The sequence below is a fragment of the Canis aureus genome, chromosome 15 (genome assembly GCF_053574225.1).
Source record: "Canis aureus isolate CA01 chromosome 15, VMU_Caureus_v.1.0, whole genome shotgun sequence".
NCBI lineage: Eukaryota > Metazoa > Chordata > Mammalia > Carnivora > Canidae > Canis > Canis aureus.
In genome coordinates this window covers 57746113-58032759 of record NC_135625.1, presented here as the reverse complement: position 1 = coordinate 58032759, position 286647 = coordinate 57746113, and the positions used below count along the sequence as shown (strand labels likewise).

Here is a 286647-nt window from a genome sequence, read left to right as displayed (position 1 = left end):
TGACTCCCAGTCTACTTCCCAGACCACCACTCCTTCCCCATAACTTGATGTTTCTTGATCTACCTCATAACTGGATTTGCTCTTTGCCACTTTAACATTGAACCAGTGTTCGCTCTCTTAAAGCACTTCAGCTTTTCCTTACATTTTAGTTATATGTGTGTGTGTGTTTTCATCCTCAGTCACTCCACTTAAATCCCTTGTTTCTAAACCATTGTTTCAATCCCTATGCTACCTAGAAAAATGCCCTGCATTTGGTAGGCACACAATAAATATCTGTTAAACTAAATTATTGTCCATTTTCCAAAATATTTACCATTGGTCCTGGATTTGTGTCATTTGCACATCTGGAAACATTCTTGAGTTTTTCTTGAAGTTTTTGATAAATAAGGATTATTAACCCCATGGGCTGATGTTTATAAAAACAGGATTAATTTCTATCAAAACTGAAAAAAGGAGTAAGACCCAAACCCTCACCTGTTGGGACCTTCCCAGATGGAGCTGTAGGGAGGTTATTATAGATTATTGCATCCCTGTATGAAAACATTCTGAGAAGCTTTCAAAAGGAGAAAGTCACATGGATAATTTGTAGGTGTTACTTTTCATTAGTCATCATGAGGTGGGATAATGCACAGAGTGCTTAGTGATATTAAGTGTTGGTTCCATCTCAAATTCCCTGAGTCCATAGGCATGAAACACTTTTACAAGAAATTTGGGCTCACTTGGTGTCCATCCAAAGATGAATGGATAAAGAAGACGTGGTCTATGTATACAATAGAATATTCCTCAGCCATTAGAAACAACAAATACCCACCATTTGCTTCAATGTGGATGGAACTGGAGGGTATTATGCGGAGTGAAATAAGTCAATTGGAGAAGGACAAACATTGTATGGTCTCATTCATTTGGGGAATATAAAAAATAATGAAAGGGAATAAAGGGGAAAGGAGAAAAAATGAGTGGGAAATATCAGGGAGGGAGACAGAACATGAGAGACTCCTAACTCTGGGAAATGAACTGGGGGAGGCGGAGTGGAAGGGGAAGTGGGTGGGGGGTGGGGGTGACTGGGTGACGGGCACTGAGGGGGACACTTGATGGGATGAGCACTGGGTGTTATTCTATATGTTGGCAAATTGAACACCAATAAAAAATAAATTTATAAAAAAATAAAAAGAAACTACTAGTAAAATAGAAAAAAAAAGAAATTTGGGTTCATTAAGAAGAGGCATTGTTAGCCTTCCTCACTTTGGCCTTTCATATCTGCTTCCACCCTTATCTTCTTGAAGATATGGCTAGATCTTTCCCTGCTACTCTTCTGCTTTCTAACTTTGGCGTCAAAAGTGAACAGGATCCCAGGACAGATACTGATTGATGTGACCACATACATAAAAGATGAATTTCAGTTAAAGGGTTACCTCAGCCTGGCATTCGTCCTCTACTAGTTGTTGTGGAATGAGGGCTTGAAAAGAATCTAAGGCATGCCAAGTAGAGAAGACTGAATTTTGGCATCAGGACTAAATTTTGCCTTCAGGACTAAGACTGATTCTGAAGTTAAATTCAGTTGAGTACCTTTATTTCATGGTGGCTGACTTGGGCACAGGTAGTTCTAGCCTCTGTTTCATCAGTCCTGGGAAGATGATAAAGGGTTATCAGTTGCATAGCTTGGAAGAGAAAGCCAGGAATCTACTTTATCTGAGATACTCTGTTCTCACTTCTCATCTTCCCCTGCAGCAGATAAATGTTGTATATTTTTCTTTACATTAGAGTTTCTAATTTTATGAGACATACCATTAAGTCCATTTGTTACTTTGCAACTGGTAATATTTCTGATCACAAATGTAGTTGGTATATACATGATCTTCTTTTCTCATAGTATTCTTCTCACTTATATTGTCTAATTAGAGTATGTCTTATCTCCTGAAGTGAATAATAGCTCTTTCTTGGGGAATAACATGACTGATTTTGAATGTCTCTAAATTATAGCATTTAATATTACTAGACACATAGGCTGTATTCTCTAGCATTGTAAGTTTGGGGCAATTTTCTATCTCTCTATACTTCAGTTTTATCATCTGTTATAAATGGGGTTAAATGGTAGTACCTTTCATAATGTTTTGAGGATTAAATTAGAAAATACATTACACGTTAGGTGCCCCCAAATTTTAGCTGTTGTTGTCATATCCATTTACATCTCTGATGCTCACAAACATAGATATTCCCTTTTACAAACTCATTAATTTGAAAGCACCAGCTGAATACCCATTACACACTAGATGCTATTCTGGAAATATAGAGCTGAACAAGACATTCTCTCTTTCATAATGAATTTCACAGTCTTGTGGAAGACTGCAGAGAAACAATGATTACAATATAATATGATAAGAGCTACAGTAGAGTCAAGTCAAAGGGGCTATGTGAACACACCAGACAGGCAAGTTGTGGTGGCTGGAGAGATGGGATTCTAAGGAGCAGTGTCCTTGAGCTGAGTCGTGAAGGCTTAGTAGAAGTTGCCGAACTGAACAAATCAAGAAAGGGTGTTATAGATAGAAGGCAGCATGTTCATAGGCATGGAGATGGGGGAGTTGTTCTAGGAACTTAGGCGATTATGTTTGACACACAGAAGGGAGATAGAAGAATGGTGGTAGATTCTGCTGGACAGTCGGGTCTTGACTGAACCATGAGAGCTCAGTGTGCAAAATAAGGAATGTGGACTCTATCCTATAATTGATAGAGAGCCATTGAAATAATTAAGCAGAGGAGTGACATGATCAGATTTGGGGGGGTCCAAGGAAGATCCTGACAGCCCCAGTTTATATCATTGATTGGAAGGGACAAAATTGGAAGAACAGCCTAATGATAAATTAGGAACTAAACTAAGGCAGTGACAAAGGAGATGAAGAGGAGGGTGAATTGAGAACATATTTCTGAGATAAACTGAACAGCAATGATTTGGATGTAATGTGGACAAGGTGGGGGGCATGAGGAAGAGGGCAGAATCTTCATTCTTCATTCAGACTTCTGGCTCAGGGTGGTAGTGTTATTTGCTAGGAGAAGAAGTATTTTGGTGGGGGTGGAAGGGGAGATGGATAGCGTAGTTTTGTCATGTTGAGTTTGAGGTATCTGTAAAAGAAGGAATACATACTTGACTGTCCAAGAGAATTATCCAAAGAGCTTGTTAAATGCAGATATTCAGCCTTTACCTCTAAAGATCCAGATCTGGGGATGCCTGAGTGGCTCACTGGTTGAGCGCCTGCGCCTTTGGCTCAGGGCATGATCCTGGATTCCCAGGTTTGAGTCCCACTTTGGGCTCCTTGCATGGAGCCTGCTTCTCCCTCTGCCTGTGTGTCTCTGCCTCTCTCTGTGTCTCTCAGGAATAAATAAATAAAATCTTAAAAAAAAAAAATAAAGATCCAGATTTGGTAGACTAAAGGTGAGGCCCAGGGATCTGTATTTTTTGAAAAGTCCCTAGGTGGTTCTGATGTAGCCAGTCCACAGTTGTATGGGAATATGTAACAACCCCTCACCGCCCACCAAAGAAACAACAACAAAAAAGGAAATAGAGATTTCCTGGAAATAGGTGTCTCTGCATGTATGTGGTTGGAGCCAAGATTGTAACTGAGGTCATACACAATGGGCAAAATAAGAAGAGGAAGGGGCCCATAACTCAGACAGTTGTAATTGTTCCAAAAGTGATTTTCCTTTGCATTATCAAGAACAAGAGAATTGAAAACAAACAAACAAACAAACAAAAAAAAAACAAGGGAATTGGGCAATTACGGTGGAATGTGAGATTAGGATCTTGGTATATGTAGTTTAGTTTTCTTTCTCTGCCTTCCATGCTCTATGCTGCCCCACAGTTATCTTTCAAAAGCACTGATCTTGTGATGCTTTCCCTTTGTTTTCAAATTTCACATAATTCCCCCTTTATACAGAATAAAATTCCAACTCTTCAGCATGGTATTCAAGGTCCTTTATGATCTAGTCTCAACCTGCATTTCCAGAGCCAGCTGCCCCTGCCTCCACCACTAATTTCTTGTGCCAGCCACTGCAGGCTTGGCCTTTGCTGGACAAATCATATACCCTTGTGCCTCTACACTTCCCTTTCTGCCCACAACATCCTGCCTCAGTTCTCCCTCTTTGGCTTCTAATTTATAGTTAGCTTGACAGAGGTCATTCCTATATGAGCACACAAATCTGGTAGTGTTTCTACACCATAGCACTGTTTATTCCGGTAATCACCATTATGTTTGACTTGCAATGAAGAAAGCAGAAAGATGTTTTTCTTATAAGTAGAAACTATGTTTCAATGGAAGCCCACTCAATCCTGAAGGTCAAATTAACGATTTTCTTTTCTGTATTTTCAGAGAGATAGTTTATAGTTCTAGGATAGCATTTACTGTTATTTTCATTGTTCTACAATTAGCTATTAAAGAGTCTGCTTCCTCTATTTGATTTTTAATCCCTAGGCAGCACAGACACTGTTCTCACATCTGAAGCTCCTAAACACTAGGTCTTCACACCTGGTAGGTTTTTACCAAGTATTTCTTAGACTAAAGTAGAAAGTCTCAAATAGAAGTTTCTAAAACCCCACAAGTAATAAATTCAGAAATTTCATGTGCCTCAGTTGATTCTAATAATCAGCATTCAGCTAAATTTCAGCAAAGGAAGAAGAAAGGTCTCATTTTCTAATTCAAGATAATTTTAAATTATAAACTGGTATAGTTTTAACCTCTGGTTCAATACTCAGGGATGCCAAATAGTACTCCTTGAAGATTACTTTCATTATTATGAAAAGTAAATCAATGAGATCAACACAATTAATTAAACATTATGCTCTAGGAAAGTTAAAAAAAAAGAGAGAGAGAGAAATTTACCAGTTTAGGTTCTGAGTAGGTCCCAAGACCGATGATAGGAATGCTGTTTCCATCACTTAGGGGTATGCGGTGATTTGCAGCACTGAGGTACATCCTGGAGGGAGTTTGGGTTTCAAGTTTTTAGGAGAGATTCTGGATGCCTCTAGAGAAGTCTTTTAGAAAAGATGTTCTAGGGCCTAGTTAATTAAAGAAAGGAGAGCCAGAGGGAGGAGAAGTGGGAGGGAAGAGAGATTAGCAGATGTATTTCTCAATCTGGTTTTTTTTAGGTTGTTTTGAAAATCCTGAGCTTGTCCTTTGAACTTTATCAGAGGCATGTAAATAACATAGCCCATTGAGAGTTGATTCTTCTCTACAAAGAAAAGAGGGAAAACAAAACAAAAAAAGAAGTAAAAAAAAAAAAGTCTAGTTGGTTTCTACCAGTGAGGATGCTTTCATTGCCAAATAACAGGCCGGTCTCAAATTCTCTTAAATTATAAAGGACATTTATTGGTTCATATTTTTGAAAGCTTCAATTTTAGGGCTAGCTTCAGGTGAGACTACAACAGTTTCCCAGGATTTGCCTTTTTTCCCATTATCCCCCCCCCCCCCCCCCCCATGAATGAGCCTGGGGATTCTGATGCAGCAGGACTAGGAAGAGGTTTAGGATTTTATTACCTAGTTAAGTTTGGGAAACACTGGGCCAAAGAAATAAGTAATATGGCCAGGAACCAGTTTCTCATCCTCCAGTCCATGTCTCTGTTTCCTTCCCCCTCAGCCGACTTCCCCCTTATTGTTAAAAGATGATGACTGGCCCATGGAGTGATGTGATTCCAGATACAGACTCTAGAAAAAAGAGATTTTTATTTACCTCATTGGTCACACAGCAACCTAGGCATGGTTTTTTTGGTCTGCACTGCCAATCATGATGGTCAATGGAAATAAAAGATTAATCACCTGCAGATAATTAGAAGCCATTTCTAAGTTTAGAGTTAGGGTTAATCTTATCTGGGCAGAATTTGGAGATATGTTAAGGAAAAGGAAAGAAGTAACAAGTAGAGAAACAACTAACCAATGTTTATTATGCCCTTTCTCCAAAGGATTGTGCTGTGTGTAAAATGTGAGCTTTGGACTCTGTGACCTCAAAGATAACCGTGTTCAGGATGGTGAGAATGTGCTGAAGTTTGCCTATAATTCACTTGCTCTCTGGGACCATCATTCTTGCTTACAGATACATAAGCAGCCGGGGGATATAACGAATTCAAGTAGGTTGGGGAGCATGGAACATGGGCCATAGTGGTCTTCAACATTGCAAATTGATCCAACAAATACTTATTGTACACCTTTGTGTGCTAAGATGCTGGCTAGTATATGTTTCTCTATTTTTATTACTTTTGACTTTTTTGATGTGTAGCTAAATGAACTTCTTGGATATTTAGATTTATGATTTTCATCCAATTTGGGAAGTTTGGGGTATTATTTCTTCAAATATTCTTTTGGTTTCTTCCTCTCCTCTCCTGGGACTCTTGTTTTATATATGTTGGTGTATCAATGGTGTCTCTCATAGGTGTCTTGAGTTTGGTTTGTTTGTTTGTTTATTTATTTATTCATTTATTTATTTTCATTCTTTTCTTGAACTGGATGATCTCAATGGATCGATCTTCAAGTTCCTGGATTCTTCTGCAGGCTCAAATCTACAGTTGAAACCCTCCAGTTATTTTTTCATTTCAATGATTATATTTTTAATCTCCAGAATTTCTGTGTGATTCATTTTTATAATTTCTATCTCTTTAGTAATGTTCTGTATCTGGTGAGATGGTGTTTTCCTGGTTCCTTTAGTTCTTTCCCTGTGACTCTATTTAGCTCTTTGAGCATATTTAAGAGAGTTGATTTCATGTCTTTGTCTAGTAAGTCCAATGCCCTGGTGTCCTCATGGACATTCATAATTTCCTTTTTTCCTCCCTGTGAATGAGCCATATTTTCTTGTTTCTTTGCACATTCTGTAATTTTTTGATTGAAAACTGGAGATTTTGAATATTACAGTGTGACTGTTCTAGAAATCAGATATTTCCTCTTCCTTGGGGTTTGTTTCTGCTACTTGTGAGTTGTTATTGTTTGCTTTTTTTACTGACTTCTCTAAACTCTTTTTGGCAAGTCTATACTGTTTGTCATGTGAAAGCTGTGTTTGGCTATCTTAGTGATCATGGTCACTTGGTGTTTTGACAGTTTCCTTTAATGCTTGCCTCAAAAAACCCTACAGATTCTCTTAGTGTTGCAGATTGGCTCCTTTGGGGGCACCACTTTACTTTCCCACACTGCTTACCATGTTGCCTTAGTCTTTGCTTCCAGCTTGCATAGAGCCTGAAGGCCAGTCAGAGATGAAAGCTGAGGGTGTTCTCAGGCCTTTCTGACCTTTTTCACCAGCCCTGAGAATATGTGTGGCTTTCATGATTAAAGTGTCCCCACCCCCACCGTCACATATCCCCTTTCCCAATTTTTTCTTTCTCAGGCTTTTCAGTCTTTTGGCTGTTCAAACTAACTTCAGGCTGCCAGAGCCAAACTTTCTATCTTTTTTCTTCAAGTTTATTTATTTAAATACTCTCTACGCCCAACACGGGGCTTGAACTCATGACCAAGATCAAGATCCGCATGCTCCACTGACTGAGCCAGCCAGGTACCCCTACATTTTCTGTCTTTAAGTACACAGAGCAAAAGCCTCCTAGGCAGCTGCCTTTGTCCCATAGGAATGCTTGAGTTAGGCAAAATAAAAGCAAGCCCTTTCGTGTTCCTTCACGGTGCCACCAGACAGGCTGGGACCTACAATGATGATTCTTTGAGAGTAACATCTCCATTGGTTCCTATGGCCCTAGCATCCTGTACCAGGAGTATGGGCTTAGTCCTCATGGCTGCCACAGATCAGGCTTATGGGGGATGGCCAGCAGGTCATTGGAACCACCACAGCCCTCTCTCTTAATGCAAAGCAGCAGCTTCTTTCTTCACTATGCTTATTCCTGGTTGTTTTAGACTCTTGACTATACTCCAAAGTTCTGCAAAAAATGAGGCTGACAGCTTTACCAACTCATTAGTTGTGTGTGTGTGTGTTTTTTTTTTAATAAAAGGACAGAGCCCTAGAGCTCCCTACTCTGCTACTTTCCTCTTTTCCTTTTTAAAAAAGATTTATTTATTTAAGAAGTGGGGGAGGGGCAGGGAGAGAGATAAAATCTTAAGCAGACTCCACTCCCAGCATGGAGTCCAACAGGAGGCTCCATCTCATGACCTTGAGATCACCACCTGAGTTGAAACCAAGAATTGGACACTTAGCCCACTCTACCTCCCAGGTGCCCCTTCTCATTTTTAAAAAATATGTTTAATTTCTGTTTTGAGATTGGATTACTTACTACTGACATCTATTCAGGTTCACTAACTCTTTCCTCTGTCTTCTTTCCTCCATTCTGCTACTGAGACCATCCAATGAGTTCTTTTTTCTTAGACTTTATTTTTTAGGGAAGTTTTAGATTCACAGCAAATTTGAATAGTAAGTACAGAGGGTTCCCATCTGCTGCCCTCACACATGCTCTGATTTCTCCCACTACCAATATCCCCCACCAGAGTGGTACATTTATTACAACTGAGGTAGTTGTTTGACATATTACTATCCACCAAACTCCATAGTTTACTTTAGGATTCACTGTTAACATTGTACATCTATGGATTTTGAAAGATGTATAATGTCAGGTATCTACCATACTAGTATCATACAGAATAGTTTGATTGCCCTAAAAATCCTCTGTGTTCTGCTTTATTCATCCCTCTCTCCTTCCTAATCTCTGGCAGCCACGGATCTTATTACTGTCTCCAAAGTGTTTTTTCAGAATGCCATACAGATCTCCAAATTGGCTTCTTTCACTTAGTAATATGCACATAGGCTTGCTCCATGTCTTTTCATGGCTTGGTAGCTTGTTTGCTTTTAGTGGTCAATTACATTCTATTGTCTGGATGTACCACAGTTCTCTCTGTCTGCCACTCTCTTGCTCACTTTCTGATTGGTGGGAGGGATACTGAGAGACTCCAGTGGTACATGAGTTCTGCTGTCTCTTTCCACATCTGCCTGCTACTATTTATTTTTCAGATTCCTGAAATAACTTTCACATATATATTTCACATTTTGTCACTGTATTCAGTGGGAGAGCCATCTTACCTGGAACTAGAACCCTCATATATTTCTCAAAATAATTTTTTTAAAAGATTTTATTTATTTATTCATGACACACAGAGAGAGGCAGAGACATAGGCAGAGGCAGAAGCAGGCTCCCCGCAGGGAGCTCCATGTGAGGCTTGATCCTGGAATCCCAGGATCACACCCTGAGCTGAAAGCAGATGCTCAACCATTGAGCCATCCATGTGTCCCCTTAAAATAATTTTTAATTTATTACACATCTTGATTAAATTGAGGTGAATTTAAATATTGGATTGTTTTTTGAGTGTGTGTGAGAAATGGCTGAAATTACTTTATATATTGATATTGTCAAAATAAATTGACAACCTATTTTTATTCAATAAAAGAATTGCTTGTAGATTATTACTCTCTTTTCTGCTCTAAATTCACAAATGATTTTAATGATAATGGAGATTATTTTTTGAGTATCTACTATGTCTCTTACATGTAATTTCTCATTTAATTTTCACAACAAATTTATGTGGTTTTGGAGCTGTGTAGCATCCTCCCAAAGCTCATGTTCACCCCAAATCTCAGCATGTGACCTTCTTTGGAAATGGGGTCATTGAAGATGTCATTAGTTAAAATGAGGCCAGCATGGATTAGGGTGGACTCTAATCCAGTGACTGATGACTTGAGAAAACAGAGATATGGATACATAAGGAAGAGTCTTTTGTGATGACAGAGGTAGAGATTGGAGCAATGTATCTACAAACTGAAGAATGCCAAGTATAGCTCTCACATAAGATAGGAAGAGGCAAAGAAACATTCTTTGCCAGAGCCTTCAGAAGGAGTATGGCCCTACTGATACCTTGATTATGGACATAGAGCTTCCAGAGCTGTGAGAGAATAACTTTTTTTTTTGTTTTAAGCAACTCAGTTTGTGGTAATTTGTTATTACAGCCTATGAAAATGAACACAGTGAGTAATATACTATTATAGAGAGGGCGTTGAGGTCAAGAGAAGTTACTTACCAAAAATTGCACGATCACTGGCAGGATCATTAGTCTGTCTGACCACAGAGTCATTTTAACTACTCCCCTCTAGTACCTTTAATGGAACTCTAGCAGAGTTGACATCAATGAGCCACAAAAACTATTTTTAAGGAATTTATGCAAGTGACTAACTCAAACAAGTCATAATTACATGAGAATAAATCGAGACCTCCATATATAATGTGCTCACAATGCCAACTAGATACTATTCTCTCTGTAGATCTGATAATAGAAAAATCCTTACTTTTGACTGTATCAGAGATAAAGGTTGATTTCATCTGTTTCCTGGATAGCTGTTAATGATAATTATAACAACCAGCAAAAATGTATCAGGTATATCCTACGTCAGGTACTTTACTTGGCCCCATTTCATCAATCACTTGGTGGTGCTAACCAGTCAAGGACCAGTAGGAACATACTATTAACAAATGGAGTTAGATTTATTTATTTATTTATTTATTTATTTATTTATTTATTTATTTATTTTTATTTATTTATGATAGTCACAGAGCGAGAGAGAGAGAGAGAGAGAGAGAGAGAGGCAGAGACACAGGCAGAGGGAGAAGCAGGCTCCATGCACCAGGAGCCCAACGTGGGATTCGATCCTGGGTCTCCAGGATCGCGCCCTGGGCCAAAGGCAGGCGCCAAACCGCTGCACCACCCAGGGATCCCTGGAGTTAGTTTTATAAGCTCCCTGCAGCAAGAAGACTTGCAGTCTGTGGGGAAGCATTGGATGCCTTGTTAAGAGAAAGAGAGAGACGGCATATGGTAGAAATTATGCTTACATTAGGTGATTTGGGGGGAAGGTTTGAGGATGCAGGTGTGTGTGTGTACACTTCATAAAGTAGGAACAATACTATGATTGGAGTATTACAATAACTTTTACCTAGGAGATAGAAGGAACAGAGTGTGATTACAGTTGCCATTAGAGAAAAAGTAGCAGTCCTCCTGTTAGCTGAAGATGGAATAGTTAGTCATTTTTGAGGTGGCATAGTGTCTCCACTCAGACATAATTATGGAGTAGACTTAGTTCTTATCCCATCATGGTCACAAAGAGTCCTCTGGATTCTGATATTCTTTGAAATTATTTATGGTTAACAGGGGAACACTATAGTTTACTAGCAGAAACTAGGCCAGCTACTAGGTAATGGGTCCAAAGGTCGCTTTTTTCCTTTCTAATCCCCATATTTGGCCAAGGACAGACAAATCAGGCCATGGGATACTAGTCTTTGACAAGATTTTTCCCATTGTCTGGATTATTCTGGTTAGATTATTTGGGGGATATTGCATCTAAGTCAGATAAAAGCTAGTCCTTTCTTTTTTTAAAAAATTTTTATTTATTTATGATAGTCACAGAGAGAGAGAGAGAGAGAGAGAGAGAGAGGCAGAGACATAGGCAGAGGGAGAAGCAGGCTCCAGGCACCGGGAGCCCGACGTGGGATTCGATCCCGGGTCTCCAGGATCGCGCCCTGGGCCAAAGGCAGGCGCCAAACTGCTGCGCCACCCAGGGATCCCAAGTTAGTCCTTTCTGATCCTTCTCTTGTAGAATGAATTGTTCAATCATCTGATGTGAAAGTGGCTGTACAGTAGCAGAATGCAATGAGCCACCAAAATATAGGCAATTACCAGAAAAAAATATTGTTAGTTTTGTAAAAATCTGTTCACTAAGAGGACTGGATAACTAACCCCAGGTGTCAAACATGTGCTTAAACAACCAGCTGGGTCTATTCTAGTATTTATGTATTTGCACCAAGGTGTGTTCTCTTAGTTAAGAAGAATGCAAAGGCTATGTGATTGTCCATGAATACTCTGGCTGATATATGTAGCTGGTAAAATGGGCCTCTAGAGGTAATATCCACACAAGAAATGGTACTTTAGGGGGGCACAGACTCTATGGAGAGTCCTAACAGGAGTGTACTAATCATTGGATCCTACAGGCAGACATATTTTCTAAGTGAAGTAAAACAATTCCTGCTGCAAATCAGGAGACAGTAACTCTGAAGACAGCAAACCGACCATTGCAATGGCAGGTGGTTCCTACTCTTCAATAAACTGACTTTAGTTGGCAGGACTTAACCATCTCACAAGAAGCATTTTGTTGATGTGGAGGCAAAATCTAATTTTTAAAATAAATTTATTTTTTATTGGTGTTCAATTTGTCAACATACAGAATAACACCCAGTGCTCATCCCGTCAAGTGCCCACCTCAGTGCCCGCCACCCAGTCACCCCCACCACCCACCCACCTCCCCTTCCACCACCCCTAGTTCGTTCCCCAGAGTTAGGAGTCTTTCATGTTCTGTCTCCCTTTCTGATATTTCCCACTTAGCAAAATCTAATTTTTACAAGGTTGAAGATTGGGATTCATAACATGAGAGAAATTTTAGTACTGGAAGAAATCTGTACAAGGAAATCTATCTTGAAGATACTTAAAAAAAAATATTAATTTTTTTCAGCGGGTCAGGTGGGGGTGTTAATCCACCAGATTTTAGCAGTGACTATGTCTGAGAAAAATGCACAAGAATGTTTGTCTCTCCTTAATTGACATATAATGACTGTCCTGTAAAATTCTTATGACTAATCTAAACATAATTACTAAGATCAAGTAAATTAAATAGATGTAAGTGAAATTTTAAAAATTTAGGTGAACTTTTAAAAGTCTTCCGAAATCTTTTTGGTAACTTAAAACCTTAGAGTTTTGCTAAGTTAAATAATGACATTTCAGTAAAGACTTAGGTCATTTTCTAAACAGGACAAAAATACTACAACATTAAGTACTAAACATACATTTATCTACTTTTGGTTTATTATTACAGAGAAACTAAAGATATTTGGATGTGTTAGTCTACGTTGGAAAATTTAAAAAGGCAATGCTTCTAGAAATTATAAAATTTATTCATAAATTTGCAATGCTAAAGAATAATGATATAAAGACAGTTATAGATAGATCACAATTGCTTCTTAGTTTTCACTAGAGACTAAGGTTTCTAAGGATTAAAGATTCTAATTAATATATGTAATCAAAGCTACTAGAAATAATAAGGGAAACATCTCTGTATGCCAGGAAAGTGGGTGTGTTTTTAGGAAGGGAAGTTATGAGAAATGGAGATAACTTTTATTTTGTTGAAAATATTGTCCTAAAGTGAGGCTGGTTGTTTATTTTATTTTTTTATTTTTTATTTTTTATTTTTTTGAGGCTGGTTGTTTAAATAGGAAAAACATAGGATAAAATTGTAATGTAAAAAAGAGAAAGTTGGGGGTGCCAGGGTGTCTCAGATGGTTAAGACTCTGCCTTCAACTCAGGTCATGATCTTTGGGTCCTGAGATTGAGCCCTGCATGGGGCTTCTGGCTCAGCATGGAGTCTCCTCCTTTCTCTCTCTTTTTCTCCCTCTGCTTCTCCCCCAGACTTGTGCCCTTTCTCTCTCTCAAATGAATAAATAAGATCTTAAGAAAAAAGTTGTAGGAGGAGTTGTGGAAAAGGAAAGAAATTTTATATGTTATCAAACTGGCTAAGATTAAAATAAATTGATTGAAAAATGAGTTTTAATATAAAAACTATACTGATCCAACTAGTTTGGTTTTTTTCTCTATTAAAACAAATTTTCTTAGATAATAGATCTACTCTTAGATAATAGATCTGTTCTTAACAAAAAATTATAAACAGAGTTTCTTTACTGTCAGTGTAATCTGTCTAAGAAAGATTCTGCATTTTTGTCTTTATTACATTTTGACTACTCAGAAAACTAAATCTTTATTCAAAAAGAGCTAAGGATTGGGGTGCCTGGGTAGCTTAGCTGGGCATCTGACTCTTGATCTTAGCTCAGGTCTTTTTATTTTTTTTATTTTTTTTATTTTTGATAGTCACAGAGAGAGAGAGAGAGGCAGAGACACAGGCAGAGGGAGAAGCAGGCTCCATGCACCGGGAGCCCGACGTGGGATTCGATCCTGGGTCTCCAGGATCGCGCCCTGGGCCAAAGGCAGGCGCCAAACCGCTGCGCCACCCAGGGATCCCTTAGCTCAGGTCTTAATCTCAGGGTTGGGTTAGAGTCCCACATTGGGTTCCATGCTGGATATGAAGCCTACTTTAAGAAAAAGCTAAGGTTTTTGCAGGTGTGATCTTCTATAATTGTCCTTAAAACCTTGTCACTTAGGTTAATAGATAATTAAGTATTCTTTTAATTTTTTGTGATCTTATTTTTTTGGGGGGGGGGGTAGTAAAACAGTCTTACTTTAATCAAGTTCCAGCAAGAGGGCACACTGCTTTGGAAAGCATTGGTCTCAGCAGAAAACACAAGGGTATGTGTAAAAGAATGTTTCTAGAAAATACCAAAGGCACCAAACAGAACCTTAACTTTGCCTTCCAATTCCCCTCGATGCCACTGCTTACCCTGGATGGGGAGGCTACTTCGTCCAGCTGTCTTTAGGAATGTCATAGTGCTTCGTAAGGGTGTCCAAGTGTCTGTTGAAGTCCTCTACTCTCTGCTTGTGGGTTTTGGATGCTTTCTTTAGGATCCTTTCCATTTGCTGTTTCTCCTGCATCTTCTCGAAGGCCGCCTGGGCCAGGGTTCGCTTGTCCAGCCGTGCCGCTTCTCCTCCTTGTGCTTTTTGCTTGTTCCCATCGCTTCCAGGAGTTTAGCCTTGTCCTTGTCCTTCTTTTTCTTCTTCTGCTTGGTCACACCGAGCTCTGCGACACCTTTTAGTTTTAGGAGCCCCTTCTGAACCTGCTCGTAGGCCGCCTTGATGCCGCTTGCTTTTCCTTGTGATCTTATTTTAACCAAATATCCAGACCTTCTATATTTATGACAAACTTCCCCAAATTGATTTCAAAATGAAGTCTTTTTTACCTGGGATATTTTAAAGGATTGGTTAAATTAATCAGGCTTATTTGATATATAAATTACATGGGAGGCATTGTCAAATAAGTAAAATTTTGCCTTCTTTATATTGTCTTTGCAATATAAAGATGCATGGCACATGTGGATGAAGTTCAAATTCTGCTTCTGTAAAAAATGGCCCATTGTTGCCAGACTTTTGCCATCCTGATGTCCTTGTAACTTGGCAACAGTCTGCTCCTGAATAAGAAGTTAAGATGGATAAACAGTGGCTGTAAAGTGAAGAACAGCTGGGGTGATGAGAAACCCAGGATAGCCACTTGGGTCTTTGTGGCTGACTGACAAACCCCATTTTTCAGTTTTTGCATTCCTTCACCTGCAAGATGACTCAGACTATAAATAAACATTGATGGGGAGACTTTTATAATATTGCAGGAACAGTCTACCAGCAGTCTGAGCTGTCAGGTCATAATCTTGGAATTCTGTATTCTATAATTCTGGAAAAGCTATTTTTGTTCCCACAAGCCTCAGACCTCCTTCTTCTGAACCCTTTGAACCCCTTGCAGCTGGACTTCAACTATCTCTTAGTCTGTGTGTGTGTGTGTTTAAAGATTTTATTTATTCATTTGAGAGAGAGAGAGGGAGAGAGAGAGAGAGAGAGGCAGAGAGAGAATACCTAAGCAGGGCCGTAGGGGCAGAGGGAGAAGGAGAAGCAGACTCATTGCTGAGCAGGGAGCCCAGGACCCTGAGATCATGACCTGAGCCAAAGGCAGATGCTTAACTGACTGAACCACCCAGAGACCCCCTCTTAGTGTGCATTATCGTGACGTTCTTGTTACGGTTTGTATGTTTTCTGGATGGGTTGAAGCTTTCCCCTGCTGATGTCCTTTCCATGGTTTAGAGAATGTGTTTCTCACCTGGGATACAGTTTCCATAATCTCCAGTCATGGATGCTCATTCCCACTTTACTGGACAAATCATACAAATCATAACAAAACCTTGCAAACCCCTTGGAGTTCTCTCAGCTACAATCTTCTGTATACAGGAAGAGAAGTAGGGGACATTGAGGTAGACTGCATCTGCTCAAGATGATACATCATGACTTCACACTTTAACTAAACATGAAAGCCTTTCTTCTTGCTTTCCTTTACTCTGGCATTGGCCTGCAAAGATAACACCCTCATCTTTATCTCCCAGGTCATTCCTAAGCAGTGGTGACCTCTGGAATTTAGAACAACCTTTTATTTCAGGCTAGTAGAAAAAAAAATCTAATTTTGCCCCTAACTTTCAAAAGCAAAATAAGAGATCTCATTGGTAAACTTCCTTCCCTGAATTTACACTGTCAGGTTAGAAAGATCTAGCAGGAGGTTTTCATGATTCAGGACTTGCTCCTTTGGCAAGTCCCTACTTCCTTGGTTAGGTATAAATGTAATTGAGGTTATGTCATCTTCTCCTTATTTCTTGAAATTATTGTGGAATCTGTCGCTAAACAATAGCAGCCAACAAAGACCCTTAGACTCTCTGGCCAAAGTTGTGCTTGGTAATTAGATAGTCCCTGATTATCTTCTAGCTGAGAAGAGGGAGTATTCATCTGCCCTACACTTGACAATAGAAAATGGCACTTCAATTGATGTAGCTCAAACCCTCTTTCCCTAAAAGGTCTACTTGTCACTCAAATGTAGTCTTAGGCTTAAAGATAGATGAGGATATAAGACTCCCCACTTTGAGGGACATGATAGACCCAGAGCAAGTACTAATCACTCTGGCAATGTAATGGAACCGAAACCAAAAGATTGATCATTGATGCTTTCTTGTCAAGAAAGATCTAGATCGAAGGGAGAAAATGTAAAAGGAGATATCACAATGGAACAAGCAAATTTGGTTACAAGAGTCTCTTTTAAAATAGAGTCAGGTGACCATAAGGGAGGAGGAGCTTATGCATGGCCTTATCAGAAGAACCACGAACTATTTGCCAACTGCAAGCCCTCAGCCTGGACTTAACTCCTTCCTCACCATGATACCTGAATTGTTCCCATGCTTCGATTGCAAGGAGCCAACACAATTTGAAAAATTTCAATCTATTCATGTATCACCTCAACTGACCCAATTAACCTAGTTTTAATTCCTCTTTTGTATAATGACCGAGAACTACTCTTATCACCTATCACTTTTATAACCCTGCCCTTTCTTTGTCTTCCTAGTCACAAAATTTAGGTTTCTACCTGAATTCATGTTTTCCGAATTGCAATTCTATTTGCCCAAATAAAATTGTCTGCTTTAATTTTTCGTTCTTACTTGGTTGACAACATTTTGCTCAAGATTTTATGAGAGACTCCTAGAAAAATAAGATGGTGATGGCAGTATAGTGTTTAAAACTTTCCCAAAGCCCTCAGACTGGAGAGAGAGCAACTAGGAGAGAAAAAGAAAAAAGACAACAGACACCTTCAGTAAAATTGGTGACAATGGAAACTCCATGAAACCTAGAACACCAGTGGGTGGGGCTTTATGCCCTAAAAAAAGTAGGATTCTGTGTAACTCAGATTTAGTCTATACAGAAGTTGTATATGAAACAGTCAGAGAAGTTCTGATAGCTAAAGAATGTCCCCAGAAATTCTCCCAAAACTCTTGAGTCATCAAAGAGAGCACCTACATCTGAGTGGAAGCCTCAGAAAGCAAATCTGAAAATAATCACTGTAACTGACAAATGGAGCATCTAATATGTGGGTAAACATAAAAAGCCCATGAGCTTTATCCCAGCCCTCCCTAAGGGCTGCAGGAAAATCAGCAAGTCTTGTAGTGTAATTCTTTAAAGACCTCAGCAATATCCAGGAAAAATTCACTGCAATAAAAACAGAAACATATTTTGAGGAAAAGACTGCTGGGAGTAGAGTAAAAGACTGAGAACAAGGGAGAAAAGTGCTCCAGCTGCTGGCAGAATGGACCAAGAGAAAGCAGATCTCAAAATCATGGACATAGCTTCATGGGGAGGCCATACTTTTGGATTTTAATTTATTCATGAGAGACACACACACAGAGAGGCAGAGACATAGGCAGAGGGAGAAGCAGGCTCCATGCAAGGAGCCTGATGTGTGACTCGATCCTGGGTCTCCAGGATCAGGGTCTGGGCTGAAGTTGGCGCTAAACTACTGAGCCACGCAGGCTGCCCCATACTTTTGGATTCTTGATGGTAACAACAGCGGCCTCCCCCAGTAGTGAGGATAGGAAAACTACTCTGGTTTACTCCCATCCTCTACAAAAATACTAAATACAGAATCCTTCTAAGACAAAAAATACAAGAAAACACATCTTACTTAAATATGCACGACAGAAAAGGGTTGCAATCAAACCACATAGAGAGATGTTGAAAGGAAAACATGATGAAAATGAAAGTGCCTAATATCAAAATACACAAAAAAATCACACCAGAAAAAAAATGTGATCATTCAACATTTGAAAACTGCAAACTAATATTATAAAACATGCTAGAAATTACATATTTCTTACCCTGTTATTTATATATATTTATATATATTTTTACCCTAAACATATTATATATGTTTAGTATACTCACAACAAAAATGCATTTTTTTCCTGTAGCTGGACAAATTGATTATAAAAACCATATAGAAAAATATCTGACTAGCTAAGAAAACCACTTCAAGAACAGAAATGAGGGGAGCTAGTCTTAGAAGGTTAAAAAAAAGTGAATGACTTACAAATTTAGAAGAAAACTCTCCTATATCCAAACTCTAATCTGAATGTTCAGGTTAACAGAAATTAAAATGGCCCTTAAACATGTTAAAAGTTATTCAACCTCTCTCATAATAAGGGAAATGAAAATTAAAACTAAACTGGGACATTATTTTTCACATTTTAGACTGTAAAAAAATCTGTCCTATTGGAGATACGAGGAAGCAGAGATTTTCAAGCTTTGATGATGGCAATGCAAGATGGTAAACCCCTGTAGAGGGAAATTTGGCACTACCTAGTGAAATCAAATATGCACTTAACTCATTGATCCAGAAATCCCTGTTCCAGGAATCTATCCATAGTTAAATTGGCATTGCAAAAGCATAAGATTATGTGTTCACTGTATAAGTTATTCATATTTGCAAAATACTAGGAAAAATCCAAAAGAACCGCTTGACAAAGACTATCTTGCCGGCCCCAGAGCTGAGTCTTCGGTAGTCTGTTCCATAGTTTATGAAGCCAGCTGCTTCTGGTTGATGGTTAGACCATGACTTGTGTGGACACGAGCCTACTGCCATACTTAATTTGCCAATAAATGTGATCTCTGGACAGAGGTATTGTTGTTTGGTAAATAACTGCAATAGATAAAGTCTTCTGTAAATCTTCATTTTCCAGGAGAAGTGTTGTGAGCAAGGAAGGCAAACTTGTGTCATAAATGTCCATTTCTTTTTTCTTTTTTTTTTAAGATTTTATTTATTTACTCATGAGAGGCACAGAGAGAGAGAGGCAGAGACATGGGAAGAGGGAGGAACAGGCGTCCCATAAATGTCCATTTCATGGTCAGTCTTGATATCTGGAAGTATGAGTCTTCCTTATTTGTTCTTCTTTTCCAAGATGGTTTTGTCTATTCAATGTCCCTTGTGATTCCAAACAACTGGTGTCCAGTTGTATCATTTGTTGCAAAGATTTTCCTTTGGCCACTGATTTGCCTTTGCTCCTTTGTCAAGGATCAGCTGACCCTGTCTGTGCAAGTGTTATTTCTGGGCTATCGATTCTGTCCTACTGATCTGTTGTTTCATCAATATCACACCATTTAGTTACCCATAGGTTAATTAATTACCTATAGATTTTTTTATATGTAGCACTCTTTTCATTTGTGGGTTATGTAGTTGGGACCAAAGGATTTTTATTCTCGTTTGCAAGCTTGGACTTTATTAACTATAGCTCAGGAAAGAATTGAGCATCAGAATAAACCTGGATTAACTCTACCTTAGATTTTTATAACATATAGGTAGTTTAGATAAATCAGATAAAAGTTGTATTGTGAATTAATAAGATTTTATAAACACTTGGAAATATGCAGATTAAGTGGCTAAAACTTTTTTCAATTGACAGATTGATTTTTAGAGCATTTTTATGTTTACAGAAAAATGAGCATAAAGTACAGATTTCCCATGTACCCCCTTAAGCTTCTGTCCTGGTGTTCCCAATGCATTTGTTTTAACTGCTCCAATATTGATACATTATTATTAACTAAGTCCATCATTTATGTGAAGGTTCACTGTGAGTTGTATATTCTATAGATTTTGACAAATGCATGATGATATGTATCCACCAATGCAGTATCCCACAGATTACTTCAATGCCCAAAAATCCTCTATGCTCCAACTCTATTCATTCCTTCTTCAATGCTCTGTGCAAACTCCCGGTAACCACTGATCTTTCACCGACTTTTTACTATTACTGGTTTTCCCATTTCCAAAATTCTATATTGTTGGAATCATATATAGTCCAATTGACTTCTTTAGCAATGTGCTTATTTTTTCGCGGCTTGATGACTCATTTCTCTTTCAGTCATTGGATAATATGCCACTATATACCACTTTGTTTATCCATTCCCTTATTGAACATCTTGGTTGTTTCTGAGTTTTAGTGATTAAGATAACGCTATTATAAACATTCATGTGCAGGATTTTGTGTGGCTATAAGCCTTGTCAGCATGTAGTATTGGTGTTTTGCATGTTAGTCATTCTAACGTGTAATGTTATCTCATTGGTCTGTTAATGTGAAACTCCCTAAGGACGTTGGGCATCTTTGTGCATGTTTATGTGCCATCTGTGTACTTTCTTTGATAAGGTGTCTGTTCAGATATTTTGCTCAGTTTTAAATTGCGTTAGTTTATTGATGAATTTGAGTTCTTTGTATTATTTTAGATTGGATACCAGTTCTTTATCAGATATGCATTGTGCAAAAATTTTCTCCCAGTCTGTGGTTTGTCTTTTCTTTCTCTTAACTGTGTCTCTTTCTTGCAGCAGAAGTTTTTAAATTTTCATGAAGTCCCCCTTAATCCATTTTTTCATTCATGGGTCGTACTTTTGGTGTTGTTTGAAAAAACTCGTCACCAAACCCAGGGCCATCTAAGCTTTCCCTTATGCCGTAACCTAGAAATCTTATAGTTGTGCAGTTACATTTAGGTCTATGACCCATTTTGAGTTCATTTTTGTGAATGGCATAAGACCTGTGTTTATATTTATTTATACATAGCTGTCCAGTTCCAGCACCATTTGTTGACAAAAGTATCCTTTATTGATTGCCTTTGTTCCTTATCAAAGGTCAGAGATTAGTTCCGTTGATCTATTTGTTTATTCTTTTGTGATTATCTATGATCTCACCATCATGATTACTGTCACTTTAGAATAACTTTTGAAGTCAGGTAGTATCAATCTTCTGACTTTGCTTTTCTTCAATATTATGTTGGCTATTCTGGGTCTTTTGCTTAGCATATAAACTTTATAATTAGTTTGTTCATATCCACAACATAACTTGCTGGGATTTTAATTAGGATTGTGTTGAATCTACAGATCAAGTTGGGAAGAATTGATATCTTGATAATTTTGAGTTTTCCTGTCTATGTACATGGAATACTCTTTATTTATATCTTTGACTTCATTCATCAGTTTTGTAATTTTCCTTATATAGATCTTGTACATATTATTCTTGTATATATGTATATTTAAATATTTCAATTTTATGTGCTAATGTAAATATTACTGTTTTAAAAATCAAATTCCAAGTGTTCATTGCTGGTATATAGGAAAGCATTTGACTTCTGTGTCTTAACATTCTGTCCTACAACCTTGTCATAATTGCTTATTAGTTCTTGGATGCTTTTATTTGATTCTTTGGGATTTTCTACATAGTTATGTCATTTGCAAACAAAGTTTCCTTCACAATTGTATATCTATTATTTCCTTTTCCTGTTCTTATTGTATGACCAAGGAGTTCCAGTAAGATGTTGAATAGGAGTCATAAAAGACATTCTTGCCTGATTCTGGATTGAATTAGGGAAGCCTCTAGTTGATTACCATTAAGTGTTTGTTAGCTGTAGGCTTTTGAAGAGGAGCTTCCTCTACTCCTACTTTGCTGAGGGTTTTTACCATTAATGGGTGTCATAAATGCTTTCTCTGTATCTATATTATACTTTTTCCTCTCTGGCCTGTTTATGTGATAAATTACATTAATTGATTTTTGAATTTTGAACAAGTCTCACATACCTGGAATAAATTCCACTTGGTCATTTTATATAATTTCTTACACATCATTGAATTCAAACTGTTAATATTTTTGCATTAAAATTTGTGAGATATATTGATCTGTATTTTTCCTTTCCTTTATTTTTTAATAGATTTTATTTATTTATTCATGAGAGACACAGAGAGAGAGGCAGAGACATAGGCAGAGGGAGAAGTAGGCTCCATGCAAGAAGCCTAATGAGGACCTCAATCCCAGGACCCTGGGATCACAATCTGAGCCAAAGGCAGTCGCTCAACTGCTGAGCCCCCCCAGGCATCCCTGTATTTTTTCTTTCTTGTAATGGCTTTGCTTTTGGTATTACGGTAATGCTGATCTTATAGAATATATTAGGAAGTATTTGTTCTGCTTCTATCTTCTGTAAGAGATTGTAGAGAATCGGTAAAATTTCTTCAATAAATGTTTGGTAGAATTCACAACTGAAATCATGTAGGTCTAGTGTACCTACTCCAATGGCATCAGCAGTGATGGTCCCTCTTCTGAGATTGGCAATTTGTGTCTTCTCTCTTTTTTGTCTGAGTAAACCAGGCTAGGGGTTTATCACTTTCACTGACTTTAAAGAATCAGCATTTGGTTTCATTGTTTTTCTCTACTGATTTCCTTGTCTTCAATTTCATTGATTTCTGCTGTAATTTTTATTATTTCTTTTATTCTATTGATTTTGAATTTAGTTTCCTCTTCTTAAAATGTATTTATTCTATTATTATTATTAGTTAATATAATCTCCACTCCCCAACATGAGCCTCAAACTCATGACCCCAAGATCAAGAGCTGCATCCTCCACCAACTGTGCCACCCAGGTGTCCCAAATCTAATTTGTTCCTTATTCTCTAGTTTCCTAAAGTGGAAGCTTAGATTATTGATTTCAGGTCATTCTTCTTTTCTAACATTTGTGTTCAATGCTATAAATTTCCCTTGAAACACTGCTTTTGCTACATCTCACAAGTTTCAATAAGCTGTATTTTCCTTTTTATTTACTTTGAAGTATCTAAAAATTTCTCTAAGATTTCTTTGATTTCCTCCTTTATCGAATATTAGTTGACTATAAAGCTCAGGGTCCACTTGTGGGTTCTCTATTCTGTTCCATTGATCTATGTGTCTGTTTTTGTGCCAGTACCGCACTGTCTTGATGACCACAGCTTTGTAGTACAACCTGAAATCTGGCATTGTGATGCCCCCAGATATGGTTTTCTTTTTTAAAATTCCCCTGGCAATTCGGGGTCTTTTCTGATTCCACACAAATCTCAAAATAATTTGTTCTAACTCACTGAAGAAAGTCCATGGTATTTTGATAGGGATTGCATTAAACGTGTAAATTGCCCTGGGTAACATTGATATTTTCACAATATTAATTCTGCCAATCCATGAGGAAAGACTATCCATTGGAAGAAAGACAGTGTCTTCAATAAATGGTGCTGAGAAAATTGGACATCCACATGCAGAAGAATGAAACTAGACCACTCTCTTGCACCATACACAAAGATAAACTCAAAATGGATGAAAGATCTAAATGTGAGACAAGAGTCCATCAAAATCCTAGAGGAGAACACAGGCAACACCCTTTTTGAACTCAGCCACAGTAACTTCTTGCAAGATACATCCACGAAGGCAAAAGAAACAAAAGCAAAAATGAACTATTGGGACTTCATCAAGATAAGAAGCTTTCGCACAGCAAAGGATACAGTCAACAAAACTAAAAGACAACCTACAGAATGGGAGAAGATATTTGCAAAGGACATATCAGATAAAGGGCTAGTTTCCAAGATCTATAAAGAACTTATTAAACTCAACACCAAAGAAACAAACAATCCAATCATGAAATTGGCAAAAGACATGAAGAGAAATCTCACAGAGGAAGACATAGACATGGCCAACATGCACATGAGAAAATGCTCTGCGTCACTTGCCATCAGGGAAATACAAATCAAAACCACAATGAGATACCACCTCACACCAGTGAGAATGGGGAACATTAACAAGGCAGGAAACCACAAATGGAGAGGATGCAGAGAAAAGGGAACCCTCTTACACTGTTGGTGGGAATGTGAACTGGTGCAGCCACTCTGGAAAACTGTGTGGAGGTTCCTCAAAGAGTTAAAAATAGACCTGCCCTACGGCCCAGCAATTGCACTGTTGGGGATTTACCCCAAAGATACAGATGCAATGAAATGCCAGGACACCTGCACCCCGATGTTTCTAGCAGCAATGTCCACAATAGCCAAACTGTGGAAGGAGACTCGGTGTCCATCGAAAGATGAATGGATAAGGAAGATGTGGTTTTTGTATACAATGGAATATTCCTCAGCCATTAGAAACGACAAATACCCACCATTTGCTTCAACATGGATGGAACTGGAGGGTATTATGCTGAGTGAAGTAAGTCAATCAGAGAAGGACAAATATTATATGTTCTCACTCACTTGGGGAATATAAATAATAGTGAAAGGGAATAGAGGGGAAGGGAGAAGAAATGTGTGGGAAATATCAGAAAGGGAGACAGAACATAAAGACTCCTAACTCTGGGAAACGAACTAGGGGTGGTGGAAGGGGAGGAGGGTGGGGGGGTGGGGGTGAATGGGTAATGGGGACTGAGGGGGACACTTGATGGGATGAGCACTGGGTGTTGTTCTGTATGTTGGTAAATTGAACACCAATAAAAATAAATTTATTTAAAAAAAAGGAAGAAAAAAAATAAAAAAAGATTTCTTTGATTTATGTGTTATTTAGAAATGTATTGTTTATTTATTTATTTATTTATTTAGAAATGTATTGTTTAATCTCCAAATACTTGAGAGGTTTTCCAGCTATCTTTCTGTTATTAGTTTCTAGTTTAATTCCATTGTGGTCAGAGAGCATACTTTGTGTAATTTCTATTCATTTAAGATTGTTAAGGTATGTTTTATGGCCCAGAGTGTGATTTTTTTTTTTTTTTTAGATTTTAGTTATTTATTTGAGAGAGAGAGTGTGAGTGCACAAAAGAGAGAGTATGAGCAGAGAGAGGGGCAGAGGGGGAGAGAGAAGTAAATTCACTACTGGGCAGGGAGCCCAACACAGAACTCAATCCCAGGACCCTAGAATCCTGACCTGAGCTGAAGGCAGATGCTTAATCAACTGAGCCACCCAGGTGCCCCTAGAATGTGATTTCTCTGGGTGAATATTCCATGTGAGCTTGTAAAGTATGTGTACTCTTTTATTTTTAGCTTACATAGTCTATAGACATTAATTAGATCCAGGTGTTTGACGGTGCTGTTCAGATTAATTATATCCTTACTGATTTTCTATCTTCTCCATCTGTTCACTTCTGATAAAGGGATGTTGAAGTCTCCAAATATAATAGTGGATTCATCTATTTCTCCTTGCAGCTCTATCAGCTTTTACATCATGTATTTTGTGGCTTTTTTGGTTAAAAACTTTAGTCTAACTGTTGTTAGGTACACACATATCAGGAATTAAGTTTTCTTAAAGAATTGACCCTTCTACCGTTATAAAATGCTTTCTTTGCTCTGAAGTCCACTTTGTCTGATATAGAATATTTGTGAGAGTATATACATATTAGAAAAAAAAATCCAGAAACAACCAAATGCCATTGACAGAAGGATAAATGATTTGTAGTGTATTTACACAATGGAACAGTACACCTAAATGAAAATGAGTGAGGGATTCCTGGGTGGCGCAGCGGTTTAGCGCCTGCCTTTGGCCCAGGGCGCGATCCTGGAGACCCGGGATCGAATCCCACATCGGGCTCCCGGTGCATGTAGCCTGCTTCTCCCTCTGCCTGTGTCTCTGCCTCTCTATCATAAATAAATAAAAATTAAAAAAAAAAAAAAGAAAATGAGTGAATAACAGCTACACAAAACACTTGCACAAACCTCATAATAGAATATTGACTGACCAAAACAGTCCTAAAAAACAACAAATAGGGATCCCTGGGTGGCTCAGTGGTTTACCGCCTGCCTTCAGCCCAGGGCATGATCCTGGAGACCTGGGATCAAGTCCCACATCAGGCTCCCTGCGTGGAGCCTGCTTCTCCTTCTGCCTGTCTCTGCTACTCTCTCTCTCATAAATAAAGAAAATCTTAAAATTTTAAAAATTTTTATTTATTTATGATAGTCACAGAGAGAGAGAGAGAGAGAGAGAGAGAGAGGGAGGCAGAGACACAGGCAGAGGGAGAAGCAGGCTACATGCACCGGGAGCCCAATGTGGGATTCGATCCCGGGTCTCCAGGATCGCGCCCTGGGCCAAAGGCAGGCGTCAAACCACTGCGCCACCCAGGGATCCCTAAATAAATAAAATCTTAAAAAAACAAAAACAAAAAAAACAAATAGTACGATATCTTTTCTATGAAGTTCAAAAGCCATCAGAACTAAAATGTATATTGCTTGGCACAGATATTCTACATTTCATGGATTGCAAAATGCAAGCCGAGGAAAAATTTTTGAAGGAGAAACACTGGAGTGACAAACCAGAAATGAATAAAAATAGTTCCCTCTAGTGGAGATGGTGGTAGTTTGGAATCCTGGTGAAAGGTTTTGGAATAAAAGCAAATCCATGAGAATACATTTTTTACATAATTGCCACCTTGAAAGTACGTATTTTTCATGTTTGAAAAAATAGATCATAAAAGGAAAAAGGGAAGCCTTAAAAACAGAAAAAAAGGAAACAAATAACTTGAACATATGTCCACTTGATAACATAATCTCAGAGAAAAAAAGAATAATTCCAAGTGAGCTTTGAACACAGAACTCTGTCCGTCTTTAGTAAGATATAGATTAAGGATTTTTAAAAAAGAATGAATTTGGGAACTACAAATGAACCTTTTTCCTCTGTTAATAGTTTTATTTTTAGGAGTGATACTGATATTGTAATTTTGAAAGTATTTTATGTTTATTTTAAGATAAAGCAAATCAGTAAATATCTTAAAGTTATTAGGAACCAAGATTTTTAGTGTTGAAGAGCTATAAATACAAAATCATGCCAAATCATGTTAAATCTGAGTTGGATATTACCAATATAAATTCAAGTTAAAATATATACATATATTCTGCATACTGAAAGAATTTAAAAGCAAGACATTCCAGCAGTGAAACTTGCTGGAGCTCAGATTTATGTATTTACGTACTTTTCTCCACTCTAGGGAATTAGGGCTCTTTGGAGAAATGGTTGAATATGGACTGGGGCTGGGAAAGGATAAGGTGGGCTCATCATTTCTGGATGTAGCAAAGGAAGCAAGCATCAAAGACTACTGGGGTGATATCAAAGACACGGGGTGGGGGGGCAGCCCGGGAGGCCCAGCGGTTTAGCACCGCCTTCAGTCCAGGGCGTGATCCTGGAGACCTGGGATCGAGTCCCACGTCGGGCTCCCTGCATGGAGCTTGCTTCTCCCTCTGCCTGTGTCTCTGCCCCTCTCACTCTCTCTCTCTCTCATGAATAAATAAAATCTTAAAACAAAAAAAGACAGAGAAGTCAGCTTGCTCAAGCTGCCACTGGTAAAATTTGGGGCAATTTGATTATCAAAAAGATTAGTGATTATAAAAACTAAAGAAATACAACTTTAGCAGTCCAAAGTTACAAAGTTATTAGAAAAAAAGAGTAGAGGGTGGGGGTGGGTGGGGGTGACTGGGTGACGGGCACTGAGAGGGGCACTTGATGGGATGAGCACTGGGTGTTATTCTATATGTTGACAAATTGAACACCAATAAAAAATACATTTATATAAAAAATAAAAACCACCAAAAAAAAAAAAAAAGAAAAAAGAAAAAAAAAGCAGAAAAGATTTACAGATGACCATTGCAGATAAGATACAACAGAAATTGGTAGTTAAAGAAAGATAATTAAATTCTCATTCTGCCTTTGGCAAGGAACGACAGTTTATGTCCACTTGATGAGAGATGATTCTTCTTGATGGAGGATGCAGGCGATTCATGTAAGAATTACAATAGAACCATTTTGAAACTCCCATTAAATAATCAATTTGGGTGAATATCACAGTGCTTGTGAAACCTCTACTTCCAAATATATTGGGCAACAAGATAATTTGCACTGTGCCAAAATATCACCCCACGGAGAAGTTTATATCAATGTGATCTAGGAACTACCATTAAAAAAAATATTTTATTTATTTATTTTAGAGACATAGGAGAGAGAGCACAAGTGTGTGAAGGGCAGAGGGGGAGGGAGAGAGACAAGTAGACTCTGCACTGAGCACAGGGCCCGACGTGGGGCTTGATCTCAAGATCCTGAGATCATGACCTGAGCCAAAATCAAGAGTCAGATACTTAATTGACTGAGCCACCCAGGCACCCCTAGGAACTACCTACCATCTTAATGAAATAATCAAACTTGGCATGTACTAATACATGTTTTGTTTTGTTTAATTTTTTATTTTATATATAGAGAGAGCACAAGCAGGGGGAAAGGTAGATGGAGAAGCAGACTCCCTATTGAGCAGGGAGCCCAATGCAGGACTCCATCCTAGAACTCCCGGATTATGACCCCAACCAAAGGCAGACTCTTCCAGGTGCCCCTCTCATTGTTAAGCAAGGATAAGGGAGAAGTTGTATAATATAATCCCATCTTTTCAGAAAAAAATACCCCGTATATACATGTTTACAAATATGAGCATGTGTGTGTGGGGTATGTGTGTATGTGTGCATGTGTGCATGTGATTGTGTTTGGATAAGCGAGTGTGAACCTGAGTAAAGAAATTTACACACAGGTTGTTAATAAGGATACCTGAAAGGCAAGAGAATGTGATGTTAGTGAGGGAGGAGAAAAAAAAAAAGGGAAAATGATCTATTTTCTAGAAAAGTATAAAATTTTATTATATAAGCTAAACAAAATCTGTAGATCAATGAGATAATGGCAATAATCAAAATTAATTAATTTACCCAATGCCTTGACTGTTAAATAATTTTAAAATTAATTTTTCTCAATGTTACATTAAGATTAAATAGAGGCTTGGGAGATATACAAAAGATTCAAATCAGCTTTCCAGATGTCTGAGATGAAGAATTCACTAGATGAAGTTAATAATAGATTAGACATTTCAGAAGAAAAAGTTAGTAAATTCAAAGCCATAGAGGAAGAAACTGTTGAATGTGAAACAGAAAAAAAAAAAAAAAAGGAATTTTAAAAATAAAAATAAGACCAGTGAGCTGTGGGACATCAGTCACCCTATTATATGGGTAACTGGATTCGTTGATGGAGGGGAGAGAAATGAAACAATAAATAGTTGAAGAAATAATGGCCAAGCTGTTCCAAATTTAAATAAAACTGTGAATCTATATATCCAAGAAGTTTAACAAACTCTAAGCACAATGATAATGAAAGAAGGTATTAACTGGGAGGACATAACAACCCTAAACATTTGTGCATCTACTAAGAGAGCTTCAAAATACATGAGGCAAAAAACTGACAGTCAGATATGATAAACTGACAAACCCACAGTTACAGTCTTGGTCTCAAAACCCTTCACTCAGTAATCGACAGCACACTTAGAAAATTGCCAAGGATAATGGCAGACTTGAACAACACTATCGATCAACCAACTTGACCTAATTAACGTTTACAACAAAAAAGAATGTACATGCTTCTCAAATACACATGGAACATTCACCAAGATGCCATTCATTAAGTGGAGATGAGGTCATACTATGTAGACTGGATCCTTAATCCATTATGACCGGTGTTCATAGAGAAGAGAAGACACATAGACACATATGATGAAAGAGGAGGAAACCAAGTAGACAAAAATCATGAAGGGCATTGAATATTTGATTATAAATTCTAGCTGACATTTATAGAATACAACATCCAACTATTGCAGAACACAGGCTTTTCGTGTGTACACGGAACATTCACCAAAATAAGCCATGTCTCAAAAAATCTCAAAAGATTGAAAAACTACACAATATGTTCTCTGACTGCAATGGAATTAAACTAAAAATCAACAACTAAAAGATACCCAGAAATTTCCATCGTATTTGGAAATGAAGAGTAACCTGTAGGTAAAAGGAAAATTTACAATGGATCTTAGATGGTATTTGAACTAAACAGTGAACACAAAACATATCAAAATATATAGGATGTGGTTAAAGCAGTACTAATAGGAGAATGTATAACTTAAGACATTTATTGAAAAGAAGAAAGATCTCAAATTAATGATGCAAGTTTCTTCTCAAGAAGGAGGGTTTTCAGTATTAGAGCAATTGGATGACTGTATGGACAAAGACAACCTTGATCCTTGCCTCACATCATACAGAAAAATTTATTTTGAGGTGGATTATAGACCTATAGGTAGAAGGTAGAATTATAAAGCTTTTAGGAATAATAGGACACAAAAAGCACTAACCCTAAATAAAACATTTACAGAATGGACTTAATTGAAACGTAAAATTTCTACTCATCACAAGTCACCATTAAGTACATGAAAAGGGAAACCGCACAGTAGGAGAAAATAGAAACATTACTTGTTACAATACAATTCATGTATTTGACAAAGGATTTATATGCAGAATATAAGGATTCCCATATATCAGTAATAAGAAAGATAAACATCCCAATTAAAAATGGACAAAAACTTGAAAAGGAACTTCATAAAGAAATATCCAGATGGTCCGTAAATGTATAAAAAGGTGTGTGACATCACTAATCATTGGGAAATACAAATGAAAACCACCAGTGCACACCCACCAGAACAAATACAATTCAGAAGACTATCAGTGGCAGGTGTGAAGACGTGGAATGCCTGAAACTCTCATATTGCTGATGAGAGTATAAAATGGTAAATTACCTTGGAAAACTGTTTAAGAGTTTCTAATCAAGCTGAACATGTACAGTAATTTCACTCCTCCAAGAGAAATGTGTGCATTTTCACAAAATAGCTTGTACGGGAATGTTTATAGAGCCTTACCTCATAGTAGCCCTCAACAGGAAACAACTCCAAATTCCATCTATAGGTGAATGGATAAATAAATAGTGCTATATACATACAATGGAATATTACTTAGCACTAAAAGGAACAAAGAATAGATACAATCGATCCTTATTATCTATGGATTCTATGTTTGAGCATTTCCCTATTTGCTGAAATGTATGTGTAAGCCTAAAAGCAATATGGCGCTCATGACCATTCATGGACATGCACAGAGTAGCAAAAACTTTGAATTGCCTGGTATGCAGGTTTCCAGTGAGGATGAATAAAGTCATGCTGTCTCTTTCTGTCTCAGCCCTCATACTATAATCACGTAGTATTTTTGTGGTCTATTTAGTTCTATGTTTGTCATATTTTTATGCTTTTTGATGATGATTTCACTGTTCAAAATGGCCCAAGTGTAGTGCTGAAGGTTCCTAAGTGCTTCTAAGTGCAAGAAGACTGGCGTTCCTTTTGTTTTTTAAATATTTTATTTATTTATTCATGAGAGACAGAGAGAGAGAGGCAGAGACAGGCAGAGGGAGAAGCAGCCTTCATGCAGGGAGCCTGACGTGGAACTCGATCCTGGGTCTCCAGGATCACACCCTGGGCTGCAGGCAGCACTAAACCGCTGCGCCACCAGGGCTACCCAAGACTGGTGCTCCTTACAGAGAAAATACATGTGTTGGATAAACTTCTTTCAGGCACATGGCTCATATAGTGCTGTTGGCAGTGAGTTCAAAGCTAATGAATCAACAATATGTATTAAATAAGGCATCTTTAAATAGAAACACACATAAGGCAAAGTATTTGTTTTGATTTTGCTTGTTTACATGTATTAATCAGTTGACATACATATATAAATATCGGTATGTTTGTTTATATGTATCGATGAGGTGAGTTAAGACTGAGACTCACAGGAATCTACTGCTGTATTTCCCCTATAAGTGATTTCTCCCAGAAGCAATGGCCCAGTATTCACTAATTCAGTGTTTGTGGAGAATTTATAAAACACCATTACTGGGAACAACTAAAGATTAACTACATGCAACAACATGGTTGAAACTTATAGATACTGTGAACCATACACAAAAGGGTATGAACTATAGGATTCCATTTATATGATGTGTAAGAATAGCGAATCTAGTGGAAGTTGGAAAAATGATGGTGGGGAAGTACTGATTGGAAATAGTATAAGGACATTCTTTGGGTTGATGGAAATGTTTATATCCTGATGTGGGAGGTGCAAATTAAGATAGAATGCGAGAACCGGTTCTATTTAATAACTGCTTCCAACCCATCACTTCTAGGTTTGCTAGCTGCAATGTTCTACAGCCACATGGTGGCAGTGTTGTAGAACTGACCAAAATTCTCCCTGAAACTTAAGTTCCTGTTCTCTCTAGTTCAGGTCTTTAGTTTCAGGTTGTCTTCCACTCTCCTTTAAGTGATTTATGGCCTCTTTTGTGACACAGCGTGAACAATATCCTAAGGTGAGGACCTCACATGGGTCAGAGGCAAAGCTGTGGTATGACAAAGAATATCCTTATAGCCCGTGTTCCTTCCCTGGTCCTTCATGCCACTTCAGCTCCCTTCCTAAGGTCTACTTCTTGGGCACCTGAGGCTCTTAGGCTGTCAAATTCAATGACCTGAGCCTAATTTGCCTTTACTGGGAAAAGGGCATTTACAGGAAAATTCAAAAGATAAAGGCGTATCATCCCCCTGTTATGTAATTTATGTTTCCAGAAGTAAAGTTTGGAAATGGGTTAAATGCTTGTCAATTGGGAACAAAAAGTGCTTTATTCTGTTTAAGCCAGGACAATAGGTACAAAATGGAGTTGCTTATGCTAAGCTCCATATCACCCAAACCAAGATGTAATGTAAGTACAGTTTTAGGGCTCCCAGAAATGGAACCAATCAAGAATCAGCTGACCAGCACTGGTTAGGTAATTTGTCTGATAGACCCTTGCCATCTCCCAAAGGACAGTAAGCTTGCATAATTAATGGGCTTTTTTGCTTTGTAAACTTCCTTGTTCCTGCTCCATTCTGCCTATGCAAATCTTTCACTTTCTGTTGCCACTTGGAGTTCTTTTGTAGTTGCTAAATTGGATGCTGCCCAATTCAATCAGTGTTTGCTTAAATAAAGTCTTAAAGTGTTTAGTATGTCTCAGTTTATCTTTTAATGATCCTTTTTCAGTCATCATGAACAAGAATGCACTAGATCTATATTGGAGGACTTTAGGGATTTTCAAGCTCTGTTGTTACGTAAGAAAAGCAAAATGCAGGGAAGTGTACAAGCTCAACAATGATTGAGCTTCCCTGTATGTGTATTTGTATAGGATTATACAGACATAAAGAAAAGTGGGGAGGGCAGCCCGGGTGGCTCAGCAGATTAGCCCTGCCTTCAGCCCAGGGCCTGATCCTGGAGACCCAGGATCAGTCCCCCGTTGGGCTCCCTGCATGGAGCCTGCTTCTCCCTCTGCCTGTGTCTCTGCCTCTCTCTCTCTGTGTCTCTATGAATAAATAAATAAAATCTTAAAGAGAAAAGAAAAGTGTGGAAAGGTACATACCAGGCTGTTAATACTGTTTACTTGGGATGAGATGGGAGTACCAGGAAAATCAGTTAAAAAGACCTTCACCAAAAAGACTCAGGTTAACAACAGCATGGATAATACTTTAATTCCATTTACCTGAATTATATATTCTGTGTGGATGTGTGTGTGTACACACACATATATATACATCAATCTATGTATAAATAAATCTAGTTTTTCTTTTCTTTTTAAAGATTTTATTTTTATTTATTCATGAGAATACACAGAGAGGAGAGAGAGGCAGAGACACAGGCAGAGGGAGAAGCAGGCTCCATGCAGGGAACCCGATGTGGGACTTGATCCGGGGTCCCCAGGATCATGCCCTGGGCTGAAGGTGGCGCTAAACCGCTGAGCCACCCGGGCTGCCCAAATCTAGCTTTTCTTATGTTTTCTGCCTTTTTTTTTTAAAATTTTTTTTTAATTTTTTTTTTATTTATTTATGATAGTCACAGAGAGAGAGAGAGAGAGGCAGAGACACAGGCAGAGGGAGAAGCAGACTCCATGCACTGGGAGCCCGACGTGGGATTCGATCCCGGGTCTCCAGGATCGCGCCCTGGGCCAAAGGCAGGTGCCAAACCACTGCGCCACCCAGGGATCCCTTTTTTTTAAAAGTTTTTTTTTTTTAATTTTTATTTATTTATGATAGTCACACAGAGAGAGAGGGAGAGGCAGAGACACAGGCAGAGGGAGAAGCAGGCTCCATGCACCGGGAGCCCGACGTGGGATTCGATCCCAGGTCTCCAGGATCGTGCCCTGGGCCAAAGGCAGGCGCTAAACCGCTGCACCACCCAGGGATCCCCTGTTTTCTGCCTTTTATACTATGTCTAGACCTTGCCCACACTAAAATTATAAAAGTATTTTATTGCTATTTCTTCTGGATAGCTTTGCTTTATTTTATACTTTTGTCCTTAGTCCATCTGAAATTTATTTCCATATAAATTGTGTGGTAGGGATTGAATAAAATTTTATTTTCTCAGTCAGCTGCCTGAGAAGATATCCTCTTTTTTTTTTTTTTTAAAGATTTATTTATCTATTTACGAGAGACACAGGCTGAGAGAGAGCGAGGCAGAGACATAGGCAGAGGGAGAAGCAGGCTCCTCACAGGGACCCTGATGTGGAACTTGATCCTGGATCCCAGGATCACGAGCTGAGCTGAAGGCAGACGCCCAACTGCTGAGCCACCCAGGCGTCCCTATCCTCTAACTTTCTAAAAGGAGCTGTAGCATATTGCCAGGCTGAGTCTCAGTGGCAAAGCAGTGTTGAGTATGGATTCAGAACATGATTGTGAAGCTGCCTTATGGCACTGGAAGGGTAGGGATCAAGATCTCTGAAGACAGCAATGGTAGGGCAGGGCCAGTGTGACATTTGGCTGTAGCTGCTCGCACCTGGGCGACCCCTATTGTTCATGGAGGCTCCTACCATCTCTGATCTTCCCAAGATGGGTAGAGGTTAAGAGATTTTTTAAATTATATTTTCAGTATTATTTTTACTAGTTTTCTCTCTAGGTCTTTATAGTCCCTTTTCTCAGAAATTGAGAGAAAGTGACATGTTTCCTTGGCTTCAGGCAGAGTGGCCCACTTCAGTGGCTATTCTCTATTAGCAAGCAAGCATATCTATAGCCAAGGCTGTTATGACTTCCAGGCCTTTCCATCTCACTATCTGGCCAAGGCAACTTCTCAGAAGTCAGAAACAGTAATGCTTACCTCCTCCTTTTGTTTGATTCTTTATCTCAATGCTCAGAGTTTTCATTACCATTTATTTCAGGATCCCCCAGGGCTGAAAGGACTCCAAAGTCTACCTTATAACACTGGATCTCCTAGAGAGAGATTGTAGATTCTCCCAGACATCTTCTATCCTCTTTGCTCTACAGGTAAGAGAGAAAAATGAGTGTGATACCATTTCTGGCTAAATAACGATAATGTTTTAATAATAAATTTATTTTCTATTGGTGTTCAAGTTGCCAACATACAGAATAACACCCAGTGCTTATCCTGTCAAGTGCCTCCCTCAGTGCCCGTCACCCATTCACCCCCACCCCCCGCCCTCCTCCCCTTCCACCTCCCCTAGTTCATTTCCCAGAGTTAGGAGTCTTTATGTTCTGTCTCCCTTTCTGATATTTCCTACCCATTTCTTCTCCCTTCCCTTCTATTCCCTTTCACTATTATTTATATTCCCCAAATGAATGAGAACATATAATGTTTGTCCTTGTCTGATTGACTCATTTCATTCAGCATAATACCCTCCAGTTCCATCCACGTTGAAGCAAATGGTGGGTATTTGTCATTTCTAATGGCTGAGTAATATTCCATTGTATACATAAACCACATCTTCTTTTTTTTAATAAATTAATTTTTTATTGGTGTTCAATTTACCAACATACAGAATAACACCCAGAGCTCATCCCATCAAGTGTCCCCCTCAGTGCCCGTCACCCACTCACCCCCACCCCCCGCCCTCCTCCCCTTCCACCACCCCTAGTTCGTTTCCCAGAGTTAGGAGTCTTTATGTTCTGTCTCCCTTTCTGATATTTCCCACACATTTCTTCTCCCTTCCCTTCTATTCCCTTTCACTATTATTTATATTCCCCAAATGAATGAGAACATACACTGTTTGTCCTTCTCTGATTGACTTACTTCACTCAGCATAATACCCTCCAGTTCCATCCACGTTGAAGCAAATGGTGGGTATTTGTCGTTTCTAATGGCTGAGGTATATTCCATTGTATACAAAAACCACATCTTCTTTATCCATTCATCTTTCGATGGACACCGAGTCTCCTTCTACAGTTTGGCTATTGTGGACATTGCTGCTAGAAACATCGGGGTGCAGGTGTCCCGGCGTTTCATTGCATCTGAATCTTTGGGGGTAAATCCCCAACAGTCCAATTGCTGGGTCGTAGGGCAGGTCTATTTTTAACTCTTTGAGGAACCTCCACACAGTTTTCCAGAGTGGCTGCACCAGTTCACGTTCCCACCAACAGTGCAGGAGGGTCCCCCTTTCTCCACATCCTCTCCAACATTTGTGGTTTCCTGCCTTGTTAATGTTCCCCATTCTCACTGGTGTGAGGTGGTATCTCATTGTGGTTTTGATTTGTATTTCCCTGATGGCCAGTGATGTGGAGCATTTTCTCATGTACTTGTTGGCCGTGTCTATGTCTTCCTCTGTGAGATTTCTCTTCATGTCTTCTACCAATTTCATGATTGGATTGTTTGTTTCTTTGGTGTTAAGTTTAATAAGTTCTTTATAGATCTTGGAAACTAGCCCTTCATCTGATATGTCCTTTGCAAATATCGTCTCCCATTCTGTAGGTTGTCTTTTAGTTTTGTTGACTTTATCCTTTGCTGTGCAAAAGCTTCTTATCTTGATGAAGTCCCAATAGTTCATTTTTGCTTTTGTTTCTTTTGCCTTCGTGGATGTATCTTGCAAGAAGTTACTGTGGCCGAGTTCAAAAAGGGTGTTGCCTGTGTTCTCCTCTAGGATTTTGATGGAATCTTGTCTCACATTTAGATCTTTCATCCATTTTGAGTTTATCTTTGTGTATGGTGCAAGAGAGTGGTCTAGTTTCATTCTTCTGCATGTGGATGTCCAATGTTCCCAGCACCATTTATTGAAGACACTGTCTTTCTTCCAGTGGATAGTCTTTCCTCTTTTATCGAATATTAGTTGACCATAAAGTTCAGGGTCCACTTCTGGGTTTAAATAATGATAATTTAAAGAAATTCCTGGGAATGTCTTTTGTTATGCCAAAAAGCTGGGACTCTCCTTTGTTATACCAAAGACAGAACAAGAAAAATTAAAAGAAGGAATGGCAAGTGATAGTAAAGATTTGATTTCATTCCAAACTAGAATCAGAATATAAAACATGTTTAAAAAAGGGATATCTGAGTGGCTCAGTGGTTGAGCATCTGCCTTCAGCTCAGGGTGTGATCCAGGGCCCTGGGATCAAGGTCTGCCTCAGGTTCCTTGTATGAAGCCTGCTTCTCCCTCTGCCTACGTCTCTACCTCTCTCTGTTGTCTCTCATAAAAAAAATATTAAAGAAACATTAAAATAGAAAGAAAACTCTCAACAGATGGTAGAAAGCCATTTTTTGTTGTTATAGAACAAAATAGACAGGTGCATCTTTAGAATCCATTAAAACAATGTTGAGACAGGATAGATGGGATCACATGGTTGGTTATAATGAGAGGAAACTGTTTAAAAGGAATGAGAAGTTCTCAAAAATGCAAATCTGATCATGTAATCACAAATGGTTCAATATAGAAAGCAAGAGGGTACTTGGAGAACTTGGTGTTTGTTGGGGAAGTACTAGGTAAGTTCTTGAATGAATAGTATGAAAAGAAGACAGAAGAGGGGTACAAGGGCATGGCATACATCTTGAAGGGTAACAACAGGGATGCTAAATTCTAAATGTAATGAAGTTTTTTTTTTTTTTTTTAGGCTATGGTGGTTTTACCAAAGAATCAAAGACATGTTTACAGGTATTAAAATGATCAAGAAAAGGATGTGTTTGTACTAGGAACTCATGGATTAATGTTCATGGCTTGATGGGTGTTATGGGTTGAAATGTGTCCCCCCAAAATATATGTTGAAGTCCGTCCTAACTGCCAATAATTTAAAATAAAATCCTATTTGGAAATATGATCATTGCAGATCTACTTAGTTAAGCTAAGTTCATACTATGTAGAGTGGTCCCTTAATCCAATATGATTGGTGTTCTTAAGAGAAGAAGAGATGAGAGAGACGTTCAGGAAGAATTCCACATGAAGACACTGACACATGAGGGGAGGATGTGACAATGGAAGCAAGGATCAGAAATGAAAGAGGAAATAGTATAGCTGATATCACAGGAATACAAAAGATCATAAGAGACTGCTATGAACAGTTATATGCTAACAAATGGGACAACATAGAAGAAATGGATAAATTCTTAGACACATACAACCTGCCAAGACTAAATCATGAAAAAAGAAAAATATGAACAAATTACTAGTACAGAGATTGAATCAGTTATCAAAAATCTCCCAACAAACAAAAGTCCAGGACCAGATGGCTTCATTGCTGAATTCTATCAAACATTTAAATAAAAATTAGTATCAATCCTTCTCAAACTTTTCCAAAAAATAGAAGAGGAGGGAACACTTCCAAACTCATTTCATGAAGCCAGCATTACCCGGATTCCAAAACCAGATAAGGGCAGCACAAAGAAAAGAAAACGACAGGCCAATATCCCTGGTAAACACAGATGCATAAATCTTCAACAAAATGTTAGTAAGCCAAATCCAACAATACATTAAAGGGATGATATACACCATAATCAGGTGGGATTTATTCCAAGGATGGTTCAACATTTATAAATCAATGTGATGTGGCACATTAACAAAATGAAGGATAAAAATTATATGATCATCTCAATAAATTAGAAAAAGCATTTGACAAAATTTAACACCCATTTATAAGAAAAAGTCTCAACCAAGTAGCTATAAAGGGGACATAACTCAACATAATAAAGTCCATAGCCAACATCATATTCAGTGGGGGAAATCTCTAGGTTCAGAACCAAGACAAGGATGCCCACTCTCACCACTTATATTAAAAATAGTACTGGAAATTCTATCCCAGGCAATTAGGCAGGAAAAAGAAAAGGCATCCAGATGAGAAAGGAAGAAGTAAAATTATTGCCACTTGTAGATGACACAGTATTTTATATAGACAATCCTGAAGACTTCATTGAAAAACTGTTAGAACTAACACACAGATTAGGGAGGGGGCACGATGGTGGAGGAGTAGGGTCCCCAAGTCACCTGGCCCCACCAACTCACCTAGATAACTTTCAAATCATCCTGAAAACCACGCATTCGGCCTGAGATCTAAAGAGAGAACAGCTGGAATGCTGCAGTGAGAAGAGTTCGGGCTTCTATCAAGGTAGGAAGATGGAAAAATAAACAAATAAAAAAGCCTCCAAGGGGGAGGGGCCCCCACGAGGAGCCGGGCTAAGGCCACAGGAGAGCCCCCAGGACAGGAGAGCCCAGGCCTGGAAAAGCAGGAACTTTACCAACCGTCCTGGATGGACAGGCACTGGCAGGGAGCTCGGGCAGGATCCTGGGAGGGGCGGGGATGCCCCCAGGCTCCTGGGTCACTAACAGGGGAGGGGCACCCCGGGGGAGAGCGCGCCGCACCCCGCTGCTGAGCTCCCTAAGGGGCTGGAGCAGGGCCCCGGGAGCAGCCTGGGCCGTGTAGGCCCCGGAGCCCAGGGCGCTGAGGACACAGCCCAGGATCTCGTGCTCCCCCTGGGATGGGCAGAGGCTGGGAGGCCACAGGGCAGCCAGGACGCTCCTGCCACCGGGCACCCCAAGCTGTGCAGATCAGTGCCCTGCCCCGGAGCATCCAGGCCCCTGCGCACTGGGAGCTGCAGTAGTTACTGCGGGAGCTGACTCTAGGGCTGGACAGCTGGCTGCCGCCACTGTTGTTCCTCCTCCTGGTGTCACCTTGTACCTGAGACTGAGCAGGGGCCTCACAGCTTAAACAGCTCCCACTGAGCCGGGCACCTGGTGGGGCGGGGCAGCTCCCCAGGGGCACACACCTGAGAATCAGCACAGCAGGCCCCTCCCCCAGAAGACCAGCTGGAAGGGGAAGAGCAAGTTCTTGACCAAGCAGTGCTGGAAAGCGCCAGGGGAAGTCGAGGGACTTACAGTATATAGAATCAGAGGATACCCCTCATTTTTTTTTGTTTTTTGTTTGTCCCCCCCTTTCCCCTTTTTCCTTCCTTTGTCCAGTACAACTTGTTTTTAGCCACTCTGCACTGAGCAAAATGACTAGAAGGAAGAACTCACCACAAAAGAATCAGAAACAGTACTTTCTGCCACAGAGTTACAGAATTTGGATTACAATTCAATGTCAGAGAGCCAATTCAGAAGCACAATTATAAAGCTACCGGTGACTCTGGAACAAAAGCATAAAGGAATCAAGAGACTTCATGACTGCAGAATTTGGATCTAATCAGGCCGAAATTAAAAATCAAGTAAATGAGATGCAATCCGAACTGGAGGTCCTAACGATGAGGGTTAATGAGGTAGAAGAAAGAGTGTGTGACCTAGAAGACAGTTGATGGCAAGGAAGGAAGCTGAGGAAAAAAAGAGAAAAACAATTAAAAGATCATGAGGAAAGGTTAAGGGAGATAAATGACAGCCTCAGAAGGAAAAATCTACCTTTAATTGGAGTTCCAGAGGGTGCTGAAGACACAGAGGACCAGAAAGTGTATTTGAACAAATCATAGCTGAGAACTTCCCTAACTTGGGGAGGGAAACAGGCATTCAGATCCAGGAGATAGAGAGATCCCCCCTTAAAATCAATGAAAACTGTTCAACACCCCAACATTTAATAGTGAAACTTGCAAATTCCAAGGATAAAGAGAAGATCCTTAAAGCAGCAAGAGACAAGAGATCCCTAACTTTATGGGAAGAAGTATTAGGTTAACAGCAGACCTCTCCACAGAGACCTGGCAGGCCAGAAAGGGCTGGCAGGATATATTCAGGGTCCTAAATGAGAAGAACATGCAGCCAAGAATACTTTATGCAGCAAGGCTCTCATTCAGAACGGAAGGAGAGATAAAGAGCTTCCAAGACAGGCAGGAACTGAAAGAATATGTGACCTCCAAACCAGCTCTGCAAGAAATATTAAGGGGGACTCTGTAAGACAAAGAGGATGCCCAAAGAAATAATCCACAAAAACAGGGACTGAATCGGTATCATGATGACACTAAATTCATAGCTTTCAATAGTAACTCTGAACATGAATAGGCTAAATGATCCCATCAAAAGACACAGGGTTTCAGACTGGAGAAAAAAGCAAGACCCATCTATTTGTTGTCTACAGGAGACTCATAAGGACACCTACAACCTGAAAATAAAACGTTGGAGAACCATTTACCATTCAAATGGTTCTCAAGACAACAGGAGTAGCATCATTATATCATCAGATAAATAAGTTTATCCCAAAGACTGTAGTAAGAGATGAAGAGGGACACTATATCACACTTAAAGGGTCTATCCAACAAGAGGACCTAACAATCATGAATATTTATGCCCTGAATGTGGGAGCTGCCAAGGATATCAATCAATTAATAACCAAAGTTAAGACATACTTAGATAATAATACACTTATACTTGGTGACTTGAACATAGCGCTTTCTAAAATCCATAGATCTTCTAAGTACAACATCTCCAAAGAAACAAGAGCTTTAAATGATACACTGGACCAGATGGATTTCACAGATATTTACAGAACTTTATGTCCGAACGCAACTGAATATTCTGAAGCACACATGGAACTTTCTCCAGAATAGGCCACATACTGGGTCACAAATCAGGTCGTAACCGATACCAAAAGATTGGGATCGTGCCCTGCATATTTTCAGACCATAATGATCTGAAACTAGAACTAAATCACAAAAAGAAGTTTGGAAGGATTTCAAACACATGCAGGTTAAGGACCATCCTGCTAAAAGATGAAAGGGTCAACCAGGAAATTAGAGAAGAATTAAAAAGATTCACGGAAACTAATGAGAATGAAGATACAGCCGTTCAAAATCTTTGGGACACAGCAAAAGCGGTCCTGAGGGGGAAATACATCGCAATACAAGCATCCATCCAAACACTGGAAAGAACTCAAATACACAAGCTAACCTTGCACCTAAAGGAGCTGGAGAAGGAACAGCAAATGAAACCTTCACCCAGCAGAAGACGACGGTTAATAAAGATTCCGAGCAGAACTCAAGGAAATCGAGACCAAAAGAACTGTGGAACAGATCAACAAAACCAGGAGGTGGTTCTTTGAAAGAATTAAGAAGAGAGAGAAACCATCAGCCAGCCTTATTAAAAAGAAGAGAGAAAAGACTCAAATGAATAAAATCATGAATGAGGAGAGATCACCACCAACACCAAGGAAATACAAACGATTTTAAAAACATTATTCCATTTTAATTACTCCATTTTCTCCATTCAAGATTCAGCTTTATTTCTTTTTTTATTTAATTATCTTCAATAAGGTTACTTCTCCTCTGCTAACTTCCTAGTTCTACATTTATATCCGTTTCTCTGTCAGTGCGCGTGGATACACAACCTGATTTCAGTTCAGTTGGTGGTCAAGCTGGAGAGTCAGTGCCTCCTGTCTACTTACAGTTCTGTGGCTGACAGCAGGTTTCCTACTTGTAAACACTCAGTCTTAAGACTCACTAGATTGATTCATCACGCTGCCTTTTGATGATCACCCTCATATGTTTCAATTCTACATGCCTACAACCACACTAATTCTTATTTTTAAGTCAATGTTAATTCTTCTTTTTTACGTCCATGTATATTCATAAATGGTCATGTTCATTTTTATATCCATATTCAAATAGGCAGAATTATTTCTCTCTCTCTCTCTCTATATATATATATACACTCACACACGCACACAAATCTTGCTCTCATTTCACTCATACGGTCTGTACTTCAAGTAGAAAATTTTCATTCAGCTTGAGGAGATGCCTTTTGTTTGTTTTGTGGAGCAGATCTGGTGATGTGTTTCCTCTGTTTTGTGGGATATGATTCAGAATTCCTGGGTTTGTGCCTCCCTGCTTGCGGGACACCTGCTTCTCCCTCTCCCTCTGCCTGTCTCCACTGATCATGCTCTCTCCTCTCTCTTTCTCCCTCTCTCTCTTAAACAAATAAATAAAATCCTAAAAATTAATACTACTTCTAATAAATAACACACAGAGTGAGCATAAAGGTGGACATGCAGGCCTGCTAGACCTGGCTGGAGACCCCCTCCCTCGTGCCTGTGTTTGTCATCTTCCCCTTGTGCTGCTGGCTGCAGAGGTGCATGACCTCCCGGGGAGGGAGGAGGCCCATGGAGGAGCCACCCTGGCTCCTGAAAGACCCCGTGAACGAGTTCAGTCTCCAATCTGAACAGCCACTCAGTGCTGTCAGCTGGGGCAATCTGTGCTGTCGCGGTACTGACATTGGGGGAGTCACTTGGTAATTCAGCATAATGGGATAGACCTACAAAATGGGGATCACCAAATTAACTGAAATAGTTATCAGTCTACTAGTTTTCAAATGACCAATGGATGCCTGCCTGGCTCAGCCTGAAGGGCGTGTGGTTATTGATCTCGGGGTCCTGAGTTTGAGTCCCTCATCGGGCACAGAGTTTCCTTAAAAAAAAAAAAAAAACAAAAGCAGAAGTATTTAAAAATGCTCCAAATCAATAAGGCTCCCACCACTGAGCTGGCCCATGGTGGGATGGTCCTCCCAACTGCTCCTTCAGCCGCTGAGCCCTGAGCACAGACGGTGCCAGAGCTGATAAACAGACCAGATCCTCCCTCTCGGAGCTCATGCTCCAGGGGGGAAGATGGACAAAATACGGTACAACATCAGGAATGGAAAGAGCAATTGCTCCCTAGAAAGAGAGCCTGGTGCTTCCCTGGGTCCTGAGCTCCGGAGGTGAGGCTGTGACGAACTGTGGGGCTTTGACAAACGCAGTGGCTGGGGCTCCAGGGGGCCACTGAGGGGAGGAGGTGAAGATCCCAGCAGGGCCACTACCTCGCCAGGATCACAGCCTGGGAAGGAGGCAGAAGGAGGGATGAAGCCACCTGTGTCCTCTGTTGGGGGCCAGGGCTGCCCCTCCCCTTCCTGAGGGGGCTGGGAAAAGGTTTAGTGGATGGAACTGGCTACAGACATGGAGATGTGACGGGGTGGGGGTGGGCACTGGCAGCCCAGACGGGAGGCATTCCAGCACATTCCAGTCTGAGGAAGAGCCCAGGTCAGGGCGACCCACTGGGTGCCCCGCTATCCACAGCTCACCCAGTGGAAACGAGGGAATGGCCCGTAACACACGACAGGCAGGGTTTCAGGATAAGGATGGCCTCACACCTTCTAGGCCAAGACTCCCACACCTACTGTAGGGTTTGCCTTGGATTCAGGAGCCTAGGATCGTGGGAAGCTATTGCCCATCCCTGCCCCGGTGGCACTGTCATCTTCTGGGCCTCCAGAATGAGGGTACTGGTGCCCACGTGTGTGCACACAGGGACCTTGTGGGCCTGGACGCATGGACACACCAAGGAAGAACATGTGGTGGGAGGTATTTCCTGCATGGGACACCCGCCTCCAATGTCATAGATATGATGCCACAGTGGCCTGGGGACGTCTGGAGGAAGCACCTGCTAGGATAATCCCTATGCCACAGGCAAGAGGCAGACCATCCCCGACGGGCACAACGGCTTCTCCGGGGTGGAAACCAGGGAAGAATGGAAAGTTGCGTCTGAACCCAGGTGTGTTTCGAGGTGGGGCCCTGGCTGCACACAGTCCTTCCCTGGGGCCTGTGGAGAGGGGTGCGGTTGTGTCACTGTGTGCACACAGGCCATTGCCTGCGGGGGGGGGGGGGGCATCGGCAGCCCCGAGCGCTGCTCCTGAAGCTTCCTCCAGGAGTGGACTCAGGGAGGGGGTCCCAGGCAGTGAGGTCACTTCTTTCACAACAGAGGCCAACAGAACTTGGAACCCCTGCCCGGGGCTACATTCTAGTGCAGCCCCACCTCAGGCTCACTTTCAGGAGACTTTTGCTACTGAAAGATGTTCCCTGATAAATATACCAGTTGGGAGGATCTTGAGGAACCCCAGGAATGCGGCTGCTTCGAATGGTGGAGCTGTTGGTGCGACTGTCAAACCCAACGCCTCAGGGAGTTTTTCAGGAGGTGCCGGAGGGTAATACAGAGCAGGCCAGGCCAGGCCAGGCCACCTGTGCCAGCCATCCTGGGCAGCCCCATCCCCTCCTCTTCAGTGTCAGGGAATCAGGGATGTGTGGGCAGGTCGCATCCAGGCTGGAGGACCTTGCAGGGGAGCAGGTTCCCCGGTGATCCCTTCAGGGTCACCCTGATGTCACGGTGGGCAGGGTGGAAACAGGATTCCCGAGGCGCCTCTTACCCGACTCGGAGTTAACCCAAGGCCCTGCAGCAGCATCCCTTTGCTCTCCTTGGGGGAGGTGTGTGCCGGCTGTGCTGTGGTGGGTCTGCAATGGAGTCAGCTGGGTGTGCGGCCCGGCCGAGGCGGCCAGACCGGGCGCTCAGGCCTCCTGCCTGGCTGCCCTGCAGTCTTTACAGAGCTCCACATGGGAGATACGGAGCGCCGCGCGGGAATATGAGTGCCGGTGGAAGAGGAAAGAGAAAATCCGCCACACCCCAGGATCCAGCACATCCTCCGAAGACCTGCAAGGGTTGAAGGTGAGTGCAGGGGCTGGGGCCACCCGACACCCAGGGCCCCGATGCAGCAGGAAGGGCCCCGGGTCCCAGAAGCCAGCCTGTTCCCCCCTGGGCTCCCCCCTAGACTTCTGCTGCTACAGGAGTCTGGATTCCCCTTCTCCCCAAACTTGCCCCCATGGCCCTGCCCCTGCCAGGGCCAGATGCAGAGTCCCTGGGCACAGATTTGTAGGAATATCAGAATAGAGCCTTCAGGGGTGCCTGGTCACCCAGTGGTTTAGCGCCTGCCTTCTGCCCAGGCCCTGATCCTGGAGACCCAGGATCGAGTCCCGCCTCGGGCTCTCTGCATGGGGACTGCTGCTTCCTCTCTGTGTCTGCCTCTCTCTCTCTCTCTCTCTCTCTCTCTCTCTGTGTGTGTCTCGTGAATAAATAATAAAAACTCTTTTTTATAATGCTTTCTTTTTAAAGATTTTATTTATTTATTCACGAGAGACAGTGAGAGGCACAGACACAAGCAGAGGGAGAAGCAGGCTCCACGCAGGGAGCCTGATGTGGGACTGGATCCTGGGTCCCCAGGATCACGCCCCGGGCTGAAGGCAGTGCTAAACCACTGAGCCACCCGGGCTGCCCATAAAAACTTTTGAAAAAGAGACACACCGTGTCTCATCGCACACGCTCTCTAGTAGTTTCCACTGTGCTCTGCTTTCTCCTAACTGGTGCTCCCAGGAGGCCCCATTGGCCTGACGTCCTTCCCCACCTTCTCCAAGGCTTGAGCATGGTCCTGGTGAGTTGGGAGACTTTTGCCCAAAGGGACACGGGGCTCACTGTACTATGTCTATCGCTCTGCAGTTAGGTTTTGAAGGAGCGCATCCCTGCCCCCCGTCCCCCCGGGGTCAGGCACAGGGGCCTCGTGTGCTGCACAACATGTCAGAGGCCAGTTGGTCCCAACAGCCACTGAGCCCTTCACTGATGCAGGACTTCGATGCGATTCCCTTCTGTTGCCAAATCACAGGGTGGCGCTGAACATCCTGCAGCCCTCACGCCCTGGGCCCTCCCACCCAAGGAAAGGTCTCCGTGTGGGCACCTCGACACAGGGACGTGTGGTCAAATTCAAGGGGTGAAGCCGTTAATGCAGGGAGGTGCTGTCAAAACTCAGCTGACAAGCAGCCCTGGGAGACTCACCCCTCCCACTTGAGATCCTTGTATTGATCCAAATTTTTTTGAAAATTTATCCTCTAAGATTATTTCTTTATTGGATAGTTTGTTTAAGAGACAGGCAGAGAAGCAGGGAGCAGAAGAGGGAGACACAGGCTCCTCAAGCACACTCTGCCCCAAGCGCAGAGCCTGCCAGGGGCGGGATCTCAGGATGCTGAGACCATGACCTGAGCCACAACCCACAGTCAGATGCCTAGTGACTGAGCCGCAGGCGTCAAGCCCCGTGTTCCTGCTGTGGGCACTCCTGCCCCCCCCGCCCCCCGCAGCCACTGAGAGCTCGGGCTTTGGTCTGCGCTCCAACTGCCAGGTGGTCTGGAGGCTACAGTGCAGGCTGCACGTCCCCTCTGTCCCACCTCAGGCTGAAAGGGCCTCAGCCCTGAGAAAGAATCAGATCTTCCCGACCACCCCCAGCCGGAGGGAGCTGCTGGAGCAGCAGGTAGAAGAACTGGTGCCCGCCTTGCTGTGCTTGGACGACCTTTCCATTGTTCAATTTATGGAAACATATCCTGAATTTGGCACCACCGAAGAGATCCTGGACCTGCTGTTTGAAAAGTGAGCACCCTGACCCTCCACAGCCCAGGGGGATGGGCCACCTACTGGTTGGGAGTCTTGGGAATGTTCCTGAACTTCCCGGCCCCTGGGGCTGCTCCTCTGACTGGAGTTGAGTCACACAGGGCCTTGTTGGGTCCTGTAGGGAAGCCCCTGGGGCCAGGCCTGTGGCAGGTCGGCTAGAGGGGCTGTGATTGTGGCTCAGCAGTCGTCGTTCTCTCCCCATGACGAAGCCTGTGCCGCCTCCCCACCGTCACCAAGGTCTTGAGCTGGCCTGTTTTGCCATTGAAAGGGAGGTTTGAGTCCATCTGGGGTCTGTGTCCTGGGGCATTCAGGGTAGGGGTCCCCGGGGACACCGGGGCGCCCTGGCCCACTCGGATGTAGGCCATGGGCCTGGCCAGAGCCCTTTCATTCCTCAAGCATTCGGGAGGACCCAGCAGGTGCAGACGCTTCTCTAGGAGCTGCCCGTGGCCCCACGCACAGAGCTGATGGCCTCCCAGGGTTCTGGACTAGTTGGGGTTCAGAGGGTGACAGCAACTATGAGGAGAGGTCGGGTCCACAGGACGGTTCATGTGAGGCCCCCCGCCCTCCTCTAGATATCGATGCATCCAAGCGTCCCCCGAGAAAGGAGAAATCCAGATGCTCTGGGAAAGGTGAGTGAGCTCTGGCTCATGCAGGAGGGCCTTCCCTCTCCAGGAGGGCAGCGAGGGGACTGTGGGTCGGAGGGGCTGCTGGACCCTCACCCGTCAGCAACTCCTGTGGCAGGGTAAAGGTCTGAGGCCCCTTCAGGAAAAGAGCAAAGGAGAGCCGTGGGTGGGGTGCGGGCGGGCTTTGTGGGAGAGCACTGGGACCCCAAAGGGAGACCTCCTCCATGCCCATCCCCCCCAACCCTGTCTGCCCCACACCTGGGACGCAGAGCAGAGGGTGTGGGGAGCGTCACCCTCACCAATCTGGTGGCACCTGGACCCGGGTGCATGGCAGGTGCTCAGGAGAGCCAGTGAGTGCTCACGGACCAGACGGCCCCCGCCCCGGGGGAGATTAGAGTCAGTGGAAGGACACCCCCTGGGGGCCCCTCGTGAGGGAGGCAGGGCTGACCCACGGGAGGGAAGGTTCCCGGGGAAAGACAGTGATGGTCACACCGCTGGTCATGGGCTCCCACGCACAGAGGCTTCGTGCCAGCCCCTCCTCAGTGAGCAGGCCTGTGGCAGGCAGGACCGCCAGGTGGCAGGTGGACAAGGAACAGCACTTGCCTCCGACAGCCCCGTGCGGGAGGCCGAGGGCCCCGGTTCCTGCCGGGCTTCCCCGGGACACCTCTGTGTGAGGGAGCCCTGTCTTCTGACGCCTCTGCCCACCTGTCCCTCCCCAGCACCATGACCTCCTTCCTGACCATCTGGCTGACCTACTATGAGGAGGACTTCGACGATCCCCCAGAATTTCCTGGCCTGACAAAGCTGATGAATTTCACGGGGCAGTACTTGCCAGACTCAACGCTGGACCGTCGAGTCAACAGTTACTCTGAATATTTAAGAAACCTCCATCAAGCGGAGTTTGAGGGTGGAGGTGAGGAGGACTGGGGAGGCCGAGTGGGGACAGGGTGGGCCACACAGATCAAGCCTCCGTGCTGCTGGGCCAGGAGCACTGGGTAGGCTCACACCCCATCCCCACGGGCTGCAGTCTGGGGAGACCTCCCAGGACTCTTGCACTCACACACGTTGAGCGGTGGGAAGAGGGTCCTTGATTTGAGAGGGACGTGGAAAGTCCATCCTGGTGATAATACTTTGTCTTCTTGGAGATGATACTGTGTCTTCGGACCACGAGCAACACCGTGAACCACCCCAAGAGCGCGCCCGAGCTTCGACGGAGGGGCCTGCTGCACCTTCAGGGTCTCAGGGGACGGAGCTGGTCCCGGCTGCTGAAGCTGAGGGTTCGGCCCGAGCCCTGATGCCAGCTGCCGCTTACAAGGTAAGACACGTGATGGTCAGACCTCTCCATCCCTGTGCTGACCCGGAAGAACCACCTGCACCCTTGGGAGCGCTGGAGGCCGAACGGGCCCCACCACCAGCTATCGAGGTCATCAATGGGCCGGAGCAGCCGCCTCACTCAGGGGAGCAACCGGCTTCGGACCCCGAGCAACACCCGGAACCACCGCGGCAAGAGCCCGCCCGAGGCCGACTGTGGGGCCTGCTGCACCTTCAGGGTCTCAGGGGATGGAGCTGGTCCCGGCTGCTGAAGCTGAGGGTTCGGCCCGAGCCCTGATGCCAGCTGCCGCTTACAAGGTAAGACACGTGATGGTCAGACCTCTCCATCCCTGTCCTGACCCGGAAGAACCACCTGCACCCTTGGGAGCGCTGGAGGCCGAACGGGCCCCACCACCGGTTATCGAGGTCATCGATGGGCCGGAGCAGCCGCCTCACTCAGGGGAGCAAACGGCTTCGGACCCCGAGCAACACCCGGAACCACCGCGGCAAGAGCCTGCCCGAGGCCGACTGTGGGGCCTGCTGAAGCTCCTGGGCCTGAGGTGATCGAGCCGGTCCCGGCTGCTGGTGCTGAGAGCTAGGCCTGGGACGAGATGACGGCTGCTGAGGTCAAGCCAAGGTACCTGGTGGTCACACCTCAGATTCACTGGCCCGACCTAGAGGAGCCACCTGCTTCTTGGCCACCCCAGAAGGAGGAGCAGGTCCCGGCGCTGGCTCTCGAGTTCATCGAAGGGCCAGAGCTGCCACCTGCCTCAGTGGGGCCACAAGGCTCGGCCCCCGAGCAGCAGTTCGTGATGGCTGCAGCACAACTGAAGCCTCCCCTCCCCTTTCATTGTGCTGTTTCTGTATTTTGTGTTTTTCATAATTTCTTCATGAATTTTATTTGTAATAAAGGATAAGTTAACTTTATGCAAAATTGACTCTGATGCTTTTAAATAATACATCGTGGTACCTTAGGTCCATTCATACTTCCAAGCTCGTTCTATGAGGCCAGCATCACCTTAATTCCAAAACCAGACAAAGACCCCACCAAAAAGGAGAATTATAGACCGATATCCCCGATGAACACGGATGCAAACATTCTCAACAAGATACGAGCCAACAGGACCCAACAGTACATAAAGAAGATTACTCGCCATGATCAAGTGGGATTGATCCTCTGGATGCAAGGCTGGTTCAACACTCGTAAAGCAGTCAATGGGATGGATCACATCAACAAGAGAAAAACAAGAACCAGATGATCCTCTCAATAGATGCAGAGAAAGCATTTGACAAAATACAGCATCCATTCCTGATCAAAACTCTTGAGACTGTAGTGATAGACGGAACATTCCACAGCATCTTCAAACCCATCTACGGAAAGCCCATAGCAAATATCATTCCCGATGGGGAAACACTGGGAGTCTCTCCCCGAAGATCAGGAACACGACAGGGACGTACACTCCCACCACGGCTACTCAACATACTACTACAAGTCCTAGCTTCAGCAATCAGGCAGCAAAAAGAAATAAAAGGCATTCAAATTGGCAAAGAAGAGGTCAAACTCTCCCTCTTCGCAGATGACATGATACTGTACCTAGAAAACCAAAAGACTCCACCCCAAGATTGCTAGAACTCATACGGGAAATTCGGCGGCATGGCAGGATACCAAATCAATGCCCAGAAATCAGTGGCATTTCGATTCACTAACAATGAGACTGAAGAAAGAGAAATGAAGGAGTTGGTCCCATTGACAACTGCACCCAAAAGCATGAGATACCTAGGAATACACCTAACCAGAGAGGTAAAGGATCCCGACCCGAAAAACTACAGAACACGTCTGAAAGAAACTGAGGAAGACACAGAGAGATGGAAAACTATTCTGTGCTCCTGGATTGGAAGAATTCATGTATTGGGAAAACGTCCACGTGACCCAGGGCAATTTACACATGGAAGGCAATCCCTATCGAAATACCATGGACTTTCTTCAGAGAGTTGGAACAAATCATCCGAAGATTAGTGTGGAATCAGAAAAGACCCCAAGTAGCAGGGGAATATGAAAAAAGAAAACCAGAGCCGGAGCATCACAATGTTGGATGTCAAGTTGTGCCACAAAGCTGTGCTCATCAAGACAGTGTGGTACTGGCACAAAAACAGACACACAGATCAACGGAACAGAACAGAGAATCCAGAAGTGGACCCTCCACTCTATGGTCAACTAATATTCGAGAAAGCAAGAAACACCATCCACTGGAACAAAGATAGTCTCTTCACTAAAGGCTGCTGGGCACGTTGGACAGCCACACGCAGAGGAATGAAACTGGACCATTCTCTCACACCACCGTACACAAAGAGAAACTCAAAATGGATGAAAGATCTAAATGTGAGACAAGAAGCCATCAAAATCCTAGAGGAGAACACAGGCAACACCCTTCTTGAACTTGGCCACAGCAACTTCTTGCAAGATACATCCGTGAAGGCAGAGAAACAAAAGCAAAAATGAATCACTGGGACTTCATCAAGATGAGGAATTCCGGACAGCAAAAGAAACGCTCAACAAAACTAAAAGACAACCCACAGAATGGGAGAACGTATTTGTAAATGACCCGTCAGATAAAGGGCCAGTGTCCAAGATCTCTAGAGAACTCATTCAACTCTACAGCAAAGAAACCAACAATCCAATCATGAAATGGGCAAAAGACATGAACAGAAATGTCACAGAGGAAGACACAGACGTGGCCACCAAGCACATGAGACAATGCTCCGCATCACTGGCCATCAGGGAAACACAACGCAACACCACAATGAGATACCACCTCACACCAGTGAGAATGGTGAACGTTAAGAAGACAGGAAACAACAAATGTTGGAGACGATGTGGAGAAAGGGGGACCCTCCTGCACTGTTGGTGGGAATGTCAACTGGGGCAGCCACTCTGGAAAACTGTGTGGAGCGTCCTCAAAGAGTTCAAAATAGAGCTGCGGGCGAGCCAGCAATCCCACTGCTGGGGATTTACCCCAAAGATACGGATGCAGTGAAACGCCGGGACCCCTGCACCCCGATGTTTCTAGCGGCAATGTCCACAATAGCCACGCTGTGGAAGGAGCCTCGGTGCCCATCGACAGACGAATGCATAAAGATGTGTTCTACCTATGTAATGGAGTATTCCTCAGCCAAGAGAAATGACAAATACCCCCTATTTGCTTCGACGTGGAGGGACCTGGAGGGTATTACGTTGAGTGAAATAAGTCAATGTGAGAAGGTCAAACATTATATGGTCTCATTCTTTTGGGGAATATAAAAATTAGTGACAGGGAATAAAGGGAAAGGAGGGAAAATGAGTGAAAATATCGGTGAGGGTGACAATACATGAGAGACACGTGACTCTGGGAAAAGATCAAGGGGTAGTGGAAGGGGAAGTGGGTGGGGGGTTGGGGTGACTGGGTGATTGGAACTGAGGGGGGCACTTGGTGGGATGAGCACTGGGTGTCATGCTACATGACGGCAAACCGAACTCCAATAAAAAAAATCGTTTTAAAAAGAAGGGTGAACCCGCGGCGCCCGGCCCTGCGTCTCCACCCTGTCGGGAGCAGCGTGGGGCGAGCGAGACGCCGGCCACCCGCTCTCCTCCTGCTGCTGCTGCGTGGGCTCTGCTTCCTTTGCTCGTGCTGGGCCCGGGGAGCGGGTAATGGGCCGGCTGCTGCCGAGGGGGGCGCGGGGGGCCCTCGCCTTCATCTCTCTTGCACACTCCTGCTTGCGCTCTCTTGGTGTGTGTGCGTCCGCCGGCTGCTCAGCCCCGTCGGGGAGACCAGACTGGGGCTCTTGGTCGGCGCTGCCGGATGTGGGGACACCTTCCCGAGTAGGCCACAGACGCAGCAGGAACTGTCCTCCCACATCCTCTGTGGGGCCTGGTCCTTTCGGGGAGCCGACCGGGTGCCCTCGGAGGACACAGACGCGGTCTTTGCTCCTGCCTCTGCTCTGCCCGTGGGGCCTGAGCTACCCCAGGCCCGCAGGCCGCGTGCCCGCTGCTCTGTGGGGCTGTCAGCTGGCAGGTTTCCTGGGACCTTCCCTCCGGGGCTGTCCTGGGGGCTGCGGAGGACTCCTTTCTAGGCGATGGTTCCTCCAGAAACGGCCCCCTTCAAACGGCTTGAGTAGGCGGGAGCTGACTCGTCCGTCGTGTGGGGGCAGGTTTGTGGCTCCCGGTGGCCAGAAACGCGTGGGGATTCCTGAGTATGTCCGAAGCAGCCCCTGGGAAGCATCGGGTGGCTCTCGTGCCTTCGAAGGAGGTGCAGACACCAGATGGCTGGGAGGAGCATCGCCAAGGGGGCGCAGAGCTCTGCCCCCATAGTTGGGCCGCAGCCTGTTGCTGGAGCTGCTGAGGCCCATCCTCAGGGTCCCCAGGATTTGCACACCTGTCCCATGTCCCAGGGTTCTTATGGCACGCACGTGCGTGAGAACCGGCCTCGATGGTCTCGTCGGGGTCTCTGGTGTGACGACGTGGGACGTGCACCGTACGCCAGCTACTCGGGAGACTGGGGAGCCATGGACTCCATGGTCCGTCGTCTTCTCTATCTGACGTCGTTTTCAGTGTTGCGTTTTGGCCCACCACGCCTGCCGTGGCAGCGGCTCACCAGGGTCAGAGTGGCGGGCTGGGGCACGGGGCCATGCGGCCGATGGCGGGCCGTCCTCGTGGGTGTCCTCTGCCCATTGCTGCCGGCCTGGGCCCTGGAGCCGGTGCAGCCTGTGTGTTTTGTCTCTCCAGACCGGCCGCCGCAGATTGGCCACTGAGCTCCGTCAGCCGAGGTCCGCGGAGACCAGGGTGCCTGCCCGCGAAGCCCCCTCTCCAGTGTCGGTTTGCAATAAATCTGTATTTAAGCACTTCGGCGTCCGTGTGTGTCACTTGCTTCCGAGACTCTTCTCTGCGTGTGTGCGTTTCCGGAACTCCAGCCACGAGGTCCCTGGCTCACGGACAAAGCAGATGCCACCGTAGGGGTTCCTCAGTGTCTTCTGAACTGTGCCTGCTCTAACCTGTGGTTTTCAGAAATCTGATGAGCTTTCAAGAAAAAAGGATTTTCGTTGCAGAGCTGACATGGGTCTCCAGCAGGTTCTGAAAAGCTGAAGTGAGCACAGGATCCCGAAGCTTCAGCCAGAGGACACCCCCCCCCCCGCCGGCACCCCGTGGAGCGAGTCTCGCCCTGCGGTGCTGGGCTCACCCATCTGCCTGCACCCTCCCGGGCACAGCACGTCGGCCGCACTCCAGTCCCGGGGACCGTGCTTCTGGGCAGGCTCTGGCGACGCTTCTCAAGTCAATGGAGGATGCGTGGTGGCATTAGCGCACAAGTGCCCAGGACCAGAGATTATCTGCCAGGGAGGAGAGGCCCCATCTTTCAACAGTTTGCCCCAAAACGTGTGGGAGGGAGAACAGTATCCATGTTCTACGTAGAAAGGAATGTCTGGGAGGCGGCAGTTGCGGCGTGGAGAGGAGTGAGCCCAGGACTGCCCACCTGAGGACAGACCCACAGCCACCCGGGTCTGCCCCACAGGCAGGCGGCGCTCCCGTGGGCCTCCCGCTGGCACCTGTCCCAGCCTCGGTGGGTGTGGGGGGGTAACACCGTCATTTCAGGCTCTGCTCCCCGCTCAGCCGTCTGCTCAAGCCCCTGGTGCTCTCCCTGGGTGTGATTCCTTTTTTTATTTTCATGGAACATCAATGGAAAAATGTTATATCTTTAATTTTTGCTAATATCTAACTGGGATTTAGCATTCCCATCAGTTAGGAAACATGTGTCAGTTCCTTTTTTTTTCCCTTTGTAATTGACTTTTTATTGGTGTTCAATTTGCCAACGTATAGAATAAGACCCAGTGCTCACCCCATCAAGTGCCCCCATCAGTGCCCGGCACCCCATCACCCCCACCCCCCGCACACCTCCCCTTCCCCCGCCTAGTTCCTTTCCTGGATGTGATTCTTGAGGGCTGGATGGCCTCCAGAGGTCGGCTTGTGTGCAGCCCGACAGCTGCCCTGGCCTGCCCTCTGCCGCTGAGCCCGGACCTGGGTATGGCCTTGTGTGTTCCCCTTGCCCTGAGGGGACCAGGCCCATGGACACTGGAGCCCACGCTGGGAGGCACGTGGTGAGTGTCACCCTACCAGGTCGGCAGGTACAACAGCCTGGCGGGGCTGTCCCGGCTGGGTGGTCTCCCGTCTGGCTAGCATGGAGGACGAAACCAGGCCGGGCCTCCCGCCTTCTCCGTCATGCTGCTTCCCACGCTGTTTAGCCAGAGCCGGATGCACTCGGGGACGTTTTGATGCAAACATGGTGTGAGGGCGACAGAGGAAGGCATGACCCTGAAGGTGGTGTTGGACCTCCCCCCCCGCCCCATGCTGCTCCAGTGGGGCCTCCCTGCCTCTGCCATCCATGTGGCACAGGCTTGGTACCGGCAGACGCTCTGCAGGTCAGGGGGTAGGCCCCTGGCGTCTTTTGCCGACCGATCCCCAACAGCCCAGGTTCTTCTCTCCGAGGAGGGGTCCTGGTGTGGGTATAGCGGTGGGGCGGCTGGCGGTCTGGGGCAGGCTCTCCTGCAAGGTAGGTGGTTGGGAAACTGCCCAGGTCGGGGCCATCGCGTGGCCTGGATGGGGTCTCCTGGAAGCCTGCAGCAGGGGCCTAGGAGCCCTCCACCATGTGCCTGGCCCGCAGAGGGTCTGGGTTGGCAGGTGCCACGGAGGGGCTGCCAACAGGAGCTCGTGCTCGAGCTCAAAGGCGTAGGAGCCCCGGGGGCCACCTGTCAGCTGTCCAGTGGTCTGGGGGGCCCGGGACAGGAGACCCCAGGCCGGCGGGTCCCCAGTGAAGAGGAGCTCTGCTGCAGAAGCAGCCACAGGGTTGTGGGAGAGGGGCCAGGCGGGGCCCCACACAGCTCTTGGGTCCTCCTTCACCCAGGGTGCTCCGGACCCCTGCCATTTCAACCCCCAGGTGGTTGGGCATCTGGCGAACATGTTGCGTGTAGGGTTTGGGGGCAGCCCGCTGTTGCATGTAGGGAGACGGCCTCTGGTGGGGAAGGTGCCAGGACTCGGCCCCGCCTCCTGCCTCCACGCGCCCCCCACCTCAGCCTCCCACAGCAGCTGCTGTAAAGTCCCGGGAAACCTGCTGGCTCAGGGCTGCCCTGCGCCCCGGGCGCCCTGCTGGCTCAGGGCTGCCCTGCGCCCCGGGCGCCCTGCTTCTCTGGCTGGGTGTGTCAGCCCTCTGGGTCACTCATATGTGGGATTTAAGAAACGAAACTGATGGGCATGGGGAAGAGAAGGAAAAATACAATGAGATAAAAACAGAGCGGGAGGCAAACTATAAGAGACTCTTAATCGTAGGAAACAGAGTGAGAGTCACTGGAGGGGAGGTGGGTGGTGGATGGGGTACCTGGGGGATGGGCATTAAGGAGGGCATGTGAAGTGATGAGCACTACGTGTTATATGCAACCGATCAATCACTCCATTCTACCCCTGAATCTCATACTACACTATATGTTAACTAACTTGAATTTGAATACAATCTAAAAAAAGGAATGAAAAAAATCACACATTCTTGTGTACAGTGAACAAAGAACTCTGCATCCAATTTAAAAAGCAGTAATGGGGCACTCGCTATGTGCACCATCAGTTACCAAGAACTTGCTCACCACCATCTTTAAGGTATTAACACATCACAATTTCTAAGCTTTTTATTAAATCAGGGACTTCTGCTTCCTGAGAAGATACATACATACATACATGGTGCAAGCTGAAGCCTCCATCCCAACAACCAGAAAAGGCTGGTTACGCACAGACGTGCTCCTGGCGATAGTCAGGAAGCTGTCAGATGACCAGAGCTAGGTAAAGGATCCGTGCAGAGGACAGAGAGCCCTTCACTGGGGAGGCTGATGATGGGGCACCATTTTGTCCCCAGGCCACTTGCCGATTCCAGCTCAGGACATCAGCTCCACTGGGATAAGAGGACACCACCACCATACAGTGACACACTGGAAACTCAAGGAGGCCCAGATGCAAGGCTGACGTTCCCACAGGACCTGTGCTTTGGCAAGGTGGGAGGTGAAGGGGACGGGACCGAGCGAAGGTTACCGTGGCCTCACAGTACCTACGGGATGAGCCTCTGCTAGCGAGAACGGGTCTCCCACAAACACAGACCCACCCACCGGGATGCTGCCAGACGACTGAGCTGCATGGGGCAGAAGACTAAGTATGACGCTCCAAATCCCTGAAAGGACTAGCGTAGTGCTTGTGAGGCCTTCCAGTGCTGAGGACAAAGAGCCTGCTTCTGACTAGTGGGTCTCAATCAAAACACAGAGTGTCCACAGGGGAAAAACAGGGACAAATTACAGGGGCACCGAAGGCCAGCTCGATGCACCAAAGAGAAGAAGGGACTATCGACCAACCAAATAAACCATCTGGCCCTCGATTTTCTTTCATTCACCGTGTTAGGCACACATCCAAAGAGTTACCAGAAACGTACACGGGAAGGAAAATGCAACCAATAATTCAGAATAAAAATAAGCAAAGACTGTGAAGTAAGTAAGATCATCTTGGTAAGAAAAACAGGTAACAAGATGGACAGAAGTGGATGCAACAGATGGAGAACTGAATGAGGAGAGCGTAATGCATATGAAGAAATCACATGGATATTCTAGATTGATAAAATAAACTATCTTTCATCAAACATTCATTGATGGCTTAACAGAAAACTCGGATGGCATAGGAAAGGACAAGATTCGTGGGTTCTAAAAAAAAAAAAAAAAAAAAAAAAAAAAAAGATTCGTGGGTTCTGAGACAGAGCACACAGACAATACCAAAACTGGAGAGTAGGCAGAAGAAGCAATGAAAAGAACAGAAGACACACGGTCCACAGCAAAAGGCCCATGATACTTTACTTGAGGTCCCAGGAAAAGAGGGATAGAGACAGAAGCAACGTCCAGAGAGAGAACAGCCAAGGATCCCAAACTGCAGAAAGACACCAACTCCCACATTCAAGAGTCAGAATGAAAACACGTGTGCGCTTACATGTCCATCTGCCACCACCTTCCGACTCAGACCATGACCTCCACACACTCCTAGGGCACGTGAAGAATTTTGAAAGACAGCAGTTAGGTCCAGATGGTTTACAGCTGTCGATTCCTGATCCCTGGCTCAGCTAGTCCTTCCTGTCCCCGAAAGCTGACGAAAGCTCCTGAGGTAGCACCCGATGCCATTTCACCCTCATCACATCCTACCCCACCGCCGCTTTTCTGTCACTTACCAGAACGAAGGCCTCCTCCTTGCTCCTCCTGTACTGTGCTCCAGAGTGAGTGGTAAAAGGCACTGGAACACCACAGAATCCCCTGTTAACCGCAAAGCCTTTCTAAAGTCAAGGCGTCACTGAGCCTGGGACAGAACATCCAGTCTTTCCTTCTTTGCGTTCATTTCCATAAAAAGAGGAGCATGACAGCAGACCCACGCCACCTGGCCTAAATTCATCTGTCCTAAATTCAGGGACAGTGACGATGGGATGGTGAGAGTGGTGGCGGTTCCTGCTGAGAGATCCTGCCTCCTCAATCCCGAAGGATCATCAGGGAAGGGCGTCAAGCTGACTGGGAGCCACGCACAAAGAGAACAGGAAAGAAGGGCTGCAGACAGTGGAAACTCAACTCACCAAGGCAGAAAGCTCACGGCAAAGACCTATACTGTCTCTAAGCATGGAATTACCTCAGGTTTGGCTTTAAAAAAAAAAAAAAGAAAAGAAGAAAAGAATCCTGGGAAATAATTCACACACACTATCTACAAAGTCACAGTGCTGAGTCAGGAGCCAGAGCCCGCCCACTCACACATGCCTCGGTCTGTCTCAGTTACGTATTTTCTGTGACATTTCAAGGAGGAAGAGGTGAAAGATGCTACATGAATTTCCAGTAGACCAATTTTAAGTCAAAGAATCATTTCTCAGAACTGATATATATATATATATATATATCAGTATAAATATATATATATATATAATATTATACCATAAGATATATCGTTACGTAAACATTTATGCAAACTTAGAGGAACAGTATCAAGTTTTTACACACATCTACCCCCTCATCAGGAAGGTAAGCACCTTCCTGCTTATTCATTCCTAGCATGCCCTTGTTAACATCACATGGACTTCGAAAACAGTGTAATTCATCCTACTGTAATGACATACTATAAACATATATAATATACAAACAACATACCTAATAATCATTCAAACTTCATTTCGAAGCCCCACAGCATATCACTTATGTTTACTATTAATTTCCACCAGACTTTACATCACCCTGGTCATAGTATTCATTCATGGGTACATGAACTGAAATTTTATAAACTCTCTCTCCATCTTGCTAAGAGAGGCATCCCAATGGCATTATATTTCATGTTTAAAAATTACCAATCATACTATTAATTCTGCAGTTTATATCAATTGTGCATCAGTACTATTTATGATAACAATTCTTTCTGACCGATTTTCACACTTAGAATACTGTAGCCAAAGACACTAAAACTTTAGAAACCTTACTTCCATGTGTATATACACGGGTCTCTATATGTACACACATACACACAAATGACAGGATACTTATTAAAACATCTTCCCATTATAAAAACCATAAAATAAAATCTATGGAGGAAATGAAAGAGACAGGAGTTCAAGAAGAAAAGCAAATATAATTGTTCTGACAGTGAAAAGGGAGAGCTCAGTCAGGTAAAGTTCAAAGGGATGATAGTGAGCATCAAACTATCATGGTAGTAACGTCCTATTGGATACATATTCAATACTGAGATATAAAATACTTTTATAAGGTCAACTTTTCCCATACACTAGAAACTCCATCCTGTATTGTTGATACTTGAGACGAAAATGTTTGAGGTCCACTTTAAAAATGGGGAGGGGGTGATAGTTTTGACAAATTATGGAGGGAGATCTTGAGCACTCTGCTGAAGCACAACCAGTGTGATTGCTTGCACAAAGAACACAAGTCTCGCACCACCACCGTCAAGGCCCTGCAGGACACAGTGGCTTGGATGCTCAACCTTTCATAAAGCCCTCGTTCCCTCATGCAAGGGTCACAGCCACAGTGGCCCTGCTCAGTGAAGCCAACACCCCAACATCTTCCCACTTCAGAATCGGCACCTCTCTATTCCCTCCACCTGGAATGCTCTTTGACATAATCCCTCTCATCATTCAAGATTCGACTCTAAATGCCTCACAAAGAATGCTCGGACTTTTAGTTTGGTTATGTGTGTATTACGGTACTCTGCATGGTAATATTTTGTGTCATTTCTTACAACTGCATGGGAGGCTACGACTATCTCAAAGAAAAGTCTTTACAAAACGCTCTGGGGCTGCCTTCTGCAAAAGATCTATCTGCAACCGCTAACCTCTGCCATGACTCCCCCTACCCCTCGTCACTTCCTTGCCTGTCACCCAACATCATTCCTCCACACTACCCACTGCTTTCTGAAATTTCTGATTGGCTCACTCCTCTATTTCCTGAGACCCCACAAGGAAGTCAGCTCCAGAAATACAGAGTCCTTGTCTTGCTCATCACTCTCCCCCAGAACTTAAAATGAGGCTGGGCCTCAGGAAGCTTTCACTAGATGAAAATGCACGAGGCAGAGGTGATACCCAGTGACAGGACAGGAAGACCTGATGTCACTCTGCTGTGATATGTTACGTACTTAACCTCATGTAGTTCACTCCTTATGAGAATTCTGGAAGAAAGAGGAATTCTCCATATTTGTAGTTGAGTGAATGGAGCTTAAGAGGTTAAATAACTTGGCCGACGCTGCATCAGGTCGGCCATTAGGAAGTACTGATGAAGTACTTCATCAGGAAGTAATGGTGTTGTTCAAAGTCAGGTACTAGAGATTAATAAGCCTACACAGAGCTTTCCTCGCCACAAGCCCCTCACAGGGCTTTCCATTTATTGCCTCAATTGATCCTCACGACAGTCTGCATCTGATCACATCAGGGGTTCAGAGCACGAAACCAGGCTCGGAGAGTCAAGGAGGTTTGTTCAAGCAAGTACAGCTGCTGTGGAACACAGGGAACTCGGGGGCTGCGACCCCAGCTCCAGCTCCCCCGCAATCCCACGCGTGCACAGACGAGAGACAGAGATTTAAAGGAATGCACACAAGGTCACGCAGCTGGATGGACAAAAGGCTGAATTAAGAGTAGGCCAACGACCTATTAGTCAAATGAGCTTTCCAGCCTGGCGGATCGTGCCGCTGTCAAACACTTGAAAGTTTACATTTACTACAGACTTTCACGGATAAGATCAAGATTTTATAATGAACATTAGCCATGCTACTGAAAACATAAGTAGACCGAGGTAAGAGACAGCCGACACGGAATACATGTGCTTAAGGCCACCGTACACCACGCATACTCACTGCTCCGGAAGATGACCAAAATCTAACTGCATGCATGTTGGGCTTTGATCTCTACAAGGTATAATCTTACTTAGGAATATTTAGTATTATTTCATAACATTTTCCGATCTACGGACAAACAGATCATTACAAATCAGGATGAAAACTGTTCATGATCCCCAAAGCTCTACATCTCTAGGGGAAGAAAAAAAAGTGCGTCAGAAACAGAAAAATCTTATATACCGTATGTATCCATGTGCTCTCTGATAAATACAAAAGATTTTCTCACCAAAAGAGCACGACACTTCAATGTACTTGCACAAGGCTCACATGTGCCTTAAAATAATGAACAATCAGAAACTGAAGAACAATAGTAAGTTGCAACAAAAATGACAGATACAGCGTGTATCTGACTTTACTTTGTCTCTACCAATACCGGGGGGAACACTCTTTAATGGGGTGGCCGTTTCCCAGTTAACACTGTTCAAACCCGAACAGCAAAACTTTGGTTGAACAGCCCAAGTCAGGTCTCTACCCTAACGGATCATAAAATGTTAATGATTGGAAGTTTTCTATTTTCCTTCCCTCATCGCAGACATAAAAAGTTGTGAGGAAAAGAAAAGATACTAATGGTATCCAAAACTCGGATAATGCTAGATTTAACAGTATGCTCATGTTGCAGTCTGCAACTAAAACAATTTGCATTGAAAATGGTAAGTAGGTATTTCTCTCTATCACTACAACTATAAACAGGACAGGATAAATCAGACCACTGTGACAGTTCAAGTGGAGAATTTAGGAGCAGAAAGAAGAAAGATTTTCAGCAATATATGACAAGTTCAATTATTTTAGACTTAAATCTGGTAAAAAAAATGTAATTAAATTGAAAACATGCAATCAAATAGCACACATATATATTCCGATAGAGCACAAGATGATGAAAGATAAGATAATTTTCCTTATGGAGATTCCGACCTAAGCCCAAATGAAAAGAAAAAAGAAACCTATCCTCATCATGGCGGGTGACTATGTCCTACAAAAAGATCCTTGCATCATACAAAAATGCAACTCCTATAACATAACAGAACTTTAACATGGGGGAAAACGAGGTCATTTTTTAAAGTAAACTGCTGTTGCAAGGTAACTTTTAATTTGCACACATAATGTAAATTGCTACGGTCAGCGCACCTTGGGTCACAGAAACAACGGCAGCTGGATCCAGAGGTGCCCCGGCAGCCCGGGTGTGCAGGCAAAGTGCCGTGAACAGTGAGGATCGATGATCTCCTCAAAGTGTCACGGCCAGATCCTCGGCAGGGTGGCTGGAGGGCGATATTCAGAGAGCAAGCACGTGCTTAGTGTTACACTTTAAATTGATGCTGACATTGTCGATTGCGAAAAGAAAGTTTTTCCTAAGTAACATAGGAAACCACCCAGCTAACCTTCTGGAGGATATCAGATAATCATGGTAGGTGGTTGTGCAAGAGCTAACTTCTCAGAAACGTGAGCACATATGAAATACAAACAAGCAGCCGTTGCGGAGATTTACTATAGTGATCAACATTTTAATTACTTTCTGTTCTCTTAGATGTACAGGACTATTGCGATGAATAGTCGCTCCATGTACAAACAAAGCAGTATTTTTAGCCTGGTATTTGCATTTGGTGGCAAAAAAACTCCCACAAGGGTACGAATAACCACGAGTCATGTGCTGATTAATCTGAGACTTCTCGAGTCACATGTTAATTAAAGGAATTAATATGATCTTTGCTGGTAACGCTACACATTTGTCACACGGCATGCAGAGAACGACTTATTGGATGGTCAGGTTTCAAACAAATCTCCAACCCTGCAAATACGGAGAGGATTTTTTCGAATCACTGCTGATGGTGACTCAATAAAAACCGAGGGCCTAAATATGAAAACAAGCTCCTACCAGAAAATCGCTAGACCAGTCTACACATGTGTGATGATTGACGAATAACTCGAGTGTGCAAAGAAGTGTTCTCCACAAAAGAGAAAGGAGGACCACGATGGAAGGTGTGCGATGCAGGCCGAGCCGCATCCTCAGCCGGCCCCGGCCCCCCGGCCCCCGGCCCCCCAGCCCCCCAGCCCCGAAAGGGGCTTGCGCACACTGCGGCCCCGCTGCTCCGTATTCCTGCCAATGCCCTGCGCTCTGGACATGCAGCCTTACCTCAGCAGCCACGGACTATCTATCAAGTGGGTTAAATTGCTTCATGTTTTCAAGGCGTCTTATAAAGCATTCTCGGGAAAATGTTTCGCTCCGTCATTCCTGACCTTTTAGAAACGGTGCCCCAGTAAGTGTTAATATTGATGAAAACCACATGATCTCGGTCATTTACCCCCGACTGACACATACAGGCCCAAGGTAACACAACACGGCTAGTCTACTACCCTGAAGGGACTGTGCACTTTGAAGACTTTGGGAAATGTTCACTGTGCCTACAGAGTAGTCCCATGCTCATTCTGTCATTTCTGCAGTGAGTAGCACCATATAAGAGGTAGCGAGGGCAGCCCCGGTGGCACAGCATTTTAGCGCCGCCTGCAGCCCAGGGTGTGATCCTGGAGATCCTGGATCGAGTCCCAGGTCGGGCTCTCTGCATGGAGCCTGCTTCTCCCTCTGCCTGTGTCTCTGCCTCTGTGTGTGTGTGTGTGTGTGTGTGTGTCTCTCTATGAATAAATAAATAAAAATCTTAAAAAAAATAAGAGGTGTCAAGAAGAAGTGAAAGGTACTCCACCTTCTGGTACAGAATGTGTTTTCATGGGAGGCTCAGGGACCAGTAGTGGGTTACTCTCGACCACACTGCTCTCAATACATCAAGCACAAACCCACTAAGAGACTTAGGCGTGCCTCTGCTGTTATGACATTTTGGTCAAAATGGCAAAGTGCATCTTAATTACACTTTCGATAGGTATGTACTTATAGGTGTCATATATTCAACGACCTTTCCGGGTCAGGATATAACTGAGTACACTTAGGAAATATCAAGTTAACAAATTAAAGCTCTGACAGATGATAGGACAGAAAATTCTATCCAGAGTTTCACCGATACCATGAAATTATCATTTTGATGGCCCACATTTGTGATGCTCTAAATATATGCACAGTGTAAAGTAGTCAATCTGGATTTCTACAAAAGGACACTGAGCACAAAATGGAAACATAAAGACAGTTCTATGAAACGAATCTCATAAACTATCGACCGAAGAACAGTATATGTTTAAACTACACAGTCTTTGACTACATGATCATTTATCATACTCAAGATAAAAATAGTTTAAAAAATAGTTGATAATTGATGATTAAGACAAAATTCATATAACACTAGCATTATTCTTTCCAAGTATTCCAAGCAGAAATTCTTATAGGACATAACCAAAAGTATGGGCTATTTACTTGCTGTTATTTTAATAAAAGAACAAAGAAAAATAAGACCTCACAAAATGTTGAAATAGCTATCTACAGACATTGTAAATTTTTAGGAAGACACTGAAACATCAATACGATTGCAAACACACACGCATGCGCATATTCTGGTACGATGAACTTGAAAATCAACAAGCTATGTTGGAGTTACAAATAATGGTCCTAATTAGTCTTTTCCCGAAGTAGTAAACAGAAATACTACCTCAGAGTTTTCTGATCAGTGACAAAGTCATTAATAAATGAAATCAAAATGGCTAGCAATCAATAAAAAACTGAATTTGTGAGGGAAACATTTACTGCTACGCTAGGCTTCCATTCCGTATAGGCAACAGATTCATTTTAGTATGTAAAATGCTCGGGGTTGAAGAATGCTTTCGACAAGAAATGATAAAGATGTTCCCCTATCACAGTAACAAAAACATATATTCATGTTGGTTTTTTTTTTTTTTTTTGAACTGCTCATCTTCCTAAAAAAATTAAGTAATGGCTAGGAAAACATAAATTGTAAGAAGCAAGAGGTTCATTTCCCCTAAACAAAACTCCCAGAAAGCAGGCAAGAAAAAAAGACAAAAGACCTCAACAATTGGAAAAGTTGGGGAAGGAGGGGAAAATCTGAAAGCAGGCAAGATGAAAATAATGAAAATACCAGCTGACATAAAACAGGGATAGAATGCAGTCTAATCCCCAGACCTCTGAGCAAGGACGTATGCAAAACCAGCACGGGAACACAAAACTACAACATAAAGACGGGATGTAGCATCGGGACCAAGTATCAAACAAAGGATATCGAATTCAAAACTTGCTCATCAAACTGGATTAATTCTCCCTTTTGACGAAATGCGTTTTGAGTTCAGGTTACGTCACAGGAATATTTTTATGGAATGACTTAAAAAATGTAGAGAAAGACTGATTCCTCTGACTCCCCTTAGTGCAAGAAAATCTGCGAATGCTGCTAAAGTTAATTAAAAGCCACGAGGGATCGATGAAATGACGGATTCAATACAGACTGTGACATTCTGGGCCAAAACTGAAGTGTCATCAAAAAGTAATGGTTTTGGTAGACCCTGGCTAACAAACGAGAAAGGACATCAAACACAAAGACTTTTTTTGTCAAGAATGGTAACACTGGCGAGAGAGAACCTCAAAGTGACATACATACATACGTACCGACAACTGAGTATGTATACTCAGCGTAAAGACTCACCAGGGGCAGGTGTCCATGCCTCTGTGGACAAAACAAAACAAAACTAAACAACTTTGGTTAACAGATCAACACTACATATTAAAATCCAGACACTATAAATTCTGGCACGGAGGCTGAAGCACACATTACCTGAGAACACTGTTGCTGTCTCTATCTGGTGAAATACAAAGGAGTGTGAACCTCGTAAACGCAATTTTGGTATCAAAGTCCAACTGACTCTTTGTAATGTGCTCTGGCTTTGCAATTCTCAACATCGCAGGAGATAACCTGATAGAGAAGCGAATACTACCGTGACTTCGGTTAGCTGCATGTGAGTTGTTTAAATATCAAAAGGTGAAGTACGACAAATTAGGAATAAAACACAAATTTATGGAAAGGGTGCTTCAAGAATGAAACCTGGATAAAACTCAAAAGCAGGAATCCTCCCAAGTGATCCTTCGCTACAAATTAATTCACATTAGTGGAAGGCTTTGCTATGCCCAGTGCTGGGAATGTTTTTGTCCTGTCGGAAACACTTCACGCAAAATACCGAATTTCCGTATTTCACCGTTATGTCCCGTTGTTTTGCTCAGAAAGAGCATCAAACCTCTGTGCTAAATTTAAAATGAATTACAATTTTGCGGGAGGTTTAATTGCTAAGTAATTTGTTTGAACAGTTTAAACCACTTACAATTTTTAGTCAACACAAACATTTGTGGGCAATCATACGGGAAAACTCATAAAACCACAGCTAAATTCCTAGGGATCAAAGTGTTATAGACTGAATTAACTAACAAATGATCATTATGATTGGATGTCAACTGCATTCCTAGATTTTAATTCATTTGCATATGTTAGAAAACCATTAGGCCGAGTAAAGGACTAAAAATTGCTTTTAAAGCAGCAACACTATGTAAATCTAAACAGAAATTCCAAACGTCCTGTCATTCTTCTGGGAGTTCAGAGCAAAAGTCGTTCTTACGTGAAAACGGAATTAAGGTTGAGAGCCCACAAGACTCCCTGACGGTGCTTCCTAAGTTAGAAAATGAGCCCATAGATAGGAGATCATAAAGACGCTTTTCTTCCAACGGAGACGGCTTCATTACTACTCACCCAGTTCCTGAACTCTGTCATGAGCTAGTGAACCCCTAGAACAAAGCTGAGAACAAAACCTGGGTTCTGGCACGACTCCACAGTTGAACTCAGAAGCAGATTAAAACCAGGCCTTACGGGAGCTTTCCCGCTGTCACCTTCACCCGTGGGTCATCCCTAATCCCACCCCAGACCAGCGACAAGACAACAAGCTCCCATCCTTGCAGGAGTGCGCCGTGGAAGCGGCACAAGCCAGAGACAGAGGGGTTGTGTCCCTCAGAGGGAAGCTACAGGAAATGGTGTCCTTCTTTTCATTTTGTCGTTCTTAAGGAACTTTCATAAAACAGCTCTGAATCATGCAGTCTCCTTCAAAAATGTTCTCCTCATAAGGAAAACAGAAGAAAAATCAACCACCAAAGGTCACACTTGAAAACGCAGAACTTCAGAACTTGCGGAAGAAACACCTGTAAGACCTCATTACTTATACCATTTCATGGAAAGTTTCTCATGAGAAATTTACGTACTGGTTTGTGTTTTATGAATCAGACTTGAATAAAAAGAGAGACTTCTGCCACGAAACTTAAAGGGTAAGAAAATCTTCGTGTGCATGCCACTCCCAGCATCATGAGTCATGTTTTTCCCACGCAGACTGTTCCACACTCTCACCTTGATCCCCCCTACTGGTCGTTACAGATGCGCTAAAGTGGATTACCACTGCAGTGGTGTATCAGTCTTCCTCCGATATCCGCAGAAAACTAAAGAAGACCGAGGAGGGTCCTCAAACTCCCATGCCCGACCTGGTGAAAATGGCATTTAAAGTCCTTAACACCCGAGAGGAAGTGGCTGAACTTCAGAGGCAGGCCAGGCTCCAGCAGAAGGTCCAACTCCAGACCCAAGCCTCGGTGGCAGCCCTGCGGCCGGCGGGCTCCGCGAGCCCGCAGAAAGGGGGAACCGACCGAACCCCGCCTGGGGCCTGCTTCAGATGCGGCACCGAGGGACAATGGGCCCGTCGATGTCCCAATCCCAAGGAGCCAACGCGGCAATGCCCTCAATGTCCAACGATGGGCCCCTGGAAATCCGCCTGCCCGGGGCTCGGGGGATCCTCGGCGCCTCCACACGGAGGAAACCCTGAGCCGGGAAGTCCAGCCTTTCAACTACTCGGACTGGACGATGACTGACGGGGCCCAGACTCGGACACCCCCTAACCCAGGCCAAGCCCAGGGTCCTGCTCCAGGGAGCGGGGAAGCCCATCTCTTTCCTGTTGGACACGGGGGCGACCGACTCCATTGTGCCTTCCTACTCGGGGGCCAGCTTCCCCTCCCCAGTAGCGGGGATGGGAACCGATGGCACCTCCTCTATTCCACGGACCGCCCCACTCCTCTCTTGCAGCCTGGATGGGTTCTCCTCCTCACACTCCTTCCTTAGAATCCCTTCCTGCCCAGCTCCTCTTCCTCGAAAATCCTGACATCTATCTATCAGCCTCTCCTAGGCTAAGTCCTGCTACCCTCCTACCTCCCCAGCTACTTCCTTTGTACTTAAGAGTCATTAGGCGCCCGCGCACACACACACACACACACACACACAAAGAGTCATCAGGCACCATGACAACCCCCTGGTCAGTTCTCAACATTTTGCAATTCAGATCACCAGTCAGCTTTCTTCCTGGCCTTCAGACCTGCTTCAATACAACAGGTAAGTATAAAAACAACTTTCATCAGTGAAAAATCCCATAGGAGTTCAGTATTGTTGCACTCTAATGGATACATGGAAGCATATGTGTATTTCTAGAAACCAATGAACTTATGACTATAAAAGATACAGCACCTGTAAATTGAAGAGCTTATTCCTCAAAACTATAGCTGATAAAAAAAGTCAGTGCATACATACAAAAAAGCCTTAAATAATAAGGGAGGAAAATAAGTAGAACATGTTAAAAAGATGGCCAAATGAGAGAAGCATCCTGCCTCTCAGTATGGTTTCCTTATCTTTCACTGCATTTTATAAATGTCAGAAAATAATGATGATTTTTTCATTGGAGTTCAGTTTGCCAACATAGAGCATAACACCCAGCGCTCATCCCATCAAGTGCCCCCCTCAATGCTCGTCATCCGGTCACCCCACACCCCCACCCCACCTCCTTTTCTTCCACCCCTTGTTCGTTTTCCAGAGTGAGGGGTCTCTCACGTTCTGTCTCCCTTTCTGATATTTCCCGCTCATTTTTTCTCCTTTCCCCTTTCTTCCTTTTCACTATTTTTATATGCCCCAAATGAATGAGACATTACAATGTTTGTCCTTCTCCGAATGACTTACTTCACTCAGCGTCATACCCTCCAGTTCCAAATGATGACTATTTTAAAGGAGAAAAAAACCACTCTTTTTAAATGAAGAGTATCACACTGGGAGAATCCTTTCAATGACTGGGAAAAAAATACGGTCACACAATACACTCTGCGGACAGCAGACATACACAATGCATGTTGTCAACTTTCTCCATCATTAACCACATGACAAAGCTCTTTTAAAGGTACAAGGGGAGGCTACGGAAGGAGTTGCTTCCACCTGTATTCCTGATTGCACTTTCTTCCTCATGTTTGTCAAGACAGAAAGAAGCATTTTTTTTTCTTTTCTTTCTTTTAAGTCTTTTGTTAAAAAAAAAAAAGGGCAAAGCTACAGGATTTTCAACTTTTGCTGACAGTCATGGAAATCTGGAGACTCATGAGTTCTAAGACTAGGGTTTCTGAACTGAAATTAAGAATTCAAGGATTACAGTTAAAGTCTCAGAGCAAAAGACATGAGGCCGAGTATTTTTCAACGAAAGCCCAAAGAGAAAAACAGAGGCTGACGACAGAGAAGAGCTGTGACATAAACCACAGATGATGTGGAATTGTGATTTCTGTTAAATCTTGCCATGTATGCATGGATGTACATACAGATACACACACATAGATCTCCGACAGTTCTTGTTCCTTAACGGTTATGCTCAAGGTTTGGTGGGGGGACCATCATTCTCTGTCTTGGCATATTTTGCTTACTTTTTGCTATGAAAGGACATAGAAAATTAAGTATAAAGATGATTTACAGATTTCAACTGTAAAAGAAAATATCAGTTTTTTAGTCCATAAAATCCAGACACCTACTGGTAAAGCATCCTAGGAGGATCATCACTAGAAAAGTCCAATGGGACACACGGAAAAACTTCACGTTAACTACTTCCAAAGACAAAATTATTTTCACACTTTCTAGAGGTATTCAATATTTAATGTTGACGCCTGATGGAAAGGTCTGAAGTACTACAGACGCTCAGACATTGTAGAAAAGGATGTAGTACTGCCACGTCTACCATCAATTCTATCTAAATAAGTGCTATTTTATGGTGTTAGTTATTACTGTATACAAAACTATTGAAGACCAAGATTCTTTGGACATATTCTTACAGTTTCCCCAAATGTGTAAGATGGAAATAGGACTTTTTTGAGCATTCATTTTTTTCCCCTCCGGATTCCCTAGCACCTGTCAAAAATAAGCTCTAGGGAATCATGAAGTCCATTCGATAATTTCCTACTGAACACCCTAAATTACATATAAGACCGCCACGTTGATATAGATCTACTCAGATTGTCAAGGAATTATTTAACTTAGAGTACGAGCAGCGACATTTCCCAGTGCTTCCAGTCTGGGACCTCATTTCTAAGTGTGTGAGTTGGTTCTCCTGTTTCCATAATGACCAATTTAACAATCAGCTTGGCAGTCAACTACTTTAGAGTTAGTTTCATTAATGTTAGCTCTCATCTCATTAATACATGAATCGACTGACACTGTGGGACTACTTATTTTTCTAATATACTCGTAAAAGGGCTCTGAATTCAAGGTAACAAACCTTCTGGAAGAATTATCTCAGCTCTTTTGTTTAAACTCAATCTTTTCCTTGTAGAACGAACCTCAATGTATATTTTAGAATTTTCTTCCAATACTTTAGGACTCACTTAAAACTTCTAGTCCTAATAAGACGATTTCCTTTTGTTGCAGCAGGGACCTAGAAATGCAACAAAGTTATGAGCCAGAAGTTTTTCAGTTTTTCAATGTCAGTAAAAACCAAAAAAAAGGAAACAATTAAGAAATTCCAGGAAGTAAATTGGAATACAAAGTGGTCTTCATTTCACAGGACTCCCTCTATCGTTAATCCTCACGAGAACGAACACAGAAAGGAAGCTACTCCCTTACTGTATAATGAAAATCGTGATTTTTGCAATGCTTTTTCCCAATCAAAAAGCTCTTGAAACTAGTTCTTTCTCTCTCCTCCTTCCTGGTTTTGAGTAAAAGACCCTTCTTAGTAGATGATCTGGTACATAACGAGCACTGCTGGTTGGCTGCACGCACACGTACAACAACATGAACCCAACAAGTAGAACCAAACGTCACTCTCCTTTCACGGAGTTTGTCGTTTCTAATGGCTGAGTAATATTCCATTGTAAGCTGTAAGACCACACCTTCTTCTGTTGTTGTTGTTGTTGTTGTTTTCTCAATTTTATAGAGGTGGTGGGGGGGAGTCAGGGAAGGAAGAGGTGTGGACTTGAAGGTTTTTGATTTTTTAATGCAAAATAATTTATTTTGTGTTTGATACCAGATGAGACGATAAGGGTGATGGTGCTCATGCCCATACGCCGGCTCCAGGTGAAGTGCTCTAGGCTTCGGGCTCACTCTGCTACCTAAGAAGGTCTTTCTCAGCTTCAGCTCTACACAATGCTGTGACTCAGCGCCTTGCGGGTTTGGGCACTATGTAAACATTCACAGACTTGCTGAAGGGGATGGTGCCCTCCATGCTGGTTTCCACCTGGGGGGACACTTTGCCACCTTCAATCCTGGGGGATTTTGGAATGCGGGAATTGGAGTTGTAGGCCAGTAGCAGCCTCACTTCCACCGGGCATGGTTCTGTCCAGGCAGTATGGGAGAGGTACACCTGAGTGATAAGCCGGTGGCGCCCTGGGTGGGCCAGGATTCCGCAAGTCTGCTGGCTTAGGATGAATCATCTGAGCCTGGCCATCTGGATAGAAGACCTGGACCTTCACAGCACTCTCAGGGTCCTGCACATGTTCCAGGTTCGCATCGACATCCAGGGCCACAACCAATCCAGACGTAAACCGCAAAGGGTTGTCTGACTCGCCTGCTGGCTCAATGATGGTGGCTGAAGTGTGTGGATCTGCTCTGGAAGGGGGAGGTGCAAGGAGGTACTCTGCCTCAGCATGGTCTGTCGTATTTTGAACACTTCCACAGGCTTGGATGTCATGAGTCGGGGCAGAAGTTCAAGAAGTTTGTCCACAAAGCTGTCCTGTAGGTGGGGGCAAATCAGCAATAAAACACCTCTGAAAAAAGTCCACTTCCTGTAAAAAGTTTTCACACATCCCAAATAAGGGGTCAACTCCTCGAGTAGTCCGTGCTGTTACTGTAAGTTGCAAGGCTTTGGCCTGCAGCCTCATGGGATGTATAATCACCACCTGTTTCTCCTCCACACCACTGTACATGAACTCCATTTTGTAGGTCTCTTCCATGATCTGTTTTGCTGCTGCGGAGGCCAAGTCACTCTGCTTCAAATATAAAGGGGCAGCCACATTCCACAGCTTTCCTTGCAAGGCCTTGATGAGAAGAAGCTGACACCGAAGATAGGTAGCCGAGAAGTCAGCAACTCCTGCTAGTTCAGACTGAAGTTCTCCAAGTCTTTGCAGATCCCGGATGGTGAACTCCAGCAACTTCTGGGTTCCCTGAGGGGCCCGGTGCTCTGAAGACTGTACACCCTTTCAGGGCTCTGCTGCAGGAACTGATGGGACGGGTCCTCATGGGGCGCAATACCGGGAGAAACGGCCGATGACACTAGTTTTCTACCTGGTAACCTTAAGGCAGGAACAAGATGAGAAAGAAAGACTGTCTCGGAGGTAGGCATAATGCCTGAAGGTATGATCTGAGAACAGTGCTGGCATGGTGGGACAGGTTGTCGCAGCATTAAAAATAAGAACCAAAACTGCAATGTAAGCTGGGTCATCCATGTCTGGTTCAGCTGGGCCAAAAAATGCATGGGTGCTCAGGAGCTCTGGCACCAAGGGAAGCACCAGGGTTGGATGCCGACTTCCCAGAAACTTCAAGCACTTCCATTAGAGTCCATAACAGTAGGGTACTTGGTTAAATTTTTCAGCAGCTCCACCAGTGCAAGATGAATCTCTTGTTTAGTCAAAACATTAGTACAACATAAAAGTTCGTGAAGAGCCAGCCTCTCGAATATCTCTGGACGAATCCTCTAACACAGCCAGGACACTGCCAAGCTGATCCTCTTGGAGAGTGATATTATTAGAAATTTTTCTCATGCTGTGTATGGACTGCAGACGTACTTCCTCAATTTCATCATTAAACATGTCCACCGGGAAATCAGGGCGGCACTTCTCCACAAAAGAAGGTGAAGATCGGGCCAGCATGCAGAGAGCCTCCACAGCAGCGATGCGGACCTCATACATCTCATCTTCCAATCCAGGAACAAAGGCTCCACAAGCTCCTGACTCCATCAAGTTCACAGCTCCTGTATCTACTTCTTCTTTGGGAGCATCACCTCCCCACTTTCTGCCACTGGAAAACTCTCCTGACCTGTAAAGTTCCTCGGCACGTTCACGTGTAGTGCGTTTTCTCCTGAGATCTGACATGAGCTTCTTGTCGAGCGTCCGCTCCAAGAAGTGAAAACTGACTTGTTCCATCGAGCCCAATAGCTTTGCAGCCTGAACTCGAACCACCCAGGAGCCATCACTGACCACGGGACAAATTGCTCCAAATGCATCATCAACTAAGCGAATTTCTTCATTAGAAAAAGGAATGGGGACAGCGCTTTCAGGATAGAGCTGACTGATAGCCCAGATAAGTTGGACTGCAGCACTGCGCACTTGTTCACGCTCATCAGACAACAATTTACAGGCCTGATTATAAATTGCTTGGTGTAATTTCAGTCCTCTTTCATGAAGCTGCAACATGGCTTTTATAGCCGCTCTTCTGACACGTGGGTCTTGGTCACTGAAGTAATCCCCTATAATCTTCTGGACATCTCTGACAGCTAGGCCTTCTCCATCTTTTGTGACACTTGTCTCCAAAGAGCCAAGATTGCCAAGTAATTGCAGGCACTTATTTCTTACACCAGGAGACGTATCTGTGAGGTGCTTGCAGGCCACATCAACTAATCCCATCTGGATAGCTTGATTCTCTGGGAGTTTGGTGCCAATTGCAAGCAAGGTGTCCAACAGTTGAGCAAGGACTCGATGAGACTTTTCATTCTGCAGGATGTTAATGGCATCATCCATAATGCAGTCTGGTGAAAACCCTGCAGTCTTTGATAATAAACCCAACAATGATGCAATTTTCAGTCTCACAGATGGATCATTGTCCTTGTAACAATGTTCCAGGAGAATCCTGACTACTCCTTCCACACTTTCTGCTTCAACAGGCTTTCTGGCAAACTGCAGTAGATACTGCAAAGCATCCGCTGGGGAGGGAGCTTTACACCGATCTACGTGGAGTGCTGAGATTTACTTGGTTTTGTCAATCGCAGTTTCTTGGTTGCAATTTCCTCCTGTTGTTGCTGGACCACCTTAGTGAATTCCTCGCACACTCGTTTCTTTAGGTGAGCTGCCATGACTGCCCGCCACACCAGCTTCTTGATCCATCATCTTTCGATGGACACCGAGGCTCCTTCCACAGTTTGCCTATTGTGGACATTGCTGCTAGAAACATTGGGGTGCAGCTGTCCCGGCTATTATGCTGAGTGAAAACAGTCAATTGGAAAAGGACAGACATTATATGGTCTCATTCATTTGGGAAATATAAAAATTAGCGAAAGGGAATAAAGGCAAACCAGAGAAAATGAGTGAAAGTATCAGTGAGGGTGACAAAACAGGAGACACCTAACTCTGGGAAACAAACAAGGGGTAGTGGAAGGGGAAGTGGGTGGAGGGGGTGGGGGACTGGGTGATGGGCAATGAGGGGGGCTCTTGGCGGGATGAGCACTGGGTGTTGCGCTATATGTGGACAAACTGAACTCCAATAAAAAATTAAAAAATCAAAAAAAGAAAACGGGCCCTTTATGTAAAATAAGCAAACATTTAACTGATGTATTCAGTAGGTCCAATAAATGGAAATGTATGACACTGAAAAAAAAGAAAAAACAAAACCAGGTAAATCTTCAGGGTTCTAAAGAATGTCATTGTTTTTCTTTTTTTAAATTTTTAAATTTTTTTTTTTTTTAATTTTATTTATTTATGATAGTCACATAGAGAGAGAGAGAGAGAGAGGCAGAGACATAGGCAGAGGGAGAAGCAGGCTCCATGCACCGGGAGCCTGACGTGGGATTCGATCCGGGGTCTCCAGGATCGCGCCCTGGGCCAAAGGCAGGCGCCAAACCGCTGCGCCACCCAGGGATCCCTGTCATTGTTTTTCAAAAGATATCTGAATGATATAAACAGGAACACCGCAAGTACAGAAGGAAAAGCTGCCGGAGGCACCGATATGAACAATTTCCCTACTACATTAAATGCCGTAGATCATTATGAGAAAGATTTAAATGCATCAGTAAATAAGAATCTTTAAGTCTTGGACACAGTTATTTTTTTAACATAAGCAAATAGGCAATAAGGTATTTCAAATGTGAAAAAGTACCTGTACCCACGGCCACCCTGGAGGAAGAGCACGCCAAGGGGCATGCTATCGGGATCCCCCACATGACGGAGCAGCCACCTGCCTCAGGGGAGCAACCGACTTTGGGCACTGAGCAACATCCTAAATGAAATCAAGAGCCCGCCAGAGCTACTACACTGGGGCGAGCTGAAGCTTATGGGCCTGAGCAGTTCGAGCCGGGCATGGCAGTTGGTGCTGAGTGCTTGGCCCGAGCCGAGATGCCAGCTGCGGAGGCCAAGCCAATGCACGAGGTGGTCACGCCTCTGATTCACTCTCCCGACAAAGAGGACCCACCTGCAATCTTGGCCACCCTTGTGGACATCATGTCCCGGCGCATGCTATCAGGGTCTGCCACATGCCGGAGCGGCCACCCAGCTCAGTGGAGCAACTAGTGTCTGCCCCTGTGCAATATCCTGAACCACCTCAACAACCGGCCCCAGCTCCTACCTCGGGGCCTGCTAAAGCTTCAGAGCCAGAGGTGATCGAGCTGGTCACGGCTCGAGCCGAGAAGCCAGCTGCTGAGACCAAACCAATGCACGTGGTGGTAACACCTCTGACTCACTGTTCCGACATGCAAGAGCTACCTGTACCCGTGGCCACCCTGGAGGAAGAGCACGCCCAGGTGCATGCTATCGGGTTCCCGCACATGCCGGAGCAGCCACCTGCCTCAGTGGAGCGAACGACTCTGGCCACTGAGCTACCTCCTGAACCAAAACAAGAGCCCGCCACAGAGACTACACTGAGGCCAGCTGAAGCTTCTGGAGATGGAATACTTCCAAACTCGTTCTATGAGGCCAGTATCACCTGAAGTCCAGAAGCAGACAAAGACCCCACCCCACCAAAAAGGAGAGTTATAGACCGATGTCCCCGATGAACACGGATGCAAAGATTCTAAACAAGATACCAGTGAATAGCTTCCAACGGTACATTGAGAAGTTACTCACCGTGACCAGGTGGCATTTATCCCTGGGACGCAAGGCTGGTTCAACACTAGGCAAACACTCCGTGTGACTCATCAGATCTGCAAGAGAAAAAACAAGAACCAGATGATCCTCTCAATATATGCAGAGAAAGCATTTGACAAAATACGGCATCCATTCCTGATCCAACGCTTCAGAGTACAGGGATAGAGGGAACGTTCCCCAGCATCTTCAAAGCCATCTACGACAAGCCCCTGGCAAATTATCATTCCCAAGGGGCAAACGCTGGGAGGCTTTCCCCGAAAAAGATCAGGAACGAGACAGGGATGTCCACTCTCACCAAGGCTACTCAACATACTACTAGACGTCACGGCCTCAGCAATCAAGCGACAGAAAGAAATAAAAGGCTCAAATCGGCAAAGAAGTAGTCAAACTCTCCCTCTTCGCTGATGACATGATACCGTACCTGGAAAACCCAAAAGACTCCACCCCAAGATTGCTAGAACTCCTACAGCAAATTTGGCAGCGTGGCAGGATACCCAATCAATGCCCAGAAATCCCTGGCCTCTCCATACGCCAACGATGAGACTGAAGAAAGAGAAATGAAGGAGTCGGTCCCAGTGACAATTGCACCCAAAAGCATGAGATACCTAGCAATACACCTAACCAGAGAGATAAAGGATCTCTACCCGAAAAACCACGGAAGACGTCTGAAAGAAATTGAGGAAGACACAAAGAGATGGAAAACCATTCCATGCTCCTGGATTGGAAGAATTCATATATATTGGGAAAATGTCCACGTGACCCAGGGCAATTTACACATGGAACGCGATCCCTATCATCAGAAATACCACGGGCTCTCTTCAGAGAGCTGGAACAAATCATCGGAAGATTCGTGTGAAATCATCAGAAAAGAACCCGAACGCCCAGGGCAATATGAGAAAAGAAAACCACAGCTGGCGGCATCACAATGCCGGACTTCAGGCTGTGCTACAAAGCTGTGCTCATCAAGACAGTGTGGTACTGGCACAAAAACAGACACACAGATCAATGGGACAGAAGAGACAAATCCAGAAGTGGACCCTCAACTCGACCATCAAGACCGTACATTCGACCAAGCAGGAAAGACCATCTGCTGGAAAAAAGACAGTCTCTTCACTAAAGGCTGCTGGGCACGTTGGACAGCCACACGCAGAGGAATGAAACTGGACCATCCTCTCACACCTCCGGACACAAAGAGAAAGTCAAAATGGATGGAAGATCTAAATGGGAGACAAGATTCCATCAAACTCCTAGGGGAGAACACAGGCAACAACACCCTCCTTGAACTGGGCCACAGCAACTTCTTGCAAGATACATCCATGAAGGCCCAAAACGAATCACTGGGACTCGTCAATATGAGAAGCTTCCACAGAGCAAAAGAAACGCTCAAGAAAACTAAAAGACAAACCTCCAGAATGGAAGAAGATATGTGCAAATGACCCGTCCGATACAGGGCCAGTTATCCAAGGTCTCTAAAGAACTTATTCAACTCGGGATCCCTGGGTGGCGCAGCGGTTTAACGCCGGCCTTTGGCCCAGGGCGCGATCCTGGAGACCCGGGATCGAATCCCACGTCGGGCTTCCGGTGCATGGAGCCTGCTTCTCCCTCTGCCTGTGTCTCTGCCTCTCTCTCTCTCTCTCTGTGTGACTATCATAAATAAATAAAAATTAAAAAAAAAAAAAGAACTTATTCAACTCAACAGCAGAGAAACCAAGAGTGCCACCCTGAAATGGGCAAAAGACATGAACAGAAACGTCACACAGGAAGACACAGACGTGGACAACAAGCACACGAGACGATGCTCTGCATCGCCGGCCGGCAGGGAAATACAGAGCAAAAGCACAATGAGATACCACCTCACACCCGTGAGAATGGGGAACAAGAACCAGACAGGACACAACAAATGTTGGAGAGGATGTGGAGAAAGGGGAATGCTTTCAAAATTCAAAAGTTTCAGAAATCGCCATACTCACCTGATAGGGACCAAGGCGGGGGGGGGCGTGCTCCCAGAAGCCTGGGGAGCTTGGAAATGGGGGAAGGGGGGAAGTGGGGCAGAGGCTGAAGGGGGAAGGGGAGAAGGGGGACAGGGGCGGGGGGGGGGAGTAGGGGGGAGGAGGAAGAGCCAAGGGCCGTGGGGGCGCTCCTGGGGCTCAGCCACCCAGGCCCTCAAGCCACCGCCCCAAGGCCGCGCCCTGACGCTGGATGGTGCCTGTATCCAAACCCCTCTGAGCGTACGCGGATGGACTCGGCACCCTCCCTGAGCCCCGGTGGAGGGGCCCCGCACCCTCTCTGAGCCGCCCGGAGGAGACCTGACCCGTAGGAGGCCCCACAACCAGCCCCTCCGGGAACAGGTCCCACTACTCCTTCCCTGCGCAGCCCTTTGTCTCTCGGTCTCTCCCTCCCCGTCTCTGGGTCTCCCTCCCTCTCTGTCTCTCCCACGCTGTCTAGATCTCACCCTCCTTGTCTCTGTGTCTCCCTCTCTGTGTCTCGGTCTCTCCCTCCCAGTCTCTCGGCGTCTCCCTACCTGATTCCCTGCCTCTCCCTCCCTGTCTTTCTGTCTCTCCCTCACCGTCTCTGTCTCTCCATCCCTGTCTCTCTGACTCTCCTTCCCTGTGTCTGTGTCTGTCTCTCCCCGCCACCCCATCTCGGTCTGTCCCCGGCCGCCCCCCCCCCCCGACTCCTTCTCTCCCTCCCTGTCTCTGACTCTTGCTCCCTGTCTCACCGGCTCTCCCTACCTGTGTCTCTGTGTCTCTTTGCGTCTCTATCTCTCCGCCAGATGATCAAACCATAAACCCACCGATGCTGGAAGCCCAAAATCCGTGAGGAAAACCTCATGGAGGCACATCACAGTCAAACTGCTTGAAGCCGGCGATGAAGAGAAAATCTTAAAAGCAGTCAGAGGAAGCAGACATCTTCCCCGTTGCGTACGGAGGACCAGAGCGGCCTCCTTGGACAGCACGACCCGATGGCCCACGGTCCTGTAAGGAACGGGTGAAAAGAATTTCCAAAGATAAAGACAAAACGAAGACCCTTCTCAGAAACACAGAGACGGCGCGGATTCCTCGCCGGCTGGCTGCCCTCCTCCCTGCGGAGCACCCACACGCAGAGCCGCGGGCGACCCGCACAGGCTGGACCCCACCTTCCCTCTTCTAAAGGGAACGGCTCGTTTGCCCAAACGTAAATGGCAACGATGCAGAACAGAGTTTATAACACCAAGTGAAACACGCACAGCAGCAACCTCACACAGGCCAGGAAGGGAGGCGCGTGAGGAGGCGCGTCCGCGAGATCCTCGGACGACGTCCAGGAACCTGCCGCAGACCCCGGAGCAGCCAGCCCAGTGCCGGAGCCAACGGTGCACACTCATGAGCCAACAGAGGTGCAAGGGCAGAGTCACAGAACGCGCCCTCTACACCCACAGAATGGCAGGAAAAGCAAAACCACGACACAGAACAGATGGGACAAACCAAACCCGGGCCGACGGCAAAGCACAGCAAACGCGGACAGTCAGATTCAAGGGAGAAAAGACAAACCCAGCCCGTTAGAGAAAAAGACATGAAGCCCTTGGGGGAAGGGAAAGGAAAGGGGGATGGAAAAGACATGCTTCCCGACAATAATCAAAGGAAAGCTGGAACGGCTATGCTCACACAGCACGTTAGGGCTCCAGGGAACGAGGGTCACTTCTTCATGAAAATAGAGTTAATTAGGGGAGCGTGGGTGGCTCAGTAGGTTGGTTTTAGGTCTCCCTCTGCTCCTCTCCTGGCTCACACGCACACACACGCTCTGTCTCTAAACAAACAGAATGGGACTGCTGGGTGGCTCAGTGGTTGAGCGCCTGCCTTCGGCCCAGAGTGTGATCCCGTGTCCCGGGATCGAGTCCCACGTCCGGCTCCCTGCATGGAGCCTGCTTCTCCCTCTGCCTGTGTCTCTGCCTCTCTCTCTGTGTCTCTCACGAATCAAGAACATCTTAAAAAAGTTAATTCATCAAGAGGACCTAAGAACCCTAAATGTTATAAATCAAGCAGCAGAGCTTGAGAACACAGGGAGCAGACAGATCTCTAAGTATGTCGCAGACTCAATACCCCTCGATCAGGAACTGAGAAACCCGGGAGCCAGGACGTAAGTAATGACGCAGGGGAAGAACGTGAGCAGCCCGTCCCCAGCCAGCCTCAGCGTGTGTACACAACACCCCAGAACACAAGGAGGGCACGGAAGCACAGTGCATCTTGTTGCTCAGTTCCTGAGGAGACCGCGTTCTGAACCGTGTACTTAAGAGGACTCAAATTTTTGATAAAATGTGTTCTCTGACCACAACAGAATTAAATGTGAAGTCAAAATCAGAAAGACCTTTGAAAAAATCCCTCAAAAAACATATCTCTAAATAAGCCATGGGTGTAACCAAAATTAAAAGGGAAATTAGAAAGCATCTTGAACCGACGGGAAACGAGGACACAGTGTCGCAGCAACGCGGGGATGCCACCTTAGCCAGACACCCGCCTGGTGTGCGGCACCAACTCTTCACGTTAGGAGGGAAAAGATCCCGATCAGCAGTCTCAGCTTCCATCTTCCCAAACTACAAAAACAAGAGTTAAGAGAAAAACAAGGAAACCACAAGAATCACAATAATAAAAAATCAGAGGAAAAACAATAAAACAGAAATCAATGAAACCAAAGGCAAACTCTTTACAAAAATTGATCACATTGATAAACGTGCAGCCAGAATGGTGGGGGAGAGAGGGAAGACGCAAATTATCACAGTCAGAAAAGGAGGAGGTGATGTCACGGCTGCTTCTGCAAATATTAGAAAGCTAACAGGGAAATACCATAAATACCTTTATTCTAACAATCTCGGTGACTCAGCTCACGTGGACAGATTCCTCGAAAGACTAAGAAACACAAAGCTCACTCCGATATATGTGCATATGCATATCGTATATGGAATATCACAGACATATAAAAAACCCGAATCTAGGGAACCCTGGGTGGCTCCGCAGTTTAGCGCCTGACTTCGGCCCAGGGCATGATCCTGGAGGCCCGGGATTGAATCCCGCGTCGGGCTCCCTGCAGGGAGCCTGCTTCTCCCTCTGCCTGTGTCTCTGCCTCTCTCTCTCTCTCTGTGTCTCTCATGAATGAATAAATAAAATCTTTTTTAAAAAAGCCCTGATTTTATAGATATATATATATAATAGCCCTATTTTTAAAAATTGAACCTGTACATAAAAACTTCCAGGGGCGCCTGGGCAGCTCAGTCAGTTAAGCGTCTGCCTTCCACTCAGGTCGTGATCTCAGGGTGCTGGGAGGGAGCCCCCAGTTGGGTTCCCCACTCAGTGGGGAGCCTGCTTCTCCCTTTCCAGCCTACTTGTGCTCTCTCGTGCTCTGTCTCTCTCTCTCTCTCAAATACATAAATTTTCTTAAGAATTGTTTAAAAGTTTCAGAAAGAAAATCTCCAGAAAGTGGAACAGGAGGAAACATGCCCAAACTCTTCCAGGAGACCAGCCTGACCAAGATTCCACATGAAGACGACATGAGGAAAGAAAGCCACAGAACAGCATCCTGCAGAACCATAACAGGAAGACATCTAAAACAAATTTTAGCCCACATGCACATACTCACACATGGACACCTGCACACAGATACGTGAACAAGCGTGTCCATACGCATGTGTATGTGCACAACTGCATACGCACACACTCTCATGCACGTATGCAATGCACTCGCGGATATCCATACACACGTGCGTGCCCCCCCCCCCCCACACACAGCTACATGGACGTGTCCCACCATGTCCCACTGCTGCCCACACAATCACGTGTCCTAGTGAAAGAGCCAAGTAGTGAATAAAAAGGGACACATCTTATACACCAGCAAACCTGACAACCTAGAAGAAATGAATAAATCCCTACAAACACTCAACCTACCAAGACCGAATCATAAAGAAACAGAAAATCTGCAGACATTTCTAGTACGGAGACTGAAGCAGTGATCAAAAGCCCCCAACACAGAAAAGCCCAGGACCGGATGGCTTCACTAGTGACCTCTAACAAACGTTTGAAGAAGATCACCAATACTTCTTAAGCTCTAAGAAAGCTCCCAAATTCACTCTATGGGGCCAGCATTACCCTGAACCCAAAACCACTGGACCTGACCAGAAAAGACGAGGATCTTTTACTAATACCAATACCCCCAATGATCACAGATGCAGAAATCCCCCCAAACAAACATGAGCAAGCCACTTCCAACAGTACATTCAAGGGATTGGACACCACAACCAAGTGGGATTTGTTCCCAGGATGCTAGGGTGGTTCGATATCCACAAATCGATCGATGTGATGCATCGCATTAACCGAAGAAAGGGTAGAAATACATGATCGTCTCAGCACATGCAGAACAAGCATTTGACAGGACGCAACATCCCTTCAGGATAAAGCCTCCCCACACGGCAGGTGCAGAGGACACGTTTCTCGACACAGTGAGGGCCAGGGATACCAAGCCCACGGCACACATCGGCCCCGACAGTGAGAACAGGAGAGCTTCCCCTGTAGGGTCAGGAGTGGACAGGGAGGCCACTCCCATCCAACAGCATAAGTCCCAGCCTCAGCAACCGGGCACGGAAAGAAAATCACACACTATCTCTCTCTGCAAATGGCTTAATATCTACAGAAAACCCTAAAGATGCCACCAAGAACTCGTCAGAACTAATACCTGAATTCAGCAAATTTTCAGGATGTGAAATTAACACGCAGAAATCTGTGGTGTTTCTGCACACAAACAATGAATGCTCGGAAAAGCGGAGAAAATGATGGTATTTACAACTGCATCAAAGGGAATAAAATACCCAGGAATAAATTCAATGAACAAAAACAGGAAGGCAAGTCTGATGACTTGAGAGGTGTTTGGAACATGTCCTGTCCCCAGAGCAGGCCCAGCAGATGTCCACCGCGTGAGCCCCGACTGGGGTGCCGATGCAAAGGGATGGTGACTCTTTTTTAAAAAAAAAATTTAAGAAGAAAAATAAATGATAGAAAATCTGGACAAAGATTAGCAACGATACAGAGCACTCAAGAAGACCATCAGCCAACAGTTATGTCAACAACAAGTATAAAACACCTCGCCCAAGAAGTGCAGAAAACACGTTGTCTTCAAGCACCCACAGAACTCACACCAAGACAGGCCATATCCTGGGCCATGACACGAACTTCAGCGTATTCACAAGAATTCAAATTCTAGAGCATGGTCTTTGAAAATCACGGACTCAAACTAAAAATCGGTAGCAGAAAACAGCAGAAAAATCTCCAAGTATTGAGAAACTAAGCAAAACGATTCTAAGCAATCCAGGAGTTGAAAGGAGATGTCAAAGGAAAGTTTTAAAAATACACAGAACCGAATGAAAGTGAGAATACCACACACCAGTATCGGTGGCGCGCAGCTCTGAAAGGGAAATTTATGAGACTATTTGCTCATACTAAAAAAGAGAAAGTTGTCAAATAATCTAAGCTTCCATTTAAATACTCTGGACAAAGAAGAACAAAGTAAAGCAAATTTAGAGGAGGGAATATCATAATAAATACAAGAAAAAATCAAAGAAACTGAAAACGGGAAAAATAAAAACCCAAAATCAATGAAACAAAAATGTGATCCTTTAAATACAGCAAATAAAATATGCAAACCTCTAGCAAAATGAGTGAGAGAGACTGATATGACATAATTAACAAAATCAGGAAGGAAACGTTATCATTACAGACCCTGCAGAAACCGAAAAGATAAAGGGAACAGTAGTAACACTTCACACATGAATTTGACCATTTCAAAGATACGGACAAGCTTCTCAACAAAGCACAAGCCACTACAACTCACGCAGTAAGATATAAATACTGTGAATAAAACATCTGAATAGTTCTGCAACCTATTAAGTAAACTGAATTCTTAATTGTAAAATTCATATACCAATAAAAAATAAAAAAATAAAAAAATAAAATTCATATAGAAGAAATCTCCAGATCCTGATGATTTTACTAGATATGCCTGCCAAGCACTGAAGAAAATTTAACACCAATTCTACCTAAAATTTTCCAGAAAATATCAGCCTTAGCAAGACTTTTCTAGATATGTCTCCTCATGTGAGTGAAGCAAAGCAAAAATAAATTATTGGGGCTGTACCAAATAAAAAGCTTTTACGCGGCAAAGGAAATAATTAACAAAATGAAAAAGAAATGAAACCTACTGAATGGGAGAAGGTATCTGCAAATGGTAGATTCAATAAGCGGTTAGTATCCAAGATATATAAAGAACCCAGACAACTCCACTTCGGAAACCCAAATTATGCAATTAAAGAACGGGCAGAAAATCTGAATATGCATTTCTCTAAAAAAGACATCCAGATGGCCAACAGGTGCATGAAAAGATGCTCAACGTCATTAATCACCTGGGGAATGCGAATCAAAACCACAATGAGATACCACCTTACCCCAAGGGAACACCCCCCAACTCCTGATATAAAGTCAGTATTATCTGATACCAAAACTGGATCAAGACAAAAAGTAAACTTTGTCAGGGAGATCCCCGGGTGGCCCAGCGGTTTAGCGCCTGCCTTCGGCCCAGGGCGTGACCCTGGAGACCCGGGATCGAGTCCCCCGTCGGGCTCCCTGCATGGAGCCTGCTTCTCCCTCTGCCTGGGTCTCTGCCTCTTTCTCTCTCTCATGACTAAATAAATAAGATTTAAGAAAAAAAAAAGAAAAAGAAGACTTTGTCAGCTCTGCTTCCACGGTGTCCAGGCAATCATGGGGATGACAACACACGGGGTAGCGGCAGCCCCTGCAGAGCCCCACACGTGGCACATGGATGCACCAAGGCGTCCAGACAAAACCCGCTCCCCGCTCAGCGCCAGGAAGGGCCTGGGGGTGACCGCCCAGGAGCACAGCGCCGGGAGCCGGGGCCACTCCCCACGCGTGTGCGACCTGCACGTCGGCGACTCTGGAGAGTCACCCTGCGCCCACATCCCCGGGACAAGCGGGAGCGGGAATGGCGCCTTCCCCGGACGCCCACACGGCTCAGGGGTGACCACGGGCCCGGAGACGACGGTCACTGCTAAGTCAACATTTGGGTGGCCACGGGCTTTCCGAGCCCTCTATTTGCTTCTCGAACCAGTTTCGATCCCGGAAACTGTGCGGGAACTGGTGCATCTCGGAGTTTTCAAATCTCCTGCTAGTGACGAATCCTGAGTGTTTCCCTTGTGTCTGCTTTTAGCACGGCTCTATCTGCCGCCGAGCCTTCCGTCCCTAACACCCGCCCTATGCCCATTCTTTCTTCTTGATCAGCTGCTCTAAGGCTTTCCCGTTTCGAAGACCTAAGCTTGGACGTCTTTGTTCTGGAAGCGAAAGACCCTCCAAGTCCCTTTGGAGTATCTGACCCCCGGGCCCGCAAGCCCTCGCCGTGTGCCAAGCCTACTCCCGTGTGACAGACCCGACCCCCAGGCCCCAACAGAGAAGACATGGCAGGTCAAAGTCCGGACTCGCCCGCTCTGGGCCAGGCAGAGATGCATGGACGTGACCCTCACCCTCCTGTTCCAAAAGCACCGTGTGAACCACCAAGAGAAATGACGGAAATGTCTGAAATATGGAACTATTGAGTTTTAACACCAGGAGAAGCAAGGCGAGAGAAACGCACGTGGGGACACGGGGACCACCCCGGAGGAGACACCGGCCTCTCCACGGTGAGCGGCCCTTTGGCACCCACGGGGCCAGAGCGTGGGCCAGGAGGGGTCAAACACATACGCCACAAAGAAATACGAAGGGCAACCGTGTGGAGAGGCCGTCCCGCGTCAGTGAGGGCCAGGAGGCGCAGCACGGCCCGCCAGGGAGTGGAGGATGGACAAAGAAGACCAGACTCCTCTCCGGGACGCACGCCGGGCCCCCGACCACCAGGCCCGCCTCAGCCGGCCCCCCATGGACTGGCGGGCCCCGGGGCCCCGCTCAGAGGCCACCGCTACCGGAGCCACGCGCGATCCCGGATAACTTCGAAGGAGAACGTGGAACATGGCGTAACCGGGAGACCCCCCCGGAGCCGGGGCGAGGCGCGAAGTCGCACCTGCTCTCCCGACAACACAGCTGAGGCCTGCTCCCAGGCGATGAACCAGGATGAACTCCTCCTCGGAGGAGTCACGTTTTCAAAACACGGCGTCTAAACGTCGGGGCCGAGAACACAAAGTCCCGCGCGCACGCCGGGGAGGAAGGCACAGCGGCCTCAAGCTACATTCAAAGCACCAGTGGATCCGTCCGTGGGAAAATGCAGAAAATCTAAATATCCGGACCCAGAGTGACAACACGGTAACAGCAGTCACCGGGCTGACGGGTCGGGGTGACATCTGCCGTCTTGCAGAGTTGCTGCGCCCACACGCCGGCCCTGAGCCTCCCGGTGTCTGGGCTCCCCCCTCTGTGGGATGAGCCCTTGCTGGCGGAGCTGACACGAGCACGCAGAGTGGCCCCGTGACGGCAGGAGTGCGTGTGACCGCTCGCCCCTGGGGCCGGGGCCGGGGGTGCGGTTAGAGCGCAGGCCTGGGAGTCTGCATGCACGTGCGGTCCACGCCGCGGCCACCACTGCAGCATCGCTCGCGGCCGACCCCAAGCTCGGGGGCCCAACAGGCCCAGAGCCTCACGTGGTCGTCGGGAAAGGCAGCCACGGGAAGAGAAGAGATGAAGACAGACACACGCCGAGCACGGAAAGAAAGACATCCGAAAGGAAACGCAGAGGAGATGGAAGACAGGAGGAAGAGCGAAGGGAAACTCAGAAGAGGAAGACGCAGCGGCGGCCCCCAAACGTCGCTTCTTCAAGGATGTCGGGGAGGCATCCAAGGGGGGTCCCCGCGCTGCGCGTGCAAGCGTCTCAAAAACGGCCAAGAGACCCTCAGTTGGCGGGGCTGATGTCGCAGGAGACGCTCAGGGACCAGCCCCGGGGACTCCGGATCGTACGCACGTGTGTGCCTGCATGCACACACACACTCAGCCACACACTCGTCTGCACACATGCGCACACTCACGCTCACATCCACACACGCATCCACACGCATCCACACATGTGCAGTTACGCACACATCCACGCATATATGCACACACCCGACGTTTGCGTGCATATGTTCACGTATCCCCACATACATGTACGCACATGCACACACTCACGTACAGACACTGGCATGCACAGAGTCCACACGAATGCAAATCCACACGCGTAGACACACACAGACATGGACACTTGCACACATGCTCCACATAGACACATACACGTGTGTACAGACACACATGCACACGTTTCCGCACATGTGGCACACACACACGCACCCCCTGACGGGGATGAGCCCGGGGACTCCGGGCAGTGCACACCGGTCCGGCTCGCCGTCTGGGTGGGGGTGGGTGGTCCCGCGGCCCCAGCAGGCTGTGGCAGGGGCCGGGCAGGGGGCCCCCCAGGTTCACAGCCGAGCTGCTGGCCAGGGTTACCGTGACGACCACTGTCATGGGGACACCCTCAGGTCCGCGGAGCTTTAGCCTCTGGCCGGCGGGTCAGGGCCCACCACACCTGCGCCAGGGCCGGTCAGGACCTGCCTCACCACCCCCCCACCACCCCGGCTCCAAGGGAGTGGATTCCAGATGGATCCCACCCAACCTCCCCCCCACAGGTGAAACCCCCGCCCTCCGTGCCGGCCTTGGAGCAGTTCAGCCCCTGTAGGGCAACAAACCCACGGGGCAAGCTCTGCAGCTCGCCCTGCCCTCTCCCAGCCCTACAGTGTCACCTGGGCACACCGTCTGACCAATGGGGAGACTGACGCTGGGGCCACAGAAGGTGGCAGGTCCTCCCCCTCCAAGTCTACGGAGTCCCCACTGCCGTTGCCCTGTCTCCTCTTGGGCTGAGGCCCCTGAGCACCTCCACCCCGAGCTCCGTGCTCCCCGCTGGGTGCTCCCCGCTGGGTGCTCCCGGCCCTGCACCCCGGGCCCACACTCCGCTGTCTGCACCCCCCACCCGGCCCCATGCCCCCAGCTGTGCTCCCCACCCCGTGTCCCCCGCTGGCCGCGTGCCCCTGCAGGTGAGAGCCCCCCGCGCCCACCTGCTTCTCGTTCTCGTCCTCCAGCCTCAGCCGGTCTTCAGTGTAGCTGCGGGCCTGCAGGAAGGCTTTGCTTTGGGAGCGCTCGGCCAGGACCCTCACGAAGACCCCGTACGTGTTCACGCTGAGGAAAAGCAGGGCGTTGGCTCCGAGCTGGAAGGGAGAGAGCACAGGGCACCTTACGCGGGGGACGCGAGCTCGGCGGGGCTCCTCAGCCTCCACACCCAGCCCGCGTCCCCACCGCACTGCCCAGGTGGCCGCGGGTGCCGGCGAGGCTGCTTCCCGGACCAGGAGCCGGGGCGGCTGTGCACCCTTCGTCCCGAGTGGGCCGCCTCATGCGGTGGCAGCACAGCACGCAGGGAGCTCTCTGACCCCGGAGCCAGGCTCACCTGCCGAGCTCTCCTCCCGGCACCTGGACGGCGCCTCCTACACACCACGTAGCCAGAAAACCGCTGTCCCGCGAGGGTCCCCGGGAGCCGCCCGAGTCCCCATGTGACCCACTCCCTGCCCTGTGACCGGCCCGGCCGTGCTGCTGCAACCCTGGTCATCTCCAGTCCCGGGAGCCCACCGCTGCGCCCTCGCTGGAGCGCTCCTAGCCTGAAGCAGGCTCACGGCACCGGGGAGGTGCTTCTGTGGGGCCTGCAGCAGCCTCCCACCGGGCCCGGGGGCAGCAGGGGCGGCGCAGCCGTCGGGGGCCCGTGCCGCGTCCTGGGGCGTCCGCTCAGGCCACCTGCTCAGCCGGGGCTCAGCTCGTGCCAGTTGTTCCTGAAGCCACGAGTCGGGGGTGGTGGGCAGCGCGGGTGCGAGAGGCCACAGACGGGGTTCTGCAAGGTCAAGGTGCTCCTTCACGTGCCCCAGGCGCCGTCGTGGGCGCCTTTCCACCCCCCCACACGCTGACAGGTCCCCGCGCGGAGCACACGTCTTTCCCAGGCCGACACACGACCCGTCTGGCCTCCCCATGCCCCCGCCCAGCTACGACCACGCGTTTGGCAGCAAGGGGACTGGCGAGCCACGCGCCCCCCCAGCCCAGCGCCCCACAGCCCCCACGCGGGCACCCCGCTCAGAGGCACAGAGTGGGAGGTCGGGACCCCACGCGCTGCCCTGCCCTGGGCCAGAGGCGGGACACGGGCCAGCAGGAGGCCGTCGGGCCAGGGGAGAAGCGGACAGCAGAGCGGCAGGGCCCGGTTACCGCCCTACACGCACCTCATCACTCCTTCCTTCCCTCCTGCCTCGACGATCCACCAGGGAAACTGAGGCCCCCTGGCCGGTCAGCCCCGTGAGCGCTGGTGAAGCTGCCTGCGTGCAGGAGGAATCCGTGTCCAGCGGGCCGGCGGGGGTGCTCCTCTGCCTGGCGCTCTGCATGTACCCGGCCCGGGGCCTCCCCGCACCCCCACCTGCCAGCCGGTGCTCCCCTCCCTCCTGGCATTGCCCACGCCCTGTGGTCGGGCACAGCCCTCCCCAGCTGGCAGCAGGGCACCCTTAGCGTCGGCCACCAAACCAGCCACCGGTGATGGGGGCGATGCCTGGAGGTCACCTGCTGGACAGGTGTGACCGGGGGTGGGGGGAGTTCGCATGGGGAACTGCGGGGGGTGGGAGACACCCCACCTGGGGCTGGGGCAGGGCCTATCGGGGTCCAGATGAGCACTCCAAGACCCACAGGTTGACAGGGCCACAGGGCAGGGGGGCAGGAGCCACAGGGCCGGCCAGTGAGGGCCCGGCGTAATCTGCTGCCTCTCTCGTCCGGCCTCTGGGTCCCCGCCAGGAGGCCGGCCTGTGGAGGAGGGCGCCCTGAAACCCTGCTCGCTCGTGCCAGCGCCCTCCCCCCGAGAGGAAACCCAGCCCTCGCGGCCGCCCCATCCCGCTGCCCACTCGGGCCCCCGGCGCTGCCCTCCTCGTTGCTCCACAGCCACGTCAGAGCAGCCATGCCCACTGCTGCCCCACCTGGCACCTGGTGCAGGGAGTCCCAGGGAGTGAGACCCCTGCCCTGGCCGCTTTCGGGCCACTGCCCCAGTCACCACCTGCAGAGCGGTAGCATCTGGCTGCACAATTACACGGGTTCCCGGCAGGTGACTGGTCCTCGCTGCCCCCGCCGTCATTGCCACCGACGGACACAGCAGCGCTCAGGACGTGAGACCCCGGGCTGAAGGGACTGCTGCACACTCTGCAGCCCTGAGCTTCTGGCCCCGAAGACCTGCCCCATGCCCCCGGCCTCCTGTACCTGCCCCACACCCCCGGCCTCCTGTACCTGCCCCACAGCCCAGGCCTCCTGTATCTGCCCCACACCCCGGCCTCCTGCACCTGCCCCACACCCCCGGCCTCCTGTACCTGCCCCACGCCCCCGGCCACCTGTACCTGACCCACGCCTCCGGCCTCCTGTACCTGCCCCACACCCCGGCCTCCTGTATCTGCCCCCCACCCCCGGCCTCCCGGACCTGCGCCCCACCCCCGGCCTCCTGTATCTGCCCCCCACCCCCGGGCTCCTGTACCTGCCCCACGCCCCCGGCCTCCTGTACCTGCCCCACAGTCCCAGCCTCCTGTACCTGCCCCACACCCCCGGCCTCCTGTACCTGCCCCACAGCCCCGGCCTCCTGTACCTGCCCCACAGCCCCGGCCTCCTGTACCTGCCCCACAGTCCCAGCCTCCTGTACCTGCCCCACGCCCCCCGGCCTCCTGTACCTGCCCCACGCCCCCGGCCTCCTGTACCTGCCCCACGCCCGCGGCCTCAGCACACAGGCTCCTCAGGACTGCCCTGCCCTCCGCTTTCCCAAGCCCACACTGCTCTGGACACAGGGCCCTGTCAGGGCCTCGAGGCTACAGGTGTCCCGCCCTGGAAGCCCCACTCCATGTTCTCTCCTCCTCCCGCCTACCCCCTTCCCGCCGCTCTCCTACTCTGGGAGAAACACGCAGTCCACGTGACGGGCCCTGCTCGGTCCACTCCAGGGCTCGGGGTGCTCCTCGTGCGGCAGGAGAGTCCTGCACTCGCCCCTCCTCCCTCGGGGCCCGCACCTGCCACCCAGGCCACAGGACCCCCTCTGCCCTCCGGCTGGGACCCGCGGGCTCCGCTGCATCCCCCTCGGCAGCTGACACACCGACCTGCGGTTCTTCCTCTCGTCTGAGGACAACACGCTTCTCCGGGCCCCTGCTGTCCCAGCCCGCTCTGCACCGTCCAAAGGCAACACCCCGGGAAAGGCCCCCGCCTCCTCGGCTCCCCCAGCCCACCCACCCTCGCGGCGGCCCAGGCTCTGCCCAGGTCAGGTCCCAGCACCCAGCACCCCGCCCCTTGGGCCCATGCCCATGTCTGGGGCCTCTCCACCGACAGCACCACCCCACCTGCGTCCCCCGTGCCTCTGCACTCCACCTGGGACCCCACACCCGGGCCAAGGAGCCACACCTCCAGCCTGGCCCCGCCCCAGCCCGCTGCGCCCCTCCTGCCCCGCTCGGGACAGACCCCCGAAGGACCCCCGACCCCTCCCGCTGCTCCCCCCAGCAGACCCCTGAGCCTGGGATGAGCCTCTCCCAAAACGGGCACCCTGGTGTTTGCTGAATGAATAAGGAAGGGCACGTGGGTGGCAAGGGGTAGATGTGCGCCACCACCTGCTCCTTGCTGTCCCGGATGAGACCCCACGAGACGTTTCCCAGTCCTCACATCTGCGGTCAGGTGGGTGGGTGGGCAGGGACCCCAGCTGTCCCATGACCCACAGGACATACAGACGCAAGGCCTGGAGGCAGCCTGACGTCTCAAGTGACGAGCTTCTGGAGCATGCTGAGCCTGGGGGAAGGCCGGGGGGCACCACGGAGGTATGGGGACACGGCCTGCGCAGACGTGCATATGCGGACAAGGTCTCTGAGCCCCTGGAACGGCACTGGGGGAGGGGACAGGCCCGCGTCCCTCCCAGGCACTGTCTCCCGCAGGACTGCAAAGCCAAGGAGCCTCTGTGTCCACCCGCACCCCAACCCTGCCTACGTGGGCCGCAAGGACAATCCCAGAAGACCTCTAGGCCTGTGCCCGCTCGTCAGGGTCTGCCGGCGGCCCGAGGCCTCTCCTGGCTCCTGAAAGCACCAGCACCCCATGGCCCTTCCTCACTGGCGGGGGTCGGGCAGCGTCGGCGTGGAACTATCCCCAGTGCTCTTCCTGATACTCCTGATCCCCCGGGTCACAGGTGGGAGAAAATATGGTCCCTGTGCTCAGCCCACACCCCACCCGGGCTCCCCGCAACCCCGCCTGGCCTCCCTTACAAACGTGAGACGGAGCTCGGGCTGAGGAGCGTGGGCGGGCTCTCACAGCTGGTGCGTGAGCAGACTTGGGCCTGTGTGGTCTGGGCCCAGACCCCTCACTGCGCTCTCCCGCTGGGCCCTGCTTCCAGTGAATCCTCTGGACGATCACTGGCCGCGAAGTCAGAGGCCCGGGTTCAAATCCAGCTCTGCCCACTGCCAAGGGACCCCATGCAAATGGGACCACCACCCTCACCTGCAGGGTGCTGACGTGGGTAACACCCCGACGTCCCCCTCTCCCTGCCACTTCTCAGTGAGTGAAGAAACCAAGGAACTGCTCCACCACAAACACCATCTCCTTCCATAATCGGGGTGTCACCAGCCGGAATCAAATCTGTAGGCATACACCCCCCATTCAAAACATCCCTGCATCCATCCACCCACTCACCCAGCCATGGACTCATCCAGCCAGGGTCTTGCCTACCCGCCCACTCACCCAGCCACCCACTCACCCATCCATCCACCCACCCATCCACCCACTCACCCATCCACCCACTCACCCATGTAACCATCCACCCACCCATGCATCCACTCGCCCATCCATCCACTTCCCCATCCAATCCATCCATCCACGCATACATACATCATCTACCCACTCACCTATCCATATCATCCATCTATGCCCTCCCACCCATCCATCCCCATGCACCCAACCATCAACCCACCGACCCATCCATCCGCACCCACCCATCCACCCGTGCACCTATCTATCCGCCATCCATCCTTGCATCCGTCCATCCACTCAAGCACAACAGGAGCAAGGCTTTGGATCTGTGTCCACTCCAGGATGGGCTGGCAGGGCCTCCTCGCCTCAGACGGGCCAGGTGGCTCCAGGAGTCCCGGGAACCTCAAAGGACAACAAGGGTGACGACTGAACATCGACGTCAAAGCACTTCTGGAGGGGACGACGCATGCGAGAGCTCTGGCTCGGAGGCACACGGGGCCCACCCCAGTCCACACGGCGCAGCCACGCACATCCGCTACAGAGAAGACCCCTCCGTCAGATAGAAGCTGAGGCCACAGTCAGGGGATGATCTGTCCAAGGCGAAGCTGAATTACGCAGAGTGGGAGCAGCGCAGAGCTCACCGCCCGCCCCTCGTGGGCACCACACCGACACCTGTGCGAAGCGTCCGGGGCCTGTGTGAAGCGGTGACGGACGTGGCTCAGGGGGAAGCCGCCCCTGGCCGGGGAGGCAGTGCCACTGTGAAGGACCAGACTGAAAGCCGTGAGCCAGGGCACCTGCCTGCTGCAGGAAAAGCAGCCACAGCGCTGCCACGTCTCCTGCCCTCGCACCTGACCGCAGAGGACCAGAAGCGTGCTCTTGTGCTGCCTCGGCTTCCAGGAAGCCCCATTCCTGCTCCCGGCACCTCCACTGAGCGCTTGGCTCATCAGCGGGGCACGCAGGCTGGAGGTGCAAGGGCCACACGCAAGGCCAGAGCGGCGGGGAAAGCCGCCCAGGGCGCCTCCTGCATGGCCGCGAGGCGCGGGAATGGGTTGAAGCAGACCCCTGCCCCGTGGACCTGGGCAGATGCCAGTGGGACAGGCATGGGGCGGGGGTGGGTGGGGGGTCACCTGGAGACGAGGATGTGTGGCTGGGCAGGCGCACGGCCCTCTGCCCCCGGGTGAGCAGCTAATCCCCGCCCCACAGCGGGCCCCAGGTCCTCACGCTGCCCTGGGGCTCCCGGACAGGGGCCTGGCGCCTTCCCCTTGCTGCTGCAGCACGGGCTCCCTGCCCCCGGGGTCACGCCCCGTCTGACGCACACCTACTCCAGAAGCCACGGGCTGCACCACGCACAGAGTGACGCCGGCCGTGCCGACCACAGGCATCACCTTGAACCTCACAACCACTGACAAGTTTTGAGACGGAGAACTCAACCATAGAACACGCTTTCAAAGCCAGAAGCCAGGGTTCGAGGCACGGCAGGAGGGCGGGCCGCCCCCAGGAGGCCGGGCAGGGGCAGCAGAGCCAGCACCCTGCCAGCCCGGAGCGGCGGGAGTGTCTGCAGACCCACTGGGGACACGGCGACCCGGGGATGCAGGGGGCCAGGCGCCACCGCGTCCAGATTGCGCGGAGCCTGAGGCACAGCCTGCCACCCCACGGCCCACACCTAGCGGCAGGATGCGGCTGTACGGAGGCTGGCACACAGCCCGAGCGCCCGCCCCAGGCCCCGCACAGCCACCTCCGGATCCAGGCACAGCCACTTGGGGTCCCACGGCTCCAGGGTGGCCAGGCTCATTGTCAGTGGGGGGCTGGCCTTGGCCTCACCCTCCCCTCATCCTCTGTCCAGGACAAGAGTAGAGGCTAGGAGGAGGGGGACCAGGCCCGAAGGTGAGGGGTACCCGGCGGTGGAAGAGGGACCGCCCAGAAGTGGGAGCAGGTGCTCTCGGGACAAGGGGACTGGGGATAAGGACCCAGCGGCAGGTTCTGGGGCGTCAGGAAGTGCAGAGGGCGCGGGACTACGCGAATGTAAGCCGGGTGTCCAGGCTCCTGAGCTTTAGTGAGGGGTCTACACGGCAGCAGAGGCCCTGGCCGTGGGCTGGGCATGAGGTCTGGAGAGGCTCAGCGTGGGTGGAGGGAGCTGGGGCCGGCACCCACCGGGAGGGGGGTGGGCTGCAGCTGCCGTGAGCTTCCCAGAGATGAAGGTGACCACAGGCTGCAGGGTCAGGGGTGGGAGAGGGGGAGGCGTCACTGGCCGAGGTCCCGCGCTGGGCCCCTTCCCAAGAGGCCCGGCCCCTGTGCCCACGGGGACGGGGACGGGCTGTTCGCACACGGGGAGAGGCGGCAAGGGCCGAGGTCACCAGGTGGGCTCTCAGGACAGGTGAGTGAGACGCCATCCGGATTGAAGGGCCGTGTCCGAGGGGAAGAGCCCAGCCCGGGGAGCCCCAGGCTGCTTCAGAAGGGGCCCCGGGTGCCGCCACGGACGACAGGGGCCACGCACATGACCAGCCCAGCCTCCCCGGGGGCCGCACTCGGGCTTTACAGTGGGGCGGGGACCCGGGAAGGAAGCTCCCAGATGGCCGCGTGCATTCTCAGAGGGGCCCCTCGGAAGGGGAAATGGAACACAGAAAATAACCCCAACTGGGAAGGAGCACCTCAAAGCTTTGCCGGCCGCTGCCCCCGCCCCGTGGTCACTCCCCCCACACCGTCTGGTCACCGTGCCCCACGTCCGTGGACTCCAGGAGGGCATCCCCGTCCCTCGGAGGCCGGGGCCGGCCCACGTCTCCAGGCTGACCTCTCCCCTGTCCCATCTCCCCATCGGGGCCCCGGGTGCGCACACACGTGCTCGTGCCCCCGCCAGGCCTGCAGCGTGCCGCTCTCCCTCGGGACGGCGCCTCCCACAGCGGCCTCAGCCTCAAGGGTGTCCCCCTGACCACTGGGCAGCCTCCTGACCCCAAGCCCGAAGCACCCCAAGATCCCCCTGTTCAGCACTCAAACCTCTGTGCGGAACACCCGGGTGCCATCCAGCCGCCCCCGCGCCGCCCAGCACACGGCACCGGCCTCCGCATCGGCAGCTCGGCCACCGCCGAAGAGGGGGAGCCCTGCCCACACACGAGAACCCCCACCTCACCGGGCGCACCCCCTGTGCCAAATCAACGCCCCGCCCGGGCCTCGCCAAGTCCCGTGTTTCTGGTCGGGGACCCCTGACGGCGCCCGCACTGGGACCCACCCAGTCCTGCCTGCGGGTGCGGGGTGCTCCCCGCGGGGTTCTGCCTTTCCCACGTTGCTCACGGACGTGTTTCCTAACGCGACCGCTTGCCACCCTCTCTGTGGTGGAATTAAGAAAAGCGTTCTGGGACGAGCATCCCCTGAAGGAGGAAAAGCGGAGAGGACAGGGACAGGTGTCGGGGCCGCCTCTGGCCCCAAGAAAGCGCCCTGCTGGCCGCGCTCCGGCGAGCTTCCGTAGCAAAAGCAAAACAATAAAGGGTTTCTTAACTACAGATTCAGGATGGGGGGGGGGGGCGGGGGCCTGTGAGCTTCTGCTGTCGGGTTTCCCACACGTGACGCTGAGGACCCCGGCCGTGGCCACCACCGTGAGCAGCCCGTGCCCAGGGGCCCGGCGAGCCACCGCGCCGTTTCCTGTGCACCCTGGTGGCTCTGCCGGGGCGGCTCCTGGCGTGAGGGCCTCCCTGCCCCGCTGCAGCTCCCGGGCCTCCACGCGTGTCCCCGCCGGGCCGTGGAATCGCAGCCGCCGACCGCAGCCCTGGGACGTCTCCAGGCCTCCGCGTACCTTCGGGCCGTGCCAGCGAAGGCAGCCACAGAGGCGCTCTCCAGCCCCTGCCGGCAGCGCCCCCAGGCAGCGAGTCCCCGCAGCCCCCCGCGGCGCAGTCAGCCAGAGGGACGCCCCGGAGATCAGCAACACCTGCTTCCAAGTAAGGATCCGGACCTTCTGACGTGCACGGCCCGGACGCACGGTTCCCGGAGCCCCCTCGAGCGAGCGTGCGGTGCAGATGTGCGAGGCAGCCCCCGAAGAGCCCATGGTCACGCGGACACAGGGCCCTAGGGAGACTGCTGGGGGGCGGCCCCCCGAGGCCATGGGCGCCAGAGGGCCGGGGCAGGACGCAGGCCTGGCTGCCGGCCACGCTCTCCTCTCCCGGGCGTCGGGCCTCACGTCCGCACACTGGGGCACACGGTGCCAACCAAGAGGCTGGTCCGTGCCTCGGAGGTGGCCTCGCTCCTGGAGGCCGGGGTCCGCGTCACCTGAGGAGACGCCCGCTTGGCCCCGCAGAAGCACCACCGGTGCCACTGCACGCCCAGGAGCGCACGCCCACGCACACCTGCTCTGCCGCACGACGCCAGGAGGAGGAGGGCTCCCGACCCTTCCTGTGACCCTGCCACACCCCGGGTGAACGGCCCCTGTCCTCAGATCCCCCGCCTGGATGGACACCCTGTGCCTGTGTGCAGGGGATCCTCTCACAGACGTCCTGTCCTCCCACCCCACAGGTCCTTCCATGGGCGCCCCATTCCCCCTCTGCCCCAGGATCCCTCCATGGGTGCCCCATCCACGCTCCACCCCCATGTCCCTCCACCCCTGGGTCCCTCCATGGGTGCCCCATCACCCTTCCACCCCTGGGTCTCTCCATGGGCACCCAACCCCCCTCCACCCCCAGGTCCCTCCATGGGTGCCCCATCCCCCCTCCACTCCTAGGTCCCTCCATGGGCACCCCAGCCCCCTCCACCCCCAGGTCCCTCCATGGGTGCCCCGTCCCCCCTCCACTCCTGGGTCCCTCCATGGGCACCCCATCGCCCCTCCACCCCCAGGTCCCTCCATGGGTGCCCCGTCCCTCCTCCACTCCTGGGTCCCTCCATGGGTACCCCATCCCCCCTCCAACCCTAAATCCCTCCATGGGCGCCCTGTCCCCCCAGCCCCCGGGTCCCTCCATGGGTGCCCCGTCTCCCCCGCCCCCGGTTCCCTCCATGGGCATCCCGTCCCCCCTCCACCCCCGGGTCCCTCCATGGGCGCCCTGTCCCCTCCACCCCCAGGTCCCTCCATGGGCACCCCGTCTCCCCCGTCCCCGGTTCCCTCCATGGGCACCCCATGCCCCCTCCACCCCCAGGTCCCTCCATGGGCACCCTGTCCCCCCCGCCCCCGGGTCCCTCCAAGGGCACTCTGTCCCCTTGTCTCCTTCCCTGGGATCTCCTCCCTGAGGATCCCTGAGCAGCTCGATCAGGACGCTGGGCCTGAGCAGCCACACTGCCCACACAGTCACCGTCACCGTGGGCCGCTCCAACCTGGTCAGGCTCCCCGTCCAGCCCTGCTCCCCACCAAGGGAAGTGCCCCTAACTGCAGACCTAGACCCAGGACAGCCATACTGCGGTCCCTCCACCCAAGCTCTCGGGCCACAGACACTGCAACAAGCCCAGAGCAAAGTGGGTCCTGGGTGCTGAGAGAGAGTGAGCAGCCTCAGACCCAGACATCCAGACCTGCAGGTCCTGGTGGGCCTCAGGGCTCCGAATGCTACCAACACACGCACGTGTGCACGCAGAGGCCTCATAGGGACAGCACCGGGGAGCAACGAGCCCTTCTCTGATCAGCAGGGAGCCTTCCTCCGGGCCTGAGGGCAGGAGGCAGCCCGGACACCAGCAGCTCAGAGAACACAGCAGGTCCCGCCACCCGCAGTCCCAGAGCACAGGCTCCAGGGGCCAGGAACACAGGAGGATCCAGGGAGGGTCCTGAGGCGGGAGCGAGGGACAGCCTGCCGCCCCTTCGGCCCACACATCGGGGAGCAGAGGGTGGGAGCTTCAGGGGCACGGTACCAGGCTGGGCAGGGGTCCCGGCCCTTGTCGCTGACCCACGTTCTGCAACCCCGCCCCCCCCCCAGACGAAGCCCAGGCTGGTTCACTTTCTGGGCCGTCTGAGGCCTCTCAGGGTCACGAAGCTGGAGGGCCCGGGTCCCATATCCTTCAGGTAAGAACGCGGAGACGTCAACACGGGAACGATGTGTGGGGTGCGCAGCACGTGCCTGTGTGTGTATGTGGGGGGGTGTGAAGGTGGACAAGTGTGAGGACGTGCGCGTGAAGCGTGAGGGCGTGGATGTGTCTGCAGGTGCATCTGTGGGAGGCGTCAGTGCATGTGTGCAGGCGTGTACACGGGCCACACGGGGGGGCGCACGTGCCCAGCCCTACTAAGCGGGTCCTTCCTGCCCGCCTGTCCAGCCCCGCGGTGTGAACCGAGGCACCTGGAGCCAGGCAACGTGGGGCCTGTCCCTCTTGCCCCGACCCGAGCCCCCTGCCTGGCGGGCAAGTGGACCACCTAAGCCCTGAGGCCACGGACACAGGCCTCCTTGTGGCTGCCACCGCGGGGCACCCCGGCCGCACTGCAGGAGGGGGAGAGCGGCGACAGCACAGCCGGAGGACACAGTCTGCACAGTCTGGCCACCACCAGCCAACGGGGCATCTCTTGTATCACTCGACCAAGCCCAGACACGGGGGCACTGAGTCAGAGAAAGCTGGCGGGTCACAGGCCCCGAGCAGTAACAAGAGGCGGCTCTCACCTGGCCGAGCGCTGGCCCCACACCTAGGGCACAAGAAGCTGCACGCGCTCCTACAAAGTCCCGGAGCCACCCCAGAAGAAACCGAGGCACGGGGGAAGTACCCACAGCCAGGAGCTCCAGCACCCCTCCACACCGGCCCGCCACGCCGTCTGAGTCGGGAAACGGGATGAGGACGTTAAGGGCTGAATCTGCAGGGACACAGCACGGAGTGTCTGTCCCCCTGGGAGATGAGCCCTGGCCCTGGGGACCTGGGAGAGGGGACAGGAGACGGGCATCGCCAAGAACAATCGCCTCTGGGCAGGCGGCTGGGCAGCTCCCACAGCAGGTGGGGGCAGTGGCAAGCAGACACGTCCTCAAGGATGTCGCTCTGGTCTGAGCCAGGCACAGCACCCACGTCCACTCGTGTGATCTCTGCTCCCAGATGTGACCTCCCCTCCTTCAAGAGGCCAAAGTGTGTCCCCTCCGGCTCCTCTAGACCGCAGCTGCTTTCTACTAAACCCGAAAGATGCCACATCCCGGGCAGGCACTTTCCCAAGGAGGACGGGACCCCCGGCCTGGCAGTGGACATGAGGGGATGTGTGTCCCCTGCATGCAGTGGCTCCGCCCGTGCCAGGCTCCCAGGGCCCAGGTGGGTTTTCACTTATAACTGGTGATCCCGGGGAAGACAAAGGACGTGACAGCTGGCGCCACTATTGCCACGTGTGCCTTGGACCCGAGTGTGGCTTCAAGGGGCAGCGGTCCTCAGGCGCTGTGCCCCGGATACCGGGAGGTACGGGGCAGGGGCGGTCAGGGGAGTCGGTCGTGCCCTGAGCATCATCCCAGAGCACAGGTAGGGCACGGAGGCAGCTTGGACACAGCTCCAGCATCCGTTGGTTGACGTAGAACCTGTGGCCACGGTCCTCTCAGAAAGGACAGTGCGTGGTCCTCCCGGGAATTGACTGGGCTGGGGGCCACCCCTGAAAGCCTGCTCTGTCCCCAGGCCAGGCCGGGGAAGCAAACTGGAAACTGTCAGAGTTCAGGAACAAGGCCGAGGCTGGTAGAGACGGTGAGCGGGGACCGACGGTCCTCTCCAGGGCTCCTGGGGACGGCGGGAGGCAGAGCCTTCTGGAAGACGCCCGAGGGAGACCTCAGTGACAGATCGCTAAGGAGAAGAGTCTGGGGAAACGGGGCCTTTGCTCCCTCTCCCCGACCCCTACCGTTCGGGACACAGGGCTCTGGCCTTCCTGGTTGGGTCCCGTGATGACCCGATGAGCCCAGAGGCACGCGTGTCCACACCAACGCTGGCCGGCCTCAGCCCTCAGCGACCCCTGGGCCACGCGCGTGACGGGCGGGGACCCATATGCTTCAATCAGGGGCTCCAGTCCGAGGCCCCGAAGCCAGGGCCACCAGGGGCAACCTAGGAGACCCACAGTGCTGCGTCCTGAAGACACAGCGGTGACCAAGTCCCACCCTGCCCACCAGGAGCCACAGCCCAGCGGGGGAAAGACAGGGACACAGGCGCAAAGCGTGCCACTGGAGGGGACACGCAGTCAGTGAGCGCGAGAGCCTCGCACGCCGGAGGCAGTGCTGGTGTGGCCCCTGAACAGAGCGGGGTCCCCTGGCTGAATGGGGACGAGGATGAGATTGTGTACGGGTTCCACTCTGATCCACTTAATCCCCGGCGCTGGGTCCCCGGGTCCCGTGTCACTATAAATAGCGACTCTCAAGGCTTGGGCAGGGCCGGAGGGGCTTGGGCAGGGCCGGAGGCGAGGCCCGCCTCTCAGGTGGCCTCTAGTCCCCGTGGGGCTGCTCCCCAGGAGAGCGAGTACTAAGGCGGGTTTGGTGACCTATGAGGAACCTGAGCATCCCCAGTGGCCAAGCTAAGCCACGCGGACGCATTTCCGGAAAACCACAAAATACCAAAACCGGAACAGGAAGACACAGAAAACCCGAACAGGCCAATAAAGAAGAGACCGTACCTATTTCTACTCAAGCGCTTCCGAAAGATAGACAAGAGATGGAATGCTTCAAACTCGTTCTTGGAGGCCAGCCTCACCTTATGTCCAAAAGCAGACAAAGACTCCACCCCACCCAAAAGGAGAATTATACTGCGATGTCCCGATGAACACGGATGCAAACGTCCTCAACGAGATACGAGCCAACAGTATCCAACGGTACATTGAGAAGTTACTCACCGTGACCAGGTGGCATTTATCCCCGGGACGCAAGGCGGGTTCAACACTCGGCAAGCACTCCGTGTGACTGATCAGATCTGCAAGAGAAAAAACAAGAACCAGATGATCCTCTCAAGACACGCACAGAAAGCATTTGACAAAATCCATTCCCGATCCAAACGCTTCAGAGTATAGAGATAGAGGGAAAGTCCCTCAGCATCTTCAAAGCCATCTTCGACAAGCCCCTGCCAAATTATCATTCCCAATGGGGAAACACTGGGAGCCTTTCCCCGAAGACCAGGCACGAGACGGGGATGTCCACTCTCACCGCTGCTATTCTCAACATAGTATGAGACGTCACGGCCTCAGCAATCAGGCGACGAAAAGAAATAAAAGGCATTCAAACCCACAAAGGAAAAGTCAAACTCTCCCTCTTCGCCGATGACATGATACCGTACCGAGAAAAGCCAAAAGACTCCACCCCAAGATTGCTGGAACTCCTACAGCAAGTTCGGCAGTGTGGCGGGATACAAACTCAGGGCCCAGAAACCACTGGCCTTTCTGTACGTGAACAATGAGTCCGAGGAAAGGGACATCGAGGAAGGGGTCAATCCCATTTATACAACCGCAGCACCCCAAAAAAAGTGTGAGCTACCTAGAAAGAAACCTAACCAAAGGGGTAAAGGATCTCTACCCGAAACACTGCAGCACAGGTCTGAAAGACACTGAGGAAGACACAAAGAGATGGAAAAAGGTTCCATGCTCCTGGGTTGGAAGAATTAATATTGGGGAAAATGTCAACGTGGCCAAGGGCAATTTACACAACTAGGGCAAAATCTGTCAGAAATACCACAGACTCTCTTCAGAGAGCTGGAACAAATCATCTGAAGACTTGTGCGGAATCAGAAAAGACCCCAAACAGCCACGGGAATAGTAGCCAAGAAACCCACTGCGGGGCGGGGGGGGGGGGGGGGCAGCACAATGCCCGATTTCAGGGTGTGCCACAAAGCTGTGACCATCAGGACGGTGTGGTACTGGCACAAAAACGGACACATGGATCAATGGAACAGGGGAGAGCATCCAGAAGTGGACCCTCAACTCTACGGGCAACTAAGATTCGGCCAGGCAGGAAAGACCATTCACGGGGGGAAAAAAGAGTCTCTTCGATAAAGGCTTCTGGGAACACTGGACAGCCACATGCAGAGGAATGAAACTGGACCATTCCTCTCACACCAAACACAAGGATAAACTCAAAACGCACGAAGGATGTAAACGTGAGACAAGATTCCACCAACACCCTCCGGGAGAACACAGGCAACAACACCCTTCTTGAACTGGGCCACAGCAACTTCTTCAAATCACATCAGCCACGAAGGCCAGAGAAACAAGAGCGAAATGGACCGCTGGGACTTGATCAAGATGAGCCGGTTCCGCACAGCAAAAGAAAAACACAACAAAACTCAAAGACACCCTCCTGACTGGGAGAAGAGACGTGCAAAGGACCCGTAGGATAAAGGGCCAGCATCCAAGATCGCTGAAGAACCTCTGCAACTCCACAGCAAAGAGACCAACCGTCCAATCCAGGAGTGGCCCCCCAGGAGCCCGTCCCTGCGTGAGGCCCACCGTGCGGCGGATGCACACAGGCGGCGCCCTGCGCTGGGGCCCTCGGAGAAGGGAAGAGGGGCTCATCGTGGGCAGGAGGCCGGCTCCGAGCTGTGGCTCTGGTGGCCCTCGCCCCCGTCCAAGCCGGGACGGCGCCCAGCACACGCTCCCAGTCTGTGGAGTCAGAGACTGGGCCCTGGAATCCCAGGAGGCCATGGAAGCTTCTGGGGATCTGGAGCCGACGCAGACGGCAGCCCCTGGAGGCCAGGGAAGATGCCCACTGGCCCCGGGGTGGGCGGCCTCCGAGGCCAAGGCCGGTCTCAGGGCCGACAGGGTCGGGGAGCCTGGAGCTCAGCCTCAGCGGACAGGAGACACAGCCAAGGGGCCCCCACCGCCCCGAGGGAACGGAGCAGGGGGCAGACAGGAGGCGGATCCACCTCTCCACACCGCACAGCAGCAGCCACGCCCGAGGGGAGGTGCAGAACTCCGGGTTGGGGCAGCCAGGAGACGGTCACAGAAATCCCTCCGAGGCCGCCCAAGTGCGGCGAAGGTGGGGCGCACCAGGGCAGGCCCAGAGCCCGCTGAGCAGCCAGGCGTCCCAAGCACGCCTCTGGGCGCCTCTCCACCCAAGGAGACCTGGGGGCGGCGGGGCACCAGGTCCCCCCAGGAGGCCCCAGCAGGGGCGGCCGGCATCACCCCCCTCAGGGACATCAACGGCACGAGCCGTCGGCGGCAGCCTGGCCAGGCCCCGCTGGGGACGCACCCTGACCGGCTGACGGGGGAGTGGACACCTGCCTCCCCGCACCTCCCCCTGCACAACCTCACTTTGGTCCAGGAGGTCCCAGAACGACACACGATGTGACCCAGGCCATGCTCCACACTGATGTGGCCGCGACGTGAGAGCTGTTGGGCGTGAGCCCCACGCGACGTCACACAAGACAGCACGGGCTGTGACACGAGGGGTGACGTGCGACGGGGCGGACGTCACATGCTGACAAAGGACGCGATGCGAACCGCAGGCGTATTCGTGGCACGTGGTGCCCGGCGCTCTGATGGCTGGGACGTGGCCGGGGACACGAGCGGACGCCGTCGCGAGGGGGAGCCTCCGAACCATCCGGGAGACGCACCTGTGCTTCCTGCCCGGCCCTGCCTGCCTGCCCCAGTGCAGCGCCCCCTCGAGGGCAGAGGCTCCAGTGTCTGGATGCACGCTGGCCTCACCGGGGTCTCTCCCGGCCCAACCCTGGCGTGGGCGCAGACCCGCCACCACTGGCACAGGGACCCACTGCCCGTAGGGCCCCCACCCCTGTCCCCGAGGGCGCTGCCTGCCTCCTGGACGCCCCACCTCCACACCCGTCCACACTTCGGAGCCTCCTCGTTTGCATCTCTCTCTCCCCTTTCTTGTTCCCCAGACGACGCTGCTGCTGCCACTTCTCAGCTCCGAGTGTGGATGCTGACAGCGGTCCCTGGGAATTAAGCCCGTCCTGCGGGGCTGCACCCACCCCTCTGAGCTGCTGAGACCTTCGGCACGGGGGTGCTCCAGCCACCGGCGCGGCCTCCCGGCCCCACGCCGTCCCTACCCCGACCGAGGGTCCCTAACTCTTCATCCCGCTGCCTGACGGGACGAGACAGGCTGGCTGAGAAGCGGACACGGCCGGCCCGCGGTGTCCAGGCGACGCGCACCTGTTCCCTCCAAGGCCCCTCGGCACGGGGCACCTGGACGCCAAGGCGCGCAAGGCCGAGCACGTGCAGTTCCTTCAGCGGAACCCGGCTGACTCCCTGGATGCCCGGCCTGGCTACGCGACAAAGCGTATTTCCTCCCGCCCCACTAACGCCATCCCGACAATGCCCGGGACGGCCAGGGATGAAAAAATGCCGTCCCAGCCAAATGCAGAGGAGGGGGTCCCAGAGGCACACGCGCCTCACCATGCGGCCTGGCTCTCGGCAGAGTGGACGGGACAACGCGGGGGCGGACGCTACGGGGACGGTCGCCGCGGGGCGCTCACGTGATGGTATCGATCATGTCCAGGCCCATCTCCACGCAGCAGTGGGCATGGTCGGTCTTGGGCTGGGTGAGGCCGGACACGCAGTAATAACAGTCGCCGAGGATCTTGATGCGGCGACAGTGGTTCTCCTGGAGGGGGAGGGGGGGCGACAGGACAAATCCCAGGTTAGTGACCCGCCCGGGGCCTGGACACCTGTACTTTCACCACCAGGTGCCAGAGACCACAGAGGGTGCAGCACGACAGGCAGGGGACCCCCTAGGAGGCCAGGACCGCCTCAGGAAGGTGAGCGGCCCCCAGGGCTGTGGTTAGGGTCACCCTGGGGCACCCACCCGGCCCTACACCTGCACTCAGGCCGGTTCCCACGCAGGGGCCCACCCTGCCCGCCCCGCGGCCCAGCTGGCACACCCACACAGCCCCAGCCTGGAGCCAGCTCTCTCTTCCAGCTTCCCTCCTGACCACCCCCTCAGACCGTCACCTGCTGGCCCCTGTGCATCGTGCCACACACCCCCGACACCGGCCCCCGAAGGGCACGTGCGCACACTTGAGTCCTCGTGGCTGGCCTCCACGGGATGTGTGGGCGGCTGTCTGTGAAGAGTCACCCGCCGGGGCCCGAGCCGCAAGGGGCGCACCAGGCTCTGCACCCTGACCTCGCCACCCAGGGTCATCTCAGAACTGCCACTCTGGCACTTTGCAACAGGAAGAGTGTCAGCGCCCACCTCGCCGTCGCCCGGGGGCAGACTCACTAGCACCTGTCACACGCTGACCCGCTGCTCTCGGCTGTGATCATCCTCGGACACTTCCGTAAAGCTCCCCTCTGCGTCCCTAAAATAGCAGACGGCCTCACAAGACTCCTTCCCGCCAGTGGCTCAGGTCCACGGGTGTGTCCACGAGATACGAGGGAGACGCTCTCCAAAACGCATTCACGCGTTCTCCCAGAGGGGACAGCAAGCCCGCTACACGTTAACGGAAGTCGCAAACTTCACGAAAAACGATGACCTTTTCCAGAATGAACACAAGCAGTGAGAAGCGTGGCTGTGTTCACACGGGGAGTGTCGCGGGCGCCCTGGGCCCACGGGCGTCTGCAGCCCCTCTGAGAGCACATCCCCCGGCTTCTGCTCATGCTGCCCTCCGTCTGCCCAGAAGGACCGACCCCTCCGGCTGTTCTCCGGGGCTACACGTTGACCTGAGAATTCACCGTGAGAGCCCTCAGCTCCCGCCTCCTGCAGCCCCACCCACGTCCCACGTCGGAGGACAGGGCGCCCGCCCGGCCCTTGGGCTCCCCCGTGGACTGCAAGCTGGCCGCAGGGACGTCCGGTTCTGACCACTCAGCCTCCGGGGGACCGTGGCAGCCACCTGTTAGGACCCCGCCGGCCTCCCTGCCTGCGGAAAGGAGCTCCCGGGTGTCCCACGCGAAGGTCGGGCCGCTGGCGGCCTGTCCTCGGCTGGTGTTGGGGAGCCGGAGCCAGATGGCCGGAGGCAGACGCCCCCCCGGGGGAGCCGAGGGCCGGGCCCCGGGAGTCTGCCGGCCCGCGTTCCTCAGCCACGCTCGCCAGGCCTCCAGCCAGCAGGCAGCCCTGGGCTCTCTCCGGGCTCTTCCGGAGCGCTCGCCCCGCCGTCCCCATCGTCCCCAGTGGGCAGGCAGGCCAGGACGCCCAGGCAGGCCAAGGACAGGGAGCCCTCTCCCAACGTCCCCTGTCCCCAGGCCTGGGGCCCACGGATGGCACCAGGGGCCACCGCCAAGCCTCGCCCGTGTCCTGGGCGTCAGGACGTCCTCCCAGCGATCAGACCGGGGCTGCAGGGTATCAGGATGAGGACGGCCTCACACCTTCTAGGCCAAGACTCCCACACCTACTGTAGAGTTTGCCTTGGATTCCGGAACCTAGGATCGTGGGAAGCTATTGCCCATCCCTGCCCCGGTGGCACTGTCATCTTCTGGGCCTCCAGAATGAGGGTACCGGTGCCCACGTGTGTGCACACAGGGACCTTGTGGGCCTGGACGCATGGACACACCAAGGAAGAACATGTGGTGGGAGGTATTTCCTGCATGGGACACCCGCCTCCAATGTCATAGATATGATGCCACAGTGGCCTGGGGACGTCTGGAGGAAGCACCTGCTAGGATAATCCCTATGCCACAGGCAAGAGGCAGACCATCCCCGACGGGCACAACGGCTTCTCCGGGGTGGAAACCAGGGAAGAATGGAAAGTTGCGTCTGAACCCAGGTGTGTTTCGAGGTGGGGCCCTAGCTGCACACAGTCCTTCCCTGGGGCCTGTGGAGAGGGGTGCGGTTGTGTCACTGTGTGCACACAGGCCATTGCCTGTGGTGGGGGGGCATCGGCAGCCCTGAGCGCTGCTCCTGAAGCTTCCTCCAGGAGTGGACTCAGGGACGGGGGTCCCAGGCAGTGAGGTCACTTCTTTCACAACAGAGGCCAACAGAACTTGGAACCCCTGCCCGGGGCTACATTCTAGTGCAGCCCCACCTCAGGCTCACTTTCAGGAGACTTTTGCTACTGAAAGATGTTCCCTGATAGATATACCAGTTGGGAGGATCTTGAGGAACCCCCGGAATGCGGCTGCTTCCAATGGTGGAGCTGTTGGTGCGACCGTCAAACCCAACGCCTCAGGGAGTTTTTCAGGAGGTGCCGGAGGGTAATACAGAGCAGGCCAGGCCAGGCCAGGCCACCTGTGCCAGCCATCCTGGGCAGCCCCATCCCCTCCTCTTCAGTTTCAGGGAATCAGGGATGTGTGGGCAGGTCGCATCCAGCCTGGAGGACCTTGCAGGGGAGCAGGTTCCCCGGTGATCCCTTCAGGGTCACCCTGATGTCACGGTGGGCAGGGTGGAAACAGGATTCCCGAGGCGCCTCTTACCCGACTCGGAGTTAACCCAAGGCCCTGCAGCAGCATCCCTTTGCTCTCCTTGGGGGAGGTGTGTGCCGGCTGTGCTGTGGTGGGTCTGCAATGGAGTCAGCTGGGTGTGCAGCCCGGCCGAGGCGGCCAGACCGGGCGCTCAGGCCTCCTGCCTGGCTGCCCTGCAGTCTTTACAGAGCTCCACATGGGAGATACGGAGCGCCGCGCGGGAATATGAGTGCCGGTGGAAGAGGAAAGAGAAAATCCGCCACACCCCAGGGTCCAGCACATCCTCCGAAGACCTGCAAGGGTTGAAGGTGAGTGCAGGGGCTGGGGCCACCCGACACCCAGGGCCCCGATGCAGCAGGAAGGGCCCCGGGTCCCAGAAGCCAGCCTGTGCTCCCCTGGGCTCCCCCCTAGACTTCTGCTGCTACAGGAGTCTGGATTCCCCTTCTCCCCAAACTTGCCCCCATGGCCCTGCCCCTGCCAGGGCCAGATGCAGAGTCCCTGGGCACAGATTTGTAGGAATATCAGAATAGAGCCTTCAGGGGTGCCTGGTCACCCAGTGGTTTAGCATCTGCCTTCCGCCCAGGCCCTGATCCTGGAGACCCAGGATCGAGTCCCGCCTCGGGCTCTCTGCATGGGGACTGCTGCTTCCTCTCTGTGTCTGCCTCTCTCTCTCTCTCTCTCTCTGTGTGTGTGTGTGTCTCGTGAATAAATAATAAAAACTGTTTTTTATAATGTTTTCTTTTTAAAGATTTTATTTATTTATTCACGAGAGACAGAGAGAGGCACAGACACAAGCAGAGGGAGAAGCAGGCTCCACGCAGGGAGCCTGATGTGGGACTGGATCCTGGGTCCCCAGGATCACGCCCCGGGCTGAAGGCAGTGCTAAACCACTGAGCCACCCGGGCTGCCCATAAAAACTTTTGAAAAAGAGACACACCGTGTCTCATCGCACACGCTCTCTAGTAGTTTGCACTGTGCTCTGCTTTCTCCTAACTGGTGCTCCCAGGAGGCCCCATTGGCCTGACGTCCTTCCCCACCTTCTCCAAGGCTTGAGCATGGTCCTGGTGAGTTGGGAGACTTTTGCCCAAAGGGACACGGGGCTCACTGTACTATGTCTATCGCTCTGCAGTTAGGTTTTGAAGGAGCGCATCCCTGCCCCCCGTCCCCCTGGGGTCAGGCACAGGGGCCTCGTGTGCTGCACAACATGTCAGAGGCCAGTTGGTCCCAACAGCCACTGAGCCCTTCACTGATGCAGGACTTCGATGCGATTCCCTTCTGTTGCCAAATCACAGGGTGGCGCTGAACATCCTGCAGCCCTCACGCCCTGGGCCCTCCCACCCAAGGAAAGGTCTCCGTGTGGGCACCTCGACACAGGGACGTGTGGTCAAATTCAAGGGGTGAAGCCGTTAATGCAGGGAGGTGCTGTCAAAACTCAGCTGACAAGCGGCCCTGGGAGACTCACCCCTCCCACTTGAGATCCTTGTATTGATCCAAATTTTTTTGAAAATTTATCCTCTAAGATTATTTCTTTATTGGATAGTTTGTTTAAGAGACAGGCAGAGAAGCAGGGAGCAGAAGAGGGAGACACAGGCTCCTCAAGCACACTCTGCCCCAAGCGCAGAGCCTGCCAGGGGCGGGATCTCAGGATGCTGAGACCATGACCTGAGCCACAACCCACAGTCAGATGCCTAGTGACTGAGCCGCAGGCGTCAAGCCCCGTGTTCCTGCTGTGGGCACTCCTGCCCCCCCCTGCCCCCCGCAGCCACTGAGAGCTCGGGCTTTGGTCTGCGCTCCAACTGCCAGGTGGTCTGGAGGCTACAGTGCAGGCTGCACGTCCCCTCTGTCCCACCTCAGGCTGAAAGGGCCTCAGCCCTGAGAAAGAATCGGATCTTCCCGACCACCCCCAGCCGGAGGGAGCTGCTGGAGCAGCAGGTAGAAGAACTGGTGCCCGCCTTGCTGTGCTTGGACGACCTTTCCATTGTTCAATTTATGGAAACGTATCCTGAATTTGGCACCACCGAAGAGATCCTGGACCTGCTGTTTGCAAAGTGAGCACCCTGACCCTCCACAGCCCAGGGGGATGGGCCACCTACTGGTTGGGAGTCTTGGGAATGTTCCTGAACTTCCCGGCCCCTGGGGCTGCTCCTCTGACTGGAGTTGAGTCACACAGGGCCTTGTTGGGTCCTGTAGGGAAGCCCCTGGGGCCAGGCCTGTGGCGGGTCGGCTAGAGGGGCTGTGATTGTGCTCAGCAGTCGTCGTTCTCTCCCCATGACGAAGCCTGTGCCGCCTCCCCACCGTCACCAGGGTCTTGAGCTGGCCTGTTTTGCCACTGAAAGGGAGGTTTGAGTCCATCTGGGGTCTGTGTCCTGGGGCATTCAGGGTAGGGGTCCCCGGGGACACCGGGGCGCCCTGGCCCACTCGGATGTAGGCCATGGGCCTGGCCAGAGCCCTTTCATTCCTCAAGCATTCAGGAGGACCCAGCAGGTGCAGACGCTTCTCTAGGAGCTGCCCGTGGCCCCACGCACAGAGCTGATGGCCTCCCAGGGTTCTGGACTAGTTGGGGTTCAGAGGGTGACAGCAACTATGAGGAGAGGTCGGGTCCACAGGACGGTTCATGTGAGGCCCCCCGCCCTCCTCTAGATACCGATGCATCCAAGCGTCCCCCGAGAAAGGAGAAATCCAGATGCTCTGGGAAAGGTGAGTGAGCTCTGGCTCATGCAGGAGGGCCTTCCCTCTCCAGGAGGGCAGCGAGGGGACTGTGGGTCGGAGGGGCTGCTGGACCCTCACCCGTCAGCAATTCCTGTGGCAGGGTAAAGGTCTGAGGCCCCTTCAGGAAAAGAGCAAAGGAGAGCCGTGGGTGGGGTGCGGGCGAGCTTTGTGGGAGAGCACTGGGACCCCAAAGGGAGACCTCCTCCATGCCCATCCCCCCCAACCCTGTCTGCCCCACACCTGGGACGCAGAGCAGAGGGTGTGGGGAGCGTCACCCTCACCAATCTGGTGGCACCTGGACCCGGGTGCATGGCAGGTGCTCAGGAGAGCCAGTGAGTGCTCACGGACCAGACGGCCCCCGCCCCGGGGGAGATTAGAGTCAGTGGAAGGACACCCCCTGGGGGCCCCTCGTGAGGGAGGCAGGGCTGAACCACGGGAGGGAAGGTTCCCCGGGAAAGACAGTGATGGTCACACCGCTGGTCATGGGCTCCCACGCACAGAGGCTTCGTGCCAGCCCCTCCTCAGTGAGCAGGCCTGTGGCAGGCAGGACCGCCAGGTGGCAGGTGGACAAGGAACAGCATTTGCCTCCGACAGCCCCGTGCGGGAGGCCGAGGGCCCCGGTTCCTGCCGGGCTTCCCCGGGACACCTCTGTGTGAGGGAGCCCTGTCTTCTGACGCCTCTGCCCACCTGTCCCTCCCCAGCACCATGACCTCCTTCCTGACCATCTGGCTGACCTACTATGAGGAGGACTTCGACGATCCCCCAGAATTTCCTGCCCTGACCAAGCTGATGAATTTCACGGGGCAGTACTTGCCAGACTCAACGCTGGACCGTCGAGTCAACAGTTACTCTGAATATTTAAGAAACCTCCATCAAGCGGAGTTTGAGGGTGGAGGTGAGGAGGACTGGGGTGGCCGAGGGGGGACAGGGTGGGCCACACAGATCAAGCCTCCGTGCTGCTGGGCCAGGAGCACTGGGTAGGCTCACACCCCATCCCCACGGGCTGCAGTCTGGGGAGACCTCCCAGGGCTCTTGCACTCACACACGTTGAGCGGTGGGAAGAGGGTCCTTGATTTGAGAGGGACGTGGAAAGTCCATCCTGGTGATAATACTTTGTCTTCTTGGAGATGATACTGTGTCTTCGGACCGCGAGCAACACCGTGAACCACCCCAAGAGCGCGCCCGAGCTTCGACGGAGGGGCCTGCTGCACCTTCAGGGTCTCAGGGGACGGAGCTGGTCCCGGCTGCTGAAGCTGAGGGCTCGGCCCGAGCCCTAATGCCAGCTGCCGTTTACAAGGTAAGACACGTGATGGTCAGACCTCTCCATCCCTGTGCTGACCCGGAAGAACCACCTGCACCCTTGGGAGCGCTGGAGGCCGAACGGGCCCCACCACCGGCTATCAAGGTCATCAATGGGCCGGAGCAGCAGCCTCACTCAGGGGAGCAACCGGCTTCGGACCCCGAGCAACACCCGGAACCACCGCGGCAAGAGCCCGCCCGAGGCCGACTGTGGGGCCTGCTGCACCTTCAGGGTCTCAGGGGATGGAGCTGGTCCCGGCTGCTGAAGCTGAGGGTTCGGCCCGAGCCCTGATGCCAGCTGCCGCTTACAAGGTAAGACACGTGATGGTCAGACCTCTCCATCCCTGTCCTGACCCGGAAGAACCACCTGCACCCTTGGGAGCGCTGGAGGCCGAACGGGCCCCACCACCGGTTATCGAGGTCATCGATGGGCCGGAGCAGCCGCCTCACTCAGGGGAGCAAACGGCTTCGGACCCCGAGCAACACCCGGAACCACCGCGGCAAGAGCCTGCCCGAGGCCGACTCTGGGGCCTGCTGAAGCTCCTGGGCCTGAGGTGATCGAGCCGGTCCCGGCTGCTGGTGCTGAGAGCTAGGCCTGGGACGAGATGACGGCTGCTGAGGTCAAGCCAAGGTACCTGGTGGTCATACCTCAGATTCACTGCCCCGACCTGGAGGAGCCACCTGCTTCTTGGCCACCCCAGAAGGAGGAGCAGGTCCCGGCGCTGGCTCTCGAGTTCATCGAAGGGCCAGAGCTGTCACCTGCCTCAGTGGGGCTACAAGGCTCGGCCCCCGAGCAGCAGTTCGTGAAGGCTGCAGCACAATTGAAGCCTCCCCTCCCCTTTCGTTGTGCTGTTTCTGTATTTTGTGTTTTTCATAATTTCTTCATGAATTTTATTTGTAATAAAGGATAAGTTAACTTTATGCAAAATTGACTCTGATGCTTTTAAATAATACATCGTGGTACTTTAGGTCCATTCATACTTCCAAGCTCGTTCTATGAGGCCAGCATCACCTTAATTCCAAAACCAGACAAAGACCCCACCAAAAAGGAGAATTATAGACCGATATCCCCGATGAACACGGATGCAAACATTCTCAACAAGATACGAGCCAACAGGACCCAACAGTACATAAAGAAGATTACTCGCCATGAGCAAGTGGGATTGATCCTCTGGATGCAAGGCTGGTTCAACACTCGTAAAGCAGTCAATGGGATGGATCACATCAACAAGAGAAAAACAAGAACCAGATGATCCTCTCAATAGATGCAGAGAAAGCATTTGACAAAATACAGCATCCATTCCTGATCAAAACTCTTGAGACTGTAGTGATAGACGGAACATTCCACAGCATCTTCAAACCCATCTACGGAAAGCCCATAGCAAATATCATTCCCGATGGGGAAACACTGGGAGTCTCTCCCCGAAGATCAGGAACACGACAGGGACGTACACTCCCACCACGGCTACTCAACAAACTACTACAAGTCCTAGCTTCAGCAATCAGGCAGCAAAAAGAAATAAAAGGCATTCAAATTGGCAAAGAAGAGGTCAAACTCTCCCTCTTCGCAGATGACATGATACTGTACCTAGAAAACCAAAAGACTCCACCCCAAAATTGCTAGAACTCATACGGGAAATTCGGTGGCGTGGCAGGATACCAAATCAATGCCCAGAAATCAGTGGCATTTCGATACACTAACAATGAGACTGAAGAAAGAGAAATGAAGGAGTCGGTCCCATTGACAACTGCACCCAAAAGCATGAGATACCTAGGAATACACCTAACCAGAGAGGTAAAGGATCCCGACCCGAAAAACTACAGAACACGTCTGAAAGAAACTGAGGAAGACACAGAGAGATGGAAAACTATTCTGTGCTCCTGGATTGGAAGAATTCATGTATTGGGAAAACGTCCACGTGACCCAGGGCAATTTACACATGGAAGGCAATCCCTATCGAAATACCATGGACTTTCTTCAGAGAGTTGGAACAAATCATCTGAAGATTAGTGTGGAATCAGAAAAGACCCCAAGTAGCAGGGGAATATGAAAAAAGAAAACCAGAGCCGGAGCATCACAATGTTGGATGTCAAGTTGTGCCACAAAGCTGTGCTCATCAAGACAGTGTGGTACTGGCACAAAAACAGACACACAGATCAACGGAACAGAACAGAGAATCCAGAAGTGGACCCTCAACTCTATGGTCAACTAATATTCGAGAAAGCAAGAAACACCATCCACTGGAACAAAGACAGTCTCTTCACTAAAGGCTGCTGGGCACGTTGGACAGCCACACGCAGAGGAATGAAACTGGACCATCCTCTCACACCACCGTACACAAAGAGAAACTCAAAATGGATGAAAGATCTAAATGTGAGACAAGAAGCCATGAAAATCCTAGAGAACACAGGCAACACCCTTCTTGAACTTGGCCACAGCAACTTCTTGCAAGATACATCCGTGAAGGCAGAGAAACAAAAGCAAAAATGAATCACTGGGACTTCATCAAGATGAGGAATTCCGGACAGCAAAAGAAACGCTCAACAAAACTAAAAGACAACCCACAGAATGGGAGAACATATTTGTAAATGACCCGTCAGATAAAGGGCCAGTGTCCAAGATCTCTAGAGAACTCATTCAACTCTACAGCAAAGAAACCAACAATCCAATCATGAAATGGGCAAAAGACATGAACAGAAATGCCACAGAGGAAGACACAGACGTGGCCACCAAGCACATGAGACAATGCTCCGCATCACTGGCCATCAGGGAAACAAAACGCAAAACCACAATGAGATACCACCTCACACCAGTGAGAATGGTGAACGTTAAGAAGACAGGAAACAACAAATGTTGGAGACGATGTGGAGAAAGGGGGACCCTCCTGCACTGTTGGTGGGAATGTGAACTGGGGCAGCCACTCTGGAAAACTGTGTGGAGGTTCCTCAAAGAGTTCAAAATAGAGCTGCGGGCGAGCCAGCAATCCCACTGCTGGGGATTTACCCCAAAGATACGGATGCAGTGAAACGCCGGGACCCCTGCACCCCGATGTTTCTAGCGGCAATGTCCACAATAGCCACGCTGTGGAAGGAGCCTCGGTGCCCATCGACAGACGAATGCATAAAGATGTGTTCTACCTATGTAATGGAGTATTCCTCAGCCAAGAGAAATGACAAATACCCCCTATTTGCTTCGACGAGGAGGGACCTGGAGGGTATTATGTTGAGTGAAATAAGTCAATGTGAGATGAGAAGGTCAAACATTATATGGTCTCATTCTTTTGGGGAATATAAAAATTAGTGACAGGGAATAAAGGGAAAGGAGAGACAATGAGTGAAAATATCGGTGAGGGTGACAAAACATGAGAGACACGTGACTCTGGGAAAAGAACAAGGGGTAGTGGAAGGGGAAGTGGGTGGGGAGTTGGGGTGACTGGGTGATTGGAACTGAGGGGGGCACTTGGTGGGATGAGCACTGGGTGTCATGCTACATGACAGCAAACCGAACTCCAATAAAAAAAATCGTTTTAAAAAGAAGAGTGAACCCGCGGCGCCCGGCCCTGCGTCTCCACCCTGTCGGGAGCAGCGTGGGGCGAGCGAGACGCCGGCCACCCGCTCTCCTCCTGCTGCTGCTGCGTGGGCTCTGCTTCCTTTGCTCGTGCTGGGCCCGGGGAGCGGGTAATGGGCCGGCTGCTGCCGAGGGGGGCGCGGGGGGCCCTCGCCTTCATCTCTCTTGCACACTCCTGCTTGCGCTCTCTTGGTGTGTGTGCGTCCGCCGGCTGCTCAGCCCCATCGGGGAGACCAGACTGGGGCTCTTGGTCGGCGCTGCCGGATGTGGGGACACCTTCCCGAGTAGGCCACAGACGCAGCAGGAACTGTCGTCCCACATCATCTGTGGGGCCTGGTCCTTTCGGGGAGCCGACCGGGTGCCCTCGGAGGACACAGACGCGGTCTTTGCTCCTGCCTCTGCTCTGCCCGTGGGGCCTGAGCTACCCCAGGCCCGCAGGCCGCGTGCCCGCTGCTCTGTGGGGCTGTCAGCTGGCAGGTTTCCTGGGACCTTCCCTCCGGGGCTGTCCTGGGGGCTGCGGAGGACTCCTTTCTAGGCGATGGTTCCTCCAGAAACGGCCCCCTTCAAACGGCTTGAGTAGGCGGGAGCTGACTCGTCCGTCGTGTGGGGGCAGGTTTGTGGCTCCCGGTGGCCAGAAACGCGTGGGGATTCCTGAGTATGTCGAAGCAGCCCCTGGGAAGCATCGGGTGGCTCTCGTGCCTTCGAAGGAGCTGCAGACACCAGATGGCTGGGAGGAGCGTAGCCAAGGGGGCGCAGAGCTCTGCCCCCCTAGTTCGGCCGGAGCCTGTTGCTGGAGCTGCTGAGGCCCATCCTCAGGGTCCCCAGGATTTGCACACCTGTCCCATGTCCCAGGGTTCTTATGGCACGCACGTACATGAGAACCGGCCTCGATGGTCTCGTCGGGGTCTCTGGTGTGACGACGTGGGACGTGCACCGTACGCCAGCTACTCGGGAGACTGCGGAGCCATGGACTCCATGGTCCGTCGTCTTCTCTATCTGACGTCGTTTTCAGTGTTGCGTTTCGGCCCACCCCGCCTGCCGTGGCAGCGGCTCACCAGGGTCAGAGTGGCGGGCTGGGGCACGGGGCCATGCGGCCGATGGCGGGCCGTCCTCGTGGGTGTCCTCTGCCCATTGCTGCCGGCCTGGGCCCTGGAGCCGGTGCAGCCTGCGTGTTTTGTCTCTCCAGACCGGCCGCCGCAGATTGGCCACTGAGCTCCGTCAGCCGAGGTCCGCGGAGACCAGGGTGCCCGCCCGCGAAGCCCCCTCTCCAGTGTCGGTTTGCAATAAATCTGTATTTAAGCACTTCGGCGTCCGTGTGTGTCACTTGCTTCCGAGACTCTTCTCTGCGTGTGTGCGTTTCCGGAACTCCAGCCACGAGGTCCCTGGCTCACGGACAAAGCAGATGCCACCGTAGGGGTTCCTCAGTGTCTTCTGAACTGTGCCTGCTCTAACCTGTGGTTTTCAGAAATCTGATGAGCTTTCAAGAAAAAAGGATTTTCGTTGCAGAGCTGACATGGGTCTCCAGCAGGTTCTGAAAAGCTGAAGTGAGCACAGGATCCCGAAGCTTCAGCCAGAGGACACCCACCCCCCCCACCGCCGGCACCCCGTGGAGCGAGTCTCGCCCTGCGGTGCTGGGCTCACCCATCTGCCTGCACCCTCCCGGTCACAGCACGTCGGCCGCACTCCAGTCCCGGGGACCGTGCTTCTGGGCAGGCTCTGGCGACGCTTCTCGAGTCAATGGAGGATGCGTGGTGGCATTAGCGCACAAGTGCCCAGGACCAGAGATTATCTGCCAGGGAGGAGAGGCCCCATCTTTCAACAGTTTGCCCCAAAACGTGTGGGAGGGAGAACAGTATCCATGTTCTACGTGGAAAGGAATGTCTGGGAGGCGGCAGTTGCGGCGTGGAGAGGAGTGAGCCCAGGACTGCCCACCTGAGGACAGACCCACAGCCACCTGGGTCTGCCCCACAGGCAGGCGGCGCTCCCGTGGGCCTCCCGCTGGCACCTGTCCCAGCCTCGGTGGGTGTGGGGGGTAACACCGTCATTTCAGGCTCTGCTCCCCGCTCAGCCGTCTGCTCAAGCCCCTGGTGCTCTCCCTGGGTGTGATTCCTTTTTTTATTTTCATGGAACATCAATGGAAAAATGTTATAGCTTTAATTTTTGCTAATATCTAACTGGGATTTAGCATTCCCATCAGTTAGGAAACATGTGTCAGTTCCTTTTTTTTTTTCCTTTGTAATTGACTTTTATTGGTGTTCAATTTGCCAACGTATAGAATAAGACCCAGTGCTCACCCCATCAAGTGCCCCCATCAGTGCCCGGCACCCCATCACCACCACCCCCCGCACACCTCCCCTTCCCCCCGCCCCGTTCCTTTCCTGGATGTGATTCTTGAGGGCTGGATGGCCTCCAGAGGTCGGCTTGTGTGCAGCCCGACAGCTGCCCTGGCCTGCCCTCTGCTGCTGAGCCCGGACCTGGGTATGGCCTTGTGTGTTCCCCTTGCCCTGAGGGGACCAGGCCCATGGACACTGGAGCCCACGCTGGGAGGCACGTGGTGAGTGTCACCCTACCAGGTCGGCAGGTACAGCAGCCTGGCGGGGCTGTCCCGGCTGGGTGGTCTCCCGTCTGGCTAGCATGGAGGACGAAACCAGGCCGGGCCTCCCGCCTTCTCCGTCATGCTGCTTCCCACGCTGTTTAGCCAGAGCCGGATGCACTCGGGGACGTTTTGATGCAAACATGGTGTGAGGGCGACAGAGGAAGGCATGACCCTGAGGCTGGTGTTGGACCTCCCCGCCCCCCTGCACCCCCCCCCCCCCCGCATGCTGCTCCAGTGGGGCCTCCCTGCCTCTGCCATCCATGTGGCACAGGCTTGGTACCGGCAGACGCTCTGCAGGTCAGGGGGTAGGCCCCTGGCGTCTTTTGCCGACCGATCCCCAACAGCCCAGGTTCTTCTCTCCGAGGAGGGGTCCTGGTGTGGGTATAACGGTGGGGCGGCTGGCGGTCTGGGGCAGGCTCTCCTGCAAGGTAGGTGGTTGGGAAACTGCCCAGGTCGGGGCCATCGCGTGGCCTGGGTGGGGTCTCCTGGCAGCCTGCAGCAGGGGCCTAGGAGCCCTCCACCATGTGCCTGGCCCGCAGAGGGTCTGGGTTGGCAGGTGCCACGGAGGGGCTGCCAACAGGAGCTCGTGCTCGAGCTCAAAGGCGTAGGAGCCCCGGGGGCCACCTGTCAGCTGTCCAGTGGTCTGGGGGGCCCGGGACAGGAGACCCCAGGCCGGCGGGTCCCCAGTGAAGAGGAGCTCTGCTGCATAAGCAGCCACAGGGCTGTGGGAGAGGGGCCAGGCGGGGCCCCACACAGCTCTTGGGTCCTCCTTCACCCAGGGTGCTCCGGACCCCTGCCATTTCAACCCCCAGGTGGTTGGGCATCTGGCGAACATGTTGCGTGTAGGGTTTGGGGGCAGCCCGCTGTTGCATGTAGGGAGACGGCCTCTGGTGGGGAAGGTGCCAGGACTCGGCCCCGCCTCCTGCCTCCACGCGCCCCCCACCTCAGCCTCCCACAGCAGCTGCTGTAAAGTCCCGGGAAACCTGCTGGCTCAGGGCTGCCCTGCGCCCCGGGCGCCCTGCTTCTCTGGCTGGGTGTGTCAGCCCTCTGGGTCACTCATATGTGGAATTTAAGAAACGAAACTGATGGGCATGGGGAAGAGAAGGAAAAATACAATGAGATAAAAACAGAGCGGGAGGCAAACTATAAGAGACTCTTAATCGTAGGAAACAGAGTGAGAGTCACTGGAGGGGAGGTGGGTGGTGGATGGGGTAGCTGGGGGATGGGCATTAAGGAGGGCATGTGAAGTGATGAGCACTACGTGTTATATGCAACCGATCAATCACTCCATTCTACCCCTGAATCTCATACTACACTATATGTTAACTAACTTGAATTTGAATACAATCTAAAAAAAAGAATGAAAAAAAATCACACATTCTTGTGTACAGTGAACAAAGAACTCTGCATCCAATTTAAAAAGCAGTAATGGGGCACTCGCTATGTGCACCATCAGTTACCAAGAACTTGCTCACCACCATCTTTAAGGTATTAACACATCACAATTTCTAAGCTTTTTATTAAATCAGGGACTTCCGCTTCCTGAGAAGATACATACATACATACATACATACATACATACATACATACATGGTGCAAGCTGAAGCCTCCATCCCAACAACCAGAAAAGGCTGGTTACGCACAGACGTGCTCCTGGCAATAGTCAGGAAGCTGTCAGATGACCAGAGCTAGGTAAAGGATCCGTGCAGAGGACAGAGAGCCCTTCACTGGGGAGGCTGATGCTGGGGCACCATTTTGTCCCCAGGCCACTTGCCGATTCCAGCTCAGGACATCAGCTCCACTGGGATAAGGGGACACCACCACCATACAGTGACACACTGGATACTCAAGGAGGCCCAGATGCAAGGCTGACGGTCCCACAGGACCTGTGCTTTGGCAAGGTGGGAGGTGAAGGGGACGGGACCGAGCGAAGGTTACCGTGGCCTCACAGTACCTACGGGATGAGCCTCTGCTAGCGAGAACGGGTCTCCCACAAACACAGACCCACCCACCGGGGTGCTGCCAGACGACTGAGCTGCATGGGGCAGAAGACTAAGTATGACGCTCCAAATCCCTGAAAGGACTAGCATAGTGCTTGTGAGGCCTTCCAGTGCTGAGGACAAAGAGCCCGCTTCTGACTAGTGGGTCTCAATCAAAACACAGAGTGTCCACAGGGGAAAAACAGGGACAAATTACAGGGGCACCGAAGGCCAGCTCGATGCACCAAAGAGAAGAAGGGACTATCGACCAACCAAATAAACCATCTGGCCCTCGATTTTCTTTCATTCACCGTGTTAGGCACACATCCAAAGAGTTACCAGAAACGTACACGGGAAGGAAAATGCAACCAATAATTCAGAATAAAAATAAGCAAAGACTGTGAAGTAAGTAAGATCATCTTGGTAAGAAAAACAGGTAACAAGATGGACAGAAGTGGATGCAACAGACGGAGAACTGAATGAGGAGAGTGTAATGCATATGAAGAAATCACATGGATATTCTAGATTGATAAAATAAACTATCTTTCATCAAACATTCATTGATGGCTTAACAGAAAACTCGGATGGCATAGGAAAGGACAAGATTCGTGGGTTCTGAGACAGAGCACACAGACAATACCAAAACTGGAGAGTAGGCAGAAGAAGCAATGAAAAGAACAGAAGACACACGGTCCACAGCAAAAGGCCCATGATACTTTACTTGAGGTCCCAGGAAAAGAGGGACAGAGACAGAAGCAACGTCCAGAGAGAGAACAGCCAAGGATCCCAAACTGCAGAAAGACACCAACTCCCACATTCAAGAGGCAGAATGAAAACACGTGTGCGCTTACATGTCCATCTGCCACCACCTTCCGACTCAGACCATGACCTCCACACACTCCTAGGGCACGTGAAGAATTTTGAAAGACAGCAGTTAGGTCCAAATGGTTTACAGCTGTCGATTCCTGATCCCTGGCTCAGCTAGTCCTTCCTGTCCCCGAAAGCTGACGAAAGCTCCTGAGGTAGCACCCGATGCCATTTCGCCCTCATCACATCCTACCCCACCGCCGCTTTTCTGTCACTTACCAGAACGAAGGCCTCCTCCTTGCTCCTCCTGTACTGTGCTCCAGAGTGAGTGGTAAAAGGCACTGGAACACCACAGAATCCCCTGTTAACCGCAAAGCCTTTCTAAAGTCAAGGCGTCACTGAGCCTGGGACAGAACATCCAGTCTTTCCTTCTTTGCGTTCATTTCCATAAAAAGAGGAGCATGACAGCAGACACACGCCACCTGGCCTAAATTCATCTGTCCTAAATTCAGGGACAGTGACGATGGGATGGTGAGAGTGGTGGCGGTTCCTGCTGAGAGATCCTGCCTCCTCAATCCCGAAGGATCATCAGGGAAAGGCGTCAAGCTGACTGGGAGCCACGCACAAAGAGAACAGGAAAGAAAGGCTGCAGACAGCGGAAACTCAACTCACCAAGGCAGAAAGCTCACGGCAAAGACCTATACTGTCTCTAAGCATGGAATTACCTCAGGTTTGGCTTAAAAAAAAAAAAAAAGAAAAGAAGAAAAGAATCCTGGGAAATAATTCACACACACTATCTACAAAGTCACAGTGCTGAGTCAGGAGCCAGAGCCCACCCACTCACACATGCCTCGGTCTGTCTCAGTTACGTATTTTCTGTGACATTTCAAGGAGGAAGAGGTGAAAGATGCTACATGAATTTCCAGTAGACCAATTTTAAGTCAAAGAATCATTTCTCAGAACTGATATATATATATATCAGTATAAATATATATATACATATATATTTAATATTATATAACATAAGATATATCGTTACGTAAACATTTATGCAAACTTAGAGGAACAGTATCAAGTTTTTACACACATCTACCCCCTCATCAGGAAGGTAAGCACCTTCCTGCTTATTCATTCCTAGCATGCCCTTGTTAACATTACATGGACTTCGAAAACAGTGTAATTCATCCTACTGTAATGACATACTATAAACATATATAATATACAAACAACATACCTAATAATCATTCAAACTTCATTTCGAAGCCCCACAGCATATCACTTATGTTTACTATTAATTTCCACCAGACTTTACATCACCCTGGTCATAGTATTCATTCATGGGTACATGAACTGAAATTTTATAAACTCTCTCTCCATCTTGCTAAGAGAGGCATCCCAATGGCATTATATTTCATGTTTAAAAATTACCAATCATACTATTAATTCTGCAGTTTATATCAATTGTGCATCAGTACTATTTATGATAACAATTCTTTCTGACCGATTTTCACACTTAGAATACTGTAGCCAAAGACACTAAAACTTTAGAAACCTTACTTCCATGTGTATATACACGGGTCTCTATATGTACACACATACACACAAATGACAGGATACTTATTAAAACATCTTCCCATTATAAAAACCATAAAATAAAATCTATGGAGGAAATGAAAGAGACAGGAGTTCAAGAAGAAAAGCAAATATAATTGTTCTGACAGTGAAAAGGGAGAGCTCAGTCAGGTAAAGTTCAAAGGGATGATAGTGAGCATCAAACTATCATGGTAGTAACGTCCTATTGGATACATATTCAATACTGAGATATAAAATACTTTTATAAGGTCAACTTTTCCCATACACTAGAAACTCCATCCTGTACTGTTGATACTTGAGATGAAAATGTTTGAGGTCCACTTTAAAAATGGGGAGGGGGTGATAGTTTTGACAAATTATGGAGGGAGATCTTGAGCACTCTGCTGAAGCACAACCAGTGTGATTGCTTGCACAAAGAACACAAGTCTCGCACCACCACCGTCAAGGCCCTGCAGGACACAGTGGCTTGGATGCTCAACCTTTCATAAAGCCCTCGTTCCCTCATGCAAGGGTCACAGCCACAGTGGCCCTGCTCAGTGAAGACGACGCCCCAACGTCTTCCCACTTCAGAATCGGCACCTCTCTATTCCCTCCACCTGGAATGCTCTTTGACATAATCCCTCTCATCATTCAAGATTCGACTCTAAATGCCTCACAAAGAATGCTCGGACTTTTAGTTTGGTTATGTGTGTATTACGGTACTCTGCATGGTAATATTTTGTGTCATTTCTTACAACTGCATGGGAGTCTACGACTATCTCAAAGAAAAGTCTTTACAAAACGCTCTGGGGCTGCCTTCTGCAAAAGATCTATCTGCAACCGCTAAGCTCTGCCATGACTCCCCCTACCCCTCGTCACTTCCTTGCCTGTCACCCAACACCATTCCTCCACACTACCCACTGCTTTCTGAAATTACTGATTGGCTCGCTCCTCTATTTCCTGAGACCCCACAAGGAAGTCAGCTCCAGAAATACAGAGTCCTTGTCTTGCTCATCACTCTCCCCCAGAACTTAAAATGAGGCTGGGCCTCAGGAAGCTTTCACTAGATGAAAATGCACGAGGCAGAGGTGATACCCAGTGACACAGAACAAGAAGACCTGATGTCACTCTGCTGTGATATGTTACGTACTTAACCTCATGTAGTTCACTCCTTATGAGAATTCTGGAAGAAAGAGGAATTCTCCATATTTGTAGTTGAGTGAATGGAGCTTAAGAGGTTAAATAACTTGGCCGACGCTGCATCAGGTCGGCCATTAGGAAGTACTGATGAAGTACTTCATCAGGAAGTAATGGTGTTGTTCAAAGTCAGGTACTAGAGATTAATAAGCCTACACAGAGCTTTCCTCGCCACAAGCCCCTCACAGGGCTTTCCATTTATTGCCTCAATTGATCCTCACGACAGTCTGCATCTGATCACATCAGGGGTTCAGAGCACGAAACCAGGCTCGGAGAGTCAAGGAGGTTTGTTCAAGCAAGTACAGCTGCTGTGGAACACAGGGAACTCGGGGGCTGCGACCCCAGCTCCAGCTCCCCCGGAATCCCACGCGTGCACAGACGAGACACAGAGATTTAAAGGAATGCACACAAGGTCACGCAGCTGGATGGACAAAAGGCTGAATTAAGAGTAGGCCAACGACCTATTAGTCAAATGAGCTTTCCAGCCTGGCGGATCGTGCCGCTGTCAAACACTTGAAAGTTTACATTTACTACAGACTTTCACGGATAAGATCAAGATTTTATAATGAACATTAGCCATGCTACTGAAAACATAAGTAGACCGAGGTAAGAGACAGCCGACACGGAATACACGTGCTTAAGGCCACCGTACACCACGCATACTCACTGCTCCGGAAGATGACCAAAATCTAACTGCATGCATGTTGGGCTTTGATCTCTACAAGGTATAATCTTACTTAGGAATATTTAGTATTATTTCATAACATTTTCCGATCTACGGACAAACAGATCATTACAAATCAGGATGAAAACTGTTCATGATCCCCAAAGCTCTACATCTCTAGGGGAAGAAAAAAAAGTGCGTCAGAAACAGAAAAATCTTATATACCGTATGTATCCATGTGCTCTCTGATAAATACAAAAGATTTTCTCCCCAAAAGAGCACGACACTTCAATGTACTTGCACAAGGCTCACATGTGCCTTAAAATAATGAACAATCAGAAACTGAAGAACAATAGTAAGTTGCAACAAAAATGACAGATACAGCGTGTATCTGACTTTACTTTGTCTCTACCAATACCGGGGGGAACACTCTTTAATGGGGTGGCCGTTTCCCAGTTAACACTGTTCAAACCCGAACAGCAAAACTTTGGTTGAACAGCCCAAGTCAGGTCTCTACCCTAACGGATCATAAAATGTTAATGATTGGAAGTTTTCTATTTTCCTTCCCTCATCGCAGACATAAAAAGTTGTGAGGAAAAGAAAAGATACTAATGGTATCCAAAACTCGGATAATGCTAGATTTAACAGTATGCTCATTTTGCAGTCTGCAACTAAAACAATTTGCATTGAAAATGGTAAGTAGGTATTTCTCTCTATCACTACAACTATAAACAGGACAGGATAAATCAGACCACTGTGACAGTTCAAGTGGAGAATTTAGGAGCAGAAAGAAGAAAGATTTTCAGCAATATATGACAAGTTCAATTATTTTAGACTTAAATCTGGTAAAAAAAATGTAATTAAATTGAAAACATGCAATCAAATAGCACATATATATATTCCGATAGAGCACAAGATGATGAAAGATAAGATAATTTTCCTTATGGAGATTCCGACCTAAGCCCAAATGAAAAGAAAAAAGAAACCTATCCTCATCATGGCGGGTGACTATGTCCTACCAAAAGATCCTTGCATCATACAAAAATGCAACTCCTATAACATAACAGAACTTTAACATGGGGGAAAACGAGGTCATTTTTTAAAGTAAACTGCTGTTGCAAGGTAACTTTTAATTTGCACACATAATGTAAATTGCTACGGTCAGCGCACCTTGGGTCACAGAAACAACGGCAGCTGGATCCAGAGGTGCCCCGGCAGCCCGGGTGTGCAGGCAAAGTGCCGTGAACAGTGAGGATCGATGATCTCCTCAAAGTGTCACGGCCAGATCCTCGGCAGGGTGGCTGGAGGGCGATATTCAGAGAGCAAGCACGTGCTTAGTGTTACACTTTAAATTGATGCTGACATTGTCGATTGCGAAAAGAAAGTTTTTCCTAAGTAACATAGGAAACCACCCAGCTAACCTTCTGGAGGATATCAGATCATCATGGTAGGTGGTTGTGCAAGAGCTAACTTCTCAGAAACGTGAGCACATATGAAATACAAACAAGCAGCCGTTGCGGAGATTTACTATAGTGATCAACATTTTAATTACTTTCTGTTCTCTTAGATGTACAGGACTATTGCGATGAATAGTCGCTCCATGTACAAACAAAGCAGTATTTTTAGCCTGGTATTTGCATTTGGTGGCAAAAAAACTCCCACAAGGGTACGAATAACCACGAGTCATGTGCTGATTAATCTGAGACTTCTCGAGTCACATGTTAATTAAAGGAATTAATATGATCTTTGCTGGTAACGCTACACATTTGTCACACGGCATGCAGAGAACGACTTATTGGATGGTCAGGTTTCAAACAAATCTCCAACCCTGCAAATACGGAGAGGATTTTTTCGAATCACTGCTGATGGTGACTCAATAAAAACCGAGGGCCTAAATATGAAAACAAGCTCCTACCAGAAAATCGCTAGACCAGTCTACACATGTGTGATGATTGACGAATAACTCGAGTGTGCAAAGAAGTGTTCTCCACAAAAGAGAAAGGAGGACCACGATGGAAGGTGTGCGATGCAGGCCGAGCCGCATCCTCAGCCGGCCCCGGCCCCCCGGCCCCCGGCCCCCCAGCCCCCCAGCCCCGAAAGGGGCTTGCGCACACTGCGGCCCCGCTGCTCCGTATTCCTGCCAATGCCCTGCGCTCTGGACATGCAGCCTTACCTCAGCAGCCACGGACTATCTATCAAGTGGGTTAAATTGCTTCATGTTTTCAAGGCGTCTTATAAAGCATTCTCGGGAAAATGTTTCGCTCCGTCATTCCTGACCTTTTAGAAACGGTGCCCCAGTAAGTGTTAATATTGATGAAAACCACATGATCTCGGTCATTTACCCCCGACTGACACATACAGGCCCAAGGTAACACAACACGGCTAGTCTACTACCCTGAAGGGACTGTGCACTTTGAAGACTTTGGGAAATGTTCACTGTGCCTACAGAGTAGTCCCATGCTCATTCTGTCATTTCTGCAGTGAGTAGCACCATATAAGAGGTAGCGAGGGCAGCCCCGGTGGCACAGCATTTTAGCGCCGCCTGCAGCCCAGGGTGTGATCCTGGAGATCCTGGATCGAGTCCCAGGTCGGGCTCTCTGCATGGAGCCTGCTTCTCCCTCTGCCTGTGTCTCTGCCTCTGTGTGTGTGTGTGTGTGTGTGTGTGTGTGTGTGTGTGTGTGTCTCTATGAATAAATAAATAAAAATCTTAAAAAAAATAAGAGGTGTCAAGAAGAAGTGAAAGGTACTCCACCTTCTGGTACAGAATGTGTTTTCATGGGAGGCTCAGGGACCAGTAGTGGGTTACTCTCGACCACACTGCTCTCAATACATCAAGCACAAACCCACTAAGAGACTTAGGCGTGCCTCTGCTGTTATGACATTTTGGTCAAAATGGCAAAGTGCATCTTAATTACACTTTCGATAGGTATGTACTTATAGGTGTCATATATTCAACGACCTTTCCGGGTCAGGATATAACTGAGTACACTTAGGAAATATCAAGTTAACAAATTAAAGCTCTGACAGATGATAGGACAGAAAATTCTATCCAGAGTTTCACCGATACCATGAAATTATCATTTTGATGGCCCACATTTGTGATGCTCTAAATATATGCACAGTGTAAAGTAGTCAATCTGGATTTCTACAAAAGGACACTGAGCACAAAATGGAAACATAAAGACAGTTCTATGAAATGAATCTCATAAACTATCGACCGAAGAACAGTATATGTTTAAACTACACAGTCTTTGACTACATGATCATTTATCATACTCAAGATAAAAATAGTTTAAAAAATAGTTGATAATTGATGATTAAGACAAAATTCATATAACACTAGCATTATTCTTTCCAAGTATTCCAAGCAGAAATTCTTATAGGACATAACCAAAAGTATGGGCTATTTACTTGCTGTTATTTTAATAAAAGAACAAAGAAAAATAAGACCTCACAAAATGTTGAAATAGCTATCTACAGACATTGTAAATTTTTAGGAAGACACTGAAACATCAATACGATTGCAAACACACACGCATGCGCATATTCTGGTACGATGAACTTGAAAATCAACAAGCTATGTTGGAGTTACAAATAATGGTCCTAATTAGTCTTTTCCCGAAGTAGTAAACAGAAATACTACCTCAGAGTTTTCTGATCAGTGACAAAGTCATTAATAAATGAAATCAAAATGGCTAGCAATCAATAAAAAACTGAATTTGTGAGGGAAACATTTACTGCTACGCTAGGCTTCCATTCCGTATAGGCAACAGATTCATTTTAGTATGTAAAATGCTCGGGGTTGAAGAATGCTTTCGACAAGAAATGATAAAGATGTTCCCCTATCACAGTAACAAAAACATATATTCATGTTGGTTTTTTTTTTTTTTTTGAACTGCTCATCTTCCTAAAAAAATTAAGTAATGGCTAGGAAAACATAAATTGTAAGAAGCAAGAGGTTCATTTCCCCTAAACAAAACTCCCAGAAAGCAGGCAAGAAAAAAAGACAAAAGACCTCAACAATTGGAAAAGTTGGGGAAGGAGGGGAAAATCTGAAAGCAGGCAAGATGAAAATAATGAAAATACCAGCTGACATAAAACAGGGATAGAATGCAGTCTAATCCCCAGACCTCTGAGCAAGGACGTATGCAAAACCAGCACGGGAACACAAAACTACAACATAAAGACGGGATGTAGCATCGGGACCAAGTATCAAACAAAGGATATCGAATTCAAAACTTGCTCATCAAACTGGATTAATTCTCCCTTTTGACGAAATGCGTTTTGAGTTCAGGTTACGTCACAGGAATATTTTTATGGAATGACTTAAAAAATGTAGAGAAAGACTGATTCCTCTGACTCCCCTTAGTGCAAGAAAATCTGCGAATGCTGCTAAAGTTAATTAAAAGCCACGAGGGATCGATGAAATGACGGATTCAATACAGACTGTGACATTCTGGGCCAAAACTGAAGTGTCATCAAAAAGTAATGGTTTTGGTAGACCCTGGCTAACAAACGAGAAAGGACATCAAACACAAAGACTTTTTTTGTCAAGAATGGTAACACTGGCGAGAGAGAACCTCAAAGTGACATACATACATACGTACCGACAACTGAGTATGTATACTCAGCGTAAAGACTCACCAGGGGCAGGTGTCCATGCCTCTGTGGACAAAACAAAACAAAACTAAACAACTTTGGTTAACAGATCAACACTACATATTAAAATCCAGACACTATAAATTCTGGCACGGAGGCTGAAGCACACATTACCTGAGAACACTGTTGCTGTCTCTATCTGGTGAAATACAAAGGAGTGTGAACCTCGTAAACGCAATTTTGGTATCAAAGTCCAACTGACTCTTTGTAATGTGCTCTGGCTTTGCAATTCTCAACATCGCAGGAGATAACCTGATAGAGAAGCGAATACTACCGTGACTTCGGTTAGCTGCATGTGAGTTGTTTAAATATCAAAAGGTGAAGTACGACAAATTAGGAATAAAACACAAATTTATGGAAAGGGTGCTTCAAGAATGAAACCTGGATAAAACTCAAAAGCAGGAATCCTCCCAAGTGATCCTTCGCTACAAAATTAATTCACATTAGTGGAAGGCTTTGCTATGCCCAGTGCTGGGAATGTTTTTGTCCTGTCGGAAACACTTCACGCAAAATACCGAATTTCCGTATTTCACCGTTATGTCCCGTTGTTTTGCTCAGAAAGAGCATCAAACCTCTGTGCTAAATTTAAAATGAATTACAATTTTGCGGGAGGTTTAATTGCTAAGTAATTTGTTTGAACAGTTTAAACCACTTACAATTTTTAGTCAACAGAAACATTTGTGGGCAATCATACGGGAAAACTCATAAAACCACAGCTAAATTCCTAGGGATCAAAGTGTTATAGACTGAATTAACTAACAAATGATCATTATGATTGGATGTCAACTGCATTCCTAGATTTTAATTCATTTGCATATGTTAGAAAACCATTAGGCCGAGTAAAGGACTAAAAATTGCTTTTAAAGCAGCAACACTATGTAAATCTAAACAGAAATTCCAAACGTCCTGTCATTCTTCTGGGAGTTCAGAGCAAAAGTCGTTCTTACGTGAAAACGGAATTAAGGTTGAGAGCCCACAAGACTCCCTGACGGTGCTTCCTAAGTTAGAAAATGAGCCCATAGATAGGAGATCATAAAGACGCTTTTCTTCCAACGGAGACGGCTTCCTTACTACTCACCCAGTTCCTGAACTCTGTCATGAGCTAGTGAACCCCTAGAACAAAGCTGAGAACAAAACCTGGGTTCTGGCACGACTCCACAGTTGAACTCAGAAGCAGATTAAAACCAGGCCTTACGGGAGCTTTCCCGCTGTCACCTTCACCCGTGGGTCATCCCTAATCCCACCCCAGACCAGCGACAAGACAACAAGCTCCCATCCTTGCAGGAGTGCGCCGTGGAAGCGGCACAAGCCAGAGACAGAGGGGTTGTGTCCCTCAGAGGGAAGCTACAGGAAATGGTGTCCTTCTTTTCATTTTGTCGTTCTTAAGGAACTTTCATAAAACAGCTCTGAATCATGCAGTCTCCTTCAAAAATGTTCTCCTCATAAGGAAAACAGAAGAAAAATCAACCACCAAAGGTCACACTTGAAAACGCAGAACTTCAGAACTTGCGGAAGAAACACCTGTAAGACCTCATTACTTATACCATTTCATGGAAAGTTTCTCATGAGAAATTTACGTACTGGTTTGTGTTTTATGAATCAGACTTGAATAAAAAGAGAGACTTCTGCCACGAAACTTAAAGGGTAAGAAAATCTTCGTGTGCATGCCACTCCCAGCATCATGAGTCATGTTTTTCCCACGCAGACTGTTCCACACTCTCACCTTGATCCCCCCTACTGGTCGTTACAGATGCGCTAAAGTGGATTACCACTGCAGTGGTGTATCAGTCTTCCTCCGATATCCGCAGAAAACTAAAGAAGACCGAGGAGGGTCCTCAAACTCCCATGCCCGACCTGGTGAAAATGGCATTTAAAGTCCTTAACACCCGAGAGGAAGTGGCTGAACTTCAGAGGCAGGCCAGGCTCCAGCAGAAGGTCCAACTCCAGACCCAAGCCTCGGTGGCAGCCCTGCGGCCGGCGGGCTCCGCGAGCCCGCAGAAAGGGGGAACCGACCGAACCCCGCCTGGGGCCTGCTTCAGATGCGGCACCGAGGGACAATGGGCCCGTCGATGTCCCAATCCCAAGGAGCCAACGCGGCAATGCCCTCAATGTCCAACGATGGGCCCCTGGAAATCCGCCTGCCCGGGGCTCGGGGGATCCTCGGCGCCTCCACACGGAGGAAACCCTGAGCCGGGAAGTCCAGCCTTTCAACTACTCGGACTGGACGATGACTGACGGGGCCCAGACTCGGACACCCCCTAACCCAGGCCAAGCCCAGGGTCCTGCTCCAGGGAGCGGGGAAGCCCATCTCTTTCCTGTTGGACACGGGGGCGACCGACTCCATTGTGCCTTCCTACTCGGGGGCCAGCTTCCCCTCCCCAGTAGCGGGGATGGGAACCGATGGCACCTCCTCTATTCCACGGACCGCCCCACTCCTCTCTTGCAGCCTGGATGGGTTCTCCTCCTCACACTCCTTCCTTAGAATCCCTTCCTGCCCAGCTCCTCTTCCTCGAAAATCCTGACATCTATCTATCAGCCTCTCCTAGGCTAAGTCCTGCTACCCTCCTACCTCCCCAGCTACTTCCTTTGTACTTAAGAGTCATTAGGCGCCCGCGCACACACACACACACACACACACACAAAGAGTCATCAGGCACCATGACAACCCCCTGGTCAGTTCTCAACATTTTGCAATTCAGATCACCAGTCAGCTTTCTTCCTGGCCTTCAGACCTGCTTCAATACAACAGGTAAGTATAAAAACAACTTTCATCAGTGAAAAATCCCATAGGAGTTCAGTATTGTTGCACTCTAATGGATACATGGAAGCATATGTGTATTTCTAGAAACCAATGAACTTATGACTATAAAAGATACAGCACCTGTAAATTGAAGAGCTTATTCCTCAAAACTATAGCTGATAAAAAAAGTCAGTGCATACATACAAAAAAGCCTTAAATAATAAGGGAGGAAAATAAGTAGAACATGTTAAAAAGATGGCCAAATGAGAGAAGCATCCTGCCTCTCAGTATGGTTTCCTTATCTTTCACTGCATTTTATAAATGTCAGAAAATAATGATGATTTTTTCATTGGAGTTCAGTTTGCCAACATAGAGCATAACACCCAGCGCTCATCCCATCAAGTGCCCCCCTCAATGCTCGTCATCCGGTCACCCCACACCCCCACCCCACCTCCTTTTCTTCCACCCCTTGTTCGTTTTCCAGAGTGAGGGGTCTCTCACGTTCTGTCTCCCTTTCTGATATTTCCCGCTCATTTTTTCTCCTTTCCCCTTTCTTCCTTTTCACTATTTTTATATGCCCCAAATGAATGAGACATTACAATGTTTGTCCTTCTCCGAATGACTTACTTCACTCAGCGTCATACCCTCCAGTTCCAAATGATGACTATTTTAAAGGAGAAAAAAACCACTCTTTTTAAATGAAGAGTATCACACTGGGAGAATCCTTTCAATGACTGGGAAAAAAATACGGTCACACAATACACTCTGCGGACAGCAGACATACACAATGCACGTTGTCAACTTTCTCCATCATTAACCACATGACGAAGCTCTTTTAAAGGTACAAGGGGAGGCTACGGAAGGAGTTGCTTCCACCTGTATTCCTGATTGCACTTTCTTCCTCATGTTTGTCAAGACAGAAAGAAGCATTTTTTTTTCTTTTCTTTCTTTTAAGTCTTTTGTTAAAAAAAAAAAAAGGGCAAAGCTACAGGATTTTCAACTTTTGCTGACAGTCATGGAAATCTGGAGACTCATGAGTTCTAAGACTAGGGTTTCTGAACTGAAATTAAGAATTCAAGGATTACAGTTAAAGTCTCAGAGCAAAAGACATGAGGCCGAGTATTTTTCAACGAAAGCCCAAAGAGAAAAACAGAGGCTGACGACAGAGAAGAGCTGTGACATAAACCACAGATGATGTGGAATTGTGATTTCTGTTAAATCTTGCCATGTATGCATGGATGTACATACAGATACACACACATAGATCTCCGACAGTTCTTGTTCCTTAACGGTTATGCTCAAGGTTTGGTGGGGGGACCATCATTCTCTGTCTTGGCATATTTTGCTTACTTTTTGCTATGAAAGGACATAGAAAATTAAGTATAAAGATGATTTACAGATTTCAACTGTAAAAGAAAATATCAGTTTTTTAGTCCATAAAATCCAGACACCTACTGGTAAAGCATCTTAGGAGGATCATCACTAGAAAAGTCCAATGGGACACACGGAAAAACTTCACATTAACTACTTCCAAAGACAAAATTATTTTCACACTTTCTAGAGGTATTCAATATTTAATGTTGATGCCTGATGGAAAGGTCTGAAGTACTACAGACGCTCAGACATTGTAGAAAAGGATGTAGTACTGCCACATCTACCATCAATTCTATCTAAATAAGTGCTATTTTATGGTGTTAGTTATTACTGTATACAAAACTATTGAAGACCAAGATTCTTTGGACATATTCTTACAGTTTCCCCAAATGTGTAAGATGGAAATAGGACTTTTTTGAGCATTCATTTTTTTCCCCTCCGGATTCCCTAGCACCTGTCAAAAATAAGCTCTAGGGAATCATGAAGTCCATTCGATAATTTCCTACTAAACACCCTAAATTACATATAAGACCGCCACGTTGATAGAGATCTACTCAGATTGTCAAGGAATTATTTAACTTAGAGTACGAGCAGCGACATTTCCCAGTGCTTCCAGTCTGGGACCTCATTTCTAAGTGTGTGAGTTGGTTCTCCTGTTTCCATAATGACCAATTTAACAATCAGCTTGGCAGTCAACTACTTTAGAGTTAGTTTCATTAATGTTAGCTCTCATCTCATTAATACATGAATCGACTGACACTGTGGGACTACTTATTTTTCTAATATACTCGTAAAAGGGCTCTGAATTCAAGGTAACAAACCTTCTGGAAGAATTACCTCAGCTCTTTTGTTTAAACTCAATCTTTTCCTTGTAGAACCTCAATGTATATTTTAGAATTTTCTTCCAATACTTTAGGACTCACTTAAACTTCTAGTCCTAATAAGACGATTTCCTTTTGTTGCAGCAGGGACCTAGAAATGCAACAAAGTTATGAGCCAGAAGTTTTTCAGTTTTTCAATGTCAGTAAAAACCAAAAAAAAGGAAACAATTAAGAAATTCCAGGAAGTAAATTGGAATACAAAGTGGTCTTCATTTCACAGGACTCCCTCTATCGTTAATCCTCACGAGAACGAACACAGAAAGGAAGCTACTCCCTTACTGTATAATGAAAATCGTGATTTTTGCAATGCTTTTTCCCAATCAAAAAGCTCTTGAAACTAGTTCTTTCTCTCTCCTCCTTCCTGGTTTTGAGTAAAAGACCCTTCTTAGTAGATGATCTGGTACATAACGAGCACTGCTGGTTGGCTGCACGCACACGTACAACAACATGAACCCAACAAGTAGAACCAAACGTCACTCTCCTTTCACGGCGTTTGTCGTTTCTCATGGCTGAGTAATATTCCATTGTAAGCTGTAAGACCACACCTTCTTCTGTTGTTGTTGTTGTTGTTGTTTTCTCAACTTTATAGAGGTGGTGGGGGGAGTCAGGGAAGGAAGAGGTGTGGACTTGAAGGTTTTTGATTTTTTAATGCAAAATAATTTATTTTGTGTTTGATACCAGATGAGACGAGAAGGGTGATGGTGCTCATGCCCATACGCCGGCTCCAGGTGAAGTGCTCTAGGCTTCGGGCTCACTCTGCTACCTAAGAAGGTCTTTCTCAGCTTCAGCTCTACACAAGGCTGTGACTCAGCGCCTTGTGGGTTTGGGCATTATGTAAACATTCACAGACTTGCTGAAGGGGATGATGCCCTCCATGCTGGTTTCCACCTGGGGGGACACTTTGCCACCTTCAATCCTGGGGGATTTTGGAATGCGGGAATTGGAGTTGTAGGCCAGTAGCAGCCTCACTTCCACCGGGCATGGTTCTGTCCAGGCAGTATGGGAGAGGTACACCTGAGTGATAAGCCGGTGGCGCCCTGGGTGGGCCAGGATTCCGCAAGTCTGCTGGCTTAGGATGAATCATCTGAGCCTGGCCATCTGGATAGAAGACCTGGACCTTCACAGCACTCTCAGGGTCCTGCACATGTTCCAGGTTCGCATCGACATCCAGGGCCACAACCAATCCAGACGTAAACCGCAAAGGGTTGTCTGACTCGCCTGCTGGCTCAATGATGGTGGCTGAAGTGTGTGGATCTGCTCTGGAAGGGGGAGGTGCAAGGAGGTACTCTGCCTCAGCATGGTCTGTCGTATTTTGAACACTTCCACAGGCTTGGATGTCATGAGTCGGGGCAGAAGTTCAAGAAGTTTGTCCACAAAGCTGTCCTGTAGGTGGGGGCAAATCAGCAATAAAACACCTCTGAAAAAAGTCCACTTCCTGTAAAAAGTTTTCACACATCCCAAATAAGGGGTCAACTCCTCGAGTAGTCCGTGCTGTTACTGTAAGTTGCAAGGCTTTGGCCTGCAGCCTCATGGGATGTATAATCACCACCTGTTTCTCCTCCACACCACTGTACATGAACTCCATTTTGTAGGTCTCTTCCATGATCTGTTTTGCTGCTGCGGAGGCCAAGTCACTCTGCTTCAAATATAAAGGGGCAGCCACATTCCACAGCTTTCCTTGCAAGGCCTTGATGAGAAGAAGCTGACACCGAAGATAGGTAGCCGAGAAGTCAGCAACTCCTGCTAGTTCAGACTGAAGTTCTGCAAGTCTTTGCAGATCCCGGATGGTGAACTCCAGCAGCTTCTGGGTTCCCTGAGGGTCCCGGTGCTCTGAAGACTGTACACCCTTTCAGGGCTCTGCTGCAGGAACTGATGGGACGGGTCCTCATGGGGTGCAACACCTGGAGAAACGACCGATGACACTAGTTTTCTACCTGGTAACCTTAAGTCAGGTACAAGATGAGAAAGAAAGACTGTCTCGGAGGTAGGCATAATGCCTGAAGGTATGATCTGAGAACAGTGCTGGCATGGTGGGACAGGTTGTCGCAGCATTAAAAATAAGAACCAAAACTGCAATGTAAGCTGGGTCATCCATGTCTGGTTCAGCTGGGCCAAAAAATGCATGGGTGCTCAGGAGCTCTGGCACCAAGGGAAGCACCAGGGTTGGATGCCGACTTCCCAGAAACTTCAAGCACTTCCATTAGAGTCCCTAACAGTAGGGTACTTGGTTAAATTTTTCAGCAGCTCCACCAGTGCAAGATGAATCTCTTGTTTAGTCAAAACATTAGTACAACATAAAAGTTCGTGAAGAGCCAGCCTCTCGAATATCTCTGGACGAATCCTCTAACACAGCCAGGACACTGCCAAGCTGATCCTCTTGGAGAGTGATATTATTAGAAATTTTTCTCATGCTGTGTATGGACTGCAGACGTACTTCCTCAATTTCATCATTAAACATGTCCACCGGGAAATCAGGGCGGCACTTCTCCACAAAAGAAGGTGAAGATCGGGCCAGCATGCAGAGAGCCTCCACAGCAGCGATGCGGACCTCATACATCTCATCTTCCAATCCAGGAACAAAGGCTCCACAAGCTCCTGACTCCATCAAGTTCACAGCTCCTGTATCTACTTCTTCTTTGGGAGCATCACCTCCCCACTTTCTGCCACTGGAAAACTCTCCTGACCTGTAAAGTTCCTCGGCACGTTCACGTGTAGTGCGTTTTCTCCTGAGATCTGACATGAGCTTCTTGTCGAGCGTCCGCTCCAAGAAGTGAAAACTGACTTGTTCCATCGAGCCCAATAGCTTTGCAGCCTGAACTCGAACCACCCAGGAGCCATCACTGACCACGGGACAAATTGCTCCAAATGCATCATCAACTAAGCGAATTTCTTCATTAGAAAAAGGAATGGGGACAGCGCTTTCAGGATAGAGCTGACTGATAGCCCAGATAAGTTGGACTGCAGCACTGCGCACTTGTTCACGCTCATCAGACAACAATTTACAGGCCTGATTATAAATTGCTTGGTGTAATTTCAGTCCTCTTTCATGAAGCTGCAACATGGCTTTTATAGCCGCTCTTCTGACACGTGGGTCTTGGTCACTGAAGTAATCCCCTATAATCTTCTGGACATCTCTGACAGCTAGGCCTTCTCCATCTTTTGTGACACTTGTCTCCAAAGAGCCAAGATTGCCAAGTAATTGCAGGCACTTATTTCTTACACCAGGAGACGTATCTGTGAGGTGCTTGCAGGCCACATCAACTAATCCCATCTGGATAGCTTGATTCTCTGGGAGTTTGGTGCCAATTGCAAGCAAGGTGTCCAACAGTTGAGCAAGGACTCGATGAGACTTTTCATTCTGCAGGATGTTAATGGCATCATCCATAATGCAGTCTGGTGAAAACCCTGCAGTCTTTGATAATAAACCCAACAATGATGCAATTTTCAGTCTCACAGATGGATCATTGTCCTTGTAACAATGTTCCAGGAGAATCCTGACTACTCCTTCCACACTTTCTGCTTCAACAGGCTTTCTGGCAAACTGCAGTAGATACTGCAAAGCATCCGCTGGGGAGGGAGCTTTACACCGATCTACGTGGAGTGCTGAGATTTACTTGGTTTTGTCAATCGCAGTTTCTTGGTTGCAATTTCCTCCTGTTGTTGCTGGACCACCTTAGTGAATTCCTCGCACACTCGTTTCTTTAGGTGAGCTGCCATGACTGCCCGCCACACCAGCTTCTTGATCCATCATCTTTCGATGGACACCGAGGCTCCTTCCACAGTTTGCCTATTGTGGACATTGCTGCTAGAAACATTGGGGTGCAGCTGTCCCGGCTATTATGCTGAGTGAAAACAGTCAATTGGAAAAGGACAGACATTATATGGTCTCATTCATTTGGGAAATATAAAAATTAGCGAAAGGGAATAAAGGCAAAGCAGAGAAAATGAGTGAAAGTATCAGTGACGGTGACAAAACAGGAGACACCTAACTCTGGGAAACAAACAAGGGGTAGTGGAAGGGGAAGTGGGTGGAGGGGGTGGGGGACTGGGTGATGGGCAATGAGGGGGGCTCTTGGCGGGATGAGCACTGGGTGTTGCGCTATATGTGGACAAACTGAACTCCAATAAAAAATTAAAAAATCAAAAAAAGAAAACGGGCCCTTTATGTAAAATAAGCAAACATTTAACTGATGTATTCAGTAGGTCCAATAAATGGAAATGTATGACACTGAAAAAAAAGAAAAAACAAAACCAGGTAAATCTTCAGGGTTCTAAAGAATGTCATTGTTTTTCTTTTTTTAAATTTTTAAATTTTTTTTTTTTTAATTTTATTTATTTATGATAGTCACATAGAGAGAGAGAGAGAGAGAGGCAGAGACATAGGCAGAGGGAGAAGCAGGCTCCATGCACCGGGAGCCTGACGTGGGATTCGATCCGGGGTCTCCAGGATCGCGCCCTGGGCCAAAGGCAGGCGCCAAACCGCTGCGCCACCCAGGGATCCCTGTCATTGTTTTTCAAAAGATATCTGAATGATATAAACAGGAACACCGCAAGTACAGAAGGAAAAGCTGCCGGAGGCACCGATATGAACAATTTCCCTACTACATTAAATGCCGTAGATCATTATGAGAAAGATTTAAATGCATCAGTAAATAAGAATCTTTAAGTCTTGGACACAGTTATTTTTTTAACATAAGCAAATAGGCAATAAGGTATTTCAAATGTGAAAAAGTACCTGTACCCACGGCCACCCTGGAGGAAGAGCACGCCAAGGGGCATGCTATCGGGATCCCCCACATGACGGAGCAGCCACCTGCCTCAGGGGAGCAACCGACTTTGGGCACTGAGCAACATCCTAAATGAAATCAAGAGCCCGCCAGAGCTACTACACTGGGGCGAGCTGAAGCTTATGGGCCTGAGCAGTTCGAGCCGGGCATGGCAGTTGGTGCTGAGTGCTTGGCCCGAGCCGAGATGCCAGCTGCGGAGGCCAAGCCAATGCACGAGGTGGTCACGCCTCTGATTCACTCTCCCGACAAAGAGGACCCACCTGCAATCTTGGCCACCCTTGTGGACATCATGTCCCGGCGCATGCTATCAGGGTCTGCCACATGCCGGAGCGGCCACCCAGCTCAGTGGAGCAACTAGTGTCTGCCCCTGTGCAATATCCTGAACCACCTCAACAACCGGCCCCAGCTCCTACCTCGGGGCCTGCTAAAGCTTCAGAGCCAGAGGTGATCGAGCTGGTCACGGCTCGAGCCGAGAAGCCAGCTGCTGAGACCAAACCAATGCACGTGGTGGTAACACCTCTGACTCACTGTTCCGACATGCAAGAGCTACCTGTACCCGTGGCCACCCTGGAGGAAGAGCACGCCCAGGTGCATGCTATCGGGTTCCCGCACATGCCGGAGCAGCCACCTGCCTCAGTGGAGCGAACGACTCTGGCCACTGAGCTACCTCCTGAACCAAAACAAGAGCCCGCCACAGAGACTACAGTGAGGCCAGCTGAAGCTTCTGGAGATGGAATACTTCCAAACTCGTTCTATGAGGCCAGTATCACCTGAAGTCCAGAAGCAAAGACCCCACCCCACCAAAAAGGAGAGTTATAGACCGATGTCCCCGATGAACACGGATGCAAAGATTCTAAACAAGATACCAGTGAATAGCTTCCAACGGTACATTGAGAAGTTACTCACCGTGACCAGGTGGCATTTATCCCTGGGACGCAAGGCTGGTTCAACACTAGGCAAACACTCCGTGTGACTCATCAGATCTGCAAGAGAAAAAACAAGAACCAGATGATCCTCTCAATATATGCAGAGAAAGCATTTGACAAAATACGGCATCCATTCCTGATCCAACGCTTCAGAGTACAGGGATAGAGGGAACGTTCCCCAGCATCTGCAAAGCCATCTACGACAAGCCCCTGGCAAATTATCATTCCCAAGGGGCAAACGCTGGGAGGCTTTCCCCGAAAAAGATCAGGAACGAGACAGGGATGTCCACTCTCACCAAGGCTACTCAACATACTGCTAGACGTCACGGCCTCAGCAATCAAGCGACAGAAAGAAATAAAAGGCTCAAATCGGCAAAGAAGTAGTCAAACTCTCCCTCTTCGCTGATGACATGATACCGTACCTGGAAAACCCAAAAGACTCCACCCCAAGATTGCTAGAACTCCTACAGCAAATTTGGCAGCGTGGCAGGATACCCAATCAATGCCCAGAAATCCCTGGCCTCTCCATACGCCAACGATGAGACTGAAGAAAGAGAAATGAAGGAGTCGGTCCCAGTGACAATTGCACCCAAAAGCATGAGATACCTAGCAATACACCTAACCAGAGAGATAAAGGATCTCTACCCGAAAAACCACGGAAGACGTCTGAAAGAAATTGAGGAAGACACAAAGAGATGGAAAACCATTCCATGCTCCTGGATTGGAACAATTCATATATATTGGGAAAATGTCCACGTGACCCAGGGCAATTTACACATGGAACGCGATCCCTATCATCAGAAATACCACGGGCTCTCTTCAGAGAGCTGGAACAAATCATCGGAAGATTCGTGTGAAATCATCAGAAAAGAACCGAAACGCCCAGGGCAATATGAGAAAAGAAAACCACAGCTGGCGGCATCACAATGCCGGACTTCAGGCTGTGCTACAAAGCTGTGCTCATCAAGACAGTGTGGTACTGGCACAAAAACAGACACACAGATCAATGGGACAGAAGAGACAAATCCAGAAGTGGACCCTCAACTCGACCGTCAAGACCGTACATTCGACCAAGCAGGAAAGACCATCTGCTGGAAAAAAGACAGTCTCTTCACTAAAGGCTGCTGGGCACGTTGGACAGCCACACGCAGAGGAATGAAACTGGACCATCCTCTCACACCTCCGGACACAAAGAGAAAGTCAAAATGGATGGAAGATCTAAATGGGAGACAAGATTCCATCAAACTCCTAGGGGAGAACACAGGCAACAACACCCTCCTTGAACTGGGCCACAGCAACTTCTTGCAAGATACATCCATGAAGGCCAGGGAAACAGAGCCAAAACGAATCACTGGGACTCGTCAATATGAGAAGCTTCCACAGAGCAAAAGAAACGCTCAAGAAAACTAAAAGACAAACCTCCAGAATGGAAGAAGATATGTGCAAATGACCCGTCCGATACAGGGCCAGTTATCCAAGGTCTCTAAAGAACTTATTCAACTCGGGATCCCTGGGTGGTGCAGCGGTTTAACGCCTGCCTTTGGCCCAGGGCGTGATCCTGGAGACCCGGGATCGAATCCCACGTCGGGCTCCCGGTGCATGGAGCCTGCTTCTCCCTCTGCCTGTGTCTCTGCCTCTCTCTCTCTCTCTCTGTGTGACTATCATAAATAAATAAAAATTAAAAAAAAAAAAAAAAAAGAACTTATTCAACTCAACAGCAGAGAAACCAAGAGTGCCACCCTGAAATGGGCAAAGAACATGAACAGAAACGTCACACAGGAAGACATAGACGTGGACAACAAGCACACGAGACGATGCTCTGCATCGCCGGCCGGCAGGGAAATACAGAGCAAAAGCACAAGGAGATACCACCTCACACCCGTGAGAATGGGGAACAAGAACCAGACAGGACACAACAAATGTTGGAGAGGATGTGGAGAAAGGGGAATGCTTTCAAAATTCAAAAGTTTCAGAAATCGCCATACTCACCTGATAGGGACCAAGGCGGGGGGGGGGGGGGGCGTGCTCCCTGGAGCCTGGGGAGCTTGGAAATGGGGGAAGGGGGGAAGTGGGGCAGAGGCTGAAGGGGGAAGGGGAGAAGGGGGACAGGGGCGGGGGGGGGAGGGGAGTAGGGGGGAGGAGGAAGAGCCAAGGGCCATGGGGGTGCTCCTGGGGCTCAGCCACCCAGGCCCTCAAGCCACCGCCCCAAGGCCGTGCCCTGACGCTGGACGGTGCCTGCATCCAAACCCCTCTGAGCGTACGCGGATGGACTCGGCACCCTCCCTGAGCCCCGGTGGAGGGGCCCCGCACCCTCTCTGAGCCGCCCGGAGGAGACCTGACCCGTAGGAGGCCCCACAACCAGCCCCTCCGGGAACAGGTCCCACTACTCCTTCCCTGCGCAGCCCTTTGTCTCTCGGTCTCTCCCTCCCTGTCTCTCGGTCTCACTCCGTCTCTGTCTCTCCCACGCTGTCTAGATCTCACCCTCCTTGTCTCTGTGTCTCCCTCTCTGTGTCTCGGTCTCTCCCTCCCAGTCTCTCGGCGTCTCCCTACCTGATTCCCTGCCTCTCCCTCCCTGTCTTTCTGTCTCTCCCTCACCGTCTCTGTCTCTCCGTCCCTGTCTCTCTGACTCTCCTTCCCTGTGTCTGTGTCTGTCTCTCCCCGCCACCCCATCTCGGTCTGTCCCCGGCCCCCCCCCCCCGACTCCTTCTCTCCCTCCCTGTCTCTGACTCTTGCTCCCTGTCTCACCGGCTCTCCCTACCTGTGTCTCTGTGTCTCTTTGCGTCTCTTTCTCTCCGCCAGATGATCAAACCATAAACCCACCGATGCTGGAAGCCCAAAATCCGTGAGGAAAACCTCATGGAGGCACATCACAGTCAAACTGCTTGAAGCCGGCGATGAAGAGAAAATCTTAAAAGCAGTCAGAGGAAGCAGACATCTTCCCCGTTGCGTACGGAGGACCAGAGCGGCCTCCTTGGACAGCACGACCCGATGGCCCACGGTCCTGTAAGGAACGGGTGAAAAGAATTTCCAAAGATAAAGGCAAAACGAAGACCCTTCTCAGAAACACAGAGACGGCGCGGATTCCTCGCCGGCTGGCTGCCCTCCTCCCTGCGGAGCACCCACACGCAGAGCCGCGGGCGACCCGCACAGGCTGGACCCCACCTTCCCTCTTCTAAAGGGAACGGCTCGTTTGCCCAAACGTAAATGGCAACGATGCAGAACAGAGTTTATAACACCAAGTGAAACACGCACAGCAGCAACCTCACACAGGCCAGGAAGGGAGGCGCGTGAGGAGGCGCGTCCGCGAGATCCTCGGACGACGTCCAGGAACCTGCCGCAGACCCCGGAGCAGCCAGCCCAGTGCCGGAGCCAACGGTGCACACTCATGAGCCAACAGAGGTGCAAGGGCAGAGTCACAGAACGCGCCCCCTACACCCACAGAATGGCAGGAAAAGCAAAACCACGACACAGAACAGATGGGACAAACCAAACCCGGGCCGACGGCAAAGCACAGCAAACGCGGAAAGTCAGATTCAAGGGAGAAAAGACAAACCCAGCCCGTTAGAGAAAAAGACATGAAGCCCTTGGGGGAAGGGAAAGGAAAGGGGGATGGAAAAGACATGCTTCCCGACAATAATCAAAGGAAAGCTGGAATGGCTATGGCTATGCTCACACAGCACGTTAGGGCTCCAGGGAACGATGGTCACTTCTTCATGAAAATAGAGTTAATTAGGGGAGCGTGGGTGGCTCAGTAGGTTGGTTTTAGCTCTCCCTCTGCTCCTCTCCTGGCTCACACACACACACACGCTCTGTCTCTAAACAAACAGAATGGGACTGCTGGGTGGCTCAGTGGTTGAGCGCCTGCCTTCGGCCCAGAGTGTGATCCCGTGTCCCGGGATCGAGTCCCACGTCCGGCTCCCTGCATGGAGCCTGCTTCTCCCTCTGCCTGTGTCTCTGCCTCTCTCTCTGTGTCTCTCACGAATCAAGAACATCTTAAAAAAGTTAATTCATCAAGAGGACCTAAGAACCCTAAATGTTATAAATCAAGCAGCAGAGCTTGAGAACACAGGGAGCAGACAGATCTCTAAGTATGTCGCAGACTCAATACCCCTCGATCAGGAACTGAGAAACCCGGGAGCCAGGACGTAAGTAATGACGCAGGGGAAGAACGTGAGCAGCCCGTCCCCAGCCAGCCTCAGCGTGTGTACACAACACCCCAGAACACAAGGATGGCACGGAAGCACAGTGCATCTTGTTGCTCAGTTCCTGAGGAGACCGCGTTCTGAACCGTGTACTTAAGAGGACTCAAATTTTTGATAAAATGTGTTCTCTGACCACAACAGAATTAAATGTGAAGTCAAAATCAGAAAGACCTTTGAAAAAATCCCTCAAAAAACATATCTCTAAATAAGCCATGGGTGTAACCAAAATTAAAAGGGAAATTAGAAAGCATCTTTAACCGACGGGAAACGAGGACACAGTGTCGCAGCAACGCGGGGATGCCACCTTAGCCAGACACCCGCCTGGTGTGCGGCACCAACTCTTCACGTTAGGAGGGAAAAGATCCCGATCAGCAGTCTCAGCTTCCATCTTCCCAAACTACAAAAACAAGAGTTAAGAGAAAAACAAGGAAACCACAAGAATCACAATAATAAAAAATCAGAGGAAAAACAATAAAACAGAAATCAATGAAACCAAAGGCAAACTCTTTACAAAAATTGATCACATTGATAAACGTGCAGCCAGAATGGTGGGGGAGAGAGGGAAGACGCAAATTATCACAGTCAGAAAAGGAGGAGGTGATGTCACGGCTGCTTCTGCAAATATTAGAAAGCTAACAGGGAAATACCATAAATACCTTTATTCTAACAATCTCGGTGACTCAGCTCACGTGGACAGATTCCTCGAAAGACTAAGAAACACAAAGCTCACTCCGATATATGTGCATATGCATATCGTATATGGAATATCACAGACATATAAAAAACCCGAATCTAGGGAACCCTGGGTGGCTCCGCAGTTTAGCGCCTGACTTCGGCCCAGGGCATGATCCTGGAGGCCCGGGATTGAATCCCGCGTCGGGCTCCCTGCAGGGAGCCTGCTTCTCCCTCTGCCTGTGTCTCTGCCTCTCTCTCTCTCTCTGTGTCTCTCATGAATGAATAAATAAAATCTTTTTTAAAAAAGCCCTGATTTTATAGATATATATATATAATAGCCCTATTTTTAAAAATTGAACCTGTACATAAAAACTTCCAGGGGCGCCTGGGCAGCTCAGTCAGTTAAGCGTCTGCCTTCCACTCAGGTCGTGATCTCAGGGTGCTGGGAGGGAGCCCCCAGTTGGGTTCCCCACTCAGTGGGGAGCCTGCTTCTCCCTTTCCAGCCTACTTGTGCTCTCTCGTGCTCTGTCTCTCTCTCTCTCTCAAATACATAAATTTTCTTAAGAATTGTTTAAAAGTTTCAGAAAGAAAATCTCCAGAAAGTGGAACAGGAGGAAACATGCCCAAACTCTTCCAGGAGACCAGCCTGACCAAGATTCCACATGAAGACGACATGAGGAAAGAAAGCCACAGAACAGCATCCTGCAGAACCATAACAGGAAGACATCTAAAACAAATTTTAGCCCACATGCACATACTCACACATGGACACCTGCACACAGATACGTGAACAAGCGTGTCCATACGCATGTGTATGTGCACAACTGCATACGCACACACTCTCATGCACGTATGCAATGCACTCGCGGATATCCATACACACGTGCGTGCCCCCCCCCCCCACACACAGCTACATGGACGTGTCCCACCATGTCCCACTGCTGCCCACACAATCACGTGTCCTAGTGAAAGAGCCAAGTAGTGAATAAAAAGGGACACATCTTATACACCAGCAAACCTGACAACCTAGAAGAAATGAATAAATCCCTACAAACACTCAACCTACCAAGACCGAATCATAAAGAAACAGAAAATCTGCAGACATTTCTAGTACGGAGACTGAAGCAGTGATCAAAAGCCCCCAACACAGAAAAGCCCAGGACCGGATGGCTTCACTAGTGACCTCTAACAAACGTTTGAAGAAGATCACCAATACTTCTTAAGCTCTAAGAAAGCTCCCAAATTCACTCTATGGGGCCAGCATTACCCTGAACCCAAAACCACTGGACCTGACCAGAAAAGACGAGGATCTTTTACTAATACCAATACCCCCAATGATCACAGATGCAGAAATCCCCCCAACCAAACATGAGCAAGCCACTTCCAACAGTACATTCAAGGGATTGGACACCACAACCAAGTGGGATTTGTTCCCAGGATGCTAGGGTGGTTCGATATCCACAAATCGATCGATGTGATGCATCGCATTAACCGAAGAAAGGGTAGAAATACATGATCGTCTCAGCACATGCAGAACAAGCATTTGACAGGACGCAACATCCCTTCAGGATAAAGCCTCCCCACACGGCAGGTGCAGAGGACACGTTTCTCGACACAGTGAGGGCCAGGGATACCAAGCCCACGGCACACATCGGCCCCGACAGTGAGAACAGGAGAGCTTCCCCTGTAGGGTCAGGAGTGGACAGGGAGGCCACTCCCATCCAACAGCATAAGTCCCAGCCTCAGCAACAGGGCACGGAAAGAAAATCACACACTATCTCTCTCTGCAAATGGCTTAATATCTACAGAAAACCCTAAAGATGCCACCAAGAACTCGTCAGAACTAATACCTGAATTCAGCAAATTTTCAGGATGTGAAATTAACACGCAGAAATCTGTGGTGTTTCTGCACACAAACAATGAATGCTCGGAAAAGCGGAGAAAATGATGGTATTTACAACTGCATCAAAGGGAATAAAATACCCAGGAATAAATTCAATGAACAAAAACAGGAAGGCAAGTCTGATGACTTGAGAGGTGTTTGGAACATGTCCTGTCCCCAGAGCAGGCCCAGCAGATGTCCACCGCGTGAGCCCCGACTGGGGTGCCGATGCAAAGGGATGGTGACTCTTTTTTAAAAAAAAAATTTAAGAAGAAAAATAAATGATAGAAAATCTGGACAAAGATTAGCAACGATACAGAGCACTCAAGAAGACCATCAGCCAACAGTTATGTCAACAACAAGTATAAAACACCTCGCCCAAGAAGTGCAGAAAACACGTTGTCTTCAAGCACCCACAGAACTCACACCAAGACAGGCCATATCCTGGGCCATGACACGAACTTCAGCGTATTCACAAGAATTCAAATTCTAGAGCATGGTCTTTGAAAATCACGGACTCAAACTAAAAATCGGTAGCAGAAAACAGCAGAAAAATCTCCAAGTATTGAGAAACTAAGCAAAACGATTCTAAGCAATCCAGGAGTTGAAAGGAGATGTCAAAGGAAAGTTTTAAAAATACACAGAACCGAATGAAAGTGAGAATACCACACACCAGTATCGGTGGCGCGCAGCTCTGAAAGGGAAATTTATGAGACTATTTGCTCATACTAAAAAAGAGAAAGTTGTCAAATAATCTAAGCTTCCATTTAAATACTCTGGACAAAGAAGAACAAAGTAAAGCAAATTTAGAGGAGGGAATATCATAATAAATACAAGAAAAAATCAAAGAAACTGAAAACGGGAAAAATAAAAACCCAAAATCAATGAAACAAAAATGTGATCCTTTAAATACAGCAAATAAAATATGCAAACCTCTAGCAAAATGAGTGAGAGAGACTGATATGACATAATTAACAAAATCAGGAAGGAAACGTTATCATTACAGACCCTGCAGAAACCGAAAAGATAAAGGGAACAGTAGTAACACTTCACACATGAATTTGACCATTTCAAAGATACGGACAAGCTTCTCAACAAAGCACAAGCCACTACAACTCACGCAGTAAGATATAAATACTGTGAATAAAACATCTGAATAGTTCTGCAACCTATTAAGTAAACTGAATTCTTAATTGTAAAATTCATATACCAATAAAAAATAAAAAAATAAAAAAATAAAATTCATATAGAAGAAATCTCCAGATCCTGATGATTTTACTAGATATGCCTGCCAAGCACTGAAGAAAATTTAACACCAATTCTACCTAAAATTTTCCAGAAAATATCAGCCTTAGCAAGACTTTTCTAGATATGTCTCCTCATGTGAGTGAAGCAAAGCAAAAATAAATTATTGGGGCTGTACCAAATAAAAAGCTTTTACGCGGCAAAGGAAATAATTAACAAAATGAAAAAGAAATGAAACCTACTGAATGGGAGAAGGTATCTGCAAATGGTAGATTCAATAAGCGGTTAGTATCCAAGATATATAAAGAACCCAGACAACTCCACTTCGGAAACCCAAATTATGCAATTAAAGAACGGGCAGAAAATCTGAATATGCATTTCTCTAAAAAAGACATCCAGATGGCCAACAGGTGCATGAAAAGATGCTCAACGTCATTAATCACCTGGGGAATGCGAATCAAAACCACAATGAGATACCACCTTACCCCAAGGGAACACCCCCCAACTCCTGATATAAAGTCAGTATTATCTGATACCAAAACTGGATCAAGACAAAAAGTAAACTTTGTCAGGGAGATCCCCGGGTGGCCCAGCGGTTTAGCGCCTGCCTTCGGCCCAGGGCGTGACCCTGGAGACCCGGGATCGAGTCCCCCGTCGGGCTCCCTGCATGGAGCCTGCTTCTCCCTCTGCCTGGGTCTCTGCCTCTTTCTCTCTCTCATGACTAAATAAATAAGATTTAAGAAAAAAAAAAGAAAAAGAAGACTTTGTCAGCTCTGCTTCCACGGTGTCCAGGCAATCATGGGGATGACAACACACGGGGTAGCGGCAGCCCCTGCAGAGCCCCACACGTGGCACATGGATGCACCAAGGCGTCCAGACAAAACCCGCTCCCCGCTCAGCGCCAGGAAGGGCCTGGGGGTGACCGCCCAGGAGCACAGCGCCGGGAGCCGGGGCCACTCCCCACGCGTGTGCGACCTGCACGTCGGCGACTCTGGAGAGTCACCCTGCGCCCACATCCCCGGGACAAGCGGGAGCGGGAATGGCGCCTTCCCCGGACGCCCACACGGCTCAGGGGTGACCACGGGCCCGGAGACGACGGTCACTGCTAAGTCAACATTTGGGTGGCCACGGGCTTTCCGAGCCCTCTATTTGCTTCTCGAACCAGTTTCGATCCCGGAAACTGTGCGGGAACTGGTGCATCTCGGAGTTTTCAAATCTCCTGCTAGTGACGAATCCTGAGTGTTTCCCTTGTGTCTGCTTTTAGCACGGCTCTATCTGCCGCCGAGCCTTCCGTCCCTAACACCCGCTCTATGCCCATTCTTTCTTCTTGATCAGCTGCTCTAAGGCTTTCCCGTTTCGAAGACCTAAGCTTGGACGTCTTTGTTCTGGAAGCGAAAGACCCTCCAAGTCCCTTTGGAGTATCTGACCCCCGGGCCCGCAAGCCCTCGCCGTGTGCCAAGCCTACTCCCGTGTGACAGACCCGACCCCCAGGCCCCAACAGAGAAGACATGGCAGGTCAAAGTCCGGACTCGCCCGCTCTGGGCCAGCCAGAGATGCATGGACGTGACCCTCACCCTCCTGTTCCAAAAGCACCGTGTGAACCACCAAGAGAAATGACGGAAATGTCTGAAATATGGAACTATTGAGTTTTAACACCAGGAGAAGCAAGGCGAGAGAAACACACGTGGGGACACGGGGACCACCCCGGAGGAGACACCGGCCTCTCCACGGTGAGCGGCCCTTTGGCACCCACGGGGCCAGAGCGTGGGCCAGGAGGGGTCAAACACATACGCCACAAAGAAATACGAAGGGCAACCGTGTGGAGAGGCCGTCCCGCGTCAGTGAGGGCCAGGAGGCGCAGCACGGCCCGCCAGGGAGTGGAGGATGGACAAAGAAGACCAGACTCCTCTCCGGGACGCACGCCGGGCCCCCGACCACCAGGCCCGCCTCAGCCGGCCCCCCATGGACTGGCGGGCCCCGGGGCCCCGCTCAGAGGCCACCGCTACCGGAGCCACGCGCGATCCCGGATAACTTCGAAGGAGAACGTGGAACATGGCGTAACCGGGAGACCCCCCCGGAGCCGGGGCGAGGCGCGAAGTCGCACCTGCTCTCCCGACAACACAGCTGAGGCCTGCTCCCAGGCGATGAACCAGGATGAACTCCTCCTCGGAGGAGTCACGTTTTCAAAACACGGCGTCTAAACGTCGGGGCCGAGAACACAAAGTCCCGCGCGCACGCCGGGGAGGAAGGCACAGCGGCCTCAAGCTACATTCAAAGCACCAGTGGATCCGTCCGTGGGAAAATGCAGAAAATCTAAATATCCGGACCCAGAGTGACAACACGGTAACAGCAGTCACCGGGCTGACGGGTCGGGGTGACATCTGCCGTCTTGCAGAGTTGCTGCGCCCACACGCCGGCCCTGAGCCTCCCGGTGTCTGGGCTCCCCCCTCTGTGGGATGAGCCCTTGCTGGCGGAGCTGACACGAGCACGCAGAGTGGCCCCGTGACGGCAGGAGTGCGTGTGACCGCTCGCCCCTGGGGCCGGGGCCGGGGGTGCGGTTAGAGCGCAGGCCTGGGAGTCTGCATGCACGTGCGGTCCACGCCGCGGCCACCACTGCAGCATCGCTCGCGGCCGACCCCAAGCTCGGGGGCCCAACAGGCCCAGAGCCTCACGTGGTCGTCGGGAAAGGCAGCCACGGGAAGAGAAGAGATGAAGACAGACACACGCCGAGCACGGAAAGAAAGACATCCGAAAGGAAACGCAGAGGAGATGGAAGACAGGAGGAAGAGCGAAGGGAAACTCAGAAGAGGAAGACGCAGCGGCGGCCCCCAAACGTCGCTTCTTCAAGGATGTCGGGGAGGCATCCAAGGGGGGTCCCCGCGCTGCGCGTGCAAGCGTCTCAAAAACGGCCAAGAGACCCTCAGTTGGCGGGGCTGATGTCGCAGGAGACGCTCAGGGACCAGCCCCGGGGACTCCGGATCGTACGCACGTGTGTGCCTGCATGCACACACACACTCAGCCACACACTCGTCTGCACACATGCGCACACTCACGCTCACATCCACACACGCATCCACACGCATCCACACATGTGCAGTTACGCACACATCCACGCATATATGCACACACCCGACGTTTGCGTGCATATGTTCACGTATCCCCACATACATGTACGCACATGCACACACTCACGTACAGACACTGGCATGCACAGAGTCCACACGAATGCAAATCCACACGCGTAGACACACACAGACATGGACACTTGCACACATGCTCCACATAGACACATACACGTGTGTACAGACACACATGCACACGTTTCCGCACATGTGGCACACACACACGCACCCCCTGACGGGGATGAGCCCGGGGACTCCGGGCAGTGCACACCGGTCCGGCTCGCCGTCTGGGTGGGGGTGGGTGGTCCCGCGGCCCCAGCAGGCTGTGGCAGGGGCCGGGCAGGGGGCCCCCCAGGTTCACAGCCGAGCTGCTGGCCAGGGTTACCGTGACGACCACTGTCATGGGGACACCCTCAGGTCTGCGGAGCTTTAGCCTCTGGCCGGCGGGTCAGGGCCCACCACACCTGCGCCAGGGCCGGTCAGGACCTGCCTCACCACCCCCCCACCACCCCGGCTCCAAGGGAGTGGATTCCAGATGGATCCCACCCAACCTCCCCCCCACAGGTGAAACCCCCGCCCTCCGTGCCGGCCTTGGAGCAGTTCAGCCCCTGCAGGGCAACAAACCCACGGGGCAAGCTCTGCAGCTCGCCCTGCCCTCTCCCAGCCCTACAGTGTCACCTGGGCACACCGTCTGACCAATGGGGAGACTGACGCTGGGGCCACAGAAGGTGGCAGGTCCTCCCCCTCCAAGTCTACGGAGTCCCCACTGCCGTTGCCCTGTCTCCTCTTCCTGAGGCCCCTGAGCACCTCCACCCCGAGCTCCGTGCTCCCCGCTGGGTGCTCCCGGCCCTGCACCCCGGGCCCACACTCCGCTGTCTGCACCCCCCACCCGGCCCCATGCCCCCAGCTGTGCTCCCCACCCCGTGTCCCCCGCTGGCCGCGTGCCCCTGCAGGTGAGAGCCCCCCGCGCCCACCTGCTTCTCGTTCTCGTCCTCCAGCCTCAGCCGGTCTTCAGTGTAGCTGCGGGCCTGCAGGAAGGCTTTGCTTTGGGAGCGCTCGGCCAGGACCCTCACGAAGACCCCGTACGTGTTCACGCTGAGGAAAAGCAGGGCGTTGGCTCCGAGCTGGAAGGGAGAGAGCACAGGGCACCTTACGCGGGGGACGCGAGCTCGGCGGGGCTCCTCAGCCTCCACACCCAGCCCGCGTCCCCACCGCACTGCCCAGGTGGCCGCGGGTGCCGGCGAGGCTGCTTCCCGGACCAGGAGCCGGGGCGGCTGTGCACCCTTCGTCCCGAGTGGGCCGCCTCATGCGGTGGCAGCACAGCACGCAGGGAGCTCTCTGACCCCGGAGCCAGGCTCACCTGCCGAGCTCTCCTCCCGGCACCTGGACGGCGCCTCCTACACACCACGTAGCCAGAAAACCGCTGTCCCGCGAGGGTCCCCGGGAGCCGCCCGAGTCCCCATGTGACCCACTCCCTGCCCTGTGACCGGCCCGGCCGTGCTGCTGCAACCCTGGTCATCTCCAGTCCCGGGAGCCCACCGCTGCGCCCTCGCTGGAGCGCTCCTAGCCTGAAGCAGGCTCACGGCACCGGGGAGGTGCTTCTGTGGGGCCTGCAGCAGCCTCCCACCGGGCCCGGGGGCAGCAGGGGCGGCGCAGCCGTCGGGGGCCCGTGCCGCGTCCTGGGGCGTCCGCTCAGGCCACCTGCTCAGCCGGGGCTCAGCTCGTGCCAGTTGTTCCTGAAGCCACGAGTCGGGGGTGGTGGGCAGCGCGGGTGCGAGAGGCCACAGACGGGGTTCTGCAAGGTCAAGGTGCTCCTTCACGTGCCCCAGGCGCCGTCGTGGGCGCCTTTCCACCCCCCCACACGCTGACAGGTCCCCGCGCGGAGCACACGTCTTTCCCAGGCCGACACACGACCCGTCTGGCCTCCCCATGCCCCCGCCCAGCTACGACCACGCGTTTGGCAGCAAGGGGACTGGCGAGCCACGCGCCCCCCCAGCCCAGCGCCCCACAGCCCCCACGCGGGCACCCCGCTCAGAGGCACAGAGTGGGAGGTCGGGACCCCATGCGCTGCCCTGCCCTGGGCCAGAGGCGGGACACGGGCCAGCAGGAGGCCGTCGGGCCAGGGGAGAAGCGGACAGCAGAGCGGCAGGGCCCGGTTACCGCCCTACACGCACCTCATCACTCCTTCCTTCCCTCCTGCCTCGACGATCCACCAGGGAAACTGAGGCCCCCTGGCCGGTCAGCCCCGTGAGCGCTGGTGAAGCTGCCTGCGTGCAGGAGGAATCCGTGTCCAGTGGGCCGGCGGGGGTGCTCCTCTGCCTGGCGCTCTGCATGTACCCGGCCCGGGGCCTCCCCGCACCCCCACCTGCCAGCCGGTGCTCCCCTCCCTCCTGGCATTGCCCACGCCCTGTGGTCGGGCACAGCCCTCCCCAGCTGGCAGCAGGGCACCCTTAGCGTCGGCCACCAAACCAGCCACCGGTGATGGGGGCGATGCCTGGAGGTCACCTGCTGGACAGGTGTGACCGGGGGTGGGGGGAGTTCGCATGGGGAACTGCGGGGGGTGGGAGACACCCCACCTGGGGCTGGGGCAGGGCCTATCGGGGTCCAGATGAGCACTCCAAGACCCACAGGTTGACAGGGCCACAGGGCAGGGGGGCAGGAGCCACAGGGCCGGCCAGTGAGGGCCCGGCGTAATCTGCTGCCTCTCTCGTCCGGCCTCTGGGTCCCCGCCAGGAGGCCGGCCTGTGGAGGAGGGCGCCCTGAAACCCTGCTCGCTCGTGCCAGCGCCCTCCCCCCGAGAGGAAACCCAGCCCTCGCGGCCGCCCCATCCCGCTGCCCACTCGGGCCCCCGGCGCTGCCCTCCTCGTTGCTCCACAGCCACGTCAGAGCAGCCATGCCCACTGCTGCCCCACCTGGCACCTGGTGCAGGGAGTCCCAGGGAGTGAGACCCCTGCCCTGGCCGCTTTCGGGCCACTGCCCCAGTCACCACCTGCAGAGCGGTAGCATCTGGCTGCACAATTACACGGGTTCCCGGCAGGTGACTGGTCCTCGCTGCCCCCGCCGTCATTGCCACCGACGGACACAGCAGCGCTCAGGACGTGAGACCCCGGGCTGAAGGGACTGCTGCACACTCTGCAGCCCTGAGCTTCTGGCCCCGAAGACCTGCCCCATGCCCCCGGCCTCCTGTACCTGCCCCACACCCCCGGCCTCCTGTACCTGCCCCACAGCCCAGGCCTCCTGTACCTGCCCCACACCCCGGCCTCCTGCACCTGCCCCACACCCCCGGCCTCCTGTACCTGCCCCACGCCCCCGGCCACCTGTACCTGCCCCACGCCTCCGGCCTCCTGTACCTGCCCCACACCCCGGCCTCCTGTATCTGCCCCCCACCCCCGGCCTCCCGGACCTGCGCCCCACCCCCGGCCTCCTGTATCTGCCCCCCACCCCCGGGCTCCTGTACCTGCCCCACGCCCCCGGCCTCCTGTACCTGCCCCACAGTCCCAGCCTCCTGTACCTGCCCCACACCCCCGGCCTCCTGTACCTGCCCCACAGCCCCGGCCTCCTGTACCTGCCCCACAGCCCCGGCCTCCTGTACCTGCCCCACAGTCCCAGCCTCCTGTACCTGCCCCACGCCCCCCGGCCTCCTGTACCTGCCCCACGCCCCCGGCCTCCTGTACCTGCCCCACGCCCGCGGCCTCAGCACACAGGCTCCTCAGGACTGCCCTGCCCTCCGCTTTCCCAAGCCCACACTGCTCTGGACACAGGGCCCTGTCAGGGCCTCGAGGCTACAGGTGTCCCGCCCTGGAAGCCCCACTCCATGTTCTCTCCTCCTCCCGCCTACCCCCTTCCCGCCGCTCTCCTACTCTGGGAGAAACACGCAGTCCACGTGACGGGCCCTGCTCGGTCCACTCCAGGGCTCGGGGTGCTCCTCGTGCGGCAGGAGAGTCCTGCACTCGCCCCTCCTCCCTCGGGGCCCGCACCTGCCACCCAGGCCACAGGACCCCCTCTGCCCTCCGGCTGGGACCCGCGGGCTCCGCTGCATCCCCCTCGGCAGCTGACACACCGACCTGCGGTTCTTCCTCTCGTCTGAGGACAACACGCTTCTCCGGGCCCCTGCTGTCCCAGCCCGCTCTGCACCGTCCAAAGGCAACACCCCGGGAAAGGCCCCCGCCTCCTCGGCTCCCCCAGCCCACCCACCCTCGCGGCGGCCCAGGCTCTGCCCAGGTCAGGTCCCAGCACCCAGCACCCCGCCCCTTGGGCCCATGCCCATGTCTGGGGCCTCTCCACCGACAGCACCACCCCACCTGCGTCCCCCGTGCCTCTGCACTCCACCTGGGACCCCACACCCGGGCCAAGGAGCCACACCTCCAGCCTGGCCCCGCCCCAGCCCGCTGCGCCCCTCCTGCCCCGCTCGGGACAGACCCCCGAAGGACCCCCGACCCCTCCCGCTGCTCCCCCCAGCAGACCCCTGAGCCTGGGATGAGCCTCTCCCAAAACGGGCACCCTGGTGTTTGCTGAATGAATAAGGAAGGGCACGTGGGTGGCAAGGGGTAGATGTGCGCCACCACCTGCTCCTTGCTGTCCCGGATGAGACCCCACGAGACGTTTCCCAGTCCTCACATCTGCGGTCAGGTGGGTGGGTGGGCAGGGACCCCAGCTGTCCCATGACCCACAGGACATACAGACGCAAGGCCTGGAGGCAGCCTGACGTCTCAAGTGACGAGCTTCTGGAGCATGCTGAGCCTGGGGGAAGGCCGGGGGGCACCACGGAGGTATGGGGACACGGCCTGCGCAGACGTGCATATGCGGACAAGGTCTCTGAGCCCCTGGAACGGCACTGGGGGAGGGGACAGGCCCGCGTCCCTCCCAGGCACTGTCTCCCGCAGGACTGCAAAGCCAAGGAGCCTCTGTGTCCACCCGCACCCCAACCCTGCCTACGTGGGCCGCAAGGACAATCCCAGAAGACCTCTAGGCCTGTGCCCGCTCGTCAGGGTCTGCCGGCGGCCCGAGGCCTCTCCTGGCTCCTGAAAGCACCAGCACCCCATGGCCCTTCCTCACTGGCGGGGGTCGGGCAGCGTCGGCGTGGAACTATCCCCAGTGCTCTTCCTGATACTCCTGATCCCCCGGGTCACAGGTGGGAGAAAATATGGTCCCTGTGCTCAGCCCACACCCCACCCGGGCTCCCCGCAACCCCGCCTGGCCTCCCTTACAAACGTGAGACGGAGCTCGGGCTGAGGAGCGTGGGCGGGCTCTCACAGCTGGTGCGTGAGCAGACTTGGGCCTGTGTGGTCTGGGCCCAGACCCCTCACTGCGCTCTCCCGCTGGGCCCTGCTTCCAGTGAATCCTCTGGACGATCACTGGCCGCGAAGTCAGAGGCCCGGGTTCAAATCCAGCTCTGCCCACTGCCAAGGGACCCCATGCAAATGGGACCACCACCCTCACCTGCAGGGTGCTGACGTGGGTAACACCCCGACGTCCCCCTCTCCCTGCCACTTCTCAGTGAGTGAAGAAACCAAGGAACTGCTCCACCACAAACACCATCTCCTTCCATAATCGGGGTGTCACCAGCCGGAATCAAATCTGTAGGCATACACCCCCCATTCAAAACATCCCTGCATCCATCCACCCACTCACCCAGCCATGGACTCATCCAGCCAGGGTCTTGCCTACCCGCCCACTCACCCAGCCACCCACTCACCCATCCATCCACCCACCCATCCACCCACTCACCCATCCACCCACTCACCCATGTAACCATCCACCCACCCATGCATCCACTCGCCCATCCATCCACTTCCCCATCCAATCCATCCATCCACGCATACATACATCATCTACCCACTCACCTATCCATATCATCCATCTATGCCCTCCCACCCATCCATCCCCATGCACCCAACCATCAACCCACCGACCCATCCATCCGCACCCACGCATCCACCCATGCACCTATCTATCCGCCATCCATCCTTGCATCCGTCCATCCACTCAAGCACAACAGGAGCAAGGCTTTGGATCTGTGTCCACTCCAGGATGGGCTGGCAGGGCCTCCTCGCCTCAGACGGGCCAGGTGGCTCCAGGAGTCCCGGGAACCTCAAAGGACAACAAGGGTGACGACTGAACATCGACGTCAAAGCACTTCTGGAGGGGACGACGCATGCGAGAGCTCTGGCTCGGAGGCACACGGGGCCCACCCCAGTCCACACGGCGCAGCCACGCACATCCGCTACAGAGAAGACCCCTCCGTCAGATAGAAGCTGAGGCCACAGTCAGGGGATGATCTGTCCAAGGCGAAGCTGAATTACGCAGAGTGGGAGCAGCGCAGAGCTCACCGCCCGCCCCTCGTGGGCACCACACCGACACCTGTGCGAAGCGTCCGGGGCCTGTGTGAAGCGGTGACGGACGTGGCTCAGGGGGAAGCCGCCCCTGGCCGGGGAGGCAGTGCCACTGTGAAGGACCAGACTGAAAGCCGTGAGCCAGGGCACCTGCCTGCTGCAGGAAAAGCAGCCACAGCGCTGCCACGTCTCCTGCCCTCGCACCTGACCGCAGAGGACCAGAAGCGTGCTCTTGTGCTGCCTCGGCTTCCAGGAAGCCCCATTCCTGCTCCCGGCACCTCCACTGAGCGCTTGGCTCATCAGCGGGGCACGCAGGCTGGAGGTGCAAGGGCCACACGCAAGGCCAGAGCGGCGGGGAAAGCCGCCCAGGGCGCCTCCTGCATGGCCGCGAGGCGCGGGAATGGGTTGAAGCAGACCCCTGCCCCGTGGACCTGGGCAGATGCCAGTGGGACAGGCATGGGGCGGGGGTGGGTGGGGGGTCACCTGGAGACGAGGATGTGTGGCTGGGCAGGCGCACGGCCCTCTGCCCCCGGGTGAGCAGCTAATCCCCGCCCCACAGCGGGCCCCAGGTCCTCACGCTGCCCTGGGGCTCCCGGACAGGGGCCTGGCGCCTTCCCCTTGCTGCTGCAGCACGGGCTCCCTGCCCCCGGGGTCACGCCCCGTCTGACGCACACCTACTCCAGAAGCCACGGGCTGCACCACGCACAGAGTGACGCCGGCCGTGCCGACCACAGGCATCACCTTGAACCTCACAACCACTGACAAGTTTTGAGACGGAGAACTCAACCATAGAACACGCTTTCAAAGCCAGAAGCCAGGGTTCGAGGCACGGCAGGAGGGCGGGCCGCCCCCAGGAGGCCGGGCAGGGGCAGCAGAGCCAGCACCCTGCCAGCCCGGAGCGGCGGGAGTGTCTGCAGACCCACTGGGGACACGGCGACCCGGGGATGCAGGGGGCCAGGCGCCACCGCGTCCAGATTGCGCGGAGCCTGAGGCACAGCCTGCCACCCCACGGCCCACACCTAGCGGCAGGATGCGGCTGTACAGAGGCTGGCACACAGCCCGAGCGCCCGCCCCAGGCCCCGCACAGCCACCTCCGGATCCAGGCACAGCCACTTGGGGTCCCACGGCTCCAGGGTGGCCAGGCTCATTGTCAGTGGGGGGCTGGCCTTGGCCTCACCCTCCCCTCATCCTCTGTCCAGGACAAGAGTAGAGGCTAGGAGGAGGGGGACCAGGCCCGAAGGTGAGGGGTACCCGGCGGTGGAAGAGGGACCGCCCAGAAGTGGGAGCAGGTGCTCTCGGGACAAGGGGACTGGGGATAAGGACCCAGCGGCAGGTTCTGGGGCGTCAGGAAGTGCAGAGGGCGCGGGACTACGCGAATGTAAGCCGGGTGTCCAGGCTCCTGAGCTTTAGTGAGGGGTCTACACGGCAGCAGAGGCCCTGGCCGTGGGCTGGGCATGAGGTCTGGAGAGGCTCAGCGTGGGTGGAGGGAGCTGGGGCCGGCACCCACCGGGAGGGGGGTGGGCTGCAGCTGCCGTGAGCTTCCCAGAGATGAAGGTGACCACAGGCTGCAGGGTCAGGGGTGGGAGAGGGGGAGGCGTCACTGGCCGAGGTCCCGCGCTGGGCCCCTTCCCAAGAGGCCCGGCCCCTGTGCCCACGGGGACGGGGACGGGCTGTTCGCACACGGGGAGAGGCGGCAAGGGCCGAGGTCACCAGGTGGGCTCTCAGGACAGGTGAGTGAGACGCCATCCGGATTGAAGGGCCGTGTCCGAGGGGAAGAGCCCAGCCCGGGGAGCCCCAGGCTGCTTCAGAAGGGGCCCCGGGTGCCGCCACGGACGACAGGGGCCACGCACATGACCAGCCCAGCCTCCCCGGGGGCCGCACTCGGGCTTTACAGTGGGGCGGGGACCCGGGAAGGAAGCTCCCAGATGGCCGCGTGCATTCTCAGAGGGGCCCCTCGGAAGGGGAAATGGAACACAGAAAATAACCCCAACTGGGAAGGAGCACCTCAAAGCTTTGCCGGCCGCTGCCCCCGCCCCGTGGTCACTCCCCCCACACCGTCTGGTCACCGTGCCCCACGTCCGTGGACTCCAGGAGGGCATCCCCGTCCCTCGGAGGCCGGGGCCGGCCCACGTCTCCAGGCTGACCTCTCCCCTGTCCCATCTCCCCATCGGGGCCCCGGGTGCGCACACACGTGCTCGTGCCCCCGCCAGGCCTGCAGCGTGCCGCTCTCCCTCGGGACGGCGCCTCCCACAGCGGCCTCAGCCTCAAGGGTGTCCCCCTGACCACTGGGCAGCCTCCTGACCCCAAGCCCGAAGCACCCCAAGATCCCCCTGTTCAGCACTCAAACCTCTGTGCGGAACACCCGGGTGCCATCCAGCCGCCCCCGCGCCGCCCAGCACACGGCACCGGCCTCCGCATCGGCAGCTCGGCCACCGCCGAAGAGGGGGAGCCCTGCCCACACACGAGAACCCCCACCTCACCGGGCGCACCCCCTGTGCCAAATCAACGCCCCGCCCGGGCCTCGCCAAGTCCCGTGTTTCTGGTCGGGGACCCCTGACGGCGCCCGCACTGGGACCCACCCAGTCCTGCCTGCGGGTGCGGGGTGCTCCCCGCGGGGTTCTGCCTTTCCCACGTTGCTCACGGACGTGTTTCCTAACGCGACCGCTTGCCACCCTCTCTGTGGTGGAATTAAGAAAAGCGTTCTGGGACGAGCATCCCCTGAAGGAGGAAAAGCGGAGAGGACAGGGACAGGTGTCGGGGCCGCCTCTGGCCCCAAGAAAGCGCCCTGCTGGCCGCGCTCCGGCGAGCTTCCGTAGCAAAAGCAAAACAATAAAGGGTTTCTTAACTACAGATTCAGGATGGGGGGGGGGGGGGCGGGGGCCTGTGAGCTTCTGCTGTCGGGTTTCCCACACGTGACGCTGAGGACCCCGGCCGTGGCCACCACCGTGAGCAGCCCGTGCCCAGGGGCCCGGCGAGCCACCGCGCCGTTTCCTGTGCACCCTGGTGGCTCTGCCGGGGCGGCTCCTGGCGTGAGGGCCTCCCTGCCCCGCTGCAGCTCCCGGGCCTCCACGCGTGTCCCCGCCGGGCCGTGGAATCGCAGCCGCCGACCGCAGCCCTGGGACGTCTCCAGGCCTCCGCGTACCTTCGGGCCGGTGCCAGCGAAGGCAGCCACAGAGGCGCTCTCCAGCCCCTGCCGGCAGCGCCCCCAGGCAGCGAGTCCCCGCAGCCCCCCGCGGCGCAGTCAGCCAGAGGGACGCCCCGGAGATCAGCAACACCTGCTTCCAAGTAAGGATCCGGACCTTCTGACGTGCACGGCCCGGACGCACGGTTCCCGGAGCCCCCTCGAGCGAGCGCGCGGTGCAGATGTGCGAGGCAGCCCCCGAAGAGCCCATGGTCACGCGGACACAGGGCCCTAGGGAGACTGCTGGGGGGCGGCCCCCCGAGGCCATGGGCGCCAGAGGGCCGGGGCAGGACGCAGGCCTGGCTGCCGGCCACGCTCTCCTCTCCCGGGCGTCGGGCCTCACGTCCGCACACTGGGGCACACGGTGCCAACCAAGAGGCTGGTCCGTGCCTCGGAGGTGGCCTCGCTCCTGGAGGCCGGGGTCCGCGTCACCTGAGGAGACGCCCGCTTGGCCCCGCAGAAGCACCACCGGTGCCACTGCACGCCCAGGAGCGCACGCCCACGCACACCTGCTCTGCCGCACGACGCCAGGAGGAGGAGGGCTCCCGACCCTTCCTGTGACCCTGCCACACCCCGGGTGAACGGCCCCTGTCCTCAGATCCCCCGCCTGGATGGACACCCTGTGCCTGTGTGCAGGGGATCCTCTCACAGACGTCCTGTCCTCCCACCCCACAGGTCCTTCCATGGGCGCCCCATTCCCCCTCTGCCCCAGGATCCCTCCATGGGTGCCCCATCCACGCTCCACCCCCATGTCCCTCCACCCCTGGGTCCCTCCATGGGTGCCCCATCACCCTTCCACCCCTGGGTCTCTCCATGGGCACCCAACCCCCCTCCACCCCCAGGTCCCTCCATGGGTGCCCCATCCCCCCTCCACTCCTAGGTCCCTCCATGGGCACCCCAGCCCCCTCCACCCCCAGGTCCCTCCATGGGTGCCCCGTCCCCCCTCCACTCCTGGGTCCCTCCATGGGCACCCCATCGCCCCTCCACCCCCAGGTCCCTCCATGGGTGCCCCGTCCCTCCTCCACTCCTGGGTCCCTCCATGGGTACCCCATCCCCCCTCCAACCCTAAATCCCTCCATGGGCGCCCTGTCCCCCCAGCCCCCGGGTCCCTCCATGGGTGCCCCGTCTCCCCCGCCCCCGGTTCCCTCCATGGGCATCCCGTCCCCCCTCCACCCCCGGGTCCCTCCATGGGCGCCCTGTCCCCTCCACCCCCAGGTCCCTCCATGGGCACCCCGTCTCCCCCGTCCCCGGTTCCCTCCATGGGCACCCCATGCCCCCTCCACCCCCAGGTCCCTCCATGGGCACCCTGTCCCCCCCGCCCCCGGGTCCCTCCAAGGGCACTCTGTCCCCTTGTCTCCTTCCCTGGGATCTCCTCCCTGAGGATCCCTGAGCAGCTCGATCAGGACGCTGGGCCTGAGCAGCCACACTGCCCACACAGTCACCGTCACCGTGGGCCGCTCCAACCTGGTCAGGCTCCCCGTCCAGCCCTGCTCCCCACCAAGGGAAGTGCCCCTAACTGCAGACCTAGACCCAGGACAGCCATACTGCGGTCCCTCCACCCAAGCTCTCGGGCCACAGACACTGCAACAAGCCCAGAGCAAAGTGGGTCCTGGGTGCTGAGAGAGAGTGAGCAGCCTCAGACCCAGACATCCAGACCTGCAGGTCCTGGTGGGCCTCAGGGCTCCGAATGCTACCAACACACGCACGTGTGCACGCAGAGGCCTCATAGGGACAGCACCGGGGAGCAACGAGCCCTTCTCTGATCAGCAGGGAGCCTTCCTCCGGGCCTGAGGGCAGGAGGCAGCCCGGACACCAGCAGCTCAGAGAACACAGCAGGTCCCGCCACCCGCAGTCCCAGAGCACAGGCTCCAGGGGCCAGGAACACAGGAGGATCCAGGGAGGGTCCTGAGGCGGGAGCGAGGGACAGCCTGCCGCCCCTTCGGCCCACACATCGGGGAGCAGAGGGTGGGAGCTTCAGGGGCACGGTACCAGGCTGGGCAGGGGTCCCGGCCCTTGTCGCTGACCCACGTTCTGCAACCCCGCCCCCCCCCCAGACGAAGCCCAGGCTGGTTCACTTTCTGGGCCGTCTGAGGCCTCTCAGGGTCACGAAGCTGGAGGGCCCGGGTCCCATATCCTTCAGGTAAGAACGCGGAGACGTCAACACGGGAACGATGTGTGGGGTGCGCAGCACGTGCCTGTGTGTGTATGTGGGGGGGTGTGAAGGTGGACAAGTGTGAGGACGTGCGCGTGAAGCGTGAGGGCGTGGATGTGTCTGCAGGTGCATCTGTGGGAGGCGTCAGTGCATGTGTGCAGGCGTGTACACGGGCCACACGGGGGGGCGCACGTGCCCAGCCCTACTAAGCGGGTCCTTCCTGCCCGCCTGTCCAGCCCCGCGGTGTGAACCGAGGCACCTGGAGCCAGGCAACGTGGGGCCTGTCCCTCTTGCCCCGACCCGAGCCCCCTGCCTGGCGGGCAAGTGGACCACCTAAGCCCTGAGGCCACGGACACAGGCCTCCTTGTGGCTGCCACCGCGGGGCACCCCGGCCGCACTGCAGGAGGGGGAGAGCGGCGACAGCACAGCCGGAGGACACAGTCTGCACAGTCTGGCCACCACCAGCCAACGGGGCATCTCTTGTATCACTCGACCAAGCCCAGACACGGGGGCACTGAGTCAGAGAAAGCTGGCGGGTCACAGGCCCCGAGCAGTAACAAGAGGCGGCTCTCACCTGGCCGAGCGCTGGCCCCACACCTAGGGCACAAGAAGCTGCACGCGCTCCTACAAAGTCCCGGAGCCACCCCAGAAGAAACCGAGGCACGGGGGAAGTACCCACAGCCAGGAGCTCCAGCACCCCTCCACACCGGCCCGCCACGCCGTCTGAGTCGGGAAACGGGATGAGGACGTTAAGGGCTGAATCTGCAGGGACACAGCACGGAGTGTCTGTCCCCCTGGGAGATGAGCCCTGGCCCTGGGGACCTGGGAGAGGGGACAGGAGACGGGCATCGCCAAGAACAATCGCCTCTGGGCAGGCGGCTGGGCAGCTCCCACAGCAGGTGGGGGCAGTGGCAAGCAGACACGTCCTCAAGGATGTCGCTCTGGTCTGAGCCAGGCACAGCACCCACGTCCACTCGTGTGATCTCTGCTCCCAGATGTGACCTCCCCTCCTTCAAGAGGCCAAAGTGTGTCCCCTCCGGCTCCTCTAGACCGCAGCTGCTTTCTACTAAACCCGAAAGATGCCACATCCCGGGCAGGCACTTTCCCAAGGAGGACGGGACCCCCGGCCTGGCAGTGGACATGAGGGGATGTGTGTCCCCTGCATGCAGTGGCTCCGCCCGTGCCAGGCTCCCAGGGCCCAGGTGGGTTTTCACTTATAACTGGTGATCCCGGGGAAGACAAAGGACGTGACAGCTGGCGCCACTATTGCCACGTGTGCCTTGGACCCGAGTGTGGCTTCAAGGGGCAGCGGTCCTCAGGCGCTGTGCCCCGGATACCGGGAGGTACGGGGCAGGGGCGGTCAGGGGAGTCGGTCGTGCCCTGAGCATCATCCCAGAGCACAGGTAGGGCACGGAGGCAGCTTGGACACAGCTCCAGCATCCGTTGGTTGACGTAGAACCTGTGGCCACGGTCCTCTCAGAAAGGACAGTGCGTGGTCCTCCCGGGAATTGACTGGGCTGGGGGCCACCCCTGAAAGCCTGCTCTGTCCCCAGGCCAGGCCGGGGAAGCAAACTGGAAACTGTCAGAGTTCAGGAACAAGGCCGAGGCTGGTAGAGACGGTGAGCGGGGACCGACGGTCCTCTCCAGGGCTCCTGGGGACGGCGGGAGGCAGAGCCTTCTGGAAGACGCCCGAGGGAGACCTCAGTGACAGATCGCTAAGGAGAAGAGTCTGGGGAAACGGGGCCTTTGCTCCCTCTCCCCGACCCCTACCGTTCGGGACACAGGGCTCTGGCCTTCCTGGTTGGGTCCCGTGATGACCCGATGAGCCCAGAGGCACGCGTGTCCACACCAACGCTGGCCGGCCTCAGCCCTCAGCGACCCCTGGGCCACGCGCGTGACGGGCGGGGACCCATATGCTTCAATCAGGGGCTCCAGTCCGAGGCCCCGAAGCCAGGGCCACCAGGGGCAACCTAGGAGACCCACAGTGCTGCGTCCTGAAGACACAGCGGTGACCAAGTCCCACCCTGCCCACCAGGAGCCACAGCCCAGCGGGGGAAAGACAGGGACACAGGCGCAAAGCGTGCCACTGGAGGGGACACGCAGTCAGTGAGCGCGAGAGCCTCGCACGCCGGAGGCAGTGCTGGTGTGGCCCCTGAACAGAGCGGGGTCCCCTGGCTGAATGGGGACGAGGATGAGATTGTGTACGGGTTCCACTCTGATCCACTTAATCCCCGGCGCTGGGTCCCCGGGTCCCGTGTCACTATAAATAGCGACTCTCAAGGCTTGGGCAGGGCCGGAGGGGCTTGGGCAGGGCCGGAGGCGAGGCCCGCCTCTCAGGTGGCCTCTAGTCCCCGTGGGGCTGCTCCCCAGGAGAGCGAGTACTAAGGCGGGTTTGGTGACCTATGAGGAACCTGAGCATCCCCAGTGGCCAAGCTAAGCCACGCGGACGCATTTCCGGAAAACCACAAAATACCAAAACCGGAACAGGAAGACACAGAAAACCCGAACAGGCCAATAAAGAAGAGACCGTACCTATTTCTACTCAAGCGCTTCCGAAAGATAGACAAGAGATGGAATGCTTCAAACTCGTTCTTGGAGGCCAGCCTCACCTTATGTCCAAAAGCAGACAAAGACTCCACCCCACCCAAAAGGAGAATTATACTGCGATGTCCCGATGAACACGGATGCAAACGTCCTCAACGAGATACGAGCCAACAGTATCCAACGGTACATTGAGAAGTTACTCACCGTGACCAGGTGGCATTTATCCCCGGGACGCAAGGCGGGTTCAACACTCGGCAAGCACTCCGTGTGACTGATCAGATCTGCAAGAGAAAAAACAAGAACCAGATGATCCTCTCAAGACACGCACAGAAAGCATTTGACAAAATCCATTCCCGATCCAAACGCTTCAGAGTATAGAGATAGAGGGAAAGTCCCTCAGCATCTTCAAAGCCATCTTCGACAAGCCCCTGCCAAATTATCATTCCCAATGGGGAAACACTGGGAGCCTTTCCCCGAAGACCAGGCACGAGACGGGGATGTCCACTCTCACCGCTGCTATTCTCAACATAGTATGAGACGTCACGGCCTCAGCAATCAGGCGACGAAAAGAAATAAAAGGCATTCAAACCCACAAAGGAAAAGTCAAACTCTCCCTCTTCGCCGATGACATGATACCGTACCGAGAAAAGCCAAAAGACTCCACCCCAAGATTGCTGGAACTCCTACAGCAAGTTCGGCAGTGTGGCGGGATACAAACTCAGGGCCCAGAAACCACTGGCCTTTCTGTACGTGAACAATGAGTCCGAGGAAAGGGACATCGAGGAAGGGGTCAATCCCATTTATACAACCGCAGCACCCCAAAAAAAGTGTGAGCTACCTAGAAAGAAACCTAACCAAAGGGGTAAAGGATCTCTACCCGAAACACTGCAGCACAGGTCTGAAAGACACTGAGGAAGACACAAAGAGATGGAAAAAGGTTCCATGCTCCTGGGTTGGAAGAATTAATATTGGGGAAAATGTCAACGTGGCCAAGGGCAATTTACACAACTAGGGCAAAATCTGTCAGAAATACCACAGACTCTCTTCAGAGAGCTGGAACAAATCATCTGAAGACTTGTGCGGAATCAGAAAAGACCCCAAACAGCCACGGGAATAGTAGCCAAGAAACCCACTGCGGGGCGGGGGGGGGGGGGGGGGGCAGCACAATGCCCGATTTCAGGGTGTGCCACAAAGCTGTGACCATCAGGACGGTGTGGTACTGGCACAAAAACGGACACATGGATCAATGGAACAGGGGAGAGCATCCAGAAGTGGACCCTCAACTCTACGGGCAACTAAGATTCGGCCAGGCAGGAAAGACCATTCACGGGGGGAAAAAAGAGTCTCTTCGATAAAGGCTTCTGGGAACACTGGACAGCCACATGCAGAGGAATGAAACTGGACCATTCCTCTCACACCAAACACAAGGATAAACTCAAAACGCACGAAGGATGTAAACGTGAGACAAGATTCCACCAACACCCTCCGGGAGAACACAGGCAACAACACCCTTCTTGAACTGGGCCACAGCAACTTCTTCAAATCACATCAGCCACGAAGGCCAGAGAAACAAGAGCGAAATGGACCGCTGGGACTTGATCAAGATGAGCCGGTTCCGCACAGCAAAAGAAAAACACAACAAAACTCAAAGACACCCTCCTGACTGGGAGAAGAGACGTGCAAAGGACCCGTAGGATAAAGGGCCAGCATCCAAGATCGCTGAAGAACCTCTGCAACTCCACAGCAAAGAGACCAACCGTCCAATCCAGGAGTGGCCCCCCAGGAGCCCGTCCCTGCGTGAGGCCCACCGTGCGGCGGATGCACACAGGCGGCGCCCTGCGCTGGGGCCCTCGGAGAAGGGAAGAGGGGCTCATCGTGGGCAGGAGGCCGGCTCCGAGCTGTGGCTCTGGTGGCCCTCGCCCCCGTCCAAGCCGGGACGGCGCCCAGCACACGCTCCCAGTCTGTGGAGACAGAGACTGGGCCCTGGAATCCCAGGAGGCCATGGAAGCTTCTGGGGATCTGGAGCCGACGCAGACGGCAGCCCCTGGAGGCCAGGGAAGATGCCCACTGGCCCCGGGGTGGGCGGCCTCCGAGGCCAAGGCCGGTCTCAGGGCCGACAGGGTCGGGGAGCCTGGAGCTCAGCCTCAGCGGACAGGAGACACAGCCAAGGGGCCCCCACCGCCCCGAGGGAACGGAGCAGGGGGCAGACAGGAGGCGGATCCACCTCTCCACACCGCACAGCAGCAGCCACGCCCGAGGGGAGGTGCAGAACTCCGGGTTGGGGCAGCCAGGAGACGGTCACAGAAATCCCTCCGAGGCCGCCCAAGTGCGGCGAAGGTGGGGCGCACCAGGGCAGGCCCAGAGCCCGCTGAGCAGCCAGGCGTCCCAAGCACGCCTCTGGGCGCCTCTCCACCCAAGGAGACCTGGGGGCGGCGGGGCACCAGGTCCCCCCAGGAGGCCCCAGCAGGGGCGGCCGGCATCACCCCCCTCAGGGACATCAACGGCACGAGCCGTCGGCGGCAGCCTGGCCAGGCCCCGCTGGGGACGCACCCTGACCGGCTGACGGGGGAGTGGACACCTGCCTCCCCGCACCTCCCCCTGCACAACCTCACTTTGGTCCAGGAGGTCCCAGAACGACACACGATGTGACCCAGGCCATGCTCCACACTGATGTGGCCGCGACGTGAGAGCTGTTGGGCGTGAGCCCCACGCGACGTCACACAAGACAGCACGGGCTGTGACACGAGGGGTGACGTGCGACGGGGCGGACGTCACATGCTGACAAAGGACGCGATGCGAACCGCAGGCGTATTCGTGGCACGTGGTGCCCGGCGCTCTGATGGCTGGGACGTGGCCGGGGACACGAGCGGACGCCGTCGCGAGGGGGAGCCTCCGAACCATCCGGGAGACGCACCTGTGCTTCCTGCCCGGCCCTGCCTGCCTGCCCCAGTGCAGCGCCCCCTCGAGGGCAGAGGCTCCAGTGTCTGGATGCACGCTGGCCTCACCGGGGTCTCTCCCGGCCCAACCCTGGCGTGGGCGCAGACCCGCCACCACTGGCACAGAGACCCACTGCCCGCAGGGCCCCCACCCCTGTCCCCGAGGGCACTGCCTGCCTCCTGGACGCCCCACCTCCACACCCGTCCACACTTCGGAGCCTCCTCGTTTGCATCTCTCTCTCCCCTTTCTTGTTCCCCAGACGACGCTGCTGCTGCCTCTTCTCAGCTCCGAGTGTGGATGCTGACAGCGGTCCCTGGGAATTAAGCCCGTCCTGCGGGGCTGCACCCACCCCTCTGAGCTGCTGAGACGTGGGCACGGGGGTGCTCCAGCCACCGGCGCGGCCTCCCGGCCCCACGCCGTCCCTACCCCGACCGAGGGTCCCTAACTCTTCATCCCGCTGCCTGACGGGATGAGACAGGCTGGCTGAGAAGCGGACACGGCCGGCCCGCGGTGTCCAGGCGACGCGCACCTGTTCCCTCCAAGGCCCCTCGGCACGGGGCACCTGGACGCCAAGGTGCGCAAGGCCGAGCACGTGCAGTTCCTTCAGCGGAACCCGGCTGACTCCCTGGATGCCCGGCCTGGCTACGCGACAAAGCGTATTTCCTCCCGCCCCACTAACGCCATCCCGACAATGCCCGGGACGGCCAGGGATGAAAAAATGCCGTCCCAGCCAAATGCAGAGGAGGGGATCCCAGAGGCACACGCGCCTCACCATGCGGCCTGGCTCTCGGCAGAGTGGACGGGACAACGCGGGGGCGGACGCCACGGGGACGGTCGCCGCGGGGCGCTCACGTGATGGTATCGATCATGTCCAGGCCCATCTCCACGCAGCAGTGGGCATGGTCGGTCTTGGGCTGGGTGAGGCCGGACACGCAGTAATAACAGTCGCCGAGGATCTTGATGCGGCGACAGTGGTTCTCCTGGAGGGGGAGGGGGGGCGACAGGACAAATCCCAGGTTAGTGACCCGCCCGGGGCCTGGACACCTGCACTTTCACCACCAGGTGCCAGAGACCACAGAGCGTGCAGCACGACAGGCAGGGGACCCCCTAGGAGGCCAGGACAGCCTCAGGAAGGTGAGCGGCCCCCAGGGCTGTGGTTAGGGTCACCCTGGGGCACCCACCCGGCCCTACACCTGCACTCAGGCCGGTTCCCACGCAGGGGCCCACCCTGCCCGCCCCGCGGCCCAGCTGGCACACCCACACAGCCCCAGCCTGGAGCCAGCTCTCTCTTCCAGCTTCCCTCCTGACCACCCCCTCAGACCGTCACCTGCTGGCCCCTGTGCATCGTGCCACACACCCCCGACACCGGCCCCCGAAGGGCACGTGCGCACACTTGAGTCCTCGTGGCTGGCCTCCACGGGATGTGTGGGCGGCTGTCTGTGAAGAGTCACCCGCCGGGGCCCGAGCCGCAAGGGGCGCACCAGGCTCTGCACCCTGACCTCGCCACCCAGGGTCATCTCAGAACTGCCACTCTGGCACTTTGCAACAGGAAGAGTGTCAGCGCCCACCTCGCCGTCGCCCGGGGGCAGACTCACTAGCACCTGTCACACGCTGACCCGCTGCTCTCGGCTGTGATCATCCTCGGACACTTCCGTAAAGCTCCCCTCTGCGTCCCTAAAATAGCAGACGGCCTCACAAGACTCCTTCCCGCCAGTGGCTCAGGTCCACGGGTGTGTCCACGAGATACGAGGGAGACGCTCTCCAAAACGCATTCACGCGTTCTCCCAGAGGGGACAGCAAGCCCGCTACACGTTAACGGAAGTCGCAAACTTCACGAAAAACGATGACCTTTTCCAGAATGAACACAAGCAGTGAGAAGCGTGGCTGTGTTCACACGGGGAGTGTCGCGGGCGCCCTGGGCCCACGGGCGTCTGCAGCCCCTCTGAGAGCACATCCCCCGGCTTCTGCTCATGCTGCCCTCCGTCTGCCCAGAAGGACCGACCCCTCCGGCTGTTCTCCGGGGCTACACGTTGACCTGAGAATTCACCGTGAGAGCCCTCAGCTCCCGCCTCCTGCAGCCCCACCCACGTCCCACGTCGGAGGACAGGGCGCCCGCCCGGCCCTTGGGCTCCCCCGTGGACTGCAAGCTGGCCGCAGGGACGTCCGGTTCTGACCACTCAGCCTCCGGGGGACCGTGGCAGCCACCTGTTAGGACCCCGCCGGCCTCCCTGCCTGCGGAAAGGAGCTCCCGGGTGTCCCACGCGAAGGTCGGGCCGCTGGCGGCCTGTCCTCGGCTGGTGTTGGGGAGCCGGAGCCAGATGGCCGGAGGCAGACGCCCCCCCGGGGGAGCCGAGGGCCGGGCCCCGGGAGTCTGCCGGCCCGCGTTCCTCAGCCACGCTCGCCAGGCCTCCAGCCAGCAGGCAGCCCTGGGCTCTCTCCGGGCTCTTCCGGAGCGCTCGCCCCGCCGTCCCCATCGTCCCCAGTGGGCAGGCAGGCCAGGACGCCCAGGCAGGCCAAGGACAGGGAGCCCTCTCCCAACGTCCCCTGTCCCCAGGCCTGGGGCCCACGGATGGCACCAGGGGCCACCGCCAAGCCTCGCCCGTGTCCTGGGCGTCAGGACGTCCTCCCAGCGATCAGACCGGGGCTGCAGGGTATCAGGATGAGGACGGCCTCACACCTTCTAGGCCAAGACTCCCACACCTACTGTAGAGTTTGCCTTGGATTCCGGAACCTAGGATCGTGGGAAGCTATTGCCCATCCCTGCCCCGGTGGCACTGTCATCTTCTGGGCCTCCAGAATGAGGGTACCGGTGCCCACGTGTGTGCACACAGGGACCTTGTGGGCCTGGACGCATGGACACACCAAGGAAGAACATGTGGTGGGAGGTATTTCCTGCATGGGACACCCGCCTCCAATGTCATAGATATGATGCCACAGTGGCCTGGGGACGTCTGGAGGAAGCACCTGCTAGGATAATCCCTATGCCACAGGCAAGAGGCAGACCATCCCCGACGGGCACAACGGCTTCTCCGGGGTGGAAACCAGGGAAGAATGGAAAGTTGCGTCTGAACCCAGGTGTGTTTCGAGGTGGGGCCCTAGCTGCACACAGTCCTTCCCTGGGGCCTGTGGAGAGGGGTGCGGTTGTGTCACTGTGTGCACACAGGCCATTGCCTGTGGTGGGGGGGCATCGGCAGCCCTGAGCGCTGCTCCTGAAGCTTCCTCCAGGAGTGGACTCAGGGACGGGGGTCCCAGGCAGTGAGGTCACTTCTTTCACAACAGAGGCCAACAGAACTTGGAACCCCTGCCCGGGGCTACATTCTAGTGCAGCCCCACCTCAGGCTCACTTTCAGGAGACTTTTGCTACTGAAAGATGTTCCCTGATAGATATACCAGTTGGGAGGATCTTGAGGAACCCCCGGAATGCGGCTGCTTCCAATGGTGGAGCTGTTGGTGCGACCGTCAAACCCAACGCCTCAGGGAGTTTTTCAGGAGGTGCCGGAGGGTAATACAGAGCAGGCCAGGCCAGGCCAGGCCACCTGTGCCAGCCATCCTGGGCAGCCCCATCCCCTCCTCTTCAGTTTCAGGGAATCAGGGATGTGTGGGCAGGTCGCATCCAGCCTGGAGGACCTTGCAGGGGAGCAGGTTCCCCGGTGATCCCTTCAGGGTCACCCTGATGTCACGGTGGGCAGGGTGGAAACAGGATTCCCGAGGCGCCTCTTACCCGACTCGGAGTTAACCCAAGGCCCTGCAGCAGCATCCCTTTGCTCTCCTTGGGGGAGGTGTGTGCCGGCTGTGCTGTGGTGGGTCTGCAATGGAGTCAGCTGGGTGTGCGGCCCGGCCGAGGCGGCCAGACCGGGCGCTCAGGCCTCCTGCCTGGCTGCCCTGCAGTCTTTACAGAGCTCCACATGGGAGATACGGAGCGCCGCGCGGGAATATGAGTGCCGGTGGAAGAGGAAAGAGAAAATCCGCCACACCCCAGGGTCCAGCACATCCTCCGAAGACCTGCAAGGGTTGAAGGTGAGTGCAGGGGCTGGGGCCACCCGACACCCAGGGCCCCGATGCAGCAGGAAGGGCCCCGGGTCCCAGAAGCCAGCCTGTGCTCCCCTGGGCTCCCCCCTAGACTTCTGCTGCTACAGGAGTCTGGATTCCCCTTCTCCCCAAACTTGCCCCCATGGCCCTGCCCCTGCCAGGGCCAGATGCAGAGTCCCTGGGCACAGATTTGTAGGAATATCAGAATAGAGCCTTCAGGGGTGCCTGGTCACCCAGTGGTTTAGCATCTGCCTTCCGCCCAGGCCCTGATCCTGGAGACCCAGGATCGAGTCCCGCCTCGGGCTCTCTGCATGGGGACTGCTGCTTCCTCTCTGTGTCTGCCTCTCTCTCTCTCTCTCTCTCTGTGTGTGTGTGTGTCTCGTGAATAAATAATAAAAACTGTTTTTTATAATGTTTTCTTTTTAAAGATTTTATTTATTTATTCACGAGAGACAGAGAGAGGCACAGACACAAGCAGAGGGAGAAGCAGGCTCCACGCAGGGAGCCTGATGTGGGACTGGATCCTGGGTCCCCAGGATCACGCCCCGGGCTGAAGGCAGTGCTAAACCACTGAGCCACCCGGGCTGCCCATAAAAACTTTTGAAAAAGAGACACACCGTGTCTCATCGCACACGCTCTCTAGTAGTTTGCACTGTGCTCTGCTTTCTCCTAACTGGTGCTCCCAGGAGGCCCCATTGGCCTGACGTCCTTCCCCACCTTCTCCAAGGCTTGAGCATGGTCCTGGTGAGTTGGGAGACTTTTGCCCAAAGGGACACGGGGCTCACTGTACTATGTCTATCGCTCTGCAGTTAGGTTTTGAAGGAGCGCATCCCTGCCCCCCGTCCCCCTGGGGTCAGGCACAGGGGCCTCGTGTGCTGCACAACATGTCAGAGGCCAGTTGGTCCCAACAGCCACTGAGCCCTTCACTGATGCAGGACTTCGATGCGATTCCCTTCTGTTGCCAAATCACAGGGTGGCGCTGAACATCCTGCAGCCCTCACGCCCTGGGCCCTCCCACCCAAGGAAAGGTCTCCGTGTGGGCACCTCGACACAGGGACGTGTGGTCAAATTCAAGGGGTGAAGCCGTTAATGCAGGGAGGTGCTGTCAAAACTCAGCTGACAAGCGGCCCTGGGAGACTCACCCCTCCCACTTGAGATCCTTGTATTGATCCAAATTTTTTTGAAAATTTATCCTCTAAGATTATTTCTTTATTGGATAGTTTGTTTAAGAGACAGGCAGAGAAGCAGGGAGCAGAAGAGGGAGACACAGGCTCCTCAAGCACACTCTGCCCCAAGCGCAGAGCCTGCCAGGGGCGGGATCTCAGGATGCTGAGACCATGACCTGAGCCACAACCCACAGTCAGATGCCTAGTGACTGAGCCGCAGGCGTCAAGCCCCGTGTTCCTGCTGTGGGCACTCCTGCCCCCCCCTGCCCCCCGCAGCCACTGAGAGCTCGGGCTTTGGTCTGCGCTCCAACTGCCAGGTGGTCTGGAGGCTACAGTGCAGGCTGCACGTCCCCTCTGTCCCACCTCAGGCTGAAAGGGCCTCAGCCCTGAGAAAGAATCGGATCTTCCCGACCACCCCCAGCCGGAGGGAGCTGCTGGAGCAGCAGGTAGAAGAACTGGTGCCCGCCTTGCTGTGCTTGGACGACCTTTCCATTGTTCAATTTATGGAAACGTATCCTGAATTTGGCACCACCGAAGAGATCCTGGACCTGCTGTTTGCAAAGTGAGCACCCTGACCCTCCACAGCCCAGGGGGATGGGCCACCTACTGGTTGGGAGTCTTGGGAATGTTCCTGAACTTCCCGGCCCCTGGGGCTGCTCCTCTGACTGGAGTTGAGTCACACAGGGCCTTGTTGGGTCCTGTAGGGAAGCCCCTGGGGCCAGGCCTGTGGCGGGTCGGCTAGAGGGGCTGTGATTGTGCTCAGCAGTCGTCGTTCTCTCCCCATGACGAAGCCTGTGCCGCCTCCCCACCGTCACCAGGGTCTTGAGCTGGCCTGTTTTGCCACTGAAAGGGAGGTTTGAGTCCATCTGGGGTCTGTGTCCTGGGGCATTCAGGGTAGGGGTCCCCGGGGACACCGGGGCGCCCTGGCCCACTCGGATGTAGGCCATGGGCCTGGCCAGAGCCCTTTCATTCCTCAAGCATTCAGGAGGACCCAGCAGGTGCAGACGCTTCTCTAGGAGCTGCCCGTGGCCCCACGCACAGAGCTGATGGCCTCCCAGGGTTCTGGACTAGTTGGGGTTCAGAGGGTGACAGCAACTATGAGGAGAGGTCGGGTCCACAGGACGGTTCATGTGAGGCCCCCCGCCCTCCTCTAGATACCGATGCATCCAAGCGTCCCCCGAGAAAGGAGAAATCCAGATGCTCTGGGAAAGGTGAGTGAGCTCTGGCTCATGCAGGAGGGCCTTCCCTCTCCAGGAGGGCAGCGAGGGGACTGTGGGTCGGAGGGGCTGCTGGACCCTCACCCGTCAGCAATTCCTGTGGCAGGGTAAAGGTCTGAGGCCCCTTCAGGAAAAGAGCAAAGGAGAGCCGTGGGTGGGGTGCGGGCGAGCTTTGTGGGAGAGCACTGGGACCCCAAAGGGAGACCTCCTCCATGCCCATCCCCCCCAACCCTGTCTGCCCCACACCTGGGACGCAGAGCAGAGGGTGTGGGGAGCGTCACCCTCACCAATCTGGTGGCACCTGGACCCGGGTGCATGGCAGGTGCTCAGGAGAGCCAGTGAGTGCTCACGGACCAGACGGCCCCCGCCCCGGGGGAGATTAGAGTCAGTGGAAGGACACCCCCTGGGGGCCCCTCGTGAGGGAGGCAGGGCTGACCCACGGGAGGGAAGGTTCCCCGGGAAAGACAGTGATGGTCACACCGCTGGTCATGGGCTCCCACGCACAGAGGCTTCGTGCCAGCCCCTCCTCAGTGAGCAGGCCTGTGGCAGGCAGGACCGCCAGGTGGCAGGTGGACAAGGAACAGCATTTGCCTCCGACAGCCCCGTGCGGGAGGCCGAGGGCCCCGGTTCCTGCCGGGCTTCCCCGGGACACCTCTGTGTGAGGGAGCCCTGTCTTCTGACGCCTCTGCCCACCTGTCCCTCCCCAGCACCATGACCTCCTTCCTGACCATCTGGCTGACCTACTATGAGGAGGACTTCGACGATCCCCCAGAATTTCCTGCCCTGACCAAGCTGATGAATTTCACGGGGCAGTACTTGCCAGACTCAACGCTGGACCGTCGAGTCAACAGTTACTCTGAATATTTAAGAAACCTCCATCAAGCGGAGTTTGAGGGTGGAGGTGAGGAGGACTGGGGTGGCCGAGGGGGGACAGGGTGGGCCACACAGATCAAGCCTCCGTGCTGCTGGGCCAGGAGCACTGGGTAGGCTCACACCCCATCCCCACGGGCTGCAGTCTGGGGAGACCTCCCAGGGCTCTTGCACTCACACACGTTGAGCGGTGGGAAGAGGGTCCTTGATTTGAGAGGGACGTGGAAAGTCCATCCTGGTGATAATACTTTGTCTTCTTGGAGATGATACTGTGTCTTCGGACCGCGAGCAACACCGTGAACCACCCCAAGAGCGCGCCCGAGCTTCGACGGAGGGGCCTGCTGCACCTTCAGGGTCTCAGGGGACGGAGCTGGTCCCGGCTGCTGAAGCTGAGGGCTCGGCCCGAGCCCTAATGCCAGCTGCCGTTTACAAGGTAAGACACGTGATGGTCAGACCTCTCCATCCCTGTGCTGACCCGGAAGAACCACCTGCACCCTTGGGAGCGCTGGAGGCCGAACGGGCCCCACCACCGGCTATCAAGGTCATCAATGGGCCGGAGCAGCAGCCTCACTCAGGGGAGCAACCGGCTTCGGACCCCGAGCAACACCCGGAACCACCGCGGCAAGAGCCCGCCCGAGGCCGACTGTGGGGCCTGCTGCACCTTCAGGGTCTCAGGGGATGGAGCTGGTCCCGGCTGCTGAAGCTGAGGGTTCGGCCCGAGCCCTGATGCCAGCTGCCGCTTACAAGGTAAGACACGTGATGGTCAGACCTCTCCATCCCTGTCCTGACCCGGAAGAACCACCTGCACCCTTGGGAGCGCTGGAGGCCGAACGGGCCCCACCACCGGTTATCGAGGTCATCGATGGGCCGGAGCAGCCACCTCACTCAGGGGAGCAAACGGCTTCGGACCCCGAGCAACACCCGGAACCACCGCGGCAAGAGCCTGCCCGAGGCCGACTCTGGGGCCTGCTGAAGCTCCTGGGCCTGAGGTGATCGAGCCGGTCCCGGCTGCTGGTGCTGAGAGCTAGGCCTGGGACGAGATGACGGCTGCTGAGGTCAAGCCAAGGTACCTGGTGGTCATACCTCAGATTCACTGCCCCGACCTGGAGGAGCCACCTGCTTCTTGGCCACCCCAGAAGGAGGAGCAGGTCCCGGCGCTGGCTCTCGAGTTCATCGAAGGGCCAGAGCTGTCACCTGCCTCAGTGGGGCCACAAGGCTCGGCCCCCGAGCAGCAGTTCGTGAAGGCTGCAGCACAATTGAAGCCTCCCCTCCCCTTTCGTTGTGCTGTTTCTGTATTTTGTGTTTTTCATAATTTCTTCATGAATTTTATTTGTAATAAAGGATAAGTTAACTTTATGCAAAATTGACTCTGATGCTTTTAAATAATACATCGTGGTACTTTAGGTCCATTCATACTTCCAAGCTCGTTCTATGAGGCCAGCATCACCTTAATTCCAAAACCAGACAAAGACCCCACCAAAAAGGAGAATTATAGACCGATATCCCCGATGAACACGGATGCAAACATTCTCAACAAGATACGAGCCAACAGGACCCAACAGTACATAAAGAAGATTACTCGCCATGAGCAAGTGGGATTGATCCTCTGGATGCAAGGCTGGTTCAACACTCGTAAAGCAGTCAATGGGATGGATCACATCAACAAGAGAAAAAACAAGAACCAGATGATCCTCTCAATAGATGCAGAGAAAGCATTTGACAAAATACAGCATCCATTCCTGATCAAAACTCTTGAGACTGTAGTGATAGACGGAACATTCCACAGCATCTTCAAACCCATCTACGGAAAGCCCATAGCAAATATCATTCCCGATGGGGAAACACTGGGAGTCTCTCCCCGAAGATCAGGAACACGACAGGGACGTACACTCCCACCACGGCTACTCAACAAACTACTACAAGTCCTAGCTTCAGCAATCAGGCAGCAAAAAGAAATAAAAGGCATTCAAATTGGCAAAGAAGAGGTCAAACTCTCCCTCTTCGCAGATGACATGATACTGTACCTAGAAAACCAAAAGACTCCACCCCAAAATTGCTAGAACTCATACGGGAAATTCGGTGGCGTGGCAGGATACCAAATCAATGCCCAGAAATCAGTGGCATTTCGATACACTAACAATGAGACTGAAGAAAGAGAAATGAAGGAGTCGGTCCCATTGACAACTGCACCCAAAAGCATGAGATACCTAGGAATACACCTAACCAGAGAGGTAAAGGATCCCGACCCGAAAAACTACAGAACACGTCTGAAAGAAACTGAGGAAGACACAGAGAGATGGAAAACTATTCTGTGCTCCTGGATTGGAAGAATTCATGTATTGGGAAAACGTCCACGTGACCCAGGGCAATTTACACATGGAAGGCAATCCCTATCGAAATACCATGGACTTTCTTCAGAGAGTTGGAACAAATCATCTGAAGATTAGTGTGGAATCAGAAAAGACCCCAAGTAGCAGGGGAATATGAAAAAAGAAAACCAGAGCCGGAGCATCACAATGTTGGATGTCAAGTTGTGCCACAAAGCTGTGCTCATCAAGACAGTGTGGTACTGGCACAAAAACAGACACACAGATCAACGGAACAGAACAGAGAATCCAGAAGTGGACCCTCAACTCTATGGTCAACTAATATTCGAGAAAGCAAGAAACACCATCCACTGGAACAAAGACAGTCTCTTCACTAAAGGCTGCTGGGCACGTTGGACAGCCACACGCAGAGGAATGAAACTGGACCATCCTCTCACACCACCGTACACAAAGAGAAACTCAAAATGGATGAAAGATCTAAATGTGAGACAAGAAGCCATGAAAATCCTAGAGAACACAGGCAACACCCTTCTTGAACTTGGCCACAGCAACTTCTTGCAAGATACATCCGTGAAGGCAGAGAAACAAAAGCAAAAATGAATCACTGGGACTTCATCAAGATGAGGAATTCCGGACAGCAAAAGAAACGCTCAACAAAACTAAAAGACAACCCACAGAATGGGAGAACATATTTGTAAATGACCCGTCAGATAAAGGGCCAGTGTCCAAGATCTCTAGAGAACTCATTCAACTCTACAGCAAAGAAACCAACAATCCAATCATGAAATGGGCAAAAGACATGAACAGAAATGCCACAGAGGAAGACACAGACGTGGCCACCAAGCACATGAGACAATGCTCCGCATCACTGGCCATCAGGGAAACAAAACGCAAAACCACAATGAGATACCACCTCACACCAGTGAGAATGGTGAACGTTAAGAAGACAGGAAACAACAAATGTTGGAGACGATGTGGAGAAAGGGGGACCCTCCTGCACTGTTGGTGGGAATGTGAACTGGGGCAGCCACTCTGGAAAACTGTGTGGAGGTTCCTCAAAGAGTTCAAAATAGAGCTGCGGGCGAGCCAGCAATCCCACTGCTGGGGATTTACCCCAAAGATACGGATGCAGTGAAACGCCGGGACCCCTGCACCCCGATGTTTCTAGCGGCAATGTCCACAATAGCCACGCTGTGGAAGGAGCCTCGGTGCCCATCGACAGACGAATGCATAAAGATGTGTTCTACCTATGTAATGGAGTATTCCTCAGCCAAGAGAAATGACAAATACCCCCTATTTGCTTCGACGAGGAGGGACCTGGAGGGTATTATGTTGAGTGAAATAAGTCAATGTGAGATGAGAAGGTCAAACATTATATGGTCTCATTCTTTTGGGGAATATAAAAATTAGTGACAGGGAATAAAGGGAAAGGAGAGACAATGAGTGAAAATATCGGTGAGGGTGACAAAACATGAGAGACACGTGACTCTGGGAAAAGAACAAGGGGTAGTGGAAGGGGAAGTGGGTGGGGAGTTGGGGTGACTGGGTGATTGGAACTGAGGGGGGCACTTGGTGGGATGAGCACTGGGTGTTATGCTACATGACAGCAAACCGAACTCCAATAAAAAAAATCGTTTTAAAAAGAAGAGTGAACCCGCGGCGCCCGGCCCTGCGTCTCCACCCTGTCGGGAGCAGCGTGGGGCGAGCGAGACGCCGGCCACCCGCTCTCCTCCTGCTGCTGCTGCGTGGGCTCTGCTTCCTTTGCTCGTGCTGGGCCCGGGGAGCGGGTAATGGGCCGGCTGCTGCCGAGGGGGGCGCGGGGGGCCCTCGCCTTCATCTCTCTTGCACACTCCTGCTTGCGCTCTCTTGGTGTGTGTGCGTCCGCCGGCTGCTCAGCCCCATCGGGGAGACCAGACTGGGGCTCTTGGTCGGCGCTGCCGGATGTGGGGACACCTTCCCGAGTAGGCCACAGACGCAGCAGGAACTGTCGTCCCACATCATCTGTGGGGCCTGGTCCTTTCGGGGAGCCGACCGGGTGCCCTCGGAGGACACAGACGCGGTCTTTGCTCCTGCCTCTGCTCTGCCCGTGGGGCCTGAGCTACCCCAGGCCCGCAGGCCGCGTGCCCGCTGCTCTGTGGGGCTGTCAGCTGGCAGGTTTCCTGGGACCTTCCCTCCGGGGCTGTCCTGGGGGCTGCGGAGGACTCCTTTCTAGGCGATGGTTCCTCCAGAAACGGCCCCCTTCAAACGGCTTGAGTAGGCGGGAGCTGACTCGTCCGTCGTGTGGGGGCAGGTTTGTGGCTCCCGGTGGCCAGAAACGCGTGGGGATTCCTGAGTATGTCGAAGCAGCCCCTGGGAAGCATCGGGTGGCTCTCGTGCCTTCGAAGGAGCTGCAGACACCAGATGGCTGGGAGGAGCGTAGCCAAGGGGGCGCAGAGCTCTGCCCCCCTAGTTCGGCCGGAGCCTGTTGCTGGAGCTGCTGAGGCCCATCCTCAGGGTCCCCAGGATTTGCACACCTGTCCCATGTCCCAGGGTTCTTATGGCACGCACGTACATGAGAACCGGCCTCGATGGTCTCGTCGGGGTCTCTGGTGTGACGACGTGGGACGTGCACCATACGCCAGCTACTCGGGAGACTGCGGAGCCATGGACTCCATGGTCCGTCGTCTTCTCTATCTGACGTCGTTTTCAGTGTTGCGTTTCGGCCCACCCCGCCTGCCGTGGCAGCGGCTCACCAGGGTCAGAGTGGCGGGCTGGGGCACGGGGCCATGCGGCCGATGGCGGGCCGTCCTCGTGGGTGTCCTCTGCCCATTGCTGCCGGCCTGGGCCCTGGAGCCGGTGCAGCCTGCGTGTTTTGTCTCTCCAGACCGGCCGCCGCAGATTGGCCACTGAGCTCCGTCAGCCGAGGTCCGCGGAGACCAGGGTGCCCGCCCGCGAAGCCCCCTCTCCAGTGTCGGTTTGCAATAAATCTGTATTTAAGCACTTCGGCGTCCGTGTGTGTCACTTGCTTCCGAGACTCTTCTCTGCGTGTGTGCGTTTCCGGAACTCCAGCCACGAGGTCCCTGGCTCACGGACAAAGCAGATGCCACCGTAGGGGTTCCTCAGTGTCTTCTGAACTGTGCCTGCTCTAACCTGTGGTTTTCAGAAATCTGATGAGCTTTCAAGAAAAAAGGATTTTCGTTGCAGAGCTGACATGGGTCTCCAGCAGGTTCTGAAAAGCTGAAGTGAGCACAGGATCCCGAAGCTTCAGCCAGAGGACACCCACCCCCCCCACCGCCGGCACCCCGTGGAGCGAGTCTCGCCCTGCGGTGCTGGGCTCACCCATCTGCCTGCACCCTCCCGGTCACAGCACGTCGGCCGCACTCCAGTCCCGGGGACCGTGCTTCTGGGCAGGCTCTGGCGACGCTTCTCGAGTCAATGGAGGATGCGTGGTGGCATTAGCGCACAAGTGCCCAGGACCAGAGATTATCTGCCAGGGAGGAGAGGCCCCATCTTTCAACAGTTTGCCCCAAAACGTGTGGGAGGGAGAACAGTATCCATGTTCTACGTGGAAAGGAATGTCTGGGAGGCGGCAGTTGCGGCGTGGAGAGGAGTGAGCCCAGGACTGCCCACCTGAGGACAGACCCACAGCCACCTGGGTCTGCCCCACAGGCAGGCGGCGCTCCCGTGGGCCTCCCGCTGGCACCTGTCCCAGCCTCGGTGGGTGTGGGGGGTAACACCGTCATTTCAGGCTCTGCTCCCCGCTCAGCCGTCTGCTCAATCCCCTGGTGCTCTCCCTGGGTGTGATTCCTTTTTTTATTTTCATGGAACATCAATGGAAAAATGTTATAGCTTTAATTTTTGCTAATATCTAACTGGGATTTAGCATTCCCATCAGTTAGGAAACATGTGTCAGTTCCTTTTTTTTTTTCCTTTGTAATTGACTTTTATTGGTGTTCAATTTGCCAACGTATAGAATAAGACCCAGTGCTCACCCCATCAAGTGCCCCCATCAGTGCCCGGCACCCCATCACCACCACCCCCCGCACACCTCCCCTTCCCCCCGCCCCGTTCCTTTCCTGGATGTGATTCTTGAGGGCTGGATGGCCTCCAGAGGTCGGCTTGTGTGCAGCCCGACAGCTGCCCTGGCCTGCCCTCTGCTGCTGAGCCCGGACCTGGGTATGGCCTTGTGTGTTCCCCTTGCCCTGAGGGGACCAGGCCCATGGACACTGGAGCCCACGCTGGGAGGCACGTGGTGAGTGTCACCCTACCAGGTCGGCAGGTACAGCAGCCTGGCGGGGCTGTCCCGGCTGGGTGGTCTCCCGTCTGGCTAGCATGGAGGACGAAACCAGGCCGGGCCTCCCGCCTTCTCCGTCATGCTGCTTCCCACGCTGTTTAGCCAGAGCCGGATGCACTCGGGGACGTTTTGATGCAAACATGGTGTGAGGGCGACAGAGGAAGGCATGACCCTGAGGCTGGTGTTGGACCTCCCCGCCCCCCCGCACCCCCCCCCCCCCCGCATGCTGCTCCAGTGGGGCCTCCCTGCCTCTGCCATCCATGTGGCACAGGCTTGGTACCGGCAGACGCTCTGCAGGTCAGGGGGTAGGCCCCTGGCGTCTTTTGCCGACCGATCCCCAACAGCCCAGGTTCTTCTCTCCGAGGAGGGGTCCTGGTGTGGGTATAACGGTGGGGCGGCTGGCGGTCTGGGGCAGGCTCTCCTGCAAGGTAGGTGGTTGGGAAACTGCCCAGGTCGGGGCCATCGCGTGGCCTGGGTGGGGTCTCCTGGCAGCCTGCAGCAGGGGCCTAGGAGCCCTCCACCATGTGCCTGGCCCGCAGAGGGTCTGGGTTGGCAGGTGCCACGGAGGGGCTGCCAACAGGAGCTCGTGCTCGAGCTCAAAGGCGTAGGAGCCCCGGGGGCCACCTGTCAGCTGTCCAGTGGTCTGGGGGGCCCGGGACAGGAGACCCCAGGCCGGCGGGTCCCCAGTGAAGAGGAGCTCTGCTGCATAAGCAGCCACAGGGCTGTGGGAGAGGGGCCAGGCGGGGCCCCACACAGCTCTTGGGTCCTCCTTCACCCAGGGTGCTCCGGACCCCTGCCATTTCAACCCCCAGGTGGTTGGGCATCTGGCGAACATGTTGCGTGTAGGGTTTGGGGGCAGCCCGCTGTTGCATGTAGGGAGACGGCCTCTGGTGGGGAAGGTGCCAGGACTCGGCCGCGCCTCCTGCCTCCACGCGCCCCCCACCTCAGCCTCCCACAGCAGCTGCTGTAAAGTCCCGGGAAACCTGCTGGCTCAGGGCTGCCCTGCGCCCCGGGCGCCCTGCTTCTCTGGCTGGGTGTGTCAGCCCTCTGGGTCACTCATATGTGGAATTTAAGAAACGAAACTGATGGGCATGGGGAAGAGAAGGAAAAATACAATGAGATAAAAACAGAGCGGGAGGCAAACTATAAGAGACTCTTAATCGTAGGAAACAGAGTGAGAGTCACTGGAGGGGAGGTGGGTGGTGGATGGGGTAGCTGGGGGATGGGCATTAAGGAGGGCATGTGAAGTGATGAGCACTACGTGTTATATGCAACCGATCAATCACTCCATTCTACCCCTGAATCTCATACTACACTATATGTTAACTAACTTGAATTTGAATACAATCTAAAAAAAAGAATGAAAAAAAATCACACATTCTTGTGTACAGTGAACAAAGAACTCTGCATCCAATTTAAAAAGCAGTAATGGGGCACTCGCTATGTGCACCATCAGTTACCAAGAACTTGCTCACCACCATCTTTAAGGTATTAACACATCACAATTTCTAAGCTTTTTATTAAATCAGGGACTTCCGCTTCCTGAGAAGATACATACATACATACATACATACATACATACATACATACATGGTGCAAGCTGAAGCCTCCATCCCAACAACCAGAAAAGGCTGGTTACGCACAGACGTGCTCCTGGCAATAGTCAGGAAGCTGTCAGATGACCAGAGCTAGGTAAAGGATCCGTGCAGAGGACAGAGAGCCCTTCACTGGGGAGGCTGATGCTGGGGCACCATTTTGTCCCCAGGCCACTTGCCGATTCCAGCTCAGGACATCAGCTCCACTGGGATAAGGGGACACCACCACCATACAGTGACACACTGGATACTCAAGGAGGCCCAGATGCAAGGCTGACGGTCCCACAGGACCTGTGCTTTGGCAAGGTGGGAGGTGAAGGGGACGGGACCGAGCGAAGGTTACCGTGGCCTCACAGTACCTACGGGATGAGCCTCTGCTAGCGAGAACGGGTCTCCCACAAACACAGACCCACCCACCGGGGTGCTGCCAGAGGACTGAGCTGCATGGGGCAGAAGACTAAGTATGACGCTCCAAATCCCTGAAAGGACTAGCATAGTGCTTGTGAGGCCTTCCAGTGCTGAGGACAAAGAGCCCGCTTCTGACTAGTGGGTCTCAATCAAAACACAGAGTGTCCACAGGGGAAAAACAGGGACAAATTACAGGGGCACCGAAGGCCAGCTCGATGCACCAAAGAGAAGAAGGGACTATCGACCAACCAAATAAACCATCTGGCCCTCAATTTTCTTTCATTCACCGTGTTAGGCACACATCCAAAGAGTTACCAGAAACGTACACGGGAAGGAAAATGCAACCAATAATTCAGAATAAAAATAAGCAAAGACTGTGAAGTAAGTAAGATCATCTTGGTAAGAAAAACAGGTAACAAGATGGACAGAAGTGGATGCAACAGACGGAGAACTGAATGAGGAGAGTGTAATGCATATGAAGAAATCACATGGATATTCTAGATTGATAAAATAAACTATCTTTCATCAAACATTCATTGATGGCTTAACAGAAAACTCGGATGGCATAGGAAAGGACAAGATTCGTGGGTTCTGAGACAGAGCACACAGACAATACCAAAACTGGAGAGTAGGCAGAAGAAGCAATGAAAAGAACAGAAGACACACGGTCCACAGCAAAAGGCCCATGATACTTTACTTGAGGTCCCAGGAAAAGAGGGACAGAGACAGAAGCAACGTCCAGAGAGAGAACAGCCAAGGATCCCAAACTGCAGAAAGACACCAACTCCCACATTCAAGAGGCAGAATGAAAACACGTGTGCGCTTACATGTCCATCTGCCACCACCTTCCGACTCAGACCATGACCTCCACACACTCCTAGGGCACGTGAAGAATTTTGAAAGACAGCAGTTAGGTCCAAATGGTTTACAGCTGTCGATTCCTGATCCCTGGCTCAGCTAGTCCTTCCTGTCCCCGAAAGCTGACGAAAGCTCCTGAGGTAGCACCCGATGCCATTTCGCCCTCATCACATCCTACCCCACCGCCGCTTTTCTGTCACTTACCAGAACGAAGGCCTCCTCCTTGCTCCTCCTGTACTGTGCTCCAGAGTGAGTGGTAAAAGGCACTGGAACACCACAGAATCCCCTGTTAACCGCAAAGCCTTTCTAAAGTCAAGGCGTCACTGAGCCTGGGACAGAACATCCAGTCTTTCCTTCTTTGCGTTCATTTCCATAAAAAGAGGAGCATGACAGCAGACACACGCCACCTGGCCTAAATTCATCTGTCCTAAATTCAGGGACAGTGACGATGGGATGGTGAGAGTGGTGGCGGTTCCTGCTGAGAGATCCTGCCTCCTCAATCCCGAAGGATCATCAGGGAAAGGCGTCAAGCTGACTGGGAGCCACGCACAAAGAGAACAGGAAAGAAAGGCTGCAGACAGCGGAAACTCAACTCACCAAGGCAGAAAGCTCACGGCAAAGACCTATACTGTCTCTAAGCATGGAATTACCTCAGGTTTGGCTTAAAAAAAAAAAAAAAGAAAAGAAGAAAAGAATCCTGGGAAATAATTCACACACACTATCTACAAAGTCACAGTGCTGAGTCAGGAGCCAGAGCCCGCCCACTCACACATGCCTCGGTCTGTCTCAGTTACGTATTTTCTGTGACATTTCAAGGAGGAAGAGGTGAAAGATGCTACATGAATTTCCAGTAGACCAATTTTAAGTCAAAGAATCATTTCTCAGAACTGATATATATATATATCAGTATAAATATATATATACATATATATTTAATATTATATAACATAAGATATATCGTTACGTAAACATTTATGCAAACTTAGAGGAACAGTATCAAGTTTTTACACACATCTACCCCCTCATCAGGAAGGTAAGCACCTTCCTGCTTATTCATTCCTAGCATGCCCTTGTTAACATTACATGGACTTCGAAAACAGTGTAATTCATCCTACTGTAATGACATACTATAAACATATATAATATACAAACAACATACCTAATAATCATTCAAACTTCATTTCGAAGCCCCACAGCATATCACTTATGTTTACTATTAATTTCCACCAGACTTTACATCACCCTGGTCATAGTATTCATTCATGGGTACATGAACTGAAATTTTATAAACTCTCTCTCCATCTTGCTAAGAGAGGCATCCCAATGGCATTATATTTCATGTTTAAAAATTACCAATCATACTATTAATTCTGCAGTTTATATCAATTGTGCATCAGTACTATTTATGATAACAATTCTTTCTGACCGATTTTCACACTTAGAATACTGTAGCCAAAGACACTAAAACTTTAGAAACCTTACTTCCATGTGTATATACACGGGTCTCTATATGTACACACATACACACAAATGACAGGATACTTATTAAAACATCTTCCCATTATAAAAACCATAAAATAAAATCTATGGAGGAAATGAAAGAGACAGGAGTTCAAGAAGAAAAGCAAATATAATTGTTCTGACAGTGAAAAGGGAGAGCTCAGTCAGGTAAAGTTCAAAGGGATGATAGTGAGCATCAAACTATCATGGTAGTAACGTCCTATTGGATACATATTCAATACTGAGATATAAAATACTTTTATAAGGTCAACTTTTCCCATACACTAGAAACTCCATCCTGTACTGTTGATACTTGAGATGAAAATGTTTGAGGTCCACTTTAAAAATGGGGAGGGGGTGATAGTTTTGACAAATTATGGAGGGAGATCTTGAGCACTCTGCTGAAGCACAACCAGTGTGATTGCTTGCACAAAGAACACAAGTCTCGCACCACCACCGTCAAGGCCCTGCAGGACACAGTGGCTTGGATGCTCAACCTTTCATAAAGCCCTCGTTCCCTCATGCAAGGGTCACAGCCACAGTGGCCCTGCTCAGTGAAGACGACGCCCCAACGTCTTCCCACTTCAGAATCGGCACCTCTCTATTCCCTCCACCTGGAATGCTCTTTGACATAATCCCTCTCATCATTCAAGATTCGACTCTAAATGCCTCACAAAGAATGCTCGGACTTTTAGTTTGGTTATGTGTGTATTACGGTACTCTGCATGGTAATATTTTGTGTCATTTCTTACAACTGCATGGGAGTCTACGACTATCTCAAAGAAAAGTCTTTACAAAACGCTCTGGGGCTGCCTTCTGCAAAAGATCTATCTGCAACCGCTAAGCTCTGCCATGACTCCCCCTACCCCTCGTCACTTCCTTGCCTGTCACCCAACACCATTCCTCCACACTACCCACTGCTTTCTGAAATTACTGATTGGCTCGCTCCTCTATTTCCTGAGACCCCACAAGGAAGTCAGCTCCAGAAATACAGAGTCCTTGTCTTGCTCATCACTCTCCCCCAGAACTTAAAATGAGGCTGGGCCTCAGGAAGCTTTCACTAGATGAAAATGCACGAGGCAGAGGTGATACCCAGTGACAGGACAGGAAGACCTGATGTCACTCTGCTGTGATATGTTACGTACTTAACCTCATGTAGTTCACTCCTTATGAGAATTCTGGAAGAAAGAGGAATTCTCCATATTTGTAGTTGAGTGAATGGAGCTTAAGAGGTTAAATAACTTGGCCGACGCTGCATCAGGTCGGCCATTAGGAAGTACTGATGAAGTACTTCATCAGGAAGTAATGGTGTTGTTCAAAGTCAGGTACTAGAGATTAATAAGCCTACACAGAGCTTTCCTCGCCACAAGCCCCTCACAGGGCTTTCCATTTATTGCCTCAATTGATCCTCACGACAGTCTGCATCTGATCACATCAGGGGTTCAGAGCACGAAACCAGGCTCGGAGAGTCAAGGAGGTTTGTTCAAGCAAGTACAGCTGCTGTGGAACACAGGGAACTCGGGGGCTGCGACCCCAGCTCCAGCTCCCCCGGAATCCCACGCGTGCACAGACGAGACACAGAGATTTAAAGGAATGCACACAAGGTCACGCAGCTGGATGGACAAAAGGCTGAATTAAGAGTAGGCCAACGACCTATTAGTCAAATGAGCTTTCCAGCCTGGCGGATCGTGCCGCTGTCAAACACTTGAAAGTTTACATTTACTACAGACTTTCACGGATAAGATCAAGATTTTATAATGAACATTAGCCATGCTACTGAAAACATAAGTAGACCGAGGTAAGAGACAGCCGACACGGAATACACGTGCTTAAGGCCACCGTACACCACGCATACTCACTGCTCCGGAAGATGACCAAAATCTAACTGCATGCATGTTGGGCTTTGATCTCTACAAGGTATAATCTTACTTAGGAATATTTAGTATTATTTCATAACATTTTCCGATCTACGGACAAACAGATCATTACAAATCAGGATGAAAACTGTTCATGATCCCCAAAGCTCTACATCTCTAGGGGAAGAAAAAAAAGTGCGTCAGAAACAGAAAAATCTTATATACCGTATGTATCCATGTGCTCTCTGATAAATACAAAAGATTTTCTCACCAAAAGAGCACGACACTTCAATGTACTTGCACAAGGCTCACATGTGCCTTAAAATAATGAACAATCAGAAACTGAAGAACAATAGTAAGTTGCAACAAAAATGACAGATACAGCGTGTATCTGACTTTACTTTGTCTCTACCAATACCGGGGGGAACACTCTTTAATGGGGTGGCCGTTTCCCAGTTAACACTGTTCAAACCCGAACAGCAAAACTTTGGTTGAACAGCCCAAGTCAGGTCTCTACCCTAACGGATCATAAAATGTTAATGATTGGAAGTTTTCTATTTTCCTTCCCTCATCGCAGACATAAAAAGTTGTGAGGAAAAGAAAAGATACTAATGGTATCCAAAACTCGGATAATGCTAGATTTAACAGTATGCTCATTTTGCAGTCTGCAACTAAAACAATTTGCATTGAAAATGGTAAGTAGGTATTTCTCTCTATCACTACAACTATAAACAGGACAGGATAAATCAGACCACTGTGACAGTTCAAGTGGAGAATTTAGGAGCAGAAAGAAGAAAGATTTTCAGCAATATATGACAAGTTCAATTATTTTAGACTTAAATCTGGTAAAAAAAATGTAATTAAATTGAAAACATGCAATCAAATAGCACATATATATATTCCGATAGAGCACAAGATGATGAAAGATAAGATAATTTTCCTTATGGAGATTCCGACCTAAGCCCAAATGAAAAGAAAAAAGAAACCTATCCTCATCATGGCGGGTGACTATGTCCTACCAAAAGATCCTTGCATCATACAAAAATGCAACTCCTATAACATAACAGAACTTTAACATGGGGGAAAACGAGGTCATTTTTTAAAGTAAACTGCTGTTGCAAGGTAACTTTTAATTTGCACACATAATGTAAATTGCTACGGTCAGCGCACCTTGGGTCACAGAAACAACGGCAGCTGGATCCAGAGGTGCCCCGGCAGCCCGGGTGTGCAGGCAAAGTGCCGTGAACAGTGAGGATCGATGATCTCCTCAAAGTGTCACGGCCAGATCCTCGGCAGGGTGGCTGGAGGGCGATATTCAGAGAGCAAGCACGTGCTTAGTGTTACACTTTAAATTGATGCTGACATTGTCGATTGCGAAAAGAAAGTTTTTCCTAAGTAACATAGGAAACCACCCAGCTAACCTTCTGGAGGATATCAGATCATCATGGTAGGTGGTTGTGCAAGAGCTAACTTCTCAGAAACGTGAGCACATATGAAATACAAACAAGCAGCCGTTGCGGAGATTTACTATAGTGATCAACATTTTAATTACTTTCTGTTCTCTTAGATGTACAGGACTATTGCGATGAATAGTCGCTCCATGTACAAACAAAGCAGTATTTTTAGCCTGGTATTTGCATTTGGTGGCAAAAAAACTCCCACAAGGGTACGAATAACCACGAGTCATGTGCTGATTAATCTGAGACTTCTCGAGTCACATGTTAATTAAAGGAATTAATATGATCTTTGCTGGTAACGCTACACATTTGTCACACGGCATGCAGAGAACGACTTATTGGATGGTCAGGTTTCAAACAAATCTCCAACCCTGCAAATACGGAGAGGATTTTTTCGAATCACTGCTGATGGTGACTCAATAAAAACCGAGGGCCTAAATATGAAAACAAGCTCCTACCAGAAAATCGCTAGACCAGTCTACACATGTGTGATGATTGACGAATAACTCGAGTGTGCAAAGAAGTGTTCTCCACAAAAGAGAAAGGAGGACCACGATGGAAGGTGTGCGATGCAGGCCGAGCCGCATCCTCAGCCGGCCCCGGCCCCCCGGCCCCCGGCCCCCCAGCCCCCCAGCCCCGAAAGGGGCTTGCGCACACTGCGGCCCCGCTGCTCCGTATTCCTGCCAATGCCCTGCGCTCTGGACATGCAGCCTTACCTCAGCAGCCACGGACTATCTATCAAGTGGGTTAAATTGCTTCATGTTTTCAAGGCGTCTTATAAAGCATTCTCGGGAAAATGTTTCGCTCCGTCATTCCTGACCTTTTAGAAACGGTGCCCCAGTAAGTGTTAATATTGATGAAAACCACATGATCTCGGTCATTTACCCCCGACTGACACATACAGGCCCAAGGTAACACAACACGGCTAGTCTACTACCCTGAAGGGACTGTGCACTTTGAAGACTTTGGGAAATGTTCACTGTGCCTACAGAGTAGTCCCATGCTCATTCTGTCATTTCTGCAGTGAGTAGCACCATATAAGAGGTAGCGAGGGCAGCCCCGGTGGCACAGCATTTTAGCGCCGCCTGCAGCCCAGGGTGTGATCCTGGAGATCCTGGATCGAGTCCCAGGTCGGGCTCTCTGCATGGAGCCTGCTTCTCCCTCTGCCTGTGTCTCTGCCTCTGTGTGTGTGTGTGTGTGTGTGTGTGTCTCTCTATGAATAAATAAATAAAAATCTTAAAAAAAATAAGAGGTGTCAAGAAGAAGTGAAAGGTACTCCACCTTCTGGTACAGAATGTGTTTTCATGGGAGGCTCAGGGACCAGTAGTGGGTTACTCTCGACCACACTGCTCTCAATACATCAAGCACAAACCCACTAAGAGACTTAGGCGTGCCTCTGCTGTTATGACATTTTGGTCAAAATGGCAAAGTGCATCTTAATTACACTTTCGATAGGTATGTACTTATAGGTGTCATATATTCAACGACCTTTCCGGGTCAGGATATAACTGAGTACACTTAGGAAATATCAAGTTAACAAATTAAAGCTCTGACAGATGATAGGACAGAAAATTCTATCCAGAGTTTCACCGATACCATGAAATTATCATTTTGATGGCCCACATTTGTGATGCTCTAAATATATGCACAGTGTAAAGTAGTCAATCTGGATTTCTACAAAAGGACACTGAGCACAAAATGGAAACATAAAGACAGTTCTATGAAACGAATCTCATAAACTATCGACCGAAGAACAGTATATGTTTAAACTACACAGTCTTTGACTACATGATCATTTATCATACTCAAGATAAAAATAGTTTAAAAAATAGTTGATAATTGATGATTAAGACAAAATTCATATAACACTAGCATTATTCTTTCCAAGTATTCCAAGCAGAAATTCTTATAGGACATAACCAAAAGTATGGGCTATTTACTTGCTGTTATTTTAATAAAAGAACAAAGAAAAATAAGACCTCACAAAATGTTGAAATAGCTATCTGCAGACATCGTAAATTTTTAGGAAGACACTGAAACATCAATACGATTGCAAACACACACGCATGCGCATATTCTGGTACGATGAACTTGAAAATCAACAAGCTATGTTGGAGTTACAAATAATGGTCCTAATTAGTCTTTTCCCGAAGTAGTAAACAGAAATACTACCTCAGAGTTTTCTGATCAGTGACAAAGTCATTAATAAATGAAATCAAAATGGCTAGCAATCAATAAAAAACTGAATTTGTGAGGGAAACATTTACTGCTACGCTAGGCTTCCATTCCGTATAGGCAACAGATTCATTTTAGTATGTAAAATGCTCGGGGTTGAAGAATGCTTTCGACAAGAAATGATAAAGATGTTCCCCTATCACAGTAACAAAAACATATATTCATGTTGGTTTTTTTTTTTTTTTTTGAACTGCTCATCTTCCTAAAAAAATTAAGTAATGGCTAGGAAAACATAAATTGTAAGAAGCAAGAGGTTCATTTCCCCTAAACAAAACTCCCAGAAAGCAGGCAAGAAAAAAAGACAAAAGACCTCAACAATTGGAAAAGTTGGGGAAGGAGGGGAAAATCTGAAAGCAGGCAAGATGAAAATAATGAAAATACCAGCTGACATAAAACAGGGATAGAATGCAGTCTAATCCCCAGACCTCTGAGCAAGGACGTATGCAAAACCAGCACGGGAACACAAAACTACAACATAAAGACGGGATGTAGCATCGGGACCAAGTATCAAACAAAGGATATCGAATTCAAAACTTGCTCATCAAACTGGATTAATTCTCCCTTTTGACGAAATGCGTTTTGAGTTCAGGTTACGTCACAGGAATATTTTTATGGAATGACTTAAAAAATGTAGAGAAAGACTGATTCCTCTGACTCCCCTTAGTGCAAGAAAATCTGCGAATGCTGCTAAAGTTAATTAAAAGCCACGAGGGATCGATGAAATGACGGATTCAATACAGACTGTGACATTCTGGGCCAAAACTGAAGTGTCATCAAAAAGTAATGGTTTTGGTAGACCCTGGCTAACAAACGAGAAAGGACATCAAACACAAAGACTTTTTTTGTCAAGAATGGTAACACTGGCGAGAGAGAACCTCAAAGTGACATACATACATACATACCGACAACTGAGTATGTATACTCAGCGTAAAGACTCACCAGGGGCAGGTGTCCATGCCTCTGTGGACAAAACAAAACAAAACTAAACAACTTTGGTTAACAGATCAACACTACATATTAAAATCCAGACACTATAAATTCTGGCACGGAGGCTGAAGCACACATTACCTGAGAACACTGTTGCTGTCTCTATCTGGTGAAATACAAAGGAGTGTGAACCTCGTAAACGCAATTTTGGTATCAAAGTCCAACTGACTCTTTGTAATGTGCTCTGGCTTTGCAATTCTCAACATCGCAGGAGATAACCTGATAGAGAAGCGAATACTACCGTGACTTCCGTTAGCTGCATGTGAGTTGTTTAAATATCAAAAGGTGAAGTACGACAAATTAGGAATAAAACACAAATTTATGGAAAGGGTGCTTCAAGAATGAAACCTGGATAAAACTCAAAAGCAGGAATCCTCCCAAGTGATCCTTCGCTACAAATTAATTCACATTAGTGGAAGGCTTTGCTATGCCCAGTGCTGGGAATGTTTTTGTCCTGTCGGAAACACTTCACGCAAAATACCGAATTTCCGTATTTCACCGTTATGTCCCGTTGTTTTGCTCAGAAAGAGCATCAAACCTCTGTGCTAAATTTAAAATGAATTACAATTTTGCGGGAGGTTTAATTGCTAAGTAATTTGTTTGAACAGTTTAAACCACTTACAATTTTTAGTCAACACAAACATTTGTGGGCAATCATACGGGAAAACTCATAAAACCACAGCTAAATTCCTAGGGATCAAAGTGTTATAGACTGAATTAACTAACAAATGATCATTATGATTGGATGTCAACTGCATTCCTAGATTTTAATTCATTTGCATATGTTAGAAAACCATTAGGCCGAGTAAAGGACTAAAAATTGCTTTTAAAGCAGCAACACTATGTAAATCTAAACAGAAATTCCAAACGTCCTGTCATTCTTCTGGGAGTTCAGAGCAAAAGTCGTTCTTACGTGAAAACGGAATTAAGGTTGAGAGCCCACAAGACTCCCTGACGGTGCTTCCTAAGTTAGAAAATGAGCCCATAGATAGGAGATCATAAAGACGCTTATCTTCCAACGGAGACGGCTTCCTTACTACTCACCCAGTTCCTGAACTCTGTCATGAGCTAGTGAACCCCTAGAACAAAGCTGAGAACAAAACCTGGGTTCTGGCACGACTCCACAGTTGAACTCAGAAGCAGATTAAAACCAGGCCTTACGGGAGCTTTCCCGCTGTCACCTTCACCCGTGGGTCATCCCTAATCCCACCCCAGACCAGCGACAAGACAGCAAGCTCCCATCCTTGCAGGAGTGCGCCGTGGAAGCGGCACAAGCCAGAGACAGAGGGGTTGTGTCCCTCAGAGGGAAGCTACAGGAAATGGTGTCCTTCTTTTCATTTTGTCGTTCTTAAGGAACTTTCATAAAACAGCTCTGAATCATGCAGTCTCCTTCAAAAATGTTCTCCTCATAAGGAAAACAGAAGAAAAATCAACCACCAAAGGTCACACTTGAAAACGCAGAACTTCAGAACTTGCGGAAGAAACACCTGTAAGACCTCTTTCCTTATACCATTTCATGGAAAGTTTCTCATGAGAAATTTACGTACTGGTTTGTGTTTTATGAATCAGACTTGAATAAAAAGAGAGACTTCTGCCACGAAACTTAAAGGGTAAGAAAATCTTCGTGTGCATGCCACTCCCAGCATCATGAGTCATGTTTTTCCCATGCAGACTGTTCCACAGTCTCACCTTGATCCCCCCTACTGGTCCTTACAGATGCGCTAACGTGGATTACCACTGCAGTGGTGTATCAGTCCTCCTCCGATATCCGCAGAAAACTAAAGAAGACCGAGGAGGGTCCTCAAACTCCCATGCCCGACCTGGTGAAAATGGCATTTAAAGTCCTTAACACCCGAGAGGAAGTGGCTGAACTTCAGAGGCAGGCCAGGCTCCAGCAGAAGGTCCAACTCCAGACCCAAGCCTCGGTGGCAGCCCTGCGGCCGGCGGGCTCCGCGAGCCCGCAGAAAGGGGGAACCGACCGAACCCCGCCTGGGGCCTGCTTCAGATGCGGCACCGAGGGACAATGGGCCCGTCGATGTCCCAATCCCAAGGAGCCAACGCGGCAATGCCCTCAATGTCCAACGATGGGCCCCTGGAAATCCGCCTGCCCGGGACTCGGGGGATCCTCGGCGCCTCCACACGGAGGAAACCCTGAGCCGGGAAGTCCAGCCTTTCAACTACTCGGACTGGACGATGACTGACGGGGCCCAGACTCGGACACCCCCTAACCCAGGCCAAGCCCAGGGTCCTGCTCCAGGGAGCGGGGAAGCCCATCTCTTTCCTGTTGGACACGGGGGCGACCGACTCCATTGTGCCTTCCTACTCGGGGGCCAGCTTCCCCTCCCCAGTAGCGGGGATGGGAACCGATGGCACCTCCTCTATTCCACGGACCGCCCCACTCCTCTCTTGCAGCCTGGATGGGTTCTCCTCCTCACACTCCTTCCTTAGAATCCCTTCCTGCCCAGCTCCTCTTCCTCGAAAATCCTGACATCTATCTATCAGCCTCTCCTAGGCTAAGTCCTGCTACCCTCCTACCTCCCCAGCTACTTCCTTTGTACTTAAGAGTCATTAGGCGCCCGCGCACACACACACACACACACACACACAAAGAGTCATCAGGCACCATGACAACCCCCTGGTCAGTTCTCAACATTTTGCAATTCAGATCACCAGTCAGCTTTCTTCCTGGCCTTCAGACCTGCTTCAATACAACAGGTAAGTATAAAAACAACTTTCATCAGTGAAAAATCCCATAGGAGTTCAGTATTGTTGCACTCTAATGGATACATGGAAGCATATGTGTATTTCTAGAAACCAATGAACTTATGACTATAAAAGATACAGCACCTGTAAATTGAAGAGCTTATTCCTCAAAACTATAGCTGATAAAAAAAGTCAGTGCATACATACAAAAAAGCCTTAAATAATAAGGGAGGAAAATAAGTAGAACATGTTAAAAAGATGGCCAAATGAGAGAAGCATCCTGCCTCTCAGTATGGTTTCCTTATCTTTCACTGCATTTTATAAATGTCAGAAAATAATGATGATTTTTTCATTGGAGTTCAGTTTGCCAACATAGAGCATAACACCCAGCGCTCATCCCATCAAGTGCCCCCCTCAATGCTCGTCATCCGGTCACCCCACACCCCCACCCCACCTCCTTTTCTTCCACCCCTTGTTCGTTTTCCAGAGTGAGGGGTCTCTCACGTTCTGTCTCCCTTTCTGATATTTCCCGCTCATTTTTTCTCCTTTCCCCTTTCTTCCTTTTCACTATTTTTATATGCCCCAAATGAATGAGACATTACAATGTTTGTCCTTCTCCGAATGACTTACTTCACTCAGCGTCATACCCTCCAGTTCCAAATGATGACTATTTTAAAGGAGAAAAAAACCACTCTTTTTAAATGAAGAGTATCACACTGGGAGAATCCTTTCAATGACTGGGAAAAAAATACGGTCACACAATACACTCTGCGGACAGCAGACATACACAATGCATGTTGTCAACTTTCTCCATCATTAACCACATGACAAAGCTCTTTTAAAGGTACAAGGGGAGGCTACGGAAGGAGTTGCTTCCACCTGTATTCCTGATTGCACTTTCTTCCTCATGTTTGTCAAGACAGAAAGAAGCATTTTTTTTTCTTTTCTTTCTTTTAAGTCTTTTGTTAAAAAAAAAAAAGGGCAAAGCTACAGGATTTTCAACTTTTGCTGACAGTCATGGAAATCTGGAGACTCATGAGTTCTAAGACTAGGGTTTCTGAACTGAAATTAAGAATTCAAGGATTACAGTTAAAGTCTCAGAGCAAAAGACATGAGGCCGAGTATTTTTCAACGAAAGCCCAAAGAGAAAAACAGAGGCTGACGACAGAGAAGAGCTGTGACATAAACCACAGATGATGTGGAATTGTGATTTCTGTTAAATCTTGCCATGTATGCATGGATGTACATACAGATACACACACATAGATCTCCGACAGTTCTTGTTCCTTAACGGTTATGCTCAAGGTTTGGTGGGGGGACCATCATTCTCTGTCTTGGCATATTTTGCTTACTTTTTGCTATGAAAGGACATAGAAAATTAAGTATAAAGATGATTTACAGATTTCAACTGTAAAAGAAAATATCAGTTTTTTAGTCCATAAAATCCAGACACCTACTGGTAAAGCATCCTAGGAGGATCATCACTAGAAAAGTCCAATGGGACACACGGAAAAACTTCACGTTAACTACTTCCAAAGACAAAATTATTTTCACACTTTCTAGAGGTATTCAATATTTAATGTTGACGCCTGATGGAAAGGTCTGAAGTACTACAGACGCTCAGACATTGTAGAAAAGGATGTAGTACTGCCACGTCTACCATCAATTCTATCTAAATAAGTGCTATTTTATGGTGTTAGTTATTACTGTATACAAAACTATTGAAGACCAAGATTCTTTGGACATATTCTTACAGTTTCCCCAAATGTGTAAGATGGAAATAGGACTTTTTTGAGCATTCATTTTTTTCCCCTCCGGATTCCCTAGCACCTGTCAAAAATAAGCTCTAGGGAATCATGAAGTCCATTCGATAATTTCCTACTGAACACCCTAAATTACATATAAGACCGCCACGTTGATATAGATCTACTCAGATTGTCAAGGAATTATTTAACTTAGAGTACGAGCAGCGACATTTCCCAGTGCTTCCAGTCTGGGACCTCATTTCTAAGTGTGTGAGTTGGTTCTCCTGTTTCCATAATGACCAATTTAACAATCAGCTTGGCAGTCAACTACTTTAGAGTTAGTTTCATTAATGTTAGCTCTCATCTCATTAATACATGAATCGACTGACACTGTGGGACTACTTATTTTTCTAATATACTCGTAAAAGGGCTCTGAATTCAAGGTAACAAACCTTCTGGAAGAATTATCTCAGCTCTTTTGTTTAAACTCAATCTTTTCCTTGTAGAACGAACCTCAATGTATATTTTAGAATTTTCTTCCAATACTTTAGGACTCACTTAAAACTTCTAGTCCTAATAAGACGATTTCCTTTTGTTGCAGCAGGGACCTAGAAATGCAACAAAGTTATGAGCCAGAAGTTTTTCAGTTTTTCAATGTCAGTAAAAACCAAAAAAAAGGAAACAATTAAGAAATTCCAGGAAGTAAATTGGAATACAAAGTGGTCTTCATTTCACAGGACTCCCTCTATCGTTAATCCTCACGAGAACGAACACAGAAAGGAAGCTACTCCCTTACTGTATAATGAAAATCGTGATTTTTGCAATGCTTTTTCCCAATCAAAAAGCTCTTGAAACTAGTTCTTTCTCTCTCCTCCTTCCTGGTTTTGAGTAAAAGACCCTTCTTAGTAGATGATCTGGTACATAACGAGCACTGCTGGTTGGCTGCACGCACACGTACAACAACATGAACCCAACAAGTAGAACCAAACGTCACTCTCCTTTCACGGAGTTTGTCGTTTCTAATGGCTGAGTAATATTCCATTGTAAGCTGTAAGACCACACCTTCTTCTGTTGTTGTTGTTGTTGTTGTTTTCTCAATTTTATAGAGGTGGTGGGGGGAGTCAGGGAAGGAAGAGGTGTGGACTTGAAGGTTTTTGATTTTTTAATGCAAAATAATTTATTTTGTGTTTGATACCAGATGAGACGATAAGGGTGATGGTGCTCATGCCCATACGCCGGCTCCAGGTGAAGTGCTCTAGGCTTCGGGCTCACTCTGCTACCTAAGAAGGTCTTTCTCAGCTTCAGCTCTACACAATGCTGTGACTCAGCGCCTTGCGGGTTTGGGCACTATGTAAACATTCACAGACTTGCTGAAGGGGATGGTGCCCTCCATGCTGGTTTCCACCTGGGGGGACACTTTGCCACCTTCAATCCTGGGGGATTTTGGAATGCGGGAATTGGAGTTGTAGGCCAGTAGCAGCCTCACTTCCACCGGGCATGGTTCTGTCCAGGCAGTATGGGAGAGGTACACCTGAGTGATAAGCCGGTGGCGCCCTGGGTGGGCCAGGATTCCGCAAGTCTGCTGGCTTAGGATGAATCATCTGAGCCTGGCCATCTGGATAGAAGACCTGGACCTTCACAGCACTCTCAGGGTCCTGCACATGTTCCAGGTTCGCATCGACATCCAGGGCCACAACCAATCCAGACGTAAACCGCAAAGGGTTGTCTGACTCGCCTGCTGGCTCAATGATGGTGGCTGAAGTGTGTGGATCTGCTCTGGAAGGGGGAGGTGCAAGGAGGTACTCTGCCTCAGCATGGTCTGTCGTATTTTGAACACTTCCACAGGCTTGGATGTCATGAGTCGGGGCAGAAGTTCAAGAAGTTTGTCCACAAAGCTGTCCTGTAGGTGGGGGCAAATCAGCAATAAAACACCTCTGAAAAAAGTCCACTTCCTGTAAAAAGTTTTCACACATCCCAAATAAGGGGTCAACTCCTCGAGTAGTCCGTGCTGTTACTGTAAGTTGCAAGGCTTTGGCCTGCAGCCTCATGGGATGTATAATCACCACCTGTTTCTCCTCCACACCACTGTACATGAACTCCATTTTGTAGGTCTCTTCCATGATCTGTTTTGCTGCTGCGGAGGCCAAGTCACTCTGCTTCAAATATAAAGGGGCAGCCACATTCCACAGCTTTCCTTGCAAGGCCTTGATGAGAAGAAGCTGACACCGAAGATAGGTAGCCGAGAAGTCAGCAACTCCTGCTAGTTCAGACTGAAGTTCTCCAAGTCTTTGCAGATCCCGGATGGTGAACTCCAGCAACTTCTGGGTTCCCTGAGGGGCCCGGTGCTCTGAAGACTGTACACCCTTTCAGGGCTCTGCTGCAGGAACTGATGGGACGGGTCCTCATGGGGCGCAATACCGGGAGAAACGGCCGATGACACTAGTTTTCTACCTGGTAACCTTAAGGCAGGAACAAGATGAGAAAGAAAGACTGTCTCGGAGGTAGGCATAATGCCTGAAGGTATGATCTGAGAACAGTGCTGGCATGGTGGGACAGGTTGTCGCAGCATTAAAAATAAGAACCAAAACTGCAATGTAAGCTGGGTCATCCATGTCTGGTTCAGCTGGGCCAAAAAATGCATGGGTGCTCAGGAGCTCTGGCACCAAGGGAAGCACCAGGGTTGGATGCCGACTTCCCAGAAACTTCAAGCACTTCCATTAGAGTCCATAACAGTAGGGTACTTGGTTAAATTTTTCAGCAGCTCCACCAGTGCAAGATGAATCTCTTGTTTAGTCAAAACATTACTACAACATAAAAGTTCGTGAAGAGCCAGCCTCTCGAATATCTCTGGACGAATCCTCTAACACAGCCAGGACACTGCCAAGCTGATCCTCTTGGAGAGTGATATTATTAGAAATTTTTCTCATGCTGTGTATGGACTGCAGACGTACTTCCTCAATTTCATCATTAAACATGTCCACCGGGAAATCAGGGCGGCACTTCTCCACAAAAGAAGGTGAAGATCGGGCCAGCATGCAGAGAGCCTCCACAGCAGCGATGCGGACCTCATACATCTCATCTTCCAATCCAGGAACAAAGGCTCCACAAGCTCCTGACTCCATCAAGTTCACAGCTCCTGTATCTACTTCTTCTTTGGGAGCATCACCTCCCCACTTTCTGCCACTGGAAAACTCTCCTGACCTGTAAAGTTCCTCGGCACGTTCACGTGTAGTGCGTTTTCTCCTGAGATCTGACATGAGCTTCTTGTCGAGCGTCCGCTCCAAGAAGTGAAAACTGACTTGTTCCATCGAGCCCAATAGCTTTGCAGCCTGAACTCGAACCACCCAGGAGCCATCACTGACCACGGGACAAATTGCTCCAAATGCATCATCAACTAAGCGAATTTCTTCATTAGAAAAAGGAATGGGGACAGCGCTTTCAGGATAGAGCTGACTGATAGCCCAGATAAGTTGGACTGCAGCACTGCGCACTTGTTCACGCTCATCAGACAACAATTTACAGGCCTGATTATAAATTGCTTGGTGTAATTTCAGTCCTCTTTCATGAAGCTGCAACATGGCTTTTATAGCCGCTCTTCTGACACGTGGGTCTTGGTCACTGAAGTAATCCCCTATAATCTTCTGGACATCTCTGACAGCTAGGCCTTCTCCATCTTTTGTGACACTTGTCTCCAAAGAGCCAAGATTGCCAAGTAATTGCAGGCACTTATTTCTTACACCAGGAGACGTATCTGTGAGGTGCTTGCAGGCTACATCAACTAATCCCATCTGGATAGCTTGATTCTCTGGGAGTTTGGTGCCAATTGCAAGCAAGGTGTCCAACAGTTGAGCAAGGACTCGATGAGACTTTTCATTCTGCAGGATGTTAATGGCATCATCCATAATGCAGTCTGGTGAAAACCCTTTACATTTCTTTGATAATAAACCCAACAATGATGCAATTTTCAGTCTCACAGATGGATCATTGTCCTTGTAACAATGTTCCAGGAGAATCCTGACTACTCCTTCCACACTTTCTGCTTCAACAGGCTTTCTGGCAAACTGCAGTAGATACTGCAAAGCATCCGCTGGGGAGGGAGCTTTACACCGATCTACGTGGAGTGCTGAGATTTACTTGGTTTTGTCAATCGCAGTTTCTTGGTTGCAATTTCCTCCTGTTGTTGCTGGACCACCTTAGTGAATTCCTCGCACACTCGTTTCTTTAGGTGAGCTGCCATGACTGCCCGCCACACCAGCTTCTTGATCCATCATCTTTCGATGGACACCGAGGCTCCTTCCACAGTTTGCCTATTGTGGACATTGCTGCTAGAAACATTGGGGTGCAGCTGTCCCGGCTATTATGCTGAGTGAAAACAGTCAATTGGAAAAGGACAGACATTATATGGTCTCATTCATTTGGGAAATATAAAAATTAGCGAAAGGGAATAAAGGCAAACCAGAGAAAATGAGTGAAAGTATCAGTGAGGGTGACAAAACAGGAGACACCTAACTCTGGGAAACAAACAAGGGGTAGTGGAAGGGGAAGTGGGTGGAGGGGGTGGGGGACTGGGTGATGGGCAATGAGGGGGGCTCTTGGCGGGATGAGCACTGGGTGTTGCGCTATATGTGGACAAACTGAACTCCAATAAAAAATTAAAAAATCAAAAAAAGAAAACGGGCCCTTTATGTAAAATAAGCAAACATTTAACTGATGTATTCAGTAGGTCCAATAAATGGAAATGTATGACACTGAAAAAAAAGAAAAAACAAAACCAGGTAAATCTTCAGGGTTCTAAAGAATGTCATTGTTTTTCTTTTTTTAAATTTTTAAATTTTTTTTTTTTTAATTTTATTTATTTATGATAGTCACATAGAGAGAGAGAGAGAGAGAGGCAGAGACATAGGCAGAGGGAGAAGCAGGCTCCATGCACCGGGAGCCTGACGTGGGATTCGATCCGGGGTCTCCAGGATCGCGCCCTGGGCCAAAGGCAGGCGCCAAACCGCTGCGCCACCCAGGGATCCCTGTCATTGTTTTTCAAAAGATATCTGAATGATATAAACAGGAACACCGCAAGTACAGAAGGAAAAGCTGCCGGAGGCACCGATATGAACAATTTCCCTACTACATTAAATGCCGTAGATCATTATGAGAAAGATTTAAATGCATCAGTAAATAAGAATCTTTAAGTCTTGGACACAGTTATTTTTTTAACATAAGCAAATAGTCAATAAGGTATTTCAAATGTGAAAAAGTACCTGTACCCACGGCCACCCTGGAGGAAGAGCACGCCAAGGGGCATGCTATCGGGATCCCCCACATGACGGAGCAGCCACCTGCCTCAGGGGAGCAACCGACTTTGGGCACTGAGCAACATCCTAAATGAAATCAAGAGCCCGCCAGAGCTACTACACTGGGGCGAGCTGAAGCTTATGGGCCTGAGCAGTTCGAGCCGGGCATGGCAGTTGGTGCTGAGTGCTTGGCCCGAGCCGAGATGCCAGCTGTGGAGGCCAAGCCAATGCACGAGGTGGTCACGCCTCTGATTCACTCTCCCGACAAAGAGGACCCACCTGCAATCTTGGCCACCCTTGTGGACATCATGTCCCGGCGCATGCTATCAGGGTCTGCCACATGCCGGAGCGGCCACCCAGCTCAGTGGAGCAACTAGTGTCTGCCCCTGTGCAATATCCTGAACCACCTCAACAACCGGCCCCAGCTCCTACCTCGGGGCCTGCTAAAGCTTCAGAGCCAGAGGTGATCGAGCTGGTCACGGCTCGAGCCGAGAAGCCAGCTGCTGAGACCAAACCAATGCACGTGGTGGTAACACCTCTGACTCACTGTTCCGACATGCAAGAGCTACCTGTACCCGTGGCCACCCTGGAGGAAGAGCACGCCCAGGTGCATGCTATCGGGTTCCCGCACATGCCGGAGCAGCCACCTGCCTCAGTGGAGCGAACGACTCTGGCCACTGAGCTACCTCCTGAACCAAAACAAGAGCCCGCCACAGAGACTACACTGAGGCCAGCTGAAGCTTCTGGAGATGGAATACTTCCAAACTCGTTCTATGAGGCCAGTATCACCTGAAGTCCAGAAGCAGACAAAGACCCCACCCCACCAAAAAGGAGAGTTATAGACCGATGTCCCCGATGAACACGGATGCAAAGATTCTAAACAAGATACCAGTGAACAGCTTCCAACGGTACATTGAGAAGTTACTCACCGTGACCAGGTGGCATTTATCCCTGGGACGCAAGGCTGGTTCAACACTAGGCAAACACTCCGTGTGACTGATCAGATCTGCAAGAGAAAAAACAAGAACCAGATGATCCTCTCAATATATGCAGAGAAAGCATTTGACAAAATATGGCATCCATTCCTGATCCAACGCTTCAGAGTACAGGGATAGAGGGAACGTTCCCCAGCATCTTCAAAGCCATCTACGACAAGCCCCTGGCAAATTATCATTCCCAAGGGGCAAACGCTGGGAGGCTTTCCCCGAAAAAGATCAGGAACGAGACAGGGATGTCCACTCTCACCAAGGCTACTCAACATACTACTAGACGTCACGGCCTCAGCAATCAAGCGACAGAAAGAAATAAAAGGCTCAAATCGGCAAAGAAGTAGTCAAACTCTCCCTCTTCGCTGATGACATGATACCGTACCTGGAAAACCCAAAAGACTCTACCCCAAGATTGCTAGAACTCCTACAGCAAATTTGGCAGCGTGGCAGGATACCCAATCAATGCCCAGAAATCCCTGGCCTCTCCATACGCCAACGATGAGACTGAAGAAAGAGAAATGAAGGAGTCGGTCCCAGTGACAATTGCACCCAAAAGCATGAGATACCTAGCAATACACCTAACCAGAGAGATAAAGGATCTCTACCCGAAAAACCACGGAAGACGTCTGAAAGAAATTGAGGAAGACACAAAGAGATGGAAAACCATTCCATGCTCCTGGATTGGAAGAATTCATATATATTGGGAAAATGTCCACGTGACCCAGGGCAATTTACACATGGAACGCGATCCCTATCATCAGAAATACCACGGGCTCTCTTCAGAGAGCTGGAACAAATCATCGGAAGATTCGTGTGAAATCATCAGAAAAGAACCCGAACGCCCAGGGCAATATGAGAAAAGAAAACCACAGCTGGCGGCATCACAATGCCGGACTTCAGGTTGTGCTACAAAGCTGTGCTCATCAAGACAGTGTGGTACTGGCACAAAAACAGACACACAGATCAATGGGACAGAAGAGACAAATCCAGAAGTGGACCCTCAACTCGACCGTCAAGACCGTACATTCGACCAAGCAGGAAAGACCATCTGCTGGAAAAAAGACAGTCTCTTCACTAAAGGCTGCTGGGCACGTTGGACAGCCACACGCAGAGGAATGAAACTGGACCATCCTCTCACACCTCCGGACACAAAGAGAAAGTCAAAATGGATGGAAGATCTAAATGGGAGACAAGATTCCATCAAACTCCTAGGGGAGAACACAGGCAACAACACCCTCCTTGAACTGGGCCACAGCAACTTCTTGCAAGATACATCCATGAAGGCCCAAAACGAATCACTGGGACTCGTCAATATGAGAAGCTTCCACAGAGCAAAAGAAACGCTCAAGAAAACTAAAAGACAAACCTCCAGAATGGAAGAAGATATGTGCAAATGACCCGTCCGATACAGGGCCAGTTATCCAAGGTCTCTAAAGAACTTATTCAACTCGGGATCCCTGGGTGGCGCAGCGGTTTAACGCCTGCCTTTGGCCCAGGGCGCGATCCTGGAGACCCGGGATCGAATCCCACGTCGGGCTCCCGGTGCATGGAGCCTGCTTCTCCCTCTGCCTGTGTCTCTGCCTCTCTCTCTCTCTCTCTGTGTGACTATCATAAATAAATAAAAATTAAAAAAAAAAAAAGAACTTATTCAACTCAACAGCAGAGAAACCAAGAGTGCCACCCTGAAATGGGCAAAAGACATGAACAGAAACGTCACACAGGAAGACACAGACGTGGACAACAAGCACACGAGACGATGCTCTGCATCGCCGGCCGGCAGGGAAATACAGAGCAAAAGCACAATGAGATACCACCTCACACCCGTAAGAATGGGGAACAAGAACCAGACAGGACACAACAAATGTTGGAGAGGATGTGGAGAAAGGGGAATGCTTTCAAAATTCAAAAGTTTCAGAAATCGCCATACTCACCTGATAGGGACCAAGGCGGGGGGGGGGGCGTGCTCCCAGAAGCCTGGGGAGCTTGGAAATGGGGGAAGGGGGGAAGTGGGGCAGAGGCTGAAGGGGGAAGGGGAGAAGGGGGACAGGGGCGGGGGGGGGAGTAGGGGGGAGGAGGAAGAGCCAAGGGCCGTGGGGGCGCTCCTGGGGCTCAGCCACCCAGGCCCTCAAGCCACCGCCCCAAGGCCGCGCCCTGACGCTGGATGGTGCCTGTATCCAAACCCCTCTGAGCGTACGCGGATGGACTCGGCACCCTCCCTGAGCCCCGGTGGAGGGGCCCCGCACCCTCTCTGAGCCGCCCGGAGGAGACCTGACCCGTAGGAGGCCCCACAACCAGCCCCTCCGGGAACAGGTCCCACTACTCCTTCCCTGCGCAGCCCTTTGTCTCTCGGTCTCTCCCTCCCCGTCTCTGGGTCTCCCTCCCTCTCTGTCTCTCCCACGCTGTCTAGATCTCACCCTCCTTGTCTCTGTGTCTCCCTCTCTGTGTCTCGGTCTCTCCCTCCCAGTCTCTCGGCGTCTCCCTACCTGATTCCCTGCCTCTCCCTCCTTGTCTTTCTGTCTCTCCCTCACCGTCTCTGTCTCTCCATCCCTGTCTCTCTGACTCTCCTTCCCTGTGTCTGTGTCTGTCTCTCCCCGCCACCCCATCTCGGTCTGTCCCCGGCCGCCCCCCCCCCCGACTCCTTCTCTCCCTCCCTGTCTCTGACTCTTGCTCCCTGTCTCACCGGCTCTCCCTACCTGTGTCTCTGTGTCTCTTTGCGTCTCTATCTCTCTGCCAGATGATCAAACCATAAACCCACCGATGCTGGAAGCCCAAAATCCGTGAGGAAAACCTCATGGAGGCACATCACAGTCAAACTGCTTGAAGCCGGCGATGAAGAGAAAATCTTAAAAGCAGTCAGAGGAAGCAGACATCTTCCCCGTTGCGTACGGAGGACCAGAGCGGCCTCCTTGGACAGCACGACCCGATGGCCCACGGTCCTGTAAGGAACGGGTGAAAAGAATTTCCAAAGATAAAGGCAAAATGAAGACCCTTCTCAGAAACACAGAGACGGCGCGGATTCCTCGCCGGCTGGCTGCCCTCCTCCCTGCGGAGCACCCACACGCAGAGCCGCGGGCGACCCGCACAGGCTGGACCCCACCTTCCCTCTTCTAAAGGGAACGGCTCGTTTGCCCAAACGTAAATGGCAACGATGCAGAACAGAGTTTATAACACCAAGTGAAACACGCACAGCAGCAACCTCACACAGGCCAGGAAGGGAGGCGCGTGAGGAGGCGCGTCCGCGAGATCCTCGGACGACGTCCAGGAACCTGCCGCAGACCCCGGAGCAGCCAGCCCAGTGCCGGAGCCAACGGTGCACACTCATGAGCCAACAGAGGTGCAAGGGCAGAGTCACAGAACGTGCCCCCTACACCCACAGAATGGCAGGAAAAGCAAAACCACGACACAGAACAGATGGGACAAACCAAACCCGGGCCGACGGCAAAGCACAGCAAATGCGGACAGTCAGATTCAAGGGAGAAAAGACAAACCCAGCCCGTTAGAGAAAAAGACATGAAGCCCTTGGGGGAAGGGAAAGGAAAGGGGGATGGAAAAGACATGCTTCCCGACAATAATCAAAGGAAAGCTGGAACGGCTATGCTCACACAGCACGTTAGGGCTCCAGGGAACGAGGGTCACTTCTTCATGAAAATAGAGTTAATTAGGGGAGCGTGGGTGGCTCAGTAGGTTGGTTTTAGGTCTCCCTCTGCTCCTCTCCTGGCTCACACGCACACACACGCTCTGTCTCTAAACAAACAGAATGGGACTGCTGGGTGGCTCAGTGGTTGAGCGCCTGCCTTCGGCCCAGAGTGTGATCCCGTGTCCCGGGATCGAGTCCCACGTCCGGCTCCCTGCATGGAGCCTGCTTCTCCCTCTGCCTGTGTCTCTGCCTCTCTCTCTGTGTCTCTCACGAATCAAGAACATCTTAAAAAAGTTAATTCATCAAGAGGACCTAAGAACCCTAAATGTTATAAATCAAGCAGCAGAGCTTGAGAACACAGGGAGCAGACAGATCTCTAAGTATGTCGCAGACTCAATACCCCTCGATCAGGAACTGAGAAACCCGGGAGCCAGGATGTAAGTAATGACGCAGGGGAAGAACGTGAGCAGCCCGTCCCCAGCCAGCCTCAGCGTGTGTACACAACACCCCAGAACACAAGGAGGGCACGGAAGCACAGTGCATCTTGTTGCTCAGTTCCTGAGGAGACCGCGTTCTGAACCGTGTACTTAAGAGGACTCAAATTTTTGATAAAATGTGTTCTCTGACCACAACAGAATTAAATGTGAAGTCAAAATCAGAAAGACCTTTGAAAAAATCCCTCAAAAAACATATCTCTAAATAAGCCATGGGTGTAACCAAAATTAAAAGGGAAATTAGAAAGCATCTTGAACCGACGGGAAACGAGGACACAGTGTCGCAGCAACGCGGGGATGCCACCTTAGCCAGACACCCGCCTGGTGTGCGGCACCAACTCTTCACGTTAGGAGGGAAAAGATCCCGATCAGCAGTCTCAGCTTCCATCTTCCCAAACTACAAAAACAAGAGTAAAAGAAAAACAAGGAAACCACAAGAATCACAATAATAAAAAATCAGAGGAAAAACAATAAAACAGAAATCAATGAAACCAGAAGCAAACTCTTTACAAAAATTGATCACATTGATAAACGTGCAGCCAGAATGGTGGGGGAGAGAGGGAAGACGCAAATTATCACAGTCAGAAAAGGAGGAGGTGATGTCACGGCTGCTTCTGCAAATATTAGAAAGCTAACAGGGAAATACCATAAATACCTTTATTCTAACAATCTCGGTGACTCAGCTCACGTGGACAGATTCCTCGAAAGACTAAGAAACACAAAGCTCACTCCGATATATGTGCATATGCATATCGTATATGGATATATCACAGACATATAAAAAACCCGAATCTAGGGAACCCTGGGTGGCTCCGCAGTTTAGCGCCTGACTTCGGCCCAGGGCATGATCCTGGAGGCCCGGGATTGAATCCCGCGTCGGGCTCCCTGCAGGGAGCCTGCTTCTCCCTCTGCCTGTGTCTCTGCCTCTCTCTCTCTCTCTGTGTCTCTCATGAATGAATAAATAAAATCTTTTTTAAAAAAGCCCTGATTTTATAGACATATATATATAATAGCCCTATTTTTAAAAATTGAACCTGTACATAAAAACTTCCAGGGGCGCCTGGGCAGCTCAGTCAGTTAAGCGTCTGCCTTCCACTCAGGTCGTGATCTCAGGGTGCTGGGAGGGAGCCCCCAGTTGGGTTCCCCACTCAGTGGGGAGCCTGCTTCTCCCTTTCCAACCTACTTGTGCTCTCTCGTGCTCTGTCTCTCTCTCTCTCTCAAATACATAAATTTTCTTAAGAATTGTTTAAAAGTTTCAGAAAGAAAATCTCCAGAAAGTGGAACAGGAGGAAACATGCCCAAACTCTTCCAGGAGACCAGCCTGACCAAGATTCCACATGAAGACGACATGAGGAAAGAAAGCCACAGAACAGCATCCTGCAGAACCATAACAGGAAGACATCTAAAACAAATTTTAGCCCACATGCACATACTCACACATGGACACCTGCACACAGATACGAGAACAAGCGTGTCCATACGCATGTGTATGTGCACAACTGCATACGCACACACTCTCATGCATGTATGCAATGCACTCGCGGATATCCATACACACGTGCGTGCCCCCCCACACACACAGCTACATGGACATGTCCCACCATGTCCCACTGCTGCCCACACAATCACGTGTCCTAGTGAAAGAGCCAAGTAGTGAATAAAAAGGGACACATCTTATACACCAGCAAACCTGACAACCTAGAAGAAACGAATAAATCCCTACAAACACTCAACCTACCAAGACCGAATCATAAAGAAACAGAAAATCTGCAGACATTTCTAGTACGGAGACTGAAGCAGTGATCAAAAGCCCCCAACACAGAAAAGCCCAGGACCGGATGGCTTCACTAGTGACCTCTAACAAACGTTTGAAGAAGATCACCAATACTTCTTAAGCTCTAAGAAAGCTCCCAAATTCACTCTATGGGGCCAGCATTACCCTGAACCCAAAACCACTGGACCTGACCAGAAAAGACGAGGATCTTTTACTAATACCAATACCCCCAATGATCACAGATGCAGAAATCCCCCCAACCAAACATGAGCAAGCCACTTCCAACAGTACATTCAAGGGATTGGACACCACAACCAAGTGGGATTTGTTCCCAGGATGCTAGGGTGGTTCGATATCCACAAATCGATCGATGTGATGCATCGCATTAACCGAAGAAAGGGTAGAAATACATGATCGTCTCAGCACATGCAGAACAAGCATTTGACAGGACGCAACATCCCTTCAGGATAAAGCCTCCCCACACGGCAGGTGCAGAGGACACGTTTCTCGACACAGTGAGGGCCAGGGATACCAAGCCCACGGCACACATCGGCCCCGACAGTGAGAACAGGAGAGCTTCCCCTGTAGGGTCAGGAGTGGACAGGGAGGCCACTCCCATCCAACAGCATAAGTCCCAGCCTCAGCAACAGGGCACGGAAAGAAAATCACACACTATCTCTCTCTGCAAATGGCTTAATATCTACAGAAAACCCTAAAGATGCCACCAAGAACTCGTCAGAACTAATACCTGAATTCAGCAAATTTTCAGGATGTGAAATTAACACGCAGAAATCTGTGGTGTTTCTGCACACAAACAATGAATGCTCGGAAAAGCGGAGAAAATGATGGTATTTACAACTGCATCAAAGGGAATAAAATACCCAGGAATAAATTCAATGAACAAAAACAGGAAGGCAAGTCTGATGACTTGAGAGGTGTTTGGAACATGTCCTGTCCCCAGAGCAGGCCCAGCAGATGTCCACCGCGTGAGCCCCGACTGGGGTGCCGATGCAAAGGGATGGTGACATCGCAGCTGGGGTGCAAGCCCAGGAGGCCCCGCCTGGGCCAGGGTGAGCCCGATGTATCCTGAGCTGATGAAGAAAGAAGGGGACAGGACAGCGAGCCCCCGCGTCACACATTTCATGCCGAGAACAAGACCCAGACCTTGCATCCCGGGGACAGCCTCTCCGCCCTCCACCCTGTGGTCAGGGGAGGCCCACATCTGTAGCCCCCACCCCGAGCAGAAGTGGGCCAGCCAGCACACCCCTCCCTCACTCTGGGGATGCCACGGTCCACACGAGAGGACACTGAGAACTGGGCGGCACGCAGAGTCACGCGCCACGTAAGTAAACTGGCTGAAGCCAGGGAGAAGACATCTGCCAACCGTGTGCCCGCGGAAGGACAAGCTAAGACTCTACAGACTCCTGTCATCCTGGGGGCGGGGGCTGTGGTAAGCGACCCAAGCAGGGGCAGGGGTTGGCGGTAGGCTGCTGGCACTGCTGACCTCTAAGTCACTGAGGGAACACGTCCCCTCCGGGACCAGGAAAGACAGATCCGGACAGTGGGGGGAGGGCACACCCCTAACATCAGCAGCCTGTCCTCAGAGAGCCCCGGTGGCCAGTGAATCCTCATGCAGAAGCTTCCTCGTGCAGGGGCAGGGGAAAGGCGCAGGCCCCGGAAAGCTCAGAGCAGCACCCAGAAAGCCCCGGGTCACCAGGCACCCCGGCCTTGGACAAAACACACGTTCTGACCCTAATATGGGAGGCCGTGTCCGTGAGCCCCACACGCCACACGGAACTCGTCACCCTGACTCCTTCATCATGCTTCCCCAAAACCACAGGTGTCAGGTAGGGAGGAGGCCCCGGAGGCCCCGGAGGCCGAGCCTCAGCTGCTCCCTAGGGCACAAGGCAAGCACCCCCGCGCCCAGGCTGCCAGGGCACCTCATGGCCCGGCAGCACCCGCAACGGACAGAGAGCCAACCCTCCCCCCCTTCCTCCTCAGGAAAGACCCGGCAGCCTTCCCCACACGGGGTCCTGCAGAGCCCCGGCCCGGGACACCAGCGGGTGCCCCAGGAGAAAGGCCTCCAGCGCCAGCCCAGTCGGAGCAAGCGGTGAACTCCCAACTGGGCGTCTCAAGATCCCAACCAGCCTCCAGGACACTCCGGGTGGAGGGCCGGGGGCAGCGTCCAAGGGCCGCATGCCGCCGCCCCCGAGGCCCAGTGCTCTCCTCCTGGCTCGGTCCCAAAACTACAGCCAGGCACAGCCCGTGTGACAGCCACCCACTCCACCTGCGGGTCCAGGGCGAATGCTGGCACCCGGCGCTCTGCAGCCCGCGGGGTATCCTCCCCCAGCCCTGCACGCACGTGGGACATCCTCAGGACTCCACTGTACGAGGCACGCTGGCCCGGGGACCGCTCCTCCCCCTCCCTCATCAAGGGGACATCCGTCCACTCTTTCTACCAAGTTCTTTCCCTGGGTGAAGAGTTCTCAGTCTGTGAACTCCCTCCCCCCAACCACCTGCCCAGGATCCCTCTGCGTCCAGAGGCAGGCTGGCCGGGCCGGTGGACGGGGCTGTACGTCCCCGCGTCCCCCCACGTCCTTGTGGGGCAGGGGAGGCCGCCATTCAGGTCCAAGGACACCAGGCAGTCCGTTGCCTCTGCACCAAGACACCAGGCAGTGAGCCAGGCCTGGGCTTGACCTCTGCGGGCCTTCACGTGACCTGCCCCAGGAAGCTCTTAAAATGCCAGCACTCTCCTGCCACAGCAAGGGGGCTCGGCATCGTCAAAGCCACCAACTGGCTGAGGTGACCTTCAGGGCAGGGCCTCCCCATCCAGCCACCACCCTCGGTCGGGGCCAGCTCGGGGCGACCTGGCTACGCTCGGGCAAGAGCCCTCTTTTGCACAAAGGAGTCGCGGGCCGTGATGCAGAAGCTGTGGGTGAGGACAGCCGGGCAGGACCGACGCACTCGGCATCCGCGAGGTCGCACCTGCAGCCCCGGAGCCCCAGAGGCTGCTCCAATGACCCGTGGGACCGTAACAAAAGATCCCACATTCATGTCCACGGAGTCACCAAAGAAGGGTAAGAAAATGGCTAGAAAACTTCAGAGAATTAGTGGATGAAAAGACACCAAATTTGACAAAAGACCTAAATCTCCACACTCAGGAAACTGGAAAGACCCCAGTGCAGACAAACCGAAGACATCCACACCAGGACACAACACAGTCAAACCTCAGAAACGTCACGACAGCGGACAAGGCCGGAGAGCAACGGGGGAGTAACGGTGCCTCTCCCACGAGAAACACGGTTCGAATTACCGCAGATTTCTCATCGGGGATCGTGGAGGCCATGAGACGGTGGCCGGCTTTTCGAGTGCAAGAGAAAAGAACTGTGTACCCAGAGCCCTTCGGGAATGAAAGAAATCAAGAGGGAAAAGTAGGAGGCCTTGTCACCAACAGACCTGCCCCAAGAGAAAGACCTGTAACCAGAAAGAAAAGGAGAAAAGGAAGCATCTGGGCATAGGGGAGGAAGAAATGACATGACATAAGCAAAAATATCCATGAATAAAATTGACTTCCCTTCTCCGCTACGTGCTGGTTGACGCGAGCCATACAGCACTGCCTGGTGTGGCTCAAATGTATGCAGAAGAAATAGTTAAGACCGTGTTGTCGCAGGTGAGGCTGAAGGCCACGGAGGTGGGGTTTCTGCACTTCGCCCTACCCGGTAACATGTCGACAACAGTAGAATGTGACGTTACGTGTCTTTAGTATAAAACCTCAAGCAGCACTGAGAAAGATACGCACTCATGGGCACAATGATATATCAAAGCTGAATTCTAAAAACGCGTTCGACTAACACAGAGGAAAGCAGGACAAAGAAACAAAACATAAAATGACAGGTGGATGCTCTGACATGATAATTACATGAAAGACAAGTGTTCTAAACATACAAAAGAGACACATCGGCAGAGTAATTTTTAACAAGTATGACCCAGGGACGCCCGGGTGGCTCAGCGGTGGAGCATCTGCCTTTGGCTCTGGGCGTGATCCCAGGGTCCTGGGATCGAGTCTCGCATCAGGCTCCCCACGGGGAGCCTGCTTCTCTGCCTGTGTCTCTGCATCTGTGTGTGTGTGTCTCTCGTGAATAAGTAAACTCTTTTTTAAAAAAAAATTTTAAGAAAAAAATAAATGATAGAAAATCTGGACAAAGATTAGCAACGATACAGAGCACTCAAGAAGACCATCAGCCAACAGTTATGTCAACAACAGGTATAAAACACCTCGCCCAAGAAGTGCAGAAAACACGTTGTCTTCAAGCACCCACAGAACTCACACCAAGACAGGCCATATCCTGGGCCATGACACGAACTTCAGCGTATTTACAAGAATTCAAATTCTAGAGCATGGTCTTTGAAAATCACGGACTCAAACTAAAAATCGGTAGCAGAAAACAGCAGAAAAATCTCCAAGTATTGAGAAACTAAGCAAAACGATTCTAAGCAATCCAGGAGTTGAAAGGAGATGTCAAAGGAAAGTTTTAAAAATACACAGAACCGAATGAAAGTGAGAATACCACACACCAATATCGGTGGCGCGCAGCTCTGAAAGTGAAATTTATGAGACTATTTGCTCATACTAAAAAAGAGAAAGTTGTCAAATAATCTAAGCTTCCATTTAAATACTCTGGACAAAGAAGAACAAAGTAAAGCAAATTTAGAGGAGGGAATATCATAATAAATACAAGAAAAAATCAAAGAAACTGAAAACGGGAAAAAAAACCCCAAAATCAATGAAACAAAAATGTGATCCTTTAAATACAGCAAATAAAATACGCAAACCTCTAGCAAAATGAGTGAGTGAGAGAGACTGATATGACATAATTAACAAAATCAGGAAGGAAACGTTATCATTACAGACCCTGCAGAAACCGAAAAGATAAAGGGAACAGTAGTAACACTTCACACATGAATTTGACCATTTCAAAGATACGGACAAGCTTCTCAACAAAGCACAAGCCACTACAACTCACGCAGTAAGATATAAATACTGTGAATAAAACATCTGAATAGTTCTGCAACCTATTAAGTAAACTGAATTCTTAATTGTAAAATTCATATACCAATAAAAAATAAAGAAATAAAAAAATAAAATTCATATAGAAGAAATCTCCAGATCCTGATGATTTTACTAGATATGCCTGCCAAGCACTGAAGAAAATTTAACACCAATTCTACCTAAAATTTTCCAGAAAATATCAGCCTTAGCAAGACTTTTCTAGATATGTCTCCTCATGTGAGTGAAGCAAAGCAAAAATAAATTATTGGGGCTGTACCAAATAAAAAGCTTTTACGCGGCAAAGGAAATAATTAACAAAATGAAAAAGAAATGAAACCTACTGAATGGGAGAAGGTATCTGCAAATGGTAGATTCAATAAGCGGTTAGTATCCAAGATATATAAAGAACCCAGACAACTCCACTTCGGAAACCCAAATTATGCAATTAAAAAACGGGCAGAAAATCTGAATATGCATTTCTCTAAAAAAGACATCCAGATGGCCAACAGGTGCATGAAAAGATGCTCAACGTCATTAATCACCTGGGGAATGCGAATCAAAACCACAATGAGATACCACCTTACCCCAAGGGAACACCCCCCAACTCCTGATATAAAGTCAATATTATCTGATACCAAAACTGGATCAAGACAAAAAGTAAACTTTGTCAGGGAGATCCCCGGGTGGCCCAGCGGTTTAGCGCCTGCCTTCGGCCCAGGGCGTGACCCTGGAGACCCGGGATCGAGTCCCCCGTCGGGCTCCCTGCATGGAGCCTGCTTCTCCCTCTGCCTGGGTCTCTGCCTCTTTCTCTCTCTCATGACTAAATAAATAAGATTTAAGAAAAAAAAAAGAAAAAGAAGACTTTGTCAGCTCTGCTTCCACGGTGTCCAGGCAATCATGGGGATGACAACACACGGGGTAGCGGCAGCCCCTGCAGAGCCCCACACGTGGCACATGGATGCACCAAGGCGTCCAGACAAAACCCGCTCCCCGCTCAGCGCCAGGAAGGGCCTGGGGGTGACCGCCCAGGAGCACAGCGCCGGGAGCCGGGGCCACTCCCCACGCGTGTGCGACCTGCACGTCGGCGACTCTGGAGAGTCACCCTGCGCCCACATCCCCGGGACAAGCGGGAGCGGGAATGGCGCCTTCCCCGGACGCCCACACGGCTCAGGGGTGACCACGGGCCCGGAGACGACGGTCACTGCTAAGTCAACATTTGGGTGGCCACGGGCTTTCCGAGCCCTCTATTTGCTTCTCGAACCAGTTTCGATCCTGGAAACTGTGCGGGAACTGGTGCATCTCGGAGTTTTCAAATCTCCTGCTAGTGACGAATCCTGAGTGTTTCCCTTGTGTCTGCTTTTAGCACGGCTCTATCTGCCGCCGAGCCTTCCGTCCCTAACACCCGCTCTATGCCCATTCTTTCTTCTTGATCAGCTGCTCTAAGGCTTTCCCGTTTCGAAGACCTAAGCTTGGACGTCTTTGTTCTGGAAGCGAAAGACCCTCCAAGTCCCTTTGGAGTATCTGACCCCCGGGCCCGCAAGCCCTCGCCGTGTGCCAAGCCTACTCCCGTGTGACAGACCCGACCCCCAGGCCCCAACAGAGAAGACATGGCAGGTCAAAGTCCGGACTCGCCCGCTCTGGGCCAGCCAGAGATGCATGGACGTGACCCTCACCCTCCTGTTCCAAAAGCACCGTGTGAACCACCAAGAGAAATGACGGAAATGTCTGAAATATGGAACTATTGAGTTTTAACACCAGGAGAAGCAAGGCGAGAGAAACACACGTGGGGACACGGGGACCACCCCGGAGGAGACACCGGCCTCTCCACGGTGAGCGGCCCTTTGGCACCCACGGGGCCAGAGCGTGGGCCAGGAGGGGTCAAACACATACGCCACAAAGAAATACGAAGGGCAACCGTGTGGAGAGGCCGTCCCGCGTCAGTGAGGGCCAGGAGGCGCAGCACGGCCCGCCAGGGAGTGGAGGATGGACAAAGAAGACCAGACTCCTCTCCGGGACGCACGCCGGGCCCCCGACCACCAGGCCCGCCTCAGCCGGCCCCCCATGGACTGGCGGGCCCCGGGACCCCACTCAGAGGCCACTGCTACCGGAGCCACGCGCGATCCCGGATAACTTCGAAGGAGAACGTGGAACATGGCGTAACCGGGAGACCCCCCCGGAGCCGGGGCGAGGCGCGAAGTCGCACCTGCTCTCCCGACAACACAGCTGAGGCCTGCTCCCAGGCGATGAACCAGGATGAACTCCTCCTCGGGAGGAGTCACGTTTTCAAAACACGGCGTCTAAACGTCGGGGCCGAGAACACGAAGTCCCGCGCGCACGCCGGGGAGGAAGGCACAGTGGCCTCAAGCTACATTCAAAGCACCGGTGGATCCGTCCGTGGGAAAATGCAGAAAATCTAAATATCCGGACCCAGAGTGACAACACGGTAACAGCAGTCACCGGGCTGACGGGTCAGGGTGACATCTGCCGTCTTGCAGAGTTGCTGCGCCCACACGCCGGCCCTGAGCCTCCCGGTGTCTGGGCTCCCCCCTCTGTGGGATGAGCCCTTGCTGGCGGAGCTGACACGAGCACGCAGAGTGGCCCCGTGACGGCAGGAGTGCGTGTGACCGCTCGGCCCTGGGGCCGGGGCCGGGGGTGCGGTTAGAGCGCAGGCCTGGGAGTCTGCATGCATGTGCGGTCCACGCCGCGGCCACCACTGCAGCATCGCTCGCGGCCGACCCCAAGCTCGGGGGCCCAACAGGCCCAGAGCCTCACGTGGTCGTCGGGAAAGGCAGCCACGGGAAGAGAAGAGATGAAGACAGACACACGCCGAGCACGGAAAGAAAGACATCCGAAAGGAAACGCAGAGGAGATGGAAGACAGGAGGAAGAGCAAAGGGAAACTCAGAAGAGGAAGACGCAGCGGCGGCCCCCAAACGTCGCTTCTTCAAGGATGTCGGGGAGGCATCCAAGGGGGGTCCCCGCACTGCGCGTGCAAGCGTCTCAAAAACGGCCAAGAGACCCTCAGTTGGCGGGGCTGATGTCGCAGGAGACGCTCAGGGACCAGCCCCGGGGACTCCGGATCGTACGCACGTGTGTGCCTGCATGCACACACACACTCAGCCACACACTCGTCTGCACACATGCGCACACTCACACTCACATCCACACACGCATCCACACGCATCCACACATGTGCAGTTACGCACACATCCACGCATATATGCACACACCCGACGTTTGCATGCATATGTTCACGTACCCCCACATACATGTACGCACATGCACACTCACGTACAGACACTGGCATGCACAGAGTCCACACGAATGCAAATCCACACGCGTAGACACACACAGGCATGGACACTTGCACACATGCTCCACATAGACACATACACGTGTGTACTGACACACATGCACACGTTTCCGCACATGTGGCCCACACACACGCATACCACGCATGTGCACGTACGTATACACGCAGACGTGGATCTCCCACAGACAAGTCCATCCAGATACGCACACACAATCTAAGCACACGTACATCATCTGCTTCTAAACCACAACCTACCTTCACCGTAAACACTAGGTATCGTTACAGAACCTATAAATAAACACACGCGTGTGCATGTTTTAGAAAGACGGCCCGTACCCCACGCCCTGCGTCTGCCATTGAGTGGGCTCTCACGTACAGAGCAATCCCACCCGCCACCCCACAGAAACAAGGCTCAGCACCGACGCTGCGGGGAAGCCTCGCCTGGGGCTCCCAGCCCACCCGGCACCCCTGACGGGGATGAGCCCGGGGACTCCAGGCAGTGCGCAACGGTCCGGCTCGCCGTCTGGGTGGGGGTGGGTGGTCCCGCGGCCCCAGCACGCTGTGGCAGGGGCCGGGCAGGGGGCCCCCCAGGTTCACAGCCGAGCTGCTGGCCAGGGTTACCGTGACGACCACTGTCATGGGGACACCCTCGGGTCCACGGAGCTTTAGCCTCTGGCCGGCGGGTCAGGGCCCACCACACCTGCGCCAGGGCCGGTCAGGACCTGCCTCACCACCCCCCCACCACCCCGGCTCCAAGGGAGTGGATTCCAGCTGGATCCCACCCAACCTCCCCCCCACAGGTGAAACCCCCGCCCTCCGTGCCGGCCTTGGAGCAGCTCAGCCCCTGCAGGGCAACAAACCCATGGGGTGAGCTCTGCAGCTCGCCCTGCCCTCTCCCAGCCCTACAGTGTCACCTGGCCACACCGTCTGACCAATGGGGAGACTGACGCTGGGGCCACAGAAGGTGGCAGGTCCTCCCCCTCCAAGTCTACGGAGTCCCCACTGCTGCTGCCCTGTCTCCTCTTCCTGAGGCCCCTGAGCACCTCCACCCCGAGCTCCGTGCTCCCCGCTGGGTGCTCCCGGCCCTGCACCCTGGGCCCACACTCCGCTGTCTGCACCCCCCACCCGGCCCCATGCCCCCAGCTGTGCTCCCCACCCCGTGTCCCCCGCTGGCCCCGTGCCCCTGCAGGTGAGAGCCCCCCGCGCCCACCTGCTTCTCGTTCTCGTCCTCCAGCCTCAGCCGGTCTTCAGTGTAGCTGCGGGCCTGCAGGAAGGCTTTGCTTTGGGAGCGCTCGGCCAGGACCCTCACGAAGACCCCGTACGTGTTCACGCTGAGGAAAAGCAGGGTGTTGGCTCCGAGCTGGAAGGGAGAGAGCACAGGGCACCTGACGCGGGGGGCGCGAGCTCGGCGGGGCTCCTCAGCCTCCACACCCAGCCCGTGTCCCCACCGCACTGCCCAGGTGGCCCTTGGGTGCCGGCGAAGCTGCTTCCCGGACCAGGAGCCGGGGCGGCAGGTGCACCCTTCGTCCCGAGTGGGCCGCCTCATGCGGTGGCAGCACAGCACGCAGGGAGCTCTCTGACCCCGGAGCCAGGCTCACCTGCTGCGCTCTCCTCCCGGCACCTGGACGGCGCCTCCTACACACCACGTAGCCAGAAAACCGCTGTCCCGTGAGGGTCCCCGGGAGCCGCCCGAGTCCCCGTGTGACCCGCTCCCCGCCCTGTGACCGGCCCGGCCATGTTGCTGCGACCCTGGTCGTCTCCAGTCCCGGGAGCCCACCGCTGCGCCCTCGCTGGAGCGTTCCTAGCCTGAAGCAGGCTCACGGCACCGGGGAGGTGCTTCTGTGGGGCCTGCAGCAACCTCCCACCAGGCCCGGGGGCAGCAGGGGCGGCGCAGCCGTCGGGGGCCCGTGCCGCGTCCTGGGGTGTCCGCTCAGGCCACCTGCTCAGCCGGGGCTCAGCTCGTGCCAGTTGTTACTGAAGCCACGAGTCGGGGGCGGTGGGCAGCGCGGGTGCGAGAGGCCGCGGACGGGGTTCTGCAGGGTCAAGGTGCTCCTTCACGTGCCCCGGGCGACGTCGTGGGCGCCTTTCCACCCCCCCACACGCTGACAGGTCCCCGCGCGGAGCACACGTCTTTCCCAGGCCGACACACGACCCGTCTGGCCTCCCCACGTCCCCACCCAGCCACGACCACGCGTTTGGCAGCAAGGGGACCGGCGAGCCACGCGCCCCCCCAGCCCAGCGCCCCACAGCCCCCACGCGGGCACCCCGCTCAGAGGCACAGAGTGGGAGGTCGGGACCCCATGCGCTGCCCTGCCCTGGGCCAGAGGCGGGACACGGGCCAGCAGGAGGCCGTCGGGCCAGGGGAGAAGCGGACAGCAGAGCGGCGGGGCCCGGTTACCGCCCTACACGCACCTCATCACTCCTTCCTTCCCTCCTGCCTCGACGATCCACCAGGGAAACTGAGGCCCCCTGGCCGGTCAGCCCCGTGAGCGCTGGTGAAGCTGCCTGCGTGCAGGAGGAATCCGTGTCCAGTGGGCCGGCGGGGGTGCTCCTCTGCCTGGCGCTCTGCATGTACCCGGCCCGGGGCCTCCCCGCACCCCCACCTGCCAGCCGGTGCTCCCCTCCCTCCTGGCATTGCCCACGCCCTGTGGTCAGGCACAGCCCTCCCCAGCTGGCAGCAGGGCACCCTCAGCGTCGGCCACCAAACCAGCCACCGGTGATGGGGGCGATGCCTGGAGGTCACCTGCTGGACAGGTGTGACCGGGGGTGGGGGGAGTTTCCATGGGGAACTGCGGGGGGTGGGAGACACCCCACCTGGGGCTGGGGCAGGGCCTATCGGGGTCCAGATGAGCACTCCAAGACCCACAGGTTGACAGGGCCACAGGGCAGGGGGGCAGGAGCCACAGGGCCGGCCAGTGAGGGCCCGGCGTAATCTGCTGCCTCTCTCGTCCGGCCTCTGGGTCCCCGACAGGAGGCCGGCCTGTGGAGGAGGGCGCCCCGAAACCCTGCTCGCTCGTGCCAGCGCCCTCCCCCCGAGAGGAAACCCAGCCCTCGCGGCCGCCCCATCCCGCTGCCCACTCGGGCCCCCGGCGCTGCCCTCCTCGTTGCTCCACAGCCACGTCAGAGCAGCCATGCCCACTGCTGCCCCACCTGGCACCTGGCGCAGGGAGTCCCAGGGAGTGAGACCCCTGCCCTGGCCGCTTTCGGGCCACTGCCCCAGTCACCACCTGCAGAGCGGTAGCATCTGGCTGCACAATTACACAGGTTCCCGGCAGGTGACTGGTCCTCGCTGCCCCTGCCGTCATTGCCACCGACGGACACAGCAGCGCTCAGGACGTGCGGCCCCGGGCTGAAGGGACTGCTGCACACTCTGCAGCCCTGAGCTTCTGGCCCCGAAGACCTGCCCCATGCCCCCGGCCTCCTGTACCTGCCCCACACCCCGGCCTCCTGCACCTGCCCCACACCCCCGGCCTCCTGTACCTGCCCCACACCCCGGTCTCCTGTACCTGCCCCACGCCCCCGGCCTCCTGTACCTGCCCCACAGTCCCAGCCTCCTGTACCTGCCCCACGCCCCCGGCCTCCTGTACCTGCCCCACGCCCCCGGCCTCCTGTACCTGCCCCACGCCCCCGGCCTCCTGTACCTGCCCCACGCCCGCGGCCTCAGCACACAGGCTCCTCAGGACTGCCCTGCCCTCCGCTTTCCCAAGCCCACACTGCTCTGGACACAGGGCCCTGTCAGGGCCTCGAGGCTACAGGTGTCCCGCCCTGGAAGCCCCACTCCATGTTCTCTCCTCCTCCCGCCTACCCCCTTCCCGCCGCTCTCCTACTCTGGGAGAAACACGCAGTCCACGTGACGGGCCCTGCTCGGTCCACTCCAGGGCTCGGGGTGCTCCTCGTGCGGCAGGAGAGTCCTGCACTCGCCCCTCCTCCCTCGGGGCCCGCACCTGCCACCCAGGCCACAGGACCCCCTCTGCCCTCCAGCTGGGACCCGCGGGCTCCGCTGCATCCCCCTCGGCAGCTGACACACCGACCTGCGGTTCTTCCTCTCGTCTGAGGACAACACGCTTCTCCGGGCCCCTGCTGTCCCAGCCCGCTCTGCGCCGTCCGCAGGCAACACCCCGGGAAAGGCCCCCGCCTCCTCGGCTCCCCCAGCCCACCCACCCTCGCGGCGGCCCAGGCTCTGCCCAGGTCAGGTCCCAGCACCCAGCACCCCGCCCCTTGGGCCCGTGCCCATTTCTGGGGCCTCTCCACCGACAGCACCACCCCACCCGCGTCCCCCGTGCCTCTGCACTCCACCTGGGACCCCAGACCCGGGCCAAGGAGCCACACCTCCAGCCTGGCCCCGCCCCAGCCCGCTGCGCCCCTCCTGCCCCGCTCGGGACAGACCCCCGAAGGACCCCCGACCCCTCCCGCTGCTCCCCCCAGCAGACCCCTGAGCCTGGGATGAGCCACTCCCAAAACGGGCACCCTGGTGTTTGCTGAATGAATAAGGAAGGGCACGTGGGTGGCAAGGGTTAGATGTGCGCCACCGCCTGCTCCTTGCTGTCCCGGATGAGACCCCACGAGACGTTTCCCAGTCCTCACATCTGCGGTCAGGTGGGTGGGTGGGCAGGGACCCCAGCTGTCCCATGACCCACAGGACATACAGACGCAAGGCCTGGAGGCAGCCTGACGTCTGAAGTGACGAGCTTCTGGAGCATGCTAAGCCTGGGGGAAGGCCGGGGGGCACCACGGGGGTATGGGGACACGGCCTGCGCAGACGTGCATATGCGGACAAGATCTCTGAGCCCCGGGAACGGCACTGGGGGAGGGGACAGGCCTGCGTCCCTCCCAGGCACTGTCTCCTGCAGGACTGCAAAGCCAAGGAGCCTCTGTGTCCACCCGCACCCCAACCCTGCCTACGTGGGCCGCAAGGACAATCCCAGAAGACCTCTAGGCCTGTGCCCGCTGGTCAGGGTCTGCCGGCGGCCCGAGGCCTCTCCTGGCTCCTGAAAGCACCAGCACCCCATGGCCCTTCCTCACTGGCGGGGGTCGGGCAGGGTCGGCGTGGAACTATCCCCAGTGCTCTTCCTGACACTCCTGATCCCCCGTGTCACAGGTGGGAGAAAATATGGTCCCTGTGCTCAGCCCACACCCCACGCGGGGCTCCCCGCAACCCCGCCTGGCCTCCCTTACAAACGTGAGACGGAGCTCGGGCTGAGGAGCGTGGGCCGGCTCTCACAGCCGGTGCGTGAGCAGACTTGGGCCTGTGTGGTCTGGGCCCAGACCCCTCACTGCGCTCTCCCGCTGGGCTCTGCTTCCAGTGAATCCTCTGGACGATCACTGGTCGCGAAGTCAGAGGCCCGGGTTCAAATCCAGCTCTGCCCACTGCCAAGGGACCCCATGCAAATGGGACCACCACCCTCACCTGCAGGGTGCTGACGTGGGTAACACCCCGCCGTCCCCCTCTCCCTGCCACTTCTCAGTGAGTGAAGAAACCAAGGAACTGCTCCACCACAAACACCATCTCCTTCCATAAACGGGGTGTCACCAGCCGGAATCAAATCTGTAGGCATACACCCCCCATTCAAAACATCCCTGCATCCATCCACCCACTCACCCAGCCATGGACTCATCCAGCCAGGGTCTTAGCTACTCGCCCACCCACCCATCCACCCACTCACCCATCCCCCACTCACCCATCCATCCACCCACCCATGCATCCACTCGCCCATCCATCCACTTCCCCATCCAATCCATCCATCCACGCATACATACATCATCTACCCACTCACCTATCCATATCATCCATCTATGCCCTCCCACCCATCCATCCCCATGCACCCAACCATCAACCCACCGACCCATCCATCCGCACCCACGCATCCACCCATGCACCTATCTATCCGCCATCCATCCTTGCATCCGTCCATCCACTCAAGCACAACAGCAGCAAGGCTTTGGATCTGTGTCCACTCCAGGATGGGCTGGCAGGGCCTCCTCGCCTCAGACGGGCCAGGTGGCTCCAGGAGTCCCGGGAACCTCAAAGGACAACAAGGGTGACGACTGAACATCGACGTCAAAGCACTTCTGGAGGGGACGACGCATGCGAGAGCTCCGGCTCGGAGGCACACGGGGCCCACCCCAGTCCACACGGCGCAGCCACGCACATCCGCTACAGAGAAGACCCGTCCGTCAGATAGAAGCTGAGGCCACAGTCAGGGGATGATCTGTCCAAGGCGAAGCTGAATTACGCAGAGTGGGAGCAGCGCAGAGCTCACCGCCCGCCCCGCGTGGGCACCACACCGACACCTGTGCGAAGCGTCCGGGGCCTGTGTGAAGCGGTAACGGACGTGGCTCAGGGGGAAGCCGCCCCTGGCCGGGGAGGCAGCGCCACTGTGAAGGACCAGACTGAAAGCCGTGAGCCAGGGCACCTGCCTGCTGCAGGAAAAGCAGCCACAGCGCTGCCGCGTCTTCTGCCCTCGCACCTGACCGCAGAGGACCCGAAGCGTGCTCTTGCGCTGCCTCGGCTTCCAGGAAGCCCCATTCCTGCTCCCGGCAGCTCCACTGAGCGCTTGGCTCATCAGCGGGGCACGCAGGCTGGAGGTGCAAGGGCCACACGCAAGGCCAGAGCGGCGGGGAAAACCGCCCAGGGCGCCTCCTGCATGGCCGCGAGGCGCGGGAATGGGTTGAAGCAGACCCCTGCCCCGTGGACCTGGGCAGATGCCAGTGGGACAGGCATGGGGCGGGGGTGGGTGGGGGGTCACCTGGAGACGAGGATGTGTGGCTGGGCAGGCGCACGGCCCTCTGCCCCCGGGTGAGCAGCCAATCCCCGCCCCACAGCGGGCCCCAGGTCCTCACGCTGCCCTGGGGCTCCCGGACAGGGGCCTGGCGCCTTCCCCTTGCTGCTGCAGCTCGGGCTCCCTGCCCCCGGGGTCACGCCCCGTCTGACGCACACCTACTCCAGAAGCCACGGGCTGCACCACGCACAGAGTGACGCCGGCCTGCCAACCACAGGCATCACCTTGAACCTCACAACCACTGACAAGTTTTGAGACGGAGAACTCAACCACAGAACACGCTTTCAAAGCCAGAAGCCAGGGTTCGAGGCACGGCAGGAGGGCGGGCCGCCCCCAGGAGGCCGGGCAGGGGCAGCAGAGCCAGCACCCTGCCAGCCCGGAGCGGCGGGAGTGTCTGCAGACCCACTGGGGACACGGCGACCCGGGGATGCAGGGGCCAGGCGCCACCGCGTCCAGATTGCGCGGAGCCTGAGGCACAGCCTGCCACCCCACGGCCCACACCTAGCGGCAGGATGCGGCTGTACAGAGGCTGGCACACAGCCCGAGCGCCCGCACCAGGCCCCGCACAGCCACCTCCGGATCCAGGCACAGCCACTTGGGGTCCCACGGCTCCAGGGTGGCCAGGCTCATTGCCAGTGGGGGGCTGGCCTTGGCCTCACCCTCCCCTCATCCTCTGTCCAGGACAAGAGTAGAGGCTAGGAGGAGGGGGACCAGGCCCGAAGGTGAGGGGTACCCGGCGGTGGAAGAGGGACCGCCCAGAAGTGGGAGCAGGTGCTCTCGGGACAAGGGGACTGGGGATAAGGACCCAGCAGCAGGTTCTGGGGCGTCAGGAAGTGCAGAGGGCGCGGGACTCCGCAAATGTAAGCCGGGTGTCCAGGCTCCTGAGCTTTAGTGAGGGGTCTACACGGCAGCAGAGGCCCTGGCCGTGGGCTGGGCACGAGGTCTGGAGACGCTCAGCGTGGGTGGAGGGAGCTGGGGCCGGCACCCAGGGGAGGGGGGTGGGCTGCAGCTGCCGTGAGCTTCCCAGAGATGAAGGTGACCACAGGCTGCAGGGTCAGGGGTGGGAGAGGGGGAGGCGTCACTGGCCGAGGACCCTCGCTGGGCCCCTTCCCAAGAGGCCCGGCCCCTGTGCCCACGGGGACAGGGACGGGCTGTTCGCACACGGGGAGAGGCGGCAAGGGCCGAGGTCACCAGGTGGGCTCTCAGGACAGGTGAGTGAGACGCCATCCGGATTGAAGGGCCGTGTCCGAGGGGAAGAGCCCAGCCCGGGGAGCCCCAGGCTGCTTCAGAAGGGGCCCCGGGTGCCGCCACGGACGACAGGGGCCACGCACATGACCAGCCCAGCCTCCCCGGGGGCCGCACTCGGGCTTTACAGTGGGGCGGGGACCCGGGAAGGAAGCTCCCAGATGGCCGCGTGCATTCTCAGAGGGGCCCCTCGGAAGGGGAAATGGAACACAGAAAATAACCCCAACTGAGAAGGAGCACCTCAAAGCTTTGCCGGCCGCTGCCCCCGCCCCGTGGCCACTCCCCCCACACCGTCTGGTCACCGCGCCCCACGTCCGTGGACTCCAGGAGGGCATCCCCGTCCCTCGGAGGCCGGGGCCGGCCCACGCCTCCAGGCTGACCTCTCCCCTGTCCCATCTCCCCATCGGGGCCCCGGGTGCGCACACACGTGCTCGTGCCCCCGCCAGGCCTGCAGCGTGCCGCTGTCCCTCGGGACGGCGCCTCCCACAGCGGCCTCAGCCTCAAGGGTGTCCCCCTGACCACTGGGCAGCCTCCTGACCCCAAGCCCGAAGCACCCCAAGATCCCCCTGTTCAGCACTCAAACCTCTGCGCGGAACGCCCGGGTGCCATCCAGCCGCCCCCGTGCCGCCCAGCACAGGGCACCGGCCTCCGCATCGGCAGCTCGGCCACCGCCGAAGAGGGGGAGCCCTGCCCACACACGAGAACCCCCACCTCACCGGGCGCACCCCCTGCGCCAAATCAACGCCCCGCCCGGGCCTCGCCAAGTCCCGTGTTTCTGGTCGGGGACCCCTGACGGCGCCCGCACTGGGACCACCCAGTCCTGCCTGCGGGTGCGGGGTGCTCCCCGCGGGGTGCTGCCTTTCCCACGTTGCTCACGGACGCGTTTCCTAACGCGACCGCTTGCCACCCTCTCTGTGGTGGAATTAAGAAAAGCGTTCTGGGACGAGCATCCCCTGAAGGAGGAAAAGCGGAGAGGACAGGGACAGGTGTCGGGGCTGCCTCTGGCCCCAAGAAAGCGCCCTGCTGGCCGCGCTCCGGCGAGCTTCCGTAGCAAAAGCAAAACAATAAAGGGTTTCTTAACTACAGATTCAGGACGGGGTGGGGCGGGGGCCTGTGAGCTTCTGCTGTCGGGTTTCCCACACGTGACGCTGAGGACCCCGGCCGTGGCCACCACCGTGAGCAGCCCGTGCCCAGGGGCCCGGCGAGCCACCGCGCCGTTTCCTGTGCACCCTGGTGGCTCTGCCGGGGCGGCTCCTGGCGTGAGGGCCTCCCTGCCCCGCTGCAGCTCCCGGGCCTCCACGCGTGTCCCCGCCGGGCCGTGGAATCGCAGCCGCCGACCGCAGCCCTGGGACGTCTCCAGGCCTCCGCGTACCTTCGGGCCGGTGCCAGCGAAGGCAGCCACAGAGGCGCTCTCCAGCCCCTGCCGGCAGCGCCCAGAGGCAGCGAGTCCCCGCAGCCCCCCGCGGCGCAGTCAGCCAGAGGGACGCCCCGGAGGTCAGCAACACCTGCTTCCAAGTAAGGATCCGGACCTTCTGACGTGCACGGCCCGGACGCACGGTTCCCGGAGCCCCCTCGAGCAAGCGTGCGGTGCAGATGTGCGAGGCAGCCCCCGAAGAGCCCATGGTCACGCAGACACAGGGCCCTAGGGAGACTGCTGGGGGGCGGCCCCCCGAGGCCATGGGCGCCAGAGGGCCGGGGCAGGACGCAGGCCTGGCTGCCGGCCACGCTCTCCTCTCCCGGGCGTCGGGCCTCACGTCCGCACACTGGGGCACACGGTGCCAACCAAGAGGCTGGTCCGTGCCTCGGAGGTGGCCTCGCTCCTGGAGGCCGGGGTCCGCGTCACCTGAGGAGACGCCCGCTTGGCCCCGCAGAAGCACCACCGGTGCCACTGCACGCCCAGGAGCGCACGCCCACGCACACCTGCTCTGCCGCACGACGCCAGGAGGAGGAGGGCTCCCGACCCTTCCTGTGACCCCGCCACGCCCCGGGTGAACGGCCCCTGTCCTCAGATCCCCCGCCTGGATGGACACCCTGTGCCTGTGTGCAGGGGATCCTCTCACAGACGTCCTGTCCTCCCACCCCACAGGTCCTTCCATGGGCGCCCCATTCCCCCTCTGCCCCAGGATCCCTCCATGGGTGCCCCATCCACGCTCCACCCCCATGTCCCTCCACCCCTGGGTCCCTCCATGGGTGCCCCATCACCCTTCCACCCCTGGGTCTCTCCATGGGCACCCCACCCCCCTCCACCCCCAGGTCCCTCCATGGGTGCCCCATCCCCCCTCCACTCCTAGGTCCCTCCATGGGCACCCCAGCCCCCTCCACCCCCAGGTCCCTCCATGGGTGCCCCGTCCCCCCTCACTCCTGAGTCCCTCCATGGGCACCCCATCGCCCCTCCACCCCCAGGTCCCTCCATGGGTGCCCCGTCCCTCCTCCACTCCTGGGTCCCTCCATGGGTACCCCATCCCCCCTCCAACCCTAAATCCCTCAATGGGCGCCCTGTCCCCCCAGCCCCCGGGTCCCTCCATGGGTGCCCCGTCTCCCCGCCCCCGGTTCCCTCCATGGGCATCCCGTCCCCCCTCCACCCCCGGGTCCCTCCATGGGCGCCCTGTCCCCTCCACCCCCAGGTCCCTCCATGGGCACCCCGTCTCCCCCGTCCCCGGTTCCCTCCATGGGCGCCCCATGCCCCCTCCACCCCCAGGTCCCTCCATGGGCACCCTGTCCCCCCCGCCCCCGGGTCCCTCCAAGGGCACTCTGTGCCCTTGTCTCCTTCCCTGGGATCTCCTCCCTGGGGATCCCTGAGCAGCTCGATCAGGACGCTGGGCCTGAGCAGCCACACTGCCCACACAGTCACCGTCACCGTGGGCCGCTCCAACCTGGTCAGGCTCCCCGTCCAGCCCTGCTCCCCACCAAGGGAAGCGCCCCTAACTGCAGACCTAGACCCAGGACAGCCATACTGCGGTCCCTCCACCCAAGCTCTCGGGCCACAGACACTGCAACAAGCCGTGTTTCTGGGCCGTCTCTGAGGCCTCTCGGGGTCACGAATGTGGAGGGCCCGGGTCCCATATCCTTCAGGTAAGAACGCGGCGTCATCAACACGGGAACGATGTGTGGGGTGCGCAGGACGTGCCTGTGTGTGTATGTGGGGGGGTGTGAAGGTGGACAAGTGTGAGGACGTGCGCGTGAAGCGTGAGGGCGTTGATGTGTCTGTAGGTGCATCTGTGGGAGGCGTCAGTGCATGTGTGCAGGCGTGTACACGGACCACCCGGGGGGGCGCACGTGCCCAGCCCTACTAAGCGGGTCCTTCCTGCCCGCCTGTCCAGCCCCGTGGTGTGAACCGAGGCACCTGGAGCCAGGCAACGTGGGGTCTTTCCCTCTTGCCCCGACCCGAGCCCCCTGCCTGGCGGGCAAGTGGACCACCTAAGCCCTGAGGCCACGGACACAGGCCTCCTTGTGGCTGCCACCGCGGGGCACCCCGGCCGCACTGCAGGAGGGGGAGAGCGGCGACAGCACAGCCGGAGGACACAGTCTACACAGTCTGGCCACCACCAGCCAACGGGGCATCTCTTGTATCACTCGACCAAGCCCAGACACGGGGGCACTGAGTCAGAGAAAGCTGGCGGGTCACAGGCCCCGAGCAGTAACAAGACGCGGCTCTCACCTGGCCGAGCGCTGGCCCCACACCTAGGGCACAAGAAGCTAGCTGCTCGCGCTCCTACAAAGCCCCGGAGCCACCCCAGAAGAAACTGAGGCACGGGATAAGTACCCACAGCCAGGAGCTCCAGCACCCCTGCACACCGGCCCGCCACGCCGTCTGAGTCGGGAAACGGGATGAGGACGTTAAGGGCTGAATCTGCAGGGACACAGCACGGAGTGTCTGTCCCCCTGGGAGATGAGCCCTGGCCCTGGGGACCTGGGAGAGGGGACAGGAGACGGGCATCGCCCAAGAACAATCGCCTCTGGGCAGGCGGCTGGGCAGCTCCCACAGCAGTTGGGGGCAGTGGCAAGCAGACACGTCCTCAAGGATGTCGCTCTGGTCTGAGCCAGGCACAGCACCCACGTCCACTCGTGTGATCCCTGCTCCCAGATGTGACCTCCCCTCCTTCAAGAGGCCAAAGTGTGTCCCCTCCGGTTCCTCTAGACCGCAGCTGCTTTCTACTAAACCCGAAAGATGCCACATCCCGGGCAGGCACTTTCCCAAGGAGGACGGGACCCCCGGCCTGGCAGTGGACATGAGGGGATGCGTGTCCCCTGCATGCAGTGGCTCCGCCCGTGCCAGGCTCCCAGGGCCCGGGTGGTTTTTCACTTATTCCTGGTGATCCCGGGGAAGACAAAGGACGTGACAGCTGGCGCCACTATTGCCACGTGTGCCTTGGACCCGAGTGTGGCTTCAAGGGGCAGCGGTCCTCAGGCGCTGTGTCCCGGATACCGGGAGGTACGGGGCAGGGGCGGTCAGGGGAGTCGGTCTTGCCCTGAGCATCATCCCAGAGCACAGGTAGAGCACGGAGGCAGCTCGGACACAGCTCCAGCATCCGTTGGTTGACGTAGAACCTGTGGCCACGGTCCTCTCAGAAAGGACAGTGCGTGGTCCTCCCGGGAATCGACTGGGCTGGGGGCCACCCCTGAAAGCCTGCTCTGTCCCCAGGCCAGGCCGGGGAAGCAAACTGGAAAGTGTCAGAGTTCAGGAACGAGGCCGAGGCTGGTAGAGACGGTGAGCGGGGACCGACGGTCCTCTCCAGGGCTCCTGGGGACGGCGGGAGGCAGAGCCTTCTGGAAGACGCCCGGGGGAGACCTCAGTGACAGATCGCTAAGGAGAAGAGTCTGGGGAAACGGGGCCTTTGCTCCCTCTCCCCGACCCCTACCGTTCGGGACACAGGGCTCTGGCCTTCCTGGTTGGGTCCCGTGATGACCCGATGAGCCCAGAGGCACGCGTGTCCACACCAACGCTGGCCGGCCTCAGCCCTCAGCGACCCCTGGGCCACGCGCGTGACGGGCGGGGACCCATATGCTTCAATCAGGGGCTCCAGTCCGAGGCCCCGAAGCCAGGGCCACCAGGGGCAACCTAGGAGACCCACAGTGCTGCATCCTGAAGACACAGCGGTGACCAAGTCCCACCCTGCCCACCAGGAGCCACAGCCCAGCGGGGGAAAGACAGGGACACAGGCGCAAAGCGTGCCACTGGAGGGGACAGGCAGTCAGTGAGCGCGAGAGCCTCGCACGCTGGAGGCAGTGCTGGTGTGGCCCCTGAACAGAGCGGGGTCCCCTGGCTGAATGGGGACGAGGATGAGATTGTGTACGGGTTCCACTCTGATCCACTTAATCCCCGGCGCTGGGTCCCCGGGTCCCGTGTCACTATAAATAGCGAGTCTCAAGGCTTGGGCAGGGCCGGAGGGGCTTGGGCAGGGCCGGAGGCGAGGCCCGCCTCTCAGGTGGCCTCTAGTCCCCGTGGGGCTGCTCCCCAGGAGAGCGAGTACTAAGGCGGGTTTGGTGACCTACGAGGAACCTGAGCATCCCTAGTGGCCAAGCTAAGCCACGCGGACGCATTTCCGGAAAACCACAAAATACCAAAACCGGAACAGGAAGACACAGAAAACCCGAACAGGCCAATAAAGAAGAGACCGTACCTATTTCTACTCAAGCGCTTCCGAAAGATAGACAAGAGATGGAATGCTTCCAAACTCGTTCTTGGAGGCCAGCCTCACCTTATGTCCAAAAGCAGACAAAGACTCCACCCCACCCAAAAGGAGAATTATACTGCGATGTCCCGATGAACACGGATGCAAACGTCCTCAACGAGATACGAGCCAACAGTATCCAACGGTACATTGAGAAGTTACTCACCGTGACCAGGTGGCATTTATCCCTGGGACGCAAGGCCGGTTCAACACTCGGCAAGCACTCCGTGTGACTGATCAGATCTGCAAGAGAAAAAACAAGAACCAGATGATCCTCTCAAGACACGCACAGAAAGCATTTGACAAAATCCATTCCCGATCCAAACGCTTCAGAGTATAGAGATAGAGGGAAAGTCCCTCAGCATCTTCAAAGCCATCTTCGACAAGCCCCTGCCAAATTAGCATTCCCAATGGGGAAACACCGGGAGCCTTTCCCCGAAGACCAGGCACGAGACGGGGATGTCCACTCTCACCGCTGCTATTCTCAACATAGTATGAGACGTCACGGCCTCAGCAATCAGGCAACGAGAAGAAATAAAAGGCATTCAAACCCACAAAGGAAAATCAAACTCTCCCTCTTCGCCGATGACATGATACCGTACCGAGAAAACCCAAAAGACTCCACCCCAAGATTGCTGGAACTCCTACAGCAAGTTCGGCACTGTGGCGGGATACAAACTCAGGGCCCAGAAACCAGTGGCCTTTCTGTACGTGAACAATGAGTCCGAGGAAAGGGACATCGAGGAAGGGGTCAATCCCATTTATACAACCGCAGCACCCCAAAAAAAGTGTGAGCTACCTAGAAAGAAACCTAACCAAAGGGGTAAAGGATCTCTACCCGAAACACTGCAGCACAGGTCTGAAAGACACTGAGGAAGACACAAAGAAATGGAAAAAGGTTCCATGCTCCTGGGTTGGAAGAATTAATATCGGGGAAAATGTCAACGTGGCCCAGGGCAATTTACACAACTAGGGCAAAATCTGTCAGAAATACCACAGACTCTCTTCAGAGAGCTGGAACAAATCATCTGAAGACTTGTGTGGAATCAGAAAAGACCCCAAACAGCCACGGGAATAGTAGCCAAGAAACCCACTGCGGGGTGGGGGGGGGGCAGCACAATGCCCGATTTCAGGGTGTGCCACAAAGCTGTGACCATCAGGACGGTGTGGTACTGGCACAAAAACGGACACATGGATCAATGGAACAGGGGAGAGCATCCAGAAGTGGACCCTCAACTCTACGGGCAACTAAGATTCGGCCAGGCAGGAAAGACCATACACGGGGGGAAAAAAGAGTCTCTTCGATAAAGGCTGCTGGGAACACTGGACAGCCACATGCAGAGGAATGAAACTGGACCATTCCTCTCACACCAAACACAAGGATAAACTCAAAACGCATGAAGGATGTAAACGTGAGACAAGATTCCACCAACACGCTCCGGGAGAACACAGGCAACAACAGCCTTCTTGAACTGGGCCACAGCAACTTCTTCAAATCACATCAGCCACGAAGGCCAGAGAAACAAGAGCGAAATGGACCGCTGGGACTTCATCAAGATGAGCCGTTTCCGCACAGCAAAAGAAAAACACAACAAAACTCAAAGACACCCTCCTGACTGGGAGAAGAGACGTGCAAAGGACCCGTAGGATAAAGGGCCAGCATCCAAGATCGCTGAAGAACCTCTGCAACTCCACAGCAAAGAGACCAACCGTCCAATCCAGGAGTGGCCCCCCAGGAGCCCGTCCCTGCGTGAGGCCCACCGTGCGGCGGATGCACACAGGCGGCGCCCTGCGCTGGGGCCCTCGGAGAAGGGAAGAGGGGCTCATCGTGGGCAGGAGGCCGGCTCCGAGCTGTGGCTCTGGGGCCCTCGCCCCCGTCCAAGCCGGGACGGCGCCCAGCACACGCTCCCAGTCTGTGGAGACAGAGACTGGGCCCTGGAATCCCAGGAGGCCACGGAAGCTTCTGGGGATCTGGAGCCGACGCAGACGGCAGCCCCTAGAGGCCAGGGAAGATGCCCACTGGCCCCGGGGTGGGCGGCCTCCGAGGCCAAGGCCGGTCTCAGGGCCGACAGGGTCGGGGAGCCTGGAGCTCAGCCTCAGCGGACAGGAGACACAGCCAAGGGGCCCCCACCGCCCCGAGGGAACGGAGCAGGGGGCAGACAGGAGGCGGATCCACCTCTCCACACCGCACAGCAGCAGCCACGCCCGAGGGGAGGTGCAGAACTCCGGGTTGGGGCAGCCAGGAGACGGTCACAGAAATCCCTCCGAGGCCGCCCAAGTGCGGCGAAGGTGGGGCGCACCAGGGCAGGCCCAGAGCCCGCTGAGCAGCCAGGCGTCCCAAGCACGCCTCTGGGCGCCTCTCCACCCAAGGAGACCTGGGGGCGGCGGGGCACCAGGTCCCCCCAGGAGGCCCCAGCAGGGGCGGCCGGCATCACCACCCTCAGGGACATCAACGGCACGAGCCGTCGGCGGCAGCCTGGCCAGGCCCCGCTGGGGACGCACCCGTGACCGGCTGACGGGGGAGTGGACACCTGCCTCCCCGCACCTCCCCCTGCACAACCTCACTTTGGTCCAGGAGGTCCCAGAACGACACACGACGTGACCCAGGCCGTGCTCCACACTGATGTGGCCGCGACGTGAGAGCTGTTGGGCGTGAGCCCCACGCGACGTCACACAAGACAGCACGGGCTGTGACACGAGGGGTGACGCGCGACGGGGCGGACGTCACATGCTGACAAAGGACGCAATGCGAACCGCAGGCGTATTCGTGGCACGTGGTGCCCGGCGCTCTGATGGCTGGGACGTGGCCGGGGACACGAGCGGACGCCGTCGCGAGGGGGAGCCTCCGAACCATCCCGGAGACGCACCTGTGCTTCCTGCCCGGCCCTGCCCGCCTGCCCCAGTGCAGCTCCCCCTCGAGGGCAGAGGCTCCAGTGTCTGGATGCACGCTGGCCTCACCGGGGTCTCTCCCGGCCCAACCCTGGTGTGGGCGCAGAACTGCCACCACTGGCAAAGGGACCCACTGCCCTCAGGGCCCCCACCCCTGTCCCCGAGGGCACTGCCTGCCTCCTGGACGCCCCACCTCCACACCCGTCCACACTTCGGAGCCTCCTCGTTTGCATCTCTCTCTCCCCTTTCTTGTTCCCCAGACGACGCTGCTGCTGCCTCTTCTCAGCTCCGAGTGTGGATGCTGACAGCGGTCCCTGGGAATTAAGCCCGTCCTGCGGGGCTGCACCCACCCCTCTGAGCTGCTGAGACGTGGGCACGGGGGTGCTCCAGCCACCGGCGCGGCCTCCCGGCCCCACGCCGTCCCTACCCCGACCGAGGGTCCCTAACTCTTCATCCCGCTGCCTGACGGGACGAGACAGGCTGGCTGAGAAGCGGACACGGCCGGCCCGCGGTGTCCAGGCGACGCGCACCTGTTCCCTCCAAGGCCCCTCGGCACGGGGCACCTGGACGCCAAGGCGCGCAAGGCCGAGCACGTGCAGTTCCTTCAGCGGAACCCGGCTGACTCCCTGGATGCCCGGCCTGGCTACGCGACAAAGCGTATTTCCTCCCGCCCCACTAACGCCATCCCGACAATGCCCGGGACGGCCAGGGATGAAAAAATGCCGTCCCAGCCAAATGCAGAGGAGGGGGTCCCAGAGGCACACGCGCCTCACCATGCGGCCTGGCTCTCGGCAGAGTGGACGGGACAACGCGGGGGCGGACGCCACGGGGACGGTCGCCGCGGGGCGCTCACGTGATGGTATCGATCATGTCCAGGCCCATCTCCACGCAGCAGTGGGCATGGTCGGTCTTGGGCTGGGTGAGGCCGGACACGCAGTAATAACAGTCGCCGAGGATCTTGATGCGGCGACAGTGGTTCTCCTGGAGGGGGAGGGGGGGCGACAGGACAAATCCCAGGTTAGTGACCCGCCCGGGGCCTGGACACCTGCACTTTCACCACCAGGTGCCAGAGACCACAGAGCGTGCAGCACGACAGGCAGGGGACCCCCTAGGAGGCCAGGACAGCCTCAGGAAGGTGAGCGGCCCCCAGGGCTGTGGTTAGGGTCACCCTGGGGCACCCACCCGGCCCTACACCTGCACTCAGGCCGGTTCCCACGCAGGGGCCCACCCTGCCCGCCCCGCGGCCCAGCTGGCACACCCACACAGCCCCAGCCTGGAGCCAGCTCTCTCTTCCAGCTTCCCTCCTGACCACCCCCTCAGACCGTCACCTGCTGGCCCCTGTGCATCGTGCCACACACCCCCGACACCGGCCCCCGAAGGGCACGTGCGCACACCTGAGTCCTCGTGGCTGGCCTCCACGGGATGTGTGGGCGGCTGTCTGTGAAGAGTCACCCGCCGGGACCCGAGCCGCAAGGGGCGCACCAGGTCTGCGCCCTGACCTCGCCACCCAGGGTCATCTCAGAACTGCCACTCTGGCACTTTGCAACAGGAAGAGTGTCAGCGCCCACCTCGCCGTCGCCCGGGGGCAGACTCACTAGCACCTGTCACACGCTGACCCGCTGCTCTCGCCTGTGATCATCCTCGGACGCTTCCGTAAAGCTCCCCTCTGCGTCCCTAAAATAGCAGACGGCCTCACAAGACTCCTTCCCGCCAGTGGCTCAGGTCCACGGGTGTGTCCACGAGATACGAGGGAGACGCTCTCCAAAACGCATTCACGCGTTCTCCCAGAGGGGACAGCAAGCCCGCTACACGTTAACGGAAGTCGCAAACTTCACGAAAAACGATGACCTTTTCCAGAATGAACACAAGCAGTGAGAAGCGTGGCTGTGTTCACACGGGGAGTGTCGCGGGCGCCCTGGGCCCACGGGCGTCTGCAGCCCCTCTGAGAGCACATCCCCCGGCTTCTGCTCATGCTGCCCTCCGTCTGCCCAGAAGGACCGACCCCTCCGGCTGTTCTCCGGGGCTACACGTTGACCTGAGAATTCACCGTGAGAGCCCTCAGCTCCCGCCTCCTGCAGCCCCACCCACGTCCCACGTCGGAGGACAGGGCGCCCGCCCGGCCCTTGGGCTCCCCCGTGGACTGCAAGCTGGCCGCAGGGACGTCCGGTTCTGACCACTCAGCATCCGGGGGACCGTGGCAGCCACCTGTTAGGACCCCGCCGGCCTCCCTGCCTGCGGAAAGGAGCTCCCGGGTGTCCCACGCGAAGGTCGGGCCGCTGGCGGCCTGTCCTCTGCTGGTGTTGGGGAGCCGGAGCCAGATGGCCGGAGGCAGACGCCCCCCCGGGGGAGCCGAGGGCCGGGCCCCGGGAGTCTGCCGGCCCGCGTTCCTCAGCCACGCTCGCCAGGCCTCCAGCCAGCAGGCAGCCCTGGGCTCTCTCCGGGCTCTTCCGGAGCGCTCGCCCCGCCGTCCCCATCGACCCCAGTGGGCAGGCAGGCCAGGACGCCCAGGCAGGCCAAGGACAGGGAGCCCTCTCCCAACGTCCCCTGTCCCCAGGCCTGGGGCCCGCGGATGGCACCAGGGGCCACCGCCAAGCCTCGCCCGTGTCCTGGGCGTCAGGACGTCCTCCCTGTGATCAGACCGGGGCTGCAGGGTTTCAGGATAAGGACGGCCTCCCACCTTCTAGGCCAAGACTCCCACACCTACTGTAGGGTTTGCCTTGGATTCAGGAGCCTAGGATCGTGGGAAGCTATTGCCCATCCCTGCCCCGGTGGCACTGTCATCTTCTGGGCCTCCAGAATGAGGGTACCGGTGCCCACGTGTGTGCACACAGGGACATTGTGGGCCTGGACACATGGACACACCAAGGAAGAACATGTGGTGGGAGGTATTTCCTGCATGGGACACCCGCCTCCAATGTCATAGATATGATGCCACAGTGGCCTGGGGACGTCTGGAGGAAGCACCTGCTAGGATAATCCCTATGCCACAGGCAAGAGGCAGACCATCCCCGACGGGCACAACGGCTTCTCCGGGGTGGAAACCAGGGAAGAATGGAAAGTTGCGTCTGAACCCAGGTGTGTTTCCAGGCTGGGGCCCTGGCTGCACACAGTCCTTCCCTGGGGCCTGTGGAGAGGGGTGCGGTTGTGTCACTGTGTGCACACAGGCCATTGCCTGCAGGGGGGGGGGGGCATCGGCAGCCCCGAGCACTGCTCCTGAAGCTTCCTCCAGGAGTGGACTCAGGGAGGGGGTCCCAGGCAGTGAGGTCACTTCTTTCACAACAGAGGCCAACAGAACTTGGAACCCCTGCCCGGGGCTACATTCTAGTGCAGCCCCACCTCAGGCTCACTTTCAGGAGACTTTTGCTACTGAAAGATGTTCCCTGATAGATATACCAGTTGGGAGGATCTTGAGGAACCCCCGGAATGCGGCTGCTTCCAATGGTGGAGCTGTTGGTGCGACCGTCAAACCCAACGCCTCAGGGAGTTTTTCAGGAGGTGCCGGAGGGTAATACAGAGCAGGCCAGGCCAGGCCAGGCCACCTGTGCCAGCCATCCTGGGCAGCCCCACCCCCTCCTCTTCAGTTTCAGGGAACCAGGGATGTGTGGGCAGGTCGCATCCAGGCTGGAGGACCTTGCAGGGGAGCAGGTTCCCCGGTGATCCCTTCAGGGTCACCCTGATGTCACGGTGGGCAGGGTGGAAACAGGATTCCCGAGGCGCCTCTTACCCGACTCGGAGTTAACCCAAGGCCCTGCAGCAACATCCCTTTGCTCTCCTTGGGGGAGGTGTGTGCCGGCTGTGCTGTGGTGGGTCTGCAATGGAGTCAGCTGGGTGTGCGGCCCGGCCGAGGCGGCCAGACCGGGCGCTCAGGCCTCCTGCCTGGCTGCCCTGCAGTCTTTACAGAGCTCCACATGGGAGATACGGAGCGCCGCGCGGGAATATGAGTGCCGGTGGAAGAGGAAAGAGAAAATCCGCCACACCCCAGGGTCCAGCACATCCTCCGAAGACCTGCAAGGGTTGAAGGTGAGTGCAGGGGCTGGGGCCACCCGACACCCAGGGCCCCGATGCAGCAGGAAGGGCCCCAGGTCCCAGAAGCCAGCCTGTGCTCCCCTGGGCTCCCCCCTAGACTTCTGCTGCTACAGGAGTCTGGATTCCCCTTCTCCCCAAACTTGCCCCCATGGCCCTGCCCCTGCCAGGGCCAGATGCAGAGTCCCTGGGCACAGATTTGTAGGAATATCAGAATAGAGCCTTCAGGGGTGCCTGGTCACCCAGTGGTTTAGCATCTGCCTTCCGCCCAGGCCCTGATCCTGGAGACCCAGGATCGAGTCCCGCCTCGGGCTCTCTGCATGGGGACTGCTGCTTTCTCTCTGTGTCTGCCTCTCTCTCTCTCTCTCTCTCTCTCTCTGTGTGTGTGTGTCTCGTGAATAAATAATGAAAACTGTTCTTTATAATGCTTTCTTTTTAAAGATTTTATTTATTTATTCACGAGAGACAGAGAGAGGCACAGACACAAGCAGAGGGAGAAGCAGGCTCCACGCAGGGAGCCTGATGTGGGACTGGATCCTGGGTCCCCAGGATCACGCCCCGGGCTGAAGGCAGTGCTAAACCACTGAGCCACCCGGGCTGCCCATAAAAACTTTTGAAAAAGAGACACACCGTGTCTCATCGCACACGCTCTCTAGTAGTTTGCACTGTGCTCTGCTTTCTCCTAACTGGTGCTCCCAGGAGGCCCCATTGGCCTGACGTCCTTCCCCACCTTCTCCAAGGCTTGAGCATGGTCCTGGTGAGTTGGGAGACTTTTGCCCAAAGGGACACGGGGCTCACTGTACTATGTCTATCGCTCTGCAGTTAGGTTTTGAAGGAGCGCATCCCTGCCCCCCGTCCCCCCGGGGTCAGGCACAGGGGCCTCGTGTGCTGCACAACATGTCAGAGGCCAGTTGGTCCCAACAGCCACTGAGCCCTTCACTGATGCAGGACTTCGATGCGATTCCCTTCTGTTGCCAAATCACAGGGTAGCGCTGAACATCCTGCAGCCCTCACGCCCTGGGCCCTCCCACCCAAGGAAAGGTCTCCGTTTGGGCACCTCGACACAGGGACGTGTGGTCAAATTCAAGGGGTGAAGCCGTTAATGCAGGGAGGTGCTGTCAAAACTCAGCTGACAAGCAGCCCTGGGACACTAATCTTTCCCACTAGGTCCTTGTATTGATCCAAATTTTTTTGAAAATTTATCCTCTAAGATTATTTCTTTATTGGATAGTTTGTTTAAGAGACAGGCAGAGAAGCAGGGAGCAGAAGAGGGAGACACAGGCTCCTCAAGCACACTCTGCCCCAAGCGCAGAGCCTGCCAGGGGCGGGATCTCAGGATGCTGAGACCATGACCTGAGCCACAACCCACAGTCAGATGCCTAGTGACTGAGCCGCAGGCGTCAAGCCCCGTGTTCCTGCTGTGGGCACTCCTGCCCCCCCCTGCCCCCCGCAGCCACTGAGAGCTCGGGCTTTGGTCTGCGCTCCAACTGCCAGGTGGTCTGGAGGCTACAGTGCAGGCTGCACGTCCCCTCTGTCCCACCTCAGGCTGAAAGGGCCTCAGCCCTGAGAAAGAATCGGATCTTCCCGACCACCCCCAGCCGGAGGGAGCTGCTGGAGCAGCAGGTAGAAGAACTGGTGCCCGCCTTGCTGTGCTTGGACGACCTTTCCATTGTTCAATTTATGGAAACATATCCTGAATTTGGCACCACCGAAGAGATCCTGGACCTGCTGTTTGCAAAGTGAGCACCCTGACCCTCCACAGCCCAGTGGGATGGGCCACCTACTGGTTGGGAGTCTTGGGAATGTTCCTGAACTTCCCGGCCCCTGGGGCTGCTCCTCTGACTGGAGTTGAGTCACACAGGGCCTTGTTGGGTCCTGTAGGGAAGCCCCTGGGGCCAGGCCTGTGGCGGGTCGGCTAGAGGGGCTGTGATTGTGCTCAGCAGTCGTCGTTCTCTCCCCATGACGAAGCCTGTGCCGCCTCCCCACCGTCACCAGGGTCTTGAGCTGGCCTGTTTTGCCACTGAAAGGGAGGTTTGAGTCCATCTGGGGTCTGTGTCCTGGGGCATTCAGGGTAGGGGTCCCCGGGGACACCGGGGCGCCCTGGCCCACTCGGATGTAGGCCATGGGCCTGGCCAGAGCCCTTTCATTCCTCAAGCATTCAGGAGGACCCAGCAGGTGCAGACGCTTCTCTAGGAGCTGCCCGTGGCCCCACGCACAGAGCTGATGGCCTCCCAGGGTTCTGGACTAGTTGGGGTTCAGAGGGTGACAGCAACTATGAGGAGAGGTCGGGTCCACAGGACGGTTCATGTGAGGCCCCCCGCCCTCCTCTAGATATCGATGCATCCAAGCGTCCCCCGAGAAAGGAGAAATCCAGATGCTCTGGGAAAGGTGAGTGAGCTCTGGCTCATGCAGGAGGGCCTTCCCTCTCCAGGAGGGCAGCGAGGGGACTGTGGGTCGGAGGGGCTGCTGGACCCTCACCCGTCAGCAATTCCTGTGGCAGGGTAAAGGTCTGAGGCCCCTTCAGGAAAAGAGCAAAGGAGAGCCGTGGGTGGGGTGCGGGCGGGCTTTGTGGGAGAGCACTGGGACCCCAAAGGGAGACCTCCTCCATGCCCATCCCCCCCAACCCTGTCTGCCCCACACCTGGGACGCAGAGCAGAGGGTGTGGGGAGCGTCACCCTCACCAATCTGGTGGCACCTGGACCCGGGTGCATGGCAGGTGCTCAGGAGAGCCAGCGAGTGCTCACGGACCAGACGGCCCCCGCCCCGGGGGAGATTAGAGTCAGTGGAAGGACACCCCCAGGGGCCCCTCGTGAGGGAGGCAGGGCTGACCCACGGGAGGGAGGTTCCCTGGGAAAGACAGTGATGGTCACACCGCTGGTCATGGGCTCCCACGCACAGAGGCTTCGTGCCAGCCCCTCCTCAGTGAGCAGGCCTGTGGCAGGCAGGACCGCCAGGTGGCAGGTGGACAAGGAACAGCACTTGCCTCCGACAGCCCCGTGCGGGAGGCCGAGGGCCCCGGTTCCTGCCGGGCTTCCCCGGGACACCTCTGTGTGAGGGAGCCCTGTCTTCTGACGCCTCTGCCCACCTGTCCCTCCCCAGCACCATGACCTCCTTCCTGACCATCTGGCTGACCTACTACGAGGAGGACTTCGACGATCCCCCAGAATTTCCTGGCCTGACAAAGCTGATGAATTTCACGGGGCAGTACTTGCCAGACTCAACGCTGGACCGTCGAGTCAACAGTTACTCTGAATATTTAAGAAACCTCCATCAAGCGGAGTTTGAGGGTGGAGGTGAGGACGACTGGGGTGGCCGAGTGGGGACAGGGTGGGCCACACAGATCAAGCCTCCGTGCTGCTGGGCCAGGAGCACTGGGTAGGCTCACACCCCATCCCCACGGGCTGCAGTCTGGGGAGACCTCCCAGGGCTCTTGCACTCACACACGTTGAGCGGTGGGAAGAGGGTCCTTGATTTGAGAGGGACGTGGAAAGTCCATCCTGGTGATAATACTTTGTCTTCTTGGAGATGATACTGTGTCTTCGGACCGCGAGCAACACCGTGAACCACCCCAAGAGCGCGCCCGAGCTTCGACGGAGGGGCCTGCTGCACCTTCAGGGTCTCAGGGGACGGAGCTGGTCCCGGCTGCTGAAGCTGAGGGCTCGGCCCGAGCCCTGATGCCAGCTGCCGCTTACAAGGTAAGACACGTGATGGTCAGACCTCTCCATCCCTGTGCTGACCCGGAAGAACCACCTGCACCCTTGGGAGCGCTGGAGGCCGAACGGGCCCCACCACCGGCTATCGAGGTCATCGATGGGCCGGAGCAGCCGCCTCACACAGGGGAGCAACCGGCTTCGGACCCCGAGCAACACCCAGAACCACCGCGGCAAGAGCCCGCCCGAGGCCGACTGTGGGGCCTGCTGCACCTTCAGGGTCTCAGGGGATGGAGCTGGTCCCGGCTGCTGAAGCTGAGGGTTCGGCCCGAGCCCTGATGCCAGCTGCCGCTTACAAGGTAAGACACGTGATGGTCAGACCTCTCCATCCCTCTCCTGACCCGGAAGAACCACCTGCACCCTTGGGAGCGCTGGAGGCCGAACGGGCCCCACCACCGGTTATCGAGGTCATCGATGGGCCGGAGCAGCCGCCTCACTCAGGGGAGCAAATGGCTTCGGACCCCGAGCAACACCCGGAACCACCGCGGCAAGAGCCTGCCCGAGGCCGACTGTGGGGCCTGCTGAAGCTCCTGGGCCTGAGGTGATCGAGCCGGTCCCAGCTGCTGGTGCTGAGAGCTAGGCCTGGAGACGAGATGACGGCTGCTGAGGTCAAGCCAAGGTACCTGGTGGTCACACCTCAGATTCACTGCCCTGACCTGGAGGAGCCACCTGCTTCTTGGCCACCCCAGAAGGAGGAGCAGGTCCCGGCGCTGGCTCTCGAGTTCATCGAAGGGCCAGAGCTGCCACCTGCCTCAGTGGGGCCACAAGGCTCGGCCCCCGAGCAGCAGTTCGTGAAGGCTGCAGCACAATTGAAGCCTCCCCTCCCCTTTCGTTGTGCTGTTTCTGTATTTTGTGTTTTTCATAATTTCTTCATGAATTTTATTTGTAATAAAGGATAAGTTAACTTTATGCAAAATTGACTCTGATGCTTTTAAATAATACATCGTGGTACTTTAGGTCCATTCATACTTCCAAGCTCGTTCTATGAGGCCAGCATCACCTTAATTCCAAAACCAGACAAAGACCCCACCAAAAAGGAGAATTATAGACCGATATCCCCGATGAACACGGATGCAAACATTCTCAACAAGATACGAGCCAACAGGACCCAACAGTACATAAAGAAGATTACTCGCCATGACCAAGTGGGATTGATCCTCTGGATGCAAGGCTGGTTCAACACTCGTAAAGCAGTCAACGGGATGGATCACATCAACAAGAGAAAAAACAAGAACCAGATGATCCTCTCAATAGATGCAGAGAAAGCATTTGACAAAATACAGCATCCATTCCTGATCAAAACTCTTGAGACTGTAGTGATAGACGGAACATTCCACAGCATCTTCAAACCCATCTACGGAAAGCCCATAGCAAATATCATTCCCGATGGGGAAACACTGGGAGTCTCTCCCCGAAGATCAGGAACACGACAGGGACGTACACTCCCACCACGGCTACTCAACATACTACTACAAGTCCTAGCTTCAGCAATCAGGCAGCAAAAAGAAATAAAAGGCATTCAAATTGGCAAAGAAGAGGTCAAACTCTCCCTCTTCGCAGATGACATGATACTGTACCTAGAAAATCAAAAGACTCCACCCCAAGATTGCTAGAACTCATACGGGAAATTCGGCGGCGTGGCAGGATACCAAATCAATGCCCAGAAATCAGTGGCATTTCGATACACTAACAATGAGACTGAAGAAAGAGAAATGAAGGAGTCGGTCCCATTGACAACTGCACCCAAAAGCATGAGATACCCAGGAATACACCTAACCAGAGAGGTAAAGGATCCCGACCCGAAAAACTACAGAACACGTCTGAAAGAAACTGAGGAAGACACAGAGAGATGGAAAACTATTCTGTGCTCCTGGATTGGAAGAATTCATGTATTGGGAAAACGTCCACGTGACCCAGGGCAATTTACACATGGAAGGCAATCCCTATCGAAATACCATGGACTTTCTTCAGAGAGTTGGAACAAATCATCTGAAGATTAGTGTGGAATCAGAAAAGACCCCAAGTAGCAGGGGAATATGAAAAAAGAAAACCAGAGCCGGAGCATCACAATGTTGGATGTCAAGTTGTGCCACAAAGCTGTGGTCATCAAGACAGTGTGGTACTGGCACAAAAACAGACACACAGATCAACGGAACAGAACAGAGAATCCAGAAGTGGACCCTCCACTCTATGGTCAACTAATATTCGAGAAAGCAAGAAACACCATCCACTGGAACAAAGACAGTCTCTTCACTAAAGGCTGCTGGGCACGTTGGACAGCCACACGCAGAGGAATGAAACTGGACCATTCTCTCACACCACCGTACACAAAGAGAAACTCAAAATGGATGAAAGATCTAAATGTGAGACAAGAAGCCATCAAAATCCTAGAGGAGAACACAGGCAACACCCTTCTTGAACTTGGCCACAGCAACTTCTTGCAAGATACATCCGTGAAGGCAGAGAAACAAAAGCAAAAATGAATCACTGGGACTTCATCAAGATGAGGAATTCCGGACAGCAAAAGAAACGCTCAACAAAACTAAAAGACAACCCACAGAATGGGAGAACGTATTTGTAAATGACCCGTCAGATAAAGGGCCAGTGTCCAAGATCTCTAGAGAACTCATTCAACTCTACAGCAAAGAAACCAACAATCCAATCATGAAATGGGCAAAAGACATGAACAGAAATGTCACAGAGGAAGACACAGACGTGGCCACCAAGCACATGAGACAATGCTCCGCATCACTGGCCATCAGGGAAACACAACGCAAAACCACAATGAGATACCACCTCACACCAGTGACAATGGTGAACGTTAAGAAGACAGGAAACAACAAATGTTGGAGACGATGTGGAGAAAGGGGGACCCTCCTGCACTGTTGGTGGGAATGTCAACTGGGGCAGCCACTCTGGAAAACTGTGTGGAGCGTCCTCAAAGAGTTCAAAATAGAGCTGCGGGCGAGCCAGCAATCCCACTGCTGGGGATTTACCCCAAAGATACGGATGCAGTGAAACGCCGGGACCCCTGCACCCCGATGTTTCTAGCGGCAATGTCCACAATAGCCACACTGTGGAAGGAGCCTCGGTGCCCATCGACAGACGAATGCATAAAGATGTGTTCTACCTATGTAATGGAGTATTCCTCAGCCAAGAGAAATGACAAATACCCCCTATTTGCTTCGACGTGGAGGGACCTGGAGGGTATTATGTTGAGTGAAATAAGTCAATGTGAGAAGGTCAAACATTATATGGTCTCATTCTTTTGGGGAATATAAAAATTAGTGACAGGGAATAAAGGGAAAGGAGGGAAAATGAGTGAAAATATCGGTGAGGGTGACAAAACATGAGAGACACGTGACTCTGGGAAAAGAACAAGGGGTAGTGGAAGGGGAAGTGGGTGGGGGGTTGGGGTGACTGGGTGATTGGAACTGAGGGGGGCACTTGGTGGGATGAGCACTGGGTGTTATGCTACATGACGGCAAACCGAACTCCAATAAAAAAAATCGTTTTAAAAAGAAGGGTGAACCCGCGGCGCCCGGCCCTGTGTCTCCACCCTGTCGGGAGCACCGTGGGGCGAGCGAGACGCCGGCCACCCGCTCTCCTCCTGCTGCTGCTGCGTGGGCTCTGCTTCCTTTGCTCGTGCTGGGCCCGGGGAGCGGGTAATGGGCCGGCTGCTGCCGAGGGGGGCGCGGGGGGCCCTCGCCTTCATCTCTCTTGCACACTCCTGCTTGTGCTCTCTTGGTGTGTGTGCGTCCGCCGGCTGCTCAGCCCCGTCGGGGAGACCAGACTGGGGCTCTTGGTCGGCGCTGCCGGATGTGGGGACACCTTCCCGAGTAGGCCACAGACGCAGCAGGAACTGTCCTCCCACATCGTCAGTGGGGCCTGGTCCTTTCGGGGAGCCCACCGGGTGTCCTCGGGAGACACAGCCGCGGTCTTTGCTCCTGCCTCTGCTCTGCCCGTGGGGCCTGAGCTACCCCAGGCCCGCAGGCCGCGTGCCCGCTGCTCTGTGGGGCTGTCAGCTGGCAGGTTTCCTGGGACCTTCCCTCCGGGGCTGTCCTGGGGGCTGCGGAGGACTCCTTTCTAGGCGATGGTTCCTCCAGAAACGGCCCCCTTCAAACGGCTTGAGTAGGCGGGAGCTGACTCGTCCGTCGTGTGGGGGCAGGTTTGTGGCTCCCGGTGGCCAGAAACGCGTGGGGATTCTTGAGTATGTCCGAAGCAGCCCCTGGGAAGCATCGGGTGGCTCTCGTGCCTTCGAAGGAGGTGCAGACACCAGATGGCTGGGAGGAGCATCGCCAAGGGGGCGCAGAGCTCTGCCCCCATAGTTGGGCCGCAGCCTGTTGCTGGAGCTGCTGAGGCCCATCCTCAGGGTCCCCAGGATTTGCACACCTGTCCCATGTCCCAGGGTTCTTATGGCACGCACGTGCGTGAGAACCGGGCTCAATGGTCTCGTCGGGGTCTCTGGTGTGACGACGTGGGACGTGCACCGTACGCCAGCTACTCGGGAGACTGGGGAGCCATGGACTCCATGGTCCGTCGTCTTCTCTATCTGACGTCGTTTTCAGTGTTGCGTTTTGGCCCACCCCGCCTGCCGTGGCAGCGGCTCACCAGGGTCAGAGTGGCGGGCTGGGGCACGGGGCCATGCGGCCGATGGCGGGCCGTCCTCGTGGGTGTCCTCTGCCCATTGCTGCCGGCCTGGGCCCTGGAGCCGGTGCAGCCTGCGTGTTTTGTCTCTCCAGACCGGCCGCCGCAGATTGGCCACTGAGCTCCGTCAGCCGAGGTCCGCGGAGACCAGGGTGCCCGCCCGCGAAGCCCCCTCTCCAGTGTCGGTTTGCAATAAATCTGTATTTAAGCACTTCGGCGTCCGTGTGTGTCACTTGCTTCCGAGACTCTTCTCTGCGTGTGTGCGTTTCCGGAACTCCAGCCACGAGGTCCCTGGCTCACGGACAAAGCAGATGCCACCGTAGGGGTTCCTCAGTGTCTTCTGAACTGTGCCTGCTCTAACCTGTGGTTTTCAGAAATCTGATGAGCTTTCAAGAAAAAAGGATTTTCGTTGCAGAGCTGACATGGGTCTCCAGCAGGTTCTGAAAAGCTGAAGTGAGCACAGGATCCCGAAACTTCAGCCAGAGGACACCGCCCCCCCCCCGCCGGCACCCCGTGGAGCGAGTCTCGCCCTGCGGTGCTGGGCTCACCCATCTGCCTGCACCCTCCCGGGCACAGCACGTCGGCCGCACTCCAGTCCCGGGGACCGTGCTTCTGGGCAGGCTCTGGCGACGCTTCTCGAGTCAATGGAGGATGCGTGGTGGCATTAGCGCACAAGTGCCCAGGACCAGAGATTATCTGCCAGGGAGGAGAGGCCCCATCTTTCAACAGTTTGCCCCAAAACGTGTGGGAGGGAGAACAGTATCCATGCTCTACGTAGAAAGGAATGTCTGGGAGGCGGCAGTTGCGGCGTGGAGAGGAGTGAGCCCAGGACTGCCCACCTGAGGACAGACCCACAGCCACCCGGGTCTGCCCCACAGGCAGGCGGCGCTCCCGTGGGCCTCCCGCTGGCACCTGTCCCAGCCTCGGTGGGTGTGGGGGGTAACACCGTCATTTCAGGCTCTGCTTCCCGCTCAGCCGTCTGCTCAAGCCCCTGGTGCTCTCCCTGGGTGTGATTCCTTTTTTTATTTTCATGGAACATCAATGGAAAAATGTTATATCTTTAATTTTTGCTAACATCTAACTGGGATTTAGCATTCCCATCAGTTAGGAAACATGTGTCAGTTCCTTTTTTTTTTCCTTTGTAATTGACTTTTTATTGGTGTTCAATCTGCCAACGTATAGAATAAGACCCAGTGCTCACCCCATCAAGTGCCCCCATCAGTGCCCGGCACCCCATCACCCCCACCCCCCGCACACGCAAGGCCAGGGCGCCTCCTGCATGGCCGCGAGGCGCGGGAATGGGTCGAAGCAGACCCCTGCCCCGTTGACCTGGGCAGATGCCAGTGGGACAGGCATGGGGCGGGGGTGGGTGGGGGGTCACCTGGAGACGAGGATGTGTGGCTGGGCAGGCGCACGGCCCTCTGCCCCCGGGTGAGCAGCCAATCCCCGCCCCACAGCGGGCCCCAGGTCCTCACGCTGCCCTGGGGCTCCCGGACAGGGGCCTGGCGCCTTCCCCTTGCTGCTGCAGCACGGGCTCCCTGCCCCCGGGGTCACGCCCCGTCTGACGCACACCTACTCCAGAAGCCACGGGCTGCACCACGCACAGAGTGACGCCGGCCGTGCCGACCACAGGCATCACCTTGAACCTCACAACCACTGACAAGTTTTGAGACGGAGAACTCAACCACAGAACACGCTTTCAAAGCCAGAAGCCAGGGTTCGAGGCGCGGCAGGAGGGCGGGCCGCCCCCAGGAGGCCGGGCAGGGGCAGCAGAGCCAGCACCCTGCCAGCCCGGAGCGGCGGGAGTGTCTGCAGACCCACTGGGGACACGGCGACCCGGGGATGCAGGGGCCAGGCGCCACCGCGTCCAGATTGCGCGGAGCCTGAGGCACAGCCTGCCACCCCACCGCCCACACCTAGCGGCAGGACGCGGCTGTACAGAGGCTGGCACACAGCCCGAGCGCCCGCCCCAGGCCCCGCACAGCCACCTCCGGATCCAGGCACAGCCACTTGGGGTCCCACGGCTCCAGGGTGGCCAGGCTCATTGCCAGTGGGGGGCTGGCCTTGGCCTCACCCTCCCCTCATCCTCTGTCCAGGACAAGAGTAGAGGCTGGGAGGAGGGGGGCCAGGCCCGAAGGTGAGGGGTACCCAGCGGTGGAGGAGGCACTGCCCAGAAGTGGAAGCAGGTGCTCTCGGGACAAGGGGACTGGGGATAAGGACCCAGCGGCAGGTTCTGGGGCGTCAGGAAGTACAGAGGGCGCGGGACTACGCGAATGTAAGCCGGGTGTCCAGGCTCCTGAGCTTTAGTGAGGGGTCTACACGGCAGCAGAGGCCCTGGCCGTGGGCTGGGCATGAGGTCTGGAGAGGCTCAGCGTGGGTGGAGGGAGCTGGGGCCGGCACCCAGGGGAGGGGGGTGGGCTGCAGCTGCCGTGAGCTTCCCAGAGATGAAGGTGACCACAGGCTGCAGGGTCAGGGGTGGGAGAGGGGGAGGCGTCACTGGCCGAGGTCCCGCGCTGGGCCCCTTCCCAAGAGGCCCGGCCCCTGTGCCCACAGGGACAGGGACGGGCTGTTCGCACACGGGGAGAGGCGGCAAGGGCCGAGGTCACCAGGTGGGCTCTCAGGACAGGTGAGTGAGACGCCATCCGGATTGAAGGGCCGTGTCCGAGGGGAAGAGCCCAGCCCGGGGAGCCCCAGGCTGCTTCAGAAGGGGCCCCGGGTGCCGCCACGGACGACAGGGGCCACGCACATGACCAGCCCAGCCTCCCCGGGGGCCGCACTCGGGCTTTACAGTGGGGCGGGGACCCGGGAAGGAAGCTCCCAGATGGCCGCGTGCATTCTCAGAGGAGCCCCTCGGAAGGGGAAATGGAACACAGAAAATAACCCCAACTGGGAAGGAGCACGTCAAAGCTTTGCCGGCCGCTGCCCCCGCCCCGTGGCCACTCCCCCCACACCGTCTGGTCACCGCGCCCCACGTCCGTGGACTCCAGGAGGGCATCCCCGTCCCTCGGAGGCCGGGGCCGGCCCACGCCTCCAGGCTGACCTCTCCCCTGTCCCATCTCCCCATCGGGGCCCCGGGTGCGCACACACGTGCTCGTGCCCCCGCCAGGCCTGCAGCGTGCCGCTCTCCCTCGGGACGGCGCCTCCCACAGCGGCCTCAGCCTCAAGGGTGTCCCCCTGACCACTGGGCAGCCTCCTGACCCCAAGCCCGAAGCACCCCAAGATCCCCCTGTTCAGCACTCAAACCTCTGTGCGGAACACCCGGGTGCCATCCAGCCGCCCCCGTGCCGCCCAGCACAGGGCACCGGCCTCCGCATCGGCAGCTCGGCCACCGCCGAAGAGGGGGAGCCCTGCCCACACACGAGAACCCCCACCTCACCGGGCGCACCCCCTGCGCCAAATCAACGCCCCGCCCGGGCCTCGCCAAGTCCCGTGTTTCTGGTCGGGGACCCCTGACGGCGCCCGCACTGGGACCCACCCAGTCCTGCCTGCGGGTGCGGGGTGCTCCCCGCGGGGTGCTGCCTTTCCCACGTTGCTCACGGACGTGTTTCCTAACGCGACCGCTTGCCACCCTCTCTGTGGTGGAATTAAGAAAAGCGTTCTGGGACGAGCATCCCCTGAAGGAGGAAAAGCGGAGAAGACAGGGACAGGTGTCGGGGCTGCCTCTGGCCCCAAGAAAGCGCCCTGCTGGCCGCGCTCCGGCGAATTTCCGTAGCAAAAGCAAAACAATAAAGGGTTTCTTAACTACAGATTCAGGACGGGGTGGGGTGGGGCGGGGGCCTGTGAGCTCCTGCTGTCGGGTTTCCCACACGTGACGCTGAGGACCCCGGCCGTGGCCACCACCGTGAGCAGCCCGTGCCCAGGGGCCCGGCGAGCCACCGCGCCGTTTCCTGTGCACCCTGGTGGCTCTGCCGGGGCGGCTCCTGGCGTGAGGGCCTCCCTGCCCCGCTGCAGCTCCCGGGCCTCCACGCGGGTCCCCGCCGGGCCGTGGAATCGCAGCGCCGACCGCAGCCCTGGGACGTCTCCAGGCCTCCGCGTACCTTCGGGCCGGTGCCAGCGAAGGCAGCCACAGAGGTGCTCTCCAGCCCCTGCCGGCAGCGCCCAGAGGCAGCGAGTCCCCGCAGCCCCCCGCGGCGCAGTCAGCCAGAGGGACGCCCCGGAGGTCAGCAACACCTGCTTCCAAGTAAGGATCCGGACCTTCTGACGTGCACGGCCCGGACGCACGGTTCCCGGAGCCCCCTCGAGCAAGCGTGCGGTGCAGATGTGCGAGGCAGCCCCCGAAGAGCCCATGGTCACGCGGACACAGGGCCCTAGGGAGACTGCTGGGGGGCGGCCCCCCGAGGCCATGGGCGCCAGAGGGCCGGGGCAGGACGCAGGCCTGGCTGCCGGCCACGCTCTCCTCTCCCGGGCGTCGGGCCTCACGTCCCCACACTGGGGCACACGGTGCCAACCAAGAGGCTGGTCCGTGCCTCGGAGGTGGCCTCGCTCCTGGAGGCCGGGGTCCGCGTCACCTGAGGAGACGCCCGCTTGGCCCCGCAGAAGCACCACCGGTGCCACTGCACGCCCAGGAGCGCACGCCCACGCACACCTGCTCTGCCGCACGACGCCAGGAGGAGGAGGGCTCCCGACCCTTCCTGTGACCCCGCCACGCCCCGGGTGAATGGCCCCTGTCCTCAGATCCCCCGCCTGGATGGACACCCTGTGCCTGTGTGCAGGGGATCCTCTCACAGACGTCCTGTCCTCCCACCCCACAGGTCCTTCCATGGGCGCCCCATCCCCCCTCTGCCCCAGGGTCCCTCCATGGGTGCCCCACCCACGCTCCACCCCCATGTCCCTCCACCCCTGGGTCCCTCCATGGGTGCCCCATCACCCTTCCACCCCTGGGTCTCTCCATGGGCACCCCAGCCCCCTCCACCCCCAGGTCCCTCCATGGGTGCCCCGTCCCCCATCCACTCCTGGGTCCCTCCATGGGCACCCCATCGCCCCTCCACCCCCAGGTCCCTCCATGGGTGCCCCGTCCCTCCTCCACTCCTGGGTCCCTCCATGGGTACCCCATCCCCCCTCCAACCCTAAATCCCTCCATGGGCGCCCTGTCCCCCCAGCCCCCGGGTCCCTCCATGGGTGCCCCGTCTCCCCCGCCCCCGGTTCCCTCCATGGGCATCCCATCCCCCCTCCACCCCCGGGTCCCTCCATGGGCGCCCTGTCCCCTCCACCCCCAGGTCCCTCCATGGGCACCCCGTCTCCCCCGCCCCCGGTTCCCTCCATGGGCGCCCCATGCCCCCTCCACCCCCAGGTCCCTCCATGGGCACCCTGTCCCCCCCGCCCCCGGGTCCCTCCAAGGGCACTCTGTCCCCTTGTCTCCTTCCCTGGGATCTCCTCCCTGAGGATCCCTGAGCAGCTTGATCAGGACGCTGGGCCTGAGCAGCCACACTGCCCACACAGTCACCGTCACCGTGGGCCGCTCCAACCTGGTCAGGCTCCCCGTCCAGCCCTGCTCCCCACCAAGGGAAGTGCCCCTAACTGCAGACCTAGACCCAGGACAGCCATACTGCGGTCCCTCCACCCAAGCTCTCGGGCCACAGACACTGCAACAAGCCCAGAGCAAAGTGGGTCCTGGGTGCTGAGAGAGAGTGAGCAGCCTCAGACCCAGACATCCAGACCTGCAGGTCCTGGTGGGCCTCAGGGCTCCGAATGCTACCAACACACGCACTTGTGCACGCAGCGGCCTCACAGGGACAGCACCGGGGAGCAATGAGCCCTTCTCTGATCAGCAGGGAGCCTTCCTCCGGGCCTGAGGGCAGGAGGCAGCCCGGACACCAGCAGCTCAGAGACCACAGCAGGTCCAGCCACCCGCAGTCCCAGAGCACAGGCTCCAGGGGCCAGGAACACAGGAGGATCCAGGGAGGGTCCTGAGGCGGGAGCGAGGGACAGCCTGCCGCCCCCTCGGCCCACACATCGGGGAGCAGAGGGTGGGAGCTTCAGGGGCACGGTACCAGGCTGGGCAGGGGTCCCGGCCCTTGTCGCTGACCCACGTTCTGCAACCCCAGCCCCCCCCAGACGAAGCCCAGGCTGGTTGACTTTCTGGGCCGTCTCTGAGGCCTCTCAGGGTCACAAAGCTGGAGGGCCCGGGTCCCATATCCTTCAGGTAAGAACGCGGCGACGTCAACACGGGAACGATGTGTGGGGTGTGCAGCACGTGCCTGTGTGTGTATGTGGGGGGGTGTGAAGGTGGACAAGTGTGAGGACCTGCGCGTGAAGCGTGAGGGCGTTGATGTGTCTGCAGGTGCATCTGTGGGAGGCGTCAGTGCATGTGTGCAGGCGTGTACACGGGCCACAAGGGGGGCCGCACGTGCCCAGCCCTACTAAGCGGGTCCTTCCTGCCTGCCTGTCCAGCCCCGCGGTGTGAACCGAGGCACCTGGAGCCAGGCAACGTGGGGTCTGTCCCTCTTGCCCCGACCCGAGCCCCCTGCCTGGCGGGCAAGTGGACCACCTAAGCCCTGAGGCCACGGACACAGGCCTCCTTGTGGCTGCCACCGCGGGGCACCCCGGCCGCACTGCAGGAGGGGGAGAGCGGCGACAGCACAGCCGGAGGACACAGTCTGCACAGTCTGGCCACCACCAGCCAACGGGGCATCTCTTGTATCACTCGACCAAGCCCAGACACGGGGGCACTGAGTCAGAGAAAGCTGACGGGTCACAGGCCCCGAGCAGTAACAAGAGGCGGCTCTCACCTGGCCGAGCGCTGGCCCCACACCTAGGGCACAAGAAGCTGCACGCGCTCCTACAAAGCCCCGGAGCCACCCCGGAAGAAACCGAGGCACGGGGGAAGTACCCACAGCCAGGAGCTCCAGCACCCCTGCACACCGGCCCGCCACGCCGTCTGAGTCGGGAAACGGGATGAGGACGTTAAGGGCTGAATCTGCAGGGACACAGCACGGAGTGTCTGTCCCCCTGGGAGATGAGCCCTGGCCCTGGGGACCTGGGAGAGGGGACAGGAGACGGGCATCGCCCAAGAACAATCGCCTCTGGGCAGGCGGCTGGGCAGCTCCCACAGCAGTTGGGGGCAGTGGCAAGCAGACACGGCCCCAAGGATGTCGCTCTGGTCTGAGCCAGGCACAGCACCCACGTCCACTCGTGTGATCCCTGCTCCCCACTGCATCCCAGGAATCCCCAAACAGAAACCCGATCAGACCACTCTGCTAAAAAGGCTGGCAGAGTGGTGGAAAGGGAGGTGGGCGGGGGGTGGGGTGACTGGGTGACGGGCACTGAGGGGGGCACTTGATGGGATGGGCACTGGGTGTTATGCTTTATGTTGGCAATTTGAACTCCGATAAAATATAACAAAAATAAATAAAAATAAATTTAAAAATAAAAAATAAATAAAGAGGCTGGCAGCGCCTCGACACGGCTTCCCAAAGAAACAGAAGATGCTCCACGTGCCCTGCAGCCCTCACCTGCCCTTTCTGGCTCGCCCACCCCCTGGGCTGAGCCTGACCCCAGGCCCCGAAGGCTGCCCTGGGCCTCATCCGTCCAGCCTGGAGCACACGGGCCTCAGGAAGCTGCCCTGAGCCCTCCGCCCGCCCTGTCCCCTTCACGCACCTCTGAAGGTCACAGGCTCCCCAGCACAGGCCAGCGTCCCCCCACAGACAGTAAGTTGCTAGAGGGCAGGGGGTCTCGTTCCCACTGGGCCCCCAGCACCTAGCCCGAGGCCTGGCACCCAAGCGTGGGTCACAGAGCTTCCCAGGGACAAGTACCGAGTCGTCACAGCTGTCTGCCCAGCCTGTCCCCTGCGCCCCCACCAGGTCCCCAGGTGGGGCCAGACTCCAGCCCTCACAGTCCCTGGGGCTTGTCCCAGTCCCAGGACCCATACCTGGCACCTGCTGGGGCAGCAAGAAACAGTCCCTGGCCTGAGGCCAGGATGTATCCCCTCAGCGTGCGGGCCACCTGCCCAATTCCTGCTGCCCTGGCCCAGGCCATTCCCGGGCTGCTTCAGGTCAGGGCCAGCCGCCCTGGAGGGAGGACAGCAGACCAGATCCTGGGGAGGGGACCCGAGGACCAACAGGGCAGGTGTGGGAGTGTCGCCTGTGAGGAATCAGGTGTCCCGGTGGGATGCCCGCTGGACACGGCCCTGGAAGCCTGGAGGACACCCCGACACCTCCCGGGCCTCGGGGAGCGTCCGGGCTGCGAGTATGCAGTGATGGGAGGCTGAGCCCTGCCCAGGACCACAGGCCTAGGGACAGGGGGTCGAGACCCAGGAGGCTGCCTGCGGGCTCCCTCCTCAGCTCCTCAGAGGCGAGAACCGCACTCCCCGCCCCCAACTGCCCCGGAGCCAGGGGACCCCACCCCCCGCCTCCCTCCCCCTTCCAGCCCGCACCCAGCAGCACCTGTCCGCCGCGGCAGGTGGAGGCGCCAGCAGGTGAGCCAACGAGGTGAGGAGGCCCAGGGAGATGGGGCAGGAGGACGCGCGTCCCTGTGGCGGGAGGGGCCCGGCTGGTAGAGCGCTCGGCTGCGGGGGCGCAGGGCAGCAGGGGCGGGGCCTGTGGGGGGAGGGGCGGGGGGACCTAGAGGAGGCAGGGGGAGGGGTCCGGAGGCCGGGAGAGGGGCCGGGGGGCAGGGGAGGGGCCCGGGACGGGGCGGGGGGCGGGGACCTAGAGGAGGCAGGGGGAGGGGTCCGGAGGCCAGGAGAGGGGCCGGGGGGCAGGGGAGGGGCCCGGGACGGAGCGGGGGGCGGGAACCTAGAGGAGGCAGGGGGAGGGGTCCGGGGGCAAGGAGAGGGGCCGGGGGGCAGGGGAGGGGCCCGGGACGGGACGGGAGGGGGGGCGGGGGGGAGGGCGGGGACCTAGAGGAGGCAGGGAGAGGGGTCCGGAGGCCAGGAGAGGGGCCGGGGGGCAGGGGAGGGGCCCGGGACCGGGGCGGGGGGTGGGGTCCTGGTATGGGGGCGGGGGCCGACGGGGGTCAGGGAGGCCCCGGGATGGGGGGCGGGGGTCCGGCCGAGCTGCGGTGGAGGGCGGGGCGGCCTGCAGCGGGAGGGGGAGTCGCGGCTCGGGCGGGCGCCCAGGGGTCCCGCGGCGCACACCTGGGCACACGTGGGCACGGGCCCTTCGGTGCGCAGCGGGTCGCCAGGGCTCCGGGCCCTGAGGGCGGGGACAAGGCCGCCCCCCCCTCCGCTGCAGCACCGGAGCTCCCCGCAGAGCTCAGGCGACCGAGGAGCCGGGAACCGCCAAACCTCACTTCCAGGGTCAGGGTGCCTTGTCCTGTCCTGCCCGCGGCCCAGCACCCGGGACAGGGGGACACGAAGTACATGTCACCCCCACTGACAGGCCACCGAACAAGGCCATTCTGCACACGGCAGTGGGCCCTGGACGCGTGCAGGAAAACCCAGGCTCTTGCTCCCCCCTGGCCAACAAGTGGTCATTTGGGGCCCTGGGGGTTGAGGCCGCAGGGGAGGAAGCTGGAGGAAGGGAGGAGGCTGGTGCCCCTACGGGGACAACCCAAGGCAGGGGTGGGCAGAGACCCCCCTGCTGCTCCTCTGCAGACAAAGCCCGCTGCCCCAGCCACCACTCCAAGGCCAGGACCTGGACACGCACACTAACCCTACTTCCCCACCACTACCCCCCCCCAAACACAGCCACTCCCTCCTCAAGCTGTACCCCTCAAGGTCCCAAGTGCCACCCACCCCAAGGGAGCGGGGGTCACACCTGTGATGTCTTCCTCTTCCCACCACCCCCCCACGTCCTAGACCCCCGCACGCCCTGCCCCTGAGCAGGCCTCAAGCGTTCTGCAACATGTTGGTTCCCCCACGTTGCTGGAATGAATTTCTGCGCTGTGTTTAGATACAATGGGGAGGGGGGAGGGGGACAGGAAATGGACCCAGTCTGGCTGATATTTACAAGGCTCCTCCTGGGGGCTGGGGAGGGGGATGAGACTGACTCTGTCCCTAAACTCCTTCTGCCAGAGCTGAGCACAGCAGCAGGCACCCCTCCTGGGGAAAGGCAGTACCCCCCATATTTCAACTGTCCAGTCAGGGCGCTCCTGGGTGCTCTCAGGCCGGGCCAGCCTGGTGCCACAGGGTCCCCAAAGCACATGGTTACATCCCAGAGCTCCGCACACCAGGTCAGTGCAAGACTGCTGCAGGAACCTCCCTGTGGAGGGGCCCAGGCTTGGGGGCTGGGGCTTGACCCCCCCATCTCAGCGCCCCCAGCAGGAACGGCTCTCTCCCACCGCACTGACACAGAGGGCCTCAGTCACCATCCATCACCTGGGCCTCCCACAGCCTCCTGAGGGCCTCCAGCTGTCGCCTGCGAGGCCTCTGCTTACCCCAAACCAGATCCTGAGGAATATGGGGCTGTGGGCATGTGACTGCACCACGGGGTAGCAGGGGGGCTGCGGAGCAGCAGAGGAGGACCCGCTTGGCACATGTGGCTCCCACCTTCCCCACTGGCGTCCAGACTGAACTGCAGAGTGCACCCCAGGTCCCCCACACGTGTGTCTGTGCCCATCCCGTCCGTCCGCCCACATCGCCACCACCAGTAGTGACGCCTGGACTTGGACGGGAACGTTCTAAGGAAGCCAAGAGAACTGGGAAGTGGCAGGAGACTCTGCGTATGTGCTTTCCCAGCAGGTTTCCACCTGCCTGGCAGCTCTGCAGGTAGGGAAACCGAGGCTCTGTGCGGGAAAGTGTGCCTTGCCAGTGAGCCACCAGCAGCCAACCACCCCCCCCCAGGTCCACGGCCCCCAGACAGGTTCCCTGCCTGGACGATACAGGGGCTCATCTTATCCTGGGGACAGAGCTCCTTGTGCCCCAGGCACCTTCAAAGACTCTAGCCTCTCCCTTAATTGTCTAGAAGGAATGACCAGAAACTGTATAAAAACTGCCCCCCCCCCCCCCGAAAAACCAACAGTGCGGCCTTTCATTGAACCAGCTGAACCTCTGGTACACCAGAACCCAGAGCAGCCCCGGCCCTGGGCCTGCCTGGCCAGGTCGGCTCAGGCTCCCCCCACCTGGAGCCCACCTGGCTGAGGGCCACCTACTCCCAGTCCCGGAGGGGAGGCTGTCCTGCTGGGGGCTCCCCTTGTCAGCCGTCAGCCGAGACGGAGGGGCACAGTGGCATCCCCCGAAGGACAGCCAGTGAGGCTACAGGCCACTGACAAGAGGCAAGCAAGCAGGGGGCCTGCTGCAGAACCCTCCAGAACAGAACCCCCCTCCCCTCCCTCAGGCCCTCTTCCCCATTTTCTCCACCTCACCTCTGACTTGGCCTACACCCCTACTATCTCCCTCCATCCTCCCACCTCCACAGCTCCCTTCCCCCGTCCCCTCCCCCCCAGCCTCCAGCACATGTTGGCCTCTGTGGGCCCCAAATTGCTCCTCCAGCGAGAGTCTACCCTGTGCATCCACGGCCCCTCTGACCATGTGCACCCCTGGCATCACCATCCTGGTCCCCTCACCTCTCCCTTCTTCCCAGCTCTTGCCCTGTGCAGCCTCCCCTCATCTCCCCCATCCCCTCTATCTGCCACCTTCTCTCCACAGGTGAGCTGTTCCCCACCCCCCACCCCCCATCCTCCTGCCACAAAGCTGCTGCCGCTGGGGGCAGAAACCAGGCCCTTCCTAAGGTCCCTCCAAGCCCCAGTGGGCCGGGTGGGGCTCCACCGCCCAGACAGGCTCCAGGAGCCCCACAGCGCAAAGACCTCTGTCTTGTCCAAGGAGTCCCCGGCTTGGGAGGAGCCCCTGGGGAGCGGTGGCGCCTGGTCCTCCCAGCGGCCCCGCTGGCCCACCTGGAAGGCAGTGACAAAGTTCAGCTGCCGGCAGCCCCGGTCAGGTCCCAGCAGGGTGGGTGGGGGCAGCAGGGACCGGAGCCCTGCTCAACCTTGGCAAACCCGTTTTCCTACCCCGGAGAGAGGTCCAGCATGAGCACGAGAGAGACTGGAGGGGACCCGAGTCCTCGTGGCCGCCCGCATCCCCGGGGTGCCGCAGGCTGGGAGGGGGGCTGTGCTCGCGCCCCCCCGAGGTCCGGGCACACTGGAGCGCACCCCGAGCCCGCGCCCACTTTCGTCCCCCGCGGGAGGGATGCGCGGCGCCAGGAGCGCCGACCTGGGCTCCCCAGCGGCCTGACTCGGGTCAGGTCCCGGCCGCGCGGTCCCGGGTCCCCAGCCCGCAGGTCCCCAGGGCCGCGCTGAGCCCCGCAGCCCCGCCGCGTCCTCGGCGCGGGTGACCTCGAGCGGCCCCTCCCCCTCCGGGCCCACCCGAACCCCGAACCCCGCGCGCCGCGTCCCGGGTGCCTCCGGGCAGCTGAGCCGGGCGGCGAGGGCGCGCCCCGGGCACTCACCGTCCTCCAGAGGCGCGGGCGTCGGCGGGCGCCGGGGTGGCGGTGATGAGCGGGTGCGAGGCGGCCACCGCGAGCCCGAAGCCGCCGGCCAGCAGGCTGCGCACGGGCAGCAGGGCGTAGGACACGAAGGGGACCAGCGGCAGCGGCCACACGCCCTGGTCGGCGGCCGCCGCGCCCGCAGCCGCGCCGGCCGGGGTCCCCGCGGGGCGGCCGAGCGCCACGGGGCAGCAGAGCAGCGCGAAGGCGAGGCTGAAGAGCAGCGCCAGCGGGCCGACCTGCCGCAGCTGCGGGCCCCGCGGCGAGCGCACGTGGGTGGCCACGAGCAGCGCCAGGAAGAGCGCGCAGTGCGCGGGGGCGAGCCCCGGGCCAGGCCGCCCGCGGGCCCCGGCGCGCCCAGCAGCTCGGCCAGCGCCCGCCAGCGCGCTCAGCACCGCCAGCGCCTTCAGCGTGGCCGCCTGCGCCGCCGCAGCGTGTAGCCGGGAGCAGCGCCCCCAGGGGCCTCGGCCTGCGCCGCCGCAGCGTGTAGCCGGGAGCAGCGCCCCCGGGGGCCTCCGCCTGCGCCGCCGCCGCCCGGGCCGCGCGGCGCCCCCGCCCTCTCAGCTCGGTGCGGGCGGCCGGGGCGGGGCCGGGGCGGGGCGGGCGGGAGGCGCGGGGCGCGGCGGGCACACTGGGGCGCAGGCTGCCCCGAGCGCGTCCCCTCCCGCCGCCGCGCCTGCGCACTGCGCCGCCCGCGGTCCCCCCCCGCCCCAGTCCCCCCGCGGCCGCCGCCGCAGCCTCAGTTTCCCCGCCGGCGCGCGCCGCCCCCCGCAGCGCGGAGCACCCTGCGGGGCGAGGACGGGGGCCGCACCCCTCCGACCGCGGGACCTGGCGCCCCGGCCCTGCGCACCGGCAGCGAGCGCGGGGAGGCCTCCGGGCTGCAGGACCCACCGGCCGGCCGGGCCGAGGACGGACCAGAGTCCCGGGAGGAGGGGCCCTGCGGCCTGCCCTCCGCACCTGCAGCCCGGGGACGCCCCGCTGTCTGGGTGTCCACGGGGCCGCCCCTGGGCTCACCCCGGGGAGGGGCTGAGCGGCCGCCCCGCGCCCCGGCAAAGCCGCAGACCCGCTGTCCCCCTCTGCTCGCTGTCCCCCTCCCCACGCACAGGCAGGACTGAGGGTCCCCAGAGTCCCGGGAGGCAGCAGCAGGGCCCTCCCGGGTGCCTTCGGGCCCCAGGACGCACCTGAGCCCCCCAGGCCTGGGTCTGTCTCGCAGGCACCAGGGAATTGCCGCCGCCGCTGTCCCCCTCCCTGGAGCCCCGCCGCTCTTCTGTGGGCTCCAGGTCTAGAGTGGGAAACCGCATCATTTGGGCCACGTCAAGGGGCCACTTTCCACGCGGCACAACACGGGCAACACACGTCAGCCCCGGTGGCTGTAGACGCGGCACCTCGCCATCTGCCTGGCCAGGAGCACCCGCTGTGCCATCCCCAGCAGCTCAGGTCACCTCGCCTGGTGGCCGCCGGCCCCTCCTCCTGCACAGGCCTCCCCAGCGCAGCCCTCCTGGCTCCACCGCAGTTCCCTGTCCGCCAGTGCCCAGGGCTCTTTCTGGCAGCCCCTGGGGCAGGGGGACTGGAATTTGCCGGCCCTCCCTGTTTTCAGAAGACAGGACGACGTGTTCCTCACCTGTGCCCACAGGTAGCAAAGTCCACACAGTTGCTCAAGCATGGAGGACCAAGAGTGGGCTCTCTGGCTAAACGTGTATTTTTACGTCCTAATGGTATTATGGAAGGAAAGCTGAGTAATGTCCAAAAATCCAGCAAGCCATCCAACAACGGAGGAATGACCAATGCCCTGGGACCCAGGTCACAGCACCCTCCCCCGTCAGCAGCACAGTCATGGGCAGGATCTGCGTCCATCTCCTTTACAGAGACACAGAGAAGGAGACACCAGGCCCCCGTGGGAGCCCCTGATGGCACCCGGGTTGGGGTACGGGGTGGGTGCCATGGGCCAGGGGCTGCGGGTGCACTCATCCTCTCTGGTCCCGTCGGCTGGGCAGTCTGCAGCCAGGGAGGAGGACGGGCACGCTGTCTGAGACACACCGCGGGGCCCACACCCCGTGCTCCTGTGGATGTCATCAGTTAAATCGTGTCTCCCCCCCTCCAAAATCCACATGCTGAGCTCCTAACCCCGAGTAGCTCAGAACGTGACCTTCTCTGGGACTAAGGTCACGCAGATGTCCTTGAGATGAGGCCACCCTGGGATAGAGTGGGTCCTAATCCAACAGGACCGGTGTCTTTCCACAAAGGGGACCTCGGGAGACAGACACGCACACACTCGGAGAAACAAGGCGGTGACCCTGCGGCAAACAGGAGCCACGGGAAGGTGGGAGGTTCCTCCCCCAGGGAACTCGGCCCTGAGACCCTCATCCCAGCCTTCCGGCCCCCACGGCTATGGGAACAGGTGTCCACACCCCTGCTCTCGGGGCTGCGTGCGGGCGACCCTGGCCACGAGCACCCCAGCACGCGGTCGGCCCTGGATACCGTTGTCCACGACGGATCGTCAATATTGACCAACAGCAGAGTGGCTGCTGCACAGACCGGGACGAGACACTCTGCTCTTCCTGGAGGCACCTCGTCCCTCCCCGAGGGACGTGAGCAGAGGGACGGGAGCCATCGTGGTCAGTCATCCTGTGTCCCCAGTCCCGGAGCACACCACCGGGCATCGCCAGCGCCTCGTTAGAGACGGGAACGCGGACCTCCTGGAGCAGGAGCACAGCCGGGTGTTCCTCGGACCTGTCATCGATCCCAAATCTCGGGCTTTGCCTTTGAGGCTCACCGCGGCTGAGGGCTTGTCCGACCCAGAAACCCCGGAACTCTGCGGGACGGCGGTGGGCGTCGAACGGCAGGGCTGCGGCCTCGCCAGCAGCATGTGGTGTCCAGGCCAAGAGCGCAGTCGTGTGCCTCCTCCCCCAGCTGCGTGACTCTGCACAGGTTAGTCTCCCTCTCCGTGCCCCATCTACTCGGCGAATCGGGGATGTAAAAGCTCCCGGCCCGCGGGGTTACCCCCAGTGCACGCAGAGGCTGCACGGAGCATGCAGGAGCGCCAGCTGGTCAGTGTTCTGGGCGCGCAGGACCCTGTGACCGCCAGGCCCTGCACACAGTGGCCATAGCAGCCAGGGAGATCGCCGTAAGCCGGCTTCTGTCTGGGGGCACTCGCCACGTTCCTGGGGCCTCTGCCAGAGACTCGGCCTCCAGGCCAGTGTTCCTCCCGGGGTGGATCTGGGAATGAAGTTTCCCCGTGGGTCTTCTGGAAACCCCATGGAAATGCAGGCCGCTAGGGGACCAGGCGGGTGGTCCTCACCAGGGAAGTGGGTCAGGAATGCTCATTTTGCCGAGACTGTGTCCAGGGATCAAAGGGCCCCGCCACGGGCTCCGTTAGCCGTAGAAACCTGGACACGGGGCTCAGCCTCCTCCTGTCCCTGGTGCCTGGACAGGCACCTTCCCGGATACGTCCCGGTGACTGGTTGCCGGAGGGGAGGGAGCCCAGGAACGCAGTGTGGACGGAGACTGGAAATGGCCACAGGGATCCGACCGGGACTCCTCCAGCAGGAATGGGCAAAGACTCCATCCAGAAGCTGGAGGCGGCCAGGACGGACTGAGGACCACGCCGGGCGGCCACTGGCCACACACCCCCACCCACGGCAGGACACTGACCCGTCTGGCTGAGGCCCCCCAGGGCGCAGGCGGCCGACAAGGAGAGTGAGCGGGTCCTCCAGCCAAACCAGGGGCCACAGCTGGATGGGCAGGTGGGTGGTCGCCGAGCCACACAGCAGAGCGGCAGGACAGGACCCACTAATGTCCCCCTTCACCCATCGCTGTCCCCATACCTCAATGGCCAGGAGGACCACCTGGGGCCTCACAGCTGGCTCTGCCCCTTCCCTGCACGGGGCCCTGGGCTCGCGGCGTCCTTGCCGCCGTGCCCGGGGGTCAGGCCAGCCCAGAGTGCCAGGTTCTAGACGACATCAGAGTGCATGCCCGGTCTGTAGGGACACCTGGCCGGCGGTAGGAGTTGGTGTCACGGGCACAGGGGCCTTTTGCTTATCACTATGCTTCGGCCCTAAGCAGAACAGGACTGCTGGCCGGTGGGAGCGGTCGGGGCCAGCGCAGTGACCCCACAAATAAATACGTATGTGCTCAAAACTGTGGCCAGGGCTCCCAGAAAGCAGCCACAGCGTGTGACCTCTGGCCAGCCCTGGGGGGGCAGAGTGCGGCCCGGCTGTGCCATTGTGACTGTGCCCGGGCCCCCAGCAGGGTGAGCAACCGGAGGCGGTGGATGGAACTGGTACCCTGAGCTCTGGAGGACCAGAACTGTGGTGCCCAGACAACAACCCCAGACCCGGAGCTGCTGGAACTGACCTCTTCTCTTCAGAGCCAGGGGTCCTGCGAGGTCTGTGTCTTCCTGGGGGGCCAAGTGGCCTCAAATGAGTGGACGCTGGCCCCGGGCCGGGCAGAAGGGTCTCACTGAGCCCAGGACTGAGGCTGCGGTGGAGGTCGGTAAGGCAGGGTGGGAGGTTCCTGAGGACCCCAGGACGCTGGACGGCAGCCGCAAGCGAGGGGACGGCCCCTGGTGGAGGCGGGGTGGACGCTCTAGGTGACAGGCAGCCCCTTCCAGCCCATCTACGTCCACTCAGGAGTTTGAAGGGAGAGCCCTGCTCCCAGATGTGACCTCCCCTCCTTCAAGAGGCCAAAGTGTGTCCCCTCCGGCTCCTCTAGACCGCAGCTGCTTTCTACTAAACCCGAAAGATGCCACATCCCGGGCAGGCACTTTCCCAAGGAGGACGGGACCCCCGGCCTGGCAGTGGACATGAGGGGATGTGTGTCCCCTGCATGCAGTGGCTCCGCCCGTGCCAGGCTCCCAGGGCCCGGGTGGGTTTTCACTTATTCCTGGTGATCCCAGGGAAGACAAAGGACGTGACAGCTGGCGCCACTATTGCCACGTGTGCCTTGGACCCGAGTGTGGCTTCAAGGGGCAGCGGTCCTCAGGCGCTGTGCCCCGGATACCGGGAGGTACGGGGCAGGGGCGGTCAGGGGAGTCGGTCTTGCCCTGAGCATCATCCCAGAGCACAGGTAGGGCACGGAGGCAGCTCGGACACAGCTCCAGCATCCGTTGGTTGACGTAGAACCTGTGGCCACGGTCCTCTCAGAAAGGACAGTGCGTGGTCCTCCCGGGAATCGACTGGGCTGGGGGCCACCCCTGAAAGCCTGCTCTGTCCCCAGGCCAGGCCGGGGAAGCAAACTGGAAACTGTCAGAGTTCAGGAACAAGGCCGAGGCTGGTAGAGACGGTGAGCGGGGACCGACGGTCCTCTCCAGGGCTCCTGGGGACGGCGGGAGGCAGAGCCTTCTGGAAGACGCCCGAGGGAGACCTCAGTGACAGATCGCTAAGGAGAAGAGTCTGGGGAAACGGGGCCTTTGCTCCCTCTCCCCGACCCCTACCGTTCGGGACACAGGGCTCTGGCCTTCCTGGTTGGGTCCCGTGATGACCCGATGAGCCCAGAGGCACGCGTGTCCACACCAACGCTGGCCGGCCTCAGCCCTCAGCGACCCCTGGGCCGCGCGCGTGACGGGCGGGGACCCATATGCTTCAATCAGGGGCTCCAGTCCGAGGCCCCGAAGCCAGGGCCACCAGGGGCAACCTAGGAGACCCACAGTGCTGCGTCCTGAAGACACAGCGGTGACCAAGTCCCACCCTGCCCACCAGGAGCCACAGCCCAGCGGGGGAAAGACAGGGACACAGGCGCAAAGCGTGCCACTGGAGGGGACAGGCAGTCAGTGAGCACGAGAGCCTCGCACGCTGGAGGCAGTGCTGGTGTGGCCCCTGAACAGAGCGGGGTCCCCTGGCTGAATGGGGACGAGGATGAGATTGTGTACGGGTTCCACTCCGCGTGGCTTAGTTTGGCCACTGGGGATGCTCAGGGTCCTCGCAGGTCACCAAACCCGCCATAGTACTCGCTCTCCTAGGGAGCAGCCCCACGGGGACCAGAGGCCACCTGAGAGGCGGGCCTCGCCTCCGGCCCTGCCCAAGCCCCTCCGGCCCTGCCCAAGCCGTGAGACTCGCTATTTACAGTGACACGGGACTCGGGAACCCGGCGGCGGGCATTAAGTGGATTCATGTCACCAGGGCCAGGGGTCAGTGTGAAGGTGGGGAGGCCGGCAGGTGCCCCTGCCCCACACCAGCTGACACCAACTGAGGCCTCCAGGGAGCCCAATGCTTTTGGCTCTGACAGCTGCGCCGGGAGGGGGAGGCTTCAGGAGGATTTGCGCTACAAAATAGCATCGCTGGCTGGTGGGTAGAGAATTTGACCCAATTAGAGATTACCAGTTTCAGGAATTACTGGAAAAGAAATCTCATTAAATAGGTTAAATATAGGAGCCAGAGGCTGAGAAGGCCATCTGGGATTCACGGGAAAACCAAAACCCACACGGGGTGCCTTGCGCTCTGTGACTCTGCCCCCCGGGGGGTGCTCAACTTGGACTCGGGCGGCGCAGTGTGCAAGGCCTGGGCTCGGAGCTGGCATGGGCAGGGCCGCCACCTCTGCCTCCCCGGGCGGGAGCGGCTGCTTCCAAATCCACCACCACGGGCCGCAGCCCCCTCCCCCCACCAGTCCCCCTCTTCTCCCTCCGGGTGTGTGGACCCCCCAGGGAGCCTGTCGCCGTCCCCCCACCCTGCACTCCGTGGGCAGACGCAGGTGCCCTCCAGCCAGGCCAGAGGTTTCCTGCCCGGCCCAGGGCCGGCCAGCTTGCCCTCCTCCCACCACCCAGGGAGGCTCCATTTCCATAAAATGCAGAGGGGAGGATCTTCCCATTCCCTGCTCTGAAAGAAAGAGGCTTCCTTCTGCCTCACAGCTTCCCCAGGCACCTTTCACTGCGCAGGTTCTCAGGGAAAACCCTGAAGGGAGCTTCGCCCTGCCTGCCCTCCCCCCCAGCCCCCCACCCCCCTCCCCTGCTCCAGAGATGCCTCAGGCAGGACCCCGCTGACCTGGGTTTCACCCAGCCTGGCAGTGACTTGACCAGCATACCTGGTGGCACCAGGTAACGTGATGGCGCTCAGGGAGAGGCTGGGCAGGCCACCCCCCTGCCCTGCGCCCCTGCCCAGCCCCCTGCCCTGAACCTTGCCCATCTCCCCTGCCCATCCCCCCAGCCCTGAACCTTACCCAGCACCCCTGCCCTGCGCCCCAGCCCTGAACCTTGCCCAGCCCCCCTGCCCAGCCCCCCAGCCCTGAACCTTGCTCAGCACCCCTGCCCTACACCCCTGCTCTGCACACTTAACCAGCTGCCCTGCACCCCTGCCCTGCACCCCAGGCATGAACTTTGCCCAGCACCCCTGCCCTGCACCCCTGCCATGTGTACTTTCCCAGCACCCTCCCTGCACACTTGCCTGGCACCTCTGCCCTGCACCTGCACTCCACACCCCTGCCCTACACCCCTGCTCTGCACACTTACCCAGTACCCCTGCCCTGCACACCTGCCCTGGACCCCTGCCATGTGTCCTTTCCCAGCACCCTCCCTGCACACTTGCCTGGCACCTCTGCCCTGCACCTGCACTCCACACCCCTGCCCTACACCCCTGCTCTGCACACTTACCCAGTACCCCTGCCCTGCACACCTGCCCTGGACCCCTGCCATGTGTCCTTTCCCAGCACCCTCCCTGCACACTTGCCTGGCACCCCTGCCCTGCACCCGCACCCCGCGCCCCTGCCCTAAGCCCTGCTCTGCACACTTACCCAGTCCCCCTGCCCTGCACACTTGCCGAGCATCCCTGCCTGCTGCCCCCAGCCCTCCTGGTGATTCTTGAACTGTTCCCAGACATCCCTGCGTGGCCAGGGACAAAACATTCCCTGCCTTAGAGTTCTGCCCAAGTGCAGTGGCCAGAGAGGTGGAAACCAGGCTGCCAGGGTGCTTCAGGCACACCTTTGACAGGTGCAGGCCCAAACTGTGTTTGGTGTTGCAGCAGGAGTGGCACACACGGGGAAGTGCCCCTGTGCCCTGGGTCATTCCCAGGTCAGCTCCGTCCACGTGCCGGAGAAGAGAGCCCAGCGGCACCCACCTCATACTGGGGGTCGATCACGAAGGGGAAGGTGTCCTCTGCACATGCACTTGGGGTCTCGGCCAGAACCTCCCGGGCTCCATCAGGGCCACGAGCTCACTCCCGAGGCCGTCACTGTGCCCGGAGCCCGAGATCTCTGGCAGCGGGCCAGCCCAGGGTCCTGTGTCCACCTTGTGGTAAGGGTGTGTCGCAGGAACCCCTCCTCCCCCTGCCCCACGCCCCTCGATGTCTGTCTCTGTGGTGGATGGAACGGGGCCCCCCAGAACTCTCGTCTACCTGGAAGTGGTTAAGGCCCTCGAGATGCCATTGTCTTGCATCAGGGTGGGCCCCGAGTCTAGGGACAGGTAGGGGGCCTGTCCTTGTAGGAGGAGGAGGCGACCCAGAGGGAAGCCGCAGGACCGCAGACCTGCAGGCCACCAGCCACGCTGCGAGGGGTGGGGAGGGATCCCCGCAGGATCCCGGGGCAGCGGCCCTGACGCTCTGGACCAGAACCTGGGGCACCGGGCGGTGGGAGAAGGAAGCTGTGATGCAGAATGACCACCCCGCCCGGCCTGGAGCCGTCTTCCGCAGCAGCGCAGGGAACTCTCACAGTCTCCAGTGACGATTATTTACCTCGTCCTTACCTCTCCCTTGTGACCTCCAGAGGCCACTTCTAGCTCACTTTTATGTCCCACTCCTGCGGCCCCAGGGCTGGGCTCCGGGTGCTGGACCCAGCGAGTGCTCATGGATTGGGGTGCGTAGAGTCTCACAACATCGAGGGTCTGGGGCCACTGAGTCAGGGCCAGCTACCCCATCCCCCGTGGTCCTCGGCATCCAGCGAGGGGGCCCCCCCGCCCTCACCGACGTGCTGCAGCCCGGGAGCGGTGCGGCAGAGCGCCCAAACGCCAACAGTGCACGAAGCCACGTGTCTGCGTGTGTCTGGTGGATGAGGACACGGGTGTCTTTGCCTCCTTCTATACGAGTTTCTGTGGTTTACAAAAGTATTACGACAGATTTTTATAATCAGAAAAATGTAATACTATGAGGTTCGATTGAAATCTAGCACATTGCAGGTTTGCTGGGAGCAGCAGTGAATCCGTTGGTGTATGAGAAAGGACTTTGGCCACGCCGGGCAGAGGCAAACATACGTTATGAAGGTCGTAATATTTCTTTTGAGGTAAGGACACGGTGCATGCGGAGAGAGGAAGGTGGGCTAATTCTTGCATTTAGCAGGCTAGCCAGTGCAATTATTGAGCTCCTGCCGACATGCCAGGGGAATGGGGAGTCTGGTGGGTGTGCCTCTGCTCCCATCAGGACGCTGGCTGGGGTGCTCGTCACTTGTCCCGCACACGGCTGTGGGGCAGCGACTGGAAGCAGTGTGCGGCCCCCAGCCCCCTGCACACCTGCGAGCACACTCTGATTTTCGCCATGGTTACCAGCGCGGGGGGCACAGTTATCTTGGCAAAACCCCACGGAACTCAGGGTTTGGCCTTGCACACCCACCTCACAGGTTTGGTTCTGCCGCGAGCCTCTCTCCGGAGCAAGCCCTCCCCCTGTCCAGGTGAGAGTTCCCCGTGCTTGGCCTCGACGTTGTCATCCGATAGAGGGAGGTGTCCCTGCTGGTCCCTCCCCACTGGGGACCTGCCGGAAAGCCTCCCCCACAGGGGCCCGGGAGGCCAGAGGGGCTGGGGGCTGGGACACGGGGGCTGCTCAGTGTGGGTGTGGAGTCAGCCCCGGACCACCCCCGTTCAGGAGGTTGTGTGTCACGGGAAATAAAAGTTTTCTTTTATGTGAAAAGGCATGGGGACTGTTCTAGAATAACAGGCAGCAGGATCGATTGGAGAACAGAAGCTCGGATGGATCTTAACAGTTCCTGAAGGAGCCCGAGGGGACCGTGAGGGGTGTGGGGACCGCCGGCCTCAGATGACACCAGGCGGTCACTAGGTGACCGCAGGCCGGGTGACACAGGCTGCGGGCGCCCAGGGGCTTGGGCATGGGGCACCTACAGCTTGCCCTGAATGGCTTCCATCAGAGAAGACCCCCCCTTCCTGCATGTGTGACACTGGGAGCGAGGAATGGACGTGGAGGGGGCCGGACGCTGGCTCCTGGGGGGCAATGGCTTCTCAGGAGGCCTTGCTCGTCCTCGGACTGGCACAAGTCGCCCGCATCCTCACCAACGTCAGCAGGAGAAGCACACGCGCTGTAGAGCCTCAGGGACCCGAGATGTGGCGACGATCCCACGTGGAGCACAAGCCGGTGGTGAACGAGTGTTCTGAGGCAGTGACGGTGTCGTGACCGAGGTGAGCGACAGCACAGCTGTTGCACGCACGGCTGTTCAGGGCAGCCGGACGAAGGACAGGCCGCTTCCCACGGAGCCACAGGGAGGCCGAGAACAGGCCTTGAAAGGACAGAGACAAGAAGCCCCCGCCAAGGTGACCGGTAGCGTGACAAGTGCTGCTGAGGCCGGAATAAACCTAACAAAAGAGACATGAGTCCCGTGAGGAAAAATTATGAAACCTCATGGAAATTGATGAGAACCCAATGAATGGAAAGAGATAGGCTACATTCACGGGTAAGAGAATCCAACACCCAATGTCCGTTCTCTCCAGACTGCCCTATAAGCAGATCGCAACGCCAACAAGAGTCCCGAAGAGTCTTTAAAAATAAATGGGCAAGCTGATTTGAAACTTCTCGCGAGGGTAGAGCTCTCCAGGGAGCCGAGACGCGCAGGCACGGGGAGGAGGGACGAGCTGTGGGAAGGAACAGCGGCCCTCGAAGCAGACCCACACGCTACGGATGCTCGTTGTGGGACGAGGCGGCGTGACCGATCACTAGGAAAGCGGTAGAGATTCAATAGCTGGGGAATTAAAGGGCAGTTCTTTATCTACGCCGCCCCCAAAACTCCGTCTCCATGGAATAAAGACAAATGTGAGAGGCAGGGTTTTAGCCCCTCTTAAGGAGTATGGAGGAGAGGTGTTGGGACTTTGGAGCAGGAAAGGGTTGTTTCAACAAGAGCCCAACAGCAAGATGGTCACCGAGCGAATCTGACGGCATTGCATAGAACATCTCTGCTCATCAAGAAGGCCCTGAAACCTGCAAGCCCAGCGGGCGTCTGGGGGGCTCAGTCGGTGATGCGGCTGCCTTGGGCTCAGGTCATGATCCAGGGGTCCTGGAGTGGAGCCGCACGTCAAGCTCCCTGCGCGGGGGAGAGTCTGCTTCTCCCTCTCCCTCTGCTAGTTCTCTCTCTCTCTCCCATGGTCTCAAATAAATAAAGAAAATTTTTCTTAAAAAAGAAAAAGAACAACCCAGCCACAAGCTGGAGATGACATCGCTACCACCTACGTAGCTCAGAGTGGGTTCTTGCCAACGTGCACACAGAACTCATTGCTCAAAAAGACCAATGACCCACACCCTGAAAAGGGGGAGCTGACAAACTGGCAAAGAAGCATAAAGGAGAAGGTGCTCCAACCCCTTGGTCACCGGGAAAACCAGGAAGGCCCGTGGAGGTCACGGCGAACACCATCCCCGCCCTGGAGGTGCGCAGACGCGCGGGCGCTGCAGCGCAGGAGCCGCCAAGCAGGAGGGTCATCGGTCCCGCCGCCCTTCCTGGGAAGCGATATGGTGTCGTCCTGTAAATGCGTTCACCCATATGGGGCCTTGCACACGTGCACCAAAAGGTGCACAAACGGTCCATGAAACCGGGACCCCGGAAGTGAGCCCCACACCCAGCCCAGGGAAGACAGCTTCGGACAGGGCCGCGGACTACGAGGCTGCAACGAGAAGATCTCTACAGCCTGGTGCCGCAGCTTCGGTGATCAGAGGACGGGGGACGCCACTTCCACAAAACTGGAAAACGAGCACGTGGAAACTATAAAGAGTCACACATTCCAAACAACAGCGGCAGACTTGGGGTCTGCTGAGGCCCCCTTCCAGGCTGCAGGCCCCTCACAGGGCTATTTAGGGCTGCACGCACGCTTGAGAAACAAACAAAACAAACCTATTGCCCCGGATGGCGGCGGGGAGCACATCCCGCAGCAACGCCCAGGTGACCAGTCCTGCACAGAGGCCTGCTCGGGGCTCCCCTCCAGGGCCGCGCACGGAGCCTGCACCTGCAGGTGTGTCGCTGACTCACGTAATCGGGAGATTCATCCCCAACTTCACATCATGAACCAGTGGCCAGGAAAATCATGTGCACACCGCAGGCCCTGCAGGGCCGCCCTCCGCCACCCACCCCCAGTTTAGTAGGTCTGCACCGGCCCGAGACTGCGTTTTACCCCGTTACCCGGAGGCAGGTGCAGGCACAGGCCACATGTGCTGCCCAGAGCTCCCGGCACACACGTCTTTCTGCCCGGGGACCTGCGCTTGCCTGCCTCCCCCCTGCGGTCCATAAAATAAAAGGACTGAACTCTGAGCAGTTGGGAAAATATTGGTGATTCTGAAGCTGTGCATTTCCTGCTGTGTGAACAGGAGTAGAAATGGAGTGCGCGTGCCGCCCGGCCGACCCGCCGTGTTCCATCTATGACTGCGTAATGATCGAGCCACGGCTCCTGCCCTGGGACGTCAGGGTGGCTGTGTCCTGCTGTCGCTCTGACCCGGGGTGCAGCGTGGCCACCAGGCTCAGAGACCTGGCTGACCCCACCGCACCCAGCACCGCGGCAAGCCTTTCCACGCTACGCAAATGCACCTCCTCACCTTGAAGACTTGCAGAAGGGACACGGGGAGGAGAGGCACAGGCCTCCCTGGATTTCTAGGTCATCGCTTCGTACAAGCGGAAGCAGAAAGCGCTCCGTGCACTACAGTCATGAAAGTATTAACGGCATGAAGGGCTCTTGTGAGCACACGCTAAGTGAGAGAAGGAAAAGCTGAAATCGTGCATGCAGTGTGCCCCCAAGCGTGGTGACGCCGTCCGGACGAAAGGTACGGCTTCCTACGGACGCTGTCATACTTCCTGCGGGGAGTCCAGAGTGGAGGCTGGATTCAGAGCCCCGTCCACGTGCCAGGCCCCGCCGTGAGCATGCTGTCCATCCTCCCTGGTCCGTCCCCCCCGAGATCCGTGAGCAAGGACAGGCTCAGGACCCTGAGCACAGAGGGCTTGCCCACCGTCCCGCAGCAGCCAGCAGGGTTGCAGCCTGCACCGGGGCCTTCCTAACTGAGGCAACGGGGAAGAAGCAAGCACGGAGGGAGAACCTGCCCCGGCCCAGAGGGCAGTGCCCGAGGCTCCCGCCGTATGCAGGTGTCTGGGCTCTGGGGGCCACCGAGGGGCCTTTCTCCAGGCAGATCGTAGAGACCCAGGGTGGGGGCCCTGGGCCCCTTGGCCTAGGAGAGGGCCCCTTCACACGACAACGGCACTCCGCAGGTGGCTCCTGCCCGGAGGCCCACACCCAACCATTTTGGGATGGGGGACAGTTAGTTTCACTTTGGGGTCGGGGAGGTGAGCCTCAGGAAGCAGCCTGGCCCCAGCTAGGCAGGCGGCGAGCACACACAGTGCTCTTGCACACGCTGTGACTAGTACACGTGTGTGTATCTGGAGGGCACGCAGGACACACAGGTGCACACGCACCCAATGCAGACTGTCCCCTCAGCCTGGGTGCTTCTCTAACAGGCACACTCAGTGACGTGTGAATGCACGCATTCTCACACATGCAACTCTACAGAGGCACACACATGTGTACAGCACACATGCACACAGTCACCTGTGCACACGCACACGTGTTCACACAGGCACCCACAGGTGTGCACGTGCACGCATGCACATCCAAGCACAGATGCACAGGGGTCTCACACACCCATGCACACATGCACATGAGCCCAGCCAGCGTGGGGAGCAGGATGCTGCAGACCAAGCCCCTGCCATGCACCCCCACTCCCAGAGGCCCATCCTGCTGCACCCTAGCAGTTCAGTCCTTGCCGCGTCCCTGCCAGGTCGCAGATCCTGCTGTAGATCTGTCCGTGCGCCCACCTGGCTTTGGGAGCTCCGGCTGTCTCCTCTCTGTTGCTCGGCCTCCCCAGGTTCTGAGGGGAGCTCATCCCCGGGGCCCTCCTGGACCCCTGGCCCCACGGCCACTGCCTCCCTGTGATGGGGTGCACATCCTGCCCTTGCCTTCGCTCCCGTGAGGGGTCGTGCGGTCCCCACCACCGTGGAATCCAGATTCCTGATACCTGACAGGGCCCTCCACCTGCCTGGGCACCAGCCCCTCCCCTCGTCCCGGGCGCCCCTGTGGCAGCTGATCCCAGGCTGGCCGGCGACAGGATAACAGGGACCGACGCAGTATGAGAAGGGGGCCCCTGGTGATCACTCCCCCCGCACATTGGCTGCATGGCCAGGATGAGCTGCACCCGTGTGCGTGGGGCCCCAGCGTCTCCCCTGCGCTGATGTGTGGCTCTGTGCAGCCATCCGTGGGCAGCCGCTGGCAGGCAGGTGTGGCCCGGAGATGGGCAGATGCAGGCCCCTCCCTCCCTCCAGCCAGGGCTCCAGTTCCCTGAATTGCCCCAAGGCCTGACACAGCTTAGAAGATTAATTCTCCTGATTCTAAAATAAAAAAAACCTGCACAAACTGCAGAAAATATTTTTTTAAAAAACACAGAAAACTACACGTACAAATCAAGGACATGTATCTCCTTTTAATTCACTAGCGAAACAGAAGTCTCTCCATCTATGTCCTACCTGTCTACACTTCTCTTTCATTTTATGTGAGGCTGTCTTTTTGTGTCCTTTGCTGATGTTTCTAGTGATGGTTAAAAAAAACAGATTTATGTATATTAAGGACATGGAGTTTTATGGTAGACGTGGAAAATAATTCCTGGCTATTTCACTTTTAAGGCTGCCTTTGTTTACTTTTTTGAGGTACGATTCACATACCACTAAACTCACCATTTTAAACGGTACAATTCAGTGGTTTTAATGTGTTTGGAGGGTTGTGCAATAGCCACTACCTCCTTCCATGGTGCTTTCACACCCCGGGAAGAAACACGGACCCTATTAGCCATTAGCCCTAGTCCATTCTCACCGTCATGCCAGCATCCTTCTACAGATTGGCCTATTCTGCAGAATTCATATGAATTTAATCATATATATATACACCTTCATGTCTGGTTTCTTTCATTCAGCATAAGGCTTTCAAAGCTCACCCACATTAGGGCTCCTGGGTGGCTCAGTCAGTTGAGCGTCCGATTCTTGGTTTCAAAGCAGGTCATGATCTCAGGGTTGTGAGATCGAGCCCCGTGTCGGGCTTCACACTCAGCAGGGAGTCTGCAGGAGCTTATCCCTCTCCCTCTCCCTCTGCCACCCCCCCCCCCACTTATGCTCTGTCTCTCAAATAAATAACTAAAACCTTTTTTTAAAAAAAAAGTTCACTCATATGGTAGCATGTACCAGTACTTGGCTTCGTTTGACTCCTAAACAATAGTCTAATGTTGATACAGCACGCTTTCCTTCTCCATCCACCGGCGGGTAGACAGTTGGGTTGGCTACCGCGAGTAAAGCCGCCATCAACAGTGTGCACAATATTCGTGTGTGCGGACGTTTCCTGTTCTTGTGGGCACATACCACGGAGCAACAGTGCAGAGTCCTCTGGTTGACCTTAGAAGGCACTGCCAACATGATTTCCAACGTGAGGAAATTTTTCCATATCTTCGTCGACATCTGCTGTCAGTGCTGCCTTTTTCTATTCCAGCCATGCTAGTGGGTGCGAAGTGGTGTCTCACGGGGGTCTGGGTTTGCGATTCCCTGACGGCTGGTGACGTTGAGCAGCTTTTCATGTGCCTATTGACCATTTATATACATTATTTGGAGAAACGTCTATTCAAATCTTGGGTCGTTGGCACATTGTTGAGCCGTAAGATGACAACTTCACATAGTCTGTAACTAGACACTTATCAGATAAACGATTTGCAAATGACTTCTTCCATCCTGTGGCTCTTCTGGTTACTTTTGAAATAATGTCTTTGAATGCATCGGAGTCTTAATTTTGATGATGCCCAAGCTACCTACTTTTTCTTTGGTTCCTTGCACTCGAGGTAGAAGTCAGGAGCTTTTCCTTAATTCAAGGTCACAAAGACTTACATCTATGTTTTGTTCTGAAAGTTTTATAGTTTCAGCCCCTACATTTAGGTATTTGATCCATTTGTAATCAGTTTTTGTTTATGGTGTGTAAGGTAAGTCTCCAAACCTATTCTCTGGTAAGTGCACGTTCAATTGTCCCAGCTCCATTTGTTGAAGAGACTATTCTCTTCCCACTGAATGGTCCTGATGCCCTTGTTGAAATTGGCGGACCTTATACGTAGAGTTTATTTCTGGACTCTGCATTATGTCCCGTGATCAGTGAGCCCATCCTTGCCCATGCCACAGTGTCCTCGGTACCACACTGTAGCTTGGTAGTAGGCTTTTGAAACTGAAGTGTAAGTCTTCCAACTTTGTTCTTTTTCAAAATTATTTGAGATATTTGGGGTGCTTGCATTTCCCTATGAATTTTGGGATAAATTTGTCAATCTCTTTTTAAAAAGGGTATTTTACTAGGATTATACTGAATCTGTAGATAATTTAGGGAGTGTTGTCATCTTAATAGCATGACTTCCAATCCATGAACATGGGATGTCTCCCCACATACCTAAACTGACCTGTGTGTACTGATCCTGCATCCACAAACTCAGACAACTTATAATTAGCTCTATTGGCTTTATTTTGTGAATTCCTTCCTTGTGAATGCCTGTGTATAAGATCATGTTCCTCAACACTAGAGATATTTTTACTTCTTTTTCTGCAATCTGAGTGCCTTTGTTTCTTTTTCTTGCCTAATTGTCCCGGTTAGAACCTACAGTACAGGGTTGAACAGCCGTGGGGGGAGAGGACACCCTTGTCTGGTTCCTAATCCTAGAGGAAAGGTACCAGCTTTTCACCATTAAGTGTGATGGTAGCTGTGAGGTTTTCACAGACGCCTTTTATCATATAAGGAAGTTTCCGTATAGTCTTAGCTTATTGAGGGTTTTTACCATGAAAGGCAGTTGGATTTTGTCAGATGCTTTTCCTAGTGAGGTGATCATGTTTTCTTCTCCTTCTACATGAATGTGGAGTTTTATTTATTCGTTTGCCAGCGTTGCCATGACAAAGTACCCCAGGCTGCCAGCTTAGTGTATTCTAGTTCTGGGGGCTAGAAGTCCCAGATCCCAGTGTTGGCCAGGTGGGTCCTTCTGGGGCTGTGTGGGGGAGGCTGACCCCAGCCCCTCTCCAGCTGCTGGGGGTCCTCCATGTGGCGGCATCACCCCAGTGTTCACACGGCACTTGCCCTGTGTGTGTCTGTCTCCAAACTTTCCCTTTTCATAAGGAGACCAGCTTCCTCTAGGATGGCCCCACCTTAACTTCTTGCATCTGCAACAACCCTATTTCCAGGTAAGGGCACATTGCGAGGTTTAGTGTTAAACTTTAGGGGGGACACAATTCAGCACATCAGAGCTCAAGCACAGTAAAATACCAATGGTAGACTATAGTCTTTCGCCTGTGAATAAACCCACGTAGCCACCACCCAAACGCAGACACTCCATACGTTCAGCACCCCACAGGCTCCCTCGCACCTCCCCATGAGACTTCCCTTAAAAGTATTGGCGGGTTTAGCACGACTTTATTTTGAAACCAAAGACCTGTTATGATTTTTCAATTTCTCAGTTGAGCCCCTGGGAACCCCCCCGCCCCGAGCTCCACGCTGAGTCTGTCGGTTTGTGCAGCTAAGATCAGAGGAGATCTCTCTGTTAACCGCTCCCGATGAGTCACAGGCCATCCTGCCTGGCTCCACTCCTGGCGTCACACACTGAGCAACCAACAGTCTCTGGGGAACATCCGGCTAATAAAGGGACCAGGTTGACTTCCCCGGTCCTCGGGGCTAACGGCTCCTGTCCGATGCCCTTGTGCCCCAGACCAGCTCCATGCCATAGAATGACAGGTGGCAGCCCCAACCGTGCCCCCCAGGGTCCTGGGGCCCAGATAACAGGGGCTCAAGGCTGGGACGGATGAACCCCTTCCCTGGCAGCTCATATCGGACACTTGGTCACTTCTCCTGGCTGTTTGCTCTCACGTTTGTTTCCTAGAACTCCACAGTGAGATGGCTAGAATGCAGAACAAAGTCCTCAGCCAAGGTGACACTGCAGTAGCTCTGCTCTCTGGCATCCTCTGCTCTGTGCCCCCGACGCCCCTCCAAAGACCCTTCCCTGGTTGTTGCAAACACACCTCGAGCTCAATCTGCAAAACTGAAATCCCCGCCCACATTTCTCCCGAGAAATCACACTGCTTTGCCCTTGTGGTTTTTTGCTTAGGTCTGTCTGTCTGGCGGGTGGGGATTTGAGGAGGGCCTCTCCTTCCTCATGCGCTACCTCTGTGACGCTGGGGACCTCCGCTGTCCCCACAGCCCGTGCTCCTGGAGCCGCCTGCTGTGAGCTGACACCTACCGTCCAGCTGGTGTTGCCCCATCCCCCCCACCCCCTGAAATGGCCGTCAAGTAGACTCTACGTGGAAATAGGACTGTGTCTCATCATGCTTAATGCTGTCCAGAGCCTCTTAATAATCCCTAGTGTAGACCAAAAAGGTTGTTTGTGCTCTGGGCTCCCCAGCCTTTGGGTCTGACCTCTCTGCTGCCCCCACGCCCCAGGCCACGGCCCACACGAGGGGCTTGTAGTTCCTGGAAACCGTGTCCCTCCCCGTGGCCATCACACCCACAGGAGGCACAGGCCTCAGGGCCCCCACCCCCTCCTCCACCTGGGAGCCCTAGCTCAGGCTGCCAGCTTCAGTTCCAATCCCCACCTCTGGGGCTCTGACCCCAGTGACCCTCCTCCTCTGCGTGAGCCCCATCTTCTGAGCCTCAGCTCGCAAGCACACAGACTCTGCTCCCAGAGTAGTTATATCTTCCAAGGCAGAGTGACCCCGGGTTCAAGACCCTGTGCAGCACTTCTAGCCAGATGACCTTGAGCAAGCTGACCTCTGAGTTTTGATGTCTCCACCTGTAAAATGGGAACCACAGAGCCCCCCTTCAAGGCCATGAGAGGAATGGCCCTTACTACTGCTACTGGGGCTCAGGAAACGTTCCTTGCTAATGTTCCCTTTCTCACCTTTTTTTGATAAAAGATTATTTATTTATTTATCTATTTATTTATTTATTTATTTATTATTTGAGAGATTGAATGCAAGTGCAAGTGGGAGGGATGGACAGAAGGAAACAGAGAATCCCCAGCAGACTAACCAATGAGCCCAGAGCCCAACGCAGAGCTTGAACTCATGACCCTGAGATCAAGACCTGAGCTGATAGCAAGAGTTGGATGCTTGGCCAACTGAGCCACCCAGGCGTCTGCCACCCCCTCCTCATCTTTTGGGAAACTGTCCCCATGTTGGAGCAGTGTCTGTGCTCCTGAGAGTGAGAGGTGCGCTGACCAGCCCTCCAGGCCCAGGCATGGCTCAGCGCCCACTGGGGATGACAGTAAATGACTGTCATTGTCCTGGGGGGGCACAGGGCCGTGTCTCCTATGCCGCAGGGACTGAGGAAGGGCAGTACCGGGGGCCTCGGTGATGACCCCCCCCCCCCCAGCTGCCGCACAGAGTGGGCAGCAACCGCTTGGCTCTGTGGGCTCCCCTGTTGGGTATGCAATGGGGCCTCCCACAGAGGTCGGCTGGACCCCAGGAATCGCCACTCGGAGCCAACGGCTGGGAACTCCAGAGCTGCAGTTTCTCTGAACCTCTTGTACAACCCAGACCCGGAATGTTCTGCTTACAGCCAGTCCCCAGGTTCCTGCTCTGACCGCCGACGGGCTCTGACATCCAGACCCTCTGCACTCCACTCTGTCAGCTGCCAAGTGAAGGAAAAATTAAGCCCATTTGACAGAGGCAGGTTTTGTGGACATACACCTCATGCAGAATTAAAATTATTCCTACGACACAGGGAAAACCACGTAGGGCACAAACATGGCCCTGAACATGTCTGCTCATGAAGTGTTCTCTGATGACTTCAACGAAGAGGGATGTTGTCCCTAGAGCAGCCCCAAATACCCTCAGAAGTCCTGTCAAGTTTTCTGGAAGAACCGAGAAGCCTGGCATCCTGTGTGTGTGGGCCCCGTGACCCCAGAGACCCTTCCCAGGGCCAGCCAGAACCACTGCGACTCAGAGGTTCCCCCACATCTGCTACAGCCCCACTTCCTGGCCCCCCCTGTTACAAATGAGGCACCCCTGCCTCGGCGTGTGAGCATCACGCGCCTCCTCCTCTCTGTCCTCTGCTGGTAGTGTCCCTGTCACCAGTCCCTGCTCAGGGTGACCCAACAACCAAGGCCTCGCCCAGAGCACGGCCTCCCAGCCTTACTGGACCGGACCCAGAGCCCAGTATCACACTCCGGTTCCAGTTCAGGCTGGGCCGCATCCCTGTCTGTAATCAGGTGTGTGTTTGCTCCCCTGTTCATGCAAAAGCTCGTCCATTTGCCTCGATGCCTCGGGACCGACATTTTCCTGGAGGAGCCCCAAACCTAAAGGTGGGCAGGCGGGGTGGCCAGTCCTGCAGAAGCCTCCGCACGGAGGGCCTGCCGATCGGGCTTCCCCTAGGACGTGAGGTTTGAAGAATGAGAAGAGTGACCTCTCCCCAGTTCATCCGTGCGGCCAGAATTGCCTGATACACAGTCAGACAAGCACTGCCCCCAAGACAGGACCTAAAGCAGCAGCCTTCCTGGGTGTAGATGCAAAGCCATTGACAAAACAGAAGCAAACACAGTTCACCAAGACATATTTTTTCTGTTTTCAAATGTGCATATTGGAATGCCTGGGTGGCTCAGCGGTGGAGCGTCTGCCTTCGGCTCAGGGTGTGACCCCAGGGTCCCGGGATCGAGTCCTGCATCGGGCTCCCCGCAGGGAGCCTGCTTTTCCCTCTGCCTGTGTCTCTGCCTCTCCCTCTCTCAGCCTGTATGTCTCATGAATAAATAAATAAAACCTTTTTAAAAAGAAAAATAAAAATAAATTTAAAAAATTTTAAAAATCACATGTACACATCATGACCAAGTGGGTTCAATTCAGGTTTCCAATGATGGTTTGAAATTCCAAAGGTCAGTCAGTGTAACCACCGTATCAATAAACTAAAGAAGAAACGCTCAATCATATCAATCGTGCGCAGACGCATTTGACAACATTCAAAAAAAAAAAAACCCTCAAGGAACTCAAAACAAAACAAAAGTAAAAAAAAAAAAAAACCCACAAAAGTAAGAATACGGGGAAACTCTCTTAACTTGGTAATAAGGATTTGCAAAAACCTACGTTGTTGGTCACAGTGGAATCGGGAGCGCGTTCCCCTGCGTGGAACCGAGGAGCTGCGTCCCCAGCGCTCGCTGTCACGAGGCGCAGACGCTCTGGGCTGTGTTCTCTCTGCTGGCGATGGGCACACGGACACAGAAATGACAAATGCCCTTATGGCTGCTCAGGAAAACGCAGCTGTCCTGTGACAACGAAGTGCCCGTGGAGTCCTTATCAGAGCCCTGTGAGTGGAGGAGCTACACGGGGTTTCCTGTTTGAGAACCCAATACGGAAGGGGGTCACTCCCTCCCAAATGGAGACACAGGGTTGCCGTTACTCTACTCAAATCCCAGCAGGACATTTCACAGGTCTGGACAAGATTATTCTAAAATTTACATAGAGGGCGTCTGCGTCTTGGCTTCAGCTCACGTCGTGATGTCAGGGTTGTGGGGTTGAGTCCCGCGTGGGGCTCTGTGCTCAGCACCGAGTCTGCTGGACACTGTCTCTCTCCCCCACTTCTGCCCCCCCACTCCTGCCCTCGCTCTCTTGCTTTCTCTTTCCCTAAAGAAGAAATTTTTAAAAATGTACACAGAAAGGCAAACGCAGATGGACAATTTTGACAAAGAAGAAGGAAGTGTGAGAAATCAGTCCACTGGCTGTAGGGCTTCGGGTTCAGCACTGGTGATGGGGACAGTGGGCCGCGGGGAAGGTGGGCAGCAGTGGGCCACACGCAGCCCTGCTCGGTGCGGCCCGTGGCCTTTAAGAGAGACCACGGAAGCAATGCTACGCAGGGACGATCGTGTTTCCCACGCGCTCCTGGAGCGCTTATCCACCCACCGGCAAAGAGAACCAAAAAGAGCCTTGACTGCAGCCTCACTCGGAGGAGATCACACGGTTACATGTAAAATATAAGACGATGAACTCTGAACTTTTGAAAGAAAACGTTAGAAAATCTTCGAGATCTAGAGCTGCTTGCAGAGTTCTCAGAGTCAACACCAAAAACATGATCCGTAACAGAAATGGATTAAACTTCCAAAGCACAGCTCTGCGAAAAAACAAAACAAGAGGAAACAAATAGGAACACGCCTGCAAAAGGGTTAAAAGCCAAGCTAGGAACTGGGGGAAATGTTTGTAACAAAGCGTATCTGACAAGCACCTGGAATATATAAGGAGCCCATAAAAGGCGGTGGTGAACAAGGTATGGACTCATGCACAAGGACACCCTAAGCCAGGAGAGGAGGACACTCTAAGTCAAGAGAGGAGGACGTCCTAAGCCGAGAGAGGAGGACACCCTAAGCCAAGAATGGAGGACGCCCTAAACCGAAAGACGAGGATGCCCTGAGCCAAGAGAGGAGGACGCCCTAAGCCGAGAGAGGAGGACAACACTCAGTATCTTTAGCCACTAGCGGCAGAGCAAACAGAGCCCAAGGCGCCAGGGGCCATCCGCCAGGGGCCTCCCCTTCACACCTGCTAGCGTGGCTGCCCTGAACCCAGTCCTCACGCCCGGCGCCCCACAGCTGTGAGAACCTGTGTCTCTCGGGGTGCAGCCCCCCTGAAAACAGCCGGGTGTATATTCCAGAGAGGCGAGCACTCCGCTCTCGCCAACGCCATCGGGGGGATAACCCGAGACTGAAATAAGCGGCGTGACCCCAGCAGGTGGCAGCGGGACCGAAAGTCGTGAGAGCCTGGAATGCTGGACGCAGAGGCCCGAGGGCGCGGGGCCTGGCCGCACCGGGCCGTCCCCGTAAAGCATGACAAAGGTGTGCAATCCGCAGTGTGAGGAGCGACAGCTCCCTTGGGGGTGCAGGGCACGGGCGGTTTCCACCCACACGTGCAGCTCCGATGTGCACCTGCAGGGGCTTGCGGGCCCCCCACGCGTGACACCTGGCGGCGCGGAGCCCACGCTCGCTGCAGCCAAGTCGGCTGCCCCTGGACACCGCGCCACGGGCGGGCAGGCCGCGGCCACGGACACCCGCTGGGGGGGCGCACGAGGCCTTGCTCCACTGTCTTTGCGACTTTCTTGCCGATCTACGGTTCTTTCCAAGTGGAAGGGGTTTTGAAAGCCGACGCTGCACACCTTTGAAACGATCAAACCGCTGTCACCTGCAGCGCGTGGCTGGATCGCCGAGGGTTAGGAAGCCAGCAGAGGGCCAGCTGCACGCTCTCCCTCCGGGGCAGTCCCCGAGCCATCGGGTTCTCCCCAGGGGTTAAATCGGACAGCGGCGCCTCCAGTTTGGAGAGACTGACGGGGGAGGAAGATGATGTACACGGGGAGGGAAATGTCTAAGTGCTCTTCACGTGGGCGGTGACACAGGGCTGCAAAGGTTCGAAAAGCCAGTAAGCGGGCGCCTGGGTGGCCCCCCCGGGTAAGCATCTGACTTGATTTCAGCTCGGGTAGTGATCTCAGGGTCCTGGGATCGAGCCCTGCATCGGGCTCATGCCCCGCGTGGAGTCTGCTTCTCCCTCTGCTCTGCCCCTCCCGGGCTCCTGCTCTCAGTCAGTAAGCTGTACACTTGAGAAAAGCACGTGTGTTTGTGACTTTATTTTTCAAGTTGGCAGCCTCAGCTTATCTTGCTTGCGAACCTCTGAACAGCCAGAGCAGGCCGTACCTGAGGGTGGCTCATTCTGCGTCAGGATGGCGACTCCAGGACAGAGGAGTGACTTCCTTCTGTCCCCCTCCCAGGATGTTCTCTGTCCCTGGCTGCGTCTCTGTGCTCGTCATGCCTGTTGCTATATTTGAATGGGAAGCGTCATCATATTTATCGAGAGCCATGGATCTGGGATGTGGCTCCCAGGCCAGCAGCACCCGCATCAGCAGGGAGCTTACCAGAAACGTGGCACCCAGACCTGCTGAATCAGGAGCATGGAGCTGGGCCCGGCCACACGCCCTGCAGGTGGTTCTGTGACATCTGAGCCCCTCTGAGCTAGAATCTCTGCTGCTCGGGCTGCACGCACGGCTGGGCAGGACCGCTCAGCCCAGAATAACATCTCGTCTTTGCAGGTTCGCTGCCTGCTGCGTGGACTCTCCTTGCCCACTGTCGCTCCGCCCAGAGGGGAAACCAGACTGCAGTCTGCAGGTGTCCTTCTGCGTCCACGGGCAGCCGGGCTTGGGGCCGGGAGGCAAAGTGGGGCTAAGGCAGCTGCTGGAGAAGGAGGCCAGGCGGACCACCCGACACTTCCTGCCCATCCCAGGACCATGCTTGCAGCCGTGCCTGGAACATCCTGTGGCTTCCAAGTGCGGCTCTGTCCTCATTAGATATGATAGAATCAATTTTCTCTGCTGGCCGTCTGTGATGCTTGATTTATTTTGAAGGGAGGAAGAATGTTATTCAATTTTCGGGGGCTTAGCGTGAAGGGCAAATTAAATCGTGAGGTGGGCATGTCCACTGCTGCGTGTTCTTCCCCAGGATCCCAGAGACCACGCCACCTTTACCAGTCATTAGAGATCACTTTCAATTATGTTGAAAAGAAAAATACCGTTCTAACAACTATAAACGGCTTATATTGTAGCTTCCGACCTTTTAAAAGGTGGTTTATTTCATACAAATTAAATTGCACCAAACTCAGAATGTCTGGAGACTGAAGAAGTCAGACTCCCCCAATTAAGCCTCCCTCCAGCATCTGCTGCAATATTTGGCCAATAAGCCATTCCAATCCAAATATAGATCTGATGCTCGCAGCACTTTCTGGAGAATTAAGTGTGTGGTTTTTAACGTCCCCACCCGCCAGCCACTGCCCGGCGCTGGCTTCCCGCCCTCCCCCCCCCCACTCTGCACCACCTGCGAGGTCTGATCCTGGCCTGTGCATGCTCCCTGCATCCCCACCTCGGTGCTGCGAGCCAGGGGCTATGTGCCCTGCAGCCTGGGGGTGACGTGCAGCGCCCCGGCCCCCTCTGAGCTAACGAGGGGGGTCTCAGCCTCTCTCCTTGCCCCCCCAGCATCCACCTGCCTCCCGGGAGCTGCACTGGAAGGCGGGTGGGGGCTCATACTCCACCAATGTCCAGGCCTCTGGCCTCAGACCCACATCCCCCCTGAGCTGTTACTATCCTCAGGCCCAGTTTGGCCTCCGCTTCATCCCAGTGATGGGCTCCCCACACCCTCCCCCAGGTGCAAACCCTGGCCCGTCCTACGAGGCTGCCCCCGCCCCCACCGCCCACTGTCCCTTGGTTTCTGTTCTACTGACACAGCCTTGCTCCACACGTGCACAATCTCCTGGGAGACTCAGAGTCACCTCCGGGAGCCCACTGCTGCCCGGTCCCATCCCTCCTGCTGCTGGCCGGCCACCGAGTCATCGTGCGTGGTGCACCACCAGGGCATCGGGACCCTTCTGAGGACACCCAGCCTTAGACACCCAGCCTCCAGGGTCCTCAGGGTCCCTCCCCTACAGCAGGGCCTCCTGCTCTGTGGCCACGCATGTGACCACACAGGGTCGCCACCAGGCTGGCCTTGCAGACCCCCCTCCCAGGGTCCACGGGCCTCTGCTCACCCTTCCTTGGGAATGTCACCGCCATGAGGCCCACGCGGTGCTCCTGGAGAGCCAGAGGAGGCAGGAAGGAGGACGAGGACGAGCCGCTCGGAGGGAGGAGATGGAGCGAGAACGACCTTACGTCCCCCGTTCAGCAGGTAGACGGTTGGGGGGCCTAGGAACGGTGGCAGAGGGAGAGGTCTCTGGGGTCCGCAGGCCAGTGTCGCCCCAAACTGCCGTCTGCCCGGAGCCTCAGAGCAGGGCTGTTTCTGGAAATGGGTGTAACTGGTGAAGGCTCTCGAGGCGAGGCCCTCCTGCATTTGGGGTGGGCCCTGAACCCAGACTGGCATCCTTGCGAGGAGGAGATGGGGACCCCTGGACCTCGGGCTCCAGCCCCCAGACTGCGGGGGAACACATCCCTGTTGCTCC

The 286647-nt window shown here is 53.7% G+C and overlaps 6 protein-coding genes, 3 long non-coding RNA genes and 4 pseudogenes across 10 annotated transcripts in view; 4 read left to right on the top strand and 9 right to left on the bottom strand.

The window, feature by feature from the left end:
* The window catches only part of AKR1D1 (aldo-keto reductase family 1 member D1), a 133622-nt gene extending 44081 nt beyond the window's left edge, over nt 1-89541 (bottom strand). The window contains 3 exon segments of the mRNA XM_077850069.1: nt 4872-5047; nt 77387-77463; nt 89493-89541. Coding sequence (XP_077706195.1) covers nt 4872-4964 — 93 coding nt within the window. The 5' untranslated portion in view covers nt 4965-5047; nt 77387-77463; nt 89493-89541.
* Nucleotides 5530-14875, bottom strand: LOC144284188 (protein FAM32A pseudogene; annotated as a pseudogene). The gene is made up of 2 exons (XR_013352538.1): nt 14446-14875; nt 5530-5693 (listed from the first exon to the last, which is right to left on the bottom strand). The product of XR_013352538.1 is annotated as a protein FAM32A pseudogene (transcript).
* LOC144284906 (uncharacterized) lies at nt 48103-50559 on the top strand. The gene is made up of 3 exons (XM_077850068.1): nt 48103-48320; nt 49034-49227; nt 49460-50559. The coding sequence occupies exons 1-3, from the start codon at nt 48307-48309 to the stop codon at nt 49921-49923; spliced, it is 672 nt and encodes a 223-aa protein (XP_077706194.1). The 5' UTR covers nt 48103-48306; the 3' UTR covers nt 49924-50559.
* On the bottom strand, nt 72127-75525 carry LOC144284905 (integrator complex subunit 4 pseudogene; annotated as a pseudogene).
* Nucleotides 89542-102779: 13238 nt separating the features above from the next.
* On the bottom strand, nt 102780-261913 carry LOC144284187 (uncharacterized). The gene is made up of 9 exons (XM_077848503.1): nt 261876-261913; nt 261672-261772; nt 260455-260877; nt 204843-204919; nt 170252-170379; nt 166667-166743; nt 109382-109662; nt 106433-106640; nt 102780-103005 (listed from the first exon to the last, which is right to left on the bottom strand). Exons 1-6 carry the CDS (start codon nt 261911-261913, stop codon nt 166707-166709), a joined length of 804 nt encoding a protein of 267 aa, XP_077704629.1. The 3' UTR covers nt 102780-103005; nt 106433-106640; nt 109382-109662; nt 166667-166706.
* LOC144284909 (uncharacterized) lies at nt 111992-114305 on the top strand. The gene is made up of 3 exons (XM_077850071.1): nt 111992-112066; nt 112780-112973; nt 113206-114305. The coding sequence occupies exons 1-3, from the start codon at nt 112053-112055 to the stop codon at nt 113667-113669; spliced, it is 672 nt and encodes a 223-aa protein (XP_077706197.1). The 5' UTR covers nt 111992-112052; the 3' UTR covers nt 113670-114305.
* LOC144284052 (integrator complex subunit 4 pseudogene) lies at nt 136222-139297 on the bottom strand (annotated as a pseudogene).
* LOC144284908 (uncharacterized) lies at nt 175731-178044 on the top strand. The gene is made up of 3 exons (XM_077850070.1): nt 175731-175805; nt 176519-176712; nt 176945-178044. The coding sequence occupies exons 1-3, from the start codon at nt 175792-175794 to the stop codon at nt 177406-177408; spliced, it is 672 nt and encodes a 223-aa protein (XP_077706196.1). The 5' UTR covers nt 175731-175791; the 3' UTR covers nt 177409-178044.
* On the bottom strand, nt 185961-189448 carry LOC144284913 (uncharacterized). The gene is made up of 2 exons (XR_013353315.1): nt 186347-189448; nt 185961-186161 (listed from the first exon to the last, which is right to left on the bottom strand). It is a non-coding gene; the product is annotated as an uncharacterized LOC144284913 (long non-coding RNA).
* LOC144284912 (uncharacterized) lies at nt 189485-196405 on the bottom strand. The gene is made up of 3 exons (XR_013353314.1): nt 195867-196405; nt 194130-194150; nt 189485-191775 (listed from the first exon to the last, which is right to left on the bottom strand). It is a non-coding gene; the product is annotated as an uncharacterized LOC144284912 (long non-coding RNA).
* Nucleotides 199623-202982, bottom strand: LOC144284904 (integrator complex subunit 4 pseudogene; annotated as a pseudogene).
* On the bottom strand, nt 218998-238232 carry LOC144284911 (uncharacterized). Its single transcript, XR_013353313.1, has 4 exons — nt 237149-238232; nt 236608-236735; nt 233032-233108; nt 218998-219457 (listed from the first exon to the last, which is right to left on the bottom strand). It is a non-coding gene; the product is annotated as an uncharacterized LOC144284911 (long non-coding RNA).
* LOC144285117 (uncharacterized) lies at nt 238607-244403 on the top strand. The gene is made up of 8 exons (XM_077850370.1): nt 238607-238639; nt 238726-238829; nt 239142-239259; nt 239646-239774; nt 241323-241516; nt 242109-242165; nt 242877-243070; nt 243303-244403. Exons 1-8 carry the CDS (start codon nt 238607-238609, stop codon nt 243764-243766), a joined length of 1293 nt encoding a protein of 430 aa, XP_077706496.1. The 3' UTR covers nt 243767-244403.
* Nucleotides 261914-286647: the final 24734 nt, after the last annotated feature.

Bases quoted from the DNA above. Each gene is read 5' to 3' on its own strand.
- LOC144284906 (XM_077850068.1), top strand. The intron at 49,228-49,459 runs GTGAGGAGGACT...GTCTTCTTGGAG, and splicing joins AGCGGAGTTTGAGGGTGGAG to ATGATACTGTGTCTTCGGAC.
- LOC144284909 (XM_077850071.1), top strand. The intron at 112,974-113,205 runs GTGAGGAGGACT...GTCTTCTTGGAG, and splicing joins AGCGGAGTTTGAGGGTGGAG to ATGATACTGTGTCTTCGGAC.
- LOC144284908 (XM_077850070.1), top strand. The intron at 176,713-176,944 runs GTGAGGAGGACT...GTCTTCTTGGAG, and splicing joins AGCGGAGTTTGAGGGTGGAG to ATGATACTGTGTCTTCGGAC.
- LOC144285117 (XM_077850370.1), top strand. From the start codon at position 238,607: ATGGACACACCAAGGAAGAACATGTGGTGGGAG. The intron at 239,260-239,645 runs GTAATACAGAGC...GCTGCCCTGCAG, and splicing joins TTTTCAGGAGGTGCCGGAGG to TCTTTACAGAGCTCCACATG. The intron at 239,775-241,322 runs GTGAGTGCAGGG...GTCCCACCTCAG, and splicing joins AAGACCTGCAAGGGTTGAAG to GCTGAAAGGGCCTCAGCCCT.
- LOC144284187 (XM_077848503.1), bottom strand. From the start codon at position 261,913: ATGGCACAGCGGGTGCTCCTGGCCAGGCAGATGGCGAG. The intron at 260,878-261,671 runs GTGCGTCCTGGG...GGCGGTGCTGAG, and splicing joins CCCAGGCCTGGGGGGCTCAG to CGCGCTGGCGGGCGCTGGCC. The intron at 170,380-204,842 runs GTGAGTAACTTC...CTCCCCCTCCAG, and splicing joins ATAAATGCCACCTGGTCACG to GAGAACCACTGTCGCCGCAT.